The 231,637-nt window shown below is 41.8% G+C and overlaps 7 protein-coding genes and 1 long non-coding RNA gene across 14 annotated transcripts; 3 read left to right on the top strand and 5 right to left on the bottom strand.

The window, feature by feature from the left end:
* Positions 1 to 3,254: 3,254 nt before the first annotated feature.
* Positions 3,255 to 42,721, bottom strand: klc2 (kinesin light chain 2). Of its 4 annotated transcripts, none has more exons than XM_030075663.1 (14): positions 42,429 to 42,721; positions 38,170 to 38,415; positions 35,759 to 36,089; positions 33,221 to 33,437; positions 32,390 to 32,579; positions 32,091 to 32,264; positions 31,479 to 31,578; positions 30,546 to 30,595; positions 30,284 to 30,351; positions 29,185 to 29,293; positions 28,660 to 28,812; positions 28,062 to 28,186; positions 7,295 to 7,352; positions 3,255 to 7,171 (listed from the first exon to the last, which is right to left on the bottom strand). In XM_030075663.1, exons 2-14 carry the CDS (start codon positions 38,395 to 38,397, stop codon positions 7,088 to 7,090), a joined length of 1,887 nt encoding a protein of 628 aa, XP_029931523.1. In that variant the 5' UTR covers positions 38,398 to 38,415; positions 42,429 to 42,721; the 3' UTR covers positions 3,255 to 7,087. The 4 variants fall into 4 exon arrangements, with proteins under 4 accessions (XP_029931523.1, XP_029931524.1, XP_029931522.1 ...); XM_030075664.1 differs by lacking the exon at positions 42,429 to 42,721 and adding an exon at positions 42,265 to 42,419; XM_030075662.1 differs by lacking the exon at positions 42,429 to 42,721 and adding an exon at positions 41,774 to 41,874.
* LOC115376171 (uncharacterized) lies at positions 10,384 to 20,124 on the bottom strand. Its single transcript, XM_030075661.1, has 5 exons — positions 20,024 to 20,124; positions 19,830 to 19,898; positions 19,627 to 19,719; positions 19,468 to 19,536; positions 10,384 to 19,339 (listed from the first exon to the last, which is right to left on the bottom strand). Exon 5 carries the CDS (start codon positions 19,337 to 19,339, stop codon positions 11,546 to 11,548), a length of 7,794 nt encoding a protein of 2,597 aa, XP_029931521.1. The 5' UTR covers positions 19,468 to 19,536; positions 19,627 to 19,719; positions 19,830 to 19,898; positions 20,024 to 20,124; the 3' UTR covers positions 10,384 to 11,545.
* On the top strand, positions 27,828 to 29,190 carry LOC115376173 (uncharacterized). Its single transcript, XR_003929785.1, has 3 exons — positions 27,828 to 27,939; positions 28,133 to 28,213; positions 28,677 to 29,190. It is a non-coding gene; the product is annotated as an uncharacterized LOC115376173 (long non-coding RNA).
* A 2,078-nt stretch (positions 42,722 to 44,799) lies between the features above and the next one.
* Positions 44,800 to 118,147, bottom strand: pacs1 (phosphofurin acidic cluster sorting protein 1). 2 transcript variants are annotated; one of them, XM_030077028.1, is made up of 24 exons: positions 117,622 to 118,147; positions 80,161 to 80,248; positions 78,255 to 78,344; positions 76,083 to 76,208; positions 70,732 to 70,876; positions 69,468 to 69,559; positions 68,331 to 68,408; positions 64,461 to 64,520; positions 62,608 to 62,768; positions 61,576 to 61,669; positions 58,455 to 58,538; positions 58,033 to 58,154; positions 57,082 to 57,217; positions 55,457 to 55,561; positions 55,161 to 55,267; positions 54,712 to 54,866; positions 54,199 to 54,309; positions 53,926 to 54,028; positions 53,379 to 53,421; positions 53,223 to 53,265; positions 52,888 to 53,029; positions 50,423 to 50,661; positions 49,445 to 49,564; positions 44,800 to 49,315 (listed from the first exon to the last, which is right to left on the bottom strand). In XM_030077028.1, exons 1-24 carry the CDS (start codon positions 117,774 to 117,776, stop codon positions 49,197 to 49,199), a joined length of 2,718 nt encoding a protein of 905 aa, XP_029932888.1. In that variant the 5' UTR covers positions 117,777 to 118,147; the 3' UTR covers positions 44,800 to 49,196. The 2 variants fall into 2 exon arrangements, with proteins under 2 accessions (XP_029932888.1, XP_029932889.1); XM_030077029.1 differs by having other exon boundaries at positions 58,455 to 58,535.
* A 5,977-nt stretch (positions 118,148 to 124,124) lies between these two features.
* sf3b2 (splicing factor 3b, subunit 2) lies at positions 124,125 to 140,620 on the bottom strand. Of its 3 annotated transcripts, XM_030076615.1 has the most exons (23): positions 140,388 to 140,620; positions 139,892 to 139,938; positions 138,861 to 138,911; positions 137,592 to 137,825; positions 137,014 to 137,076; positions 136,725 to 136,772; positions 136,616 to 136,685; positions 136,075 to 136,169; positions 135,020 to 135,128; positions 133,862 to 133,971; positions 132,985 to 133,209; positions 132,641 to 132,763; positions 132,034 to 132,114; positions 131,517 to 131,744; positions 131,159 to 131,308; positions 130,820 to 130,909; positions 129,814 to 129,921; positions 129,348 to 129,455; positions 128,404 to 128,546; positions 127,462 to 127,563; positions 126,409 to 126,508; positions 125,731 to 125,922; positions 124,125 to 124,548 (listed from the first exon to the last, which is right to left on the bottom strand). In XM_030076615.1, the coding sequence occupies exons 1-23, from the start codon at positions 140,515 to 140,517 to the stop codon at positions 124,477 to 124,479; spliced, it is 2,679 nt and encodes an 892-aa protein (XP_029932475.1). In that variant the 5' UTR covers positions 140,518 to 140,620; the 3' UTR covers positions 124,125 to 124,476. The 3 variants fall into 3 exon arrangements, with proteins under 3 accessions (XP_029932475.1, XP_029932473.1, XP_029932474.1); XM_030076613.1 differs by having other exon boundaries at positions 136,616 to 136,772; XM_030076614.1 differs by having other exon boundaries at positions 133,862 to 133,968; positions 136,616 to 136,772.
* A 752-nt stretch (positions 140,621 to 141,372) lies between these two features.
* capn1 (calpain 1) lies at positions 141,373 to 178,820 on the top strand. Its single transcript, XM_030076234.1, has 22 exons — positions 141,373 to 141,489; positions 146,383 to 147,190; positions 150,018 to 150,087; positions 157,779 to 157,897; positions 166,011 to 166,144; positions 168,557 to 168,725; positions 170,569 to 170,652; positions 171,322 to 171,407; positions 171,829 to 171,903; positions 172,177 to 172,337; positions 172,985 to 173,145; positions 173,387 to 173,398; positions 174,340 to 174,551; positions 175,059 to 175,098; positions 175,214 to 175,279; positions 175,371 to 175,428; positions 175,953 to 176,017; positions 176,413 to 176,481; positions 176,668 to 176,746; positions 177,285 to 177,401; positions 178,011 to 178,069; positions 178,247 to 178,820. Exons 2-22 carry the CDS (start codon positions 146,936 to 146,938, stop codon positions 178,271 to 178,273), a joined length of 2,118 nt encoding a protein of 705 aa, XP_029932094.1. The 5' UTR covers positions 141,373 to 141,489; positions 146,383 to 146,935; the 3' UTR covers positions 178,274 to 178,820.
* A 2,814-nt stretch (positions 178,821 to 181,634) lies between these two features.
* pnp5a (purine nucleoside phosphorylase 5a) lies at positions 181,635 to 185,677 on the bottom strand. Its single transcript, XM_030076671.1, has 6 exons — positions 185,392 to 185,677; positions 184,129 to 184,298; positions 183,586 to 183,689; positions 183,112 to 183,287; positions 182,799 to 182,989; positions 181,635 to 182,516 (listed from the first exon to the last, which is right to left on the bottom strand). The coding sequence occupies exons 1-6, from the start codon at positions 185,412 to 185,414 to the stop codon at positions 182,299 to 182,301; spliced, it is 882 nt and encodes a 293-aa protein (XP_029932531.1). The 5' UTR covers positions 185,415 to 185,677; the 3' UTR covers positions 181,635 to 182,298.
* A 24,933-nt stretch (positions 185,678 to 210,610) lies between these two features.
* kcnj10a (potassium inwardly rectifying channel subfamily J member 10a) lies at positions 210,611 to 231,233 on the top strand. The gene is made up of 6 exons (XM_030076039.1): positions 210,611 to 210,930; positions 217,664 to 218,044; positions 219,054 to 219,265; positions 221,520 to 221,651; positions 222,051 to 222,228; positions 230,818 to 231,233. Exons 2-6 carry the CDS (start codon positions 217,672 to 217,674, stop codon positions 231,165 to 231,167), a joined length of 1,245 nt encoding a protein of 414 aa, XP_029931899.1. The 5' UTR covers positions 210,611 to 210,930; positions 217,664 to 217,671; the 3' UTR covers positions 231,168 to 231,233.
* Positions 231,234 to 231,637: the final 404 nt, after the last annotated feature.

The following is a 231,637-nucleotide window of genomic DNA, read 5'->3' as shown; positions in this document are numbered from 1 at the left end:
GATTTCAAAGGTTACTGTGTGATGATTGGCTTAAGAGAGGCGGCCATGTGTCTGTGGCCCCCTGACTCTTGCAGTGTTTGTTGGCAGGATATTACTGAGCTTCAAGATGTGATTTCTGCATCTGTGCTTGAGCTTTCATGTAACCCAGGACACTCTGCTGTAGTTTCTGTACATAAAAAAGGCATCAGTACAAGATGGTGTTTTATTTTTGTCATACCACCCAGAAGACGTAGTCTAAGATAGATATGTCTTCTTAACTTTCACTTTAAACCCTGTGCAGACTCATTTTTAGACACAGCGTCTAAATAATTTTAAGGGTTCCCACGGCTCTTGAAAATCCTTTAAAGTTTGTGGGCATTAGAAGAATAAAACATGGTTTTAGAGGTTTTTGAAAATGAATGGAAGGCCTTTTCTTAAAAATAAGAGCCTGGCTCACTGGCACCGTGACGGGAGCTAGGGGAGAGAATTGTGCGTTTGTGATTCACTTCACTCTCTCACTCTGCAATTACAACTAGCCATGTTCTGGTCACACGCATAATAGAATTTATTTTAGTATTAATGATACAACAAATACAGAAAAGTATTCACAAGCAGTTTTTAGGATTTGTCTTAGCCCTCTGAACTGCCGATAGGAGGGATTTGCCGTAGACAAGAACACCAGCGCCAGAGGTTGAAAATTCAACTCAAATATTTACCTGAGATTACCTGAATGAGGCATTTGTGGCAAACTCCACCCAGCTGGTGCACCAAGCAGATTAAAACAAACACTAAGGCCTATCTGAGGAAATATCTGACCCACGTCTGGCTTTCTAAACCTTGTCCAACTAAACTGCTCAAAGCACCCGAGGATCACAGCCTGCCCTGGCTGCTGCACTACAGAAGTGAGGTTGAACTACCTTGCGTTCTATGATCTCTGCTGCCAGCTTCTTGGCATGGCGATAGCTGAGGTTGCCGGCAGGAACTCGGACCACCTCTCTGAACAGGCCGAGCTGGAACTGGACCAGAGCCGGCCTGGAGTGACTGGCAGGGCTGGAGGGAGGCACTGCTGTCATGGAGAGAGGGCCTGCGGGAGAGAGACGGAGACGGTGTGCAGTACAGGTAACAGATATGCAGGGGTGCAGAGGACTGTGATTTGAAAGAAGCAAGTTCTACTTTTACAAAAGGGAATGTTGCAGCCACAGACTGAGACCCACGATTCATGTTGAGACCTTTGCATACAAAGTAGCTGATTGAGGATCCAATCACGAGTATTTTTTTTTAAATTAGGTGAGTTTCAGGAGGCGGTTCCTATTTGATTCAATAACAATTTCAATTCGATGCCAATTCTCTGCAGTTTGGAGTTTTTCAGATACAAAACCAATTTTGATGCGTACACACAGTTCTGCTCTGATCCAGCTCTTCATTACTGTCAAGTCCTCACACACCCACTGACCGAACTATAGATTTAAAGATCAGTCTCAGGATTTTAAGTAGATTGCAATTAATGAGAAAATGTAAATTTTATCCAGCCCTAATTGATTAAGTGACAAAAAGTGACATAATTATGCTTCGTTCGTTCGTTCGTTCAGTCCACCTTCCTTGCGTAGTTGTATATACTGTATCTCTCACCTTCAGCCCTAAAGCCCTTAGAACCTCTTTACCACACTGCTATTTGTTTATTTTCTGGTGACAGCTTTTCCATGCATCAGTGTGTTATAGCGACCCTCCCTGTCGGTAAGGCATGAGCAGCAGTATTAATGAAGAATTGCTATAGAAACTACTTTCCCCACTGTATCTCCCCAGTGTGCTCCAGTACCAGAATTCATCAAACTGCACTTGTACTCTGAATAATTTTCTCCTGGATAATGACTAATTTGGGAAAATCCACCTTCACCTGGTTCCCTTAAAAAGTGAAACAAACTCAAGGATACTTTTAGACTGAGTCACCTTTTCCACACTCACAGTTTACCCCACTTACTGCAGCCCTGTCACAGGATGTGGCTGATGTGTGTCAACGGCATCTAATTGTGTATATTTACTTTCCGAGGGTTTTTTGTCTGAACCTCTCTCTGAGCCATTGGTGGGAACTTGTCAACGGGACACTTCCAGAAAACAGAGCTTCCCCAGTATGAATCAATTTTCAACTGAATTGTGACTACAGCTCATTATGAATAAGCACCTCCATCATTGGTGCTATAAAACCTTTAGCCTCCAACAACCAAACTAACATTTTCACGAATGGAATCCTCAGTAATTTTGAGCAGATTTCATGGATATATGGTGTTTTGGAACGAGACCCTCTCATGAATGGATGTTAAGTGCGAAATGATGAACAACTCATCAAAAGTGGCTAAATAAAATAGCTTTCCAAACCAACATAGAGAGATTTTTTTTTTTTAATTGCCAATCACAATTTAAAACACTGAAACAACATGTGTTACAGAAACCTACTTGATGTGAGTGAGCCACCTTGTTCTCTAAATCCACTTCCTTCAGGTTTCCACCTCCCAGGACCGGATCTCACTGATCTGTCGAATTGATAGCTTATCAGCTTATGGAGTTGTGTCTCGCCAGTTCTTTACGTTCGCTCTGGTGGGTTTGTCTTCCTCCTGTGGGACTCGGCTGTCAATGACACAGGAAGTTAGACTGAGCTGTGTGAAGTCAACTCACCTCTCTGAGGGCTAGTACTGAGCGGTGCATGGTTAACACCCCCAGCCACTGCTGTAAAGAGTAACAGGGTTTTAAGCAGACACTCCCATTCACACCATTACACCCAACACTTAGAAAATGTTCATCACTACTTAAATATTTGTGAGAAAGATTTAGCTTTACAGAGGCTGCATGGCTCTTTTTAACTCCTTTAACTCTGATTTTCCCCTTTCATTCACTCTTAAGCAGCTACAAAATTAGAAAAAAACAAAACTTATTTTTCTCCCATATTGTACTAGGTCACATACTGTATTCTGCTGCAGCTCTTCATCAAGGACACATCTCACTCATACCGAAATGTTCAAACCAAAGATGCCACATTACATCAAATAAAAAAATATCTACATGTCTCGGGCATCATTTTATATACATTTCTCCCGGCACATATCTTTGAAGACCTTGGGATCTCCACTGCAACTTATAATAAAGTTGTGGTGGTTTGATCAAATCTCGACAACACAGCGTTGATGAACCCAACAATGAGACCAGCAGAGTTAAAGAGATGCAGTTTTTAGGTTTTGCCAGAGACAGATACATGCATGACAATGGATGAGACACAGGATCAGTTTGAAAAGTGGAATTTGTTTTTATTGACCTTTTGATAAAATATATATGAGGTTGGCCCCTTCACAGTAGGATCCATCATTAGAGACCATCATTAAAGTTGCAGGAACTGAAGATAAGAGTGCATCGGCCTGCCACCCATTCATCATCCACGGCTCTCAAATACACTGGCCTCCATAAGTATTAAGACAACAGAACAACAAGTGGGCTGATTTATTATTCCAGTTTTTAATCACATTCTTGAGTTTTTCCCCCTTACTACAGAAGAGACTGTTTTACCACCGATTTCCGAGGAAAAGAAGGTGTACTGCTGTGTAAATATTTATGGAGCTCAACGTGTAGTTATCAAGCTTCTCAAATGAGGAATTTTAATTTATGATCAACGTCATGGTTTGCCTCACTTTCCCAATTACAATACCCCACAAGGCAAAAGTGATCCAAAGTCGGGGAGTCTGTCTGAACTGCTGAAATATCAGATCAGATTTCAACAAATGTCACAAAAACTAACAGAGGAGTCGCTACAAATCCAGAGAGAATGACTGACTGACTGGCTAATACAGTGAAGGGTGGTCTAATGTTTGAAACTAGAGAGCAAACCTAAGTTTGGAGGAAGAGAACTGATGTTTCACATATGGGGACCTGCAACGCAAACTACAAATTCCACTAGTTTTGTACAGGATTGGATAGTGTTGTGTGTGTGCCACAGAAAGTTTCCTGTCATTTCTTGTGAATGTGTGTGTGTGTATGTGGGCGTATGATGTACAGTACACATATAAAGGTTATACACTAATAATTCTGTACATTATTTGCTGCGAACAACACTTAAAGCACTTTTCTCCTCCAATATCTTTCTGAAGCACTTTCTTTCATTTCCTTCTCACCGCAGACTCCTTCCTGACGTCATCCAGATCCTTTCCAGTCTTTAGCTGACAGACTTTTAAGGCGTCCCTCCATGCATTTCATCTCTTCAGTACAACTGTGCCATCTCGCACACTCCCTCAAGCACATACAGCACAATCAGAAGCTGATATAATCGTTATGTTTTTAAGTAGACTCAGCAATGTGACATCACTTCTGTGCTACAAGTCAGGGTGGTTTTCTCTGAGGGTGATTTTAAAAAGGGGAAACCTCAAATTATCCACGCAAATGACGATGGTGTGCATGCACCAACGCTAACAGAATGCCTTTATCAAAATCTGGGTCTTCCCATTTTTCAAATCAGAGATCCAGCATGTGCCTTCTTTGATCTTGCATAAACAGATTTATAAGCAAGGTTCAGGAGCGCTACGGAGCAACAGAAAAGGCTGCTCTTTCTAGGCAATCTGATCACAACCCTGAATTCAGAATGTGACGTCAGCTTGTTGAGCCTGATTTAAACGTGCACTATGCGATTTTATCTGACCACTTTTCATGCTCTTTTTTTTACCATGAATGTGGCCGTTTTAGCTCAGAGGAAACATTTGCCTCAGTTGTTGAGTCGCCTAGGTTCTTGGATTTTGTGATTGTGAATTGTCAGTAATGGGAGGGGGAAGAGAGCTTGAGTCTTGTGTGGATTTATAAAAATAAAAAAAAAAAACTTTGGAGAGGAAAAAAGGGCAGGAAAGGGTAATACAATTCATCCATGTGAATTGTGATTCATACCATTATGTGCACACATTACAAATTAGTTTCACATAGTGCAGGTTTAAACTTCACATAGTAAGACATTCTGTGACAGTTCTCTTGGTATCGGCCTTGTTTTGGCGAAGTTTACACTCCCAGCTTGTGAGCAAAACAACGCAAAAAGGACATCACATTAAACCCAGTGTTAATGCCACAATATCCCAACATCAACGTAAACAATCAACATTCAAAGGATTCAACCATTCAGTTTTTTTGTATCTTGAACACAGAAACTCAAAAAACAAAACAAAACAAAACAAAACAAAACAAAACAAAAAAACAAATCATTCAAAGTTGAAGCCAAAAGTACAACAAAATTTACGAAGGACAGTCATTGGTCAGATATTCTATGAACATTTGATTAAGACCAAATAAATCCATCCCAGTCGACATAAACAAAGTGCCACTGAGGATTGTTTTCTACAAAATGATACATATCAAGCATAAACAAGTAAACAACTTTAAAAGAGATATCTCGACACACAGCTGACTCTCTGCATCAGCTTTCAACCGATAAATCGATCAAGACAATTTGGACATTTATTCATTTAATCAAAGTGGTGTTAGATATGCCTTGAGCCACATGTCTGATTGTAAACGTACATTTTTTAGTACCTCATCCACAGCATTGTTGCCACAATCGGTCAGGCTAATTGGTTTCTGACAAAAGTCTGACCAATCGGAAGGCTTTTCTTCACAGGAAAAATTAATAAATAGTTGAGTGGGTAAAGCAGTACCTGAAAACAAGAATCAGTTTTTGTTTTAACCTTCTTGGGGGTACCAGGGTGAAGTTTACCTTAAGGACAATTAAAAATGACAGGTTATGATGGTAATCATGACCATAATCATGATTATAAGTGCATTTCCTTTCAGCTATTTTCTTGCAGAAGTCTCAATATTCTAACCCTCATTGCAAACCCCACCAATGTGGTCCCAAGAAGGATTATTTGAAGAATTACCTTTTTCCCAGCCTCATTATCTTGTTTAATCCAGCGAGAAAAAAAAAACTACAATCTTAGTCTTTATGGTAGGTACGAAGATTGCTGCCTGTGACATTCTGTCACTGAAAGTGCATCACGATGGTTTTGGCTGAAACCCTGATGGCCTCACTTTCTATCAGCAGCTTATTCAGAGGATTATTCAGAAGATTCAGATTTCACGGACTGAGGTACTCAAGTTTGTTCCATATCAGCATTTTTAAATCATTGCCCCCTTGGGGTGAGATGAATTAAGTGCCTCCATCTGCTTCCTTCACGTCCACATTTATGTCCGTTTCTTCACCCCTTCTTCTTTCCTAACTTCATTTCCACCCGTTCCAGTTCCCCCTTACTTCCCATGATTTCTCCAGTCATTTCCCTACTGAAATCCCCTTTAACTCAACAGTGTAAACAAAAACAAAACTCATGTGCACTATGTACAAACAAAGAAATATCAAATAATTTAAACCTGTATATACATAAAAAAAAAAAAAATCAGAAGGCAAAAAGTGAGGTTTAACTGGTTAGTGCTATTGTATTTCCAAAAATCTAACAAATTGCTTGTTTCTCTTTCTTTTGAACCGATGTACCTCTTGTTATTTTCTCCTGGTTCAAATCTAAACGAATCATACCTGTTTAGCATCTGTGATAACTATTCAAATGGGTGGTTAGCATTAGCAAGTAGTTCATGCTACTAGTGAAATATACAGTGTACAAGGTTTCTCTCTAAACTGAAACTGGAGTACATAGAGTCTACCAAGAGTAAGGTTGAGTGTGTGCACGTGATTGGGCAGACGGAGGTTACGGACTCACCACAATGCAAATGTTATGTGCTAGTTTTGTTACGATGCTAATGCCTCAAAGATACCACATGGAGCGTGTCAAGTGCAGACATTCCACTTCCTAGTAAGCAGCATGCTGGTAATGTGTGTCTAAATATCCTTATTTTGCAACCGGTGGGATCGATGCCGGCAAATTGTACAGCGAAGCAGCAGCTATGGTGTCTTGGAAGCAATAGCATGACATGTATTATGGTAATGTTTTTTTTTTCACCCAGTGTTCTTTAAAAAATATGCTCTGAATACAAGTGTTTGATCGCGGTTGAGCTTAGGTGTGATATTTGTTCAAACTCAGCTGCAAACTGCCTCTCCTCATCGGGCTGCTCCAATTCTCCCTAGCCCACCTCCCATCTTGGTTTAGCCAATCAGGGAGCTGCGTCTTGATAGGTCCACGTTGCTGGCACTTAGTCCCCTACACTCTGACAGGCCAGAGTTGGCATCCTAGAAAAGGATTGAGGAAGTTAAAACAAGTTTATACTGGATAATGAATCAAAGATCTTGGGCAGTAGTAACTATTTTTGGTGTAAACAGTGTGCTGTGTGTCAGGTGTGACAGGAGTCGTACCTGTGTGGTTTCCTCAGCGCTCTTGTTGAGGAAGTTGAGGGAGCTGGCTCTCTTCATTCTGAGGGGAACAATGCAACCATGCAATGAGCTCGAAACAATACCATCTTATTTATGACAAGGATACAGTGAGGGAGAGGCTTTCCAGACACTAAAGATGTATCAAGCACTCTGAACCATTACAGCAAGCCTCGATTAGATCAACATTACATTATGTCTCATCTTTGTCCCTCCAACATGGTCACTGAAGGGCACTGAGATCCCTACCTTTCTACTTCCAAATATGTCTCTCAAAGTGGAAGTCAAAAGCTTACATTTTAAATGGATATATAATCTTTATTCATATAACAAATCACAGGATGTGCTTTCCAAAGGATGAAAGATCAAACAATGTCAACAGCAACAAGTGACATATGAGGGTAAAAATTCTCATACAAGTCTCATACAAGCAGGGTTCCCACTCGATTTCAAATTTAAAATTAAAGCTGCAAGCAGCGTTGGACGGGCCCTCGCCCCCCCGTGCACGTTGGGGACGGTGCGCGAGTCGAAGCGCAGACAATTCGTCCGTTTGTGCCAGTTTTAAGGGTATTTTTCAGTGCTTTTATTGTGAAAGAGTTTTGGGTTTTTATTTTGAAAGGCCGCGGAAGTCCTAGTGTGTGACCGACAGGACTACTGGCAGCTGCTGCATGATCACACCAAAATGCAGGCACACACACTCACTCACTCACTCACTCACTCACACAAACACACACACACACACACACACACACACACGCGCACGTGCGCACACACACACACACACACACACAACGCCAACAAAAACCCACTGGTAGTACATTCGCTGCTGGTGCCCCTCTGGCCACTAGCAGCGCCCCTCCAGCAGATGGCGCCCTTAGCATGTCCTAGTGTGTGACTGACTTGAGTACTGGCAGCTGCTGCATGATCACACCAAAATGCAGGCAGACAGAGAAATCCTCATTCAATCCAGTGGAGAAATCCAGAAAACCCACCCCTGTTTGAGGGGTCACAGCTCGGTCACCGTTTAAGTGACAGACTTGATTCAAAGTTTAAACGAGTCACGAGACTCGGATCTATAAATCTCCCATTTACATGATTTTGCTATCTTTTACCGTTTTTGAATTATGGCAGTTTTAGTTTGAGAGTGTTTTCTGCTCCCTCTGAGCTCTTACAATGGGTGTGTATTGCGCATTCCTGAGGCAGCTAGAGTGAGTCACATGTCCAGGCAGAGTGCAGAGCAGAGCACACCAGAGTCAAAAACGTTTGAAAAGTCTTCACAGCTCCCACAAACTTGGTCCAATCCACATCAAAACTACATATTTTTGTAGGAATTTTTGTCCTCTTTCCATCTGCATAGTTTTTAAAGCTGTCAGACTTTTACTTTAGACTCCAGGGGCTTAATTAGTGCCAAGTGTCAGCCTCTGCACACCAAACTCCATGGGAAAAAATGAGGTTTTGGCTCTGGCCACTCCGACTTTGAGGGCTTATAAAATCCAAACTAATCGAGTAATGACGGAGATTTTAGCAACTTTTGTTCAGCACTGTGTCCTCTGTCATCTATTAAGTTTTCAAGCCACTGACATTTACGCCCTGGGAGGAGAAAGATTTTGTTCAAAGCGGAATTTTGGGCGAGAACGTGAACATTCCAACGCAAATTGCGGACTTCCTGTTGGTTTTAGAGGGGGGGTGTCAGCGCGTGAATTGTAGGGCTTGATGAGACCTACATTTCGGCGTTGGTTTGGTGTTTCTATCACATTCCTGTGGGCCGCAGCGGCTGCCTTTGTGTGCCTAGGTGGCGCTACCGAGGCCATTTTTGCACTTAGGGGGTCCGTTTGTCCATTTTATCAAATTTTTCGCCAGACCTGGCCTGCGTGCCGAATTTGGTGACTTTTGGAGCATGTTTAGGGGGTCAAATTAAGGGTTATTTAGACGTAATAATAATAAAAAGAAAAAGAAAAAAAAAATTAAAGCTGCAAGCAGCGTTGGACGGGCCCTCGCCCCCCCGTGCACGCCGGGGAGGACGCACTTGTCGAAGTGCAGACAAGTTGTCCGTTTGTGCCAGTTTTAAGGGTATTTTTGGTGCTTTTATTGTGAAAGAGTTGGGGGCTTTTCTTTTGAAAGGCCGAAGATGTCATACCATTGACCAGGCTTCATGGATCATGCTACAGACCAGGGGACACCAACTCGGTCCTCAAGGGCACCCTGTCCCGCAGGTTTTGGTTTCAGCTCTGCTCTTGCACACCTGACTCAATTAAGGCCCATGCATCTTCCTTCATGCCGTGTTCAGGTAGATCTGCCTCAACCAATCAGCATGAAGCCTTTAAATGGATCAGGTGTGAAAGAGCAGAGCTGAAACCAAAACCTGCAGGACAGGGGGCCCTTGAGGACTGGGTTGGTGACCCCTGCTACAGACTCTCAAATGTCAAGTACAACATTTTCAAAATGAAAACACTTCAAAGGTGATCTTTAGATCTCGAGGGTCATCTTTTATTCTTTATTTTTGATTTACTTATTCTTTATTTTTGATTTACTTAATCTTGTACTCGACTGTGGATACTGCTGAAAACTGTGAATTTCCTTCAGGATGAATAAAGTATCTATCTATCTATCTTAAAAGCTTTAAGTTATTTTCATTATCATTTCTTCAAACCCAACTGAGTGAGCTGCAGGGTTAGATCACATTTACACATTTCCAGTACAAGTCCTTAAGAATAAATCAGATGTCCCTTTGAAAGATTCAGAAGGAAATTACAGAAAGCTATCATCAGGAAGGGTAACATGTTACTGAGGGAATACTAGTTATAGATTAGAAGTTTCTGTTTGTCACCTCTTACTTCTTAATAAAGTCAATGTTGTATAATTTCCTCATGTTTACAAATTATGTCTTCATCCATGTCATTAATATACTGTGTTTATCAATTAAAATTTATACATACAGCCCTTCACGTAGTTATAAAATACTGTGTAACAGTAAAGCAGGACTACTATTACTACTTACTACCGAATTACTACCAACGGTTGTTTTTCCACACCATATAGAAACCACCTTCATTTATAAAATATCACAGACAACATTTTGTACTTAACAATATATAATTTATTTTTCAATCCAATTTCGTTGAAAATTTGTCAGTTACTGAAAATGAATGTAATCATCAAAACACCACATGTAATGTCTCTGTCCCACGATCCCACTTGGTACAAGGCCACATCACCATCACTTGGGGGTAGGGAGGTTGGGGACGCTGCACCACAGTAGCATCTTCAATCAGGAAGCTCCCCTCAGAGGAAACAAAGACAACATTTTGAGGCAAACATGTTTTTTTGTTTTGTTTTGTTTTTTTAATTTTAATTTTTTTTTTTTTTTTTTTTTTTTTAAATTAACTGTCCTGTTTTGGCAGCTAAGGCGTACAGAATGGGGAGTCTGTGCCTTGTTGTGCCACAACAGATTTGCTCTGAGTTCATGCACGCCAGACAGAACACTTCAGTATTGGAAGTGAATGTCTTGCATACAGACAGTACACATGAAGGTGACATGAACTCAAACATGCAGAACTATATACATTTAAACTTTAAACAGATACACATTTAATCATTGGATAGATATACATTTAATCTTTGAACATAGACCAACAGCTAACACGTGGCAAACAGAGACTAACACGTCCATACTTCCTAACACCTGTGACACACACCACACCATAACTAAACCTTCTCTAATTCCACCTGAAGCACACGATTTGCTTACTCTAAAATCTCAAGATCATCAATTCCATATAATAAATACATTATCTAAAATCGCAATAATAAATACAATATAAATACTACAAATAAATACAATAAATAATCTAAAAACCCAATAATAAATACAATATAAATACTATAAATAAGTACAATAAATAACAAACTATACAATTACAGTGGGACAGGCTCTACACTTGTAAAAAGACAACATTCATAGTGGTAGCCAATGTACACACCATGAACAAGACACCACACTACAAGTCAGTTTCCTCTTTCCACACATAAACCTGACCTATGCCAACACACAAACACGACAACACTAACATTTGCACCGGGACACTGCAATGTAGCTCCGTTTGACTCATCAAACAATGAATTTACATCGGTAGTGTGAATTCATTGTTTGCCTCCTTTGCCAAACACAACAACCTAATCCTCATCTAAAACCAAGTCTGACTCGAAGAGGCCCTCTACCTCCTCCAAGTCAACAACTCACCCCTGATCATCTTTAACAGTAAAACTACACAAAACACCTTCATGATCACTAAAATACGTGGGCATGACTGCACATTCGACATTATACCGTGTTGTTTTAACATAAACATGATCAATTAGTGTCCCCTTCTCTGTGGTCTCTTGTGTCACATGCTGACTAAAACCTTTTTCACCCATAAATTTGGAAATTGATGATGTTTTTAAAATGTTCTCATTGAAATCCCCCATTATTACAATTGTGTTACTGATTGGATGTAACCAATCAAGTAACCTCCCCAGATTTTGTTTGAATAAAGAATTTGGATAACATGGTGGACGATATATTACTGCCAACAGTATGTTGAATTTGTTACACAGGCACACCAAACACTCCAGATTCAAATCGGGCACCTGCAGAATGTTACAGTCCAAATTGCCTACACTATACAAACCAACTCCACCATGTTCTAGGTTCTTAAGCTCTAACAATTTGGGGTTACTGCTACTGTAACACAAGCCTCGAGGACGGTTGTTGAAAGTGTAACCTTCAATTTGGACACCGTCTAATGAAGACTGTGCAGTGAGCCACGTTTCTGTCACAGCAATACAGGTAAGCTGCAAATGCTGCGTGCAAGACACCAAATCTACCAAGTGGCGACTTAAATTTTGAACGTTCATTAAATACACAGAGAAACTGTGTGTATTTAATGAAGGCTTTGGCTGTTCAATCAAAAATGGAGGCATGCTATCCAAGGCCTCCTTTATGGCGTCCTTGCAGTAAATTACCTTCTCTGTAAAATCCCTGATGATCAGTCCAGACAAGGCCCTAACACGACTAAGCGCTACATATGCCTGCCCCGGTGCAAACACCCTCTTCAAGGACACTACCGCCTCGTCCACAGTGAGTCCTTGCACTTTGTGAACAGTGCAAGCCCACGCTAACCTCAGAGGAAACTGACGACGCACACCGCCGCGTTTAGTGGCTCTTTCCGTCTCTGGATCAATGGCAGTAGACTGCAGGCATTCTACTGCTGCATGTGCACGTTTTTTTCTCCTATCTGAACCAATATTCTCATCATCAAATCTAACATACACGGTGAGAGGAAACGTGGAATCCTCTCCAAAAACTAACTGAGTAACCGTGCCACATGCTCCATTGACCAGGCCGTCCGCAACATCCACGTTCTTACACAACATCACTCGCGCATTCCTCGCTAAACACAGAGTCTCCGGTAAAGACGTGTCCGCCGCAACGCCGTGATGCCTGGGCATCCGTTCCAAATTCCCTGTTGTCCTGTTATTCACGAAGTCTTGCGCTTCAACGGTGACATAATCAGGACAACAGTCAAACAGATAATTTAGGTTGTGCTCACTTACTTGCCTATTCGTCGCAAAGATATGCAAGGCTGAGCTCACCTCGCCGGTCTCGCGCATCTTCAGCATTTCAACATCGCTATCTAACATTGGGGTGGCCCTGGAATGCACTCTTAACCTATTAAGCAACTCAGCAAAAACACTATCCTTCTGCCTAACTATCTTTTTCAGCTCCACGATGCTGAAATTGCACCACAGGTCCACACCAACAGGACTACTATACAGAGGCTTCCCTTTAACAGGAGGCAACTGATAGAAGTCCCCGACAGCTATCACACTAACATTACCGAACGGGGAAAAGTCGCCTGTCTGCTTCACCTGCCTCAACCTACCATGCACATAAGCCAACACGTTGTGATCAACCATACTGATTTCATCTATGATTAAAATTTGGACCTGACTCAATTTAGCTCGCAAAGAGTTTAGTTTATCTTCACCCAGAGGGGTGTAAGGTAAACTAGCCTGTTTGCCAATACTCAATGTGTGATGAATTGTTGCTGCATTCAAATTGTATGCAGCTATGCCAGTAGGAGCAGTTAACAAAACACAGATATCGTCTGGTTGATCACAAAGTGTTGACAGCAGCCTCCCTGCCTCATACTCAATAGCCTTAATCAAATGACTTTTCCCCGTTCCTGCGCCACCTGTGACAAATACACGCAGAGGCTCTGGGTTTTTACCCATCACCTTCTGCAAACACCACTGTCTCACTTTATAAAAAACAGCCAGCTGTGTCTCATTCAGAGACCTAATAAGCGCCAAACCGTCACTTCTAGACAACGTGGACCTGTTTCTCTCTACCTGCGCTACCTGTCTGCCACCAACAATCAAATCTGGAACATTCTCCATCGCTTCAACTAACTGTTCCTCAGCTATCTCAGCTTCCCGCTGCTGCCTCTGCTCCTCTAAACCTTCTAGGCGTTCCGCTTCCTGTTCAGGACACAGCTCACCCCAAACATCTTCATCTACCCCGTTGTTCTGCGCAGCTATCTCCTGAGCTAACTCAAGGTGAGGACAATTGACCTCAAACCTGGCCCTATTCTCGCCGACGACATCGCGAACCGAATGCACAGACCCGTCGCTAAACGTCACCTGGCCATCGTTATAGAACTGCTCAAACAGCTCAAAGCCTGCAGGTTTGAGGTCTGAGTCAGTTCTATAAGGAAGAAACAACTGCAGCAGGCTCTGAAAATGTGCCTCTTCCTGTCTATCCAAACTGAAACGCATGTACCGCACCACTGCAAACTGAGTGCGTGTTCTCCTCAGAATGAATCCCAAATCATTGTTCAATTGAATTCTGTCCTTAGACTTTTCATTTTTGCTGAGAACACGATACTCAGATGCAAAGGTGGCCATACACATGTTTGCAAACACATCGCTGTTAGGCCTATTCTTATACCTATCCACTATGCCTGTCATCCACATCTCATCCTCCCCAAGATCACAGGAGGCCGCCTTCTGCCTCAAAACACTAAGGGGCAAACTCATCCTAACTATCTTGCTCCCTGTCGGCACAAACACAACCTTCCTGGAACACTCCCTAAGGTGCATGTTCGTTAGCCTGTACACCGCCTCCTGCGCACAAACATCTCTGTTGTGTAAATATACACTGCCCAGCTTCCGCAGGGCTTCTTTAGCAGAGAGATTCCCTTGTGTTTTGGCTTCTTTTTGGGCATTAGTCAATAATAGGCCAATTTCTCTCTCTGCTTTCGTAATATACGATAGTATGTATATTACTACTGCGTAGGCGTCGGTGACAAAGCTAATGTCCATGTTAGCGTTCCAGCACTTCAACAACTGCTTACTATACTGATTGACCCAAACCTCGTTCACCCCTCTCCTATACACAACCTTATGCCTCTTCTCTAAACGCCTATAAGCCAACTCGAAGATTTCCTGATTTATTCCTAAAGCACAAAACAAGTCCTCTACACTAACAGGAGGCACATCACTGTCCACAGCCAGCTTAACAGCTGTTAGAATAGCCTGCGCAACGTTTTCTGGCATCTTATCCCTATCCTCAAAACACTTACAGACTGGCCTGTTTTCTGAACCAGGTTCGGTCTCCGCTGTCTTTTTCTTATCGCACTTGCATTCTAACATTCTACAAATGAATGTCCGCGCAGAAACAGGTTTTGGGAAATTGAAACGACATGTCGTTTTGTGTTTTCTACACGACTTTGAATGTCGTTTGGAATGTGTTTGAACAGATGACACCGTGTCCAATAGTGTGTCATCATCTGAGGGTAGCTCACATGTAACGTAACGGTCAATAAATTTTACCACCTCCTCATCTGTGTTTCTATCAATTTGGGGAGCACCCTCGATCCAAAACAAACAGTGTACATGTGGTGAGCCTCTTTGTTGATATTCTACCCTATAAAAGTAATCGATTATTTTGCCGATTGGTTGACAGGGAGACATGAGAACCTCTTTCAGAAAACAATGCCACCTGTAGTCAAACATCCTCGCCGCGGTGACCGGATTACGACGCAGCAACTCGCACCTGTCAGCCCACTCCAAATCCTCTACCGTCTGCGATCTGCCTTCCTGTTTCAGGATGCTGGTCAGGAGATTCTGCCAGCGCATATCCGCAGACGAAAACGAACAAAACCACGTCGGAATACCCAATTGACGCACGCAAGCCATCACGTCCTTCTGGACAGACTGCCAAAAGGCTGGAGTTCCTCTAATGGGTTTAAGAAACCTAAACCCGTCATCACACGCCAACAACTGCTTCAAGGCGTCCGCATCCGTTAACATGTCCTCAGTAATGCGTTGAGGCCTCTGACCTCCTTTGCCCTTACGCAAAGCGATGGAAACACTGGACACAACCCTGTCCAACTCTGACATGTACTGCGCAAAAAATATGTACTCGACGTTCCGCGCAAAACGACCGTCGGCATGCATAATCCGGTTATTAAGATAACGCGACAACGTCAAGTGATGAGACCGTCCGTCATGGAAGGTCTTATCACCCGCAGGGAACAACACAGGGAAACACTTTGCCTCGTTCGTGTGGTCAGAAAGCATTCTTACCGGACTATTCCCTTCTGCAGGCGCAATGTTCAAAATATCCTTAAAATACTGATCTAAAGCTTCCTGACCAATATCAACAGGCATAAGACAAGTGTCCTGAAACATGCAGTGCTGTTGTCTGTCATGTAACAGTTCATCCTGTCCTATGTCTGCTGATTCCTGTACATCACCAATTTCACCCTGACCTCTGTCCTGACCTGACCTAACCTCAACTGCCTCATCCTCACTGCCTGACTCGGCCTCTTCCTTTTCCCTATCTTCCTGCCTAACAAACTCATTAACCCACTCGTCATTAAAGTCTATATCCCTATAATGCACATTTGTCCTCTTCAAATATTCTAGCGCCTGTCTTACACGCAACGTATCAACAAACTGGTACTCATAATAGCCTTTATACGTGAGTTTCCGCTTCAGCTTAACCTGAAGCAGAGACCCTTCCATACTTGAACGCGGCAACACATTCGTCGTCTGAACAATGTTGGCTGGAACACATGTCACTGGTCCATGTACTCCATTCTGCCCCCCTTTAGGCAGTGCCAACATTTTCATAAATGGAATATGCAACGCTATCAAATGCTGCTCTAAACTATTCAGACATCCCAGTTCAGATGGAATGGGATCAAGTGCCAAGTTATTAACCCAGCATTCAGCTGGCATCTCACCTGCACTAAGCTTACCATGACACGTGAAACAAATCCAAAGCTGACCACGCGATGACACCAAGGAACACGGCACAACACACTCCTCATTACATCTGTGCAAATAATGCTCGCCTATACACCTATCTGCAATAGCAGCTGTTGCTGAACTTCGCCTATAAACTTCCCTTGCACAACTCACCACCTGAAATCTAAACAACAACCTATGACAAACACAGCACACAAAATCTGGTCCATCTCTGACCTTTGCCAAAAAGTGATCCATAACAAAAGCAAAATCTTCTGCCTTCTCCACCTTCTGCTTCCTGCTTAACTTCACCCCAGAAATAACTTTCTGCTTATGCTCTACACTACCATGATACTTACTCTTACTCCTTTCTATAACTTTCTCCCTGTGCGGAATGCTGTCCCTGTATTTGACAAAACTCTTGGCCTTTACTCTCTCCCTGTGCTCAATGTTGTCCCTATATTTGACAAAACTCTTGGTCTTTACTCTCTCCCTGTGCTCAATGTTGTCCCTATATTTGACAGAACTCCTGGCCTTTACTCTCTCCCTATGCTCGACACTGTCCCTATATTTGCCCAAGCTCTTAGCCTTCACTCTCTCCCTGTGTTCAATGCTTTCTCTGTATTTACTAACACTCAGCTTTTTAACCCTCTCTCTGTGGGCTAAATTCTTACAATAATTCCCTACACTCCACACCTTTGCCTTTTCCCTGAACACCACATTTCCTTGATATGTCTTCCTAATTCTCAACTGACGTTTCTCCCTAAGCGACAAATTAAACTTTTCCTGTTTCCTTTGTTTCTGCCGAAGATACTTTGACTTCCCTGACATTCTAACTGACACTAACTCCCTAGCAGCCTCCACAACCTTGTCACTATCCTCTACACCCACAACAGAACCTACTACATCACTACTATACCTAACCGCTGTGTTGTCACTATCTAAAACATCCATCATTCTAGACCTAATGCTATAACCTGCCACTTCCCTAACTTTACAGTACTCAAAGCAACTATGCAGTCCAGGCTTAAACACACAAACCACATTCTCAAAATGCTGTCCCCTAATATTCTCTAAGTACACACACTCTACCGACAAAGGCTGACTACTACAGCTATACCTCAACCAACGTCCATCATGGAACGTAAACACACTAACGCCTAACCAATCGGCTGTCGCCTGAATCTCCACCTCTGTGGCCCAACTGCTCACACGTCTCATTCTGGACTGCTCAATGTACTCTAACACAGAGGAGTACTCACTCCTCAAAAGACTCTGATATCTGTCTGCATTCCTCTGTAACTCTTTACACACAGCTAGCCTGATCCTGCGATGGTGCTTCTGAGAACCACTCACAGCCTGAGAGATGGCTCTGAAGAAGCAGTTACCATCAGCCACAATCCTATCTTTGCTACAAGGAACACCCAACAACCCCACCTCTGTGGATACTGCACTACCAACCTTCACGCAGTCAACGTTTAACTTACTACACAACACTCGACAGACATCTATGCTAAGGGGACGGAAAACCAGCTCTTCCTTTCTCGCCGTGCTAACAAACTGTAGGTCCAAACTGACCTCGCTAGCATCGAAGCTCTTGAATTTCTTCGACATACAAGTGCCGGAAGAAATGACACGCTTTCTGCCATTAGCCACTGTTGGTTCTGCCGCTGAACCGCTGCTCACTTCGCTGGAGAAAGTCATAACAGAAATGCCAGACAGTGCCGGACTTGCGGCAATGCTGACACCACACTCAGGCACACAACTGCCTGCAGACACATCACTTTTTCTCCCAGCCTCAGTGACCACACTAGACTCTGGTGCTGGAGCAGCGCTCATCCCAGTGATGAGACTCTCCACAGACACACCAGACCGCGCTGGACTTGCACCCCCGCTGACACCAACACCACACAGCTCAAAGAGCTTCTGCCTTGAACTGAGACTGTCAGCCAAACGACAGATGTAGTAGTGCAGGTCGTCAAGACATGCGAAATGCAGAACCACGCTTGTACCGTCAGACTGTAACAAGCCAGTGTTACTGCGTGAGTGACTGTCGACCACAGCGAACCGTCCATCCTCACACACGATGGCAGTAGTGTTTCCACACAGTGTCAAAAGACATGTGCTGTACTGACTGAAGATTCTCTCCAGTCCATTTCGCAAGCTGATGAACACACCGAAGTCGATGTATTCACCTTCGGTCACGCCTATTTCGCCTAACACTGTGTCACCAAAACTGAACCTAAACACTTGTCCATCTAATTCCAAGTGTTGTGGCAAATCTGGCACAGACAGCAGATTAGACACATGGCTGAAGATGTTGAGGTCACGCAAACTGGTGTACAACTCATCACCTTCAACCAACGCGCGATCCAGATCCAGCCTGTCCCACGAAAACGCGGTCCTCACCGTGTGTTTGGCTAAGCTGACCAAAGCTATAGCCATACACTGGACTCCTCCATACACAAAACGCGCATCGCCCTGATGAAACGATCCGCACACAACCTTCACTAGCCTAATCCTACTGCTATCTCTGTTAGACCCTGTTGCCACAGCATTAGCGCTAGACTCCAACTGAACATCACTAACACAAACAGAAGGAACAAAAACAGCCTTAGCTTTGTCGATCTTCTGTCGCTCCTCCAGGACGGCAGGGCCTGCTGCGGTGACCTCCTCCTGAGCGACGACCACCCCCGGCACCGCACTGGCAGACTCCTGGGTTGTCGCCTCCATCTGCCAAAAAAAAAAAAAAAAAAAAAAAAAAAACAAACAAGGTTTTGGTGAATAAGAACACAAGAGAACCATTTCCCTGCTACCTCACATAATGATAACTCACATATTATATTTAAACAAAGACAAACCTGCTGCACCGCTGGTGTGGGCCCAGAGACGGACACGGTCCCACAGGCAGGTGAAGGTGTTGCCGGCACCTAAAGAAGAGGGGATAACAAAACACTCATTTATATAATGCACTCATTCATTCAGGTCATGCACGTGTTATAAAAATTCGTCTGTGGCACCTCCAGGACGGCAGGGCACGCTGCGGCGACCTCCTCTCGACCGACGACCACCCCTGGCACCACGCTGGGCGACTCCTGGGCTGTTGCCTCCACCTGACACAAAAATCAAAAACAATGTTTTATTAAATAAGAAAACAGGAGAACCATTTCCCTGCCACCTCTCATAATGATAACTCACATAAAATATTTAAACAAAGACAAACCTGCTGCACCGCTGGTCTGGGCCCGGAAGCGGACTCGGTCACACGGGCAGGTGAAGGTGTTGCCGGCACCTAAAATAGGAAGGGGATGACAAGACTCATTTCAATAATGCACTCATTCATTTGGTTTCTGTACGTGGTATCACAATATATACGAAAAAAATCCACATAGTTCACATGCTAAACATGATACCAACCTGCCGCTTTCCCCCTCTGCGCCTTGTGGCAACACCTCTTGGCGAACGCCTCACACGGGAAGTCTAAAAGAAGGAAAGCAAACCTTGTTAAATGCAGTCTTCAATTCAATTTCATCCAGGACGGACAGACATGCAATGGATGTTGTAAGCACAGAAACCAAAATAACAAAGATCTATGTATAAAATAAAGGAAAAAATGTAAAAACAGTTGGCGGATGAGGAATGCGGATGCCGAGGGGAGCCAGATGTACTGGAGCAGCCTGGGACCTGAGCCACACAACCACCAACACCATGATGACCTGGCTCAATAAAAGACAAGAGCACGCACTCGGAAAAACTCACATCAACCATTCACACACACTCACACAAAGTCAGATCTAATATGGATTCCGGTTTACTTCTTACTATCATGTACATATTATTTTCAGGCAGTTTACCTGGCCAGCTGGTGGAATGGCAGTGTCGTCGTCATCTGAAGAAGGACAAACCGTCTCCATGGCCTCCAACATGTCGCCGCTGAACCACACGGGGTTGGACGGGAGGACAGACTCTTGCACCGGAGATGCTCGAACCTTAAAAACCACAACAACCAAAAAAATTAGTCACCTTTTTTTCTAAAACCACAAAAATGAATACATAGCCAGAAAAAATGCACACATGTACAAATGACTCAGAGAAACACATTACCTTGCCCTCCTGTCCGACTACGGTCCACTCCAGTGGGTCGCGGTGACGGGGCGCGGGGTGGTGTCCCGTCACGACCAGCACGGGGGAGACCCTGGCACGAGGCGAAGTCCGGGGGGGCACCGAAGGAGGAGGAGGAGGAGGAGGAGCCAGCTGGCGGACCGCGGCGTCCCACAGGGCCTGGACCAGGATCGGCGTTCCATCGCTGTCGCTCAGGTGCACCTGGAACGCACATCAAACACATTGCAGTCAAGTTGTGTATTGAAAATGGCAGCCTTCAAATCCTCTACGTGTCATGTCACAACAACAAAGTATGCTGTACTTACACTGTCACGGCTCCACAGCTCCAACCGATCCAAGGGGAGGTGCTCTGCCACAGACACGTACGGGAGACCTGCCGCAAAAGTGAGAAACATCATACATTCCGGTATTAATTACACTCATGTAAGACACATACGGTTCCTTTCATGATATGTCGGTTATAATCGTGCAGATGACCAAAACTAAGACGTACCCATGCGTGCTGCAACACGGCGGAACTCCTGGCGAAACAGCTCCTGCAGGCCAGGCTCGATGTTCAGGCGTGGAGGGAAATCCAGCACAAACACCTACACACACAAAAAACATTTAGAATCACATTTAGATTTCTAAAATAAGCACATGAGAAAACACACACTTACACAGCCTCTAGCTGTGACAGCACAGGACAAAACAAATACTGCCAGCAGCAACTGCTAATTAAACACACCTTCGCCCAGCGGTTGCAGACTGTAGCCAGGAGAGCACCGAAGTCCAGCGACGCCTCTCCGATGTTCCTGCTGGCCGTGAGGTTGTTGCTGGGGGCCATCACGCAGACCACGTCCGGGGTCCAGGGGAGAGCGGCGTGCGACACCTCCGTCCTCAGCTCTGCTGCATGCGCACCTGGAACAGAGAGAAAAGCAAAGGAGACAGGTCCCTCTGGCATGGCGACGATCCCATCCACCATGGGCCGCAGGTGGGAGGCTCCCACGACGAACACCATCTGCAACGACAGAGACACGGCTTTAGAACACAGACACGGCTTTAGAACACAGACACGAATCGTGACTTTTTACAACCAGCACTGTGTTTCTGAAAAGGGAAGACTAATACCTTCTGGTCCGGCTGCTGAGCTGGAGTGACCAACTTGAAGCTCCGCTGGGTCAGCTCCGAAGTTGGCCATCTCCGCACACGATGGCGGTAACCGGTACCGCGTCCTGTGTGGTTGACAACAAAGTTAAGGACGATGACACAAAATTCGTACATCTTCACATTACATTCAAACTGCGTCAGTTAAATATTAAAAAAATTAACAAACTGTTTGATACTTACGAGCAACGAACTCGGGGACAGGCGGCTGGGGGGTCCACGGCTGCGGCTGCACCATCCTCCGCTTCAGGGCCTGGGCACGCCGGTGGGACTTGGCACGGGGCATCTAAAAATGAAAAACAAAAAATTATATTTCCTTCAAACTTCAAAGAAACTTTAAAAATCCATGTGAATCTGTCCCAATCATACTCACAAACAATGCTTTCCCAGACAAGGTCAGCCTTCAAATACACAAATGTTTCAACTTACCTTGGCAGTGGGAAATCAGTTGTGTGTGTGTGTGTGTGTGAGTGTGTGTCTGTGTGTTGAAGGAGTAAAAATATGTGTGTTGATTAACAATTAGTTCTGTGTGTTTTTTTAAATGGAATAAATGTGTCTGTGGTAAATTGTTCTGGATCAAGGGATCGCAGATGTAGGTGCAGGTAGCTCGCAGGGCAAATGCAGGTCACTCGGTCTCGACAGCAGCCAAAGCAAGACAACACCAGATCTCACAGCCAACAGATATGAATCTGTAAATTAAATGACACATTGTTTGATTTAAACAACATTACTTGTCTAATAGAAAACATTTAAGTGAACAGAACTTTACATAAAACATTCTGAATACACTTAACTGTAGCACATTTTAGGCTTTTATTTTAAACAGTGTTTCTCTCTACAACACGGTTAAGACAAACTAGCATCCATATTATTGTGCTCAAGTAACAGAAAGAAAATGGCCACCACCACAACTATGCTGCTCCAAACAGAGACACATCTTAACAAAGAAAACCTTTTCCTCTCAAAACTGTGATTAACCAGCAAACTGGCATCCTTATTACATTATTTGCTTCCTCATTACACAGAAAATGGCTGACAACATCTCACAGCTTAGCCATACTGGTGGACACAGTGACACCCAACTAAATACAGCACAAATTATGGTTCCTGCACACAGGAAACAACACACATGCCTGCACTGAAAAATTTAACTATTACAATTAATTATCAAAATTAAATCAAATATTTCCCCTTTTCACACAAGGAAAATGTTTTCTTTTACAATAATATAAAACCAACCACTAGCACAGCTTTGCCCATGACACAACACCTGCTCTTTGAATACACACAGAAGCCACACACTCAACTACATACATCATAAGCTTAGTTTCATGCAAATAAAACCTGATATAAAACAATAAAAAAAAAACACACACATGCCAGTTTTCATCATCAAGTCCAATAATTTTCCTTTTTCACACAGCAAGAGAAAGTTTTCCTCTCAAAATCTGGTTGAACCACAAATTAGCAAAGCTATGACTATAGCTAGCTAGCCCGCTAGCTAGCGCTAGCTTAGCGCGCTAATGTAATTCATCAAATGCCATCAATAAACTTTAAAATTCATCTCACGTTGACGGTAATGCTTCATAATAAACGTTTCAAGTCAACCACTTGTATCTTAAGAGTTGAAATTATCAAACACAGGTTAGCTTTGCATGTAAAGCTAGGCTGCCCCTCCATCAAAAACCAGCAAACAGCATAAAGACGATACAACAGGCCTCGGGCCTACCGGAGGAACGGCTAGCTAGCGCTAGCTTAGCGCGCTAATCTAATTAACAAAATGCCATCAATAAACTTTAAAATTCATCTCACGCCGACGGTAATGCTTCATAATAAACGTTTTAAGTCAACCACTTGTATCTTAAGAGTTGAAATTATCAAATACAGGTTAGCTTTGCATGTAAAGCTAGGCTGCCCCTCCATCCAAAACCAGCAAACAGCACAAAGACGATAACAACAGGCCTCGGGCCTACCGGAGGAACGGCTAGCTAGCGCTAGCTAGCGCTAACGTAGCATGCTAATCTAATTAACAAAATGCCATCAATAAACTTTAAAATTCATCTCACGTCGACGGTAATGCTTCATAATAAACGTTTCAAGTCAACCACTTGTATCTTAGGAGTTGAGATTACCAAACACAGGTTAGCTTTGTATGTAAAGCTAGGCTGCCCCTCCATCAAAACTCACCAAAAGCACAAGCAAACAGCACAATGCAAAGTACATAATCACTCTCTGAAATATAACATTTTAATTTCGTGTTTTACCTGTGTTATCATCAACCATATCCTCATATTAGCACAGAGTAAACACAATAGGCTAACGTTAAGCTAACAGAGATGAAAACAGGTCTTACCTCGGAGGTCTGTGAGAAGAAGTGGGTGGGGCGGACACAGACGCAGGAGCCTTTTAAACGCTGTGGAAAAAAAAACGTGCGTGCGCGCGTGTGTGATGCGCGCGCACGCATGTGTGGGGGTGCGCGTGCGCGTGCATGTGCACGGTTGCGCGTGCATGTGCGCGTGCGTACGCGTGCGTGTGTGTAACATGAGTACTGGCAGCTGTGGCATGATCAGACCAAAATGCAGGCAGACAGAAATCCTCATTCAATCCAATGGCTAAATCCATAAAACCCACCCCTGTTTGAGGTGTCACAGCTCGGTCACCGTTTGAGTTACAGACTTGATTCAAAGCTTAAACGAGTCACGAGACTCGGATCTGTAAATCTCCCATTGACATGATTTTGCTATCTGTTACCGTTTTTGAGTTATGGCAGTTTTAGTTTGAGAGTGTTTTCTGCTCCCTCTGAGCTCTTACAATGGGTGTGTATTGCGCATTCCTGAGGCAGCTAGAGTGAGTCACATGTCCAGGCAGAGTGCAGAGCAGAGCACACCAGAGTCAAAAATGTTTGAAAACTCTTCACAGCTCCCACAAACTTGGTCCAATCCACATCAAAACTACATATTTTTGTAGGAATTTTTGTCCTCTTTCCATCTGCATAGTTTTCAAAGCCGTCAGACTTTTAGTTTAGACTCCAGGTGCTTAATTAGTGCCAAAAGTCAGCCTCTTCACACCAAACTCCATGGGAAAAAATGAGGTTTTGGCTCTGGTCACTCTGACTTGGAGGTCTTATAAAATCCAAACTAATCGAGTAATGACGAAATCCTTCAGAACTTTTGTTCAGCACTGTGTCCTCTGTCATCTGTGCAATTTTCAAGCCGCTGACATTTACGCCCTGGGAGGAGAAAGATTTTGTTCAAAGGCTGAATTTTGGGCGAGAACGTGACTTTGCAACACAAAATGCGGACTTCCTGTTGGTTTTAGGTCGGGGGTGTCAGCGTGTGAATTGTAGGGCTTGATGAGACCTACATTTCGGCGTTGGTTTGGTGTTTCTATCACATTCCTGTGGGTCGCAGGGGCTGCCTTTGTGTGCCTAGGTGGCGCTACTGAGCCCATTTTTGCACCTTGGGGGTCTGTTTGACCATTTTATCAAATTTTTCGCCAGACCTGGCCTGTGTGCCGAATTTGGTGAGTTTTGGAGCATGTTTAGGGGGGCAAATTAAGGGTTATTTAGACGTAATAATAATAAGAAGAAGAAGAAAAAACACTACAAAAACAATAGGGCTTCGCACTGTTCCAGTGCTCGGGCCCTAAAAACGAAGGAAAAACAATAGGGCTTCGCACTGTTCCAGTGCTCGGGCCCTAATTATGTGATTTTCCCTGACTAAATTAATAAATGTTCATCATCTATAGAAATGTAAAATGAGTTTTATTTTGGCAACACACTTCAGATTCAGAGGTCTTACTGACACAGTGGAAAATAAATATGCAGCTGCTGGTTTTGTTAGGGCCCGAGCACTGGAACAGTGCGAAGCCCTATTGTTATTGCTTCGTTTCTTTTTTCTTTTTCTTCGTTATTATTATTACGTCTAAATAACCCTTAATTTGACCCCCTAAACATGCTCCAAAACTCACCAAATTCGGCACGCAGGCCAGGTCTGGCGAAAAATTTGATAAAATGGACAAAAAGACCCCCAAGGTGCAAAAATGGGCTCGGTAGCGCCACCTAGGCACACAAAGGCAGCCCCTGGGGCCCACAGGAATGTGATAGAAGGACCAAACCACTGCCGAAATGTAGGTCTCATCGAGCCCTACAATTCACGCGCTGACACCCCCGACCTAAAACCAACAGGAAGTCCGCAATTTGCGTTGCAAAGTCACGTTCTCGCCCAAAATGCCGCCTTTGAACAAAATCTATCTCCTCCCAGGGCGTAAATGGCAGCAACTTGAAAATTGCACAGATGACAGAGGACACAGTGCTGAACAAAAGTTCTGAAGGATTTCGTCATTACTCGTTTAGTTTGGATGTGATAACACCTCCAAGTCGGAGGGGCCAGAACCAAAATCTCATTTTTTCCCATGGAGTTTGGTGTGAAGAGGCTGACATTGGGCACTAATTAGGCCCCTGGAGTCTAAAGTAAAAGTCTGACGGCTTTGAAAACTATGCAGATGGAAAGAGGACAAAAATTCCTACAAAAATATGTAGTTTTGATGTGGATTGGACCAAGTTTGTGGGAGCTGTGAAGAGTTTTCAAACGTTTTTGACTCTGGTGTGCTCTGCTCTGCACTCTGCCTGGACATGTGACTCACTCTAGCTGCCTCAGGAATGCGCAATACACACCCATTGTAAGAGCTCAGAGGGAGCAGAAAACACTCTCAAACTAAAACTGTCATAACTCAAAAACGGTAAAAGATAGCAAAATCATGTAAATGGGAGATTTATAGATCCGAGTCTCGTGACTCGTTTAAACTTTGAATCAAGTCTGTCACTTAAACGGTGACCGAGCTGTGATGCCTCAAAAAGGGGTGGGTTTTCTGGATTTCTCCACTGGAATGAATGAGGATTTCTCTGTCTGCCTGCATTTTGGTGTGATCATGCCACAGCTGCCAGTACTCAAGTCAGTCACACACTAGGACATGCTAAGGGCGCCATCTGCTGGAGGGGCGCTGCTAGTGGCCAGAGGGACACCAGCAGCGAATGTACTACCAGTGGGTTTTTGTTGGCGTCGTGTGTGTGTGTGTGTGTGTGTGTGTGTGTGTGTGTGTGTGTGTGTGTGTGTGTGTGTGTGTGTGTGTGTGTGTGTGTGTGTGTGTGCACGTGCGTATGTGTGTGTGTGTGTGTGTGTTTGTGTGAGTGAGTGAGTGTGTGTGCCTGCATTTTGGTGTGATCATGCAGCAGCTGCCAGTAGTCCTGTCGGTCACACACTAGGACTTCCGCGGCCTTTCAAAATAAAAGCCCAAAACTCTTTCACAATAAAAGCACCGAAAAAATACCCTTAAAACTGGCACAAACGGACGAATTGTCTACGCTTCGACACGCGCGCCGTCCCCAATGTGCACGGGGGGGCGAGGGCCCGCCCAACGCTGCTTGCAGCTTTAATTTTGTTTTGTTTTTTTTTAAATTGAGGCTGACAAAACTGCATGATATTCCATGACTTGTCCAAATTATTTAGTCAAGTCCCTGACCTTCCCTTTCTGGAGAGGACTTTTCTAAATTTCATAACTTTAAGAAAATCCCATGACCCATGGGAATCCTATAAAAGAGAGGTAAAAAAAAAACAATACTTAAATGCCATTTCAAAAAAGTCTATAAGATGAATCTTACGGTGATTTGATTGTAGAGGTGATTTAAAAGATGATACTTAACATAGCCTGTGCTCCTAAACCAGCTTGGAGTCAAAAACTACTTTTTAATCAAAATCTCAGCTAATACAGATCCATCTGAAGGCTACAATCCAGCTCATATGAAGTTAAAATGTCTGTGATATATCTTGGTGCCAGACCCATCTGTGCCTTAAATGAACATCAAAATGAGAGACTGAGACACCGACACACACTTTGAAGGACTTTATGTGTTGCTGTGTTGCACAGGTGAAACACAGCCCAAATTAAGTCTGAGGGATAAGACGTAGTGAGAAACCTGATGTGTGAGCATTATGAAAAGCCTGGATTTACATTTGGATAAACAAAAAGCATTTGGATAAACAAAAAGCACGTGCTTCCACAGCCAAGTGAGTCCCAATCAGCAGTAGGACCATATGGTTTTGACTGCAGGCTCTCTCACATACACACACACATACACATACACACACACATACACATACACACACACACACACACACAGTAGTCTCACCCTGGGTTGCGGGGCTCTTGTGGTCCGCTGCCCTGCAGTTTCTTCACCAGCATCTCACTGCTCCTTCTCAGGGCGTCACGAATCTTCCCGAAGGAGCCACTGCGACGCAGAGACCCGTTACCGTCCTGGGGAGAGACCAAATGGAAAACCAGGTCAGCATTTTGTTTACCAGGATATTAAATATTAAAGAGGATTTCCTGCTAATGCTTGTCAGAGTAGAGACAGAGACATTCCTTTTTGGTTTAATTACAGCTAAGAGCCAAGCTGCCCTGCTTCAGGAACACTACCTCTTCAACCCTGTTGTCATTACAGATGCGCAGAAATGTATTTTAAATTAAAGTGGAGATCCAAAGGTTTCCAGAGATACCAAATATGTCCTGCGAGATTACAGAAAAATGTGTATAAAATGATGCACAGCTAGTTAAAGGAAAATGGAACGGAAAATCAGAGTTTGTGGGTTAATATGACTTTGTGACAACATACCTTACATACTGTAGAAAAATACTGATTTACTACACATGGTTATTCAAGTAACTGTGATTAACTTATTCATACATTAATTATGCTTCACATTTATCAGCAGTAACCATGAACTAACCCCGTTCCACTCAGCAGAGTCGTCGCCCTCGCAGTCCCCCCGTTGCCCCCCTGACCCGGCGACACCTTCCCTGCTCAGCCGTCTGTCGCCCCCTCCAGCTCCCCCGTCCTTCAGGAGCTCCACCACTTTACTCTGGTTAATGGCATCAATACCCTGAGGGAGGAGCAGGAGGAAGAGGAGGGAGACACAGACACAAAGAGACAGAGAAAAACAAAGACAGTGGGAAAGTGATTAAGACAGACAGAGGAAGAAAACAAAGAGGGTGAACGGGGAACGGGGAAGAGGGTGGGAAAGTTTGAAAAATGATGGGCTTTTGTACAATGGCTACCAGCATGTGCACTGCTTGTAAAGTTTTCTGTAACAGAGAGCACAAACATTTGTGATGGATTCATGAGTCAGTCTGGCATGCTTTATTTATAGGCTAATAAAAAACGGTTGGCATGCCTGTTAACCAAAAGGGCCCAGACTACTAATCTAACAGCAGTAATTTAACTGGAGAGCTCTGCTGGAGAGTGTGTGTAGTACCTGTTTGCGTGTCTTGGTGGCGCACTCCTCCAGTGTCTCTGCTGCCTCCAGTTTGCCCTGACGGCGGTACAGCGCTCCAAGGCTTTTCAGGGTAGTGTTGACGGTGGGGCTGCAGAAAATTAGCAAGGAAATGTTGCTTTTGTTCATCAAACACAGTAACCAGATGCTTTTCGTAAGAGTACAGCGGAGGCATCATCATTATTCCATGGATTCACAGTCGATCAAAGATGAAAAAAGCTTTAAGACACATTTGGGACACTCAGTAATAATAACGCTTTGTAACACTAAGGCAGAGGAGGTGAACGTTTTTGATCACAACAGCCTTACAGATAGTGATCAAAATACTTGTGGGCCATAGGCTATTTTAAAAGAAGTAAAGAAAAAGGAAACGTATTTTAAAACTGACCTTTATTTCTTTGAAACAAGCCTAAGGTTTACTGTATGTGCAATTTGATTCCTTGAAACTCTGCATGAATGCAAGACAAAAAGTGTATCCAAAAGGAAAAATGGTGAGTTTCATTTTTGTCATTAATATTTAAGATAAATTAACAGAAACTCATTTCTTCATGTTTACTGGGAAACTGAGGTGTACCGTGGTAAATGTATAGATAGACTGCACATGACAGGTTAAGGTTAGGCTGATTTATCAGTTAGCCAATATTGGCTTTTAATGAAAATCAGATATTGGTCAGCTGGTGTTTACCACTGATATGAAGGAGATGAGAGTATAATTTTACTCAACAGTATCAGAGAGAAAGTTCATAAAACCTGTAATGAAATTTGCCCCACCTTGCCATAAGGAGCAGCCAACCTACTTAAATTAATTTATAAGTGTATTTCCTAAGTATGTTCCATGGTCTCAATACCGTTTCAGAGGCTTTCCTACCGTATCTTGCCAAGAAAAAGATTCTTGCGACAAACCTGGCAAATCCTTATTGTTTGAGGGGTTTTTGTCAAATCATCTTATTATTGTAAAAAAAAAAAATAATAATAATAATAATATTGACAGTATCTATCCAAAAATAACTGTACTGGCTTTTAAAGGCCTATACTGGTCAACCCGTATGTGGTTTCTCTGTCTTACCAGTAAATGACTCACCTGTCCACCTTGCAGGCCTTATACCAACTGCCATACTCTACATATGGGCCAGAGTCCTTACGTTTACCCTGAGTGAGAGAGAAATAGAAAATATATAGAAAGACAGAGGGAGAGCATGAACCACAGCTCTAATATAAAGCCTATTAAAAATGTCCCCATTGTAATTTCTGCGGTCTGTTACCCTCCATCAGTCTTATTTAGCTTTAAAATCCATTTCCCTAATGCACTGCCTGATAGACAAAAGTCATTCTGAAAAGCCAACCTTGCTCTCCTCCCTCTCTTCTGCATGCATCCAGATCGGCTTGTTATCATCTGCAGAACAAGGACAAAAAGGAGAGCACATCAACCTGTATTCAGCTGTAGGGGAGGGCAATATACAGAGCAGAAACACAACAAATGGGGGAAAAAAGGGAAGTAGAAATTAACTGTCCAGAAACAATATCAAACTATGACATCCCTGGGTTGATATAGGCTTCAAATGAAGGGTTCTGCTATCTCTGTATGTGTAAACCCATGTGACTTAACACTGACACATGGATGCAACTCGCCAAGCCCATTTCCTGCCAAGCCACCCTCGTGTTGAATGTGTGAGCACATTAGGGTTTGACAGGCTTAGTGGCGGTGAGAGGAACACATCAACATTAAGCCGCTTCGCTCACATTCGACAGCAAGGTTTAATCCTGTGACCCACTGAGATGGCCCAGCACGATGGGAGGGTTTCAGGGTGTGGCCGAATCAAAAGCTGAATTTAAAAGCAGAGAGGCAGCAATAAGAAAAAAAGGACTACGAACAAGGCTCCTAAATATTTTGCATTTTAGTATATGCATATTGGTCCCACATCATAATGTGTTAAGGCTTAAAATTGTATGATAGAGGCTCTACAGCTAAATCAACTGTGTATTCATATGCAAATTATTTCCATATTTTTCCAAATTGCTGCTACTACAAGTCTAATATTTAGCAAGAGCTGAATATCGCTCATAATTTTCAGAGACTGAAATCATTTTTTATACATTTCCAGAATAGACCTGTGTGAGAAGTCACACTTTCTAACACAATCCTGGACTTGAACCCACAGAAAGCTGGCTCAGATCAGCTGTTGCCATTGCTAGTCTAGGTAGTTAGCTAGTTAGCTGCTAGTCTAATCTAGTTATGGCACTTTAGCTGAATCTGTGATCAACTGTTGGTTACTTACTGTTGACAGATCCAAATTCTTTCTCATGTGCCCTGGTCAGGATCTCTTTGTACAGAGCTTCAGCGTCTTTGAACTTCCCTTGTTTCAGGTAGCATGTAGCCTGAAGAGAAGCAAGATGTGAGTTAATACGGGTAAAACTGCTCTGTTTACATCTATTCTGATCACATAGGCTATGTCTAGGTGTGTATGTTGCTTGTCAATGATTCATCTTTATAACATTTGATATGAAAACTCATCATGATAAGACTGGGAATAAAAGAGAGGAGGAAACATCCCACTGGAAATGAACAAGGCATGTGTTTCCAAGTTACATAAAAAGACCGATTCATCAAATCTCTCTAATCACTGGACCTCAGGGTGTCTGCAAGTCTCGTTAGGTCATATTTAAAACTACTTAACTATTTAAAACTACAACAAGGTAGAATGGAATATAAGACCATTCTCACAACTGAAATGAAACTGGATTTAGGACTTAAAACTGTTTCATTCAACTACATTAAAGACCAGTTAAGGCCTTGAGTTTAGATTGTAAGGCACTCTGAAACTGAGTCACATATACAGAATTTGTTCAATTGTGCCGCCCAAGTCAGGCATTTGAAACTGAATCCCCACCAGGTTGTTCTTGGTCTTGGCCACATTGGGGTCATCAGCTCCCAGTTTGGACTCGTAGATCTCCAGTGCCCGTCTGTAGTAGTACTCCACCTCCTCATACTTGCCCTGGTTCTGACACAGCAGGGCCAGGTTGTTCAGCTGCTTGGCCACATCTGGGTGGTACTTCCCCAGCACCTGGACACAGCAGGGAGACACGAGGTCATACAAAAAAAATGTTCACCATCATATAATCTTATAAAAACAAAATGAAAAAACATTTTATCATTTTAAGTTAATGACTAAAGTTAAGTATATGCTACCTTTTCTCTGATCTCCAGTGCTCTCTTGCACAGAGGTTCGGCCTCCTTGTACTTGCCCCTCTTGCCATACAGCACAGCCAGGTTATTGAGGGTGGCAGCCACAGCGGGGTGGTCCTTCCCCAGCGTCTTCTCCCGGATGGCCAGGGCATCGTTCAAAAGGTGGGCTGCCTCTTTGTACTTGTTCTGATCCCTGTAGGACAGGGCAAACAACATAGTATATTACACATAATGTGAGTGATTCTATAGATTGGGTGTACTGAATGTATCTGCGCTCTGAACACATTTAAATTTAACTAAATTCTTTAATGTTACAATGTATCTTTAGTAGTTCCCCAATTCCATTTTCTCTGGATGAGTATAGTTCAAGAACCAGAAAAGAGACAAATAGATAAATGAAATAAAGAAAAAAAATGAAAAAATGAAAAAAAAAAAAAAAAAAAAAAAAAGACATCTCATAAATTCAAATTTAAAACTACTTAATGATTTTTAGGTTCTAATATTTATAGAACTGGCCTTGGACATTTTACGATTTTCCAAGGCAAAAAAATGTTACCAAGTTACTAAGAAAGCCGGCAAGACTGTTCCTGAAGGATAGAAAATAAGGTTTAAGACTGGACAGGGACAAATCTTCTGGTAGCTTGGAAAAATCTGTCTTGCAGAAATTAACAAAAATGCTCTGCTCTCCCTCCAACTAAAATAAAAACTAACAAGGGCACAAGGCAGTAGAGCCAGGAAGTCCCTGAGGACCCTGCTATAAAATAAGAAAGCTTTCTTAGCCAAGTTGCCCAGTTAAAGTTTATAAAACAATCCAACATCCTCTCCATAAATGACCTGTACACCAGCGCCAGGATGTTGAGCATGGTGGCCACGTCGGGGTGGTCATGTCCTGATGTCTTCTCCAGATCCTCCAGGGCCTGCTTGCACAGAGGCACAGCCACCTCATACCTGCCCTGGGATGCATACTGGATCACCAGGTTGTGTAGGGTCCTGAGGCGGGCTGGGATCTCATAGCCTCCCTGCTGGGCTGCCACCTCTCCACTGGGCTGGGCTGCGGGACGGAGAGGACACAGGGTCAAAACTGAAATATACAAAGAACTGTAGTTGTGCAAAAAATAAAAATAAATTTAAAAAATCAATACAGCAGAATTACATAATATTATTTTTCCTAATACTGTCTTGATTCTGTCGCTCCTTATAATGTTTCATTTATGCACCAATTGCCCTTGCCAATACCCAGCATTATTGAACCAAACATCAAAATCCTGTAATCCATGACAATGATGAAAAATAGAAACCAAAAGTGTACAATAAAAGTATTTTACTGGAATTTTACATTTTACATATAAGAACAACAACCACTTGAGCTGCCTCATGCAAAGCCATAATCCTTAATAATATATTCAACATGGGCAATTATGCTAATGAGGTCATTAATTAAGCTAACCAACACAATTCTAAACCTAATTAGAAAATATTTCATGCAAACATACATTGTCTTCATATAATACATTGGTGGCATTAATACTATATGAATGGGCACAGGCAAACTGTATTTATCTGCCCCATTTAGAAGTGGATGGGTTGGCCAGCGTTCTATGGCAAGAAATAGTTCTCATCAAAAATCTCCAACCTCAAGGGCTGTGAATTATGTCATGTAGCCATGTCATTGTTTTTGGAAAGAGCTGTTGCTGTTGAGTTTTTCACACATTTTTGACAGTTTGAGCTCCATAAAATAATACCGGTCGAGCCCTACTGAAGTGGAGTTAAGAGAGGCTAACTGGAAACCTCACCACGTTACAATATCAGGATGGATCAATTATTAGATTGCATTAGGAGGAAATGATAAAGTTTCTTTCTTTCTATTTTGAGTGACCTGTTTCTTTAAAGCATCAAGAAGTTGAAGTAGTTCCAAGAAAATCTGTTTACTTTAGAAATGAACTTAGAAGAGGCCAAGAGGCAAGATTTCAGGACAAGATTTTAAAATATTCAACTATCAATAATTAAAGAGACCAAGAACTCTTGCTCTCAAGTACCACTCATGGTTAATGGGTATGAAAGCTGTGCAAGCTACACATTGTAATATATTGCATAAGTGACCCCCTTTTTTTGTCTCAGATAAGCCTGAGCTTCTGTTTACACAGTGAGTAGGCATAAAGCCTACCACTTCACATTTTAGCTAAACTGTGCCACTTTTGAAACAAGATGAATGCCAGAGTGCTGCTGCTTGTACAGAGAACTGCTTGTACTAACCGATGATAGAGAACAACTTGTGCCTCTGTAATTCCTGTGAGCTTTTACAGCAATTGAAGCTAGAATATTTGTACCATGTACCTATATGTTCTGTAGCTGTTGCATAACTGAAATGCATTTACTGAACTCGGATATTTTACATAAATAATGGATAAAGCTCCAGAAAAGCATAGCAGGGGGACTCCCAGCAAAAGACAGTGCACACAATCTAACAACTGCTATCTAAAAAGGAAAACAGCAAATAATGAGATTTTTTTTTTTACATTCATTCTATCTATTCATTCTATCCATACCAACCTGCTTGACATTTTTGACATGTTACAAAAATGCTTATTTTTCTGGATCTGTAGACACACAAATGCTTCAATAACACATATGTGGATGACAACAGAAAACATGTAACAAGTCACTACTGAACATTAAACAAGTATATGAGGTCCAAAGAGTAAATCTCTACCACATATTTACCCTGTGCATATGAATACACTGAATTCACAGTCCTGTGAATTGGGATATGTATTATATTTGCTAAACTGTTGCTATCGGTCCTGTCTTTCTGCTGTGTTCACTGCACTGAGGTTTGTTATGTGTAAACATCAGACCAATTCTTCATTGGTACATAAAACGACTGGCACCTGTGTGGCAGTACTGCAATAAAAAGAACTTTAAGGGAGGCTAAGACTCATACATGCTGCCACCAATACACAGGGTTCCCACTTTATCAAAATGAACATTCCTTGACTTTTCCATAACTAAAATGTTAAATTTTCATAACCTACAGTATATAAACTTTGCTTTTTCCTTAACCACAATTTTAGCCACGCTTCAAATTTAGAGTTCTTATAAAGTTTATTATTCTGTTTTATTCCACAGCTGAGAGTAAGTATTATGTTTGGTGAATAACTACTTTAAATTGAAAGTGACAAAATGCCATGATATTTCAAGACTTGTCCTAAGAATTTATTAAATCCTGACTTTCCAGAAAATCCATGACCAGTGGGAACCCTGTATACATAATGAAAGTGACCACCAAACTTTTTACTGTTTGTGTGTATCTTGCCACTTCCTGGGGCTGCACAAAGTATACTTCAAGTCTGGGCCAATGTCCACTGAGGTTACCTGGTCCCTGGTCATCATCGTTGGGGAATAAGTCATCCAGACTGTCCTTTGAAGTGTCCCCTCCTCCTCCACTGCCACTGGAGCTCTGGCCCTTCTCTTCTGAGGGCGAAACATCATCGTCAAATTTCTTAATCTGGTTCATGAACTCCAGGTGCTTCTTCTCCTCCTCCAGCTGGGCGACACTCTGCTCGCTGCGCTGCAGCTTGTGCTGGGTTCCTGCCAGCTCGTCCCGGAGCCACTGGTTCTCCTGGCAGAGTCGGCGGACCTGGGCCCGCAACTTCTGCTTCTCCGACTCCACAGCACTCAGGTGGCTCGACAGGGCAATGATGACCTGAGGCATAGGGGGAGGACAGTATAGCATGCAGTTAGAAGAGCACCAGCCAACATTTCAGATGATGTGACATCTACTATCATTAGTAAAGTGGATATAATGACCAAGCAGGTACAGGAAAGAAAATTGTGATTCCTTTAGTGAAACACAGCCTTTAAAACCTGGAAAGACACTTAAGCCATGTCATGATATTACAACATCCAAAATCCTAGACTATATCTAAGTCTTTTGTCACAACATCAATATATCACACAGCCCTACTACAGTTCATTCATTAATTTTAAAACTTTCCTAACACAGTTTTGAGGATGTAATCAGCTGTATTTTTCAGATTTTGAGTCATTAACTTCAGTTCAAATTTCCTCTATACATGTGGCCTAATTTGGAGGAAAACCCAACTCTTGAACTTTCATTATTTGTATGCACTATACAGACTCCATGCTTCTGTTTTCTATAATGTAATTGTAATTTGAGGGAAAGCACATTTCCCCTTTCATTTCTATAGTTTAACAATGATCTGTGTTGTGTCTAACAATGGGCCCATATGCATTTTTACTTATGTACTTAACTTGCAGTGTATCAGACGAGGAAACATCAATATTCTGTGCGGCAGAGTAATCAGAAAAATTCTATGCTATTGCTAACCTTCTGGTATATCTAAGTGTACATTACATTTTAATGCACTGAAGCTCCTATCCACAGTAACACCATAAGTATCCTGCTCAAGGCCACTTTGAAAAGGCTAATGACCATTAATGGATGCATGTATGCACTTACTGCAATGGGAACTTTGCGTACAAGACAGTGTCTTTGAAGCATTATACCACATTTTTGCAAACTTACTGACAAGGATTTAAGTGAGGAAAGGATTCCCTGAATTCATTTCATGCATCACAGCACTGGTGTCACCCACATACCAACCTCCAACATTCAACCCTTCAACATATGAACCCACAGCATGACTCATCACATGTGTGATTAAGACTACAGGGAACAGGGAAACAGAACGGTAAACAGAAAATGAATGAGAGGCATCCTTCGTCATAAACTACCAGAGTTATCCTGAGTCTCTGGAGTCATCCACTGAATGATACCAAATTACAGAATTATAACCTATCATAGATTAAAGTTAATTTCTTTTCACTACAACTTCACTACCTAAGTATCTGTACAGTTGCCTCCCTCCTTGGATGTGCCTGTACCAAATAGCATTGAGTGCATTTCCATTATCAGATTTACCCATTCAGGATTGTCTTTATTTATCATGTGTTCTCAAATCGCTGGGTTACATCACAGAAGTCTGAGATTTTTAACCTCAGCAGATCATGATAAAGGCCCAATAAATATCAGATGACAAGTCACACATATGTATTTTCTTATACACCAGTGTAATCAAAGATAAAATACTTCTGTCCTAAATACAACAGGAATTTTAAACAAGAATCAGGGGGGTCTAACATTGGCCAATTGTAAATTGTTTTCAATTCAGCTACATGCATGTGACTGCTGACTTCTGCCTACTTTCTCACCACTGCATGTCAAATGTAAAATTCCCTGATTTTCCATGACTTTTCATGTCTAAAATGTTGAATTTCCATGACCTATATAAACATCAGAGGTTAATCATAATTTCCTTGACTAAAATTTAAACAAATATCCTGTTTTTATTCTGTTTGACCAAATAAATACTATACAGTCAATGTCCTTTTTTCAGGACAGCGAACATAATGCAACACAACTGCAAACAGTTACAGTTGGATAACTAGTAAATGATAGTATGACTTGTCAAACATTGTGAACTTTAATACTACAAATATGCAAAAGACCAATTACTAATCTAGTAATCTCTCCTGTCTTGTCTCTCTCTGTTACATGATATGTTCATTCAATACCTTACTTTTTTATTTCTTCCTTAAAATTGTAGTAAAAAAAATGTATCATGCAATAATACTCATTCAAAAGGAATAAGCAAAATGTGTAAGGATTCAGATTATAGCATAAAACTCCATTTACTGAATATTTCTGGCGTAAGTAAGGCCTCACCACACCAACCCATTCAATATCATCTCCATTTCTGTACCTGTGCCTCTCCCAGGCCCAACTCGATGGCCTCCAGGCTCTTGCGGAGCAGCCCGGACTTCTCCTGGGCGATGGGCGGCTGGGTGCAGTCCAACAGCGAGGTGAGCAGCTGGGCGTGCTCACCGCGCAGAGTCTCCAGGCCCTGCATGACAGCCTTGGTGTTGAGGACGATCTCATCCTGGCTCAGGCGCTCCAGGGCTTCTTCACGTGGATACACCATGGTGGACATTGCCTGGCTTCATGCACACTGAGGAGAGAGGAGGAGGAGAGGTTAGGAGAAGGATAGGATGTAAGACGATGTGACCATGAGAGGGTAGAGGGCGTTTCTTTTTCATCGCTAAATGGTATTCATCAAGGGAAGGTGTTTTTGCTGAGCATGCATGATCTTCTTGCAGCATTGCCCTGCTTGACATTCATGCATTTTACACACAAATGCATAAGGGAGCTGCTCAGTGAAAACACATTCTTCGTCTGAATCTTCACTGGAGGTGGATATGACAAAATGAGAGAGGAAAGGAAGAAGAGGGGAGAGGGGAGAAAGGCAGAGTGGATTAGGAGACAGACAAAAGGACAGGACGAGGTAGATGGGAGGTAAAGAGAGAGTAGACAGGAAGCAGAGCTGAACAGTTAATCTAAATATTATGCAAACTGCAACACTGCCAAGTGCAGACATCCAAATCGCAGGAGCAGCAATTTTTGGATAAAGGTAAAACGCAGTCAAACAGTATTACAAATGAATTACTGTGGTGCCACAGAGGTGCCCTGGTCTACAAATCATACTCTCCAGATATATGAAAATATGTCTGGTACAGATCCCAGCAAAAATCATTTTAATAGATTTTTGTCAGGAAAAACGAATATTAATATGCAAAAATAATAATTTCTACTAAAATCATGCATCAGATCACTACTGTAATGTTTGGCAGAATAGCTGCAATATGATTTTTTTTTTTTTTTTTACCATATCATTGAGTCCTAATTAGGGGCAGATGAGAGGTGAAGATGAGTTTGAATACAATACAGATTTATTCTTCCAGGTTTCATTATAATAGTAAAACTGAAATACCACCCAATTCAAGTCAAGACATTAGAACCTATTGCTTAAATAAAACAACCCAACCTCCAGGGCAACATTCATAACCAACAATCCCCAGTTCAGTGTGTTGCTGCTGGACAGTTTCATTATCCACATGGGCGCACTTGAGAAATGCCTGGCCGGCACACAAAGTATGAGCACAAGACAAAATCAGCACTAAAAATAAATACACTGAACAGGATAATGCTGAAAACACTAAGGACATGACTCAGTAAATGTGCCTTAAATGCCTGCTGTCCACATAACCTGGTACCAATTAACTGCAGGCCAATGATAGCACAGTGTGCCTCAGTGTCCAAGTCAGTGTTGTACTGAAACTAATGTTGACTGCAACAATTTTATTTTTTTTTTTATTATTTTACAATGTCAACAAGATACTAAGCTTATTACATGCAGCACCGATAAAATGCATTATTTATTCATTCATTAAACTATTAAAAGCACAATTTTGCTTTCAATTTTTATTTGTTTAATATGATTACCAGTATAGATGGGGGCTAATACTGAATATTAATAATCTACATAATCTACAACCTCTTCTGTCTCTGCAATTTTGAAAAATTGGCCAAAAATAAATAAATAAATAAATAATTTCCTCATTAGTCCTTGGGTGATATGCCCCGTTTGTGGGAGCGACGCCAGTAGAAGACAGATAAAGAGAACACACACACAAAGAGAATTGATTATATAGATTCAAAGGTTGTTGAGATGGCTCAAAGGCAAATCCTGAAGCAGCAGCTACTGGGGTCTAATAAAGCCAATTAATATGAGATGCCATCACTCTCCTGGAGGTAAATCTCACTCTCAGGCTCAATTAATAATGTAGACCAATTAGTACTGAAGAGGACAGCCAAAGGATGTGAGGGAGGGTCCCAAAGAGGGCAACCAATCAATTAAAAGGAGGAAATATAGGAGGAAAGCTGATTCATTTATTCTTTTTAGTTTGATGATTTTTAAACCATCATGCTGCTCCTGAATCAATATTTTGTCCTTATTTTAGACATATATTTTATTCAAAATGGAAATTAGTGTCACTTTGAATGCAACAGATGTTGGCATTGCCTGTTCAAACAAATATTTCCTTGGTCTCTGATATAGCATCATGAGAATCAATTTCTATCTATACGACTGTGATAAATGTTAACAGTTCAATGTAAATTTGACTTAGGTGCTCGTGATAACTGTCTTTGAAATATGATTCAGCTGTTTTCCATAGTCCAGGATTTTATGTAATCCAAAATATTATTATTAATATTATATTAGATATTACAATATTGTAATATCTAATAATTACAGAATTCCAAATCATAGGCTATGGAATCGGCAGCCAGGTACGATGAATCGTATCATATCAGGATGCCCCTGCAAAGTCCCATGCCTTATAAATTGTAAATAGCCTATTACAGCATTTGCTGGCATGAATTTAAAAATCTGACAACATGGAAAATGAGTGCCAGAAAAGTAATTGCTAGATATTGTGATAGCTGAGAAAATTCAGTTCTGAATTTATGCCAATTCACTGGGGCTTGGCCTGACTGGTGTTCACCATTAATACAAACCAGGTGATCCCACTGATATCATGTTTTGTTTTGTTTTTTCCCCAGAGGAGAGGTCTGGTTTCATTCATGTAGCCACTTTTCACCCATTTCTACAAGCCAGAGGTCTTAATATTGACGGGCTGTAATTGAAACCATTGCAGCAGCAGCAGCAGCAGGAGCACACAAGAGCCAATTGTGCAACATCGTGACTTTCTCCTCTCCTGCTTTGATCGTGGACGCGCACCTGTTCTCCTCTGCCGCTCGCCCCCAACCCCCCTCCCTCCATCAACCATCCTCCTCTCCCCCCTCCCATCGGCCCTATCCATTGACTGCAATGCACCACTATGATCGCTTCCCATAAACTCCACAGCTTCCAAACGCAGAGATAAGCTCTGAAACACCATTAGGCATGAGAAACTAATATTATCCGCAATCCACCCATGTTTTAATGGCTCATTCGGGCCACAGAAACCTAATGCAGCCGCCGGTGAGGCCTGTGCTGAAGGGGAGGCACCGACTTGGCAGAGGATCAATCAAGGTGACCGATAATGGAGAGCATTGTTCAGCGGAGACGGCAGACTGAACTAGATTACTGTTATATGCACAGAAAGCTGTGTTAATTTCTTATGGCTATACCTGAAACGCGATATGTCAACAGTGTTTGTAAACAGTGTAGGCCCAAGCTCAAGGATGCAGCAGCCTTACACAACCTCAGATGCGCAATAGGCCGGCGGCTATACAAGATAAATAAAACCTAATGAAGGTAAACACGAATTAGGACGCGATGTTTCATGAAGGCAACCGTGCCTCGTTTGTGAGACATTTGACGAGCCTTGACCAAGAGGTAACAATTGACAGCATGCTAAAAAAAAAAAAAAAATGCCAACGCATTATCATCACATTATAAATCGGTCCTAGATTCAGATAGATGCCACATCATGCCGATAAACCCGTTTATCCTTGTGCATTACCTTCATCGAAGACGCTTTAGGCTTTCTCCCATTGACAAGTGCGATGCTTTCTGTCCTCTGAACAAAGCAGGACAATGTTGTGATGCTCCACACCAGCGTCAAGGTAGCCGAAAGCAACACGAACCACTTCCGGTCATCATTTCAAAATAAAACGCCTTTCGCTTGGCGTGAGGGAAAGTAAAAAAGTGAAAATGTGGAATTCGTTTAAAGAGAGGGTTGAAGTGAATGATAAAAGTCTTTTGTATTTTCAAAAGCAGTTTACACGACTTGTATCCGTCCACGTAACTTATATGCTACTTTAGGTACTGACGTTAGCTGGTTAACGTTGACAGTTGACGTTAACGCAAAGTAACGGATGATGTCAACGTCAAAACATTAACCGTCGTTTCACTTAAAATTATAAACTTGAAAAATGTGCCATATGAGACAAAGAGCTGGTATTAGGGACAGCCAAAACTTTCATTTAATGTAAATTAGCCTTATTAACTTACCTTTGTTGGTCGTTATCCTCGCCGTCTTTCACTGCTGAACTCCCGAGGCTGGCACGTTATTTGGCCAGCACCCAGAAAACCCAAAATAGCTCTCACACCACTGGGTTTAATACGATTATAATCGCAGCTGATGTCTTAAACGTTAACACCTCCGTTAGACTCACCTTTAGCTACTTCCTCGGCAAGCTCCTAACGTCGTTATCGCTTTATCCGAGCTAACTTGACGACGGGAGGGCGGTGAAAGTCAGAGAGTCTGTGCCAAAGAAATATTACCACACAGGAGAGTCAGTTACTGCAGTGGTGGCCATTATCGACCCACGGCACAAAGTTTCTCTGAGTCATACAGCCGGCCTGCCGCTGTTAAATGTGGCCCAGTTCCGACAGCTGAGACCTGGAAGATGGCTGTTGGCCGAATTTCTCCTATTTCTCCACGGCCAAAGATGAAGTTAAACAAAGGACAAGATAGTTCCCATCCTGCTCCTCACTGCGGAGGCTGCTGGCCGGTTGACCGCAGCATCCTAGGGGCGGGAAATCACCTCGCGCATGCGCACACAACACAGAGCAACGATCAAAAATCTGAATATTAATTATCACTCTGCAAGTTGGACAGGTGTATTAGAGATATTCTGTGTAAAGTAAATATTTCTACCGCACGATATGGACAAAATTTCATACCTCAATATTTATGCCAAATATCCCAATAGCAATACGATATACGATATGACTATGGGGCCACACTTATTTGAAATGTTAAGTGAAAAAATGTTAAGTGAAGAAGCAAATATAGCATAGGCTATTCCAAATGAGTTTTCACTGCTTTAATTTAATTTAATCTATTAAAAAAAAAAAAAAAAAAAAATAGAAAAAAAAGTGTTGTCTGGCATCATTTAGAGTCATAGCCTTTTAGTGTATGTAGGTCCACTTTAATTATACATAAGCTCAAGTTCTTATATCTGTATTTAGTGTGATATTTTAGGGGATTATTGCACACATTTGACAAATGCACTTTTTTTTTTTTACAATTACCATTAATGCACATATTTCTATAGGTAATGCACATACTTTATTATTATTATTATTATTATTTACAATTTTATTGTTTCAGGTACATTTTTAATATATTTCTTATTTCTTTTTCTATCTATTATAATTTAATTCTTTTCTTGCAAATCTGAGCAACTGCAGCTGACCCACTTTCCTCATGGGGATCAATAAAGTTTTGCTTGACCTTGACCTTGCTAAAGTATTTCTGATTCTGATTTCTGATTCTGACACTGAGCACAACTTTAACATTATTTATTTTTCAAAATGCATATCATTAGCCTGTCATAACCAGTGTTTTAACAGTGGAAAGCTTTTTGGCAGAAGCAATAAAAAACCTTAAATTTACTTATTTTCACATAATGTCCATTAAAACATTTTAACACCGCCAAAATAAGCCTCATTAATTAATTAACTCATTGAATTAACTATTCAAACAGGAGTTACTTTTGATTCCTGTCATACTTTGATAATTTAAAGCAACATCCTGCCGGTAATTATGTCTGTTTTGCCTGTAAAGTTCATCCTCAGCATTATTTGAGATGTTTTCATCAGTAAGGAAAAAAATGGCTCACATTTTTATTAAGAGTGTACTGGAAATAAATGTCACACTTCATGCTTTCTCCTCCCCGAATCTGCTCTCCAGGCCACATCAACATCAGAAGTTATGGTCCTACACTGTGTTGATTGTGTTTTATTTTATTAAAATTTATTTATTTTTTCCTGCTGCACGTACAGCACCTTTAAAACCAGGCCCAGGTCACTCACAACAGGATCAGCAGCCTGACGCAACCCAATAAAAGAATGAGGCAGTCTTAGTTGACCAGATGTGATTTCAGCAGAGGAAGGCAGGAGTGAGAGCTCTTGCGTCTCCACACGCTCTCTGTTGCTCTGTTGTGATGTCATCAGTGGCCTCTGAGGGGGAGGAGGAGGAAGGGGAGAGGTGGGGGGGCAGCGGGGCACTGGGCCACTGTTGGGGAACACATAGGACCCCTGAGCCACTGACACATTTCTCATGGCTAATGTAAACTGTAAACAGTGTCAAATGATGAATCACTTTTTCAAATAAATTTTTTACTTACTGACGTTTATATGATAACTTTTTACCCGCTTATCCCATTTAAAAAATGACAGTACTATATCTGAAATATTGCTATAGGTACTCATTGCATATTACTACTACATACGGTATATTTTAATCTCTAAGGATGTGGATTATATTTCAAAGCTTTGCAGTGATGCTTCTCAAATGTGTTCTAGACTTTCTCTATTTCTTTGTCATCCGTTGAATTTGCTGATTTTATTCCTCTTCCCAGCCTTGTATTTATTAACACATTACTTTCAACCCCATCTTATTTATTTGAAAAATGCTTAGAATAGAAGAGTTTAATTGCCTATTACTGTCTTGTTATCTGCATTTGGGCTAGCCAACAGGTTGCAGAGCAAACAAACGTAAAATGATGTCCTGTGTTTGAAAAATAAGAGCCGTCAAGCTACAAATCAGGAATATTTTTATTTTAAAAAACAAACAAAACAATGAACATTTCCACTTTTCATCCCACATCTGTTTGATTGACAAACGTAATCATGAAAAAGCAGTACTACAAAACATGTCAAATAAAAAAAAATGAAACAAAACCAAAAAAATAAAATAAACAAAAAACAAGAACTAGAATACAGTATAACAAGTACTATTCTGATATGTACAAGCGTCATAGTTTATTATAATTATTATCATTATAGGCAAAAGGCAAAAAAGCTGAAGACTGCTGCTGAAGAAACAATGGCATGTGCAAAATACTCTCCACAAGTCCACAAGCTTAGGATGCTCTGCTCCGAGTTGAGCAGCATCAGGCAGAAAATCTAATGCTTTCTTATGCAAAAAAAAAAACACGTTTCCTGTGAGAACAGGCTGCAGATTTACACGCTGTGAGGGAACGGGGACCATCTTTTTCTAATGAGTTTACAATTTGGAGGAAAAAAAAAAAACTAAGCTTGTGGAAGCCTGGTGAAGAAGACTCTCTCGTCAGAAAGGAAATGTAGGCTATTCGGAGGACGGCGGAGAGAAAAGACACTGCTGATCACTGAAAGAAGGTTATTGATCGACCACACAGTTCCTAATCTCCATCACGACTAGTCAAGGACACAGGGGAACCATTGTCACACGGGTACAAACACGGGTCGACACGGGTACAGAGGTACAGGTAAAACGCACAGGAACGAGCTCAAGACTAGAACGGCCGGTGGATTTTAAAAGACAAGGGAAGGAAAAAAAAAAAAAACAAATGGTAACACTGAGGAAAATGTGGATTGTGGGAAAAAAAAAAACAAAAACAAAAAAACAAAACAGTGAGTATGCAGCTACGGTGGGCCAAGGGTGCGGTTTCTCCAAAACATTGAAATGTAGGCTTTGCAGTATGGATCCGTTTGCTGTTGCTGTGTTTTCAGTAATCACCCCAAAATAAAACATCATAAACACATAAACAACTATATCTTACACCTTTTCTTCATCTCGGGCGATATAATCAAAAAATCTGCAATATTTAAGTTTTGGCAGTGATTTCTTTTTCTTTTCTTTTTTTTCTTTTTTTTGTTCAAATAGTGTAGTAGGGAGGTAACCTCCCGACAGGAATCAATAAATTATCACATTACAGAATTGAAGAAAACTTTAGAATCACATTATTACAAGAAATAGGCTAACAATGCTACAAGGCAAACAGCATTTTCAGCAATGAACACTTATCAAAATCAGTAAAGGTTGCTCCCAACAACAGATACAGCCATCAATCCACCACGGTTAAGGTTAAAAGTGGAGGTAAAATAAAAAAATATGAAGGGTTTCATTCCAAAATGCTCTCTTGAAAATTCATCAGTCAGTATTTAAAAACACAGACCAATTATTTTTTGTCATGTCCTCATTTTGGAACGACACCCTTCACAGATTCCAGCTTGGATTTAGACAACCTTTACTTCAAACTACAGAACGTCAGCGGCGCTCGCTATTCTTAAGTTACCATAAAACCCATATAACCACGTACAATCTTTAAGAAGTTGTTGATCAGAGTTGAAGCCCCCTGTGTGAGGACCATCAGTCTGTCTGTCGAGCCCTTGACTGGTTTGTCAGCAACACAAGCGGGAAAAACACCTGCAGTGGGTTGTTTAGAGCTGCGTTCAACAGCCATAATTTGGTTTGCTTACACAAAAACGTCGTACAAAGTATCCAAGTTCACTCTGTAAACTGGTGATGTCGTTTCGACCGCTGGATTAAAGTACGTTTTTAATCAAATTTGAGGAGAATAACTATCCCTGTTGCAGTGACAGCGGGCAAATATCAAATATCAGCTGATTAAATTCAATATTGTGCCGCTTGTTTCTTCCTGTTTTTCCTTCTCAGAGGATTAACATGTCTCGCGGTGCCCCAGACCAGGCTGTCAACATGATAATATACCACAGAGTGAACAAACAAAGAGCTCTGAGTGAGTCTGGACCCCCCCCTCGATGCAAAACCTTGTGTAACAGGTGCTGTCAAAACAGAAGAATTAGCCAGATTCGAGACAAATCGCTGACATCACAACTGTAACACTGTAATATCTACACAGAGGAGAAAACTTCCTAATCTATAGTCTATTCGTCAAACAAACAAAAGATAGTCTAACAGCATAAATCAAGACAATGGCATTAATACTATAAAAACTATTTTCCTAATACTTCACTCTGTAGTGATGGAGGGTGTTACTATGTAGGCGACACAAGGCAGAGCTACACGAGCTGTCACTCTCGATTTAAAACACTGAGCATACAGATGCTAATTATAATGCACTGGTGCAGATACATTCTTCCCTCTCTGGATAAAAATTCAATTTCGTACTTCCACTGGAGGTTTTAGCTCATGACGGTAAAACGCGTTGGCCTTGTGCCGGGCTACAGAGTAAACAGAGCGACCGCTGCGGGCGTTTGCAGCCCTAAATCTGAGAACGCATGAGAATCGATAATGACCACATCGTCAACACACACTGCCAACACACACGAACCGATTGCATGCCCTCTGTCACGTGGTAGAAAAAAGAGGAAAACTGTTTCTCACATATTTAGATATCTTCGTTTTTCTTTTGTTTTCTTTTGTTTTGTTTTTTTTTTTCTTAAGTTTCCGACCACAGTACATTTAGTTAACCACATACACACACACTTGTCACCAGTTACTGTACACTCACTAAGCACCTCACAACATCCTAGATAAAGTAGGTAGCAGACCTGGCGCCAAAATAGGAACTGGGATCAATCCAAATACTGTAGTTTTGTTTTGTTTTCTTTTTTCACTGGCACTGAAAAAATAGTCTGTGCAGAGATGGAAACGCTCAAAGCAAAGAAACCTGGTGAATTTTGGTTATTTTGACCCAAGTCTGCCGCTGTTATTGAAGACGAAGCTGCCAGTTTGTTGCCGATTGAGAAGGTGTGCGGGTGGCAGATGTGGGAGATGGCAACTGGCATACAACATTGTGCTTTAGTGTGAGGCAAGTTTTGCTGTATAGATACACATGGAGAGGCGGGGCTTAAGCAGGAAACACATGCCAGCAGTGCACTGACTCACTCGCCTGCAGATTCCCGTTTAAACCACTGAGTTTCTGACTGTTAGTGAACCGAATCGAAACATGCATTTTCTATTTTTAAGCTTTCATCGTGATGCGAGTCATGACGGCTGTTGCATATTCAGTCTATTAAACTGTGAGACCAAAAAAAAATAGTGATGTTGCTATTGAGCTAACTTGCACTCTGCATGGTCCATGTGTATTTATAAGTGCATAGCAAATAAGATGAGAAAGAAAATTGCAGCTAAGCCCCCTGCCCTGAAATCCTTGAATTCCTCGCAAAAAAATGTAGATTATGCACCACAATTTGCGTTTAAAGGGAAGTCTGTACTCAATTTAGACTAAAACTAGTAAAAGACTCTTCCGCTTTAAATATTCATGTGGTTCTTTTCTTTTTTGAAAGGAACAGCTTGTATTTAGACAAAAATAAGTTAATTTGGTACAGAAAAAGTATTTAAGACTAAATGGAAGCCCTTAAAATGAAAAAAAAAAAAAATGACAAAGTCAGTGGACAGATGGGCGTGTTCCAAAGGGCATCAGATAATCTATAATCTATTCACGAGTGGAGGAAAAACTGACGTGGTGTTTTTACTGTATGCTTCACATGCTAGCCTTTCATTTTGCTGTTAGCAGAGGAGAGCGCCGTCAAGGTTCTCTCTGTGTTTTCACTGGCTCATGCAAACACCGAAGCCCTGTTGTGTTACTTCTTAACTTGTAGTTACTGTTTTCCGGCACATGAGCGGTGTATTTGTTAGTTTGGAGCATGCATGTGTGGATCGGGTGTTGGTTTGAGGCGAGACACCTTCGAGGGTCAGGGGTCAAAACGTACGAGGTCAGAGTTTAGGGGTCCACATCTGTCAGCTGTTGCATGCTATTGCATTTCAGAGAATGAAACGGTAAATGGCAGTTAGCTAATGAACTTGTGCTGTAAGCCCCTGGTAAACACACACATACATTACATTCACGTGTGCATGCACACTCACCACACACACACAACCACAATCACACACTGGAAAGGGGCGTTAAAGTGACTAGTAATAGCGCTGCACCCCAACACCACCCTCCTCCTCTCCCTCCCTCCATCCCAAAAGTGAAATAAGAACTACTGTAGCAAAAAATAAAAGTAAGGAACGAAAGAAAAGACCAGCCGCTCAACAGCTTCTCTCAGCTCTAGCTGGGCAGAGCCGGGGCCGGGCGCTGAGGGGAGGCGGGGTCTGTGTGTGCGGGCGTGACAGGGCCGGGCGGGTGAGAAGGAGGAGAGTCGAAGGTCAGGTCAGGGTCAGAGGCGTGGGAGGGTGCTGAACCCTAGGAGGGGGGCTTGCTGTAGCCAAAAAGTCCGACAGGAAGGTATTTGACGTGAGTCGGCCACTGGGCGGCCAGCTGGAAGAACTTAACGTCGTTCCACTCAACGCCGTCTATGGACACTGCAGGGAAACAGAGACGAGACACAACAATAAGGAAAAAAATGTCTGACAAAACACGTAAATCACAAGTAAAGTGGATAATAAAATGTACTGAAACACCCCAGATACCGCTGTGGTTGTTCGGGTTACCTTTCAGGATGGTCTGCTGCTGCTTGGCGGAGCAGATGAGTCGGCTGATGCCCTCAATCACCTGGCTCTTGGAGTCCACGTCCTTCTCTTTGGGCTTCTTCCCCAGGAAGATGGTGGGCACTGCAGAGAGCACAACGACAGTGAGCCGGCTGAGAGATATTAAACGTGAAGTGAACTATCACAAAGTGGTTTTAAAACTTTTCCTCCACTCACAGCCCGAAGCTTAAGTAAACATACTATTGTAAATTTATTAGCAAATTTGAGTGCCAGGTCAAGGTTCAAGCCAATAGTGGCATTTTATTAAATAGCCTAATGGATGTCGGCCAGCCTTGTTATAAAAAAAAAAAAAAAAAAACTAAAACAAACACGTCTTTGCACATTTTATTAATTAATTTAACCTCAATTAACTGTTGCTGTCTAATGCAGTTATTTTTGGCAAATTATTTGATTTCTTAATTTATTTATAATATATTTGTGAGCTTGTCCCATTATTGAACCTGGCTGGTGGCTATGCCTGTACTACATTAGTGTTAACTCTAAAATAATTCAATTAATCTGGGTTTCAGAAGATAGTATTAATGTCCTGTGGTGGTTTAAATGTCAGAGAACAAAAATGTCTCTTAATAAAACATAACAATAAAAAACAAAAAGAAAGAAAAAAGAATAAAAATTCTAGAGGAAAACACTGACTTCTTATATTTTTCAGTTCAGTATAAAGACATAATCAACAATATTATCAATATCAACCTTTAAAATCCCATATTAGAGTAGATTAGATTATACTTTATTGTCAGAGCGGCTGAAATGTTTACGTCCCAGGACACACTGTTTACAGACGAGCATGATGCACATAAAATGACAACATTAAATAAATTAACGGTCACAACATATCAACAGCGATCCTTTAATCACGTTTCTGAGCATGAAATAATAACCTCCAACATCACAATGCCATCCAGTCACAGTCCCTCCTCTCACCTTTCTTGTTCTTCTCCTTGGTGACCACGGTCATGGCCATGGTGCTGACCTGGGCCTGCGGCTCGCTGCTGCCCCCGCCTGGCAGCCGGCTGACCTGCAGGGAGCGGAAGGCGCTCTTCAGCGTGTTCTTGCAGCCCGTGTCGCGCCGCTCGCCCTCCCTCCTCTTCTCAGCCAGCGAGGCCAGCCAGTAGTCCACCTGCAGGCCGATGGCGTCCACGCCGTGAGACATGCTGGGGCTCCTGCACACAGGGAGAGGAAGTGACGTTTGAACAGGGCATGACACGACAACACCGCTTACTGTAAGAGGCTACAGTTTTCAGTTTAATATTCCACACTTTTTCCAGACCCCAATTTCTGAACTAGATTTTAAGATGGTAAAGTTGGTGCATGGTTTATTTTTGACACACATTTTATGAATTTACTAAGTCTTTTAGTTGTAGTCACATTTTCCTAGTCTTGTTATTGTCAAGTCAACTAAATCACTGATTGCATTTAGTCTCCTTTTAATTTAGACATAATTCAGTCATTCTGTTTAAAGATCTGGCTGATGCCCAAAGCACTTCCACCAATGTGTGGCACCCACCTGGGTGATGCATGGCAGCCATTTTGTGCCACAACGCTCACCATCAAGCTTGAGGCGAAGAGGGAGGGAATCATTGAGCCAATTACACTGCGGGACGGTTAGGTGTCCAGATGGAGGGAACCAGGTTGGGAATTTAGCCACGACACCAAAGAATCCCCCACTCTTTGTGATTAGTGCCACGGGATCTTAAATGACCACAGTGAGTCAGGACGTCTGTTTTTGACGTGTCATTCAAAGGATGGCATCTCCTGCAGCAGTGTTCCCGTCACTGCACTGGGGCATTGGGATTTATAAGGACTAGAGGAAACACTGCCCCCTACTGGCCCACCAACACCACTTCCAGCACCATTTCCTTAAAAAAATGGGGTATTTGCCAAATACTTTAGTCACAATCTAGTCTTGTCTAAAATAACACCGGGTTGCTGTTCAAAATGATGCATCCTGTGAGAAACTTGATAACACGTCTAAGGTTTGCACCTCTATAACAGGTTTTCCATCAAAACAAATAACCTGAAACAGCAGCGGGTTAATGATGAAGGGAAATGTGTGGTCATAAACGCATCAGCACATCACAACGTTGAAACTTGTGCAATTTTCCCCAAACAGCTGAAACTGCAGTGTTTGTCTTCAGCAGTGTTTAAACACGCAGAACCTGAGATGGTCTTTCTGCACCGCTTGGATCTATTCAACACAGCAGTGCTTTTTTTTTTGTTGTTTTTTTTTCTTAACCTTTATTTACCCCGGGAGGCTTTGCTGAGCAGGCATGCTCCTTTTCACTTTCACACTCTGTCAACTTCTGCCTCTGTGGCATCTGAACATCACCAAACACCTCCCCTCTATTTGGAAACAGTGGCATCACAATAACTTCAATACTGCAACATAAGATTGAATTTATTCTGAGTGCTATTATAGGCGTTCAATACTTTCACTAAATATGCCCTGCCAGCTGAAACTCCACCTCAGCATCAGCATTTGTGTACTTATGGTACATGGACTTAAATGGTTCAAACAGGAGGAGGAATACGCAGAATTGGAGTGGACAGAGAGACAGCAGCAGCCTGAGAAAGTCTTGAAAAAACAAAAAATACATCATGAACTAAATCCCAGTCCACATAAACTTGACAAAATCCCTGTACTACAAAACTGTCAATGAACAGGTCAACTGTAGTAAGATGGTGCTTCATATTTTATTTATTTATTCAATTTATTTATTTGTTTGTTTATTTGTGTATTTATTTCTTGGCTATGGCATTGGTTTTTGAAGTGAGGTCTGCAGACCCCCAGGGGAGTCTTTGGCAAAATGAGCAAGAGATTAATTTCACAATGATTCAATTCAAAAGAAACTGTTATGATACGAAAAAATGTGTGAAATGATTATTTTAACATAATGTTTTTATTTTGAATATATTTGCAAATGTTGAGTGTTTTCATATCAGGGTCCCTGTAGAGCAAAATCACTTCAGATATGGCCCTGTGGCTTAATGAGAGCAAAATTAAACTTGGCTTTGGTACTGAAGTGTTCTCATAACTATCAGAGAAACATCTTGATATAATTGAAATATTGCAAAACAGACCTTTCAAATGCAAAACATTTCAAGCAACCCATCCAATATTTTAGTTTTATTTATAATACTTCCTTCTCACTGTGATCCTTCACAAGAGGTTGTTTATTTTGTATTTGAACCCATATTTTGTGCAGCATTTTTGTAATTTTGTTGTAAAAGGTACTATGAAAATAAACTTTTTACTTAATATTTTTCCCTCTGTTTGCTATTCTCCGAGGCCTCATCTTGACTCTTTTGGGGAAAGAGGGGAAAAAGCAGAAGGCACCGGAGGAAAGGGAGAGAAACAAGGGAGGAAGGAGAGAGAGGAGTGCCCTTACCCCTGCACCGTCAGGACGCTGCCCATGGAGGGGGAGGAGGGGGGAGTAGCTGCCTCTTTGATCATCCCTGTGGGGGAGCCGTGGGACGGGGGAGACGTGGACGGGACAGCCAGGCTCACCGCCACAGCCTCCTCTGTATCTCCTTGGCAACCGCAAAAAGGAAAACAATATTACCAAATCCTTCATTCATTCATTCATTGTCATTTATTTTGTTCAACCCAGTATATATATGTATCTAAAATCATCGATCACTAAATTATATACATAAAATTTCACTTTCATATAATTTGTGAAATATATATCTGTGTGCTGAACTGTTTCCAAAAAGTATTCACCTGTTGAAGAAGGGCCAGACTCGATCAGGCCAACCTTCACCACCTGGAAGAAATAATATGTGTAAAATATATGAATGATCCATTTGGTTTCATGAATGTTTTACAGGGCAGCATCTATAAATACAGAACCAACAAGCTGCTGAAAAAAAACCTTACCCCAATAAATGGAATGAACTTCTGGTAAGAGTCTTCATCTCGCCTGGGAAGAGCGGAAAAAAAAAAAGTTTCTTTAGCTCCACTTTCTTTTCGGTAGTGGTTTTTTGTTATTGATGGTGTGTTCATTTCAACTCTGAATTTCATCATGTCAACGGTGTCTACTGGGGAAAATGCTAACAAGAAGAAGAAGAAGGAACTCTGCATTTTCTCCCAGGGGGGAAACCCCTAAGTGTATGCAGCCAGATTTGCTTATGTAGTAAATAAACCCGCTTATATTGATTCAATCCTTACTGCCATTTTTGTGTGCACATGAACTGAAAGTGGAGAAACCAGAGCTTGTAATTCCAAATTGGATGACCACTTGTTTTTTGCACACACTTGTTTTTTCACAAGCTGAAATGTATACTTGTGTATCCAGTATGTTCTGTCTGTTTCATGGTTTGCAAAAAACGTACAACACGCACTCTGTCTTGTGCATCTTAGTGTGTGGTGCGGTGTGTGTGTGTGTGTGTGTACATGTGTGTGATGTGTATATGCATGCACTCACGTCCTGTGTTTGCAGGTGAGCATGGCCTCAGCGATGGGCAGCTGGTGCGTGACTGTGGCTCCGCTGATGTACTGAGCGATTCTCCCCGCCACATCCAACTGGTCTGAAGACAACACAAAAATAAAAAGACGACAGAGTTCACTCACGGTCCTGACCGAGTGTTTCTGTTTCTGTTTCTGTGTTTGTGTTGATGGTTCTGGTAGCAGCGGCGATGAAAACTGCCTCAGGAACGACTGACGGAGTCTACATAAGTATCTGGAAGGGTGGAGTAACCTGTCTGTGGCGGCTCTGAGCGGCTGAACACATCTCTCCACGCCCCGTCCAGGAAAGAGGAACTGTAGCGGTTGTCAAGGGCGCCCAGGTGCTTGGCAACGGGATGGGAGCCTGTTGCAGAAAATGGAGAAAGAGGAAGAGAAAGGAACATACAAAAAGAAAAGATCAGAGTTGGAATTGGGATGGAAGTACAAAAACAAACCAAACCAAAAACTGTTGACAAATGTGAGTACACATTTATTTCCATACAGTGTGCCTCAGTGGGCCAGTCGGTAACAAATATGTCACCTTTTGAGGTCTGTAACTGCAGCGCCCCACTTAAGCCAATCAGGGTAATTTTTAAAACAACTGACATCAAGTGTGTGACAGCTGGATGAACATAAACACCAAACAAAACGCAGACTCATCCTCTCGTTCCTGTCTGGTCCCCAAAAATATTCAAATCCTGCAGCAGCGGCAGCCTGCCAGCGAGAGCTTCTTAAACGCCATGGCAACAAGCTCCGACTCGCTTACCCAGAGGCACAACCAGGAACCTCATGTGGTTCAGCCAATCGGACGTCTTGTTGGCGAGCTGCGTGACGAAGAACTGCAGGATAGCACCCAGGTAGCTCTGGCTGCCCACAGCCGCCACCTTCACTGCTCTGGGCATGGACGAGTTACAGTTACAGCTGCAGGGAGAGAGAGGGAGAGAGAGAGAGAGTGAGAGAGAGAGAGAGAGAGAGAGAGAAGGAGAGAGAGAGAAGGAGGAGGATGAGAGAAAGGTCAAATAGAGGACAGCAAACAGAGAAAGATAAGACTTAGTGGTGGAGAAAAAAGAAGATGAGTCATCCTGCAAACCAAATAATGCTATAATTCGCATTTTGTGTGCGAGCGTGCATGCATGTGTGTGTGTGTGTGTGTGTGTGTGTGTGTGTGTGTGTGTGTGTGTGTGTGTGTGTTAACGGTTTAGAAACACAACTCACAACTTCTGGATACGGGTGAGCACGGCAGACAGCACCGCCTGGATCTCGGCTCCCGAACATGTGCACACCACCGGGTGTCTCTGTACCTGGAGCTGCTCCGCCACATACTGTACCCACACACACACACACACACACACACACACACACACACACACACAGTAAGTGCTTTGATTCCCATGGGAGCCGTAGATGCTAAAGATAAATGCACTCTGTATGCGGGAAGGTGAATTAAAGCATCAACCAAATGGATTTACAATGATACTGTGACACACACACACACACACACACACACTTACCTGCCCCTGCCAGTCAGTGCCGTTGACTAGGATCAGGCTCTCGGGAAGTGCAGAGTCAGACAGCAGGATCTGGTTCAGCTGGTCATACACTGCCTTCCTGAGGACCTACACACACACACACACACACACACACATACACACACATTAAGTACATAAACCCCCTCACAGCAACACATTTACTTTTCAGATGAGTCATCGCTGCCTGTATAATTCATTCCTCCGCTCCAGGCGAGTCACAGATGATCGGGATGCGAGCGAGCTCTTTACTTAGAAAAAAGGATGGGGAAGAAAAGGATGTAAAACAAAGGAGGCTGCTTTTCTAAAGTACAGCACGCTAAGTGGGAGTTAATATGCTGATTTCTTTCCTTAAGCTGGGTTACCAAACAATGTGATGGCTATAAGGTCTTGAGGTATAGAAAACCACGTGAGAGGGGGTGTGTGTGTCTCTGTGGCTGCCTATATATGTACGGTTGTGTGGGTGAGTCAATGCAATCTGAGCAGGAAATGGGTTTTCTTCATTACAGATCACGAAGGCTATGTCTGCAATTTCACATTTCATTTACTCTAAATGCTTTGTCTGATACGCCTGGGGCCAGATGCATAAAAATCAAAAATCTGTGTACACAGAACAGAGATATGCATAATGCAGTTTTTCATCTCAGCCATCATGAAATTGTGCCCATGTGCAATAGACAGTGGACCTTTTCTCACAGCAGTCGTTTTGATATGAAATACCAGGTAAACAGAGGTGTTTCTGATGACATTAATTAAAGGTCAGTTCCATTTAGGCGTAGCAGAGCCAGGGCCCTGCTGTTGTGCATGCCAGCTCACTGCAAGGCCTCTGTTACACCTACAGTCATGCTACAGACAAAGACAGCAATCTTATAGGTTTATTGCAAGCCAATGGATCTACTGTACGATGATCACACGTCAATATACAAAAAAACATCATCGGCGTACGTCATCCACCTGCACCGCTGTAGTGGTAGACAGTCAAGAAAGAAAGAGGAAAATCCAAAGCAGAGGAGGAGGAGACTGTAGACCCAGTCGTTTTCTTCTTTGTTGAAATTCATTTCATCATTTCATTTTGCTTATTTTACCTCCATCACTGGGTTTAGCGCCAGTGTTGTGTTCATCAGTTCGTTCGTTAGTAGATGTAGGTCGCAGCAGCAGTCACACTGTGAGATGGTTATCCTAAATTTCTGACACTGCTGGAATTTAAGTCCCAGGCGATCTTTGGTCATAAAACCATGATAATGGCCATCTTTGAACCTCTCTCATAGTGTGACAAAAGACCTTCATTTTGGAACCATGACTTCAGATGTCTCTTCCACACCGGTCAACTTTCGTTTGGGAGAGCGCAAAACTGCAGTGTACACCCGGCTTAAACAGAACAGAACCTTAATTAACGTCATCAGTAACACCAATGTTTACCCTGCTATTTCATGTCAAATGGATATAAACACCTGCATATAAACACCTGTTGCTGCTCATTCAGTCTTTAGAAGTGAAGAAAAAGGCGGCAAAGAAGAAGCCCAATTTAACACCACATCCCTGGCCATGCTGCATCCAGCTGGAACAACAACAGACGACAGCTGCAGTGTCGATTTGTCTCTGTGTCTTACCGGTGTGCTGTGGCCGAGCTCCGGGGATCTCTCCGAGTCGGAGCTGTTGGTCCTCTCGCTCAGAGGTTTGGACAGCTGCCTCTCCTTCATGGGCGTGCTGCTGCGCTTCTGTCTGGGCGTGTGGCCGCCGTCCAGCCTGGGAATAAACCGACAGTCGAGGGGATTCATACGTTTCATGAGAGGAAGAGGCATATGTGACTTCTCTACTAACTCTCGTGCTGTTATGACAGTTCAGGAAAACATTTTAGGATGTGAAGGGCCACAAAAAATACATAAAGAGAGTCCTTTGTATGAAAAACAATTAGTTGCATGGTTAGTCGCTTATTTTTCTGATGGGTAGGCTCCTTGTGTATGTATTTGATTAGATTTACCTGCCCTTTGAATGAATGTGTTTGTCAATCGCTGGTGTCAGTCTTTCTAACAAGAAATTGCTGGCTTACATCCATGAAAAGAAAGAGGCTGTGAATGTAAATTTAAAAGCAGAAAAATAGTTGCCAAACACCAGATATCACAGCTCCAGATCAACACCACAATCTAATCAATTGTTGTTTGGCTCGAGGTCTGTTTATCTCTCCAGTTTAAGGGAAATCTATTCTTGTATTTCAGATATCCTGTTGACAGACAAGCAGACTAATGTGGGCGTAAACATAATCTCAGTGGAGGTAATTACTTCAAGGGCATAGTAGAGATACTTCATCAAACAAGTTTTATGTTTCCGGTTTGTTTGGATTAAAGAGACAAACAACAAGAACTGGGTAGTTAGCATGCGACAGCCACCACGGCTGAACAGACAAAGGAAAGAGAAAGTCAAACTCCATGACAAAGAGAAACAAAATCCCACCCGCGCTGTTTGATTGACAGGTGATCTCTGGTAAGTGCAGAGCAGAAACACCATGGCGATAAGTGCTTAGCAACAAAGATGTTATTGGGTGACTTTTTTTCTTTTTTTACCGAGGAGATGGCATCGTCTGGCATTCGCTCTTGCTGCTCTTCATGGGTGTACGGGGTTTCTCAGCCACGGATACAGTGATGCAGGGGCCCACCTCGGCAAACAGCTCCTGATCTGTTAGCTCCTTCACACACACAAACATACGCACACACACACACACACACACAAATATACGCACAGTCACAAAGACAGACTGTCAGCGTCAACAAGAGAAACACTCAACACTCTTGTGTCATCTTCCCCCACATTCTGTCACTCCACCTTTGTCTGTTGCACACTCTTTCGTTCACACACACACACACACACACACACACACACACACACACACACACACACACACACACACACACACAGACACACACACAGACACACACACAGACACACACAGACACACACACACACAGTCTCAAAGGGGGAGTCATACCAGTGTGTCAGTCTCAGACAGGGCCTCCTCCAGGTTGCGGCTACGGGAGGGTTTCAACTTCCCTAAAGAAGGCTGCTCCCCCTGCTGGAGAGACAACAGAACAGCAGTCAAGACGCAAGACTGCAAAAAAAAAAAAAAATCCTAAATCCATCTGAAAGTGCTGCAATATTCTGAGTCATAACACAAAAATAATACCAGACTTGTGAAAATAAATAAATAAATAAATGAATACAACAAAACACAACACTGTAATCAATCTAAAAAACAACAGCAACATCAGAAATGTCTATCAGGGGTAATTTTCCAGACTGTAATAGTACTTGTGGGCCTTTTTTCATTTTCTGTAATTTTAACCTGGAACTTTATAGACAATACACAGGGTTTCATTTCATATTGTTCTCCTCAAGTGTATAACAAACATGTATTAAAGCAAATAAAGTTTTTTTTTTCCCCAAATAAATGCCTTAAGGAGTCTAGATTCTGCAGATTTCCAAGGCTGACGTCCTGCAGATCAGAGGGTTAAAAAAAAAATTAAAAAAAATCCCTGACCACTTATTATACTTTATTGTATTAGTGTATATATATATGATTCACAGAGGAGAAACTACTGCGAAAAGGCTTCTGGATGCTGCAGGTAGGCTCCCTGTGAAAACCAATCAACTCAGCAGGGTTACACGCACTTATCATTGAGCGGGCAGCAATTATACAGGAGCAATTGGATTTCTGTGCCTTTTTCTGTCCCCGTTTCTGTCTGTGTTATTTTGAACCATTTCGGAAACATAATATTTGCATTCTATCACACTGCCGGCACAATTTTCACAGGTTTTAGATACTGGAAAGAAACGCAAGAATATTTCTGACTGCAAGATGATGATGCATAAAATATGTTAATTTTATTTATTTATTTGCGCAGTGTTTAAACATAGAAGCGAAGAGATAACTAAAACATGACACACCAATAAAAAATAGAAATAAAAGATTCAATTACTCATTCGTCCTACTGAGATTATTAGAAAAAGCATATTAGTCACACTGCATGTGGGTAACGGCCTGCAGATATTCGACAGAGTTATACATCAACAACAAGTCAGTTATAGTCTATGGGTCTTAAGTCATATTTCATCAACAAGTCTGTAAGTATTCAAACATTTCCAACAAAATGTCAGGCTACAAGATGCTTTACGACATTTGTCAACATAACACACCACAATAGCTAATATGTGCTGAATATTAACCCTTTAAACTCTGGTTTCCCTTTAATTTCCCCTTAAGATGCTTCAGTCACTTATATAAAGTGAAATATTCAAACCAAAGATGCCAATATTTTATGGCTGCAGGATCACATCAAACAGAAAATATCCAGAAGTCTCTCATCATTTTACACACACATCCCTGCAACTCAGCAGGACATGTCTGGTAGCTTTGGAAACTTTGGGGTCTCTACTTGAATTTGTAATTTTAAAAAAGTTCTGCAGCATGCATTTGTAATGACAGTTTCCTCTGATGCATCACTTATCAGACCATCAGAGGTAATTTCTCAGAGAATCGAGCTTCTGGCTCCCAAAACCGGCCCAAACATATTGATTTCATCTCAGATTCAGCCGACTAACGGATCTGTCCTGCCTTGTGTTTGTTTTTGGTGATATGCTGCTCATGCTGTCTCTGATTTGTCCTTCCTATCAGTGTCAATTGACATATCGTTAATATATCAACAGCAAGTCAGCAGAATGTCTATCAGGAAGCTTTATAATCATGTGTCAACAACATGTCTGTGGATATTCAACATCTCCAGCAGACTGTCAAAAGATATTTAAGTCAAATGTCAGCAGCATGTCAGTGAAATCCCCACAGACCAGCTGTATCAACATCATGCATTTTGAATGCCTTGTAAAGTAAATAAATAAAAATAAATTGGTAAAAAAAAAAAAAAAAAAAAGTCAATAGAATGTGAATAAAGCCTGATGGGAGATGGGACTGACAGGGCTGAAAGGGTTAACAGCAGTGTGGCTGACACATCATTTGTTTACTGACTTCCTACTGAATAATTTACTAAATATTAACAGCCATGTTGTTAAAATATATTTAAATATTTATACATACTGTATATATTCAAATGACTGCCTGATGATATCCGACTAAAATATCCACTGACAGTCTACAGCACAAACAGTCATACAGGGCTATAGTTACAAGTCTACTAACTTTTTTGACATGTCAATTTACCTTCTACACGTTAAATTTAGATTTTTTTGACAATATTTATTTCCTTTTATTTATTTATTTATTTATCCATCTATCTATCTGTTTATTTATTTTGCAAGGCATTCAAAATGCATGATGTTGATACAGCTGGTCTGTGGAGATTTCACTGACATGCTGCTGACATTTGACTTAAATACCTTTTGACAGTCTGCTGGAGATGTTGAATATCCACAGACATGTTGTTGACACATAATTTTAAAGCTTCCTGATAGACATTCTGCTGACTTGTTGTTGATATATTAACGATATGTCAATTGACACTGATATGGAGGACAAATCAGAGACAGCACGAGCAGCATATCACCAAAAACAAACACAAGGCAGGACAGATCCGTTAGTCGGCTGAATCTGAGATGAAATCAATATGTTTGGGCCGGTTTTGGGAGCCTGAGGCTCGATTCTCTGAGAAATTACTTCTGATGGTCTGATAAGTGATGCATCAGAAGAAACTGCGAGGGCCGTCATGAAAAATGCAAAGAGGAAAGCAGCTCACAAAAGGGTTTAGAGCAGAGCAAAGACGGCTGTTATGAAAATTCACTCAGAAATAATTCAATCCTAGAAAATCTTTCATGGATTTAATGGTTTAACACTTTCACTCCATCCTGGCTCCTGGATTTTATGTACTTGTGCGCGCATGTGTGTGTGTGTATGTATACTGCACCTGCAATGTCTATCCTTTGTTCCTTGTTTTTTAATGAGGGCTGCTTGTAAAGCCAATGGCCCTTTGGGGACAATAAAGATTTACTGCACTCAACTTTTTTTTTGTGAGGCAGCAGGAAAACCACCACAAATTGTGCCAGCTCTCTCAAGCGCCACATAAGTGAAATTCCTGCTGACGCTGCAGCTCAGAGTTACTCACAGGGCTGAATGTGTCTCGGCCCAGACTGCCTTTACTGTTCAGACTGCCGATCTCCGTCTGGGAACTGGACTGGGACATCCCTTCAAAGAACGGCCTGGGCGCAAACACACACAGAATTGAAAAAGATAAAGAGAGAGTGATAAAGTCAAGTCAGCGAAGAAGAAGAGGAAAAAAAGAAGCAGGGGAACGCCAACAGCAAAATCTAGATGGAAATAAGAGCTTGGTTAAAGCAACAGAGCAGAAATGATATTTCAGACACAATGAAAAACCAATGAATAACAACTAGATGTTAATACAAGTTTAAGAAATTTTAACCAATTTGGGTCACATGATGCTTTGGTAAAGGCTATTTCTCCATTTTAGCATTGATACACGGCTCTGCTTTCAACTGTGGAGTCACTCCCGTGAACAGAGCAGTGACTTTACAGTTTACAAAACCCACTGCAAAGCATTTCTGAAACATTTTTGAGGCATTTTTTAATGCAGGACCTGCTTTAAAAATGGGACTATGGCTGATTCACTATCACATCAAGTCAGGAAGTTCATTTTCTTTCTCCAGAAGATACTACTACTAGAACAATTATTATCACTACTACTACTACTACTACTACTACTACTAATACTAATAATAGTCCATTTGCATAGCACTTTTCAAAACCACAAAGACATAAAATTTGCTGGGGATGATGATTTCACTACTTTTATGTGTACTCAAGATTCAGTTTGCCTTGTGAACTACCTGGTTTTTAATTTACCTGCAAACTGACCCAATTCTAGTTAATAGGGAAAATGAAATCAGTGACTGCAGTGACTGGTTTTCACCAACAGAGGGAGCACTGACTCGTCAATGGAGTGCTGTCATGTCACTGCAGCACTTTCTCTTTGCACCAGAGAGTTTGGGAGTGAAGGCCCTGAGGAAAGTGATCTGTGTGTATTGTGTGTTTGTTTCTGTGTGTGTTAATGGTATGTGAATGGTGGTAATAAACCCGTGTCTGCACATATGTGTTCATTTGTGTCGGCTAGAGCTGCTACCTGAGCTTAGGCTTGGGCGTGCTGAGGATGCTGTCCGTCTCCTCCATCTCGGGCCCGCTGTCGCTGGGGTTGTACATCTCCAGGCTGTCGTACAGCTCGTCCAGATCCTCCTCCACCTCCTGGATCTGCTCCCTGGACACGTGCTCCAGCCCGAAACCCACCTGGACGAGGGAGCACACGGCGGCTGTGTCAACATGCACAGAGTAACCCAGCTACTGGCCAGACTCCAGTTAAGGCCTCATTCAGGTTAAGGTGTTAACATGAACCTTTGATACCCTGTGAGTAGCCCTGTTGCTATGAATAAACCAGCAGCTGGTTTCCGTCTGACACATGTAAAGACATGAGAATCCCAGTGGTAACACAGTAGAAGTAACACTGACTACATTTACATGGACTAAATAATCACAGTGCTGGCTTTATACTAAATAAGAAAATATTCTGAAGGAACTGTTTACACATGTGTTTATAAAACTATTCCATTTACATTTCCATTTATATGCTGACTTGCTACAGTGTTTTTTCAATATTTTATAATGTATACATGGTTAAAATGTCGTTCAATAACCCAACTAAACCCAGAACAGTCAACTTCTCTTGATCTGAGCATTGCTTACTGTGACTCGGAGCTTAATCGTGCGATCAGAAAATGCAATGCTGCCTTTATCAGGTTTTTAATCAGAATATCGCGGTCTGAGTTTGCACTAAAACTAAAAGTGAGAGGAGTGAGGTGTCTACACACCACAGTGACCCGTGTCTTATCAGAGCAAACCAAACGTCTTAAAACATGTTTCTCATAAATCAGAAGTACGAGTTTGACCGGGTTAGTCTAACCCAGTTGATGTTTATATGTGTCGAGACAAAATCAGGCTACCTGTGTAACCGGGTTAATGGCAGAATTCTCCACGGATGTCAATGTAGCCGCTGATCCATATCATAATAATGCCAATATAATAATGCCGACAGAGGCAACAGCAGAAACAGTAATAACAGCAGATATCACAGTAGTGTTACAAACCTTATAGGTATTACTAGTCTGGACGTGATGGCAATAGCAATGCAAGTGGTAAAATGAACAGTATTAATACTCCATCTCCAATCGCTTAAAATGTTTTCTTTTTTTAATACAAAGCTGTTTCCCTTCGTTTAATTTTCTGTCAACATACATTAGGCTGCATGCTTTGCAGCCAAAATGCTGCTGTTAAAATAAAATGATTATTATTAATAGTGGTTCCGGCATTAGCAACGCTGCCTTTTGATGTAGACAATCAAATAGCAAAAAAGCTGATATAATTGGTTGCTATTGGGTGGATGCTGCTGACGTTGATGTCAAATGAGCGCTACCCACAGAATGACACACACATAAGTGAGCACACACTTTTTGGTACGTGCACAGGGGGAAGAGGACGGCATTGGACAGGCAAGGAGAAAGCCTCACAACCACATGTGCATGGACACAGATGCAGAAGTGGGGGCCGAGAGGGAACAAGCACACACATTTTAGGATATGAAATTATCCCAGAAGCACAAAAGTGCGTCAAACACACACACACACACACACACACACAAACGCATATTCTATTTTAATCTACGCTGTTTGTTGTGTTATTGTTTTTTTTTTTTGTTGTTGAGTGGCAGATGACACTCAGCTGCGTTGCCACATCTCTCTCTGTCTCGAAAAGGAATATTGGTGAAGCAATTACACACTTTTACACTTTGTTCAAAGAGTGAAAGACAAAAAAAAAAAAAATAATGTGTGACTAAAGTGATGGTGGGAGTGGGAAAGTCACAAGGGGAGGTGAGGAAAACAGTGCGAGTCAAGTGTGAAACGAAGTGAGAAAAGACGCGGCGCTCACCTCATCGGTCACTTTAAACCTTTTCAGCAGGGCGACAAACTTCTGCTTGATGTTGGGTTGCTGTGGAGAAGAAAATGGAAAAAGAAAAGGGCAACGTGAGACTCAGGGGATGTACTGTATATCCCTATATCTCTGCCTAGGGTGTATGTGTGTGTGTACCTGTGTGTGAGAGTGAGAGAGCGAGAGAGAGAGGAGAGAAAGAGAGGGAGGGGCAGGATGAGCAGACAAGAACAGGATATATCTGACACTGCCGTGCTTCCTCTCCACGCCTGATGACTCAAACCAGCAGCAGTTAATAGATACAACACGAGGGGCTGCATTTCTATACCGGACTGTCAGTTCAGCACCATCTGTGCCACCGTGAGCAAAAACATCAACCATGCAGGATATAAGATATAGGTTTCCGTGCCTGGTGCAGACAGAGCACCTTTACAGATACACCGGACGGGATGCGACTGTCCTCTGTTATTACAATGGGCCGAGGGTAAAATGCCAAAGCCGGCTGCTGGGTTGAATTAGTGTAAAGGAATGTTTATTTACCATGCCGAGTTATTTAAAGCTGCAATAATCTAAACAGATCACCAAAGTTATTCGGAGCTTCTGGTTCCATGATCTTGCCAAGGGAACAGGGAAACGCAACGAGGTGCCAGCTTACAGCTTCAAACTCGGCCTGAAGCCGAGCCTGAAGTGTGGACGTCTTTATTTTGTTGACGCGGTGTGGAACAAGTTTTAAGCTGCAATGAAAAAAATCCCAAGCATTCACTCGCTTAACAGTACCGTAGGGCTGATTTAAGACCGTTTAGACTAAACTGCATGGTTCACATTGTCTGCTCTATTCACTGACTGTGTTTTTTTTTTTTTTATCAGTTAAAGGAGAAGAAACGATGACTATGCAGACAAAAAAGTAATAAAACTGACTTGGTTTGCTCAGAGTTTGCTTGATGTGTTTCTTCAGAGCACAGTCTACACATTTTCAATTCCAAGCCTATACAGATTTTGCCTGCCCGGCTGTAGCTATAAGTGGAGATTATTCTTCATACCAGTAAATATACAACTGTGTGCAAAAAGGCAAGAAATCTATTTCCTACATGAAATAGCTTGTCTCCCACTTTCTGCAATTTCTGTGCAATTCCAAAACTTTTCAGGAGTCGATATTCATCCAATTAATTTCCTATACTTTCCATTTTTTCACTCCAGAACTGCAAAAGAGTCTGGTGCTGGATTCTTACATATCGCTCCAGTGGTTTATCTCAGATAAATTATGGAGTGTTTATGACGGTGTGACAGGGCAACAAATCTCTTCTGGGATGTGAGCAGGAACGACCACAACGAGGAAAACAATTATCTCCCTTCAGAAATAACAGTTTTGTATTTAGAAAAACTACAATCCAATCCCCATCGTTGTCCCAGGCAGGTTGTTACATCAGGTTCACCGCGTCAAGATTAATTCAAGACAAATTGGAATAAAGTGAGGAGCATGAACTGAGGTGCGCTACAAGGTGAAGGCTTGGCTGTGATGCAGGAGAGATAAGTCAGCCTTGACTATGTACACAGCTTGAATAGAAACACTCCCACTGTACAAGGTTAATTTAAAACTTGCCTGCTCACTTTCCAAAGCAATCACGGTTTTATTTCATCATAACGTACAGGAGAATTAAAATTACAGGAGAGCATTTTGAAGTTAAGCTCCCTCCCCAACACACACAAACACAGACAAATGCAGACGCACACGCACACACACAGTCTCTCCACTGAAATGAGACTGTTTGATGTCTCTATATTATTGTTAGGCTAGTACACCATCGAGGCAGGGGACAAATAGGAAGAGAAAAGGTTACAAGAGATTAGATGCTGTTACTTTGTGCGGAGCAGCACCAACAGCCAATCAGGACTGTGGATAAAAACAAAGATTGTGGACTCATACTGATCATCAAGTGGGCGGAATCTGGAAGAGCAGACCAAAGCAGACAACTGGCGTCGATGCAAAGACGAGAGAATCTTGCCACATTATTTCCGTTAGCAACATCTACGCACAATACAAAGTGGACTTTCCAAAAGCTGAATGTGTTATCCAGATACTGAGCAAAAAAAAAAAAAAAAAATAACATTGTTGTGATTAGCAGTTATTGGAGGAAAAAAACACTATTGTTTGTCAGGCTCACCAAAGATATTCATGGTGGAGAAAAAAAATAAAATAACATGGTCTAATATTAGCTTGCAGCGAGGGGTCTGCTGCAGCAAATGAAATGAACAGGGCGGATGGATCAGGTGGGATCTGACAGCGACACAGATGTTGCCGGGTTCTCACAATTACACTGATGTCCAAAATCTTCCACTGCATTTGATTAGTGGTTAAACTTGCCCCTGCTTGACTTCCCCTTGGTATTTGCCCTCCGAGGGAATCCCCCCCCCCACCACGTTTCTGATGTGATGTCAACCTGCAGGAGGGCAATGGATGTAAATCCCCCTGCTCTTCTCTCTTCAGTGTATCCCCCACACGTGCTACAACTTGGACACCCCCGTCCCAAGCTATATCAACGTATAATCTGACCCATACTTCCCTCTGAACTCCAAGTGGCCTCCGTGTGGCGTCTGTTGTTACGTACGGCCAAGCACGGAGGAGAGGAAGTCAACAAGGGGAAATGAAACGACTACTGAAACGCAACATCTGTCCTTATCTCCTGAATGCTTACAGTGATTGTATATAACTAAGGTAGTTTGTCTAAAAGCCAAAAAGTACAGGCCAGAGTGGTGAGTAACATTATTGATTTACCTGCTGTGGCCAAATTGTGTTCGTTTTTTGTCATTTTCTGGGCAGAACTTGGTAGAAAGTAGCGAACAGAGCAGTGAGCAGAGTCTCTCCTCTTTAACTTCTGTCGGTAACGAAAGCGGACGGCTGCGTGATAAAGTCTAACTTTATGAAGGCTGTGTCCTAATTTAGAAAGAAGAGAGGTTGGAGTTCATGCCGCACTCTGGTTTGCAAATGTGAGTGTGTGTGTGTTCGTGCGTGTGTGTGTGTGCTTTGTAACTGCAGTAGTCGGGTGGGGCTGCTGTTACGGCTTGTATGGGTGCTTGTGTTTCAGTCTGGTATGTGCATGCGCCCCAGTTGCAGCAGTGCAGAGACTACGGTGCATGTGCGTGCACGTGTGTGTGTGCATGTGTGTGTGTGCATGTGTGTGTGTCCACAGGCGACAGTGGCATTGGGGAGTGGTGGTGACAGTCCCACTGGGATCTCCACAGTTGCAGCCCATTAATAACCTTCTCAGACAGACTCCTGCTGTTGCACACCACACACACACACACACACACACACACACACACACACCAAGTCTCACACCACTATATTCCAATAAAACCAACACCGCTGCACACCATGCACACGTAGTGAAGATTCATAAACTCAATCCAGATACGGTGCACTTGTCGCAAACTGCAGCTCCACTGGAATTCACAGGGTTTGAGGGTTAATCTGTGTGTTGGTGTGTGTTTGAGTGTGTGTGTGTGTGTGTCCCTTCATCCGAGGAAGTGGCTGGTTTATGTGTGGGAGGCTGTGGTGAGTTATCTCGATGTTTTCCTCCTCAGAAATAGGCCTAAACTCCATATGTGTAGAATGAGAGGGAGAAAATGGATTTACAGCAAAATCAACAAGGAGGGAAAAAGAGTGTGTGAGAGAGAGAGAGAGAGGGACTGCAGATGAGGTTGAGTGAGGTGAGAGAAGACGAGGGAGGGATTGGTGAGTCAAGTCAAATCAAATGTATTCATAAAGAGCTTTTCGCAAAGCAGGTCTGCTGCAAATTGCTTTGCAGGGGACAGGAGCACAAATAAAACACTGCAGAGGGGGAGGCGGGGTGAGGAAGGTGTGACTCTTACTCTGGTGATGGCAGCGTTGGAGGGGAGCTTACGCCGCGGCTTCTTCTTCCTCACCTCATCCTCTTCATCATACAGATACTGAGGGAGAGAGAAAGAGAGGAAGAGAGGGGTGTGTCAAATTGTTTTGGGCTCGTGACTCACACACACACACAAACACGCACTCAAAAACCAACACCGACCATGACTGATCGTTTGCTTGCCTCCCCTCTGTCTTTTCACATCTCACTGCTCCAGTTGCGCAGTCATCCCCCTACACACACACACACACACACGGCTTTCCTCCATCCCCTTTTTCAATCCATTCATCCGTCCTCCAAAGCCCTTGTCGCTCCCGACTTATCTCCCCTCGCTGTCTGTTTGCCTCTTTCACTCTTGCTCCTCCCCTCCAATCCCGTGCACCGGCGGGACCCGATTCTCTTCGCGTCCCCCCGCGCGCCAGGAGACGGAGAGGGAGGGAGGGAGACGAGGCGACACAAGGAAAAGACGAATGCAGGAGGAAATCCCGGTGGCTCGGTGCGCTAAATTCCATAACTCATCATGCAGTCGGGGTGCCTCGAGTTCAAATTCAACTCTTCCCTTCTCTCTCTCTCTCTTTCCCTGCATAGTTTCTGCTGTTTGACATCTTAAATTTCCACCAGGATCAATAACGCATCGATCTATCAATCTATCTATTTTCAACACTGCAAAAAACCCCTCCATCTTAGCTTAGTCATCTTGAGTGTTGAAATCTAATTTTTCTTAAACCGAGGTAAACAATCTGCCAGCGGGATGAGATAATCCCACTTGTTTCCAATGCTCATCAACTCGTTTAGAGAAATTTCTTGAATGAGGCATCATTTTCTTGATGCTAGTGGCCTGATCTGCTTTATTCTGCCTTGTTTCAACATATTCATACTTGTTCCCATAAAAAAAAACTGAAACAAGTGAAACAAATAGGATTATCTCATCCAACAAGCAAATTTGTGTCACTTAGTGCTTCCTTTCTCACTTCTCATTTATATCTCAGTATTTCAGAGCCCAAGAGTTAGTCTTTTATCATGATAGATATTAATAGCAATATTTTGCCCAGGCCTGCTTGATTGCTAGAATAACTGTTAGAATAGCGAATATGAAAATAATAATTTGATGCAAACGCACCTGTCCATGGATGGGGTCATCACTGCCCTCCTGCTCTGACGAGTAGCTCTCCTCCTCTTCCTCAGAGTAGTTGTCAATGTCTGGAGAACGATCTACAGCGACAGGGAGAGAGACAGACAGACAGAGCGCCATGAACGGCACATTGTTAGAAGAAAATCAAGGCTCAAAGAAACACTTGTAGTTGTTTCAGGATTATACTTATCCAACATAATCTTCTGCCAACCGAGCTGTAAGAGTTTTGGCCGTCTGACTCTGGATGGCTCTCATGTTAAACGTTCTGCGCTATGTGTCTACCTTTTGTGCTGTGGTTATTTTTAAGAATGTTAACCATGTGGAGAGTCGACCTCAGTGGCAGGAGGCTAATAGTTAGCATTCCAGCAATCAGCACTCAATAACAATAGGAGGAAGATAACACTACAACTGACCTATATAACAGATAGGGGGTAAGTGAAATAACAGATCTGGGACGCTGCTTATTTCACAATCCGATACTTTCACAACACTTGGGTGCTGCTTCGTTATGAATTATCGCATTTGCATGCCAAATCCATATGTATCGTAAATAACGTATTTGTACCGTACGCAAAAACCTGCATGGTTTGTGCCCTACGCTGCAAGGGATTACCATGAGGTGGGCATGTCTGTGAAGGGGAGACCCGTGGGTGCCCTCACAGGTCACCCACTGGTCTCAGGTCAAAGGTCAAGGACCCCCTTTGGAAATGGCCAGGCCAGATTTTCGCTCGCCAACATTTAGCCTAACTCTGAAGCAATATTTAGGCCTCTTGTGGACAATCCAGCATGACATACTTGGTACCGATTGATTCCATGGGTCATGAATCTTTACACCAAATCAAAAAGTTGATTTAAGAAATCATAAGAAAAAAATGGCAGTGCTTGAGTGAATGCATTTTTTTCCACCCCATGAAAGAATACTTTTTTTTTTTTAAACAGGTGAACTATCCCTTTAAAGAAAAATATGTTGAAAATGTTTCACGTATTCCTGTCATTACAGTAACTGAAAATAGCTTTGTGTGTATTTAGGTCAACAAGGTTGCAAGTGCAGTTCAAACATTCAGAGTGGGAGAGCTGAAGAATGCTTGATATTCACGTCAACGTCTACAACTTATATTAGAACCACTAAAGTTCACCCTGACGCTCACAGCTGCAGACTAACTTACTTATCCGATCAACCCTGCCTCCATTGACAGGGGATTACACTCTGATCCACACACACACATGCACAAACACCCTTCCTGGTCCTCACCCGACATCTTGGCCTTGGGGCCCTCGTGGTCGATGGGCTGGCTGGACAGAGAGTAAACTCGGACCTCGGCGACGGGCACCGAGGCGTCCTTCAGCTGGCTGTGCAGGCCCAGGACCTGAGCGCCCTCGCTGGGGTGCTGCATCACCTGGACGGGGTTAAGGCAGATTAGTTCACTGGATTAGATTAGGTTCCATTAAACAGGATGAGGTTACATTAAATTAGACTCCATAAGATTAGGGTCCCATTAGATGATGTTACCCAGCAAGCATTTAAACAGCGATGTGCAAAAGGTTGGCTGAGTTCAACTTTAACTATATTTAAACCACTGTATGTCAAGTGTTAAATTCCTCGACTCTTCCATGACTAAAATGTTAAATTTCTATGATGTATACAAAGTTAATATGACATGTTTTGTCTTGACCCAAATTTTAAAAACACTTCAGATTCAGAAGTCTACAAGTTTATGACAAACACATTTCAACTTCTATCAGCGCTACATTTAAATGGGTTTGCAACACAGCTGCAGACCTTCGTACCAACATCAATCAATATCAAACCAATCAAACATATTCAAATGTGACTTCGACATATGTATAAAATGGCATGAAAGGGTGTTTTATTTCATCTGCATGCTGCTTGTAAATGATAGAGGTGCAGGTTTCCGCCCATTTGTAAAATCTACTTGTGCGCCTGTGCAGTTTGTATGAAATCCCGGCATTCCCTAAGCACAGCTGTCCTCTTGCATTAATATTTGAACACTGAAACACAGCAGTAGTTCTTACAAATGCTAAAACAGCAAGTAATTTATGGTGAACAGAGGAAGGAAAACACTGGGCAATGCACAGCAGAGTGCACACAGCGGGGAGTAAACACAGCACCATACACATCATTTAAAAACTAAAGTAAGGGTAATAAGCTTTTCCTTTAAGCAAAAGGGGGACAAAATGCTGAGACGTGGAGGTTGAGAGAAGGGAAGGAAGGGAGAGGAGGGAAAAGAGAGGGAGGAGGAGTGAAATAAACCAGAGACGGCAGGAGGACAGAAAGTGAGACAGATGGAAACCAAAGCGGACAGAGACAGACAGACAAGATGGACAGGAGAGAAGAAACGTGAGAGAGAGAGAGCGAGCATGGAGGAGATATGGAGGACAGGGTGATGATGGAAATGAGGGAGGAAGGAGAGGAAAAAAGGTGAGAAGAGAAAACTAAACTAAAAACTACCATAGAGAGAGAGAGAGGAAATGTGAGTGAGCGAGGTAGGAAAAAATGTACTATTATTATTACACTACTTCCAAACGGTTCCCTCAGATGTCAGAAACAGCAGCATCATGCCGTGTGTTTGTGTGTGTGTGTGTGTACGTGCTGTGATATCCTGTCTCTGTCAGTAGTCTGGTCACACTCAGAGTTAATGAAGTCTGTGCAGCTTATTACGGAGACAGCAGCCAGACACTGTGGTGCACAGAAACACACCATTACCGCCGCACCGCTCACATGGTTCATCCATACACTTGACTGAGGTGCAGCTAATCCGTCAGCAATGTCACCCGTCGCTTTCTAATGCCTCTGACGTACCCCAAAGCTCTTCATTTTCGCTGTTTTGCAGGCTGAATGAAAATATGCAAATTCATCACGGCAAATAGCATCGCTACAGCCTAACAAATATGCAAAATAGATGTTTATAGTCACTATAAAATGAAATAACTCAGTGGAGCACAGACTGCTGCCAGAGCCGCTGTGATTATAAAGAGAGACCGTGCACTCCATCACGTTATAATGGGGAAATCTGAAATGCTAAAGATGGCGGCACATCAGTGCAAGACACACTATGAACCAATCACCCTTTCAGATTTTGCTACACAACTTTAACCCCATTGACACATGCTCATTTTACCCATCTTGAGCATTTAGGTTGTATCTGGATAGGAATAATCCACATAAACATGCAGGTGTCAGTGCTCCCTAAAGAACACATTCAAATCGGTATGCTCAAACCACTTCAGCAGGTGGTTTAAGGCACACTGGAGAAGGACGGCATATGAGTGTAAATGCATTCAGGGTTTCCCCCAGTGTAGTACGAGCTCGGCGGGCATCACTTAACCCCCCGCTGGGCCAAAACATCCCAAGAAAATGAATTTTAAGCATGGACACAGAAACTAGGAGTGCTGCAAGTGGCATTTTTCCCCAAACAAGTAGCATGGTCAGTCTGTAGTAGTGGAGTGCTTTTTTCATGTTTTTTATTTGCCATTTGTACCCCTCGTGATAAATCTCTCAAATGCTTTCAATTTTAAGCGTCATCCCAACAGCCTGTTTTGACTGGAAATGCAACAAATTAACAGAGGAAGATGCTTTCAAAATGCTGCTTCATTGTGTCTTTAAGGCTTCATATTTATAAATTTGACTTTAACACTTTTTAAAAAGGACCTGCACACACCAATTTATTTGGCACAAAACACAAAAACTTGCCCTAGATGGGAGCATATGAACGGTGTCCCATCGAGTGCATTTTTTTCCTTCCCGTTTTGTCCAATTTAGCCCCGTCTAACCTTGTGCACCACTATCAACAGAGTTTCAGCTGGTTTATCAAAAGCACAGAGACACACTTACACACAGGGAGCTGGAGGCAAAACATGCCAAAATAAAATGAAATGTGCCAAGTTTGCTCTGCAGTGACTTCTACAGCAGCTGTGAAACAAATGACAGTTCAAACCCATCGTGTCTTTCAGTCAGTTTTCATGTCCTTTGCTGTTTGAAAGAGCTTTAAAGGAGAGGACATTTTGACTTGATTTTACAAGCAAGGACAGCATTAGGAAGTCACCTGGCATCGTTTAAGTGTACTCTTTTATTAAGATTTCATACAGAATGACTGCACACAGCCAACTTTAAGCAGAAGAGGCCAAAATGTAAGTGAAAATTTGACATATTGTGACTTTAATCATTTAGGGTCACAGGACTGTTTTGCTTATTCATATGCCAAGTTTTTCAGCTGGAGCACTTGCTTTAATTTGGTCTGGATAAGAGGGTCAGCTAAATGTCAAGAATGTAAACGTCGTGGTGGGAGAAAAAAGGAGCTGACAGGTCAAAGCTATTCCTTGTTTATGTTTGAATTTACGTCCTTGTCTCGCTATAAAGCATTTTGTGGAGAACCTGTTTGTTCAAGGTGCTTCGGAAATAAATTTCCCTTGACTTACAGCCACAGTCTGAGAAACCCGCGAGGCATCTGTAAAGTAACAGGAACATACTTTTGTGTTCACACATACACACACACACACATCAGCCACAACCCTTTTATCATGACTTCATACTGAGAGAGAGGGAACACTGAGATCTTTTGGCAGAAGAGGCCAAAATGTAATTGAAAGTTTGATTTGTGGTGACATTTATGGTGGCCGAGATGGGAAAGACAGGCCCGAGATCAAAATCCAAGTCTGACTTTAAAGCGCACTTGGTTGGATTGAGTTTGAATGAAGGTTACGTGAAGGTCAGCACTAAATAACAGATTAAGGCACATATTGTGTGAGAATAAAGGTTCGAGACAATGAAAAGGGGTGAATACATTTAAATAAAAAGGCGGAAACAAAGTTATGAGCCCACAGTTGAGGGAACAACTAAATGAGTTGGCGCGTACGATGGTACTTTATGAGATTTAGTTAAACAGAGATCAGATTTACGGGAGCAACAGAGGCCCAGCGGTTAGGGAAATGAGCCTGTGAATGGTAGTTTGCCGGGTCGACTCCCCAGAGTGGAAGAGGCTCTCCTGACTCAACAGCCCACAGCCGACGAGCCCTCTGACAACGAGCGTAACCTCCGTCTGCTCCGGTGGACCGGCTCAGCGATAAACTGTACAAAACTGCACTTGTTCTGGCATATTCCCAAAGATGAATGTGCGAATTGTGTGAATGTAGCTAATCTTAAGCCACCCCAGGCCTTCACAGTAAATAAGGGTTGTAGATTCAGGGTTATCTACGAAGAAAATCTCACCCTAAAACACTTCATACAGGGAGAATTCCTCAATTGAAGAAGCAAAGATGCCAATTTATCCAGTGACAGTATCCTTCACTGACAGGAATGCAGCCTCAAGACATGCTGCATTTCGGCGTGACTGCCGCTTTTTCAGCACTGGAAATACTCGCTTTCTTGTTGCTCGGTGCCATCACTGCTGCTCTTTGTACCTACATGTACCGAATACACCAGAGGCTCCGGCCAATAAAAGCAAGAAAGTGAGCCCATGTTTGCTGGTTCGCCGGCAGTTTTGGAAGTAATGTTCCACTGAGAAAATATGTCGGGCTTTTGGACGTGAGCTACCGTAACTCAAGTTCAGCCATGTGTCAAGACTGGAACCGCTCCTGGATTAAGCCTGAATTTCCTGTACTTGTACTATAACTTGTATTCTTGTTTTATGCTTTTATATCTTAGGACTGCTTTTATCACCATCAACTTATTTTATAACCACTATTATCCTATTTTTTTCTTTCAGGATTTCCTTAAGTTTATACTGTCTCATTTTATTTAAATTTTCCTTTATACAGCTCTGCCATAAGTTCTACCTTTTAACAAAGTTTATAATGTTCAGTTTTTGTTGACATTGTGGAGAATGTGTACAGTTAATTTAATGTTTATTATTGAGGTTGTAGTTTGCAGAGGTCTTGTACTGGACTACATTATATTGAGGTGTTTCTAATTTATTGTCCCCCTTATTTGTATACAATGAGGGGGACCTCTCAGTAAAATGCAGTCCAGTACAACAGACGGCAGCTGACTATGAGCTCAATGCCAAACACAGAACTGAAAGAACACCTCTATTACTGTGACAAAAAGAAAACCTGAGTAAACTTGGCACAACAGTTGGATTGGATTGGATTAGATTGTGCAGGTGGACCTGATAAAGTGGCCACCTGAGTGTGTATTGTTTTTCTTTTAAAGCACTTTGAGTTGCATGTTAAGTGCTATATAAATGAAGTTTATTATTATTAGTAGTAGTAGAAGTAGTACTTCTTGTGAGGATAAATCTACAGTCGTTGGGTGTTTCAGTAGTTTTGAAAATGTGATGTTTTAGATTCGTAGTTATGTCTGTAATCCATTTTCATGAGATAAATTTCAATTTGTGCACCCTGAGTGTTGCTCACATTAACTGAAGAGGAGGTACATGATGCAGATTGAGGGAAAGTGGGTGCACTGAAAAAGTTACCAATAACACTTCATCACAAAATCAGTCCTGAAATGCGCTCAACATCACAGATTGATGATGATAGCTAGCAGTGTGAAGGTTATCCAAGGGGGGATTTTACCTTTAAACATTCACAATGCTGCCCGGTTTTAATGAGATTTCGCCTGCGGGCTGAATAAAAGTTTGATACCTCAGCCATGTTGATGAGTCCCAGGGCGAGGGTCTTGTAGCCCAGGATGGTGCGGTTCTTGTAGCGCTTACGACGCTGCAGCATGATCTGAAGCTTGTTGGCGTCCCTCTTCAGAAAGTGGGGGTACTGAGGATACAAACACACACGCAGACATGTAAACAGAGCTGCAATTAATGATTATTTTATTTACAGATTAATCTGTGGATTCTTTTTTAGTAAATCAATTAGATGTTTGGTCCATGAAATGTCAGAAAATGGTGAAAAATGTTGATCACAATTTCCCACGGCCGAAGGGATGATGTCTTGCTTTGTCCCAAATAATAGCCTACAACCTGAAGATATTTAGTTTCATGTCACAGAAGATTAAAGAAACCAGAAAGTAAGTCACATCTGACAAGCTGGAATCAGAGAATTCGGAAGTTGTCCTCTTAAAAATGGCTCAAAACAATTAATTGATTATCAAAATAGTTGGCGGTTATTTTAATGGTTTGCAACTAATGAATTATTCAAGTAGTTGTTGCAGCTCTGCAGGTAAAGAGACACAAGCAAACCTGCACAGACACAGGCGCACACACACAGAGCTGACAGGTAGGCCATCAATTTGCGAGACATGTTTAGACGTAGATTGATGAACTGATGACACTCATTTCCTGGGTCAGGTTAATTAGGGTAATCTGTCTCGTTGCATAAGGCGTGCACACCCACAGAGCTATCCCTGGCTTCCTGAAGTGACGAATCTCACTCAGTCAAGTCTGAACTATGACATAACCCGCCATGAACGATCTCGACGTGTGCACTATAAATGGAAAAGAACCGAGCCCTGTAACAATGTTTAAAGCCATGAAATCGCTCTCCTGTTCAGTTTAATAGGCTTCCTCTGCGTGTGGCTGCAGTGCCGCTGCTGCTGCTGCTGCTGAGAAACTCAGTGTAATGTCTGGAGAAGCTCGCTGCACTCAGTTAGAATCAAAACGAGAAGCTCCCTGACCTTTTAGCACCATTTAGAAGCACAGAAATGAAGATGGATGATTTAGAGCAGAAGAAACCCTACTGGGCATTACATTAACCGTGCTGTATGCCAAACTGCTTGAATGCACATAGAGTTCATGTCGAATGTACACATGCCGAGTCTACTGTATTATGTCTCTTGCACACTGCTCCAATATGTGTGTGTGTGTCACTATCTACTGTTAAAAGTTATCGATTTATCGTTTCATCAGTGCTGGCACAGCAAAATCTTTTTATTTACTGTTGCTAGTAAACAACATGATTTTGATTTGAACCAACAGTGTGTGTGACAAGTTGTGGAAAAACGTGGCGCAGTGACCTGAAAACTCAAGTCTCCCACCCATAACTACATGGAAAACCCCCTTTGGGCTTTTGAACTGTTGTACAACTTATTCTTACAGTATTCAGTGTAAAAGTGTATGTTTTGTGTGGTTGTATTATCATCGTTATTATTATTTTTTATTTTTATTGCTAAGTCACTTTTTCACAACTGGAAAAACTCCTATTGCTTAAATCCAGTTGCTTTTATACTACAATCAATATCAATATGCTCCCTCCACCTGCACATATAATTAGTCCTGAAGGTATTAGCTAATTAATCGATCAGATTGACTTAAACAAAATGAATCAACTATCGTTTTCACAACTGATTAATCATTTTACTTGATCAGTGAGATCAAGAAAAATGCACAAATGGCATTTGCTCATTCCGGTTTCACTGAGATCAATAAGAATAAAATTTAATTTAACGATTAACTGAAAACAGAATGAACAGGCTGGTCAATAAAAACAATCATGAGCTGCAGCCCTAGTATATAACCCACAGCTAAATGCAACAAGGGCTGTCGAAAGGCATTCTGGGAAATGTAGGAAGTCACTACCTGTGATAGATGTAGTTGAACGAGGTTGACGGAAAGTGGATATACATTCCAAAACATAAATCACAAATGTGAAAGTGTATCTGAGGAGGATTTTTCCCCTTTAATGGTGCACATATGCTTTCAAGGGGTGGAAGGGACTGAGAGGCAAAATTTAAAAGAAGGGCATTCATCTCTTTATTTTTTTTTCATTTCGAGTTGTCTTGGTGCTGCTATGTGTCCTTTGATAAAAACATTACAGCAAGAGTGATTTTTCGATGATGTGAACCCGACCTCCCCTGCTGCGTACCTGTAGGGAGAAGGTGAGCTGCAGGTCCGTCTCCGTCAGCCCCGCCGAGGACAGCAGGATCTCGTTTGAGCGAAGGATCCGCTTGGAGCCCTGGGGTGGGAGGTGGGACGTAGAGAGAGAGAGACAAACGAAAGAACATGACAGGAAAGGGAGAAAAAGCAAAGAAGACGGAGAGATTGTCAGGAGGAGATTACCATTAGCGTGCGGCAGCTAACTCCCGCGGTGTCAAAACAATGAGCTCTCATCAACCACATGCAGGGAGAGGAGCGAGGGAGCGGAGGAGGCCGGGAGAGAGGGAGCGAGGAGTGGAAGGAAGAAGGAAATTATGCAGAGGAGGAACGAGGAAGGAGAAAATGTATCAGAGAGGACAGAAACTGAATGAACGGCTACAACAGCGAGGCGACAGGGGCACTGAACAGGAATTAAAATGGCTTAGAGAGCATTATGTGTCAGGAGCTGCAAAGAAGTTATGGGGTTTACTTAGATACAAACCAAGATGGAGATGATGAAGGGAGCGAGAGGAGTGAAACAAAAGGACAGGGGGCAGCAAATGGAAGAGGAGCAGCGGCATTAAAGTGGAATTAACACAGCTTAAAGTGTATTAGGTGTCAAGAACTACAAAGAAATTGTTGGTTCGCATTGATCTGAGACAACGTGGAGATGAAAAGATGCATGGAAAAGGGCCAGGGAGGAGTAACTGGGAGACGAACAGTGGCTTAGGAGGAGAAATTAAAACAGCATCGAGTGCGTTACGTGTCAAGAACTGGCTTACTGAGATACAAAACAAAATGGAGACGACAGAGTTAGAATACTGAAGGAGGGAGGAATCGGAGGAATATAAATGTATATAAGCAGGGAAAAAAATAAAATGACATTCTGAAGAAATTCCCATTAGTGGCAGACCAAATATATAAATCTGTCATAAAGAAAGCTGTGTTGATTCTTACAGATTTGGCTGTTTTTTTTCTGCCAGCCGACTGTAAACGAGTAAGAATTCATCACTTTTAATAACTACAGGCATCATGACAAGCTGGAAAAATTGCGCGAGAGTTAGCTGCAGCCATCATTTAGCAGGACGTCCTGTGTGTATGAACATCACAAGCTTAAGAGTTGATACAGGCATCGTACAAGAATTTCAGGGAGTTTTCTTCCTGTCAACGGATAATATGCCCACATTTTTCTTATAAAAGGTAAAAACAGTGAAGAAAATCAAATAATGAGACACAAAAGAACTATTTCAATATCCACCAGTTGACAAGTCTCCCACACCTGACAAAAGGTTAAAATGAGTTTGAAATGGTGGTGAATTAAGCCGGAGAAATAACAGCTACATTAACACTGAGGTGGGAAAACGGATGAAAATAAATCACAAATGAAACACCTGTCTGTTCACATTGTTTTTTGTCTTGTAGCGAGGTGATGGCACTTCAACCATGCGGTAAAAAATTCGAAAGGACTGCTGTGTACACCCTTTGCCCTAAAGGAAACATTATCTGGCTGAAGTATTTTAGGATTTTAACGTGCTCTTTGTCACTGTTTTCCAGCCTTAAGGGTGTGTTACTGATGGTGTTGCTGCAATGTGATGACTTTGGTGATAATTATATTATGATATTATCATTATCTGTAGGTTCCCTGTTTAGATTTTGGATATATAAAATGTTACTTCCATTTAAAACTACATGAAGCAGTTTAAACTCTTTATCTTCCCGTTTGGAGGACATCTGAGCAACGACTTTACAATGTAATGCGACTATCTTGGAAATTTATTTCCTTGTTCTGCCTTGTGGGGGGAATTTTTTAAAATCTATTTTAGTAGTCAAGTTGTTATTCTGAACTTTTTTCCGTTCCATTGCTGTTAGGTATGGTTCTCCCACTTTATGCTTTAGCTGTAGAGCAACACTAGTACCTGTAGTTTGACGGCGATGACCACAGAGGTGAGGTCTTTGTCCAGCTCCTTCAGCATGATGAGCTTCTTCAGAGTCAGGTTGAAGAGCCTGCAGAGAACACACATAAGGAGATTTCAATAAGAGGCCCTTTATTATATATGAATGACAGGGTGTCCGACTATGTGTTCACACGGTGAGGAGCACAATTAGTCACCAGAGCGCCATTCATTTCCTAAAGAACTGAGCGACCGGACTGTGCAGATGTGTGGAAAGGCCACGAGAGTGCTGGCAGAGATAAGGTGACCAAAGCTGAACTTTACACAGTCGGTAGCCATAAATAAATAACTAATCAATTTCCATGCTTTGTTGTTTCCTTGCTGGTGTGTGAGTCCCTGTCAGAGCTTTCAAGGTCTTCACAATGTTTATATGAAAGGGATAAAAATCACCGCGATGACACCCGGAGAACAGCTGCATGCATTGTTAGGGCTGACAGTAAGCTCTGAAGTCATTTGATTTTTTTATTTTTATTTTTGAGTGATTCTACCTCTGACGAGAAAGCAGTCAGCGGAGTGTATACCACTGACAACACTTTGAAATCTGCTGGAAATTCACCAAAAGTTAATTACACCCACTGCCACATCCCCCTAATCCACCTTGCCTTGCGGCGTGACCAGCCTTTCCACAAAGTTTCATGATGTTGCATGAAGCCGTTTGAAAATGCATTTTTATGTGAAGTCGTGCCCCACTGTGCCAAAGCCCTACGAAAAGTAAATTGGCTCTTCTTTCCCCATGACCAACCTTTCTGCAAATTTTGATGCAACTCCATAAATAACTTTAGGAGATATTGGAAAAAAAAGCAAAAAAGCAAAAAACAAAAAAAAAAGAGAACAGACACACAGGATGGGGTGAAAACACCACTGCTGTCCGACTCCACTGGTAATTACTGGCAAAAGTTGTCTTGCTAGCTAATAAAATCAAAATTCAGTGCAATGTGCATTGAAATGCTAAGTTGCCAGCCTCACTGACCCTGTCTTGTGTACGTTCCTGCAAGTTATAAAGGCGATACCAAAGCAGAGAAAAATCCATGACTTTGACTGTTCAAAACTTTGTAGTTGCCGATCACTGCATAGATAAAACAAGAGAATCTCAGGCCACCCATAATTGATCAAAGTAAACATCCAGCCAAAACCCACTGAACAATTTTATGTTGATTAAACATTTAAAGAGGTCTGACTGGCTACAGACATCAAGGCTAAGACTGTAATACATAGGGTTTAAAGTGAAAGTTCAGTAGACATCTATGTCTGAGACGTCTGAAATATATGTCAAAAAGAATGAGCATAACCTGTGAACTTCTCTGGTGCTTAAAGGCAGACTGTGCAGTTTGAAATGGGAGGCCACACCACTTCTGTTTACTAATGTTAAGGATGAAGCTGACGAAGGATAAAACCCCTCAGGTTCATGCCAAGACTAATAACCCATAGAATTAATGCACCACTTGTAAATGCCTGTCTTGTTTCTGATATTCTGATGTCAAAAGTACACAAAAACACAAACAGCAGAGCGAAATGCCCTTATATTTTGGGTCATGATGGGGTCAAAGAGTTGCCCTGAACTCAACAGGAGGGGTAGCGTTCCCTTTGAAACGGCATAATCTGCCTTTAAACTTCATAACAACAGATGTTTATTTGTTACATCAATATGACATAATTTGTTTATGGCTTGGTTTAAAAATGAGATGTACATAGCCAAAAGAAACAGGGCTATAGGAAAGGTACAGCATAGATGTAGCATGTCATGGATGTGCTATGTGCTCAGTGGGCAAGTTGCCCTCAATGTGACTGCAGACTCTGAAAGGTCACAGGTGATGCCCAGAACAGACATTAGTCCTGTCAAAGTGGCCCTTTGACTCTGAATGTAATTGGGATGCACTAGATAAGAGCATCAGCTGGATTCACAAACCAAAAATAAAATACCAGTCCCCTAAAAGAGGAATTTGTTTGGCAGATAACAAAATAATATGCTTAAGGGTATGGATAGGAGAAATGACACACAAGCCATCAAAAGACAAGATGAATTCTGTATCAAGACACTTTATTCTGTGCATCAAAACCTCCTTGCAGCCTTGCTCTCATGTCATCTCTCCTCTCCGCCATCTGGCCTGTCTCTCTACGCGGTACCATCAAAAATAAAAAGCAACAATGTCATGAAATAACATTTGATTAATATTTGAGCATGTGCATTTACTGCTGCAATTTGATCTGATGATAGGCATTACATAAGCTTGGATTCAGGCCATGGTGGGCTTGAAATGTGTTTGATGGCTATTTTTGTTCAGGTGTCAGGGATCTTTTTTTCCCAATTAAAGCGAGCACTTGCACTAATATTACACACACACACACACACACTGCCATACTCACTCAGCTGATAGCTTTAAATTGAGCAACGATAAAAGCTCAATTTAGGACTTGGATGTCTGACGCAAAATCACCCATCTCGCAAAGAACCACACATGATAGAAACACGTAGGCGCGCTCACGCACACTCACACAGACAGGCACAAAAAGACACAAATGCACATTCAAAATCCTGCAAAACACGCACTGATCGATGCATACAACACACCCACCTACACAGACACACACCACACCCAAACAGCAGCTGTGCAGGGGTCAGTGTACTCAATAATTCATCTCCTGGGCTTTAGAGACAGACGGCAAACCACTAAAATAGACCTGGCGGGGCTGGCTGGAGGGACCAGAGAAGAAAGAGGGAGAAAACAAAGGAAAAATACAGAGATAGAGATAGGAAAAATATGACAGATAAACAAAGGAGGATCTGCAAATAGAGGCAGAGACAGACAGGCAGACAAAAGGACCAGAGAGAGAGAGAAAAAGTGAAAATGAAAGGGTGTGAAGATAGAAGAAATTGACAGAAGGAAAAGAAACATTAAATAAAAAAAAGAGTAGTTGCAGAGAAAGCCATAAGTACAGAGAGGGTAGAAACATGAAGACAGTTTGACAAAGAAGCAAGAAGAGGGAGACTGACAGAGAAGAGAGAGAGACGGAGAGAAGAAAATTGAGGCAGACGTCAGCAGACAGAATACAGACCCGGGGATGACAGCGCCTGACACCGATGTAGAGAGAGAGAGAGAGAGAGAGAGATGCACTGTCAGACATTAGATGTATAAAAAAAAAGCAGAAGTGCAGCTTTTTCAGAGTTGTCTTCGTTTAACCAAGAACGACTAAATAAAACACATGAATAAACACCAGAAACACTAACAGACTGAAGTAGAAGCAGAAGAAACTCAATAAGTAGTGGACAGAATTAGAGAAGAAGAAGGTGTGGACACAAGACAAGACAAGAAAAGTCAATATCGACGGTGATGTCCCCCACTATAGGTGAAAGTTGGGTTTAAGTTCTTAAAATCTGTCCCCACAGCGTCCACGACATTGAGCAAGAACAATTCATTGCAATGGCAGCGATGCACATGAAAAGGAAAGTCTGTTCCATTTGAATTCAAGATCGGTGGGTTTATATTAAACATGTTGGGCCACAGTGTCAAAACCTATCATTACCCAAAGTTACACCCAAAACAGACAAAATGAGGCTCAGAAAATTGTGTGATCGACAGATAAACGGAGCCCAATCCAGTCTCTTCAACAATCTGTGATCATGAGAGGAGAAAAATAACACAAAGAAAAGAAACAAGACATGAAGTAGCCTAGATCAATCGCCCAGACAAGACTGGGTCTATATAATGACAGCTAAGAAGAGGTGCTCACACACACACACACACACGCACCTTCTAATGCTACTTGTAATGACCACTGCAAAGATTAAAGGCACAGAGAGGACTGACAGAGAGACAAATATACCACTCCACCCCGTCTTCATGCCCTCATTGACAGCAGCCTCCAACTCTCCACCCTTAACTCCCTCTCATTACAGCTGGGCCTCGCTCCAAATGTAGCCCCCTGCCACTCCATCCCTCTTTATTTCACCACTAACAGCCAAGCATCCAAATGAAGTGAAGAAGCACACCTTTGAATTGCATCCAACTTTATCTAAATCCAAGACGCACTGCCGCTGCAGTCGTAGTAAAAACTGAGAGACAAAACAACAAGAGCGTGAGCGTGTTCTTCTCAATCTCCAAGGCTTTCCATGTGGATCAAAGAGGTCAAGAGAGGCTAAACCTCCCAATAAAAACAAATCAATCTTTTCCACCTATAAGTAGGGCGGCTAAGTGCAACTTCTGCTTACGCCGACTGAATTTAGATGGAATGAATCAAGGTGGGGAGGCGGCTGAGGAGGCGGCCAGGTGCCAGGGGTCGATCTGGGACTGGACAGGATCTTCCAAGGTAAGCCATTAAGGAAGTGGGGAGAAGATGGATGAAGGTGAAGGGGTGACAGGGAGAGGGAGAGAAAGACAGACTGACCGAGAGAAACTGAAGCATGGGTAGATTCAGATATGAAATAGCGCAGGGCTTCTCAAAGTCAGGACTTCGGTCAGCATCAAGACCGAACGGCAAGTTAATCCACACCCAGTCCGTATCTCCTGTTATAAATACAACACACTAGGAAGAGTGACGTTGTCTATTTTGTGTGGTGTGGCTGCAGAATTCACGCACTAACGTCACACTGGAGAATTTACTTTGGGGGTGGCGCGAAGCTTTCATTGCACCGAGAGTACCATAACAAATGTAGTTGTCAAATGATCCTGTTGGAGCATAAAACGGCAGAGGAGGGGAAAGACACCAACATGACCATAAATGACATGGCACGTCTGTCCACTGTGTGCCCGTTTGGTCTGATCGCCGGCTTACGAGTTCGGCCACAGGAGCGTGACATTAGGTGGCCCTCTGGCAAAAGTCGAATCTGGCCCAACTTCTCGCTGGATGGCTGCTGTGTTTTTCTGGATCACCCTGCGGCACATACTGCCTGCGCCCTGCTGAGCACTGATGGACTATACCCTTTCAAAACGAATGGGGGGTAGTGCATTTTCTGCCAAATTGCCTAATTCTGTCGGAAAACTGCCTTAAGTAAAAACTGGGCAGAGCAGGCACCAAATTGAGCAGCCACTCTCTGTCTCACAGACACACATCAACACCAGTACTGCACTCAGTCAGACGAGCAGAGACACAGAGCACAGATACACTACTCACAAAAAGTTAGGGATATTCGGCTTTTCGGGTGAAATTTCAGGATGAACCTAAAATGCATTATAACCTTTACAGGTGAACTTAATGTGACCTTCTGTAAACTTTTGAATGCACATGTCCAACTGTTCAATGTTTCAGTACTTTTTGCACAAGTTGCTGTTCTCTAACAAGGAGCTTAACGGCAAAATTCACATCAGGTGTTTGATGCTCCAGCTCATCGAGGTCGTATCATTAGGGAACGGCTGCTGGAGACTGGGGTACCTCAAATGGAGTGGCCTGCACTTTCTCAGACCTGAATCCCATAGAAAACCTATAGGATCAGCTGAGTCGCCGTGTAGAGGCTCGGAGCTCTGTACCCCAGAACCTCAATGTCCTGAGGGCCGCCCTTCAAGAAGAGTGGGATGCCATGCCTCAGCAGGCAATAAGTCGACTTGTGAACAGCATGAGACGTCGTTGTCAAGCTGTAATTGATGCTCAAGGGCACATGACAAGTTATTGACACTGACATTTTTTGTTGTGGTATATCCACCACTGTTGTTGGCTTTTGTTTCAAGAAATTGTTTGAGATGAGGAAATCACCAGTGTATGCTTCTATTTAAATGCCCTACTTTCATGATATAATATCACTGTAGCGTGAACATTTTACATTTTACATAAATTTCACCCAAAAGCCAAATATCCCTAACTTTTTGTGAGTAGTGTGGATACGTTCTAAACTTTGGATATATTTTACTCAAGTCTGTGATGAATGCCAGAAAACTTGACTGCTTTGCTAACCTCGCAGCCCCCTCATGCTCCCATAAAAAGAGAACCAATACAGCATCAATAAAGAACTGAACTGATAAGGAGTATCATTGAGAATAGTAGTATTGCTAAAATGACAGCAGAAAATGAATGACAGCAGAAAAACAGTAAACGTTTAAGACCGCAGTGGGGACTTGATCAGACATCATGGCAGCAGGTTATAGCTTCAGGACTGTGCTGAAACCCCCGGCACATGTGATAAATCTAAACTCAAATAACTTGTCATAGGTATAACTGTGGCTGTTATTCACTCCCTCAGGCTAGCATTACATCAGGTCCTGATATGTGTGAAGATTTGCTCATTTGAGGGAGGTGAACCGGGCACACTTGGTCATTTCTCAACAGCATCTTGCCTCACATTCTCACAGTTACTCAAATGTGCACCTGAGAGCAGCCTTGTTCAAAGGCACATCAACAGCGGCTGCTGAAGGAGGCGGTAGTAGTGCTCGTTATTTCCCCTCCACCCACATCAGCCCATTTGATCTGTGGGTTAAAACGATGACCGTCCAGTTTTACACCACGCAACTGATTTCCCAACCAGCTGCTTCTTACTGGTCATTACTTGCAAGACACAGCTGCCAAACTAAACTTGAATTTTGCAAACAGTTCCTCTTGAGCTGAACCTAAATAGCTAAGCAGATTTGCACTGTTGCACAATATGTACTGTAGATGTTGGTAAAAGTGGAACCTCTTCAGTGGCAACATCTGCTTGCTGTCACAAGAAGTGTATTTCAGTTCTGACCTTAGGTTAAGGATTAAGGATCTCTTTTACAAGGGACAATGGTCAAAACAGCAGAAGCACCACTGACTATGGGCATAAAAACAAAGAAAACATTTAGTAATACTATTAATTTATAATCTCAGAAAAGCTACCACTCTCCTGAGCTGTTTTCACTGATTTTTCTTGTACTTCTCCCATATGAAAACTGTCAGGGCACTGCGGCTTTGAAACTTAAACTTCTTACTAAGATGCCGTTATCATATCCAGACCCAGGAATTGAAACTTATTCTACTGTTAGACTCACTTTAAGCCCCTCTGGGTAGAAGCATCAGCTAAAAGCTCAAAATGTAGATCCAACCTGCACTGACACAGTTACTTGTCACCTTGGGAGAAGAGAGGCATCACATGGAAAAGGTCAAAACAGTCAGCCTGCCACAAATCATTCCCCTCTGGTTCAGTTGTCACAAGGTTTTCCCGCTCTCCTAGTCTGCCTGTCCGCTCCCTACAGTCATCACTATTTTTTATATCAATCTCAATAAAATGGAGAAGTACCGAATAGACAAGAATACGATGCAACAGCATTTAGCAAAATACCAGCGCATTAGACCATCGAACGTAGAATAGCACACAAAAAATGGGGAAAGAGGACCACAAAATCACCTTTCTCACACGAACAACTGGGAACGAAGTGTGTTACAATGCCTGATGGAAAAGAATAACAGGAGAACCTCACATTTTGGCCAATTATAGAAAAAGCAGATTAAGGAGACACCGAAATGTTTCCCTATGATTATCCAAACTCTCACTTGAACTGTGCACTTGCACTTAAACAAACCATGAAAAGTGTATGCAAATACTAATAATGCAGACATTATTTTCAAGGATTTGTAGCTATATGTAGGAGCCGTACCTCATCGTGAACAACTCACCTCTGTTATTGTCCTCTGACTTTGTTGTCTGGGTTTGGACATTATCAGGATGTTTTAAACCTTTTTTATTACATTTGTAACTGAACAATGTCAACAAAGCACTGTGGTGTCTGCTCAGCTTCTCTGTTAATGCTCAGACACCAAAGATAGTGTGTGTTCTCATGTGTACAGAGCCATTTTCAAAAACGCTGCAGTGTTTTTCCCCAAAAATGTAGGGAAAAAGTTTCAAAAAACATCCATATACATGTAGACAGGAGCCTAAGGAGGACCTTGTGTGTCTGCACAGAGGCATCGCTCATCTCTGGTCCACCTCCAGATGCTGGAGTACAGTATCTGGAGGTGGCAACTGCATCAACTGTACACGTGCTAAATAAATAAATGAATAAATAAATATTCTCTCTCACTTCCTCTGCAGAAATAGCTCTGTGTGTGTGGCTGTGTGTGTGTGTGAGACCATCCTCAGTGGGCTCTTGAGTACATCAATTTGTCAGAGAGCATCCCCATGGCTCTTTGGGACAGATGGGAGAAGACCTCTCTGTCTGCCTCTGCATGAGTGTGTGTGTGTGTGTGCATGCGCATATACAAACAATATCTGACTCACCACCACTAAATAAATGTTTTATTCCCCTTTGGCTGGTAACACCTTGTGTTTTCCCAGCAGCCAGTGGTACACAGATATTTGTTTATTTATTTGTTTGGGGAAGAAGGGATGGGAGGATGAAAGAGAAGGAGCTGACAGAGGTAGAAAACGGTTCAATACCGTCTGGGGGAAGACTGACCTCTGACATACTGGAAAGGCCAGCGTCTGTCAAACAAAGACAGTGCAAAGACACAAAACCCGGTCGCCACACACACACACACACACACACACAACCCTTTCGAGTATCAAAGCAGAGGAGGGATGTGCAATTTGAAGCCTCCGTTCTTTTTACCCCGATATCTGTCCTCCACATCTCCCGCTTCGCATGTCTCAGTGAATCCTTGACTTTTGCTGCAGGATTAATTTGAAATGCAGCAGGAGGCTCGTCAACAATACAAAAGACTGCCTTAATTTCCCTCATTATCACGGGGCAGAGAAAAGATGGAAATGAATATGGATGAGAACTTTAGGCATCGAAATGCCAAAGATGTGCTGCACACGTTTTTGTGAGATTAGGTGTGTGAGTGAGTGTGTGTCTGAGTCTACGCCTGAGTTTGTCTGTGTGTGTGTCTGTGTATTGCATGCTTGTGGCCTCAAAAGAAAATTCCAGTCTAAATCACATTAACGCCGTTTCAAACCTTGGACTGGTGACTTGCTGGTGACTTTTTGATGTTGTATTTTTGTCATTCCGCAGATAACGACCAAAAAGTACATCCTCTGACATCGCTGCAAGATATTTTTAACATGGCTACAGTTGTGTTTCATAGAAAAAAAAAAAAAAGTTCAACAACCTAAAACGGAAGCATTAGCTGTCAGGTGTCAGTGCCAAACCCTGAAAATAAATGAGCAAGGGCCTTTATTGTATAGGGAGAGCTCACTTATTTCTCCCTATAAGCTCTATTGTGCCTGCAGCCTCTCTTCTATAAGCATGGCGTTTGGAAAACCAGAATTACAACAAAACAGCACCAGAAACCCAGGCGACATGATACGAGGAAAATGTGTGATATGTGATAATGTTGTTGAATATGTGATAAAAAGATATTAAAGTTTAAGCATATTACTAAAATAGACCCAGACAATAAAAAGAAAAAAAAAATTATATATATATATACATTTCCATGGTCTGGCCAGTCAGAGCCCAGGTTGTTAGGTGCCATGTGATTGGCCAGAATCTGCTTGAGTTTGGCATGTGTGAGAGTGACGGACACAGTATTGGTGTTGTTGAATTCAAAGTCAGTTATGGCGGTCCCGTGCAAAATCATTATCTCATATTGCAATGTTAATAAATAAACGTTTACTGGTGAAGCCCCACTAGAGATGCACTATAAGGCGCCATTCCCTGTGTTCAAGCAGTGTAACGTGTTTTTGAGTGGAATTTTCCTTTAAGGAGAGGCAGGTGGTTACGGTTCCCTTGACAACAGTCCGTCATGTGTGTGACCTTGTTGTGTCACACACTCAACATGCTACATACTCAATACACAGGACATGGACAAGAGAACACATGCACGCACAGTGTGCGCACACACACACACACACACACACACACACACACACACACACACAGTGAGCCACACATACACACACTTCAGTCTTTGCACCTGCCCTTGACACCATGTACCCTTGTTTTTTTTTCTCTTTCTTTCTTTTTGTCCTTCGGCGTTTAACCCTCCTCCTGTTCTCACTCCCCCTCCGCCCTTCCTCTCCTTCATCTATTTGTCCTTTTCATGCTCTCGCTCCCTTTCTTCCTCCCTCCCCTATTAGCCCACATCCACCAGCCCTCTCCACTCTGCTTATTTTACTCCTCCTCATCTTTTCCCCCTTCCCCCTCTCCTCCACTCCTCTCCGAGGTATTGATGACTCTTCTTCTCCTCCTCATCTTTTTTCTCCTCCCGTCTTCCAGTCAGTCGTCAGTTGTTCATCTCCTCCCTTCATTAAATGGCAACAAATGTGGCAACTCCTGTCCACCTCCGTCTCTTATTCCCCACTTCATAAATCTTCTCCATCTCCTCTCCTCCAACAGCTTATGTTATTTCTCTCCTCCTGCTCCTCCTCCTCCTCCTCCTCCTCTTCGTCAGGTACAGCTGCAGCCCCCCCACACCCTCACTCCCCTTAGGTAACGTCAGCCCCCCCACACCCTCACTCCCTTAGGTAACGTCAGCCCCCCCACCCCGGTAATTGTGATCAATGGCAGCGATGGAACAGAGTGAGAGTCTTACCCTCCTCCTTTATTAGCTTCCCCCGCTCCTCTCCTCCAACTCATTATCATTCCATTACATGAATTAGTCTGTCCCTGACTCACGTCTGGACAAACGCTTCTCGTCACACACACACACACACGCACACACACACACACACACACACACGCACGCACGCACAGATGGGTACACATCCTGTATTTCTACAGCCGATAGGAAGATTGCAAGAATAAACTCACACAACCTTTGTTTTCATTCTGATGTCAAGAGGATTTGAGGCTAATTTTTGAAGTAAAAGGCAAATTACAGGAGAGTCTCTGCCCGCTTAGTCCGCTTAGAATAAACTCACTCAAAGAAAGAGAAGAAAAGCCCAATTCTTCCTTTCAAGAGCTCCTTATTACCAGATAAAATGTTATTATTCTTCAGCGCTGGCAACTGTTGGCCACACTCCATTCTTTTAACTAAAAGCATAAACAAAGAAATGCTCTTGGCAATATTTTGATGTGCTAGCAAATGGCTGTACCAATTACAACTGGTGCCTTAATGCATGGGGAAGACGTGTCATTTGTGGTGGACGGACATTTCAGCCATTTTTGAAAATTCTTGCCAACTTTGAGAGCATTCTGGTGACTTTAAGCATGAAAGTATGAATATACAAGTACAAAATAGGTAAATAAATAAATAAACTGCCATTTCATAACAAATCAATCTCACATATGCATTGGACTGATTAAAACACAGACAACACAGTACCACAGTGGCATTTAGTTGGCACAAGTGTGTTTGTGTGTGTGTATGTGTGTGTGTGTGTGTGTGTGTGTCTTCAAGTGAATATATGGAGTGAAGCCAGTCGGTCATCTTTTCCTTCATCCACTTATTTGTCAGCTTTCCAGAGTCACTAAAACTGCTGTGATCCTGGCTGATTTATGGCCAAACCTACACTCATACACATACACACACACAAACACACACACACACACACACACACACACACACACACACACACACACAAAGGAGAGCTTCACCTGCAAACCCACTGACCCTCCTTCAGATGACCAAGTTTAAGCAACAACTGATAATATTTTCAGCTTTGATCTTTGTGTGTGTGTGTGTGTGTGTGTGTGTGAGTGTGTGTGTGCGCATATAAGTGACAAATGCTCACAAAGCAGACATCAACGATAAGCCTATTGAAGACGTAGGGATCAGGGAAAAACACAGGAAAAAAAAGAGCAATTGGATCCGCAACCCTTTGGTTCACTCTAAAATGCACACACACACACACACATACAGAGAGATGGTGGACACGCTGGTACTCATTAACTTGTGTGTGACATCAAAGGCATACATAGGAACACATTCGGTGGCAGCCAGAGAGACAGAATGGGGGGAGAGGGAGTCAACAACGCTGAGGACGGGGGCGGACCCTCGCAGGCAGCCAATATAACAAGCCTTTGGTTCAGTGCCACACTGAACCCGAACTGACAACAACAGCCTTAAAATAGCTCTGCTGAGTGGAGACAGCCTGTGAAGATGTCAACAGTTTCGCAGAGCAGCACCAAATCATCGTGGGTTTTTATTTTCCAAGATAAAAACGACAGTTTATATCTAAACACCGACTGCAGCCTCCGAGTGTGTATCTGCGTTGTGGACAAAATGAATTTTCCAACAGTCCAAAGTGACGTCTTCAATTGTCTCGTTTTGTCCCCACAACCCAAAGATGTTTATTGTCATAGAAGACTAAAGAAGCCAGACAAAATGTGGACATTGTGTTCTTAAAAATGATTCAAAACAATTAATAAATTATCAAAATGCGACAACTAATTTAATTCTTGGCGGCTAATCTATTATTTGACTAATTGTTGCAGTTCTACCAGCGACATATTACAATGGATATGCAGCCGGGCCGTGGGTAAGTTGACGAATCGACAAAGAGAAAGATGCAATAAAGGCTGATGATGCAGCAGCGACTTTTGGCATGTGCTTCCACTTTGTTTAATAACATCAAACATGGCGGCGAAGGTCGTCGTTACCGCTCTCTCCGAGGCAAGGACGTCAATGAATGATTCCATCTCCTGAACCGTTTGGCTAGCCAGCGTTGGACAATATATAATATGACTAGGCAAAAAAAAAAAAAAAAAAAAAAAAAACAGAGGCAGATGAAAGACATTTATAGGGTGGATGTAGGTCAATTCAGAAATGCTGAAGAGGAAAAAGAACAGATGCGGTAATTTGATACAGAAAATAATCTTGCCTTTAGCTCTAGTCTCCACTCAAAAAATAACTACACAAAAAATAGAAAAAGTTACTGAGAGAGAGTTCAGTCTTGCCATTATTAGCTATGTTAATGACGTTGTCTTGGTTACCTTCTACTAGCCTTCTAGCCTTTTCTTAGCACACACATTCTCGCTTGTGTTAAGTGAAATCAAAAATATTGCTGCACCATTTAACTATTCCTGCAAGATAACTTGATTCCCCTCGGCAAAAGGCAACAAGAACATCAAGTCAAATCTTTCTAAGTCACTGAATAACAGAAAAGCCATTGATATTTCAATATGAGTGAAATTTGACTCATTTCTTTCAGTTCCTCATGAGTTTAGATGAATTTTGGATGAAACTGACCCATATTCCAGATAATGGTAGCTAGAGTACAAATTCGATGACTCAATGGCGTAACAGCTAACGCCCAGTGAAAACCACAGCACAAACAGCCATGTGTATTCACTTCTGTAGAGAAAGCCTAGGGGGTACGTTAAGAAATACGACGAGATGGTGAAGCGCCACCGTCGCCAGAGAGACGGTGACTTCCAGTATGGCCGCCAGATGGTGTGTTGTGTTAGTTGCAAACCGCTCTATAGGAGCAGCACCAGCCTGAAGAGCAACATGAGTCATGGAGCTCTGCAGTCTGCTCTGCTTCTTATCCTTGACAGCCATACTGACAGCGTAACGACAGCCAATGGGCTGCTAGAGGGGGCGGGACCTGCAGATTGGCGAGGGAAGGGATGACACATGGTATTGGGTGTCTGGGAAATCGATCATTCTGGAGGGACTGGAGGGGGGAGTTGTGTTAAGGTTTTAAGTCTGGAGGTGGGTTCGGAGTGAAATTGAGAGATGGAGGAATATCTGTGCATTTGATCTGTGCACCCTCTCAGTGCGAGCGTGCATGTGAGTGTGTGTCTGTGTGTGTGTGTGTGTGCGTGTAAAGGCTGTATGTCCCCCTAGCCTGGTTGGTGCAGATTATTAGCATGCTGGTCACATCGGCAGTCAGACACAGGGAGAGCTGGGCGGACTCCAGAGAGGCTGAGGCTTCCTCCTCTCATTGTAGTGCAGCACCGACTTAAGTACCACATACACGAGACGCTCCCACAACATGAGAATGAAGAGGCAGTGTAGAACAGCAATCTGGGAAAAACACTCAATGAAACACTCGGTGGCTGCGTTTAAGCACGAAGGGCAGAATGTGTTTAGTTTGTTGTGTAGTAATACAAACGTGCACTATTTTCCTGTTGAAAAGGCTCAGTGGCACAGCAGAGTCATTAATCAGAGGTGTAGGGAAGCCACTGAATGATGCGCTGTGATGTTTGAGGCTACACACACACACACACACACACACACACACACAGCAGAGGCACTGGCCTATAGGCACAAAATCCGCCCACAGTAATAGATGGGCAGGTCGGCCCTGATTGGGATCTTATCAGTGTTTGTCCAACATCTGGGATGCCAACCAAGCACAGCATCTATTCCTGCTGCCAAGCACAGAAACTGTCTGCTGGTGACTAGGGCTGCACAACACTGATAAATAATTAAACTACACATATTTTGCTAAATATTGCAATTCTGATATAACTTGCAATTCGCTATACACAGATTTTTTTTCAACATTGTTAGTGAAAAGGAGGAGGTTGCTGCTTAGTAACCACAGCGTTTGAAAAAATAAATCAAAGGTTATTTTTTTTGCATAATGCATAAGGTATAATGTCCAGTGTGATGTATATGTACACACACCAGAAAGCTACATTTGTAAGTCCATGTTGTGCACCAACTCCCCTAATAACGCAATGGAAGCCTATTGTAATTTGGAAATTTAAGCAGTCCATACTTTGATTTTTTTTTTTTTGTTTGTTTGTTTGTTGTGTTTTCTCTCTTTTTTTTTTAATGAATTGTGTAGCCCTACTGATAGATGCTTTGTTAATGTGAATGGACACACACACACACAAAGAGAGCAAGCTAATTGTAGTTTGACTAATCAATATGTGTGTATGCTTGACTGTGCACAGACTGGAGTTGACTATTAACTCGGCGAGAGAAAGAGAGAGAGAGAGAGAGAGAGAGAGAGAGAGAGAGAGAGAGAGAGAAAGAGAGAGGTGGGAGAGTGACAGGACACTAATCCAGCAGCTTTTAATATAGTGTATTGATCAGAGCTGTATCTCTTTAGCCAGAGTAGGAAAACAGTCCGTCTGTCTGTCCTTTTTGTGTCGATAAAGTCTGTCTGTCTAAACTGAGGGCTGCTCTGCACATCTACCTCTGTTCCCTTTCAAAACAACTTTAAATTTTATGATAGTCAGACAGCATTTTGACAGTTCTTTTATTCAAATGTGAATTAAAAATAAGAATTTCACCAAAGTCATCCAATACCAAAAGCACTGAGAAACGTGTCAGATGGAAAAGCAAAACTGGCTTGGTTTTCAGTATTTTTGGCACACAAACTGCGCAGGGGCCTTAACAATTCCCACTGAACAGAATGAGGAGTGAGGTGTTCATATCATATCACCGTAGGTATCATATTTGGGTTTCTAACAGGGTTAGTTGGGATCGGTTGGGTTAATTATGTTAATTCGTCTTCTGTGGGCAGCAATTAAATTGGTGCAGTGAGTCCCTCTAACTGCACCCTTCATCTCATTAGTATGGGTTTCAATTACGGATGCATTAAAATGATATAAGTACGTTTTTTTTTTTTTTTTGAAAGAATCTTAGTAGAAATGCAGATGTAAAGAGTTTGTCAGACAGGCCTGTGTTAAGATAATAAAGCGGATCTCAAACAAAAGCCCATGCTGGCACAGACAAAGGGATGCGATCTTACACTGGCAATTGTAAATGAGTTATGTTATTTACAGGAGGCAGGTTTTGATTTGAACAAGTTGAGAATCCTAAGTAGGATTTCAATTTTAATGTGCAGTGCACATCCACTCAGTCTGTTGTTTGTTTATCCCCCTACGGGCCAATACAACAACTCAGTCTGTATCCACACTTCTGTCTGACTCTCTCTCTCTCTATCCATCCCCAAATCTATGACTAAGTCTGCTGCTCTTCAAGGAACACTAGATGGAGGAAAAAAAAAAAAAATCAGCAAAGACATTATCATCTATTTAAAACAATGGGGTTTATGTAGAGCTGAATGATGGATGGATTTAATATCGATATTTTGATGAGGCTATATATATTATCGTCACAATATCAATATCGACGGTATTCAGCCGAAAACATTGTGATATTTGATTTTTCCCATATTGCCCAGCCTTAGATTTAACTGTCTGGATTTATTTTATTAATTTTTCCCTTCTGTCTTTGACTTTACTGACAAATGCCTTTCTCTTTGTACACGATGTCTGTTGTTGGCCGCCTGACTCCCTTGTTTTTGGCTGCCTGCCGCTGTCCCTGCTCCTCCTGCCCTCTCGTCTTCTTCTTTTTTTTTTTTTTTCCAGACCTGCATGACCAATCATAGACAACCACGACAATAACAGATCCAAAACTCATCTTCAAATCCGCCGTTTCAGTAAACAATAACAGCAAAAGACAAACGGTAAAACTATCTTTCATCAGCTAATGGCGCTCGGAGATGTGGCTCTCCTCTCTTCTCGTCCTAATCTTTCTGTCCACGTCTGCTTTTTGGTTTCAGTACAGAGGCGCTTTCATGGCAATCTAGGAGAAGTGCTTTGTAAGTTAGGGGCTATAATTAAATGCACCAGGGTACGTGAGTTTATGGCGGAGCGTGTGGCTATAGCTCCACTGGATGATAAAAGAGACATTTGTTTTTTGCCAGAATATTCTCTTCTGGGAGATTAGACGTGAAATGAAGCCAACCATCAATCTGCCAGTCTCTGTTCCTCCTCCTCCTCCGTGACATTTTCCATTTCCATGGTGTGTGTGTGCGCATGCATGTGACAGGCAGCATTTGCAAAGTTAATCTATTAATAAATCCTGCCTGCGCCCGAGCCTCACATTGTGTGCATGTTTTGGTAAATGTCTAAATAGATCTGTAATCAATTATGATGGTCTGTCACCTGCATCATGGGATGGCGGGCTATTACTACAGGGTCGCGGTCACAGTGACACAATGCATTAGGAGCTCCTGCAAGTGTGTGTGTTAATACTGTGTGTGTGTGTGTGTGTGTGTGTGTGCGCTCCAGGCTCATTGTCTCTTCGCTCTTCAATTTCTCTAGTTTCTTCTCTCTCCCAGTAACAAGCTGTCCACCAACAACCGCCCGCCAAAGAGGAAAAAAAAAAAAAGGACAGTCTCCCCCTCCCTTTCTCTCTGTCATCCCCTGCCTAGCCCTTCTCTCCCGATCGAGGCTTTCTCATTTCTCCTCTGGCATTGCTTAATTCTCCATCCCTCCGTCTGTCTCATCTGATAGCGTTTCAGCCTCTCCACATCCAATTCCCCCTCCTCCTCATCCTCTTGCCTTCCTCCCTCCACTCTTGTGGTTTTCCACCCTACCCCCTCCAACAAGCTTTCTTATTGGTATGCAGGGCTGAACTTTTTCTCCGTTTTTTTTTTTTTTTTTTTTTAAATCTCCTTCCCGTTCAATCTCCATCCCCTCTTTCCTCTATCTATGTTTCCCTATCTTCTTCCAGCGCAGACACTGAATTGCTTTCTATCCAATTCCTGTGTGTCCTGTGTGTTCTGCCCCCTGCAGCTTTGTCTTCTGTCTCTCTCTTAAACATGTCTTTCCATTCTCTCCATCTTTTGCTGTGCGACTGTTGCCCAGTCCTACTGGTAACAATTTTCAGTTTTCTCCCTTTTGCATACAGGGGGGTGCACAAAATAATGAAACCCCCCCCAACAGTTCATGGGAATATCAAGGATCTAATGAGCAGTAAGGCCAGGAGTGCGTTACATGACCAGAATGTTGCAGGATATCTCAGATTTGCCATGCTCAAGAATCCCATCTTGCATCAAAATTGTGCACACACTTGAGGCAACAACACAGGTTTGCACACTGAGACTCAATGACAAGGGACTGCAGGGTCTAGAGTGAGCACGACTTCAAACAGAGTTGATGAGACATTAAATTCTCATAGGTCTGGCCAGTCTGCAGGAGTAGAGGAAGCAACACGGAAAGCCAAATGGGTCATTAGTGTAGACTTTTTTCTTTGCACATGCATACGGAAAGCTGGCAAGAAGAAGGAAACGATTAGGGTTTGGGCGAGTACATGGCTAGGTCAATCGATTTACAAAGCTACTTGTGGAGTGCATAACACATAATATGAACGCTAAGCTGCAACGGCCTGGGTTCGAATCCAGCCCAGACCCTTTGCTGCGTGTCATCCCCTCTCTCTGCCCTATCTTTCCCGTCTCTCTCAACTCAGACTGTCTAATAAACCAGAAATACTCAAAATATAATCTTAAAAAAAAAAAAAAAACATTTACAAAGAGGGCTGGAAGTGAGACAGTTGCCATTATCAAAGTTGCAATCATGCCCACTTTTGTGGTTAACAAAGTAACGACATATCCTGCCTGCAATTTAATTAGCAAATATCACAAATTGGCGCATTGTACCCTCGCATCCTACAAGAGCAATGGCAAAAATATCTGACCTGTTTGAAAATGATCTGGACGTCCCGGCCTGCATCAGGAGATCAGGACATGATGTACTGACCTTCTCGCGCTATAGCCAGCAACAACACAGTGTTTTTTCTTTTTCTTTTTTTTTTTTTTTTTTGCATTTCTGCTTTATTTGATAGTGACAGTTTAGAGAGACACAGGAAAGGCAGGAGAGAGAGAGGGGATGACCAGGCTGGAATTGAACAAGGGCCACTGCTGTAAGGACTTGATATGCGGTACATGCTCTGCAAAGTGAGCCACCGAGGTGCCCCTGCAGCAACACATTGTTTTTAATCCAATTCTGATTTGTCTGGGACCCTTTGACCTTTCTAGGCACGCTGTCATGAGGTCCTGAAACATGTTGAACTGTGATAATGCGTGAGGATGTAGTTTCTGTCTGCTTGGCGAGCTTCCACTTACATTTACTTCCATTTTGCCAAGGCAGTGTGTTTGTGTTTGTAAAATATTGGCAGAATTTTGCAGACTGGTTTCCTGACTAAATTAATTTCAACCTTTTGCGACCATCACTCGTGCTTTTCAGACGCTGACTGATTACCCTCTAGAGATCTTCGTTAATTTCCTCATGTTTCTCTGAGCTGACGCAAACGTCTAATTGGCATTGGTGTTGTTACTTGTGTTGGGACTGGGATGCCGTTAAATCATTAGTTAGTCTTTTAGTTGGGGATTTTTCTAATGGAAATTCAATGTCTTTTCATTTGTCTCTTGTCAGCAGATATAATACAACCGTGACTCAACAAGCTTTTACATTTGCTGCTCTAAACACTTAGTGCCTGTCAGCTCTATCTCAAAAAAAAAAAAAAAAAAAAAAAAAGCTCTCTGGCTGACAGGAAGTGATGCATGTTATTTTTCTTGCCGCAGCCGACAGTAGTTAGCATGAGGTGCGATAGCCACTGTGGCTGAACAGAAAAAAAAAAAAAAGACTACTATCTACAGAAAATCCAAGGAGAACGACATCACAGTCCCACCCACACTGTCTGATTGACAGGTGATCTCTGGGAAGTGCAGTGGAGAAACACCACAGCAACAAGTGCTTGGCAACAAAGATGTCAACAAAACATAAGACAAAACAGGATTCAATAAAACAGGATTTAGATGTTAAAGAAATTAAATATGACAAAACATTTGAAGACCAAAGTGAATTCTGCAAGTTGTTGGGCTCTTATTTTGACGGGACTAAAGATAGAAAACACCAATAAAAAACCATAGGATCTCTTGAGATGAAATTCAGATATTAAAGAAATTAACATGATGTTAAACATTTAAAAAGGCATTGAGCTGAATTTTTCACATTACGGGGCCGCTTTTTGATAGGAACGTGTATGGCAAATGACCACAGCATCTCGCATCAGCAAAAAAACGAGGATGCTTTGAAATAAGATTGAGATATACAGAGACCGAGGTGAATTTTACAAGTTGCTGGGCTCTTATTTTGGCGGGCAAGCCTCAAACACAAAATGTGTGAAGACGCCCTGAGGCTGCCAAATATCAGGAGCATCAGCTAACAAAAATACCCAAGACTTCTGACTTCTGTGCAGCTAAGCATGATGTGGTGTCAGCAAATACACACACACACACACACACACACACACACACATATACACTGAAACACACCATCCCTGCCTATGCCCCGTCTGCTTACCGAGCAGTGTGAGGCTCTGCTCTCTCCCACGCATGCCATGTGTGTTTGTGGCTATGAACAAGCACATCAGTCTGCCAGCACATTCCTTTAAAAGCCCTTGATATAAGCACGAGCGATGTGTGCATGAGGGAGAGTGTGTAAGTGTGTGTGTGACCATGTGTGTGTGTGTGTGTGTGTGTGTGTGTGGGAGAAAGTCAGAGAAATAGAGAGAGAGTGGGTGAGTGAACAGTGGCAGAAGTAGGTTACAGGTAATACGTAACATGGTTTTGGTGTGCGTGTGTGTATAGGACGGAAAAATTAATCAAAAATTGCAATGTGGCCAAGTGCAATATCCAAATTGTAGGAGCTGACATTTTTTGATAAAGGTAAAATGTATGACAAAACGTTGTTGTAAATAAAGTATTATGGTGCTGCAGAGACGCCCTGGACTACAAATTGTATTTTGTAGATGCAGACCCCAGAAAAAAAAGTCACATTATTATCTTTTTAATAGGTTTTTAAGTGAAAATGAAAATTAGAATGCAAAAATGATCATTCCTATCAAAATCGTGAATCATATCTCAATCACAGTATCTGTAACGTTAATGGCTATATGATTTTTTACCATATCGCTCAGCCCCAGTGTACACCATGTGGACGATATGTTCTATATGCATGACTGAGTGTGCAAAATGTAGCTTTACCATATGCATCTATGTGGCAAATAGTGTGTGTGTGTGTGTGTGTGTTTGCCTGTGCTGTGACTCATTGTTAATATGAAGGCAGAGCAGAAGTGATTCCTCCACAGCAGTAAAAAAAAAAAAAAAAAAAAAAAAAAAAAATTGTGTGTGTGTGTGTGTGTGTGTGCGCGCGCCTGTGTGTTCATGCAGACCTATTGCTCACCACCGCGCTCATCAAGACCCAATCTTGGCATGGCTCTTCGCTGTGCACTTTCCCTCACAGCTGGGGAGCCATTTGAGCATGTGACTGCATGTGGGTGGTTGGGTACTTGGTTTTTGATGTTGTTACACTGAGCTATCTGTTATGCGTATTGGTGCGTGGGCGGCTGCTGCTTTGTTTGGATGGCATTAGAGTAAACTATGAAGTGAGTCGGGAGCTGGTTCAGATCTGTAAATCAAGTCGACGCTCACAGAGATCCTGGGAAAAACCCAAAACGATGAGGAAGAAAAAGTGAATTTATTCGCTTGATGGGGAGGGGGCGGGAAATAAGGCGGGAGTTAGAGGAAAATAAACAACGCACAAGTTAATAAGAAACACCCCACAGCGTAGATGGAATTAATAGGTGATATTGTAGATGGAAACGGAGAGGAGGCGTCTGAAAGAAAGAAAAAGGTAATTCCACCAGCCATGCTCGTGTTAAAGGAACAGTTCACCCAAACCACAAAAAAGTATTTTCCGACTTACCCTCAGTTCAATCGATTCACAGCCCTCAGAGGCAAAGACTTTCAATGGAAACTACTTCCATCCACCCCCAATGTGCACGAATTAGAGGAATCAAATTTAGTAGGAAAACCCGATTGAACTCTTTGAGCTCCACAAAACCCATGCACTTTCAACAGAACGGAAACCTCACCAGATCCACAAATAAAACCTGGATGGACAAACTGCAAATGGCAGTAAGCGGATATATTTTTTAGATTTTAGGTGAACTGTTCCTTTAAAACAGGTGAAAAATAGGGGCATGAATCTTCAGTTTTGTTTACATTCAATTCAATTATCTAGCTGGGAATTTGATTTTGTAATGATTTGGTTTCTTTTTGTAAGGATTCAGCGCCATTTTAGTTCAAAAACCACAATTCAAATCAACGATTCAATTACGTACTTTTAGCTAAAATTTTATATCCATCGAGAAAATGTGAAAAAAAAAATGTAGGACTGGGGGTGGGGGGCTTCTGTCTTTTGGACGTCGTTTGGATTTAAGAAATCTGACACAGATGCAGTTGAATCAGCAAGAATTTATAATCGCTGCAACGATGCAATGAATGAATTGTTACACTCCTAGTGAGAGATGAGGGTGCAAAGAGTGGATGAGAGATAAAAATCAACAATGGGGAGAGAAATAGGGCAAACAAGTGAGAGAGTGGAGACCGAAGTGAGTCACCGTGAGAAAAGCCTCCAGAGAAGAAGAGAGCTGCGCTGGAAGGAGAAAGAGAGGAAGTCACTCCTGGACCTGAGTAAATACAATAATGTGTGTGTGTGTTTGTGTGTGTGTTTGTGTATGTGTGTGCTTGAGTGTGTGTGTGTCCCCTGGGGCTAGTGCTGCCATCTGTACACCAACGTGTAGCTCTGCTCTACATCTGGACTGAAAATAATAATAATAGCAAGGTCCTCTGATCATATCCAATCTCCACTACAAAACACACAACTGGAAACACACAGTAATACACTTGTCAGTCTATTATGTAACCTCTGGAACAAATGGCTTGCAAAAACATATAAGCACAAAGAAATGTCTCTGCAATAAAAATAAACAACAGCCCAGGGTCTAAATACAATCTGTGAAATAGACAATACAGAATGAGCCAGATTGTTAGACATGGATATTATTCCCACAGCACACTCTGGGACATTTTGACTCACTCCGGGTGGGAATGTCTACCTGGAAGAGCAAATACAACCCAGGTATGCCTGGTTGCTGTGTACCAAGATGCACTATACACCTACCTGAACCACAGAGCCATTTATCACTTCACAAATTACACTACCATGCGCTGAGAAATGACCTCAGTGACCTGGATCTGAAGAATACAGAAGGATACAGGTTCACAGTATCCAGTAGCCCGACGATATTTAGCTCACTGTGGCTAACTAATGGGATCTAGCATACTTCTGCTGGTAGATGCTTGTGTGAGGATCGCTTGTCCGTAAAACATCTGAATTAATTGCGAGTGAACAACTGAAAAAAAAAAAAACATCATGTGGAAGCAGAGTAGTTACACTCCAGCTACTTCCATCGAGCAATTTTAATTTGAAATGGCAAAATGGGCATAAAAAAAGGTTTGACTCTAATGTGGTTACTGAGGTTGTTGCAGAAATAGCTGGCTAATTTAAGTGTTCAGCCTATCTGAAGTTCTCACTTATGTGATGAAGTCTGTTTATTGCAGTTTCCTGAGTGAGAGTTTCCAACCACAAAAGTATTATAAGGGTATTTTTTTTTTTTTTTTTTAAACAGTATTTCAACACCCTTGCAGGGTAGAGCTAATTCACTATAATGCTACCCATCTCTCCACAGCTGTGTCTCAATCCTGCAAAGATTGCCTTTCAAGACTGCGTACATGTAATAGCTGCTCAACAAGGCTGTCAATCCAAAGTGTCGTGCATGAATTTGATGGACAAAACTGGTGTATCATTTTCCGTCCTCAGTATCCCAAAATCCCCAAAAAATTTTTTGGCAGTTGTCATTTTGGAAAGGAGCAGCAGTGGCAAGCAGTGAAAGGTAATGTGCAGACTTCATATACAAATGTTAGGGCGTGGAGTTGTTTCATATGTTATCCAGTTTAAAACATATGCAAAATGAACAGATGAAATTGTCACTCTTATTTTCCATCAGCCGCAGTAAAGGAGCTTAGCTAAAAGTTAAAGTGGTGATTTAAATGATGATAGCCCATGTTTGCAGTAAAGGTCAACAACTGTTTCATCTAATGAGGCAATGCTTGGGTGGGAATCCATGATGACGCAGGGTGAATCCTCAGTAGAGTGCCCCAATTAGTGCCTGTTAGCTGGCTGGAGGGTCTATCCTTCACTTCTCCAAAGATTACAAGCTTCTTAGACCCGTTAGAATGGGCACACGATGCCAAAAGGACGGCATGCCTTTCTAAAAATCTGATAAAATACCAGCATCAGTCCAGTATTTCAATAAATCAATAAACTGTTATAACATCCATGGGTATCTGGGGAGCACTGATTTCTTTTTCCTCTGTAGTTATCTTTCTTTACATTTGTTTCCACACCCTGCTGGAACAAAAACGACACAAATTAAACCGTTATAAATCGGAGCCAAAATGGCGTTTATCACTGCAAAAAACACACCAGGAAACAAGACAAGTACAATTACAGGGAAAAGCATATTGCTGCCTGAAGCGGTAACAACACAGGACTGGAACAGAGCCCGTGACACCGGTGACTGTGCCGTATCAGTGACAGCGGGTGAATCTGCAACAGCTCGGGGAGCCATAATGGCACCTCTGGTCTTGACAGCTACAGAAACAATGGCAGCACAGGTGAAACTGCGCTTGGCGGCAGATCCATCATGACTGCATGACGGGCAGTTTGGAGCGGAGCCGTAATGGTGGCAGCGGGAAGAAGAGGGCCAGCTGCAGGAAGGTAGTAGATCAGAGGGGCTGAGTTATGGACAGGAAAGGCTTAGATTTAGCTACGGGCTAGCTGTGTACATCACACTGAGGCATGACACTGGTGGGGGGGGGTGACAAAAGGAGACGGATAGAGAGAGCTAAACAGTAAGAAAAGAGAGCCAAAGAGGGGGAAAATAAATACAGAAAGTAAAGGTGTGCAAGGAGAATGAGTGATAGAAAGCGTAATCCCTCAATCAAGCCACCTCTCTCTCCCATATCTCCTCCTTTTGCCCCAGCTGCTCCCTTCCCATTCACTAAATCACCCGGGCTTTGATGTTGTCCTTTTCTGATAAAGCCTCCCGCTCTTTTTTTCTGTCAGCCTCACCCTCCCCTGCTTCTCATCTTTGCCACTCAAGCCCCTTTTCTCTTCTTCACAGCCTAATCCTTTCTTTACCTCTATCCTCTCACTCTCTCGTTTTCACTGCTTCCCCCTTGACTTCTCGCCGTGCACCCCTCCTCCTCTCATTGTCGTCGACCCTCCCTCCTTCCCTCTTGGTCCATGTTTCCAGACATTATCCTCCCGTTTCACGCGCATCATCGTTCCTCCTCTCTTCTTCGTTCACCTGTTTGTTGTGCCTCGGCTGACAGTCAGTCAGACACGGCCTGACGCTTGAATCAAGCTGCCAGGATGCATGCGCATGCACACACACACACACACACACACACACACACAGATATATACACATGCAAACACACACACACAAAAACAAGTACCCGTTTGATGTTAAGGTGCAAGGTGAGGCGAAGCGCGGATGAATTGCATTCAGTGAAACATATCGTGACACGACAAGGCACAAAGCGCACTCTGCCACACACACTAAAATACACTTGAACACAAAACACACACACACATAACGACACAAGCACCATTAGATGTGAGGAGCAACATCAGCTGAGACACTGATTCAAGTGCTGCAGAACATAATGAAAAAAAAACACTGTGAGAGGCGGCACTCAAAGTGAAAATGCAGTGCAGGCACGCACAATAACTAGCTCACACACATATACACACACACACACCATTAACGATAAGGTGCAAGGTGCAAGGTGAGAGAAGAAGGAGGCTGTGAATACAACACTGTAATGAAAATAACTCAGTGAAAGGCAGCACTCGACATGAGCGTACAGTGCAAACACACACACAACAACACACTAACTTACACACCAATGTGCGCAAAACACACAACCGTCATTTGAGGTGCAAGGTGATCAAGGCTGAGAAAAAAAAAAGGGCTGTGAATACATGTAACACATACTAATGCAGACACAGCGTCCATTTTGATGTAGTTTGGTGCGGAGTGAACGTGATGCCGTGAAAAGTTCTCCACGTGAGAACAGCGCGAACGAAGCGAAGGCGGAAGGCGAGGCGTGACGAAGACTCGAGAGCCGCAAAGTGCAGGAGCCGCACTCACTATAACCTTTACTGTGAATGGCCCGGCTTGGCTGACTCAGTGTACGACACAATGAATGGGAGTGAATGGGATCTGCATCTATAGGTGGAGACGTGACTGTGGGTCGGATTGAAGCTCTGTGTAATGTGGATTTTCCTTTTTTAGGTTGCCTTTTGTCATTCTAAAGCTGCCTTGAGGAAATTTCCGCACAAAGGCAGAAAAGATGATGTTTATATATGCAGGATTACAAATGCACACACACACACACACACACACAGAGAGAGAGAGACAGGGGTGCATACACACATCGTAAGGTACACCAGTAGAAACTGAATAGGCAGAACCGGCGTGGGTCTTCGTGGGTCCTTCAGTTCACGGCAGAGAATTTCCAGGTGAGTCACTTCGCCATGGCAACAACAGCGCCATTGACTGATGTCACTGAGTCGGCAGAGGAGTTTGTTTGAATAATTTTATTGAAACATCCATGGTGACAAAGCAAGCACCTGCCTGTTTTGGTGGATCTTTCGGTCACGGTTTGCGCGGCTCGCAGCGACACAAAAGCGGGAGGATAAAATTAATGCATGAAATTAATTAAAATCATTGGCGTGCGGCTAAAGTTATTTAAACATTAGTGGAAGCTAATTCACAGCCCATCGCAGGCTAATGTTAACACTAGGTAATTAGATGTTGTCAGTTAATCCTAATTAGCTGCGTTGTTGTAAACAAAGTTATTGAATAATGTATTGAATAATGCAAAGCCACCAGCAACCTACCAGGTAAGACTCAACTCCTCCTAAATCCGGCGGGTTTTTTTTGTTTTTTGTTTTTTTTTTAAATCAAAATCAATTTTCAAAATCAGAATCAAACCATAAAGTTATTTTCAACATTATTTTATTCATGTTCTTGTGAAAACATAGCGTGTTTCCGTTCAATGTGCATCCGTTCTTCCAATGTACACAAACAATCTTCGGCTGATGCCATGAGATCAGTTGAATACTTCAACTGTTGCCATGGCAATGGGACCGACCCAGAAATACCCTGATTTGCGGCGAACCGAAGGCCCACGCCGGTTCTACCCATTCAACGTTTTCTATTAGGGCAAGGAGATAAGACCAAAATCTATCGACCTAATACCTTGATTATGACATTGTGATGGTATTGATGACTGTTGGTGCTTTTATACAATATAGTAGCTACATGCAAGAGATTTTTGATAAACAGTCATTAATGATGTGGATATGACGATCAAGCAGGTAGAGGCAAATCATAAAGTAGTATAATAAGTTCAGAAAATGATATCCCTTTACTGGTATGCAGGCTTCAGAACCAGAAAAAGACAACACCTACGCCATATCACAACATCCAAAATCCCAGATTATATCAAGTCTCATATCAGGACCCACTCTCCTCATGATACACAACAAGATGTAGCCCAAAATGTGTAAATAAAGCGTACAATACAACCCATTACATAACACTTGGGCAGACTAACAGATTGTAAAACCTATTAACACGACTTTTCATCTAAAAAAAAAAAAAAAAAAAAAAAAAAAAAAACTTGTTAATTTGATTATCCTATCTCCTGACTGTAGATGTGTTTTTGAAGTATCAGCTGACGGAAAATGCCACGTCAATATCACGTGACTTTTCCGATAAAGCCTGCAGAGCTACAATGTCATGATATAATAATCAAAATCACTAGTGCGCAATTATTACATTAAAAGTCATAAGAAAGCATTAGTTGACCGAACGAGGCTTTTCAGCATATACAATGTATTATATGATAAATCAGGTACCAAACTGACTCAAAACTAATTAAATTCACTCAGTCCATTTTTTTTTTTTTTTTTTTTAAACAGAATCGATTTTTTTTTTTAAACAGAATTAGCACTTAGGTAATACAGTGCACTAAAATGTAGTTAGACCATTTCCATCGATACAAAGGGCTAAAGAATAAGCGCCGTACTGCAAAAAAATACCGTGATATTCAGATATATTGGTTTATTTGCAAAAGCTTTTTCTCCCTGTTCTTCTATTTATTCTGTCAGCCCCTTTCTCATTCTCTCTATTTCTCATTTTCTCGCTCTCTCTGTCTTGCTCTACTTCCCACAGCCACAGGCAAGGACACACTGAGGCTGCTACTTCCAAAGGAGGGCAGAATCAACCTTTACACACACACACACACACACACATACACACACACCCACATACACGCGCACACACACACCCTCCCCCCTGTCAAACTCCATCTAATGTGTTTACTAGCAAAAATAAAGCATGTGTTTGACAAATTGAGGTTAGCGTGTGTTACGGTGTCTGTCAGCTCTATCAGAAACACCCTGAGCGCTTAAGTTATCATCGCCGGCAAGTTTGCTGATCGTGTTTTCACTGGTCTGCACTTTGTTATCCACAGCACAGGCCTGTTGGCCGGCCTCTCCCCTCTCTCTGCCCCTGTTACACTGAGCATGTGACTTGCGGTGTGTTTGTGTGTGTGTGTGTGTAACGAGAAGATAAGATTCTGTTTGTGAGGGAGAGTGGAAAATGTCAAAGTAGTGGGTTTATTTTTGTTCGTCTTTTCCATTAAATATAAATGTGTGCAAACTGATTTTAAAAATAAGCGCTAGACCCAAGTCTGTCGTGCTGTTTGGATCACAGTGCAGGAGCACGCAGGAACCCTCTTTTTGGTATCGCATACACACACATATACACTCACACACCCACAACTGACCCTTCATTAAAGCGATTACAGATTAATGAGCAGAGCGCACGCCTAATCCACTTTAGCCCGAGACGAGGGAGATGATGGCATCGCGGCCCGCTCTCCGCCAGCAGACGAACCGCACACCACTCCACCGGTTGCCAAAGGAACAAGAAACCGCTATGTCAATAGGCGATCGCATTAGCTTCCTAGTTATCGGCCAATCAGAGGCGGCGCGGCCCCGACCCAGTCGTAATAATCAGATGAGAGTATCAGGATGACAGGGGAATGAAGCTATAAGCAGCAGCTAAACCAAAGAGAATACTTATGATGCGTGTTGTTCTCCCATATCATATCGCTTACATTCGTTAGTACCTTCATTCCAAAACTAGTGAACATTCATTCTGAGGAAAATAATCCTTACAATCACTATCAGTCAGTCAGAGAGTCAGTCTCTTTAAAATCCAGGGGATCCAAAGCAGTTAGTTTAATCACTCTCACAGATATAGAGCCATATGTTGTTTTAACTTTGATATTTATCATTTTGAGGGTGGGTGTCACTTTTCTAACGAAGCTTTTCAATTATGTCTGCTATGTTGTTCAGATTATGGTGAAACAAAACTGAAAATCCTGATTAGAGTTGTTGTCAGTCTTTGAAAGTCCTTGCTGTTGGTTTAAGAACTTGTCCTAAAAAGTTGCTTTGGCAACAACCTCAAATTGCTGAGAAATTAAGGAAATTGTCGGGATAACGAAGTAGTGGCAATAATCCTTTCCACAGGCACTGTGTCAAGGTCAATCCGTGTTAAGTGTATTACAAGCCTCTGTTATCACCTGAGGCCAACAATGTGTAACCTGAGCTGTGAGGGATTACAAACATGCGCGCACATTATCAGCATACACATACACTCTTTGTATTGTCACACAAATTCAATTAGTTTGTGTGTGTTTAGCGCGAAGCAACTGACCGCCACAACTTCCAAAATACGAAGGGTACAATTTTGCTAGTCGAGAAAAAAGAGTTCTAGGCATCTTTGCCATCACACACGGCACTTCAGAGCTGTGCAAAAGCAAAATTTCTGACTGTCAAATCAAGGAAATGAAGGAGCCACAGGAACTCCTCCCTGACATTAACTGCAGCAAAACAAGGATGCAAACAAGAATGCAAATTATAGGCCAATGCAAATCCCAAGCGCTGGACTGTTTTTGTTTTGACATCCAATATTCCAAATGAAATTATGTAAAAAAAACATCGATGTAAACAAACTTTTCACTCTGCAATCAATAAATTAAAAACACGCAATATGCCTTTTTGTCAATATCATACAACACTGTGTGTGTGTGTGTGTGTGTGTGTGTGAGAGAGAGAGAGTGTGTTGGGGGTATGTATTCATTTGCTTATGCACCTGTTGTCAGCATGTTGTCATTTTATGTAACTGAATGCCACCGTGTCCTTGTTTATAGCACATCAGAAGACAGCAGAGCATATGTCAGTCTCTGCCCATGGATAGGTGTCACTACACCTTGGAAAACAGTTTGTGTGCGTGTGCGTGTGTGTGTGTGTGTGTGTGTGTGCGTGTGTGTCAGAGAGAGACAGAGGGAGAGACTAAGTGTGTCTGCACAAGAGCCGCTAGCTGCCAGATGGGAGTCTTTGATTCCACGGCAGGAGGGATCGCTGTCAGGTGGCATAAACGTAAGGAAAGTAGCTCTCAAACACACACACACACACACACACACACACACACACACAAAATGACAGCACTATGACACCAGACCACAGCAGTGTTATGGACTAGGGCTGAGTACGGGCGCTGATTTCCTAATTCAGTTCATGACGTTCTCACAAACTTTTCAAGAGGATTATGCTTCCTTCAGTATTTCTCAATATTTTCACCCGGCTCTATTACAGAGCTGTTAGCAACAACATCTACAGTGTAGCAGCAATTTTTCCTCCACCAAATTATTCTAGCTCAAACACAGTGTGAGTGAAATTAACACCAGCCACCAGCCAAATGATATCAAGTCTCTTGCTGCCACTTTGCCAGGTAAACACTCATCACCGGGAGGTTCCTTTCTCTCCCTGAAAAATCTGCCTGGCTTGTCGGTATTCCACCAGGCGCTACGGCTAACGGGGAAAACAAGGCAGTTTCCTGTTCTATATCCTGAACAGTAACTCAAAAAGGTGAGACGCGTAATGCAGCAACACCAGAGTTTTGGTAGCTGATCAGTGAAATTACCACGATTCTCGATACCTGATTGACAACGCCATGACAGAAACAGAAACCCCACACACCAGCACACACACTAAACTTGGACAACAATCTCCTATTACTTGAGACGAACTCGTACGAAAGATCCTGCTGTACCATCAAACAACAACAACGGTGTAACTAAGGTCTCTCGGTTTGATTTACAGTCCTGTAAGCACGACGGACACTTAAGTGTTTGAGTCTTTAAACACACAGGCTAAGGCTACATTACTCAGTTACAGCGAGGGATCGGGTTGCTTTAATCAATCTATCAATTCTCGTGACTTCCCTGTGGCAAAACCTGCTGCGTGCAATTCAGAGCTGCAACTAACAATTATTTTCATCCATCCATCAATCTGTTGATTATTTTCTCAATTAATCAATTCGTTGTTTGGTCCATAAAAATGGTGAAAAATGCTGATGAGAATCTCCCACAGCCCAAGGTGATGTCCCAATCAGCAATCCACAACCTAATTTAGTTTACTGTCATAGAGGACTAAAGAAATCAGAAAATATTCACATTTGAGAAGCTGGAATGAGAGCGTTTGGACATGTCCCTCTTAAAAATGCCTCAAAATGATGAATCGATCATCAAAATAGTAGGCAACTAATCAATTATGTGTCAGCTCTAGTGTATTTCAGTCAGAGTCTGACACTGTATGCTATTGGCCTATAAATCATATTCGTTTGAAGTAACAAAACGTGTTTGTTTGGGAAATACCCTAGGAACAATAACTTCATCATTTTAATCATTTTGAAAAATCTGATGCAAAAATTACACATTGTACTTGCACTATCCATCAAAAGAGTTGATTTTTTTTTTCTTTTTTCCAGCCCTAGTAAATCAATTAAGTGACTTTCCTACTGCATTCATTCTTCATATGATATGAGCACTGAGCAAGTAGTTTACTATTAAATGGATCGTAGAATGGGATAAGTAAATCATTGAAATAAATAACAGCCTTGTATTTCATCCTCTTTCAGGTTTCCACACTCGGGGAAAACACTCAGGGTCAAGGTTATCAGATAGACCAAGGAATAATGCAGGTGTTGTGTGCATGCATGCGTTCAAAAGCAGCAGTTAGTGTTTGACTTCAGTACTTTTCACTCGCTGTCTCGCTTCATTTCCAACCGACCAGCCGGGCCGCTGAGGAAACTTCAGCCCTCTCAGCCATTCAGCTGCACGGAAGAACAAGCAGCGCCAAGCCTATCTGCAAAGCCAAAGCTTCTTAATGAACGCTGCCACTGTGTGTGTGTGTGTGTGTGTGTGTGTGTATGTGTGTGAGTGTGTGTGCATGTATGTAATAGCCTGTTGGCGCTCTCTTCCTATCGCTTTTCCATTCGTGTGCGTGCTCAGCAGAGAGAGGGAGAGAGGGCAGGCTGGATTACGCAGCACTGACACTCGAGGAATGAGCAGAGTCGTCCCGCTATTGTGTTGCTGAGCAATTATAGCACAAGTCGAACAAATGCATGATGTATAATTCAGCACATCCTGCATTCTCCACCGCGCCGCTTCATGCCAACGGTATTCATTACAAGGCTGATAGATGTGCACTTTTAATGCCATAACCCCGCCGGTTTTATACCTTTACATTTTAGGTTTTTAGCTGTTATATGCTCTTACCCAGGCCAATTTAAAGAGACGTCAACCGTAGGACACATACAGTCTCCTAGATTACCAGCATTACAAGATGCCTATAGTAAAGAAATTAAGGTCAAAGCCACAAAGCCTTAATGAAAGAGGCTGCAAATGTTGTGGCTTCTATTAAGTGATGGATAGGTGCTACATAAAGAGAAGAGAAAAACGCCAGTGCCCAAACTTGCCTTTTCACCATGACTGATGTTGTGATGAAGAGTATTTGAAGTAAGGACGCATCTTTTTAGGGATCCAATACTGATAGCAGATAGGTTCCCACCAGCAAATCTGGTACGCATTTTTGCAAGAAGTTGCACAAATGTATATGCAGAAAAGGTTCAAACAGCTAGTTTCATTCTGTTGCTAATTTGACGTGTCCTGACAGGTTTTCAGCTGCAAAATCAGATCGATATCTACATTGCTTTTTAAAGCTCATATATCGGCCAATACCAATGGCATCTGTTACATTCCTGATTTGAAGCATCAATGGATGAACTCTTCTTGCCTGCTTGTAATGTTGATCATCTAGGAATTAAACATAACCGACTGCTGAACTTTCTGTGAATTGCTCTGGGTAAGATCTTAAAATGTAAATGTCAAACATGTGATTGTATGCGTCTCATTAGATAGAACAAGGAATAAACACTGCAATGACTTGATCCATTCTGTGCCACTTCGTACCGAAGACGTTTGCAGTCAAGTGATCAAGGCACATTAGTTAGATGAATCGATCAAACAGTAGCCATTTAAAGCCTTTCCCACTGCCTCAGGTCCAGGTTTTACCCAGGTTGCCTGAACCATCTGTGGGAAAGACAGTCCTATTCTTGGGCCAGGAAGACGCAATCAAGCACAGAGCGGAGCCACCATCCATCTATGGGCCCCCGAGTCATGGGACTTTCCCCTCCGCTCTGCAAGGAGAGGGCACTGTTCAATAATGCAGAACGAGGAGCTCCGCGACTGGGCCCATTCCAGGAATACTCGACTCACTGGAGCGGCACCACGAGGCCTGAACGAGCGCGGGACGCTGCAAATTCTGGAATCCAAACCATCCAAACATCTCCAGCATTAACGCTGGCAGGCACCGCCGACATTCCACCTGAAATGAAAACTCGCAGCACTTGGTAACCGGTAAGCGTCATGCTATGCGCTAAAGACCCTGTGGGTAATCTGTGAAGAAATGCGAGGCACGGCGTCTGGAAAAGCAGCTACTTGTCACCAGAATTATTTGGCGGCACGGGGGGGGAAAATGAACGATTCGCCCCCTGAGGTGAGGGAGGAGAGGAACCAGTGAACTGAGGAGAGGGGATGGTGCCAAGCAGCCGTTTGTGTGTGTAATGATGACACTGCAGAAACTAGAAAAGACAGTGTAAAGCGGTATCACCCAATACATTGTGCTAAAGGAGCTGGTCCGGAGCCAGGGAAATGATTTATTCTGCCGTAGTAAAGAATAGAGCGGAAGGTCACGAAAGCTGAACATAGATATGACCTAACACGCACTCACTCTGTGATGACAGATAGGAGAAAGGGTGTGGCTGACTTTACAAATACAGCTGATTTTAGGGGTTTTTTTTTGTTGTTACTGGGTTTTTTTGCAATTTAAAAAAAAAAACTCTGGCGACCCTGGTGTGCTCAAAAGCTAAAACGGATGCGTTTGTGAGACTGCGGCTTCAAAATCTGTCTCATGACTGTTCAAACAACTGATACCATCTGAAATATTTCCTGTTGATCTCAGCTGCATGCTAGACAACACATCAACATTTTCCAAAACAAATACATGGTCCTTGTAAGGGGGGGATAAAGACAGACTAGGATGTGTTTGGCTTTTTCCAGGTTTAGTTCCGGATCAGGATTAAGGAGAGAGAAGCTGACTGCTGGTTTTGCGTCTGTGAGGAGAAACTCTGAACCACAGCACCACATGCACACTGTACCAAGTTGCACTGCGGGTAGACAGGAAGAGGTTAGGACAACAACAACACCTCAGCTTGGGAGGGGGTTCACACCCCGGGCTGCAACATTTCAGAAAACACACTGTAAAGGAGGGTTTATAACTTCTTCAACCCAGCTGGTCCCATAAGTGACTTTGTCATTATAAATGCATGCTGCGGGGGCGAGATTTGTTCAAGCCCACAGAACTTTATTTTAAATTCTAGTGGAGATCCCACGGTTTCCAAAGATACCAAATACATCCTGCTGAATTACAGGGACATGTGTATAAAATAATGCTAAAGTCATGTAGTTATATTTTATTTGATGTAATAGTACAGCCATAAAACAATGCCATCTTGAGTTTGAATATTTCACTAAATATAAAAGTGTCATGTAGCTTCAGCGGAGAGTTGCAACCAGCAGATACAGAATATAGCCTATATGCGACATTGTTGCAAAATGCAAGGGAAAAAAGTGTTTGTTTTTTTTTCCTTTAATGCTGCTTAAGAGGAAATTTAAGGGACAACAAGATTTCAAAGAGTTCAAGAAAAGTCCCTCAAAGCTTTTTAAATGTGACTTCTAACCCGCAGCCAGCTCTGGCAGGTAGTGAAAGATTTGTTGTCGTGACCTTGCTATTTCTGAAGAGTTCCCGTTTGCCTGTGTCTGTGTGAAATCCCATTTAAATGTAGATGACAGAGCAACAGCTTCTAGTTCTATTTCTCAGTATCTTCACTCTTCTCTCCCGCTCTCTCTCTCTCTCTCTTCCTTGCTTTCTGGCTGTGTGTGTCTCTCTGTGCTGCTGCAACTGCAGTGAAATCGAAGATATGTGATGGACCATGACGCCTGCTGAAAAGGGCCCAAAAAAAACCCTATCAACATGCACACTCCCATCTCACAGGGCGCCGTTTAATATTCACACAAGCTCGTCGGTTAATATTAGCAGACAAACATGAAGAGCTAATAATCCGCTTCACAAATACAAGGTCGGGATGGAAGATATTTAAAATGTAGGCTCGGCAGGCAGGATCCATCCAAAATATGGATCCAACACAGTATCATTTATTCACCAGTGAGCGCATGGTACACACACAGACACAAAGACACAGAAACACACACACAGAGCCAAAATCCTAGGAAGCAAAACATACCCCTAAGGCTTTGCTTCTAAACCAGTAAAGCCCTAAAGCTTTTTAGGAGGCAGCATTAAGATGTCAGCATGTAAACTCTGTGTGATGATGGTTTTGCTTTTACCACCACAGTCTGTCTATTCTCACTAATTGCTTTCAATAACCTCCACACATCCGGATGCGCCTGTAAGGATGCAGTTTGGTCTCTATTGACCGGCTCTATTCCACAGTAAAACACAAAACAGAGTGCAGTTTAACGGCAAACATTACTTGTCTGATTTTGCAGATGTTTTGCCGTAGCATTCAAGATACGCACACGGCTGAAAAAGCTGCAATTTAAAGGTTCCCACTGTGTGTCAGATGCAAAATTCCCTGACTTTTTCATGGCTAAAGTGTTGAATTTCCACGCCCTATATAAAAAATAGCATGACTTTTCTTGGTTTGTTGGGGTTTTTTTTCTTCAGTTTCAACTGAAATGTTAAACACTCTTCAGATTCATTGTGAATTCAATGTCAGGAAACGGCAGGGGAAGTGAGCAGAACCTGAACGAAATGGAAAGTAAATATTATGTTGGGTGAATAAGTTACTGATTTTTTTTTAAAACTGAGGTCAACAAAATTCCATGATATTCCATGACTTCTCCGGAGAATTTATTAAATTCCCTGACTTTCCATATCTGGAAGAGACTTTTCAAATTTCCATGACAGCTCCATAAATGCTATGACCTATGAAACTACTGCTGACTCAGACTAGCAGTAGTTCCTGTATAATTTTATCGAAAAGAAGCTTTTTACAGTCTGATACTAGCTATATATTCACCTTGTCAAACACCTTGAACTCATACGTATGGCTTAAACTGACAGGAAAAATCAATTCCAGAAACAAAACTGAGCTCAGGTTGCTTTATTCTGCTCAGGTGCAGTCTGATTTGCTGTAACATGTAACACTGACTGTCGGTCGCATATGCTGTTAAACCCGTCAAACAAACAATATGCGGCTCAAACAAGCTTACGCAGCACATGATGTGGCCTTCCCTCACAGGAGCTAACCTCTGACCTTGAATGCAACTCATGACCTCGGACATCAAAACATAAATACAAAACTGCAGATTTCCCACAGCCTTGCACATCTGTTACATCTAATTACATTTATTTTTGGCAGCACTGTCACCGTCACAAGTACATCTGCTCCTAAGTGGTGAAATCCATAAGCTTTATTGCAGCGTATGAATACGTGCCAGTGTGTATTCATATTCCTGCCACTGGACGGTCAAATTCCTATACAGGCAGGCTGTTGAGTCTTTCAGCCAGACAAAGCAGCGCACGAGCCTGCTTGCACGTCTTTGTTTGGCTTGAGCTCAGTGTACGTGGATAAGGTGTCTAGCCAAGGGCGACCTTGCTGCATTGTCAAAAAGACAATAACACTCACGGCATCGTAACCTGCGATGATGAACATCAAGCAAACTGTTAAGAGAAAATAGGCTGCAAATTCCAATCCAATTTTTTTTTTTTTTTCAAAATGAGCCATTTCTGCCTGCCAAGTCACCTAAATGATCAGTCATGAGTTCCTCCTACTCCTCCACAATCCAGATTTTTCAGCTTTATGGATACAAAACATCTCTCTATGTAGGGATTTGGTGACAGTGACAGGACCCAAATCATCGATCTCTGTGTCTGATCTGGTCACGCAGGCTATCTGTGGGCCAGCAACACTCTGCTTGTTTATTGTTCGAGATAACCAGAGTTTCACCCCATGCTTATCAAGGCTGTAAAGGCTACTGAGGGCTGATGTGTGTAGAACCCACTGGCTCAAGCCGGGGTCTGGGGACCTCCAGGGATCCTTGAGGGAGTTCCCAGGGGGTCCTAGGTTAAATGAGGGGTAAGGATAAGGGGGAATTAATCTCAATTAGAGACTGAAGAGGTGGATGGGGATTGACTATTACCACCATAGGCTTCACTTTCACCACTATTACCTCAGTTGCACACTTTTACACTAATTCATCAATAGAAAACACAACCAAATGGATATGTGAGGAGGCTGCCTGGGACAAAACATCACCCAAACGCGGCCTAATGTGTGTGTAAACAGACTAGGTCGTCTGTTCAACCTTTAAAAAAAAAAAAAAATAACAATATGCCCAGGTTTAGTCTGCTTATCCAGTTGTCTTCTTACCTCGGCACGCAGCTGGGCGAGGACCGGTCCACCTCCCAGGTAGCGTACAGGTTCATGTGGACCGGCCGGTTGGAGGTGATGCTGACCGGCTTGGAGGGCTGCATGTGCGGCGAGGGGACGCCCCCAGTCCGCGGGAGCCCTCCGCGCTCCGACATCCTGGAGGCTGGACGGCTAAAACCGGGATTTCAGACGAAGAGGTTTGAACACCCGTGGTAGTAGCCTGTCTGCCTGCCTTGGTGTTTTCTTCTTCTGAGCTTGTTCCTCCTCCTCCACCACCACCACCTTCTCTTTTTGCCCTTTTTTGTGTGGTGCAAACGCGTAAAATAGTCCCGTCCGTTGGGCGGAAAGTTGATCCGGTTTGTGCTAATCGCCGGCTAATAACGTTAACATTGCAGTCAGCGGGGGCTTGTGGCCGTGAGCAGGCGGTAAATCCCCCTCCGGTGTGTCCGTCCCTCTGCCTCTCTCTGCCTCGCTTTCCCTGCGCCTCAACTTCGGTCGTGCTGGCTGGTGTTTATCGGTGCAGGAAGCGGAAATGTCTCTGAGCAGAGGCAGAGAAGAAGAGCTACGCCTTTTGTAGTTTAAAGACGTACGACGGTGCAGAGCGAGAGAGCGAGAGAGAGAGAGAGAGCGAGAGAGAGAGAGAGAGAGAGAGAGAGAGATTGTACTGTAAATGTCGCTCTTGTTATTTACTCTTCATTTTACGCAGGCCTAAACTTTTATTGGAATGCGTCTTTTCCTCATCCTTAGTCCTTTTAATGTTATTTTCAACGATTACTATCAAAGCTCTGAGTTGTTTAGTAGTCTTAGTTGTTATAATAAACACACAGCCCTTTTTTGAACACACTGACTGGCCATAGGATCCTCATTCTTCAAGAGAAATAGCATACATTTCATACATACAGCTACACTTCAAAACTTACAAAAACTGACCAAAAATATGTCTATAGCCTGCTTGTTGTATGCTTTCATTTTAAACATATTTTGGATGATGGAAGGCGCAAGTACAGCCAGTAGTTTATATATTTTTGTATTTTATTATATATTTTTATATTTTGTATCATGTATTTTGTTTTTAAGTATACAAATTAATTATAATTTAATATATTCCCTCTTTTTTTAATATTTTGAGGTATAGGGTTCACCGGTATGTGTTTTTGAAGGCTGATATTGTCCATATCCGTGCCACATACAGTAAATACAAGTAATCAGTGTTTCCCTCTGACGAGACAAGACACAAATTCTCCACTGACACCAAGATGAATTGGTAGATTAGCAATTTCTTATAAGGCAAAGTGACCTATAATACCCAGGGAGACCAACAATGCCTAGGAGAAATTCTGCAAATTTAGCCTTTAAACAAAAAAAAAAAAATTAATAAAAAAATAAAAAATAAAATAATAAATAAATAAATAAATAAATAAATAAAAATAAAACATAGTTAAACAAATGTTTTTAAAGTAGCTGTGATCAGGGCAAACGTCCATATGGCAGGCTGAAAATCCAGTATCTGATATAATGCCAGTATTGGCAGACCTTTGTCTGACCCTATTTGGACCACATATTGAAACCCATGCAACACATCCCCAGGCCTGTGCTTCACATGTAACAACCTACTATTTAACGCTGGCAGGTTAAATGATCAAAACTCTCTTATAACACATTTGTCAGGCCTCTAAATGGACAACACTGTGATTATCTTGTGTCAGGCAAATCAAATAGATAATCAATGCCAACAGCACACAGAGGAGCGTCTTCTCATCGACTGAAATCATGAGCAGACCTCTGAGCCAATATTTACCCATGTTTTATGAGACAATTTTCCTCACCTCTGAGAGTCACTTTCAGTTTGAACGGGACTTTCATTTCATACTGGGAAAGTAAATGTATGCTGGTGGAATTTCCCTAGGATTTATGAAGCACTGTATTGGGTCATTGTTTGTTCTCGTCGTGATCCATAACACACTGACTGAAGCCTCAGGTGTTCACAAAATTATTCCCATTAGTCATACTCTCATGCACAAACACACACACACACACACACACACACACACACACACACACACACACACATCTTCCTGCACCGGCTTCAAGTTGGCAAAAAAATAAAGGTGCAAAACCGGTTACAGGTTTTGAATTCAGCTTGCCTTTGCTTCACCCTTTGACCTTGTTTTCTCTTTCACTGTGCTGCTACATATGTTAACCAGGAATGTAGTGGGAGGGGAAACACATACAAGCTCTTTTTTTTTTACCCCTTTTTATTTTTGTACCATATCTTGCTGACCTTTTTACAGCTGACATGAATCTTTATGAGCTAAACTCAGAGTATGTAAGTGGCCCATGGAGGTTACATGAAGATTAGATCTTTGAAAAAGCCTTTTTGAAATGTTTTTGCACTTATATACACAGTTATACCTTAAAATCACCAGCTGCAAGTCATACTTTACCTGAATTGTAATTCAATAATCTTTTTTTTTCTCCTTATGATGAGACTCAAGACTCCCACAATTTGGTTACCAGTAAGTGTTGCATAAAACTAGCAAGATCCTAACTTAGGACTTCCAGTAATCATATAAACATTTGAAAGTGCTTCTCTCATCAATTTTATAATAAAAGACATTCTGTTTGTATAGAAAAGGCAGAAAATAGGGAGTAAGCGGGGCCCCACACCTGGGAAGTCCACCCTTGCATGCTGCAGTCTCTGAATCTGCATCATCAGGGGTCGGTTTTCCAAAATTTTTAATCTGGATCAGAATGCTCTCTCTGGATAATCAGATCCATCTTTTTCCTATCTAGGATAAAAATGTCCATGATTTTAACCTAATTTTTCAAAACTTTGTCAGATTGTATCATCCCAGTCTATGTGGCCATCTGGTGGACAAATAATAGGTAATTTTTTAATGAAAGAGAGATCATGAATGAGCTACCTTTTCTCCATCTGCAAACTTATGAAGTTAACTAAGCTTTGGACATAACAACAGGTGCATTTCTTTTTAATGATTTTAATAATGAACGTTGACTAAAACACTTCTGACAGTCCAGCTGCTCCATCAGGCTGCAGTCTGCCTTCCTCTGGGGCGATGTTATAAATGTTTATTAGTTTAAAGCAACATGCACTGATTAAAAATCATTACATGAGCACATTCTTTTTAGTTCAAACATATCATGAGAATCTTGAGTGTTTTAAATCAATTTCAGCGAGCAGATGTTTATTACCTCTGTGCTCTTCCATGTTTCAAGTCATTTCTGTTTGCCAGTCCACGCTGAATCCCGCCCACTAGATGGGATCAATTTTTGGTATTAAATTTATCCAGATTCTTGCCTTGAGTTTTGAAAAATCCAAAGACAAAATTAAAGCTGGATTGGATTACAAAATCCAAGTCACGGTTTGCAGGATCAGAAACTTTGTAATTTATTTTGAAAAACCCACTTCTTACATGTAATCCAATTGGGTCACTTTTATCCTGGAGGATAAGTTTTGAAAAAAACGGGCCCATGTGACCTAATGCAATAACCACTCCACCAAAGTCACACCATGACTGTCACAGTCCAACTTGATGTTTGTCTATCGGCAGATTAGCACAAACAAGATCAGGGCTTTACGGTCACTAGCAAAACATCAGCATCACCATGTGCTTGAATTGTTTGTGGATGATTCCCCATCATGTGCACTGAGGGTATAGCCTGCTTCTGGAGGTCTAATGAAGAGATTGTATTATACTAATATTCCAGTAGAGATCTGCAGTATGGATGATATCCTTTGGAATGATGCTGCTTTCAAATGCTGTCAGAAATTTTGAGTGGATCCCATATTAATTGGTAGATATGACTGGGAGAGTGCATGGGAGTTTAATGATAAGACTCCAGTAGGTTTGCTGTATGATACATTAAAACATCACTTACATGCTTGACAAGGCGTTTCTTCTGTTCCAGTTGATTTCTACAGTAAAAGCTCAGCCAGTAACAATAAATGCTTTGTTATGTGGCTCATTTTGTCATTATTTACAACCACAAGCACCTGGAGGACAAGCTGCATTCATGACCTCTTGGGAGTAGGAGTGTAGGAGGCACTCGAGGCAGCATCAGTCATTAAGAATTGACTTTTAGCGGTCAGAGGCACTGAGGCATTGTAAGCAACCGATGGTGAATGGAGTGCGTTATATCACCATATGTAATTTGTGATTTTGTGCATTTATGGTCCTAATTTCACTCATTGTTGAACTTCCAGTTGTGTCACATGTACAGCTATTGACTAAATTAATTAAAACAGCCAACAAAAAGAGAGAATAAAATAAAGATTTGTTACACTGTGAATTTTGCTAAAGCACTTGAATACTCTGCGGTGGTTTGCTTCAAAAGCTGCAAGCAAGAATGTGTGAGTCGCTCTTGAACACAGCATCCAGGCAGCTGTGCTCAGTGGCTTCTGTTATAAATTGCACCTACAGCAACAGGCCAAAGGTAGAAGTGGAATTTAATAGCTTTAATTTATTTACAGCTGACAGAGCGAAATATTCACCTACGTGTTCTGGCATGTGTGGCACTACCTGTTGGCATTTCACAGTCATGTGGTTTGGGGTTTTGCACAACCAGTGACCTTTAAGTATAAGTAACAGGTTCATAACCTACCATATTCACTGCAGACGTGCTCTTTAGCAGGGCACTGGAGACACTGGACCATGGGCCAAAATTATTTAATTGCAAACCGCTGTTCTCTCTCCGGATCCTGTCATTGATCCACAGATTAGAATTAAATTGTAGAGGATTAAATTATGGTCATGGGATCCCACTTGGCTCAGTTGGAAACCTCCTTATCAGCAATGCCCTGGGCTCCAAATCCCATCATTTACTTCACAGTTAAACTCTGTTCTGTTATCTAGCCTATCAATGACAAATAGGCCTAATGTCTGGCTGCATCCCGTGGTAAGATATTTTAGGTGTGGAGGACAAAAAGCGGTTTAATGACGATTACAGAGATAAACAATAGCCGCACGCTGGCTCAGTGAACAATACCATCCGTCTGTCTCCCACACAGGGCTGAGCAGGGTGTTGGCAGCCTCCGAGGCAAAACATGTGCCAGGGGATGATGTCATTTAGTGCTCAGTAGGCAACTGCAATGTGTCATAATGTTACGTGACTGTTTCCCGTATCATCCAATTCAAACTAGATGACACCTTTAGCCACACAAAAGGCCTGATGTCTTTAGTCGGGTATTAAAGAACATTTTGTGAGAGAAAAAGTGAGTCTGTATTTGTCTATAGTTTTGCTTTGGCAATAAGGACAGCCGTGTTTTAATGCCATTTAAAAGCTGCTAAGCTGAAAAGAGACTTTCTTCCGGTGTGTGTGTCAGTGACCTGCTGCATGCGGCCACTGCAGATATTTAGGTCAGTATGCTTCACACAGTCAGGTGACGGTCACGTTCAGAGCCCGCCTCCCCCTCTAGTGGTGGACAAAGGGACGTCACCTTGTTGTTTTGCCGGGCATTGACACATACAGGTGATGTTTCTTGGCACACAAATCAAACATTCTCCGAAAGGGTAAATTTGTCAGTTGACTTATAATGTCTTTTGGAGAGTAAACTGTCCATAGCACACTGAACAAAACAGCTGACCAGGTCAAACAGTTGACCACAAAATGACCACAAAATACAGTGTGAGGATATGTACTTTATTTTGGAGACACTCCTTATATTTGGGTGTTTAAAAGTGGCAAGACGTCTTCAAACGTGCAAGCAGTATGGGTCAAGAGGATAACTTCCTCTTTTTTCAGTCAGTGTTGCCACAGCAACCGTTCCCCTACTCACCGCAAGATGAATTAAATCTCTGTGCTTTCATGTTTATGTGCTTTTTAGTCTTTTTAGTTTTATTAAATATAGCTGATTTTTCTAACTGTGAGCTATATTTACCATCAACGCCAGGACAATGTGAGAACAGCTTTAAATTTTAGTGCCTTCAAGTGCATATCAAAAGCTCTCACATCCAACTTAAGGGGACACAGAGGCCTGGGATATTTCCAAGTTTGTTTTGACTCCAGCAGCAAAATGAAGTGCAGAGACTACAAGTCAGGTAGGCTTATTTTATCTTTCATTCCTTGGACAAATATATATATATATTTTTTTGTTAGGCTACTTTTAATAGGTAACTGTTTTCCCTCCATTTTCACTCATAAAACATCACAGCTCTGAGACTTGAATATCAATTTCTGAATTTCCCCACTTGTAGTTATGACTTCAAAGAGCGTTCATGTGTTTGCTCACTCGTACATTTGGTAAACACAATGTCTCTGATGTTCACCTGAAGGCACTATTACTACCCCAAACTGTCTCGAGGTGTTCATTTTTTGCCAGAACTGATTGGCAGAGTGAGAGCTCCTCTTTCTTCCTCCTATCAGTGTGTAGTCAACAGCTTGTGACTGCACCAGCTGAACCACAGGAACACCTTCTACAATCTGCTGTGCAAGCAAACGCCACACTCCCCACAGAGTGAGACAAAACAAAACAGAGACAAAACTGTGAATTCAAATCATTTTTATTTACAAAAAAAAAACAAAAACAAACAAACCAAAAAGCAGGGCTACAAAGAAGAAACAAATAACCAAGATGTAAAATAATACGGTTAAACAAATGGAGGAAACATCGCTGTCTTCACATGACACCAAAAGCTGATGCATCATGTAAGCATCGCTCATTTATACAGCTAAAATAAAGACAAACGGTGTGTTTACTGTCACTGGTGTAGCAGATGAGTGGTGTTGCAGTCTGCATTCTCTGGGGTTTAAAATCTGAGGGCCGCTCTTCCTCTTCGATTTCCTGCTGCGGCTCGGCTTTTCGGGTCACTTCCTTTTCGCGTCTGTGTTGCGGCTCTAGAACTTGAACTCTTTGTATTTCTTGGCACCGCCTCGTGTGTCCTGCGGCTGGGCCTTCCTCTTCTTTTGCTAAATGGAGATAAGAAAACAGCGAGGGAGGGAGAAGAAAAGGAAAAAAAAAAAGCCAAGTGATGTGAAAGGAGGATAGAAAGGAACAGTGGGTGAGGGAGAAAGAGACAGAGATGGAGAGAGGCTATTAAAATTCAAATAACACGAGGGGAAATGTAAACTGCGCTGGACTGCAGCGTCTACCAACTTCCCCTTTCCCTTTGGTCTGTAAATAAACACTTGCAGAGTCATTATTTTTCCAGCGCGTGTGGCCTGACAAGGTAAACTGAGAGTCTAAAACATGACCGGCCTCCCTGTATTTAATGACTGCAGCAGGCCTTTGCTTATTTATCTACTGGACTGACAAGGACAAAGGCAAGGGTGCAGGAGAGGAGCTGAATACAAACTCAACTACTTCATATTTCAAACAGTTATCAGTAAAATTACTACTCATAGGAATATACGGCATACTTTATAAAGTGGCACAGCTTAGACAAAGAACTGTCAGCATCTTAGACACAGACCTCTACTGTGCAAAACACAAATTAACTTAATTACAAGAGTTTGAAATACTATGTAAACTACCAAAACTACAACTAGTATTACAACTTTACTGCCACTACTTTCACCACAACTAAAGGATGCCTAAAATATTAAAAGTATGCATGACATTTAAAATACTTGCACTTTTTATTTACCATTTCTATATTCATTATTTAGCCACCCTTTTCAAAGTAGTCTTTTTATTTGTACAATGTTCATTATGTCTTGTGTATTTTTCTTTTCACATATTTTGGGATTGTTTGGTTACCATTTTCCTTTATTTTGTGAAGTCATGCCCTCTACCATTCTGCAGTGCATTGGTGCTTTTGCTGTATTTTAATCCTGCCACGTTGACCAATTATTCAAAGCTTTTTATCTTTTGTAAGAAGAGTGTGCTTTTTGTGTTGATGGAGTTTGAGTTTCTGACACTTTTCTTTGTCTGTTCAGTCATGGTGGCTATCGCTGCTCTTGCTATCTACTCAATTCTTCTATTTATTTCAAACAAACCACTGTTGAAACTTCTGGTGACTTAAAACACATCATTTCCTACGAGCCACAAGATTTTCCCCGTGAAAGCCCTTCCACACGCCGGGATGTTGGGGACTGCAAGTGTAGACGCTCTCTTCATCTGCGTGTAGGTTATATTAACCAGTGATTTACCTTCTGTTTGGCGGCGTGCTCGGCCACCATGTCGCTGAAGTCCTCCTTCTCCACCTGGGCCTGCTGCTCCCTGACGTGCTCCTCGTACTTCTGGGTCATGGCCATGGGGTCCAGCTCCAGCTCCTCAGGGGCCAGGGCCACCTCCACGCCCTGCGACTCCTGCCCACCGCCTGCCTTGCGACCCGCCATGGCCTGGAGCAAAAGAGCGATGTTAATAATTTGCTACATGCAGCACTACCTGAGCATCTAAAAACAAAGTATCACAGGTTCTTACATGCAAGTTATTATATATGGTAAGTTATTATAAGCCCATGCTGCAGATGCATTAACTAACTGTTTATATATGTGAACTGCATTTGCAGTCCACACTTGCACATGTGAGGCCTCATGTGGGCGTTTAAGAGTCAGTTTGTTTGGAATGTCTTCCATAGAAACTTGCATAACGATGTGTGTTTCATGCAGGCATGTTGACACAAACATATGTATGCACAGACCTGCACAGACACACCACACACACACACACACACACACACACATACTAGGGATGGGCACGAGTAATGTTTTCCCAGATCGAGTGAGGAAAGGGGGATGGATTCTTCGTAGCGAAATCTATTTTTAAAACACATCTAATGGAAGCAGCAATAAAAATGGACAGCAATAAATGCAATGTCTCCTTACCCCCGACATGTCGTAGATGTGTGTGGAGGCCATCATGGCGGCTCCTACAGCCCCCGTTCTCCTCTCTGGCAGCACGGTGTACAGCTGCGGCGTCTCATTCCTGCAGAAAACAAAGAGGTTCAGGTAAAAGGGTGTCAGTTTTGCTTTCTTTTGCTGTCTTTTAGGACAGAACAGGACGTCCGAATGATGAATAATTACTGATTCATGTGGTTGGATGCTGTTTGCTTTCAAATTCACTATTAGTGTCAGAATGAAACTGGCTCTTAAAGTTGCCATAAAGATAAAATCTACAAACTGAGCCAAAAAAAAATCTTCACTGCAGCTGGTAAGTTTATCTCCCTCGTGGCTACACAGTCAAACTTCAGAGATTCTTGTCGTTTGCAAAAGTCTGGCTGATAAAATAGTAAAGTGACTGACTGGCTGACTTAATACCATAATATGTTAATGCCAGAATATTCTTTTAGATGGTGAATCTATTGCCATTAATATTTTATTAGATCAACATACAAGGATATAAGGATACAAGGAAGTTTATTGGTCATTATACAACAGGTTGTATGATGAAATTAAAATGTGGTTCCCTCTTGATTGATTTATTAAACATGGCATTTCTCACTTCATCAGCACATTTGCACATTTGATGTCACTGATGATGTGTATTCTTCAAGGTTGATATGTTTAAAGATTTTAAATTAATAGTTGTTGCAAACATTTGTAATAATTTTATACTAGCAAAAAACATTATGTTGCATGTGCGAGTAAATACACCAAAGTAGTATTTAGTATTTTCAATATTTCATTACTGATGAAAATGTCAGTGAACTTTCTCCAACAGCTACTGTGGCAATAAAAAAATCTATTTCTTTGCTAGTACTGCAATACTGAACCACATTATTCTACTGATCCCATATTCCTAGCTTTGTCTAGATAAACCCACTTATAAAATGAAATGCTCCCACTAATTTCCTGCATGAGTTTATTAGACAGTGGTGCCACACCACAGCAAGAGGGTTCCAGGAAAATACCACTATGGGAATAGAGAGTGGCACCCACCCGTCCATGGCCTCCTCAATCTTCTTCTTCCTCAGCTCAATCAGCTCTGGAGTCTCCATGCCGGCCGGGACAGAAGAGAAGCCTCCTGGGGTGATCAGCCCACTGGAACACACACGCACACACACAGACACACACACAAAATGAGATATACGCCAGCCCAAAGTTCAAAAGCAGCGATGCACATAAAAAAAGACCACCACTTCAACCATCCTGCTATTTTAATTTGAATAGGAATGCCGGTTCTACTCCAGTTTAGGTTCAGTGTTTTTTTGCATGTGCATATGAACATTAAGCTATGACAAAAGCACAAACTGAGTCCTGGAGGCACACGCAGCCTCATTAAGTCACACAGATTCATTCATACAAGCAAGAACACACACACACACACACACACACACACACACACACATATATATAAATTAAACAACTCATCATCTGAGCTAACTTATCCAGTCTAAATGCTAATCAGAGCAGGTATTTTAATCCCCACATTCAGAGACCAACTGATTTTATAATGGCTGTTCACTTTAATCAGCGTTAACAGTGAACGTCTCTGCATTTCTGAGAGTTTAACTGAGCACCAAATTGACATTCACCGCTGCAGCTAATTGAATAGAAAGGGAGAGACAGTGCTAAAGTTAGCACAATAGTATTTAAATAGGCCACTGAAGTTTGATTGAAGACTTTTTCCCCTCTGAGGGTGCACATGCTTAAAATAAAAGATGTCATTACATATTCATATTGAATAAATTTTGTTACCCGATGGTTTTGCTCAAATAAAAAACTCTACACCGTGACTCTCATAAGCACTACGCAGTGAAAATGGCAAATAAGTGGTGGTAATTTTTGTGGTGCCCAAACTTCCACATCCCTTTGTATACATACATGTCTTTACTGGGCTTTCTTTAAAACAGCGTCAGTCGTTATGAGCGTGTTCAGTACCTGTCGGCTGGTGTGAAGAATCCGGTTTCGTCTGGTTTCTCCTCATCGCTCTCCTCCTCCTCCTCTTCCTCTGACGACTCCTCATCTGATGGCTCCAGCTCTCCCCACGGTGTGTGATCCACCTCCTCTTCCTCTGCTTTGGCCTGGAAACACAAACAGACTCATCAAACGTGTACTGAAGGTGTTAATCTGTGAATGAATCCCACAGACTTTTTCAAAAACTCACAAACATCCTCAACTACACTGTCCTTTTCCACAGTGGTGCAATCTGTGAAAAGCTGTAGATCACAAATGTGCTGCCTGCGTACAGGTAAACAATGCCCGGTAACGTTCATTTTTAAATTTTGATTGTCTCATAATCATCGTTCATATGTGAAAAATTTCAGAAGAAGTTTCAGATGTAGGCAAAGTTATACACAGTACTGGGTGGTAAATCGAATAAACTGATTAATCGGATTTATGTTTTGGGTCAATGCAAATAAATAAACAAACAAACAAATAAATAAATAAATAAATCGTAAAATCGAGATTTTGACTACATACGTTGTAACGTCATAAAGCAGCTGAGTGCTCTGTCAAACAAGCCAAACAGTTCACTCATCTACACAAAATGTGCATGCTCAGAAATGTATGTGACTCCCTAGTAACATGATCATCAGTTAGTAGTAACAGTGAAAAATGAAAAAAATTAGATTAAAATTGTGAAAGGTTTAAAACAAACAAACACAACAACAACAGAGATCTCATTATTTGGCCATATCACCCAGCTCTATCTGTAACTCTTTTCATATATTTAGATTTTGTCAGTTCCCATAACTTTTCCAGGACTGTAAAACACAGCTGTCAAATTCCATTTCCTTTACAGGTTTCCCTGGACTGTACAAAACCCTGGAGTGATATGTTTATGTGTGTGTGTGTGTGTGTGTGTGTGTGTGTTTTCGTACCTGGAAATCTCCGGCATTGGTCCCGAACACGTCTCCGTACAGAGGCTTGCCCATCTCATCTACTGGCGGCTTCCCCCAGCCTCCGGCGTGGTAACCAAAGGTACAGCTCTGACGGACAGAGAGACGAATAAAGATAAAGCGGGAAAGAGAAGGAAGGGGAGGAAAGATGAGCGGGGATACTGAAAATCATTTTCTGATAACATCTGATGTAATACCCCCCAGTGCTATTTTATTAGGATGGGTTTCCACAGAGAAATTTGGCTTTATACTGTATTCCAGGTTTCTCCTGCTGTCTCTCTCCACTTGTTCTATTTTTCATTCTAATTTTGTTGTTTAATTTTCTGTGCTGTGATTTTTCTTCCTTTTCTCTCAGCAGCATTATTTGAATTTATGTATGACCTTCTTCTTCCACAAATGTGTTCAGCTGTGCCAAAAATGAAGTACAAGGAAAAGCAGGTGGTCTTACCTCTGGGATGGGGGAGTTGAGTCCTGGGATCTTGAGGTTGGGATAGGAGGGAGGAGGGCCGTACCTCTGCATGGCTATCAGCCAAGGAGGAGGAACCTTGTGGGAGTTCTGGGGAAGAAGAAACATAATTAAGTGAGAAAGAAAATTAAATAAGAAAAATGGAAATTGTAAGACCACACTGAACTAAGTTTCCTTATTCAATTTTTTTGTAGCAGTGGCAAATGTTCCTCACCCATCCGTCTTTTGATTGTGTTTTGAAGTTAGAAAGCTGATACAGCCTGCCCAAGATACTTTCAGGCCTTATGTTTGGAATTAAGCACAGTTTGAGTAAAAAACGTGCTCATTTTTTCATTTCTGTATGGGAACTGAATCTGCCGTGGTTGCCCATTTCTGCTTGTAATAGTAGGAGAAGGAATCCTAAATTATCTACCGTGTGAATCTGAAGCGGATAAAATGTTTTAAAACTGGGACAGCAGCCTGAAACAAGAAACAGGTCAGTCTCAGCAAAGAAGAATCTCTCCACATGTGAAACTATTAAATCTAATGTGCCATTTGGGGAATGTTTTTATCCATAGCAACTCACAGGACTGTGAGTGTGCATCTTAAACACGGGGACAGTGTTAGCACTACGCTCGAGTCGTATGAGCTACAGAAACCATTCTCAGGCATTTTGCAGTGAAATCCCATGTGCTGTTGCTGCCCTCTCCTGTATCTCCTCTAATCAGTCTTCCTCTTAGCTTTCTTAATGCTGTATACAGAGCATAATGAAAACAAACCATTACACTCTAACTTTAATTCATCTTCTCCCTAACACACACACACACTGTAGCTATTACTTGACTGTTCAATGGTAACACGATTACTGTAAAAGCACTGAAGCCTCTGCAGAAACCAACTCATGGCTCTGTCTAAATTGTATGTAGGAATTACATTATTTGACTCATTCTGCATCTCTTGACAGTGAATGCCTAGAATGTGAAAATAAAAAGGTGAAAAAGGCACTTACAGGTCCAACAGGCATTCCCAGAGCGATGCGCAGCTCATCAGAGAGATCACCTGGCTTCTTCTCCTTCAGACGAGTCTCAAACTCTTTACCCTGGAGAGACACAGGCATGACCCGTCAGCTGGTGAACCCTCTGACCCGAAACTCCTTACACTGCTCTGACTGGATTCTAAAAGGTAATCTCAGTGGAAACCCGGGTTAAAACAAGGGTTAAGATTGGATTATCAAAGTTATGATACATATCCGGTCAGTTAATCGGCTAATTGTCTAGCCAAGTAATTGTTTCACCAAAAGGGGTGTTACATCGTGTGTGTGATGTGGCCGTTCTGAGGGTCCCAGTACCTCGTAGTAAAGATCTCCGTGGATGGTGAGCTTTGGCTTCATCTGCCATTTGAAGAAGGCGTCGTGAAGCTTCTGGTAGTCAATGTCAATTTTGCCCATCTTGGGACGAACCTTCTCCCTCATTTTGGTCTTCATGGTTTTGGCATCTTCCTGTAGATGGGACATGAACAATTTGTCACATCACTGCATGGAAATGTTCATATATAGATTCATTAGCCCTAAACTACCCACTCTCCTTAAAAAAAAAACAAACAAATGAAGTGTGATTTCTCTGAACAGATGTGGTAAAGACAACATCTGAGTTGAAGAAGTTGGAGAGCGCCTGGAACAATGAAGCAATCGACGCCATCCCACCCACCTTCTCCTGCAGGGCCTCCCTCATCTCCTGGATGCCGGTCCTCTTGATGAACTCCGGCAGCTCGAAAGGTGGCTTCTCTATGCCCCTCTTGCCCTGCAGGTACTTCCTCTTGAAGCACCAATGGCGCGGCACCGGAACCGTGTTTCTGGTGGCTTTGAGGTGCACCAGCAGCTTCGGCTCCTGGGCCGTCACGTCATGCATCTCCACCACGTCTGGGCGAGCTACCAGCTGGGGTAAAGAGAGACAGGTTAGATGAAGCGTTATTGTCTGAATTTTTGTCTTATTATTCGAGACAAAAAGTAATCATAATCTGGCCTTCTACCATTCTGACAGGCAGCATAATTGTCCATGCTCACAGGCCTTTATGTTGCTGGTTTTGTTGTGAATGATTACATTTTCAAATTCGATTTTGGCTGTCAGAAATTAAATAAGTAATTGAATAATCAAATATTCTGACTCATCCCTGTGAGAAGTGTCGGCACTATTTGCTGTAGGTTTGTGGAAAGCTGTCGTTTACCTGTTTGAGTTCAGCCACAGTCAGCCTGTTCATCCTCCTCAGCTTCTTCTTGGACAGTTTGGGTGCATCTTCTCTGATTTCCTGTCAGGGAAAACATTTACAATGTCTTTGAATTCATGAAATCCAATCACAACTTATATTAAGTTCCAACATTTTTAAGCCTCAATAAAACCTGGGGATATTTGAGGACAAAAGTATTGCCTGGGCCAAAATATTTTTCTGCACATTTTTATAAGGCTTGCTGTGTATATTTTTATGCTTGCTGTAAATTTAAAGATCCAATCTGGCAATTAACTATTTTATTTAAATGTTTAATTGGTATGATTTGTGAATATGTATGTTGCTTTAGACTCTGTGTGCCATGACATGTGATAATATTTTACAATTATTCTTTTAATGTAGTGCTGTGAATTTTTATTACAGAGCCAAGAAAGACTTGTTACTGATCCTATAACAAACGATAAACAACACGCATGTAGATTCTCAGTCATACACGAAAACAAAGCAGAAAACCACCCATAGGCAAACACACATGCACACTTTGAGGCAAACAGGATTTTGTTCCTTCTGCTCTTCCTTTTTCACCAACAGATGGAAGGATTCAAACCTCATCGCTATCATCGCTGTCTTTCTTCTCCTCCTCAAATCCCTTCTTCCTCAGAATGGCCGTTTCTGGCTTCTCTGCTTTCTCGGGCTCCTTCTCTTTCTCTTTCTTCACATCGTCAGTCAGCTGGAAACAAGTGGAAAGACAACTGTATTACAAAAAACATCAACCTTGAGGCACCTGTGAACGGGGCTGCTGTCTTTGTGGCGTTGCATAGCCGTTCACAGACAACATACACCAAAAAACACCTGTAAAAATAAAAATATGCAGGAGCAGCAGTTTAAAAGAGGTAATTCTAACGGTCTCTTCAATTCTTCAGCGGTAAAAGGGCAGTTCAAAAGCCTCACCTTGAACGCCTCAAAGATCCTCTTGAAGAAGATGAAGTTGGGGTCATAGATCTCCGGCTCCTCTGTGACATACTCGATCTCCACCTCCGGCTCCTTCTCCTTCTCCTTCTCTTTCTCTTTCTCGTTGACGTCCTTCGGCTGCTGCTGCTGCTCTGCCTGCTCCCGCTTCTCCTGAGCACGCTTCTTCTTGTTCTTCTTCTTGCGGTTCCTGCGCTTGCGGTTTTTCTGAAGTGACGATGAGCAAAACAAGACAAACTTAAAATCTCTACCTTTGACTTTTGCATCTCAGCTTATGAAGATCCCACGCTGTACGGATGCCCTAATACCATTTTTAATCCCAATAATGATACCATCATTATTTTAGGGTCACTGGACAAAATAATTGATATAAAATACTTTTTTACCACTTATTTTTTTGAGAAAGGCATTTGTGAGTCTAGAATGCAGAAAATTAAGAGGAAATTAAGAGTTCCCTCTAAATAAAATGTTAAAGTAAAGTTTGAGTCAGTGTGCGGAGGATCTGCTTGTATGAGTTTATCGCTAGTTCCTGCTGCCTTCCAGCACCTGACGACCTGTGGCTGTGCCAGGAGTTTGCACTGATTGCAGAAAATTAAGACTTTGCTTTTATCAACTTGATGCTTTTTGTATTGGATACTAGTCTAGGTAAAAATTATTAATTACCAATACTCCATTTTAGCAAGTATCAGCACTGATATTATCATCAGTGTCATCCTAATGATGTGTGTGATTTGTACGACACAAAGACAGCAGGGAGGGAAACATGGAATAAAAAGCATGAATTTGCATGACAATCTTTATGATGTGAAAACTCATAGGTTAGGTAAGAAGAAGCAGAATGGCAGGAAAAAAAACTTACATCTTTCTTTGACGTCTGACCGTCCTCCTCATCTGTCTCAGACATGACAGGAGCAGAGGAGCCGGTCATGTCCATCTCTGCTCCCTCGTCTTCATCGTCCTCCTCCTCTTCTTATGGAAACAGAAGACAAAAGACAAAATTTAGCAAACAGTCTTCTGGTTGTAACCGCATCTTTGGAGAACCAGCTCTCAAATTTACACAGCCTTCTCTGCTTTCTTTCTTTCTGTTTGTTTGTGTGTGTGTGTGTCTCTCTCTGAAAAAAAAAAAAAAAAAAAAAAAAAAAAATCAATATCCCTTTGTCTTAAAGCTTTTGTCTTGTAAAAAAATATATATTCTACTTAGAACACAAGACTGGAAATCCTGTTTCTATTCTTATGTGTACAGTTTCCTTCAATGTCCACACCTTTAAAATCTTGGAAATTTAAAGAAAGCATTTTGCACACATTTAAGACTTTGCACACATTTAAGACTTTACAGATCTGCACAAGAACCCTACTTGTGCATACGTTTTTCTGCACCCTGATAACCAAAGAAACCTGCAATCAACCTACAACCATATCCTGACCAACGGGAAGCACAGAGGGTTTCCCACATACGGGACAGTAGCACATGGTGAGTATCCAAAACTGAAGCTTGGCTGTGATCCGGCTGCACTTCAGTGCTTCTCTCCCGGTAAATAAATATCCAAGCAGCTCATCTTTCAATTAGGAGTCAGTTATGGAGTGGCTGTTGTTTGATGTACTCAGCCTACACTAAATAACAGATTAAATAGACCGTGCCGGACGTCTTTTATCCTTCACAGGATAAAAGACGTCCGGTATTTCTTTTTCCAATTTTTTTTTTCCACCTGTGATCCATTTATGGTCAACTGATTAAGCCAAACTACATGTTTTATTAAACTGCTCAAACACCATGAGAGCTCTCAACATGAAATAGTTCTCCATTTACTACAATCCCTTCCCGGATGCCATTAAGTACATGCAGTGAGCATTTTTATCCAAAGTGCAGTTACGGTGAGTGCAGACATTTGTGTTAAACTGTCAGTCCCACTGTTAACGAGACCCCGTAACAGGGATAGTGTAGCGCCTGAAAGGCTTTTATACAATGACACAGGTCTGGCGTTCTGGCTCTAAAGATGTGACTGACATCTGTACGCACCTGTGGGGTCGGTGAGCTGCTCCTGTCTGATCTCCTTCAGCTGCAGGATCTTCTCCAGAGCCTGAGGGATCTTGGGCCCGGTGACGCTCGCCTCCTCTCCCTGCCAGGCCTGAGATGGAAACAACGGTGTGATTATGAACAAACAAAAGAAAAGAAGAAAGCTCTCACATGCAATGAATGGGACGAGTATATCCTCAAAAGTGTGTGTGTGTACTGATTTTATAACATGACATTTAAGCCGACTACAAGGCAGATGGACAGAAATCAGGAATCCATAGGGTGCCACAGGTTTATCTGTGTATTAGGTGGATTCGGATCAAAGGAAGAGAGTATTATTGGGTCTGGCGGTGCAGGTCAACACTGAACAGTTACAGATTAAACTCCAAAGACACTGGCATATTCAACTTTTTATTCCACCAGCACTTTCATATGCTGCACCATTTTCCGCAGTCCAATTTCTCCAAACACAGCATCCACATGTGCATTACGTGTTTAGAAAACCAAACAAACATCTTGCTGCCTGTATTTTTTTCCTGCAGGTAGGGTGTGGGAGGATTTGGATTGTTATAAAAACAGATTGGGTGGGTTGGATAGGCTCTACTTTCAAGGCAGGTGGTTGCAGATATTGAAAAAAACTGACCTGCACATCACAAATATACACGCAGCAGGTAATCAAGAGTATTATTAAGGTACAGCTTTACAAATGATGTTGGAAGGCTTTTCAAACAAGAAGCAAAAGTTAAAATCTATTAAGCAGGAACTGCAGAAATAACACTGAGCAACTTGGCTGTAAAACACAAATTCTGTGTTCAATCCAATGTGCAGTGCAGTCTCTTGTGAAAAGTCCAACAAATCCCCTCTGAAGCTGAGATATGCACAGAGAGCGCAACTTAAAAAAACAAAAAACAAAACAGGTTGGGAATAATAACTGCTCCGATCCAAAACCAGAAGACGCAGCACTACCAAAAACTGAAATATGTTAAGATGCACTAGGTGTTCTGGTTTATGACAGATATGAACACACACATGGAAAATCCTAGTCTAATGGAGTGTACCTCTCTGTTGTCCTCTCCTGGAGGCGGGGGCACCCTCTGTCTCTGGCTGGGCATCATACTCACACCAGGAGGCAGCGGGCCGCGAGGATCCATGCCTGCAAACGGGGAGTTCACAAGTGTTACCATGTTATTAGTTTCTGGTTAAGCTACAAAGTTAGAACCTGTGACAATTTATATCTAAAATACGGAACGTAAAGTCAACACAAACTGAGCTGGAGACCTCAAGACGAACATCAACACGCAGATTAAACTAAACTCTTTTCTGGAGCTCAATTTCTGAAAATGCAGCTTTTCTTAATGTTACAGTTTAGTCAGAGTGAAACTGTTTCAGACCTATCCTATAATAAAAACAAAAGGATCACAATTATTTGTGTGCCATTCTCCACTTCCCACTAAAGTATAAACACAGCATTCACAGTGTTAGATGTGCTCAAATGATCTATAAATCAAAACAAATCACTAAATATCTATTCCTTACTATGTCCAAGGAGATGTACAATGATGTAGGAATTGAAATTGTATCTGGCCCTAAGCCTCATACCTCTTGCATTGTTGCTGGGAGGCATAGAGGGCATCATGGGGGGCCTGGAGTTGGCATCAGTCACCCTGGGGCCCGGCACCGACCCCGGCACAGGCCCCGTGCCCTGCTGCATCTTAGCCAGCTCCTGCTGTCGCTCGTGCTCCAGCAGCACCGCAGCCTAACTCAGCAACAGGAGGAGGAGAGACATATAAAATTAATGGCAAAAGAAAAAGGAAGGAAGAGCAGAAAAATCAAAAAGGGCTAAGAATCATGATGGAGGGATGGTATATATAAAAGGTTTCTTTCTAGAGTGACAGACATACATCACCATTCTGAGAGCAAAAGATACTAAGGTCTGAACTCTTATTATCTGTTATAACTACATGAACATAACCAGTGGATTTTCTTCATCCTCTCACCCTTTTCTGCTGCTCCAGAAGCTCCTGCTCTTTCATATGCTCGTCCATGACACGAGAATCGCCCTGCAACACACACAACCCCACAAAGCCAAGATTAATGACCAAAACTTAAATGAAGTGATGCAACAGCCAGAAAACACAATACATATGCTTCAAAGCAAAACAACACAATGATGCAATACCAAAAACTGAAAGACTACCCGAACTATTTCCTATGCCTCTTCATCATCTTGCTCCCAAAAATGACTTTTCCCTGTTAGTCTTGTTTCTTTACCTGGCTCTTCCATCAGCCATGTGCACCCTAGGCACACAGTGATAATTCATCACATCTACTATCAGAGTGCTGTGGCCTGGTTTTGTAGGCGTTAGCTTTGTTTTTTGTTTTCTTTTTTTAAGACTGCTGTTTTTTTTTTTTTAAACTCAACATTTGCTGACTGAGTGCATCTCTTCTGTCTATATTTACTTTGACCACGGCATCTTAGCACTACTTTTTGTTCAGCCTGCTTCTGTGTGTTAAAGATGAAGCTTAATGTCTGAAATGTAACAAAATATAAGATATAATGAATAAAGGTCCTCACCTGGTGTTTGGCTCTCTCCTCCTGCTGCAGCATCAGTGCCGCTCTCTGCTGAGCCATCTTCAGCTGATCCTCCTGTGACATGCTGGGAGGGGGCATGCCTGGCGGCGGCTCCATGCCCATGTGTATGCCAGGAGGCGGGGGCCCTCCAGACATCATACTCATAGCCTGGAGCATCCCCATACCAGGGGGCATGGGTGGCATGGGCATCGGGGGCATGGGAGGGATTCCTGGCATCTGGGGAGCAGTGAGTACATGAGAGTGTGAGGCCAGCAGGAAGGTATGATGGGAAAAAAATACAGGACCTCCAAAATCTTGTGCCAGGAGATGCCACGTAGCGACTGTTAATCTTATTTCCTGTGAACGAGTCACCTAGTATGTTTATAACAGAGTGCAAAAAGTGGTGCTGATATTAGACTCCTTATGTGCTGGTGAATAGTTAATTGTATACAACCAGATAACACTATTTTACTCTGCACAATGGATAACTGTAGAATATTTGCTCATTAGAGAAAAAAAATGCTAAAATGTCCACTGTAGTTGGAAATAGCAAATAAGGCCGCGGATTAATCCAAATTGTAATATGACCAAGCACAATATTGTAATTGCAGCAGCTGCAATTACAAGTCAGATGTGTGACAAAATAGCTTTATAGATGAAGTATTGTGGTGCTACAGAGAAGCCCTGGCATGAGATCATATTCTTGAGTCCAAACATAAAACTAATTTGTGTGTTACAGGTGCCCAAAACCAATCAATCAATCAATCAATCAATCAATCAATCATTATTTTAAAAATTTTCAGTGAAAATGAAAATAGGGATGTAAAAATGATCATTCCCACTAAAATTGTGAATCACATTGTAGTATCTGTCAAAATAATTACACTATGATTCATCCCTACTAGCTGACATGTTGATATAAGACATTAAAATTGCAAATCAGCACTAATTATCATTACCACAACTAAAGTAACACTAATGGTCGGGCAATATGCTCTTCCATAGAGACGAATGTCAAAGGAAAGGGAGAATGACAAGAACATGAAACTAACACTTTCCATGAGCTATATGGACACCTGCTGCCAGGTGGCATGTCAAGCTAAAACATGACACATCAGTGACCTGTTTCTATCCATTTGTGACCAACAGATGAGTGAGCAGTCAGTCACGTAGACATTAGAACTGTTGCTACCCAGGAAGCAACTAATGGGGATCCAAACAAACAAACAAACAAACAAACAAAAGAACAAAAGTCAGTGAGCTGTGAGTTACCTGGGAGCCCATTGGCTTGTCTTCATTGGGTTTGCTGAGCAGGATGCCAGTCTGGAGAGGGAAACACACAGATGAGTGAAGGCTCTGATACACAGGGCAACTCTCACAGACAACAGCATTCACAGACTTAACTCAGCATTGCTCATTTAAATACATACATGCATCGCATATAGGTGAATCGCACACAGAGTGATGGTAGGGGCTGGGTGATATAGATGAGATCAAATATCCACGATGTCTTTGACCAAATACCTTGATATGGACATTGTGACGATAGGCAGGCTTAACTGCTGGTGCTTTCATAAGATATTTACACGCAAAAGAGTTTCGCTGAACAATCATCAGGATGCAATACAATTTACAATAGATGCAATATTTAACTGCACTGTATACTGCCTTTTACTATTTTTTATTTATTGCTGTCGCCAATTGTCTTATGCTGCACCAACTGTCTTATGCTGTGTGTACTTTTAATCTTTTAATCCTGTGCCTTGCTGCTTTTATGAGAATGTCAAACTCAATTTCATTGTAGAAATTACAATGACAATAAACTTCCTTATGTCCTTAGGCAAATAATAAAACAGCTAAAACGGACTAATGAGTTCAGAAAATCACATTTCTTCACTGTTATGCAGCCTTTAAAACCAAGAATCACGATATTACATTACCGTTCATATAGTATTTTTCTACATTCCTTGTTTATAATGTTTATATTGCTCTTTGGTACTTATTATCTGCATATACTGTTTACAGTGTAAATTATGCTTCATATCTTGCTATCCACTTTGCTGCTGTAATACGTGAAATTTCCCCACCGTGGGACTAATAAAGGAATGTCTTATCTTAAATCCGAGACACCTGAGATCTGAGATATCAAGTTTTATATCACAATACTGATACATTGATATATCTCAGAGATTAGAGGAGTATGGAGATACCCAGTCTGACCCAGAGTGAGGAAAGTGGACAGGAGACACTTCTCTCTGTCTGAGCAGCTAGTATTAAATTAAAGAAGGCATGAGTGTGTTTACCTGCATCATGTATCCTTTCAGCCTGTCTATCAGCTCCTCTCTGGGACCTGAGGAAGCAACGACATTAAAATTAAGATGACAGTTAAATGTATATCACAATTAATCCCACGAGTCTTCAAAACCAAAGGAAACCAGATCCTCCACTCTTAGTTAGCAGAGGAGGGAATTCAAATGAAGTTCCTGCATCAAGTGCCTCTAGAGGGAACGTCGCTAAACTTGCTAAATCACCTCGCCGTTTAGCTTTCTGATCAAATGTGCGTTGTTAACTCCACTTTTAAGACACATTGCATTGGTGTAACAATTTATCATTAGAGTGATAACACCCTGAACTTTTATCTTAACAGTGTCAACACGCAGCAGGCCTGAATCCCCGCCGCGGAAGAGCTTCATCAAGCTAACTAACAGTTAGCATCATGCTAGCAGAAGGCTAGCCGCCGTTAGCTAAACACAGCCCGACTTCCAGGGCGCGCTGCGGCTCTCTCGGGTTTTTCCTCACCCATTGTGGGCGCGCCCAGCTCCGCCAGCTTGCCCTGAAGCTCCGGGTTGCTCCATGTGTTCAAGGCCGCGATAGCAGTCCCCAAATCGGCCGGGAGAGACTCGGTCCCTGGCGGTCCGTCGGATGCCATGTTGAGGCTCTTTCAATGAACAACGTACGTACGACACAACAGGGGACGGACACGCGTGCGACGGCAGCGGCGCAGGCGCGGAGCATGACGGGGAAACCGCAGTCACCGCTGGGAGTTGAAGTTCAAAGGCGGAGCGTTGTAATTCCCCAATTTGTAGGCCCTAGGTGTCAGTGTTGACGCAGTTTTACCGATCAACACTCTCTTTCTAAGTTTATCATGAACTGATATGATAAGCATACTTATATAATCCTTAGTAAATCTGAATTTAACTAAAACAGCCATAGCATTTGTGATAAAAACATACTCCACCACAAATTATAGAATTACACAACAAATCATAACAACAAATAATACAGCAACTATGCGTAAAAAGCGCTAGGTGTCAGTGTTGGCGCAGTGATTCTCTTTCTGGAGTTTATCATGGACTGATATAACAAACATACTTATTTAATCCTCAGTAAATCTTAGTAACCTAAAACATCCGTAGACTTTGTCACAAAAACACAATCTACACCAATTATAGAATTAAAAACAAAAAACTTCAAAATATCATACAGCAACCATGGGTTAAATTATGACAAAAAAAATGCAATAATACGCATGGGGGATTAAAATATATGTAATTAAGCGCAGTAAAGCTACTGTAAAGTATTGAAGACCATGGGGAAGGAAAGTCCTGTTATGATATGGAATATTATAAGGTTGTTTTTTTAGGGGCATGAGTTATCAAACAGGAAAGACATAATAAGTACATTACAGTGTGGTCGGGGCTGGTGGGCACTGCGCAGACGCCTAATGATCGGGGCACATCCGATCAGCACGGCGACGGGGCGTTTCTAAATTATAGGCAAAGCGCTGGTAGAGAGCAGGGGAGGAGACGGAACAAGAGTAAACATGGAAGGGAGAGGAGAAAGTCAAGCAGCACACTGAATGTCAAAAAATAGGCGCTTTTACAAGGAAGTACCATCAAAGGTAAATATGAAATCCCTTTTTGACATTGGTGTCCGGTCATTTCTGTGTATCGCAGTGCTTTAGTGCAGACTTGGAGAATGGAGTGTAGTGGAGTTTGAGAAGTTTGTGAGCGGCTGAGGTGGGGACACTGCAACTACTAATGCAAAAACGGAGTCATTACATCCTGGAGTTTGTCTTTGCACGCCGTTCCACCCAGGCAATCAAGTTGAAATCTGTAACCCGTGCTTGAAAATCTTTTTTTCCCCCCTAAACCACAACATGCAGGGGTAGTTGTCTTTTCGTGAGAGTTGGGAAGTGACGAAACGCGTCGCCCCAGCTGTTCTTGTTGGTCAAACTTCAGAGGCTGACAAGTTGTATTTTTGACAGCTGGACGTCGCATGATTCCCCTCCAGGGTACCACACCTACCATCACGACTGCATGCTTATCTGTTAAAGCCAGAGCTGTCCATTCCCATAATGCAAAACACACACACACGCACACACACACACTGCACATGCACTTCAAAACATGTTTGGAGAATTATGTTAGAAAAAATGCTCACAATGTAGAATAGCCTACCTATGCAACATATCTGCATGCACACTGTATCCAAGGCATGCTCAAATGTAATCTACATGTATTATTACTATTGAATATTTGGCAGAATATCAATTTGGCTTGTATTTTTCCTCATTCCACATTACTCCCACTCAGTGCCAGAACTTTCAGATTACACATTCAATATGAGCATCCAGTTACACAGCAGGGCTATTTTCTCCATGGCTCTTGTCAGAAAAGGAGGAGACACTTTGGATATTTAATTTCACTGGAAGTAAGCAGTGTTTGGTGAAGCTGCTGTAATGTGAGCCCGGCGCTGATTTGGAAGTCACGCAGACTTAAGAGTTGGGGCGGGCGAAATGCTTACTCACAGGACAAACATGGGACCTCACAACTTTGTCAGAGGCTAAGCATGTATTTATGCTGCAGTCCGAGTCTCTCTCTCTCTCCCTCTCTGCCATCTAATTACATCCAGACTGATATCAGCAGAAACAGTAATCAGTAATTGTGCTCCAGACATACCAGCATTCTCTGTGGTGTCAAAATCCTGTGGGTCAGTTGCTCAACTCGAAGATGACACAAGTGTCCCTTCTGTCTATCTGTGTTGGTGTTATGTTTAATATCTTTTTCAACTGGAATCATAACAAAAATATTCCTAGATCCTCCTTTAGCAAAGCTTTGTATTGATCTGTGATTGTGTAAATTGCTTATAGCCACTACAACATCTAATCTGAAGGAGACATCAGGCTGTTTGCTCTTGCAGGAATCTGAATGCAACCTTGTGACAACACAGAAACTCATAAAGTTTTGCATGGTGTGGGTGTAGCATACAAATCTACATGTTCACTTCCTCATATGTAATCAAATTTAGCTTTTTGGATAAGCCCTCATAGTGTTTCACAATGTGTACGCTACAACAGCACTGTGTTTTTACACCACAGCCGCCAGTGAGAAAACCAGTGGGCTTTTCCTCATGTGTCTGGACATGCAGTCTACTTCTTGTCATTTCTCATAAATGTCACTACCTGCAGAGAGGTGGAGGAGGGGATACAAAAGTGTGTTGCACATGTGAGGACGATAAAATATTCATATTGCCAGATTGAGCTCACGTTGGGCCGAGTGCGCCCTCATAACACACAGCGGCACGGAGCTCAGGCTGCGTTCAAGACTTCTCGGGATAGCACTCAGAACCGCCAAAGGTCAGGGGTCAGTGGGGAAACATGCGGAAAGCTGGTAGACTTGTTCTAGGTTCACTCCGGGGTTATGACTCTGCAGAGTGAGCTGCTGCTGGTTTCTCTACGGCGGCTGTAAGTATACTTGTTCACATTGTGTCACTGTGACACTGTTTTGCTGCCTGGTAACAAGGCTACATTTAATTATAATGCATTTTCTATAAATGATTGATAGTAATGGTAATTATAGAATCAGTAGTACTTACATTAGTACTGCTGATGCTCCCCATTAGTACAACTTAGCAGCAGTAGTAACAGTTTTGGTACTGATGATAATAATAGTGTAGTGCTGTTAATAGTATTATAGTAGTAATAGAAACAGTATTAATAATGGCAGCAGTTAGAGTTGTAGATGCAGAAGATGTAGCAGTGGTAATTAATAATACTTGGAATAGTAATAGCACTAGTAGGAATAGTAGTAGTAGCAGAAGAAGGGGTAGTAATAGCAGTAGTCATAGTAATAATAATAGTAGTTGTAGCAGTAGCAGCAATTAATAGTGGTAATAGTAGTAGTTGTAGCTATGTATTAGCAACAGTAGTAGTAGTAGTAACAGTAGTATCAGTAGCCCTATTAACAGATGTAGTAGTAGTAGCAGTAGCAATAGCAATAGCTGTAATAGTCGTAGTAATAATATTTAGTAGTATTAGTGACAATTACAGTAGTAGTAGTAGTAGCAGTAGCAGTAAGAGTAGTAATAGTAGTAGCAGTAGCAGTAGCAGTAATGGTAGTGGTCCAGCTGTAGCACTAATAGTAGTAACAGTAATTACTACTAGTAGTAGTACTAACAGTTGTAGCCGTATATTAGCAGCAGTAGTAGCAGTAATAGTAGCAGTAGTAGGACCAGTCATAGTAATAGTAGCAATAACAGTAGTTGTAATAGCAGTAGCATCAGTAGTACTAGTATTAGTAGTAATAGCAGTAATAGTAGCAGCACTAGTAGCAGAGTAGTAAAACTTGCAGCACTAGCAGTAATAGTAGTAGTGGTAATAATAGTAGAAGTGTTTGTCACAGTTACAGTAGTAGCAGTAACAGGTGTAGTAGTTGTAGTAGTGGCAGTAGCAGTAATGATATTGATAATAGTAGTTGTAATGGTAGCAGCAACAGTAGTACTACTAATTGAGCAGTAATCAGTAGTAGTAGCAATAGTGGTAATTATGTATTAGCAACAGTAACAGCAATAAGAGTAACAGTAGTAGCAGTAGCAGTAATACTAGTAGAAGCAATAGTAGTAGTGGTATTAGTAGTTGTAGTGATAGTTGTGTTTTTGAAGCATTTTATTATGCACTGAAATCATTTACACAATCCCCATACTTATGTGTTGTACTTTGTTTCCCTTCCTCAGGGAACATTAGTTATATGCATATCTTCCAGTTTCTCACACTCTTCCCAGTCTGAAACTTTCTGCTACAGCAGAGCAGCTCTGGTGCTGTCATGGCGACCTGACAGCCCCGTGTTCTACATTCACCGGTTTGCTCTCCGGCTGTTAGCAGGAACATTTTCTCTGCCAGAGAACCAGGCCGTCTCTGATGGGTGTGGTCCACAGTCAGCACTGGAAACTGTAACGGGGCTCTGCTGCGCTCTCCGGACCAATGAGAGCCAGATTGTTTTCAGGGCCTGCTTTGACTGACAGGAGAGACTCTAAACAGGAAGAAAGTTCAGCTCTGATAGCGGAGAGCTGTTGGTCATTTTTTAAATTGATACTAGAAAGTGTGTGTAACTGAGGAAGAGAGACGGAGATGACAGAGCGAGAGAGGGAAAGAAGAGATGACAAAACTGAAAACAAAAAGGGAAGCAGAGTTAAAAATAAAGCTGAGTCGTGTCCATGTCTGTCTTTTGTGTTTATCAGGTGGGGAGTGAGAGTTAGAGAGAGACAGACAAATAGATAACTGTTTGCAAAAGTAGCTGGTGTGGCAATAATGACGCTTTACACTTCCCCTTTCATGGCTCTGCGTAATTAAAGAGTCGGAGAGAGCTTTTGCTTGTTCTGGGCCTCATGCGCCCTCCCCTTCATTGTGCATCAGGATTCACACAAAAACACACTTGCTCTCTGGGCCATGCTGTTACACACACACACACACACACACACACACACACACACACAACATACCCTCACCAGTACAGTATTGTGTGTAGTATATACTGTACTGTCTCCTTTAATGCTGGCTTCAATTAGTTTCTGCCAGATCTTGCACTGTGCACACACGTTCCACACCACACAGTAAACTGAAAGTATCGCAGATGTGCCTATTGTGACTAATCCCCGTGCTATGCATACCTAGCATACGGCCACGGCTGACAGGCAGCAGATAGGGAGTGTTCGTTTTAACATTTGCTCCCCTATACGTGTGCACAGAGTGGGTATGCGCCGTGGTATGTTGTCGCTTTTGTCTGTTTTGCACGTACACATATAGCCTAGAGCTTTGTATGGACTTGCATTTGTGTTGTAGACAGGGCATCTGCAGGTCCATAATAAGTTTTAATCCCTTAGCCTTTTCTGCCCTACCAGTTGAAATGCATGCTGGATTCAAACCCACAGAAATGCCAAAAAAAAAAAAAAAAAAAAAAAAAAAAAAAAATTGAATAGGGAGCAGGATATCTGGTGCTGTCCAGATGCCTCTTGATGACATCTTTATTGGGCAGATCTTCAGGAAGTCTTGGATCATTGTAAGCTGTCCAGGCCACCCATTAAACTCAGACTTCCAGTTTCCTGCAAAATGTCAGAGGTTCACACCTCAGAAGGCAAGGTGAAAGAGACTGAACAACATTTTCATACACTGAGCCATTAGCTTACTAAACTCCTCATAGTCTGCTTTGTGAAATGTGTGTGTAACATGGGTTACTGCCAGTCATTTTTGTTGCATGTGTTTACTCCTGGCTGCAAATATGATGTCTCTACCTTGTACAGTAAATGCACTGAAAAGTAAGGAACTGAAAGTGAAATAACACTTCACCTTCGTACCTATGTGTAGCGCTTAAAAGGAACAAAAAAGAAAAAAATTGAACCATCCAAAAATCAGGTTTAAGGTGTATTAAAAGTGAAAGATTTAAATTTAACTCTGTAGACACTCTTATTCTATTATACCATTCTTAACATCTTTGTTTCTTTTTCTTTTTTTTCCCAGAGTCTAGGTGCTGGTGGGACAAGGAGGTGCTGAGACCCTACACTCCTGGTTGGCGTCGGGCGTCTATAAAAAAAAAAAAAAAAAAAATATATATATAATATATATATATCAAACCGTGGTTGGTGCTTATTGCTGCCGTGGCCAGGAGAAGATCTGCCTTGATGTCCCTGTCCAGAAGCGACACAGCCTCCTCCCTCTGAGCCACACCTCCTGCCTCGGACGTGCCCCGGACGGTCCGAAGCATTTTGCCAAACCAAGTGCCATCAGGAGCAGCTTTGTCTCATTAATATTTAGTAGCTTCTAATTGTTTGTTGCTGTTCCATTCTGATTTATGATTGAGCCTCACTGTGGAAACCTCTACCACCTTATGTCAGATTTCCAGAAGTGCTGCCAAAGTGCTTTACGTTAAATCCTCAGTTACAACAGGCCACATTTCCTGTCTCATCAATAATTGACGCACTCCTCTACCTTATTGTGGTTCGCGTGTTCCTCCTAACTGGACACCACAAACCAAGATCCAACGAAACGAGACATTTAAGCCCTCGAGCTCAGGATGGTGGAGCGCGTTTGTGCCACGGGCATGGCTGCCAGGCTGAGGAGCCAGTGGGATCGGGACAACGGTTTGGGGCAGAACCACAACGCTGTGAAGTTCCTGGGCCAGGACTACGAGGCTCTGAGAGCCCAGTGCCTCCAGAGCGGCAGGCTGTTTGAGGATCAGCTGTTCTCGTGCACCGGCTCCTCCTTGGGGTTCAACGAGCTGGGCCCAAGATCCTCCAAGACCCACGGAGTCCGCTGGATGAGGCCCACGGTGAGACGGGGAGCGGGGTTAGAGCACTGAAAACATTAGTTGTTTAATCATTTTGTCAATCAACAGAAAATTAATCTATGGTAGTTTCAATAATCAGTTCATTGTTTTAGTCACTTATTAAGTACCAGACAATCAATGTCAAACATTTGTTCAAGACTTTCTTAGTTTTCTCTGTTCCTTTCTTTATAAATTGAACACGTTGGGTATTTTTGGCTCATCAAAAAATCTTAAGAATAACTTTGGTGCTCTGACAATTTCCAAGGAGCACACATGAAATGATTCACCAATTAATCTGAAATATAATCAAAACATTCAAGGTGCACAAAGCAAAATCGAGAATTGACCAAGGTAAGGACTGTTTAGACTCAGCTGACAGAAAGCATGTAATTTATCATTAAATCAAGCTGACAACCAGATTGGGAACATTTAGACCATTTCAACTCAACCAGTATTCCATTCATATTTGTTTTTATTTGTCGCTTGAACCTAAACATCCTCGTGCTTCGTCTGATGATTACAGTCCTCACTTCAGTCAACCCTTGGCAGTGTTGCATAGTGCAAAACAATTGGGATGATCGTTTTTGCCAGAATTGTTCAGAACTACCACCAAGGAATCAGAAATTTTCTTCTAAATCGAGCTCTTTATTTCCCAGGACTGCGTCTCCTTGGCAAGCGACTCTCATTACTGGCTGCAGTTGTATCTGGCAACATGAAACTCATTGATTTATAATAAGGAATCACTGGTTCTTTATTGAAGTCACAGTGGTTTCAGAGGCTGAGTACTTTGACATAGACAGCACCAGACATGACTTGGGGCGGGATGTCTTGCTTATCCTGTTTTCACATATACTAAAGAGGAATAGGGCGTGATGCAGTTTTTCTTTTTCTCAGCCAGACTTGTCCTGCTTCATCCTTGTTAGTATCATCACAAGCATCCAGTTTCCTGTCTCTCCCTCTCTCTCTTTCTTTTTCTCTTTCTCTTTCTCTTCACTCTCTCCCCAATCCCTCATCGCTGCTCACGACATTTTAAATATGCAGCCGTGAGCTCAGGCGTTCTCTGCGGTTGAAGATGACACCAGAGCACGATGTGGGACCGTCCTCGTTAGATTCTATCACGGCAGTCCCGGAGACGGCGCAGCCCCATTACAGTTCATTTGCCACATACCGTGACAGGGCGCCGCTGCACGGCCCCGGCATCCGCGGTAACAGAGCGGAGAGACAAGTTGTGATCTTAAAAGCTCTCTGGTCGTGATCATTAGCGTGACAGCAGCCTTTCGGGCTCCTCCTGCAGCGCCGTTCGGGTTTGCGAGCGTGACTGTGTAGTCCCGGGTGTTATGTGCATGTCTGTTGACCCTAATGCTCCTAGCGGCCCCATCTCTCCCAAAGTCTCATGTTCTATAATGCATGTCTTTTACAGCGCCACAGGAGCTGTAATATTTACACCCCAGGGCTCATAGTGTTCACTTTTTCAAAAATCTCTGCTAAGTGTGTGTGTGTGTGTGTGTGTGTGTGTGTGAGAGAGAGAGAGAGAGAGAGATAGCAAGAATTTCAGTGTGCAAATTTAATGTGCGTCTCTATGTGTGATGGTGGATGTGTGCAGCTGTGTGTGTGTTTATGTATGTCTGTGAATTCAACCATGATTCTAATGGTTTTTATATGTGTGTGTGAGACTCTCTCTGTGTGTATGTGTGTGTGTGTGTGTGTGTGTGTATGTGGATAGGTGGGGCATGAGGAGTAATGGATTTTTTTTTTCCTTTTATAGCCTCATATATCTCCTGCTCAACTCTCCTGCTGAGTCAAAAAAGGGTTTATGAAGCAGAGGATCTTGGGATATGAGCGAGATGCGAGAAACAGCACAATGCCTATCAAGTGCTGAAGTGTATCAGTTCCGTTCATGGCATAAATCAGCATCGTGGTTTTCACTTTGCAAAATTATTACCGTGACAAAAATATCTTAAAGGTCCAGTGCAATTAATGAATGAATTAACCCTTTGGCGCATAGCGGTCACCACAGTGGACAGCTGTTTAAAGTCATTGTCTCCTAAATGCAATGGTTTCCATGGTGGAATTGCATATCAGCTGTTAGAATGCTCTCTGCTGCTCTCCTCCATCGAGGTTTATGCAGAGACTGTCAGTTCTTGTTGCTGAAAACATATCAATACTAGTATCACGACATGGTAATACCAGTCCTGCATCCTTAAAGAAGTATGGAGACTCACAAAAGTGTTCATGCCCTAAGAAGAGTAAAAACACATAAGAAAAAAATCTTGACTCAGGCTTTCATAATTCATGCATCAAAGGGTTAATATATTTTGCAGTTTTATGGTATGAATTTAGAATTATCTTAACTGTCAGACTCAACTGGAAATTTGTCTAACGCCCTTTGAAAAACTCCCTCTGCTTGTTAACAGAGTCAAACAGATTTAGATGTCCCAGACTTTTCATCGGGACATTACACTGTTAGACATTCACTGGATACTCAGAGCATCTTATGTATTCACTGAATGTCCTGACAATCTAATGCTGCGACGGGCAAAGAACAAGCTCGGCACATTGGGAGGATGTGATGAAGGATTTTGGATAGATCCGAGTGTGTCGAGGACTTTTTCTCACAGTTGAAAGGGGTTTTTAGTAGATCATTAGGTAGTAGATTATTTATGTTGTAGTAGATCATTTATATAGGATAGGCTCAGGCCAGTGTGTAAGGGAGAGTTACAGCAGAAGAACAGTCATAAATCAGACTTTGGTTGCATGCAAATTGTTTGTCCAGAGGCATGCACGACTGTAAATGGTGTGTTTATGTGTGTGTGTGTGTTCGCTCCAACAGGAGATCTGCAAGCGTCCTCAGTTCATTGTGGATGGAGCCACTCGCACAGACATCTGCCAGGGAGCTCTGGGTAAGTCCCACTGGGAGAGTTCCCAACTGTTACTCTTTTACTACGGCATGACTCAGCTGACAGAGGAGGAGACACAATGAGAAAGAGAGAGAGAGAGAGAGAGAGAAAGAGAGAGAGAGAGAGAACGAGAGCAGAGGGAGGCAGATGATAGAGCACGACTGGATGAAGAGATTTAAAAAATGCCAGTGAAAGCACGTTAAACACCGTAGTTATGTGTCATTCACCAAAGCGGCGACAAGAACAGGGTGTGCTGTTCCTTGTCATACATCTCCAAGAGAAAGAGAGAGAGAGAGAAAGAGAGAGAGAGAGAGAGAGAGAGAGAGAGAGGGATATTTTTCCTCTGAGAGTCAGGAACGCCGCAGTGCAGCCTGGACGAAACAGGCGATTTACTGGAAGGTTGCCAGTTTGAATCTGTGCTCTCGTCGGGAAAATCAGGATGTGGAAGGCGTGTAAGCCGAGCTCTTTCCTCTCCGTAACAACCGCTTGGCAAAGTGCCCTCGAGAAAGCCACCGAACCCGTAAAGTCACAATGAAACGGCATTTTAAAGCAACTGGCTTCCTTAATTTGATTAATTTGTAGCCCGTTTCCTGTTGAGTTAGGGAGAGAAAGGGCGTGTTTGTTGGATGGTGGAGGCCGAGGGGCGCGACTGTTCAAAATCTGGAATAATATGTTGGTTATTTGGGTAGTTGACAAATAGGTAGTAAAAAAAAGCTTTTTAAAAAAAACACATTTTTTTAAGAAAAGAGACATTTTTTATGTAGTATGAAAACTGATGTTTTAAAAAATATAAGGGGTCACTAACTTTTTCAGTTTTTTCACTGTTTTTTTGGACATTTTCTCTGATCCGTGCCATAAATGTGTCCTATGGTGTGACATAAAAAAGAATTATAAAAATTCCAACTGAAATTAATAATAATAATGATTGTAATATACAAATAGCATGACAGAGATTTATTTTGTATTATTAGATATTTATTTTCATATAGTGTTATTTATTTAATATGAAATTATGAACAACACTACTTTTTCTCCATGACGTTTTGGACTTTTACAATAAACATAAGTCAAACTTTGCTGTAATCCTGTCAAAGCTATTAAAAATTATTCCAATTGAGTGAATGACTGATGATTATATCTCCCCTAATGTAATACTGAACTATTTTTTAAAGTTATTTTTACATAATAACCAATTTTTGGCTCTTTTATGTGCGTCACACTATAGGACTTTATGTCACACCAAAGGACAAAAATGTTAGTTCTTGTTTTAAAGAGAAAAAGAGAGGTATTATTTAGGCATTTTATTGATTTTTGAATATGTCAAAGAAGAATGTTTTAATTTTGATACAATACAATCATTGTAAAATGAAAAAACACATAAAAACACATTTTTAAACAAATAACAAAATCAACTGACTTTTTTTACAGAGCAAATGTTTCTGAAACTTAAACGCCACAAAATCTTCTCTAATGTACTGTGATTAAGTTGTATATTTAAAAAGAAAGAACATTTAACAGAATACAAACTACTGTATGAACCATGTTTCACAAAAACAACGACAAACAAACAATCATTTTACATGAAATGAACTCTGACTCCTTGACAGTGAAAACACTGTTAAAACTTGAACACTAAAAGTGTTCTTGGTTTAATTCAAGTACATGGGCTCTAGTTTCGCAGACCTGGTGGGGCGGGGGCGTAGCGCAGATGCACTTCGCCAACTGGGTGTGGCCAGGTGGATTTTCCAAGTTTGGCACGCCGTTCTCGGTGGCGCAAGTACTCCGCCGTCCCTCCTACCGGCGCAAGGGAGGAAAGAAGGCGTGGAGTGGGTTTGACACAGCCGATTCACATTTAACCAATCAAATGAGCCCCTGTCTTCGCCTTTAAAATGCGCTGCGTGAAGGCGTAATGAAAGTTTACACAGCTGACATGGAGGTCTATTGCCGCAGGCGGAGCGGAGCCCAGGAGACCCGCGCGGAGCGGAGACTGGCGAGCAGTGCGGACACGTCACCAAAACCTCACAGGCAGGCTTCCGGAATGTCAGGCACATGAACAATGCAATAAATACCGAAAAAAACACTATTCAATGCTACGATCACAATCAGCACATACATATATCTCCATATCAACTGTCCCGTCACAGCTGATGTCAGATCAAAGGAGATTGGCACCGTTTGTGCTGATTGTGAGGTTTTGGTGATGTGCGCCAGCCAGCCAAACTTCCACTGCACCAGCTCCGCTCCGCCTTGCGCTGAAAGTAGACGTGGTTTCAGATGGCGAGCTTTTGGCGCACCTCGGCGAAGCCTTTTGGCACAAAACTGTCACTGCGCCAAGCTGAATCTGTCGGCACCTCCCCCCGCTGCGCCGCCACTCCCATCTCGGCGCAAGTCCGTCTGCGAAACTTGGAAACTGTCTGCCTCTCCCATTTCGCTGGTTGAAACTAGCTCTGCGCGGGGTTCGCCTCACTGCACCACCCCGCGCTGCGCCGGGAAACTAGAGCCCCATGTGTTTAATTCTAAAATTTCAAGACAATTTCAAGAATATTTAATCCTTAGATGGCTGGTACATGCCCATTTTAGAGATGGTAGCAATTCAATCCACTCTCCCGTCAGCCTTCTTTTCATGATACCTGTTTGAAAATGTCACAGACAATACGTTACAATCTAGGTCAAAAATAACTAAATAACTGAATAAAAACAAAATATCCAAAAAAATCCACATTGCTTGCTGCAGAAAATGTGGTAACACTTTCTATCCCAACGCCTATAATTCATTACACATAGTGTTCCAATGTGATCATTCTACAGTTATGAGCATGTACTTATTCATGTATTATAAACAAAAACAGTGATAACTCAAAATTATTAGCTAAATCCATCAATGTTATTAACACTTAATTCCTCACTCCCACTCATTTTTCTTCCTAAATTCTATCATCTCAAAAAAATGAAATATCACATTTTATATATATTTTCATGACACTCTAAAACAGTACAAATTTTCTGCAGAAACAACAGAAAGAATTTTAATTAATGTAACTATTATATTTAATAACACTGAAATGGTCAAAAATAATTTTGATGTGTTAAAAAAAATCTTATTTAATTATTTAAAATGCTTGTTAAAGAAACATTGTCCTCTTGTGTGACGTCTTTGTCCTCTGGTGTGACAGTGTACAGGTGTCACATCGGAGGACATTTCTGTCACACCAAAGGACGTTTCAGCCTTTTGTGTTAGCTAATGAATTTGCTATTGCTAACAAACCTGTCATTTGCAGTTAGCAAGACACATTCTCATCATTTTCCATAATTATGTAGTGTAATATTAAAATTTTTAGTATAAAATGTAATTTAGGGGTGTCACACCAAAGGACAACAAAACCGAACACTTTTGTAGTGGCTTGAAATAAGCTAAATATTTTAACAATTCTGAGACAAAAACTTACCATCTGCATATTTTATGGGCTTCATGGGGGGCCTCAGTAATAAGATCTTCAATGGGATCATCCAAATAAATAAAGGTGTCCGTGGAATTGCCCGATTTAAAAACAGGATATGGTGTCACACCGGAGGACATGGTTTTCAGAGACAAAATGTATCAAGTTCCCACACTTTCAGAAATATATGCATGAAAAAAATTGTTTTCATTTACTGAAATAGACCCTTTCAGAATTATGCCTGGGGTATTTACCAACCATTTAATGCTTTTCTTTTGAATATATAAAAGTTGTAATTTATTGAATCATGCCTGAGACAGTCACACCATAGGACAGTTTTGGGATTTGACTCCAAAATAAAAAATTAAAATTAAAAAAATCAGTTTTTAGAACAACAGGTTAATGTAAAAGAAAGAAATGTTAAAGTATTTACTGCATTTTAAATGATGACAATACTAATTATAATCACTTTTATCTTGTGTGACAGTAAAAATGCAATGTCACGTCAACAACCCATTTACAGATTTACACCTACTGGTCACAAAGTCATGAGGTCAGATGAACGCTAAATTTGCTTAGGCCGACTTTTATTAGGATGACCAGCAGCTGTGCAAGGCAATAGGGATGGGAATCAAACTAGGGATATGATACTGTCACTATATTTTACCCAGGATAACGATGGTATCACAATATTGGCGATTCTGTGATATGTGATACGCTGTAAGACAATCAGCTATGATACATCAAGATATCAAGTTCAAGTTCAAGATTGTTATTCGTCACATGCATGAATGTGAAATGCGATTGCAACAACTCCAGCATTGCAGATACGAGATCTCTGCAACTGAAGACGGAAATATGCACTGGGAAAGGCAAAATCATGTTTTTCAGTGTTTTAATCTGCAATCTTTAATCTGTGACTGCAACGTGAGCATGACAGAACAGTTTCAGCTAAAATACCTAAAACAAACAAACACGCCTCTGGAAGTCCAATGTGCATCTGTGCAAATTCATGATACAGTGATATTGACATTGATGTTTCAATATTTTGCCCCAGCCCTACTAGGCAAGTCACATTTCTTGGTGCATTACCAAGAAAAAAAAGCATTTTCAGGCAGAAAAGACAAAAAAACATTTTCAGAAAAGAATAGGTCTCTTGTATTGCTATCCAATACAATTTAATTCCAAACTTTCCTTCAATTGATGCCTCTGTATGGTATTAAAATAACTGGAGGTAAGGGGTTTCTTATGGGATATCCTGCACAGTGAATGACCCACTTGAAGCTTATTTAAAAAAATGCCAAATCCAGGAGGCAAACTATAGGATGTGTCCTGTGCTTCCTGCTCTAATAAGACAGCACTTAGCGGACATATTTCTTAAGAATATTACCTAACTATGAAGCTTTGTTGCAAATGAAACCAACCCACACTGTTTTCTGGGCAGGAAATAATGGCATTTTGATTTGAAAAAGTACAAGAGAATACACATTTAGATTTTTTATATGTTAAATAGCTGTATATTGTGGGATGGGAAATTAGCTTACAAGACAAAAGAAATTTACTGTGACTTTATACTTTCTCTCCACCTACCAGCCCAGTCTGTTGCTGCAAATAATGTGCTGGCAGTCAACATGCCAGGTTACATAATGACTAAGAGTGAGTGAGTTTAATAAACTGAGGAAACAGAGTATGAAAGACAAAGACAGTGATGGAGATCGCAGTCGGATTGCCCATGGCAGTAATGTTTGATAGCCGGAGACGTTTGCTCGCTAACACAGAGCTGCATGTATAATTCATGGCCTGCCTCCCTGCCTCACATCTGTAAACAATGCAGCCCCCCACTCTGTTAAACTCTGGCAGCGCAGCAACACAGGAAGCAACTTACACCAACGCCACGCTGGCTCCAAGTGAAATACTTTAGCCCCCCCCCTCCTCTTTCCCCTGAAGAGGGGCTGTGTTGCAAGACAATAACCCTAAAAAATGTTGAGCTGAAGACATTTTGTTCCTCTGTCGCACAGGGAAAGTGCACCAGTGTTTCTCACAGCGCTCCGTCCAGGTATATAAATGGCCTCCAAAGTGTAATATGTCAAACTGTGGCTATTGTTTAGTTTCTAGTGCAGCGTACTTTTTGGTGCGACTTTATAAAACACACTGCTGATGGGTTAAGTCAACACAGCAGACACACACTGGGAGAGAGAGAGAGAGAGATAGAAAGAGGCAGAGTGGGGGAAGTCGGTGTGTGTGCAGTGAGACTAAGAAGTGTAGGTGTGTGTTTGTGTGTGTGTGTGTAGGGGGGTCTTTGTATTTCATACTCTCTATTCCACTTATTTTAACTGAGCACAGAAGCAACATTTAAAGGCAAGTTTGGTATTAAATTTTTATTGAATATAAATATATGAGACCTATTGTTGTATGTTTTAATTTAAATTTGCCAGTAGTGAGGTGGGTTACATGAGTTAAGCCCATTTAGTTTTACGTGTCCCTGGAATTAAAATGGTAAAGTAAGAAATACTAAAAATACGGTAATGTATTCTCTCAAATAATTTCTCTTAACAGTTTTCTTCGCCAGTTTCTGTCCCACAGTTACAGTGGCATTCTGTGGGAAACCTGTGGGAACCACTGTGTGACAAAGTGGCCTTTATAGCATATAGAGTATAAAATCCTTCAGCTGTGACTTTGTGGTATCTGTCTGTTTTTAGATTGAGTGAGACAGATAAGAATAGAAATTTAACCACAGTTGTGATGCAAGTGTGAAGGGTCAGACTTTTTTTTTTATTTATAAATAGTAGATGTACAAAGTTAACAGTGCAATTGTGCCCTGTAAACACAATAGCGTTTGCTGTTTCCACTCAGAAAAATGAAGTGTATAGCATATAATTTGCTACCGGTATTAAAATCTAAATGCTAGTCATTACATTTTAAATTTGAAGGAACAGTTCACACAAAATACACTCACACAAATTAGAGCTCCTTGTTTTTGGAAGTTTGGAAGAGTTTGTCAAATGTAAATTTTTGACAGTTTGACGTCTACAAACAAATACTCGTCCAGCCCCAGGGTGAAGCCATGACTGACAACCCCACCAAAATCACACAAAACTATCTGCATGGACTGAGTGCATGAAGAAGAAGAAGAAGCAGCATCTTCATACTGTATATATAAAACTTATTTTATTACATACATTTATTTATATTGAAATCTATCTTTTTTATTTTGTCCTTTATTCTATGTTTGCACTGAAGGAGCTGCTCTTAATCTCATTGTACACGCGTATAGTGGCAATAAAGGCATTCTATTCTATTCTTTTTGTTTTGTATTTTGTAGTTTGGGTGAACTGTCCCTTTAAAAACCACACTCAAAAAAATAGTTGCTGGCAGTTTTGTAGGTTTGATTTCAGACTTTGTTGAAATGTTTTGCCCCGCCCGCCAAAGATCAGCTGTTGTCAAAACTTTGTTACAGAGCTTGAACAGATCATGGAAGACAGTCGGAGAACAGATAGCACAACAGTGGACATTGTTTTGTGTTTGATGGAGTTATCTCACATCACATGCCGCTGATGCCAGAGCCTACGCGTGTGATAATGTTCGCTTGCAAAAAGAAAAATGTGGTGCTATAAAAATGCATCAGTCTGGGTTTTAATGGGCTTCAACCGAGGACTTTTCCTTACACAAATACAGCATATCACTGTGCACACACATTTGTGGCCCAAACCCGCAGTATGCAACGTCTTTCTGGGGCTCTGTGGTATTCACACAGTCTCAGCTTAAGTCCAGTGCAAAGAGTGCCACTCCCATTTCTGGGAGGGCGAAACTTGTTCAAACATAGCTCCCGATTCTTTGCTTTACTGAGTTGTTGAGAGGTGACTTCCAGTTTTATGAGTGTTCTCCCACTGGGACCTGAGAGCTCCCACATTCAAATTTTATCTCAGCGGCATGAATAAATTACACCAGTATGAAAAAGGCTCGCTTTGTCTGGAGGCGAGGAATTATTTGTTGATCTGGAATATGGAGGGAGAATAACTGAGTTTCTCTTTGGTAATGTCATTTTTTTGGAGATCTGTGCCCAACAGCTGCTTTAGATAAACAAATGCCTCTCCTCCTTGTTTTACTTACACGAGATTTATCGTGCCAGGTGTGGGTCGTGAAGTTCAAGGCGAGGGAATTTTTAACAGCCTTGTGATCCAAGTTAATAAGACTGTGTATGTGTGTGCATGCATGCGTGGTTGTGTGTGTGTGTGTGTGTGTGGGTGTGCTCCACAGGCGACTGCTGGTTGCTGGCAGCGATAGCCTCGCTGACCTTAAACGACACCCTCCTCCACAGAGTGGTGCCCCATGGCCAAAGCTTTGAGCGCGGATACGCCGGCATCTTTCACTTCCAGGTAAACGTCTTCCTGTTGTGTCACTTCCTGTCAGAGCCGCAGGGGCTGAGAAAAACGTTGTGGTGCAGTCACGCCGACAGACTGTCCGAACTGCAGTGGAAAAATCTGATTCATTCGTTGGGTTCGGTTTGTTTTGGGCACGTAATCTTTCAGACATTTGCAATGATCTACACAAGATAACAGACACAATGACTTGGAATTCTTATCTTGAACTCCCACGAATGAAACTGCAACCGCAAGTAATCAATTTTATAAGGAACAATAAAAGATAAGCAATCAGTTGTTCAGAGGAAAAACAATGTGATTGCGAACTTGTAAATTTTAAATCATGAAACAAATCTGGCTTGCTGTCGAGCCAAAGTTGGTTTCGATTCACACTGTCTTATAAAAGTGAATCAAGGCTGGCAAACAAAAGGCTTGATTGAAGGACTGAAGTATCTTGTTTATTGATTTATTGGTTTATTGAGTTTTGGTAACCTGTCATCCTGCTAAATTAATTTTGACATCAAAGCGAGAGTCAAAACAAAACCGAAACCAATGCCTGTAACTAGATAAGCATGATGCACTGCATTCTTTGCTGTTGATTACTTTTATAAAAACACATGATTTTCATTTTTAAGGAGTAGGGACGGGGTTCAGCAAGCACAGCCCTGGCTGGTGATTTGCAGCCAATCAAATCTCGTACTCTTCATCTCAATTCAGTGTCGTCAAATCGCATTGAACCTGAGCAAAGGTGAAATTTGAGCTGAATCTTGGATCACAACAGTGTATTGATCATTACATGTGTATCGTAATGTAGATGTGCATCAGGTCGTCTGACAGGGGCAGGTACACAGCTGACTAACCCACTTTTGGTCACAAGCTGCTCTCTCACTTCTCCAGCCTTTATGAGTCAACCCAGATAACAGCGGCAGTGTTCCTCAGTAACTGGCCTCTCATCTACACCCACTCAGCTGCTCGATAAACTGAAGCTGGATTACCTTGGAGGATTTGAGTCACTGTCAAACTGATTCTCTCCTCTGATGTGGGCCAACACCTAGTTTTCCATAAGACATAGAACCTGTAATCCTAGAGCAGATACAACCTATTAAGTGATATTTTTTGAGATAGTAGTGTTGCTGACAAGATGTAACACTGAGCCTCCACCCGATGCATCTGATTTAGCACAGTACAACCTGGCCGGACTTCTTACATGGCCCAAAAAGCATCTAACATTTTCTCCCCATCAGTGTCATCCATTCATTTGGAGTGCACATTTTCATAACTCCTGCACCAAACAACGTATAAAGACAAATTAAACCACTTTTTCATATGATTGTGAACTTAAAAATCAAATGGAAAATCCACTTTAGACATAGTACAAGCACTCTTTTTTTATTGAAAAACTGACAAATAACAAATTTTAGCGTCATACACTGCAAAAAAATCTAGCTCTTACAAATTGTTTAGTCTCACATTCAGTCTGAAAAACTTGTATTTTATTAAAACGTGTAAAAAATATGGCAGTGGGATGAGATAATCCCACTCCAGTGCTGATTCAGGATTTTTCTGGTATAAATATAGTGCAACAAGGCAGAATAAGGCAGATCAGCCTGCTGGTGTCAAATCAATTAGACTCGATTCAGGAAAAGGCGGGATTATATCATTCCACTGGAAATGTTTTCACTGAACGTAAGACTAAATTTAGTCATGTGCTGAGGATGTTACCTAGAAACAGTGTGGATAGATCTGTAACAGTCAACAAGTCATAAATATATCCATGATTTCCATCCTGAAGTCTGCAAACATGGAAATATCCATTCTGTCGAGCTTATTTCTGTGGTTAACGCCTCGGCCAGAGTGGAGGACCTTATCAGCTGAACTTTGCTTTGTACACAAATACTCCACACACACACACACACACACACACACACACACACACACACACACACACATACACACAAAAGCACATGCAAACCAGTGACCAGCTGCTCCACTAGCTTTACGCTGCATACGTGATAATACTGTGCCTGTGCCTGTCCAAAATGACTGTAACAATCCAATATCCAACAGGGAAATCCTACAATGTGGGTAACTAATTAAGAATTGGCATGTGCTGTATTTTGGAAATGTCTTTGTAAAAAGTGTCCAACACCTAGGAGAGAGCACGCAAGACAGAGAAGTGCCAGGAAAGACTTTAAAACTAAGAATAGATGTAAGAACATAACAGTGCATGTCAGTGTGAGTAAAGGATGAGGATTATCCCACTCTATTCTGTTTTATTCTACTTTTTGATGAGGTGGGGTGTGTATGTGTCATTGTGTGACTGTGTGTCCTGTGATCTCACACGGCTCATTATCTGTACTTCTCTCTGTGTGTGTGTGCATGTGCATGTACGTATGCATGCACTCCTCTGATCCTCGACATCGGCGTGTCTGTGGTGCAGAAGAGGCTGTGATCCCGCCCAGCTGCTGCAGCCTCTCCCCTCCGCCCCGCTCTCATCTCAGACTTCTTTGTCACCGAGCGCTTTGATTCACGCCAGCCGCCGCGATCGATGCCAACCAGGCCGCCAGGTCGCCAAGCTGAGAGAGAGAGAGAGAGAGAGAGAGAGAGGGAGGGAGGGTAGAGAGAGGAAAAGATGAAAAGCAGAGGCAGGAGAGAGAGAGAGAGGAAGAGGGAGAGAGGGAGAGAGAGGAGAAAGGCAGGGACATATTTTATTACACCACTGCAAAAAATCTGCGTCTCAAGTAAATTAGTTTCATAACCAGTCGTGTTTTTCTTAAAACAAGGTAAAAAAAAAATCTGCCAGTGGGATGAGAAAGCCCAACTTGTTTTCAATGCACTTTCAGTTTTACAGGAATTTTTCTTGGAACAATTATAAATATGTTGAAACAAGGTAGAATAAGGCAGATAAGCCCGCGGGGATCAAGAAAATGACTCTTAATTCAACAAAATTCTGGAAACAGGTTTGTTAGCACTAGAATCTGCCAGTGGGATTATCTCATCCCACTGGCAGAATCTTCACCTTGTTTGAAGAAAAAACAGAATTTAACACCGAAGATGAGACTGGACGACTTGTTAACATGGAGTTTTTTTTTTTTTTTTTTGCTCTGTACCATATCATTACCACTGCTACTCGCACTAGTATTTCTACCAGGTTTAAAGAAAAACACGATTTTTGCACTGAATATGCAAGTAAAGTAACTTGTTAAGATGGAGATTTTTTGCAGTGCATGTTGGCACGGACCTAAAATGTACAGCCAGCGTGCCTTTCACACATGCACACACACACACACACACACACACACACACACGGATCATCCTGGACCGCTAGCCTCATTGCTCAGTCATGGGAGCTGCGGCTCTGGCCAGGACCTGGAACAGGCCGACCGACTAATCAATCCGGCTGCAGCTTACTGCCAGCAGTGCACACACACACACGCACACACACACACACACACCGGAATCAGATCTAACACAGAATAACGTCCAGATCCACATACACACCTACACACAGGCTACATACACACACACATAGACAAAAAGGGTTGCATACCATAGAGAATGGAGATGCCACTCAAGCATCCACAAGCAAACCGCATTAAAGGAGCAGTTCTATCCAGCCAAATTGTTTCTGTGTGATTTAGTTAGATAACTGAACTCATAAAATATATAACACAATGCATAGAGTATCCCAAAGTGCATCCTGGTCCTACTCAGGAAAAAAAATGGCACACAAAGTTCATCATCCGTTCATGCCATAAAAGTCAGATAACCCCGTTTCATAGAACTGATAACTCCATTTGGTGTGGTTTCCAGTCTCTCTCCCTTCACACCAGTACAACGGAGCTGGATGGGTATTTGTTTGTGGAGCTCAAACTGTCGGCGGTCAGGAGTTATGTTTGGAGCCGTTTTCTCCTGAAGATCACTGGCAAACTGCATCTGTCCGCCCCCCCGCCCCAGTGAGTAGGAATTACAGGCGGATTGATAGGATTTGCTGGTGTTCTTGGGCAGGAAATAGTTCCCGGTGAATCTCATCACGGCCGAGGGCTGCGGCCTCTGCCAGGTATCTGTGTCATTGTTTTTGGAAACGGCCGTTGCTGTTGAGTTTTTCATATCAAATTTTTTTTGGATTGGTTTGAGCTCTACAACTGAGTGCCCTGTTGTATTGGGGTGGAGGTGGACAGAGTGGAAACCTCACCAAATCACACAGAAACGACCTGGATGGACAGTCTGCACCAGGGGAATCTTCTGTTTTATTTTTGTGAACTGCTCCTTCAATGAATTGGCCTCAAGGTAGAAACTGATCTCTCACCGCCTTCAGGGCTCTTGTTCTGCAGCTGACTCATCACAGATTTCTCCTCTGGGGGAATTGATCAATACAGTGACACACACACACACACACACACACACATGCATGCAGACACACACACCAAATCCCACATCACACATCTTCTGGGGCGGATGACTCAGTTACAGAGATCCGGCCAAAGGAAAAGCTGAATATCTGGCCAGGTCTTCTCTGATTGTTTCCAGAGATTCACTTTGTGTTCATTTTTACACTGTCGATGCTTATTATTGAGGCAGAAGAGCCCCTCCCCCCTCGATATATATGTACACACACATACACACATGCACACACACACGAAGACACGCACTCTGCTTGAATGAGTGGAAATAATGATTTCAGTTGTAAATGCATCCATGCCTACTGTATATGCCTGAGAGCTAAATGACTCCATGTAAATGAACATGGCTGCCTCACATTTGGTGCACAACTGGCCTATTTTAACTCGCTCTCAGTGTCTCTGTGTTAGGCTTGTTTGTCTTTAGCCGATACACATCTCTATGTGAGCGTGTTCCCAGTGCTTTGTCATTTGTCTTTCTGTCCGAGCATGTTTCCACTCCTTCTTTTAGCCTTTGTGTACCACTAAGTCTCTCATGTATTCCCTTTTTGTTTTGGTTGGCCAGGAAAACTGTGTGGCTGTTTTTGATCTGTCTAAGCCTCTGGTTATATTACTAAGACCTGGATGAGTCATCCCAAACTTTAATTATGAGTGCTGGTGGTAGCAAAGGGCTTAATTGGGTTAAAAAAAAAAAAAAAAAAGAAAAAGTAGGAAAGAGAGAGAGGGTGTGTGAGCGAGCGAGGTAGGCAGACACGAGGAGAGGGAATAAATTAAAATCTGGGCAAACTCAGTCAACTCAGCTGGGAACTAACAAAATAAGTGTGTCAGAATCCAAAATGAAAGCTGCAAGCCTGCTGATACCAGAGCACTTTTACAAATGTGATTACAGCGCTGCAAAAAAAAAAAAAAAAATCTCATTTAGCTTCATATTAAGAGTTAAAATCTTCTTCTCTTCAAAAAAAAAAAAAAAAAGAAAGAATTTGCTTGTGGGATGAGATAATCCCACTTGTTTCCAGTGCTAATCAACTTTTTTTTCCAGTCATTTTCTTACCACTAATGGGCTGATCTGCCTTATTCTGCCTTGTTTCAGCATTTTTATACTCAATTCCTGAAACAAGTGAAGCTGCATAGGAAACAAGGGGAGCTATCTCATCCCAATGGCAGATTTTTCTCACTTGCTTTAAGAAAAATCTGATCATAACTAAATGACTTTGCCAGATTTTTTTTTTTTGCAGTGAATTAAAGTGTGAAAAGAGCAGCGTCTCAAGCCCCGAGGCTGACAAACTGCAAGTTGTGACACAGATGTGGTGAGAGCTCATTTCACACGATGTCACTGCCACTGGTGTAGGTGTTGCTTCCGCACCGCGGTGAGACTGAAGTTTAGCAGCGCAACTGAAGCTGCCGGCAACTCTACATGTGTGTGTGTGTGTGTGTGTGTGCACCTATGTGTGTGTGCATATGTTTTTGCTGGGTGCATGAATGCAGGCATGCTTGTGTGGTTGAGTGTGAAAAAACTGCAAGACAAAAAAAAAAAAAAAAAGAAAAAGTTGTGTGTGCATGCCTGTTCACCCGGGGTAAAATCTGTATGTGTGTGTGTATATATGTGTGTGTGTGTGCATATGTGTGTGTGTGTGTGTGTGCTTTGTCTTGTCTGCAGCCAACCGTATTCTGACACAGCTCCTCCCAAAGGTGGATTTAGTGCTGCAGGATGATGCAAAATTCATCGTCTCCATCCCTGTACACACATGAAACACACACATGCATTCATTTAGCACATTTTTGCACATGCATGTATCTGTGCCTAAAAAGACACATGCCAAAACCCCCTCCCACACGCAAGCACACACACACACACACACAAACACTTGCAGTATAAGCCCAGCTGTGGCCCTTTGCTTGCCAAATGACCGTTCTCTGCCCTCCTCTCTATTGATAAAATTCTTTCGAAAGACAAATATCACAGTCATAACCTCACATTACTATAATTTGTTGTGTTGTATTGAAAATCTACTGTACCGCCACCTTGACTTGGTTTGTATCCATTCAAATAGCATTGCACTGCAGAAAGCTCCATTTTTATCCAGTTGTATAATCTCACATTGACTGTTAAAATCTCATTTTGCTTAAAACAAGTGGAGTCAATCTGCCAGTGGGATGAAATAATCCCACTTGTTTCCAATGCAATTTCAGTCGTTTCAGGATTTTATTTTTAGTATAAGTATGTTGAAAGAAAGGCAGAATAAGGCAGATCAGCCCACTAAGATCAGGAAAACGACGCTGGATTCAATAAAATTCTGGAAAGAAGTTGATTACAATTGAAAACAAGGGGGGGTTATCTCATCCCACTGGCATTTCTTTTTAACCTTGTTTGGAGAAAATGTGAGTTTTCTGCAGCATGCATGTGGCAGTGCAGAAAGACACTTTGTAATTATATTTAATTGTTGTGGTGAGTAAACACGTCCTGAGAGAAAAGCTGAATGAACATTCGAGGAAGACCACACACACAAGCACACACTGTTCCTCCTGATTTGCTGATCCTGCTTGTGGAAACCAGGCCTGCACATGTTGTGTTTGTCACTGCTGCCCCCTGCTGGTCAGCAGGCGCAGGTACATGTGAAGGTTTCATGTGGGAATTCAGCATCAGGTGGCGTTGTACTCCAGCTGAAACCTTTCTCATGACATTCCTGCCCAGGTCTAATTCCTAAACATTTCAGTGTTTTCAATCATCTGCACCCGTGAATGTAGGCAAAATAAAGCTCTGAAGTGCAGCAGGTGAAGCAGAGGCAACAAGGTGAATTGCTTTCTATCAGTCAGCAGGTGTATTTTCACTTCTGGTTTGCCTTGTTAACTAATCCTTTGCTTGGAGGGCTTGTTTCAAAATGTTGAAATTCTGGGTTATGATGCTGGAGGGACTTTTTTAAGAAAATATATATGACTTTAAGGGCAACAGACAGAGAAACAATGTTGTTCTTCTGCTTTAACAATTCTAGCTGGAACACAAAAGCAGGCTGCCTCATTAAACAATGTTTTAATCAAGAACAAACAGTGACTAAAGTGCTTTACAGAGAGATTAAAATGTTTTCAATCACACAAAAACACCGGAATGATCCCATAGATACACAGACATAAATAAGAGGATATAAGTATAAATTAATTAAAGCATAGATTATCTTGATGAAGTCATAATAGACATAAATAATGTAACCAGACAAAACACTGTGAGACACGGGGCAACATTTCACCTCGAGGATCACCTGGTCAAGCACATCGTCAATGCAAGACGATAAATAGGGGCACAATCAAGCTTTTTCACATAATCCATAAAAGATTGCCATATCGTATAAAATGTTTTACTCTTATCTTCAACCGGTGAATTATTTTCTCAAAGGGTATACAGCTATTCATTTCTGATTTCCATTTTAATGCAATAAAGTTTTTTAGCAATGGCCAGCGAAATTTTTGTAAGCTTCATAGCGTGGTTATTTTTGGGGTTGGCATTAGTAAAATCACCCAGTAAACAAGATGGACTGAATGAACAAAGGATGTTGCAAATGTCATATGGGGAGCATGGGGACACACTGATATCGGATATAAAAAAAAAAGGCAGATATTGGCCTGATATATCGGCAAACTGGTAAATTTGGCCTATACTTCAGAAATGCTATCCTGTCTTACTTTTTCATCACTATCACTTCACCAAATGTTTCTGCTCTGTCCTTTCTGTGCAGTTCTGGCAGTTTGGCGAATGGGTAGAGGTGGTGATCGACGACCGGCTGCCGGTGAAGGACGGGAAGCTGCTGTTCGTCCACTCTGCAGAGGGAGGAGAGTTTTGGAGCGCACTGCTGGAGAAAGCCTACGCCAAGTAAGACGGACATGACAGGCCTGCGGTCCAGCCTTCACAGTTGATTTGTTGAGGGGGAACTGTAACCATACTTTGTGTTGTTAGAACAGTTAGAAAGTTCCTGGCTTATCTTGGAGCAAAACAGCAGCGAGACCGTTTTTATATGACGCCTTGTCACAGTGCACCAGCCCTTGAGATAAGACATATCCCAGTAGAAGCTTATATGTGTCTTCTCATGCACACATTGCTTCCTTCTGTGTCTCTAGTCTAAACTGTTAACTGTTGAGGCTATCTCGCTCTTCACCAGATGCTGTTGTCTGGTCGTCTTTTATACTTTTCTTACCACTTTTGTAAAATCCTCAACCCTTTCTCTTATTCGGCGGGTTCGTCATTACAAACGCACGCTGTGTGGTTGCGCTTTGTTCAAACTCACAGAAATGTATTTTAAATTCTAGTGATGATCCAAAGGTTTCCAAAGATACCAAATATGTCCTGCTGAATTACAAAGAAATATGTGTAAAATGATGCACGAAACACCTTGATATTTCCTTTTTGATATAATGCTGCAGCTATAAAACAGTGGTTTTATAGCTGGTTTTGAATATTTCACTCAATATTGGTGTGATGGTGCTTCAGTGAACCAGCAGATACAGAATATGTATGTGACACTGTGGCACAAAAACTAACTTTGAACCTACTTAAAGGGAAATTTAACTCAAGTGGAAATGTAAAGAAAAATAAGAGCTCTGTCGTTGATAAGCGATTTCATTGCTATATTAAAAAAAAAAAAAAAAAAGAACTGGGACGACGACAACTTTTAAATTCATGGATTTAAAAATCAACCATAGAGACTTTGCAGCAGTTTTTTCCTCATTTTTTCATAAATAGCACTGGTTTGCACTTATGTGAGTAAACCTGATCATTTGGATTTGTATTATCTTAGACTGTTAACACAAGTAGTTTCCTGGCCACGTTTGCTGCAGTTTGTGCCATCAGGTGGGAGATATTTCATTCTATAAAAAAGATAAAATCCTGTCCTACTTGTGAATACCAGTAGGGGGCTCTCCTGGGCAGGCGATAGCAAGTTGAGGCTTTTTTCGACTACTGTGTAACATTTAGGTGGCAGGATGTGCTGAAAAATATGTGATCACATGCCAGGTGACCTAGTTTGGATGTGGCTCTCAGCCCGTTAACGTGGATGGAGAAAACAATACAGCCATCTTTTAAACAGTTGGGGGTTTGGTGTATGTTCATATATGGTAGTGCGGCACAGTGTGAAGGAATTTTATCTGTAAGAATTAGACTCTATGATCTTTATTTTATATTTAAGCATTTTTCTTTCTTTCTTTCGATGCTCTCAAACCAGAATCTGACCTGTGTTATTCTGATTTTTACTTTCAATTGGCTGCAAAGTATGTCAACGTGGCATGTGTTTGCACAGCATCCCAGCAAATATTTTGTGATGATAAATTGATGTTGATATCACAAGTGTCATTGACATATCGCTGTTGCCCGGAGAGACGTCAATGTGTCAATGTCAATGTCAATGTCAATGTCAGTGCCATTGTCAGTGTCAATGTTCCACTGAAAAACAGAAAAACAGACTTGTTTTCATCTTGATGACTGCCAAAAATGGAAACTATGCGTTTTTATTCACACATAAACACAACGTAGCATAGGAAATAAAAGGTCAACAGAAGGTGCCACATAGAAGTGGTAAACATCATCTGAAAGTGAAGTAAAATTTTGAAATGCAGCTCAGCACTGTCAAGTTTTTCAAGCCCTAAATCTGTAAGAAACATGTTTCTTGAACGCATTTATTTAATCATTTATTTATTCAGGATGTATAAGGGTTAGAACATTATGATCCCAGGATATGATGGTGATTCTCATCCTTATTTATGTCTCATAAGTTGGTGCGGCAATTCTTGGGTGGATACCACTTGTTGCACAGATTTGGTGCAAAATACATGCTGTGATTTGGTGTCAAAACTCTCCCTTATTGTCAATACACCTAGAAAACCCACACATCTTCTGTCCTCGGTCTTTAGTTTGTTGACGTAAAGTTGGGATGTAAAGTGGGATCAGCATAAGGTGGGCATGTCAGCGAATGGGAAGACCTGTGGGTGCCCATGGAATGGAACCCATTTTCATTCAGATATCTTGAGGTCAGAGGTCAAAGGACCCCTTTGAAAATGGCCATAGCAGTTTTTCCTTGCCAAAATTTAGCCTAAATTTGTAGAAATATTTAGCCTCCTTAGCCAGCTACAGCCTCAGAAAGACAGTTGTGATGTGTTTTTTTTCCCCTTTTGACTATTGAAATCAAGGGAATGTCAACAAGGGATTTCATTTTGGACCTGCTCATGTAGTTAAAGTCTTCTCTAAAATGCATTTAAACCCTGAAACTCTCGGTCCTCTCTTGCCGTGTCCCAGGCTGAACGGCTGCTACGAGGCTCTGTCAGGCGGCAGCACGTCAGAGGGCTTTGAGGACTTCACAGGCGGCGTGACGGAGATGTACGAGCTGCGGAAAGCCCCCTCCGACCTCTACAGCATCATCAGCAGGGCCATAGAGAGAGGATCACTGCTGGGCTGCTCCATAGACGTCAGTACTGCAGCCCTCACGCTTGCATTCTTTAAGCTTTGATCCAAGCAAATGCAAAAAGAACCATCTCTAATTCTTTGATTTTGTAAAAGCGATAATGCTAAAGGAGTGGCAAATATCTGCACTTCTTACAAAGGCTCCTGATTTTATCAACATTTCTGCATAAAAGATGCTTAGAATCCAGTAAGCAAGCTGGCAGCATACGCACTTGCTGTGTGCATCCATGTTTGGTTGTTTTGTTTGTTTTGTTTTTTTTTTTCCTGGACTTGGACTTGGATATTCCAACTGACACGTTTCTGATTTCCGAGCACAGTTTCTGATTGTGACATTGGAGGTTGGAGGCGGCAGCAAACTGGGTCAGCTGACCAAAAAAATCCACAACAAAATACTCCATGTTTTGTGTGTTTTGGCTGCTTTATTGGAACTATTTTGTTTGTTGAAGAACTCAATGGAGTTTCCGTATCATGCCACTGCATACGCCAACTACAGGCTCCAGTGCGTAGTAATACTGGTGTTTACCAACAAACCATATAGTTCCAATGTAAAGGAGTGGTTTGGGTATAGCAGTGAATGCACACAAAACATGGTGCACTCAGTTGTGGATATTGAAAATGTTTTGTTGGCATGTTTGTTGTGCTTTGATTTTTTTTTTTTTTTATCAGATGACCTTGTTTGCTGCTGCAGGACTCACCGTCTGAGGTTATGTCCATGTGGCCGTATCGCTACTGGTCAGGAACTCCTTTAAATTTGTCAAAAAAAAAAAAAAAAAATCCAGACTACCCCTTTAAAACACCCTTTAACAAACCTGGAAATGTACAGAGCCGGGATCTTGTCAAGGTCCCCCTCTCCACCCCTAATTATAATGGAAACTTTACTGACTCCAAGTCAGAATCAGGTCCAAAAAAGTGCCCCCTGCATAATTTTGTATCTTATATCAGGACGCCACAGCAGGATGGATACTCGCTGACACAGGGGCATGAACTCTTTTGAACTCTTGGCCATCTGTTCGACAGGCAGCTTCTATATTACACCTCCTTACTGTCCCGTTTGGGGGATGGTACCCCCGTCCTCTACCCCCAGTTCCAAATCCTCTCTCACAGGCGCCCCTTTTGCCTCCCCAGCTGCTGCACCATCATTTTTCCCTGAGGTCAGCTGCCCGCTGAACAAGGCACAGAACGCCAGTGCACTATTCTCAAATTGAAACATGAGCACCTTACAACTTTAATGCAATCACTTATTTACTTAACTCACTTGCACTGTAGCATCACCCAAACATAGCTCTTTTATACTTCTTTTTTGCCTTATACTATTTCTGTCTGTGCTTATGTCTGTGTCTTGTTGACTGTTCCCCCAAAACAGAAGGGGGATTAATGAAGTTGTACTGAACTGAAATTTGGTTTGGAAACAAATGATAATGATAAGTACTGGGCCAAGGTGCCATGTAACAAAGTGAATAGGTATAAAGCCCTCCACAAAAAATAAAAATCTTTCCATTTTCTCTTACTGCTTCTCTAATCCATGCTTTTCTAAAATGTGATCTGAAATGAACTTCACAGCCAGTGTTTTGCATGAAGAAACTGTAATAGTAAATAATTACAATACTAATAATTATTATAACGATCTCTCGTCTGATTAGATTAGAATGCATCGCGTCTCAGTCAGGTTACTCGCATGCAGGGTGGTGTGTGTGACTGTGTCTTTTTGAATCAGCTAAAACAACACAGTGACAATCACTTGTCTAATGGACTTCACACCTTGTTGTGATGCTGAGCGTGATCACTGTTTGTCGATCAGTCCCTTCTGTAGTCACTTTACATCACATATCCTGTGAATGTGTTTTCAGATCACCAACACCCGAGACATGGAGGCTGTCACTTTCAAGAAGCTGGTGAAGGGACACGCCTACTCTGTGACCGGAGTGGATGAGGTGAGACACAACTGAAAAATTTAGATCATGAAACATGTCTATAAAACATGGCATCATAGCAAAAAGGATCCCTGTTTGAGTGTTTTGCATGTACTTCCCATATTCGCTTGGGTTTCCTCTGGGGTTTGTGTAGTATTTTGTGAGGAATTCATGGTGCACCGATGATATAACTTCAGTCTATTTGGAGATACAGTTCTCTCAAGTGTTGCTGCCAAATGGTCTGATGGCTGAGTGATTTACAAGTATGCCATTTGTGTCAAACTACCATGTTTTCACAGTAAAGTTTGTAACTAAATTGGCCTTTCTTCTTTACTTTAGCCCATTTGCTGCATGGCCCAGGCCAATAAAGCAGAAACTCCAAAAAATCTGAGACTTGTCATTGGTGCAAGACAATCTTTTTAACTGGGCAAAGTTTTTGTCATTGGTTTCAAAGTGTGCATGGTTTTTCCACACTTTAAAAGCTTCAGTAAATTGGGGCAGTAGTGCACTGTTGACTATCTATGATCACATATCTATGATCGTTTTTGATTGTGCTGCTACTGTCAACTTCAGGATACATTACATGTTGCGTGTTTCTTTGTGTAAAGCAGCCACAGTTGGTTGTATCTGAGGAGCATACCGCACCAGCGACAAAAAGGGAACAACAAATGATATATTCTTCTACAACAGGTGGTGTACAGAGGAAATATGACCAAGCTGGTGCGCATCAGGAACCCCTGGGGCGAGGTGGAGTGGACGGGACCCTGGAGTGACAAGTAACATGTTACTTTAAAGTCATAGACTCTTACAAAGTTATAGAAACCACTACAAAACTCTCATATCTTCCTATTTCCAATCACTTGTATTTCAGTTTTACTGGATGCCATTCAGTCAGTATGATGCACCTCTGATATGACTGTGGTGCCTTTCCTGTTTTTTTCTATAACTCTAAACATTACAGATAAACAATTGAGATCAGTTGACAGTAAATGCAAGAAAGCATGCCGTGCTGACTTTTAAATACATTTCTGTGGTTTTTCTAAACGGCCACTTGAATTGTTTTAAGTAGCAAACCAACAAAACTGCCCAGTGTCTATACAAAACAGCGCCAAGTTGACAAGGAGCCAACTGTTATGTGCTGTGCAGCCGTTATTATTGTTGTTGTACAATTGTGTCTTTTCATTGTGAATGCCACAGCTCCAGGGAGTGGGATAATGTGGACCGCTCTGTCAGAGGCCGGCTACAAAACCGCAGCGAGGACGGAGAGTTTTGGTGAGTGTGTTTGCCTCGTTGCCCCTATCTACTATGTATGTACCCATTGTGCGAGCAAATCTGTGGTTTTTGTTTTATCTGTTGAGTTTGTTCACATGACCTCAGTATAGCGATAAGTTCAAACCTAAAGGATCCCTATTGTGAGCAGCAGTTTAATCACAACTGAGGAAAAATAACAAACATACACAACTAAGTTTCAGTTTTCGTTTTACCTTTTTGCATCTCCACATTACATCTCCAATTGTGTCCATTTTCGCTCTGTCTTTCTTCCAGGATGTCGTTCAGTGACTTCCTGCGTGAGTTCAGCCGTCTGGAGATCTGCAACCTGACGGCGGACGCCCTGCAGCACAGCCAGATGAAGAAATGGAGCACCTCGCTCTTTCAGGGAGAGTGGAGGAGGGGCAGCACTGCAGGAGGCTGCAGGAACTACCCAGGTACGGAGAGACGAAGGAGAAAAACAGCAAAAACAAAAAAAATGGAGGGTGGAAGGAAAGACGAAAGGAAGTTATGGGTGTGTAGAAGTCAGGTTTGACTGATATAGGTGTGCTGATATATCAGTCCAATAGTAGCTTTTAATTAAATATCACATAGTGGCCAATAAGGGTCATCCAATGCCAAGATGATGGAGCTTACTCCGAAATCACTACTCCATCAAAACAGCCCATTAAAAGGGTTAACTTGCAGTGGATTTTTTTTCTTTGCACATTAATCATTCATTTGATAACTTTTGTCCCTATTCTACATGATGCAACTCAATGCAGGATTTTTATTGAATTATTCTTCCTTTGAATTTCCAAAGAGCAGCTGCTGGACCTGAAGTTGTATCTTAGTTGCACTACGTTAATCCAATCTTAGTTATTCCCGTTTTTATAAAAAGTTAATTGTAACACCTGACTTTTAAAGTAGCTAATCAAATAGTCAGGACGTCCCAACCTGTGATTAGCCTTTATGATTTCACAAAGTGATTTTCATGATATGTTGTTGTCTGGCAGGATACTAGCTGCCATCCAGATGAATGAATAACAAATACAAGGTAGAAAAGAGGATTGATCTGACCTTTCGCACCTGTTGTTCCTTTCAGCCACCTTTTGGATCAACCCCCAGTTCAAGATCGCACTGCAGCACCCGGACACAGCCGGCCAGTCGGACTGCAGCTTCCTGGTCGCCCTCATGCAGAAGGACCGCAGAAAGAAACGGAGGGAGGGCAAGGACATGGAGACCATTGGCTTCGCCATCTACGAGGTCAGCAGCGGTCACACAAACTCAGCCAATAAAGCTTTATTTTGGAAGCTACTTGAACACAATGAACTGAATTCAGTATTTTGTCCGCGTGGCTGTACTTAAATCTTATTATTATTGTTGTTATTATTAGATTTACAACTCCCATTCATTTCTGATAAGAGGTCAGTATTTCCCTACTTCTCATGATCATATTTCTGATGTCAGCGGTAAACTCATGTCTCTCTCTCTGTGTCTTTTACAGGTTCCAAATGAGGTATGGACCCTTTCCTCTCTCCTCACATTTTAACACACAACCTGTATTTGTTCAATGCTGATACTGCATTTCCAACTTCAGATTGTGACATATGTGCAATAACAAGAGTAAGCTTGAGTTGCAGCGCTTGCACATAATAGAGTATTATTCAGAGGATGCTACTATTAAAACTTTTCAACAACCTTAAGTCAAATTTCTCAAGCCTTTGCCTTTGTATAATCTGTAGTTTGAGATTTTAGAATTTGAGACACTATTCCTTCTCTGTGATGACAGACACATCAGCCTGTTGACCATGGCAGCTCATTTATACATTTGCAAGCAACCAAAATTAGAGCATGTTACTAGATCTGTAGCCCACTGTCGCAACACTATTACCAGAGATAGTCTAAAAACAGACAAGAACATCTGGGGTCACCTCCAGAGGGTCAATTTAAGCACTAAAACTGAGCCAAACAGAGTAAGATGAATAGTGGTCAATGAGACCTTTAAAAAAAAAAAAAAAAGAACTTTTAGAGATTTTTTTTTTTTTTATCATGAATTGGAGAACAATAGCAAGCGATGGATAGCAAGATAAACATTTCATTGTGTTTAGATCAATGAAATCTGAAAGTTTTGATTTTTTTCCCCCCTATAGGTATGTAACAATCAGCATCACATAGACTCATTATGTCTTCATTATCAACACTGGGCTGAGTTATAATGACTAGTCCAGTTACTTGTAGAGATATGGAATCAGCTGCGATCACTGTTTTATAACATTTAGCCCCATTGCAAGTTATTTTATTCAGTCTAGCAAATGCTCGCCACTGCCCCCTGTAGCCCAGATTGTGTTCTTCATTTTCATCTCATTGCTGTGGGTGGCCTTGGTCCAGCTTTGTATGTAGTTTTTCAGGAAGTTTTGTTTAGCAGTCTGAACTCACAGCTACTGTCTCCTCTCCCAGTACACCGGCAGGTCGGGGGTCCACCTGAAGAGAGATTTCTTCCTGACCCACGGCTCGAGCGCCCGCTCCGAGCTCTTCATCAACCTCAGAGAGGTCAGCTCGCGGTTCCGGCTGCCGGCCGGCGAGTACATCGTCGTCCCCTCCACCTTCGAGCCGCAGAAGGAAGCCGACTTCGTGCTGAGGGTGTTTTCCGAGAAGCCCGCCAACTCTGAGTGAGTGGGAGGGGCCAAGGGGTCAAGATGAAACTGGAGGTTTTGGGTCCAGGGGAGAAAATGAATGAAAATCAGTCATCATTATTATTATTTGTGTGCTGTTAATGTTAATCCTTTGTGCTCCAAATCCAAATTTTTGATACAGATATGACAGGATTGTGTTTATACTTCGCAAACGTTTCATGTAAAGTATTTCTTAAAATAAAGTAAACGTTACCATACTGCATTACCACAAAGTATTACATTTAAATTTTACTTTTTAATGGCTGATCTCGCCTTTTTTGGAATATGCTTGTATGCCAGTGCCATGATATCTGCTATAGGCCAATATTAGCCAATGTTACTGGTGCATGAGTGTATTGATCAAGGCAGGAAGACGAGATAACGAGACACGGGAGGTGTAAGGTGATAAGATGAGATAAGTATGCAAACAAGGAAGAAATATTCTAAAATCAGCTGCACTGATGAATATGTTAACCCTAATTTTTTTCTTTCTTTCTGTGCTAGGGAGCTGGATGACAACGTTACAGCAGAGCTTCCAACCGAGGTGAGAGGGTACACATCAGACTTACAACACACGACTGTTCATCAAGTGCGGCAACACAGCAAATCATCTCTAATTTGCATTTGCACCCATGTGACTGTGCGCCTCTGTGTCTCAGACTCAGCTCGACGAGAGCCAGATCGACGCAGGCTTCAAGAGTCTCTTCAGACAGCTGGCAGGGCCGGTAGGTACTCTTGACAGGAAGTGGAGTCATTGCAACGTGTTGGAAAGATTTATGAGATATGTACATTGCTGTCTGTTATTTGTGCCAACAGGATATGGAGATCAGCGTCACAGAGCTGCAAACCATACTGAACAGGATCATCAGCAAACGTGAGTCACAACAGAGACGACCGTCATCTGTGCACTGGAATTACAAGCGTCTGTTTACAATAACATTTTAAAGGAGTTCTGTTCTAAAGTGTTGTTCAATCAGCTTGAGAAAGGGGTGATTCAATGGCTGGAAAAATGTACCATAATCTGTTATAATTTTGTATTTTTCTACAAAAAAATCCCCATGATAAGTTATTTAGTCCTATACAATTTTGTTTTTCTTGAAGCGAGTGACAAAATCTTAAAGGAGATAATCCCACTTATTTACAACAATAATCAACTTGTTTCCAGAATTTTCTTCAATCAAGTGTCATTTTCTTGAACCAGAAAAAGTGAAACCGTATTTTAACACTGAATGTGAGACTCGATGACTTAAGATGATTTCGCAGTGTAGCTATTACAGACAGATACCTCAGTTTGGAAAAGAACTCTTTTTATGGAAGGTTATACTATAATGATGCCTTTCTCTTTCTCTCTCTCTCTCTCTCTCTCTCTCTCTCTCTCTCTCTCTCCCATGCAAACAGATAAAGACCTGAAAACAGACGGCTTCAGTAAAGAAGCTTGCCGCAGTATGATAAACCTCATGGATGTATCCTTGATATGCACTTGTTTTGGCGCATGACATTTCTCCATTATTTATGATGATTAAATATTCTCTGGAAGCAGGCATGTTTATTTTATTTGGCTGTGCGGATCCTGTTGTCCCGACCCAGGGATTTGCTGCTATAATGTTCATGCTGTGATGAATTTAAATGCATTCTACTTTTGTACTTGTAGAAGCATGTCTCTTAAATGCATTTCAATGTAAACGAATCCCTCTAAAGCCCAGTTTCTGTCATACAGCCATCATTTTTTTTGTAGCTGAGGCTGACGTGATTTTGCTGTGAGAGAGGTGCAAAAGAAAAATGAGTGACAAAGTAAGGTAAAGAAAGTAAAGAAAAGATCAGGCGAGGGTCAGAGGTGCACCTTAACGTCAATTTCCAGACGGACGGCAGCGGCAAACTGGGCCTGACAGAGTTCCACGTGCTCTGGGAGAAGATCAAACGATACCTGGTGAGATTTAAGACAACACTGACCCTGCTCCAGGATACCTGCATTATGCAATCGTTTATTTTGGCATGTGACCAGTGCAGCGATTTCTCATCTTTGTCTTGTTTGCTGTCTGACTGCTTGTCTGCCTCCCGTCTCATCAACCCTCTCTGTCCGCGGCCCTCCTCTTCCTCCGTGTCGCCGAACCAGACTGTCTTCAGGCAGTTTGACCTGGATAAATCAGGCACCATGAGCTCCTATGAGATGAGGATGGCTCTCGACTCTGCAGGTACTGTTTTGGTTCCTGTCTCCCAAATACACAAGCACACAATTTTCTTTTCTTCACATATGGCCAGACTGGTGAATTGCATTTCGATGCAGATAAATAATAAGCATAACATACCTGAATATTACCACAAGAAATTCGTTCCACACACTGAAAGGGTTTACACCTGTAGGGATCATAAAGGGATAGTTTAAATATCCTTGTTTTGTTTTAAAGAAATACGGAGGAACACTTCATGTGAAATTCACACTACTCAGGACATATTTTGATGAAAAGAAGGATCACTTTAGGCCAAAAGCATTTGATAAATACAGGCCTTGTTTGGACCCCAAATTGGTGGTGATTTTTTAAGATGGCCCCTTAAGTGACCAAGTTAAACACCCCTACTCTAGAGAGATAACGTCCATGCACTGATATTAGTAGTAGGAAGTAAAGCAATCCTTGTCTTTTAATGCTTTCTATGACAAAGACGTCTTTTCGCAAAACATGTGACTTGAGCCTCTTTATGTTTACGTTTTTGTGTGTTTCTTCTCGCCACCAGGATTCAAGCTGACCAACCACCTGTTCCAGCTGATCATCCTGCGCTACACGGAGCAAGACCTGTCAGTCGACTTTGACAACTTTGTCACCTGTCTGGTCAGGCTGGAGACGATGTTCAGTGAGTCCAAACACTGCACTTTCTCCCTTCACATGGAGGGGATTTTATTGTTATAGGATCAACATATAAAGATAAGCCGTTCCTTTGAAGAAAAAAAAAATCAAGTCAAGATCAAGTTAAGTGTGTCAGCAATTTCTACCCAAGGTTTAGAGTTTAAAAAAAGGTAAAATCCATATATAATATGACTCAGCAGAGCACCAAATAGACTCCATATTGGTTCTATCAAACAGTCAAAGTAAATATTGATGTTTGAATAGATCTGGAATACAACTTGTTATTGCCCGGTTTTGCAACAAAAATAGGTCATTCTGGAAGTGAGATCAATGTGTTCAGCCTTGCCAAAAACCAGTGAACGTTTTTCAGTGAAATGCTGTTAATTTGAAATGTATAAAGCCTCGTGTTAGTGTTGACGAGGTTGATAAGATGAGATCTCTATCTATAAGCTGCTATCATAAGAATATGTTATGATTGTGATTTTACCGTGAAATCTGTCAGATCGTGATCTTTAAGGTTCACAATAGGATGGACTATATCGTTAAATCAGATTAAATGATTAAATGCGGGGTGGCTGGGCTTGTGATTGATTCTCTCTGCCTCTCTGTCCTGCAGAGACCTTCAAGCAAATGGACCAGGATGCAGATGGTGTCATATCCCTCAACTTTTTCCAAGTATGACTGCACATTCACATCAACACAAATCCTGTCATAGTGTTCATGCCTATCTCTGTTGGTCGTCCAGACATTCTGTGAAGTGGCATGCGATTGCTCTTTTAATTAAAATTAGTTTTAGACACTGCTTTGTGGCATTGTGTGTAACGTCTTCTCTCTCCTGTCTTTGTTCTACAGTGGATTACCTTGACCATGTTTGCCTAGACATCGCTGGACTCCTGTTTCCTGGATGTCTCTTGGATACTTCTTGCACTGCACCCTGCCCTGTCCCAGGCCCAGTACGTGTCACTTCAGACGTGCCTTTTCGCCGGCCTGCCCTTCCTCCATGCTCCTCACTGCTGAGGCCCTCTGATGTTAAAAGACTGTAAATTCATGTTTACAATGCCTGTATTGGGAACATGTGCCAAAGCTTAGACTGCTTAGACTTGCCACCAGTTTTGCCAATGGAAGGAAGGTCACTTCTTGTAGCCCGGCAATCAACTCTGTGGTAGCACTGACAGGCGGACGGGGCCTTTTTGATGCTGGCAGATTGGAGCTTTAGTCATTCAGACATTTTTCTGACGCAGAGCTGCTCTGGAGGCTGAAATAGTCTCAGCGGTTTAGTTCTTTGGGGTCCACCATGTGTTTCCAAAGTCCTGTCCCTCAGTGTATTTTTTAAGCAAAACATCAATTTCAATTTCAATTCAATTTTATTTATTTATATAGCCCAGAATCACAAATTACAAATTTGTTGCAAAGGGCGTTACAGGAAATACAACATCCTCTGTCCTTGGACCCTCACATTGGATGAGGAACAACTCATTAAAAAAACCCTTTAACAGGGAGAAAAATAGGAAGAAACCTCAGGGTAGCAACAGAGGAGGGATGCCTCCCCAGGACGGACAGACGTGCAATGGATGTTGTAAGCACAGAAATCAAAAACACAGATAAACATAGTGCATGCAAGAAGCAGTGTAACAAAAATTATAATATAAAGAAGTAGTGTAAACAGTTGGCGCATGATGTATGGACAATAAACATCCCCACGTTCCCTCAATGCTGTGTTCCCTCAACATACGAAGAAAAAGACTGTCCATGCCGCTGGTAGGGTAAAGAGAAATGTATCATTTAGTCAATAATCTGATGTTTAAAAGTGGTGTTTATGAAGTGTGAAGTATCTTTGGTGGCAGCTTGTCCATACGCACCATTTCAGATGTCATTTACTGAACATGCACAGATTATCAGATTATGCATTTGTATTATTATTCTTGTTTTGTTGAGGGAACATAGTGTCGAGGGAACACAGAGCTCTTCTTTCAGCTCCATGTTCCCTTCGACAGTGTCACAGACAGGACCAAGGGGACAAAAAGGGCCCTGGGATCAGATGACACTCCTATAACCAACCTAGAACTAAAGAACTACAGTTTTAGCGCAGCACGGTGGCTCAGTGGTTGGCACTGTCACCTCAACAACGTCCTGGGTTCGGCTCCCAGCTGGGGCGGGGCCTTTCTGTGTGGAGTTTCCACGTTCTCCCCATGTTTCGTGCCTTTCCTCCGGGTGCTCCAGTTCCCCAAGCCATTAAAAAAATCATGTATGGTAGGTTAATTCTCCTATCCTTGCCTTTGACCAAGACACTGGCTCAGAGCTGGAGTTGGCTGCACAGTGGCTGACCACTAATTGTAATACTTAGGCTGGTTCAAATCCAGAGAATAGATCCCTCCAAGGGTATTAATAAAGGATTAATTAACTTAAGTAGCTGTGAATTGTGAAAATAAAAAGATGATTTTATGAGACAGAACCTAGCCAAATCCACATAACCTTTTAACCTTTTTGGTGGAAATTAACACCACTCTTTCTGAACCATGGGTTTTACTATGGTCTAACCACAGTTCTCCTACAGTATTACTATAATACCATTAAGTATTACAGTAAAATTGTGGTTACCACATCAAAACCACAGCAAACTAGTGAATTTTTCCTGTTGAACTGCCAAAATCATGAATGAATGAAAAAACAGTGCCATTTATGTTTTTATATTTCTATTTTGACTTTCATTCATTTTTTTCCATTCATTTTTGCCGTTTAGCCACTTTGCACAATCTGCCCGCTGAGGTTTAACTCAACTGATAAGATTATTTTTGCCTCCATAGCCGCTCTGTATCCATGAAATCTTTGAATAACTAGACCTCCGATCTGCATGGTGCTGGTCTGCCTGGTTTATTATGGGTTTTATTTTATTATGGGAAAGAGTTGAAATTGAACCTGCTTGTCTACTAGACCTTTGTAGGAAGACTGCTGGCCTGACCGTTTTTGTTTACATCTTGCGCCAAGCTTCGCTTTTGCCTCAACATAAAGGGTCCAACTCGCGAGACATTTTGGGCCTTGCAGTTCATGCAGAGACAGTGGTGGCCTGCTGTATCCTATAGAGAATGTGCTGTGTCATATGCATTTCTTCAAAAAACAAAAAAACAAATCCTGTTTATGATTAGGACATTCTTGCTTATCATTATGCATGGCACTTTTTATCAAGTTTTACAAAATATGGAAAGAAGTTAACTTTACACTTTTTATATCATGGTTTGAACCTGGTGTCTGTGGTTTAAGAAAGGGATGTGTCTGCCGTTCAAAGGGAACAAGAACATGTCGATATTTTAGGAGAAGCTCGACAATTATGCAGTAGGAATCTACAGATATGTTGTATGCATGCAGTGTAAAATGTGATATGTTGTCAGCCTGCTTGAATTTCTTTTCAAAAGAGGAGCAGTAAACATTACATTTGAAAACTTCTATTCCAAAATGCTTAATGTTGATTTTTTGGGGGGGATTAAAAAATCATTAAGGAACATCATTTGATAGCCCCAAGGTATAGAGACGCAAGCAAGGAGTTTATCTACAATCATTTTTTAAAAATTGTTGTCTACTATTTTGACATATCAGGCACTGTTGGTTTTACATATCCAATTTTGGAAGTAAAATGTTTATCACACAAAAAAGCAAATATCAGTAATTTTTAAAGACTGCCATACATTTGAATCTGTATAATCCAATGTCAATATTGTAGTCAACAGTTCCTGTCTAGTTACAAATATCCGATGTCAGTATGTCATCTAATATTTGCAATGCTATTCATCACGCAGTCAGTCTTTTACTGTTTTGTTTTTATGTGAAACTTCATTTTCTGAACTCAAAGTAAACATGGGGAGGTTTTCATAAGTCTCGTATTCCTAATTGTTACAATTGTGTTGAATTTAAAAATTATGGTTGAAAAGGGTGATGTCTAAGGTTTGGTTTAGTATGTGAGTGTAAATGTAAATCATTTATTTTCCTTAAAAATAGAGTATAATTCACGGTCAGACAGTAAGAACCCAAAACGGCTCTCCTCCACCGCCCTCCCCACCCAAAAAACAAGCCAAACTCATAAATAACAATAAATAATATCTTTAGTAAGAACATTCATACTAAAAAACAAAGACAACAAAATACTATTACGCCCACTAATGTACAGAGTTCAACAACATCACAACATTAAGATCTTTACAGCTGATTCTTGCATATAAAGTTAAAATGCAGTTATTTATACAAGTTGGTCAAATATTAAGTTAAAACAGAGATGCTCCTTTAAAAGGATACAAAAACCTGAGAGGCGACCTTTTTTCTTTCTTTTTTTTTTTCTTTCTTTGAAGCCACTTGTTGAAGGAATGTACAAATGTGGGGATTCATCTGTTTGGTTTGACCGATCCTTCAGTGTTGTCTGAAATTCCTCCAATGACTATAACGCTATCATTGACCTGAAGCCTTAAAACACACGAGGGCTGGGTGATACAAACAACAATAAAATATCAGCGATACACTTGCGATACATTTTTGATAAACAATGATTAGTAATATGGATACAATAATGGAACAGCTAGAACAATTAAATAAGTTCAGCAAATTGCATCCCTTTACTGTAATGCAGCCTTTAAAAACAGGAAAAGCCATGACTTAATGCTATATCACAATACTACAAAATCCGTGATGATGCCAGCCTCATGTCACAATATCAATAAAATATCGATATTTTACCTAGCCCTAAAACAAACACCCATCTTTAACCTGATCGCAAAAACAAATAGGGATTTTCTTTGGCTAACAGGATTAAAAGGGAAGCTTAACCACTTAAAATCGCTATTATCCATTAACGAAATTATTTACAAAGACAAAATCTAGCCTGTGACTAGACCTAGTGCCTGTCTCGAGCATGTTCTCTCTCAAGCATCGTTGGTGTTGTGCTCCATTTTGACCACCATGGTGGAGACCAGCCTCTCCAGCTGCTCCGCCCTCTGCTTGCCGGTCTGCAGGACTTCCTCGTGGTTGGCTTTCTCCTCGCTGTCGTAGTCCATCACCGCTTTGTTGGTGATCAGCGAGAGGGCGAAGACGCGCATGCCGCAGTGGCGCGCGACGATCACCTCGTGGGCGGTGCTCATGCCTGACGGGCAAGGAGAGGGATGTTATTAACTCCTGTGTTTGTGTTTGGCTCTCCATTAAAGTTGCACTTGGAAAATTGGCAAACGGCGACAAGTCAGTGACAGGTTTGCATGGTGTCCTAAAGATTGTGATTCATGGTAGGGCTGGGCGATATATCCTACCAATACTTTGATATGAAATAAGATATCATTTGGGATTTTAGATATTGCTCTCTTAACATTTTCAGGTGTGATAATCAGTATTGATGGCCAGTAATCGAGTTGGTATGACAGCAGCTACTCACCGACAGCGTCAGCCCCCAGGCGATGCAGCATACGGCACTCAGCGATGGTCTCGAACGAGGGCCCGCCCAGCACACAGTACACCCCTTCCTTCAAGAAGTCACTGTAGCCCAACTCATGTCCCACATCCATCGCCAGCTGCTGCAGCTCCCTGTCGTAGGCGTCGGACATGCAGGGGAAACGCACACCGAACCTGGGAGAGACACAGAAATGGAAGGTGTGGCGTGGAAAGATGAGCGAGGACACTCCAGGCAATTTTTTTTTAATGAGATGCATACACTTTTTCATGCAGGTCCAACATACTGCTCTACCTACCTCTCATCGTTCGGTCCGGACAGGGGGTTGTTGCCAGCGAAGCCGGGCATGTTGAGGTGGTCTTTGATGATCATGACGTCTCCCACTTTAAAGTCCTGATTGAGGCCTCCGGCTGCGTTGGTCAGCATCACCGTCTTCACACCGAGGAGCTTGAAGATGCGCATGGGCAGCGTGATCTGGAAACACAAACATACACGCAACTGTTACATTTGCTCCATAGGCTGGATCGATTTTACCACAGTCACCAGTGGGAATTGAACACTGAACTATAAAGGGACAGATCTTTTACGTGATTTCATAGAGGTCACTGCCACAGTAAGCCAATATTGGTTTTACCAATATCTACGTGCTCTTGATGTCCTGGAATGTTCAGACCACTTCAACTAAACTTTAACTTAACGGTGACATTAAAGCAAGATACGGTTGGACTCATGGAGTCATGCTATCTGACATGTTACGTAACAGCAGACCTACCTTCTGGATGGGGTAACCCTCATACAGGTGGAAGCGTCCCTGCATGCACACACACGCCCTCCCCTTCATGGTGCCGAAAACCAGGCGTCCAGCGTGTCCGTGCACTGCAACACACAGCCAATCAGAACACATTAAGAATGCACGGCAGCCAGTCAGAATATATCCAGAATCACACCAGCAAGCCAGTCAGCATTTGAAGGGCTTTATTCTCAAGGGAGTCACGCAGATGATGAATTTCAAGTATTATTTTTTTATCAAAAAGGGATGATACTGAAGGATCCACACATCCTTCAGCTGCTGTAAACACGTCTGACCCAATATAGCACTCTCTGTATGGCACCTGGCACTAATCAAGTCAGCAACAGTGTTATGTAAGTTACATGATAAGTTATGGTATGCACAATGGGTGTGCCACTCATAACTTCTGCTAGAACACTGTACATCATGCAATAGACATGTTGTGACGCATTTTTACTTGTTACAAAGCATGCTGTGACTGGACAATCAATCAATATGTCCATTGTCCATCCATCTCTAACTCACCAGTGCTCTGGGGGAAGTTGGGGATGTCCTTGTAGTTAAACACCACCTGGTCCTTCAGCATGTCGGCCAGCCCCCCCAGGCCCGAGCCGCATACGATGCCCACCAAAGGCTGGACCGCCGTCTGGGCCAGCAGCCAATCGGCGGTGGCCTTGCAGTCCTCATAGGTGTAGCTGAAGGAGACAAGAGGGGAGGGTTGGAGGTCAGCATTTCTAAATGCAGATAGGAGTCAGTGGGGTTATGGCAACAATTAATATCAGCTGCAGACAAATTAAAAATGATGCAACAGCACATTCATCTTTTTCTTTTCTTTCTTTCTTTTTTTTTTAAGTTCTTTTCATGATAGGCAACAGGGGCGCCATATATGGGGGAAAGTTAGGACAATTCCAAGGGCCCCTGCCTGACAGGGGCCCCCAAAAAAGGTTAAAAAAGGTAAAAACTAATACAAAATTATTAAACCATCATCGAGTAAATACATTTTTTTTTCATGGGGCCCAAAATTCCTGGCAGCGCCCCTGATAGGCAATAATGTGAGCCTTTTTTTTAAATTCCCAAAGTCATGATTCACACGTTTGCCAGTTGACAGTGACCACTTAATGCCACTGATGTGCGCGCCTCCTAATTCAGTTAGCAGCATGTGACATGATCTTCGCAATGAGATTAGAGAAAAAAGATGCTTTTTTGGGAAACAGGCCTCATTTAAGAAGATCCGCTACTTATATGGGTAGTGTAGTTAGACCCAAAATACACACCCACCCACACATTTCTGCGTCCACAGCAGAATCACGCCTTTCGTGCGTTTGCCAAAAGGTCGCGAGCGCGCACATGCTTAAGCCGATCCTGCTGAGTTAACACTGTCTCACGTTGCGTGGGGAGTAAGCGGTGCCTGCGGGTTATTACACCCATCGCACCACCATTATGGACTTAAATAAAAATAGAATCGAGAATGACAGATAAGATCCCATGCAATGCGTACAGTAAAGATATTTCAAGGAGCCACAATGGAAAAAAGAGTATTTTGTCTCTCTTTCCGCGTAAAACCTCATTTGCTCGTCTTTGCAGGCACTAAGAGCACAGAGTTGCACCACGCGTTAAGTTGCATGCAGCTCCGCGGTCAGGGCGGAAATTTTTGACGCAACATCCTCTGGTACCGACGTGGCCAGATGGCATTTAGAATCACTCCCATAGTGCAAACTTACAGTCTCAGTTCATTGAAATGTACAAATGAGTGATGCAAGGAAATCACATTTGTATTAGTCTACTCACCCTTTGTTTGCCTCTGGAAACATTCTCGGTGGAAAATAAGTGTTTGATCCGATACAGAGAAAAAAGAGAAGCGAAAATGTGCGACTGCCTCCTTGTTGAAGCGCAGCAAGTCAAGTTCAAAAGTGGCAAAAAGTTTAAAAGGATCCCCAATTTTTTTTTTTTTTTTTAAGAAATGAGATGTTTATTTATTTTTTTGAGAATGTTGCAAAATAAATGTCTTGATTTGCTCTTCTGCTGTCTTCTGGATTTTTTGAGGATTGATTGAGGAGCCTAAACTCGATCTTCTGCCCTGAAACTTGTGTCTGTCAGAAAAGTGCAGCCCCCCCACATTTATGGCAGCCAGGCGCCCCCTGCCCCTCCTCCCCGAAAAATGACGCATATAGAGGCGAGCAGCCCCATTGGCCAACCGGTCACACTAAAGGAAAAATGTGTAAATTTAAAGGAGAAACATGAATGATGACGTCTCATGGCCTCTGATTGGAAGTCCAGCACAAACTCTGCCCATCTCTTCCCAGCAGTAACCACGTTTTTGTCACTGGTTATGGTCAATCCTGTTGGATATCTGTAGAAAATCATTATTACTGCCTAATAAAGCTTGTCGGGGCAATATTTACCCTATGATAAGGGAATGGGCATTGTTCCAATATGCATTAAGCAAAGTCATTTTGGTTGATGATCAATCTGCAACTCAGTCAATGGAATTCTGGTTATTTTTTCCTGATCAGAACAAGATAAGTTCACTTTTACCGCTACACATGAGTCAACTTTCAAACAATATTTCCCCCCATTGTCACGTGTCTATTTAGGTCAATCTTCACCAGATAGTTTAGCCATTAGTGTGTGAAAGGTTCTTTGATTGCACACAAAAGTGGGTTAGAAATTTTTGCAATACAAAAAAGTGAATGATTAATTTTTTATGTTTGAAGCTCATCACTCCAAGTCTACTTGCCAGATGTTCAAGTATGATCTTAACTTAGCAGATAACACAAACCAAAATGTGTCCCAAAGGTAATCCACAGCCAAATGCAACTTGTGAAAAGTCTGAAAAACCTGATCTAAGTTAAGCTTGAAACAGTCATTATAAGACATAAAATGACATAAAATGAACTTTACATGAAGTGTAGTTGAAAAAAGTCTTTAAGAAGAATAACCAAAGTCAAATGTCAAGACAACTTGGCTGGATTTATTCATGATGTGGTTCACCATCACTGTGTTGAACATCATGTGTCTGGTCTGTATCCCATTCATCAGCGCTCAGTATTACACACAGACAAGATAAAACACACTGTCAACATAACTGAAATGCTGCCAGAGGATAAAAGGCTGAAAGATTTTTGATAACATATCTGAGCAATGTGTCATTAAGATGACAAACGTCCTTGGAGAAAATGGATAAAAAAGCTATTGGGCGCATCCTGATGTTATATGCATGGATAATCTCATTTAGGGTGACTCCAGCAGAGGCACAATTTGAAAGCAAAAAGGACACAAAGAGTGAGCATTTTGAGACAATATCAAATCAAGGCACACTAAATTTGTCTCCAGTTCAAATGATTAAATGAGAAAAACATGGTGTGCAGAGGTTAAAATAAATTGAAACAATGTGATGAACCCAAGACGAGGCTGGGTGGATGAGCTAATATTACTTTTATCTGTTGGAGTTGAAATAATGAGGGTATCAAACACTCTCGGTTTGACTAATGGCTAATGTGAAGCTGCTACAGACCTTGATCACCTGCGTTAAGGCCTTTCTTTTTCTCAACAGGAGCATTATTACCTGCAGCACAAATGGAGTTTGGCAAGTGGGACCCAATCAGTTATTTCAGTAGCTATTATTGCTGATTAATTTGTTCTGATAAACCTGTTGATGTACACACTGATTCAAAAGTGATTGCTTAACGAGGATGTCTGTTTGTTATTGTTGCCCGTCAGGCGGAAACAGCACATGGCACTCCCTGTTTTGAGCATGTGTTATAAATCAGAGGGATTATAACTCTGCAAGTCACACTTAATCAATCCAGTGTCCACTTTCGTCATGGTTTATGGGCTCTGCTCATGGGGACACATTCCCATGATACAAACACAAACAAAAACACACAAGGAACGCTACCTGGACTCCGTGTATTGCAATCCATGTGCCCTAATAAACGTGAAGGAGAACACTGAGATGACAGGAAGTCTGCACACTACTGATGGTGAAGCAAGAGACACTTCCCATCAAAGAGCCATCATTTTCTTCACTACAAGGAAGCAGTAGCTACATGTGCAGTTGCAACACAGTCTCCTAAACAATATGTTCCCATGCAACTGAACTTTTGTCACAGATTTCACTTGCGTCTGATGTGTCTTTCTCTCTGGTTTAAATGCCTTTGTTTCTGACGTATCTTTTTTTCTGGCTTTTATTGCAGTTCAGTGTCATGTGGTGAGCTTAGGTATTAAAACCATTTGGTTAGAGAAAGGTAAGGTTTAGGCACCAAAACCACTTGGTTACAGTAAGGTAACGTCACGTCATGCAACGCAATGTAATGTCACGTCATGTAATGTAACATAATGTAATGTAACGTAACATAATGCCGTGCAAGCAAATGCAGCGTAATGCAACATAATGTAATGTAACATAACAGAGCACAACACAACACAACACAATGCAGCCAAATGCAACACAACCGAACGTAACTCAACTCACATTTTACTCACATTACTGTAATTGCATAGCTTTATTTTTTTAAAATTCTTTTTACATTATTATAAAAGTCAGTAATTTGGATATCCTTGATTACATCTTTGCCAAATATTTTCACTCACATCCATTACCGAGCACAAACTTTGTCAGCTTTCTATAAGCATCACAAAATGAATTTCGTAAACTAGTACATTATGAAGAGTTTCCTGGCTTTTTTCCACTTTTTTTAAAATTTCCAAATGTCCTGTTTAAAGAATCAAGTTTCAGAATAATAATACAAAAGTAACTCTTTAGTCTGGGTGCATTTCAAATGGACACTTTTTTTTTTTTTTTTTACTTTTCCTAGATTTTCCACCACTGTACTCTTTGGACTGCCATGATTTTGTATCATTTTGCAGCCTTTTGTCAGCAGAATAAGGTATAATATAAATATATATATATAAAGGCTGGCATGGTCATCATGATGACTCAGGTTTGGCTGATTCATGATGTAAAATAGGTAGAGATGCAGGCGTGTTTTATATCCCCGCCTCTGTGTGTACCTTTACTGCCAGCAAACAGATTTTTTTTTTTTATTCTAAAGAGGCAGGAGGACACGGTTTCATCTTTCTTTTGTGATGTTTGAGTTGTCTGACCACAAGTTTAGTCTCTTCTGCTTGAGCTGACAAAGAGAAATCCCATCAAATCATTTGGGAAAACTCTAAAGAGCCTTTTTATAACCTCAGAAACCATGTGAACACTCTGATTCCTGCTCAGGACTTGTTCTGTTAAGGAGAAATAGGTGGAGCTTTACCATCCAATGGTTCTGAATGACTGCAATGTACATGAAATGTGTTGCTCAATGTCACTGATGCAATGATTGCAGATGCTGAAATTTCTAATTCAGACTTATTGGATGAAGATGCTCACCTGCCTCTGCAGATTGCTGATAGATATCACAGCGTTCTCGCGTTAGTGTGGTATTCAACATTATTACAGAACAACTAGTTCAAATGAAAACTGCAATAATCATCATTTTAAGGCAACATACAGCCTACCACTTGACTTAGGGTACAGTTTAACAAGTATTTAAAGTTTGACAAGGTATTGCAACATTTGCACGTCACTGTCAGAATAATTTTCCTCCCTTAGCCAAAACATCTGCGCACCAAAACACTGGTGAGGTATGTCCTGATGTTGCTTGGCCTTGGGTTGTTGTTTATCATTGACCCATACGGGGACAGTCGATGGTGTGTTATGACTTCCGAGTCAACCGCTGCTCTGTTTGGGTTCTCTCTCCTTACCTCATGTTTGTTTTTAGGACAGGCAGGGAGCAAGGTCATGGACTCTTATCCTGCTCTGATAATGGAATGGCGCTCTTTAATCATTTGACCGCCTCTCCCTTCTCATCAGGCTTACCAACACGCCTTCGGCTCAGCCAATGACAATGCTTACCTGACCGCCCCGCCAATGTCCCAGTGTAACCTGTTAACCTTTTCTGCGTTGTTTACAACCCAACACAGAGTCAACAGAAATGTACCATAACCTTCGCAAATACCTGTCAGCCAAGCCCCGTGTTACGTCAGATGGAGAGGCTGATAAGAGAAACAAAGTGTCAGCCACATGTCTGCAGCTTCTGTCTGATGTCCAGTGTTCAACATGAGTTTTCCCCCCTCTGAGAACATATTTGACTGAAATGTGAATATCAGTATATTTTTGTAAGTTCAACAGCCACGGGGTGAAAGTGGAGTCAACACATCCTGATTGAGTTCACCCTTATCCTATATAAAGGTCTGCCAAATAAGACAGGACATTTGATTCATATGCATCTAATCATGTGGAAAGTTCAATTGCAAAATGCTTTATTTCCATTTTGGTAAAAACTGAGTCATGATCTGAACTTTATTGTTCTAAATAAAATCTCTACACCATAGAGGATGTAGTCTTGAAAAGTGTAATCATTTTGACAAGCAAAGATACAATTTCCTAATGTCTTTTTTTTTTTTTTTTTTTCAAATCTCATATTTTTCCATTTTAACCCACAAATCATTTTGCAAAAGAAGGATTCACTTTTTTTTTTCCCCCCAAATAAGGAATCATTTAGGACCTGTACAGTACTCTTCAAGAAACAGCTCACCTAAATATGAAAATACTGTTATTTTCTCCTCAAATCCCCTGCCAGTTGAAACGCAGGTTAAGTTTTTTTTTTATACATGCAACACACAGAGGGAGCTAATGCAACCCCACAGCAGCCTTCTCCAAAACAGGTGAAATCAGTGTGTACAGTCCAAAAAGGGCAAGAAACAACAAAGAAAGTACTTCATGCATCTTGCACGGCTTGTGAAGCCAAGCAGTCACATTTGGAGTGGAAAAGATCTATATTTTCATTGCTTTTGTGTAGAAAAGGATAGTGACCTCCGTGACCTGAGAGAGTTAGAAATAAAGAGAGAAGTGTCCTGTTAGAGAAGAAAAACAAAAATGGTGCAGACATGTGATTTTTCTAGGTGTATAAGGGATTCACATTGCAATCAAGAATCAGCTGGTATCATCAGCTTATCACACAGGATCATCAGACTAGAGAAACTTCTACATAACATAACATTATATGATGGCCATTGTTATTATTGTCTGCTTCAATGTGGAAGTGTATTGGTATAATGGAATAGTAAGAATGATCAACATAAAAAATGGTCAAGAATCTCTGTTGTCAGCATTGTAAGTCAAACATATTGCGTGTTACTTCAGAGCACCCAGCAGTTTTTATGAGAACGCTCCGAGACACACCTTAAAAAAAAAAAAAAAAATGCCGTTTCTGATAAGAAGTAGAAATGAGTAGGCAGGTATGTTGTTATGACTTTGCACATTACAAAACAAAAAAAGTTGAGTGCACATTCGTGTGAACTCATGTCAAACACAATTTGTGCTAAATAACAGCGTGAATATAAGTCTTTTCCACTCATGATGCAATCGTTTGACTCTGGAAGATTTGGATCACGCTGCCCAAGTTATAAGGAGAAACTGTGTTGTCATTTTTTGTACTTTTTGGAAGTCTAAAAGCCATCAACTTTAATGGTCTAATTGGTTTCGATGTGTGTTGGAAAAAGACACTCCACCTGTGTTTCAGCGGGCACTGGGTTGAAACGATGACAACATTTTCATTTTTGGGGCGAACTGTTCCTTTAATCTCTTAACAAAACGAATATGAGGACTTTTATGATTAACGAGATGTTCACTTGTCATCATTCCACTTCAGCACGATGGCAGCTGTGTGTGTTTTTTTTTTTTTTTTTTTTTTTAATTTTGTAGCTGTATGGGTACTGACAAACAACTCCAGGGGTATGAACCGCCAGGTCATCCACTTACTGTAAGGCAAATATACAGTAGCAGAATGATAAGACTGTTACTGGTTAACTTGCATCAAAAGTTGCGGTTAGGTCAATGCAAGATAAAAATCACTCCCAGAGTCTCACTAAGGTCCGTAATTTCACACCCCGTCAACGTTTTTTTCCTGAATCATTCATTCCACAGCAGTTCTCATACTTGACTTCATGCAGACGTTGGTCAGGCATCTCAGCAGACCCATGACGCCGTGTCAGATGTCTAACATCACGCATCCTGACACGCATTCCACTCGCTTCATCTCTGTGTGTTGACGCCGTTCACAGAGCAAAGAGACAAACGGTTATCTGAGGTAAAGATAGGATTGGGAATCACGGGCTTTGGAGATGAAAACTGCTACTTTCCCCTCTGATGTTGACCTAAGACAATCTAAATGTCGGGCATACTGAATATAGCATCTTAGCTCACATGTTTGTGTTTGTGGGTGTGTCAAAGTTACTGTAATGAATTAAAACTAAAAAGAAAACTAAAAAGAAAATGACAATTTGTGAAAAAGAGGAACCTGGGCTTAAACTTGCAAGAATAACAAAAATTAAATTAAACTGAAAAGTAACCGAAATGTATCTGAAATTGCAATAACAAAAAAGGGAGATCGGGTATAACTATAAAAACCCTGGCCTGCGCGTGTGAGTGTGCATGACCACACAACTGTATGGATGTAGAAAAAAGTGTGATGAAAGAGTGTGATGGAAGACCAGCTCATCAATAGCTAACTGTGTGAGGAGTGTCTTTTTTTAGCGCTTTGCTTCATCAACACTTATGTAAGAGTGTGTCGGTTTGTATGTGTACAGGCATTTATAATGTGATGCTTCACTCACCCCTTGGGAAAGTTGTGTGTGTCAGGCTATTTTATCCACTGCAAAAAAAAAAAGAAAAAGAAAAAGAAAAGAAAAAAAGTACATAATTGCTGCCAATCCGCCGCACCACACAGCTAGAATAGCAAAATAAGGGCCATTTTGTAACCAGTTGATTGCGTGAATTGTGCATATGGTGTCTGCGAGCAGATCTGATTTGAGGCACATGGCAGATCATGAGATCGCGAGTTTTGGTGATTCAATTTGAAAATTGAAACTGGTCCAAAAAGCCAAACTCAAGTAGGTTCATACATTCTGAGGGATTTTATGGACCTAAATATATGCTTAAATCACTATTTTTCTACTTCTGGAAATGAACTCCCAGTGCACTGTGTGAAGTAATTAACTAAAATCCTCCACTCTACTCGCAGTAGAGTGTCTACACCGTTATGTCCCATGACCTTTTGGTTTGGATCTAAGGGGAAGATGATGCAGAGAGAAGTTGGTCCTACTAAACATATGAGAAGCTCAACAAAAGATGCATTCATCCTCCTCGTTTTTCCTCCTTCCACTTTGTGGTGTGCCGCTTCCTTAGAGTTTTGTGACTCTCTTTGCCACAATTGTTCATACAGTATGAGGACTGCAGTCAAATCAACATAAACCTGAGTACTGAGTGGCGAATGAGAAACCTGGCTGATTTTGATGAATTGGAACAGGAACTCTATCTTCTTCCAAACAACAAGTTGGAAAAACTCACTGCAAAAAATCTTAACATGTCATTTAGTCTCATATTGACTCTTAGAAGTCTTGTTTTTCTGCCTGCATGCATGCAAATCAACTTGTTTCCAGAATTTTCCTGAATCAAGCCTCATTTTCTCGATACCAAAGGGGTGGACATTTTTTTTTACAGTGTTAATATTTTCTTTTCTAGGCTACAGGGCTATGCATCCATGGTTTCTCTTTGCTGTGCTAATGAGATTTTCACTCAGCTAATCAAAAACATGTTATTAGCCACTTGAATTTCCAGAGCTGTGCACAGTATGGATTGTTCTCTCCCCCTTGCCCTGCAGGGAACCTGCCCCAATAATATCATGTGGTCTGGTCACATAATCTTATGTAACAAGTGGTGTGTGTGTGTGTGTGTGTGTGTGTGTGTGTGTGTATGCATGTGTGTATGTGTGTGTGTGGGTCTATGTGTGTGAAACAATAACCCGCTGCCCTTATTTACAAAACTGGGACAAGGGTGTCCAGCGTTGCATGGCCTTGCTGTGCTCTCCCCACTGATATAGACGGACATGCAGTGCAAAAATACTGCTGCAAATAATAACCATAAACTGTCAGAATGCATCAAATGGAAGCGCCAAAAAAACCCAAACAAACAAACAAAAAAAACCCCATAAAAGTTAAGAACAAATAATAAAACCATTTTGGACAGGGGTGACCGCTGAGTCAGGGTGGAAATAAGAGGTCTGGTCAGAGTTGGAGGTGAAAATTAAAATTTGGGCTATACGAATAAAATTAAGTTACTAATCCTATCTACCAATTTACTGAAAAAAAATACATGTAAGCAAAACAAAATGTTCAAAAAATGAATGTGCAAATGCAAATAATAAAACACTAAAATGCTAAAAACAAAGACCATAATTCAAGTAAAGCAAGACTAAAAATACATTTTTAAAAGGGTTATGTAGCAGGACTTGGAGCTGGCAGGTTGCTGCAAATGAACACACAGAGCCATTATATTCCCAAGTACCAGAAGCATGAAGGATTGAAACAGAGCACAGGACGTCCTGGTGACTCAGGTGCATGCCATGTAAATGCAATCTGTCCAAGGAGCTTTTTCGCATGCTTTCCCCCTTCCAGTCATTCTGGGCTCTCTCTATCCTGGCATCTGTGTAATAATAATGATAATAATAATTAGCTGATTGTCGATGCAAATACTGATATATGCACATATTGTTTTTGCAACTAGTTGCAGAGAACATCAACTCTCTCCTGCAGTGGAGTTAATATTTTATTATGCCTGCTCTTATTGTGAAGGCCCACTGACAGATGCAGGAATGAAATACGATGATTTTCAAAATGTGAATGTTCCCTGGGCAAAATTAGAAAACTGCTTCAACTTAGGTTATGTAAGACATGCTATACTTAATTTTAGATAACAGTTTCTCTCAAACAGCACGGTAAGACTCATCCTATGGAAACAGCAACACATCAACAACACATCACAAAGCTCCACCAAGCACTAAGACAAAGCAACAAAACTTGGCTCTATAGGGCTTAAAAGTTCAGAGACATAGCTAGTCATTAGTGGAAGACACTGTCCTCCACCAAAAACAGACCTCACAGGTTTGTACCAGAAGCTTAGTATGACCTTTACATTTTAAAGTTAAGCGACCGCTAGTGGTTGTCTAAATAACAACAATGTGGTGACGTTACAATGAATAACGGCAATCAAAATCGGCATTAGGTAGCGACTGGGGTGGTGGATGGGAACCCTAACCCTGCATAAGACTTTCAATCCAGAGATTTTTTTGGTGTGTCTATTACTGTCACCATGACGATGAAGGTCCTCTAACCTTAACCTCAACCATACCCTACCCTAACAAGGTATTTTTGGTGCTTAAACCAAACTGTGACTGTTTTGACACACGCACACTGTGGGTTGTGGCATATCTTCTTCCGACAGTAGGGGGCGCTAATCCAAGAAATGTTCCTGTGGATTGTAGTAGAGGGTAAGGACAAATGACCTATGTGGTCGTATGGGTTGGAGGACTTGTTTGTCTGTTTTGATCACTGAAATTTAAAAACTGGTTCCTAACCACACGGATGAAGAGGCGCTGAAAGGGGAGTAAAATGGTAAAACAGATTTATTGTAATCTGGATGTAATCTGCTGGTTTTACTGGAGGTTAGTTTACAACAGTCAGTAAGCAACAAAATAAAGGTATGATCACAGTTTATGAACTTTGTTTTCATTGTTAACTTCATAAAACAGAGTCTGGGTTTGATATTTTTTTTTCCTAGGATGGTGAAGGCATCAACCAATTAAATTCATTCTCTCCAGCCATGTCCTTATTTTAGCCATAATCAATTTAAGCCCAACCCTAACTTTAACCAATAAGCCAAAAAGACCACTTAAAATGTAAAAAAATTAAAAAATACATTTGGGAGAGCCTCCTTTGTTGGATAAAATATGAGCGTTCAACTGTCTTACAGTACCAGATCTTGACATATTTTGGCTGTCCGTTTCCACCATGAGATACTGCAAAAATAGGAAACCATCTTCTTTCCACAATGAAAGAAAAAAGCAGAATTGTTAGTTACGACCTGAGACTTTACGGTTATGCTGAAGGTTTAAGTCATGGGTTTGGTCTTGATGTGTGTTTCATCTGCAATTTCATGTGGATTATTAAAGAACGGTTGGATGTTATGGCCAGTCATATGAAGGGCGGCTGCTGGGTCCAGAGGTTTCATGTGAGCTTGCTGGTGACCAGTGGTGTCACTGAAGACATGCAACGAGGGGTAAAACAGTACACAAAAAGTATTGCAAATTAATCTCACAGTTTTAAGGTCTTGAAAAGATAAATATCTTAAAAATACTTGCATGATCAGAATAAACATGACTCCACATTTGCTGTATTTATATGACTATACAGTTTTTGGCTGAGAGGAATTTTCTTACAATATAGAGTGACATACTGTAATAGTTGAATACTGACAAAACGCTACCAATCCAGTCAACAAACTGTCTGTTGCATAGGAACCCTGTTTATTGGTCGTAGGATTATTTTAGAGTTTAAGGTGACCACAAAGTGAAACGTTATTAACATAAACTGCAAAACTAACAGTGGAACCTGGAGTCAGATTTGATACATAATTTAGGGAGGAAAGCCAAGGTTACACAAGACAAACTGATTACAGTTATTATTTTTTATTCATTTATTTATTTTAAATCTAAGAAGAGCATGAACACGATTCCCAAGATGGACACACCTATCGCGTTCACGGTCCACGGTGTCACATGTTGAGTATTTTAACGGGTGAAACAAAGTTCTCGGAGCCAATTGATTTTATGTAAAGGAGGCTTGATGATTCATGCTTTGCTGGAGCTGAAATTTTCTGAACTGCAAATGCCTGACAAGGGAAAGAGTGACAGGAGGCTTAGCTGAACACAGAGAAACACTTCTCGATGATGAGTCGTTGCTCACACACCACAAAGTATTGACCAGATTTGCATCGTGATCTTGTAGATATGAAAGTTTTCTAACATTTCCAACAAACAGTGCAGTGAATTAGTCTTTCTTGACGATGTGGTGTCTATAAAAGATCTTTAAAACATCACATGAATTCTTCAACCGTGGCCTGTTTGTTTTGTCATTGATTCCACCCCCTTTTATGCCCCCATAAAAGGAAGGACCCCTGCCGCTCTGAGTTAATTCTCCTGGGAATTTATAAAGCGAGCAGTCTGTCATGTCTGTTTCTTTCATTTTTTTTCTAACAATAAAATATGCGAAAAGACAACCACACCACACCAAGGGGCACCACAAAGCAGTTACTGATTTTCAGGTAAGTGGAATAAAATCGCCACACAGATTTATATGCAATGCAATTTCATCATCACTTTTTTGTCATCTTTCTTGACGCTGTCTTAAAACGGGGAATCAGGAGAATATATATGTATACTGTCTCGATCCATTCACCGTGATCACCTGCCTCCTGTGTGAGTGTGTTTACTGTGTTGTACTCCCTTGCTCTACCTGCCCGCCTACCACTTTACACACCTGATCCATATCCTGCAATCAATGCCAGCCTTCAGCTCATATCGCCCTGCACCACAGATGCCCCTCTGGAGCAGCCACTCTGCAGGGATGTTGAGCAACACACGCCAAAAGTGTTGTAGTGCAACACTTCTAGCCATTTTGACCTCAGAGTCATTCTGCCTGTTTTGCCTTTGGCCTGTTTGTGCCAGTGTGACATCGACTCTCTGTCATCTACAGCCCGCCTTGACCTCCTCTTTATCCTTTATTCACAATATAACACTTTGGTACACTTTACCTTGCCTGCTTGATCTGCTTTTGGGTGCATTTGTGACATATATACATATATATTTAATTTATACGGGATAAAAATTTAATAGAAATCGTGCATACATGCACATAAGCCACATGCCTGTGTTTGTACATATATACAAATGTAAAGTACATGCATACATACATACATATATACTCACATTACTTTGTATGACCTGGTTTTATAGGCACAGCACAGTGGCATCTTATGCTGTAACAGTGTACTGTACATAACATGGTTTACAATTGCTTGCAACAGCAGCATTGGCTCAGTGTGTCAACCTGTCATGCATGTAATAAAAAAAGAAGTTACATAAAATCCAAGCACTGACTATGCATCCTTACTAAGTGTACCATTATAGCAAGTGGCAAATACTGTGCCTGAGTGAAAGAGGCCGTGTTAGGAGGACGACACATTCCTCTCGCGAACAGGAGGCATACTCAAGGTGCAAGCGACTGACCCCCTGGCTGGGTTTACCACTGCTGTCTAGGATTTTAAAAGGAGGTTAAGTGCACACACTTCAGAAAATATCCATCCTACCAAACCATTTAGCCACATATTTACTCTTAAAATCTTTTTCTTACTATTATTAGCAGTATTATTTTAGGAAATAGGTTAAACAGTCTGCCAGTGGGGTGAGACTTCATGTCTAGCGCAGTTTCACTTGTGACAGGAATTTTCTTGAAACCAGTGTCAGTTTGTTGAACAAGGCAAGAGGAGTCAGGTCACCTCAACAGTTTCAAGCAAAAAGAAAGAGCACACACACACACACACACACACACACTCATACACACATACACACACTCACACACTGTGCCAGTAGTCTATTTTTTACAGTGAGGGAATTGTTTTACATAACCTGGAGATGGTTTATCTCCATACAGATATTCAAACCGAAGCCATGTGATCCAAGGCCGAATAAAAATCAAAGGTTAGCGTTTCAATGGCAACAATGTTGGAGATGGCAGCATATGAGGATCAGATGAGGCTCATATGGAGGGTGAAGTTATATTAAGTCACAATAGATTACTTATGAGCACGTACTTAGCTCACATCAGCCCTGGGTCATATAATAACTGCAAAAACCTCTTGATGTTTCTATTTTATTGCTGTGGATACCAGATGGTCAGAGCTTGCAAATACTTCTCAGGTCTGCTTCATATGCAGACAGTAAAAGTGTATGTGTATGTGTGTGTGTGTGTGTTTGAACGAGTGTTAGTGCAGAAAAATCAGTTTTTGAAAGACAGAAATGTCATTGTTGAGTAGTAGGTCAGCATCTCTATGAAATACCTGTAGATTCATTTGCACTATATGACTGTAAATGCAGCTTTTTTAATAGACCTTGATTATGATAGAGATGTAATGTAGAGACACACTTCACATGCATGCTTGTCAGTTTGTGTGTAAAACTCAATAAACAAAATTTAAAATTCAGCTTTAAGCACACGCTGCAGATACAAAGTGGATGGAGCCACACAGTCTGTCAGATGTTGTGCAACAGGTGACATAAATGTTTGTCTTTGCAGGGCTGCTGCCAGCGCTCTGGGTCATGTCTGTTGTTGGCAGCAGTGATGTAGCAGAGTGTGACATCGAGTGTGGACGCTACATACCGGCCGTGTGGGGCGGGGCCACGAGCCGCCGGCACGAAACCGTCTGCAGCGACGCCGCGCCTCTGAGCCTCGGCCTTGACCTGCTGCCGTGTGACACCGACGCCAAGAACAGGAAGGAGAGCTTCCTCCTCTTGTCCATCCTTCCTCCCTTCATTGCTTCCTTCCTTGCTCTCTTCTTTCTTCCTTTAATTCAGTGTTCCTTCCTTCCTTTTCATTCCCTTCTTTCCCTCACTCAGCCGTTCCTTCTACCTTGCTCATTTCATCTCCTTTTTCTTTCTTACTTCTTTCCTCTCATCCATCTTTCCTTTCTTCTTTTCTTCTCTTCCTTCCTTCTTTGATCCATCATCTCCTTCCTTCCTTCCTTCCTCTCACCCACCTTTCATTACTTCTTTTCTTTTCTTCCTTCCTTCCTCCCTTGATCTATCATCCCCTTCCTTCACTGACTTTCCCTTATTTCCCCCTTCCTTCCTCCCTTGTTTCCTTTCTTCCTTCATCCTTTCATCTAGGGTTCCTTCCGTTGTCTTTCACTCCCTTTACCCCTTCGTCCTTTCCTCCTACCTTGCTCCTTTCATCTTCTTTTTCTTTCTTCCTTCCCTTCTCTCATCCATCCATTTTTTCTTCTTTTCTTCTCGTTGTTCCTCCTTTGATCCATTATCCCCTTCCTTAACTTCCTTTCCCTTATTTCCTTCCCTCCTTCCTTCTCACTTTACTTTCTTCCTCCTTCCTTTCACCCAGCGTTCCTTTCATTCCTTCCTTCGCTTTTCCTTCCCTCCTTGCTCCTTTCATCAGCCTTCCTTCCTTCCTTCTTTTCATCCATTTATCTTTCTTCCTCTCATCCATTTTTCCTTCCTTCTTTTCTGCCTTCCTTCTTTGATCCATCATTCTCTTCCATTTCTCCCTTTCCTTTATTTCCTCTCCCACTCCCTTCCTTCCCTCCTTCCCCGTCTCAACCATCCCTCCTTCTTTCCTTCCCTTCCTGCCTTACTTTTCTCCTTTTGTATGATTTCTTCCTTACTTCCTTCCCATCATTCTCTCCTTCATTTTTTCCTTTCCTTCCAGCCTCCCTTCTTCCCTCTGTCCATCATCCATTCATTTGTTTGTTTGTTCCCCCTCCAATGCTTCCTTTCCCCCTTCTTTTCTCTTGTCCTTTTCACCTTCCTTTCCTTCTTTCAAAAAATCATTAGACCAAACTAATCACAGACTGAATCATATCTTTAGTTCCATTGAATCCCCAGAATGCCTGAGGTGAATCTGGGAATGAAATGAAGTGAATGTGCAGTCTCTTGTCCTGTGCCTGCCTGGTTACCCACGCTAACTCGCAGCTTCTGTCCCACTTATGAAATAATTTCTGATTTCAGTCTTTCTGCAATCATCTGGCACCCGTTCAGCACACTGCGCTCCAGCTGACAGACACAGACACAATATGCATACAAGGATACAAGGATACAAGGAAGTTTATTGGTCATTATACAACAGGTTGTATAATGAAATTAAAATGTGGTTCCCTCTTGACTGATTTATTAAACATGGCATTTCTCACATCTTATCTTCTAGCCCAGACTAGAAGAGAAGCTCTTGAAGGCTTGAAGGTAAAAAACTATGGTAAAAACTCTGCCAGTGGGATGAGATAATCCAATTGTTTCCAAAGCCAATCAGCTTGTTTCCAGAATTTTCTTGGATCAAATGTAATTTTATTGAGGCTGATCTGCTTAGTTTCATCCCACCGGCAGATTTTTTTTCACTTGTTTGAAGGAAAATAAGATTTTAACACTGAATATGAGACTAAGTAGGCTGGAGTTTATTTGCAGTGAGTGCATTTGAGTGTGTGTGTGTGTGTGTGTGTGTGTGTGTATGTGTATGTGTGTGTGTGTGTGTGTGTGTGTGTGTGTGTGTGTGTGTGTGTGTGTGTATGGCACACATGAGGCTCACCTGACACAACTTACAGACAGATGACAGAGGCAGGACATATGATCAAAATGTGAGGGAAATCAGACAAATAAGTAAGCATATTGTAATTTAAGTACGATATATGCAACAAAGCTAAATTCTGATGAGCCGTGGAGACCTTTGAGTTTTCTGATCATGTGTTTGCGGTAAAAGAGAAGATCAGATTGTCTTGAGCTCGACGTGACCTCATGAAGGCAGAAATTAAATGAGCTATTTGCAGGCGTCCATATTGAAGGACATTAGGTGAAGCAAATTGCTGGAGAGCTGCATGTGCACTCACATGTGTGGGTTTTTTTTTAGTTAGATGAAGAGCAGCTACAGAGATAAGTGTTTCCTTATGCTCTTTAGCAACTCTACGTTATCTAATTACGCTCGATCTGAGAGTTCCTTGTCTTCAGAAAAAAAAAAAAAAAGTTCTGCTTTCAAATGCTATAAATGCTTCTGCTTTCAAATGCTATATAAATACATTTGGGGAAAAAAGGTACCGCAACCTAATGGGTAGATATGAAATAAACTATTTCAAAAGCAAAAATAGTTTGAGTTCAGAGTTAAAATCTTTAAACAAGTAAAAAAAAATCTGCCAGGGGGATGAGATAATCCAACTTGTTTCCATAATTTTTCTTGAATGAAGTGGCATTTTGTGGATCCTTTGTGGGCTGATCTGCCTTGTTCTGCCTTGTTTCATCATATTTATACTTTATACTACGGAAAAATTCCTGGAGTTATCACCGTCATGAGTTTATCATCTCATCTCACCAGGAGATGTTTTTGCATTTGTTTGAAGAGAAACAAGATTTTTACATCTGGCACCTGACACATGAGACATGTAACAATATGAGACCAAATGACTTGGTTACATGGAGATTTTTTTTAGCCGTGTGTGATAAAAATGTGAACATAGAAGAAGAAGAGTTTCAGTTCCAGTCGGTCAGAACTGTGTCCTCACTAACTGATGATGTCTCCACATCTTGAGTCTTGAAAGAACTGATGTAGAGCTGCAAAAAAGGAAAACTGCATAAGTGTCTAAGGCTCTGTTTTCTCTCTTGCTTTTCATAAAAAAATCAAAAGCATTTCTTCAGCTCACACTGCAGACATCTCTCAGTTTGAGCTGGTGTGTTGTTTGATGCTGCTGCTGATCCTGGGAAACTGAATTTTCTTCTCATGTGATTTTTTTTTTCTGTTCTGGGAGAAAAATCCTTACCTGAATAACTATTTTAAATGTACATGATGAAGATCAAGTCTCAGCTCTATTTGAACCCAGCACTTAAAGGAGCACTCTAATGTTTTGGGCAAAATAGCCTTTTTTTCCCTCACCCAGACTGAGACAAGATGTTTGATACCATTCTCACCTCTGTACGTCCTGTGGTTCAGTTCATATGGGTAGTATTTTGTGTTAGCTTAGCATAAAGACTTGAAGTCTATGGGAGTCATTAGCCTGACTGTGTCATAGTGAAAAAATAAACCTGTCTTACACACACAGTGTGCCATGTGGATTTGAAACACATGCCAGATATCGCTTGCTTATTGAACTTGTCCTATCGTCAATATTTGACAAGTGATTGGCTAATGCTTGAAATCCCGCTTGTAAACACTAAATCTGGGAAACCAGCTTTTTGTTTTTGTGCTGTCTGTGTGTAGAACATTTTACAACGAATATCGAAACTTAACCCACTTGCACCTAAGGGTCAGTTTAACACCACGCTTATGAACTCATCGGTTATTTTTTTTGTGAATTTATACTATTTATTTTTAGTTGTACCCTCAATATCACTGAAAATGATGCCCTCTTTGATCCTCGAGATTTATATAAAGGTTGAATGGATCAATTCATTTTGTAATAGTAGAATCCTCTTCTTTCTAGGGTGTATATCACAGGGTGGAAGCAGCTCATGACAGTCAATTCAAGGTTTTTAGTGCCTCTCATGCCTTGTCGAAGAGGTCAAGCTGTTTATGCAGAGATGTTTAGACCTTTTTTTGTTTTGCTGCTGTTTAGGATTGAAGAAGTCCAGCTTTTTACAGGTTTACATTTACAAATATTCCAAGTCTTCTTCTTCTTCCAATCATCTATCGATTGGCTTTTCAAATGATAACATGTACACACAGATTCTTGAGGATTTTTGCTTGATGATGGAAGAGATGATTTTTTCCACCTTTGTATGATTCCTAAATCAAAATGTATTACCTCAAGTTTCAAAATACATCGGCCTGTTATGTTCAGTTGTTATTGACTGGATAAAGAGCTGTGGTCAACAACATGAACATGTCTTTTATCCCAAATATTTTGTTTTTCAGTCGTGATTCTTACTCTTTGTCTTCAGTATGTTTATATGATATAATATTTCAATGACTAATGGAGGAATGACTGGTATCACAGAATCCATTTACTGAATAAAATAAAAACTAAAATAATCTTTAAAAGGTCATGACACTAAAATGATTTTATAACAATTTCAAAATGTATGAAAGACAGAACTGTTTCTTATTGGTCCAGTAAGTGGATAGCCTGCATGGTGCACAAAATGTATGCCATGTTGGTTTCTTTGTTCTCTTTAATTATTCAGAATTGTTTGTCTGTGTGTTTATTCCATTGTTTAGTTGTTGTTCCTGTTCTACACACACAGTCATGCTGCTCAGGTCTGTGTCTCAGCTCTACAAAACATTTCTGGGGCTCATAATCCCTGACAAGACCTGTGCTCTCTTCACTGGCACCTCTGATCGGTGTGTGTGTGTGTGTGTGTGTGTGTTTAGGACAGATAACCACCAGATGGGGTGAGAGACTAACATTCAGTCTGATCGCTGTGATGTTTCCTCTGTTGCTGTGACTAAAAATGGGACATATTATTAATATATTATATATTATTAATTAATTTGCTGATGAGAGAGATTCTGCTGGCCAGAAATCCTCTGGTGACCAAAATGCCCTGGAGACATGTGCAGATGACGACACACACACACACACACACACACACACACACACTCATAAAATCCTCACTGCAACTGAAACTGATAATGACTTTAGGATATATTCCATTAAATGAATAAATAAATAATAAATAAATACAGCAGAAGAACTGAAGGATTGAGTTTTACTAACTTGGCAATTTTTAAACCCACACCACATTGTTAATATCTTGTAAAAAACTGTGCATCTCTCTCTCTCTCTCTCTTTTTTTTTTTTTTTTTAAATCTCAAGTTATGTATCTCACACTTGATGTTTTCATTTCACATGGTTCGCTGTGGGTTGAGAACATTTTATCACCACAGGTCTTGTGAAACCCATTGAAGGCATATTGGATTTACTCAAAATGGCATTTGGCGAACCTAAAACAGACACTTTTCGTCTTAGTTCTTCACCCGAGAGTGACAGAGCTGATGCAGTGTGAGTCACACACACCTGGGGTGTTATTGTGACCCACTGCTGCCAGAGCGACTCCTGGGCTCACCTCACTGTCATCTTTTCACTGTTACCAAAGGAAACTTTGGTCTTATAGGTGGCTTTTTTTTCTTTTTTTTTTCTTTTTTTCTTTTTCTTTCTTTTTTTTTCTTTCTTTTTCTTTTCTTTTTTTTTTTTTTTTTAATCTGTAGGTTGGTGACATGAGAGGCCTGGACAACCTCCTCTTCTTCTGTGGTGGCCAAGGTGTTGCTTCTCTTGCTCGCCTCCTCTCCACCCAGATGTTCTCCTCAGAGACAGGCTGAACAGCAAAAAGCCAGGATATGTGTGTGTGTGTGTGTGTGTATATGTGTGTGTGTGTGTGTGTGTGTGTGTGTGTGTGTGTGTGTGTGTGTGTGTGTGTGCGTGTATGTGTGTTCGTGCACACATGCATGTACACTGCAAAAATCTCCATCTTAACAAGTCATTCAGTTTCGTATTCAGTGTTAAAATCAAGTGAAAGATTTCAAGTGAAAAAATCGGCCTGCGGGATGAGATAATCCCACGTGTTTCCAGTGCTAATCAACTGGTTTCTTGACTCAAGTGTCATTTTCTTGGAACTGGTGGGCTTATCTGCCTTATTTTGCCTTATTTGAACATATTTGTAAAACAAGTGAAACTGCACTGGAAACAAGTAGGATTATCTCATCCCACTTGCAGATTTTCCACTGCTTTGAGTAAAAAACAAAAGGAAAAAGAAAGAAAAAAGCAAATGTAGATTTTTTTTGCCATGAGTGCATGAAACTGCATTTCATTTTTATTCATCGACATGGTTTTGAATGAGCTTCATACACAGCTTCTCCAATCTTACAGTCCTTATTTTGTTTCTCTCTCTCTCTTTCTCTGTTGTCCTAAGATACAATCAGATAGATGGATGTGTACTTGTGTTTGTGTATTTGTGTGTGTACAAAGTGATTTTTTACATTTTGAGTGGTCATTTTGGCTTAGTGGTTGAGGTTGGGGGTAGGTTAAAGGCAGAATGTGTAGGAATTTCTTTAAAAAACAATGTTAAAACTCATACAAAAATAATCCCTCTCAATCATTACTTATAAGCCACTAGAAGTGTGTGTTTGTGTATGTCTGCAGCAGTGTTGGGCACATTACTTTGAAAAAGTAATTAATTATAGTTACTAGTTACTTCTACTAAAAAGTAACTGAGTTAGTAACTGAGTTACATCATTGTCAAAGTAATTAATTACAAGGAAAAGTAACTATTACATTACCTTTTAAAAATTGTTCAAATATGTCAAATTACTTGGCTGCCCCAGTCATACTGCCTATAGTACTATAGTGGAACAATAAAATGCAATAGATGAATTGAACCCTGCTCTGCTGCATGGCAGGGATAGACACCAACCGCTCTGCCATCAGGGATTGTATGCCTTCTTTGCAGTGATGGTGGTGAGTGTGTAGCTCCCGGCCAATCACAGCGCACAGTGCCAGATTGATAGCACAACATCCAATAAGAAGCTACAAAAATCACAGCCTTGGATTGTGGATAAATGGAAATCTAGCGAGGTGAAACACCAAACAGACAAAGCTTGTTATACTTTCAGAATGAATTTGGGGTTGGCTTTGAACACTGGTGAGGGAAAGGATGAGGATGAAGGACGACACGCTGTTGGCCTGTTTTCTGTTGGACAGGTAGGTGCCGGCTCATGGTTAGCTTTACCAGGGAGGAGGGGCCAGCTTTGGATGTTGTGCTGAGAATGACTGCCAATTAGATGATGCCCTCACCATCCTAGGAAAAAATTTAAATTATTGCAGGGTGGTGGTTGAGCAGGTGTTCTATTTGTGTGTATATGTATGTGATTGGTCTGATACAGTGTGAAAGTGGGCACAAAGTGGGTTTTGCATGTGTATATGTGCATGTGTGTGTGTGTGTGTGTGTGTGTGTGTGTACATATGTGCTTGCTTATGTAATGTGTGGGTTTGTGGTTTGACTGCCACTGCGAGTGTGTGTGTGTGTGTGTGCGTGTGAACCTGCACATCAACATGCTCAGGTCTTTGTGTTTACAACATACAGAGAGTCAGGAGTTCTCTTCCGGTAAGCCACAAAAAAACAACAGCCAGGGGAGGTGATGGAGAGGAAGAGGAGAGAGAGAGAGAGAGAGAGAGAGAGAGAGAGAGAGAGAGAGAGAGAGAGAGAGAGAGAGAGAGAGAGAGAAAGAGAGAAAGAGAGAGAGAGAGGAAGAGAGAAAAGAAGATTGAGAAACAAAACAAACAGCGGAGGAGGGGAAATGTGATGGTATCACTACTTGATCCGTATTTCCTGCTGCGTAGGTGCACCTCAGTGGCTTTGTTTTGTGGTTGCTTGAATAACAGTGAAAAATTGTTGGCTGAAGTTAGCTTGTTTTTAGCTGACAGGCTTAGGTTTTCACTGTTTTATTAGGGGTTTTACAAGATAATATTTCTTGCAGTTGAGAGTTACACATGCTCTGAGTGTCAGATGGAAAAATCAAACCCTGTCCTGTGCCAACAACATGGATAAAAAAGTTTTGTTATTCATGCCATTACTGTCCTGTTATTGTCCTGTCTCCTAATCTCCTAATGTGGGGTCCCACAGGGATCCATTCTAGGACCCCTTCTATTCCTTATTTATAACAATGACCTGGCTGCAGCATCATCCTGCATATTTCCATTTTTTGACAATGATACCAATTTACTTATCTCACATCAAGAAATTAAATTTGATCATATTTACATTAAAAAGACATTGTAAATCTAATTCTTGTCTCACAGGGAATAACCCAGTTACCTCGATTGGTTGACTGGTTTCATCCACAAGTTCCCTTGGACTCCTGATTGATGAAACCCTAAACTGGAAGAATCAAATTCAGTTTTTTTTTTTTTTTTTTGCGATAAAATATCCAAATCTGTTGGCATCACTGGCGAAATTCAGTTTGGTTCAAGTGTTTGCCAACTCTTTATTACAACCCAATTTATCCATACCTCATATACTACAGTGTCATTTAGGGAGCTACTTATCCTGCTCACCTTTATATTTTACAAAAAAGGTTTTGCAGAATTCCCACTGCTTATTGAGGTGAGATTCGTTCTGTAAGCCTGTATGTTTTTTTTTTGACCAGCACAGCTTCCCTCTTTTGTTGTTGTTGTTGCTTCTGCTGCTTTGTTTGTTGATGTCCACTTTATTTCAGCCTCCTGCTCTCCTCTCCCTCCTGTCCCTCTCTTGACCTCCGCCCAGCTGATCACTGACCTCCGTGACATAATTTTCCTAAAACTGTCTCTGCTCTGCAAACAGAGGAGCGATGGCTTGGCTTTTGTTGGTGTGGAGAGGGAACATTCTTTCATGTGTAAAGTGGGTGAAATATGACACAATGTGATACTAGACCATTAGGCTTTAGGTGTGTGACACAACCACATACTGCTAAGGATGCTTATCACATGATAATATAATAATAATAATCTTTATTTGTGTATCACTTCAAAGACAAGAGTTTACTAGAAAAAGATAAAAATGAAATATGTACAATACAATGAAAACAATGCAATAAAATGTATTGAAACACAATGAAAACAGGTTTAAATACTCACAAATCAGGGAAGACATCTTGAGCCTCTTCATCCCTGCCAAACATTGATGGGTTCATCGTTACAAATACATTTTGTGTGGCCAAGCTTTGTTCAAATCCACAGAACTTCATTTTATATTCTAGTGGAGATCCCAAGGTTTTTTTTAAAAAAAAAACAACAACAAAAAACAAATATGCTGCTATATCAAAGGGAAATGTGTATAAAATGATACACAAGACATGTAGATTTTGTATTTGCTGTAATGCTGCAGCCGTAAAATACTGGTATCTTGGGTCTGCATATTTCAATGAGGATAAATGTGATAATATGGATGTGACATTGCTGTACAAAATGGGAAAAAAAGTTTTTCTAACTGTGAAGCTACTTATGATAAAGAGCAAGCAGAGTTTAAGGGGCTCAGCCTGCTGTGCTTCCAGTCGTAATAATGTCATGGTCAAGGATTATTACTTTTAAAAAGACATTAACCATTTTATGGGACTTTGTTGCTTGCCATTCAAGTTTGCTAATTAACTTGCACTTTGAAAAGCTGAAAAAAGTAGGCCTATATGTGTGCTGAAATTAAATGGCAGTGGAATATGATGATTGCATATGTTACATTCCAAATGAAATAGGACAGAAAAAAATCAAACACATAGGAAACAAAGTAACAAAAAGCGGAAAAAAGAAAAAGAAACTTTGGTTTAGCTCATTCAATGAGATTAGAAATGTATGAATAACTAACAAACACAAATGAGGTTGTGCACTGCTGTATGATGCTCTCTCTCTCTCTCTCTCTCTCTCTCTCTCTCTCTCTCTCCGTGTATTTCCTTTGATGTCATTGTGATCTGGTTCGTTAAAATGTCACCCAGATTATGCCACCCACGCCTCACCCAGGTGAAATTCCCCCCAGATCCCCAGCTCAGGGAACCCTGGGTGACTCACACGTCCAAAGGCACCATCGTGGCCTGGAGGGTAAACACACTTGAACAGCCGTGCCTGGAGGAGGCCCCACGGCCCAGCCCCGGATGAGGGAGCCCCAGTCTCTGCAGGACCGGAGGGGATGTTCAGGAGGAACAACACCCGCTGGCAGGTGGGTGGGGCCCCGGAGATTGATGTGCGTGTGAAACCGCGCCAGCCAAATATCGCGCAGCGCCGGGCTCTTTGTGCGCGCGTCCCCGCTGCAGATTCATGTGTCTGCCCCCTGCCAGGAGACATACACACACTCTCTCATAAGCATACGGTAAATTTAACTCCGGTCAAAACAAACCCACATTGAGCGACTCTCACCGGCTGCCCTTTTCACTTCCCCTGGATAAAAAAAATTCTGTTAAAATTCCTTTAAACCTGGGCTTTGCAGTTTGTGGCACTGACCATTTTGTCTTATTGCTCACTATAATATTCCTGCAATAAATGGGGTTGAGGGTGAGTATAGTAAAATAATATTTTCATAATTCTCATAATATTCCGTAAAAGGTATGGTGCGTCTGTGGCACTGATTTTATTGGAAGAGAAATAAACGAATAAATAAATTGAAGTTAAGATGAATACACTCATTCAGTCTGATATAATAAAAAAAAAAAAAAAAAATAGTAGCCTAGGCTATAAAAGCAACTAAAAAGGCTACATTTTCTGCATGAAGTTTTGTCTGATTGTTTCAGGTTGAAAAAGTAGATTTAGGTGTAGGAGCTGAACTATTTTTTTTATTTATTTATTTATTTTTTTATCAGGATCTAAAGCAGCTACTTAAAGCAATAGTGGAAGTACCCTAAGAGGTATTCGGTTAGAACAGGTGCAGATTTTCAGGTGAGACATCCCCATGCAGGGAATCCACTTTGAGACTTTTTCTTCTGTTTTTCGTGAGCTCGAAAACCACAAGTAGTTTTTCCCCCCTCACTCAGATGCAACACGTGGACTTAGTGATCCAATAAGTGCTATTTTTCATCTGCTGTGGCATCAAAACAACACCCGGACCTCAAGTTTTGCTGTAACATTTATTTAACCAATGAACATGTGTAATTGCGACAATAAATTACCTTTGCTTTATGCGCACGTCAGAGTTACAAGACATTCCAAGGCGACCCAAGTCCGAGCACAATGGCTTGTTATTTTGTTAAATTATTAGTCCGGGTCATCCTGTGATGGCCATTCACAGCAGGGGCATGTGTACAAGCCTACCAAGTTTCCCTCCTTGCAGGCGGACGTGGCACAAGCTCACAGAGATGCGCCGACACGATCCGTTTATCCATTCACAGCGGCGGCCAACGCAAAACTGCAAGGAGCCAAGTGCACAATAAAGGGCCCTGTTTTTCTTTGATTTGTAAATACCTCCGCTGCAGTGAAATAACTTCCAGGCTTGTATCTTAACCATCAAACATTTACATGAGAAAGTTGACAAAGGCTGCACGGCTGAGGAGGCCTCACAACAAAGAGACCCATTTATAGTGTACAGTCACAGAGAGAGAGAGAGGGAGAGGGAGAGATGGTGGGAGGAGAAGCTGGGAGGAGAGTTGAATTAATGAATTAAAAATGTCGTGAAACAGGGACCGTCTGAAGGCTTTTTGGTTTATAAAGAGAGGCTTCTCGGGCCTTGAAGGAGCAACAACTTCTTTCTTCACTCCCCTCCGGACAAACCCGGATCCCTCACAACTTGACATGCACGATCTGTGGTCATCTGATTACATAATGACCCAGTAAGACCGAGCCGCCGGAACCGGTACCGCCAGTGCCACTCTTGTTGAGGAGTGAGGCGTTGACGGACTCCTGGGAAATCTGGCCATCGCGCCAGCCAGCCTCAAAAGCAGAGCGGTTATATGACTTTGCAGAGTGTTTAAAATTTTTTCCACTTTTTCCCTGTGTTTTGCCAGCAGCGACGAAAACAATGTGACGACGCCGTGAACGTGTGATGCAAAACATGCGCGTGACGGAGCTGTCAACAACTGCGCATCGTTCAAAACCGTGAAGTCTAATTTTTCTTCTTCTTCCTCTTCTTCCAAGTTAGTCTTTTTTCCATGTCTGCTGGACAAATTAAATAGCCTAACTAGACCTTGAAGTTTGAAAGCTGCAGTCAACGTGTGTTACAGGTCAATAAAACGGTAAGGGACAATTTTCAATCAATGCCTCTTGTTTTGACTCAACACTGAATTTTGATTTCAATACTAGAAATCAGTGATTTCCATTGCAGCTCATGGTATGAGTTTGTTGACAGCTGTTGAGGTCAGGCTTTCCAGTAATGAACTTTTTTCTATGTTGATGTCACCGTAAAGAAGCTTACTGTCACTTGTTGCATCTTACTGACAGGTGCATTTTTACCCTCCCTCTTCCCCAATGAAAAATCCCCATAGTAATCCTCTGGGGAGTTGTGTGAGTTTTTGGTGTTTTTTAAAAAAAAAATTTATTTTATTTTATTTTTTTTTAAATTTCCAACTTAATGGTATTACTGCAGAGTTTCAGATAAAATCCTCACTAAGATATTTGCATGTTCTCATCACTTACATAGCTGTTTTTTCCCTTTACAAAAATACACTGAGGGGAAACAATGTTTTGTCATGCATTTAAAGATAGTTCAGAGTTAAATCTGCATCTGTCCGACATAAAAAAGTATTTTCTCAGTTTTCAATAACAGTACAACAAAGGTAAAGCCGCAGCAGTAGAGCAGGGATCTGTACAGTAGCTAAATCTGATATGAACTGTTCGTAAACAATAGTGGGCTGATTGTTGCGCGGTAGTAGTCACAGTGAGTAGAGTTTCCCTTTATGAAAAAAAAATCAGAAAAAAAAATGAAGAACAATGAGGTGTGAAGGTGTTTTGACTCAGTGAAGGCATGGGAAAAAAAAAAGTTTCTGAAACTTTGAGTCATTAACAAACCACATCTGACTGAGAGATCCTCACCAGGGAACCACAACAGAAGAGCAGCTAGATTTACAGCAGCACGGCAAAGAGACGGGCCATTAGCCACTTCCAACTTGGAAGAAGATGGTAAAAGTCACAGCTAAATCACTGCCTATAGTAGCAAACAGCTGCTCTCTGTTGTTTCAGTCAGGTCAGTGTAGTAACTCTTCGGCCACAAATCCTGGGCCGAGGAAGCCGAGGTTGTGGAGAGGGAAGCGTACGACAGATTTTACACAGACAGGTGGACACATACACATTGAGACAAACAACCGATCACCAAGGCTACCAGTACACCTACTTCCTGTCGTTAAAGTAAAGTATGCATACTGCTTGAATCTGCATTTGCACGGTGCACATGTGCAGATTTGCAGGATGCAAATGCAGGTTGCTCTTTGTTACACCTGCATAGCAAACCTTGCCTTGGGATAACTGGACTGCTAGAGGGTTGCGGTGCAGTTGCAGTGTTACAGGCGTTCACCACAATGCGCCCCACTTGTACCTGCAGCATCGCTTAGGTGTCAAAGGACTTGTCTCCCATGCATTGTTACACACAAAAGATAGGTGCTGCTGCTCTCTGACTGGTGCAAAACAACAGTTTGGTACAACAGCATGTCAGGTACAGTAGATCCTCTGGTGGACATACAAGGGTCCCGAGCAAAAAAGGGAAAAGAGCTGATGAATGAATGAATTTCACTGTTATTTAACTCCCTAAGATCAAACACAAAGAGAAAATGCATAAGAATTCATTTATTTTCCTCTCTGTTAGTTTTTTAGCCCACAGTTCAACAGCTTTATAATCCTGTGTAATTCTGCACAAAGTCACAGCTGTAACCAAAATCAGTATCACTTAATCTGGACCATGCTTTATTCCGGCTTACACCTTGCAGGTCCACTCAGTGTCTCCATCATCACAAATGCATGCGGGGTGCTTGAGCTTTGTTCAAAACCACAGAACATTATTTCAAATCCTAGTGGAGATCCAGAGTTTCCAAAGATACCAAACATGTCCTGCTGAGATACAGGGGAATGTGTAAAAAAATGATGCACAAAACGTGTATGTTTTCAATTTGATGTAATTCTGCAGCCATAAAACAATTGCATTTAAGTGTGATGTAGCTTCAATGACTCAGAATATGTATGTGACAATATTGTACAATATTCAGCAACTTAAGGGGAAATTTAGGGGAAAATCAAAATTCAGGAGTATACTGTATTGAGCTTTCTATCAACTTAATTCAGGTATCACTCAGGTATCAACCTAAACCTTAACTGATGCAAAGTTGATAGTAATTTAAAAGTCACCTGATAGTCTAGTGGTAATAAGTTGAGTATATTGGGCGGGTTGATATGATTATCTGCATTGCATATGCATACACACGTTTGTTAATCCAGCAGGTCTTTTGGTTTGCAAATTGCTGAATGTTTTGTGAACACCTTGCAATCCTCAGTTTTGCATATTTTCGCTTCAACTGAGCAATTTCATGTCCCTCTTTAGGATGTGGAAACACTAAAACCTGTGAGCTGTTGAATCGCACAAAAAACTGTGAGATGAACCCCCACATAGAGGGATAGTGTGAATAATACAGTGTATAGAAATCCAGAATAGTGAACTCCAGATGAATGATTTGACAGTGCCGGCCTCACACCTTGCGCCACCAAGGAAGAGTGGAGTAGGCTTTGTGCCTTTTCTCAGAAATGCCTCACTATATAAAGAGACATTTACGTGGAAGAGAGAATAACAGCAGCACATTTGTAAAGTGGATGTGCGCCGCTGCGTTTGAATGGCCTCGGTGGTCTGTGGTTTTAACGTCCCGTATTGATCGAGCAGATGCCTTTTTGGCGCTTGGCCTCTGTTGACGTTTGGACACGTCTTTCAGCTCGGTGCCGAGGCTGCTGTGGCGTGGATGGAGGGTACAGCCATTCAAGCTGCTATTGGTTTTGTATAGGCCTTTTCAGGGTAGTGTACTGGCTGCTGTGAGTGGGGGCTCTTTATAGATGTGGACGCTGGACAGGGGCATTGGGTTTAAGGGATTACTCTCTCCCCTGGAATACTAATGACCATCTTTTGTCACCAATCTGCTTCTTCTACCTTCACTCCACATCCCCCCTTCCTCTCACCCCCTTGCCATTTCTCTCTCTCTCTCTCTCTCATTCTGCCCCGTTTCTTTCCATCTCATTCTTCGTCCCGCTCTCTCATTTTCTTCCCCAGATGCTTAATTCTCTCCCAATTCTCCCCTCAAAAGCAATTCTTCTTTCTCGTCCCTCCCCTCTTCCTCCTCCTCTGCCCCCTCGCTATGTCAAGCACCGCATACTCACACATGATCAAACAGGGTTACACACACACACTTTGACGCTCTCCTCTCCCTCTCTCTCTCTCTCTCTCTCTCTCTCTCTCTTCTCCTGCTCCCTCTTTCACTATCTCTCTCACCCAGTTGTATTTTTCAATGGTGGCTTTTGTCCCTTTCATCTCCTCGAAACAAAGGATTCTTGTGCACACAGGACAGAGGGAAGGAGAGGGACAGAGAGACGGATGGAGAGGAAGAGCTACTAACCTTGAGTGGTGGTGGTCAAACAAGTGGAAAAAGTCAATTTAAGAGGGAGGGAGGCCATCACACGCAATACACTTCCCAAATACTGTTTTGGGCTACTAACATGGATATAACAGCTTAGTACACTGTGCACTCTATTTTCTTACTGATTTTATAGCCTGTAACTGTGGATACTGTCAAATTGTGAACGATAAGACACAGTTTTACTCACTTACAGCAGCAGCAAAAGGAACTGGATTCAGCAGGGAGAGAAGATAAACACATTATAAGTATGCATTATAAGTATTAAAAAACAATAAAAAAAATCAGTAGCTATAAAACAACGAAAGAAAAAATGTGGTGGTGACAATATGAAGAGATTAAACAGACCTATTGGTGGGAAATATGGTGACAGTGTATGGATTAACATCTATAGATTACATTACAGTTACAGTTTACAGTTAACTACAGATGTTGCCAGCAGTTATGATTGCATCCTTAAATACAAAGGACGAAATTACATATTTGTGCTATGTATACATATATCTATATATGTATGCCTAAACAATAATGTAAAAGTTACAAGAAGCTACATCTTGTCTACATAACATGCTGGCTTTGCACAATGAGCCTCCCTTATTGGACAATAAATGGTATTGTATTGTATTCTGTTGTAACTATTGAGAAGGGACTCTGAATCTATATATTCAATACATGAGTGTGTGTGTATTTACTGTATGTGTAGGCAGGAACTCAGCAGGGTTCAGAGTTCAGCTTGGAGATACACACGGCCAATCACGTGTGCCTCCTTGTAACCCCGCCTCCCCGCCCCCCATCCCCTCCACATCTCAGTATTCAAAGCACAGACATCACAACACAGATCTCTATTCATTCACTCAGTGTGAGCTCCGGCACTGAGAGAGAGAGAGAGAGAGAGAGAGAGAGAGAGAGAGAGAGAGAGAGAGAGAGAGGGAGAGCGAGACAGAGTAGGACAGTGACACTGAACTCAGGGTGAATCAGAGAGGGAGAAAGAGAGAGGGAGAGGGGTCAGAAAGGAGAGCGCGTATCAGATCGCCTTAGCTCTCGGGCTTTTGTTTTAGTCGGTTATTTATTTATTTTTTTTTGCTATATTGGGCCCGGAAGGCAGAGGCAGTTTGAGACAAAAGAGCCATTTAGTCTCTTTCTCACACGAGTGAGAGACAAAGAAAGAAAGAAAGAAAGAAAGAAAGAAAGAAAGAAAGAAAGAGTGAGTGGTGTGGAGAAAAAGAAACTGCAGCCCAGATGAGGATAGAAGTTGTGACAATAAGTGTCCATGACACCCAGGAGGGACTGCCACTGACATTGTGAGACCCGTAGACACTTGTAATTTCTCTTCACATCACACCACGTGATTGTGTGATACACTAACTTATTCACTGGACACTTGTGAAGTGCACGGAAGTCATTCAGCATGCATGAGAGAACATTTGTATGTAGTCGTGGGCCAAAAAAAGTTGCAAAGGACGGTTTAGTCAAGTTGGACAGTAAAATGAAAGTTTAGAGAAGGAAGTTTCAACAAACTTTCTATGAATTATTCTGGTGCTATACAACTCACATATCTGGCATCATCTCCTGTTAAGTTAAAGCAAATGCTTTTGAATACTTAAGTCTCTGGTCTGTTTGAATAACTCGTTATGATGGCAAACAATTGAAAGAACTCAGTAGTGCGTATAACATCCCCAGTGATTGACAATTTTTTTTGTCTATGTTGTTCAGTTTCTGAGACATTACTGCCTTTGCTGCTTGGCAACTTTGGTGGCCTGTTGGTGGCACAGGTTTGGACCATGTTTGGTCTTGGAAAGTTCTAATGGCAGTAAGTGACATGGTCACAGCGACAAATAATGAGTTGGTGTTTAGATGAAGGCTGGAGTCACAAAAAGTGAACACCAAGCTGATTAAACTTAGAAAATCTAACCCCCAGCCTTTTTCTAGTTCAACTCAAGAAGATCAGACATGCATTACCATTTTCAGGGGCAACAACTCATCGGGGGTGATGCATGTTCTGAATGCCACCAAGAACAGACAGTAGGCTGCTTTTGCAGATCCACCCAAAAGTAAGAGTTAAGGTTTAGTTACTTCTGAAGGCAACAGACAAAACAGAATATGGAGGATATTCACTTTTTGCAAATTGCTCAGACTTCCAAGGAAGGTTTGGACTATCTTTGGTCTTTCAACCTCTGGTGGAAACTACAATTGGCAGGAAATGACGTCATCACAGCAATGTTATAGGTAGATTTAGGCACATTATGGTTCAGCTGGATTCATTAATACATGAAGTCAATCAGTTTCATTTTACATATATCAGTGTAAAGTTATGAGTAATGAAATTTCACCCACCAGCATCTGCAAATTTGAGCATGAACACTCCTGGCCTTAATAGCCTATTGGTGGCGCTGTAGTGAGCCAGTCAGTTTCATTTTGTGGAAGCCAGATCTCTAAAAGCTACATCGTCTCCTTTAGGTGTTTCAACATTGGGCCAGAAGCTCAAAGAATCACCTATAATGGACATAACCATGAATATAACCATAACCAACTAAATGGAAACCAATCTGTAGTCCCCTCCCTAGTCTTTAATGCTGCGGGGCAACAAGAAATGCAACTGTCAGGACCAGAATGTAGGAATTCACTGTTGAATCTGCTGCAATTTCCCACAAATGGCCAAAGGTACAAATTCAGATGTCTTTTGAGAAAACGGTAAGAATTTTTGGCTGACCACAGCATGTTTCATTGATTTGCAAAGGCTTGGTCTCTTGATTTTTTTTTTTTCATCTGGAATAGGCGGCACTACTGTCTCCTCATTTCAATTCAGTCGCTGTCGGTCAAAACAGACACGTGAATGAACCGACAGAATCACGCTTTTAATGTGAAAGAGCAGCTGTGCCTTCATGCTGAAAGGGGGCTTTAATTTTGACAAGGCCAGCTGCTTCTGGTGAAAGGAGAAGCGGCTTAAATGGACCACCTTGGACAACCACAGCACTGCTTCTGTCCAGCTGAAAAATGTGCTTGGTGTGTCACATGTATAATCTGCTGCTTTTTCTCTCTCTCTTCCTCTTCATCTCCCTCTCCTCTCAAATGTTCCGCTCTGCCATTTCTTTCATTCATGTTCTTAACAAATATTTTCTTTTTTTTCCTTTTGCGCACACATCCCATTCTTTCGCGTTTCTTTCTTGCTGACCTGCTGTTTGTTTGATCGCACCGCCTATGTAACCATATCCACTTATGATTTTTTTCCTTACGCATCTTTCCCTCCTGCCTCTGTCCTTTCCTCCCACCTTCTTCTCATGGCTCCTTTGTCCCCTTCTTTTCCTTTCTTCCTTCAACTCCTACCCTCTTCTTGTCTCACTTCCCTTTTGGTCTCTATTTCCAATAGCTCCAGGCATGACCTCGGCCACCCCGCCTTCCTCAGAAGGCTCCTCCCCTCAGAAGGTGTGCCACTCCCAGACACAGACTGATGTCACCAAGCCCCTGCTGGGGGCCTCAGGTGGGTCCGGGTCAGGAGGAGGAGCCGCAGCCGGAGGGCCTGGTGCTCTGCGAAGGAGGCGACGCGTCCTCTCCAAAGATGGACGAAGCAATGTGCGCCTCGAGCATGTGAGCGGACGTGGGGCGCTCTACCTCCGTGACCTCTGGACGACCTTCTTGGACATGCAGTGGCGCTACAAGCTCTTTCTGTTTTCGGCCACCTTTGCTGGGACGTGGTTCCTGTTTGGGGTGCTTTGGTACCTGGTGGCACTGGTGCATGGAGATCTACTGGGTGAGCAGGGGGGACGGGTGAAGGTTGACAGAGATTTAAAGTAGTAATGGACTAATACCTGTGCACCTATGTACCTTCTCCACACATTTCTGGCAAAGCCCCCTCACTCTTCTTATCCTCTTGAGTGATAATGCCTGTAAATGACTCAAACAATATATTTATATTTTGCAAATGACACAGCTACTATACGGTACTGAAAAAAGCAGACTAAAAAAAAAATAGACAGAAAGACTAAAAAGACAGAAATAATGGGATGGGTCAAAGCAGCAGACTGAAGACCTCAAACACATCAAGGTATGCCTACCTCATAGAAAAATTTGGCCATCCTTACCCAAGCCTTAACCTCACCAACCCCTTGCTTAACCTCAACCATCTTTGATCTAAGCCTAAACTTAAACATCTCCAAGCAAATGTTGAAATTTAAGCATTTCTAGCCACTTCTTGTGGAGAATGAGGTGAGCGTTCCTTGAGGTCTCTATCAACCTCTTGCCGATAGAATGGTCATGTGCTATAAAGGGCAGTAAAAATGTCACTTAAAATCAATGATCTGGGATGCTGAGCAGGTAATAGGATTTATTCAGAACTACTTATTGAGCCACAAGCAGGCTATGTCTGCAAAAAGATTATTTGTGAGGAAAGTAAAAAAAAAAAAAAACACTTTCTGTGATTGAGCAAGAGATGAAGAACAAGATATAGGACAGAGTTTCATTGTAGAAATCAGCTGTTGAATGAGACCTGGCAGAAGAACCAGTGAAGGGACAAAGCGTGTCACGGTAATTTGATCAAACTTTCCGGACCATAACCTTTACACCCATAGACATTTCCCATGCCATCGTAATTTCCAGTTTGGCAGGACGTCAAATCAGATCCTTTTATCCTAATATGCTCTCAATGATATGATTATGCTTAAATTCTTCCTCCGCTTTATTCTCCCCCCCTTTCCTACATTTTCCCTTGACCTCATTTTCTGTCTGTCGTCTCTTTGCCCCCACTACCTCACCTTCTCCAGAGTTTGACCCCCCCTCCAACCATACACCCTGTGTGATGGAGGTCAAGACCCTGACTGGAGCCTTCCTCTTCTCTCTGGAGTCTCAGACCACAATTGGCTACGGGTTCCGCTGCATCACAGAGGAGTGTCCAGTTGCCATCGTCCTCCTCATCCTTCAGCTGGTCATCACCATGGTGATGGAGATCTTCATCACCGGGACCTTCCTTGCAAAGGTAAAAAGAGGCAGTGTTTAAACAAAATTTAATCAGACAGAATTATAATTTGTTTGCAATAAATGTTGGGAGGATCATGTGGAATGTGATACTTTTTGCAGACATCTCTATGATAGGATAAATAAAGGTACGACTGTCACTTACTTAGCTGGTGAAAACAGCAAATTTGGCTTTGAGTGCTTTTATGTACAGTGGAGGAAATAATTATTTGATCCCCCACTGATTTTGTAAGTTTGCCCACTGACAAAAAAATGAACACACTATAATTTTAATGGTAGGTTTATTTTAACAGTGAAAGACAGAATATCAAAAAGAAAATCCAGAAAATCACATTATATAAAAAAAATAAACTGATCTGCATTTCACTGAGTGAAATAAGTATTTGATCCCCCAGCAAAACATGACTTAGTACTTGGTGGCAAAACCCTTGTTGGCAAGCACAGAGGTCAGACGTTTCTTGTAGTTCATTACCAGGTTTGCGCACATATCAGGAGGAATTTTGGTCCACTCCTCTTTGCAGATCATCTCCAAATCCTTAAGGTTTTGAGGCTGTCGCTTGGCAACTCGAAGCTTCAGCTCCCTCCACAAATTTTTTATGGGATTAAGGTCCGGAGACTGGCTGGGCCACTCTATGACCTTAATGTGCTTCTTCTGGAGCCACTCCTTTGTTGCCTTGGCCGTATGTTTTGGGTCATTGTCATGCTGAAAGGCCCATCCACGACCCATTTTCAGTGCTCTGGCAGAGGGAAGGAGGTTGTCATTCAGGATTTTACGGTACATGGCCCCGTCCATCTTCCCGTCGATGCGGTGAAGTCGTCCTGTCCCCTTGGCAGAGAAACACGCCCAAAGCATAATGTTTCCACCTCCATGCTTGACAGTGGGGATGGTGTTCTTGGGGTCATAATCAGCATTTCTCTTCCTCCAAACACGGCGAGTCGAGTTGATGCCAAAGAGCTCAATTTTGGCCTCATCTGACCACAGCACCTTCTCCCAAGCACTCTCTGAATCATTCAGGTGTTCATTGGCAAACTTGAGACGGGCCTGAACATGTGCCTTCTTGAGCAGGGGAACTTTGCGGTCACTGCAGGATTTTAGTCCATTACGGCGTAGTGCGTTTCCAATGGTTTTTTTGGTAACTGTGGTCCCAGCTGCCTTGAGATCATTAACCAGCTCCCCCCGTGTAGTTGTAGGCTGATCTCTCACCTTTCTCAAGATCATTGATACCCCACGAGGTGAGATCTTGCGTGGAGCCCCAGAATGAGGCCGATTGATGGTAATTTTGTGTTTTTTCGATTTTCGAACAATAGCACCAACAGTTGTCTCCTTCTCAAGCAGCTTCTTGCTGATGGTCTTGTAGCCCATTCCGGCCTTGTGCAAGTCTACAATCTTGTCCCTGATATCCTTAGACAGCTCTTTGGTCTTGCCCATGGTGGAGAGGTTGGAGTCTGATTGATTGTGAACAGGTGTCAGGTGACAAGGTAAGACAGGTGTCTTTATTCAGGTAACGAGTTGAGATGAGGAGTATCTAACCGGTCTGTGGGAGCCACAATTCTTAATGGTTGGTAGCGGATCAAGTACTTATTTCACTCAATGAAATGCAAATCAATTTATATCTTTTATATAATGTGATTTTCTGGATTTTCTTTTTGATATTCTATCTTTCACTGTTAAAATAAACCTACCATTAAAATTATAGTGTGTTCATTTCTTTGTCAGTGGGCAAACTTACAAAATCAGCAGGGGATCAAATAATTATTTCCTCCACTGTAGATGTAGAAATTATGCATTGACATGAATCTTGTTTGTAGCTTTACACTGTAGTCATTTACATAGACTAAAATGCCATTCCTTTAAATAACTCAGCTCTGGACCTCTTTTGAGAACCAGTTTAAGACTGAAAGCTGCTCTTAGTCCAGTAACTTACCAAAGGCCGTTATATAGACAAATCTGTTTTTTAAAGAATGACCATCTGATAAGAAACTGTGCTCACACTCTCATATCTTCTAGCAATTTCACAGTTCTGTTTCCTTCTTCTCATATCTCCTCAGGACATAAACTTTATCTCATCTCAGGTCAGGTTATCATACACAGGGTACTAGGAAGTCAGCAACTTGTGTAGTGTTTACAGCAGGTAGTACCAGGAATCGTGATATTTTAACATGTGTCAGAGGTTCACCTGCTTGCACACACACACACAAACACACACACACACAGTGCACAGTTCAGTGAAATCTATTCTTTCTCTTTCGTGTAGGTTGCACGTCCCAAGAAGAGAGGTGAGACAGTGAAGTTTAGTCAGCATGCTGTGGTGTCCAATCACGAAGGGCGACTCTGTCTCATGATCCGAGTGGCCAACATGCGCAAAAGCCTCCTGCTAGGATGTCAGGTGTGCAGACAGTGTGTGTGTATTGGGAATGGGGGCTTGGCTCGAATGAGAAAGTGTCCTCTTGATAGTTTGTATACTGTTGAATACATTATAATGCCCATTAATGGAGTATAATCCAATTTCTTTGAATGTTTGAATGTCTCCCTTGTGGGAACTGTAGGATCTGTTTACACTTCAAGAATCCAGTAAGCTCAGTAGTAGGCATAAAGGTCAGTCACTTCCAGAGAAGGAACTGAGTCATTTTCAAACTGCGATTCAAAATCAGACCTGAAACTTCTGACTTCAAGTATATAAAGCTGATTCTGAATATTACTACAGGGACTAAACCTGGGGCCTTCTGGCAACAGGATGCCCTGTCTAATCTTTTCATTACATTTACTGACTCCGTCTTGGCTCCAGGTTACGGGGAAGTTGCTTCAGACGTCACTGACAAAGGAGGGTGAGACGGTACGACTGGACCAGAGGAATGTGCCGTTCCAGGTTGACACGTCCAGTGACAGCCCCTTCCTCATCATCCCCCTCACCTTCTACCACATTATTGACGACAGTAGCCCTCTCAGAGCCTGGGCCGCCAAAGGTGACACACAAGTCCAATTTTGTAGGGTTATTTTGCAATAATACAATAATGACCAGCTTGCTGTACAGTATCCCTCTTATTACATAGCTATTTACAAAACACATTAGTCACTCTACACATCGTATTGATTTGAAATGATTTCATTACAAGCTAAGGTAATTTACAAGTTTCTACAAAAAAGAATAGTTCAGAAGGCCTTTCTACCGCAATGCTTTAGGCTAACTTGATTAGAAATCATCAAAATTGACAACCTGAATATAGGGTGATGTGATTAGATGTGAACAGCCATCCATTATTCAGCAAAAAGACTTTGGAATGCATCCATTGGCCAATCAGAACGTAGGAATCAAGGGAACCATGAAATAAAATGCTGTTAACAATATTAGCGATTTTCCATTATCATGAGATTCTATAATATATCAAATATGGGAATGAAAGACCTTCTTTCAATAGTGGATGCTGGAGACTGCTACTCCAGCTCTTTTGAGGCATTTGACACAGTTGATCATGCGATTCTAATAAACTGCTATAAGAACTGCACATACCATAAGTATGTACTGCATAATTTAGAACCAAGTCAGCTCAGTTTCTGCCTCTAATATCAATATGATGTGTCTGCAGTACCAGACGCTGTTGTTTGAGGACTGCAGTCCTAGGACCCAAGTATTTAGCGTCAGTAACAATTTGGTTAGGTTTAGGCAACAAACTCACTCGGTTAAGGTTAGGAAAAGGTTAGGTTTAGGCACCAAAACCAGAAAATGCCACCGTCTCGGTCAGGTGCAAAATGCTTTGCTTCATGTGCTTTGCGTAAAAAGTGAGACAGTCCAACGATTACAGTCCTAGAAATGTGGTCTCAGCTTCAGGTGCTGCACGTGCTACTTTTTAACTTCTCTGTTAGAGCAGACAATTCTTCATCTTCTACAGCAGTCTGTGGGATACCTCAGGGCTCACCCCTTGGCCCCATCCATTTCCTCTTCTTCATAGTTCACTTGGGAACAGCATTTATAAACCCACTGAATGCTCTTTCCTGAGATTCCCAAATTTTAAGTCATAAAAGCCATAAAAACCTTGTTGTAGCGAACTGGAATTAATTCCGGCCCAGGCTCTTTGCTGCATGCCGTCATCCTCTGTCTGTCTGTCTGTCTCTCTCTCTCTCTCTCTCTCTCTCTCTCTCTCTCTCTCTCTCAGTCTCTTTCTGTTTCATTATACGTCTCTCCCCTGTATTTCCTCTTTCCACTTTACCTATCAAATAAAGCAAGAATGTATCTGCAGACCACTTTTAGTGCCACCCCCCATTAAAAAAAAGTTGATGAGCAATAGATGAAACTAATAAATCTATTGATCACTCACACCACAAATGTAGGACGTATGCATGTACCTATAATAAGCCAGGCACATGTACAGAAACTTTTAGAGTATCTTACTATAATCTGGCAGTAAAAATTTAATGACTAAATAAACAAATAAGTGAATTATAGGCGAACTAACAGCCATGTAATAAGTGGAACACAGACCTAACTAATTTTGAACTACAGATAATAACATAAACGTTTCCGTATTACAACATATATCTGGCACATAGGTCAGGTGACAAGTGTCTTGCCTTGCCTACTACCAAGTACTCATACCAAGGTACTTGGTATGAGTACTTTGTATGAGTTGATGGCGAATTGTAAACCCGCGATGCAACAAGCACACAAACTGACACATCTGCAGCTGTACAAAAAAGCAAATATCAAATATCATGCCATTTTTATTCTCCAAAAATGTAGAGTCAGGTCAAAAAAAGATGACATATTTACTCCTGACTGGCCCAGAGGACGACTGCAATGATAGAGGGAGACAACATCTTTACTGTGGCCTTGTAGTTATTATTAAGTTAGTGTTACTAAGCATGGCATTTTGCATCAGTAGCAACCATATTAAGTTCAACCTAAACTTTATTATCCCCAATGGAAAATTTCATACAGATGCAATATGTATATCACTAAAATATATAATAAAGTAAATCCTTATTTGCTTTAATACCACAAATCATGTATTTATAGTAAGTGTAATTTATCTCTTACTTTGGAATAAAAGTCTTCACAGTTGTGTATGACTGTATGTACAGATGTATGTGTATGTAGGTGTGTGGGTATTTACAGTCATGTGCTGCATGCTTGGCTGCCTCTGGTCGTCCAGAGTTGGGCTGTGTTGGCACCGGAGAAGAGGGTTTCTCTGGCTGGAATGTGTGTGAGAGAGATTGCCAGAGACATCCCTCATTAGAGCACAATGCTGTACAGTCCGGGGTGCTGACACGAAGCCTGCACAGATCCCGTTACAGCCGCGCAGACCTCTCAGCGCTGGGTGGAAGCACAGGGATCAGCATTGACCGATACTGATCGCTACTCCATTTCCACCCATTTACTGTAGGCTGTTTCTTTCATTTCTTCTCTTGGCTCGGGCTGACTCCATTCGATTTTCTCTTCTGTCGGAATCTATTTGATCCTTTTTTCCCCGTTTCTTTCCCTATCCATCTTATCCAATCACTTATTCTCCTCATCTCTTCCCATCAGCAGTCCTCTGCCACATTCTCCAACTCCAACTCCTGTTGTTGTCATTCATCTCATCTCCATTTTTCTGTACAGTATCATTATCCCCTCCTCCATCCCATGCTTTCTATTTCTCTCTTTACAATAAGCCTCTGTAATTAATCTAGAATTTCCTGTCCTAATTGACTGTGGCTACATTGTAAGAGATTACATTATAGTACACCTGATAGTACCCATACTACTCTAATAGTACTTGTGCTTTAAATGATTATTTTAACAAAATTCCCAGTATAATGATGCCAGGTCACTAATTGCACTCTATCTGGGTTGTTTCCTGTTGTAAATATGTGAAATGACAGATTATTATCAAAATGATGGTATAATAATTAACCTGTGATAAACATGGCGTAATGCAAATATCTCGAGTATCTTATCAGATCATGTAACAACTTCCTGTTATACAGCTCCTCCATTCACCAGGACTACAGTATGAGCTACAGCCTGCATAGTGACACTGTGCACACTTCCATTTATAGGCATGCACTTTAACCCAAACCAAAAAACAAAAAAACCCTTTCATGTGGTGAACAGCATGCACAGTGCAAGCATCTTGAAGGCAACTTGAGAGTGCATACTAGGTCAGAGCTGAGCCATTCTCCATCTTGATGTTATACCCAAAAACATAATATCTGTCACTTGGAATCACACCTCTATCTCTGTTAGTTTTATAGTTATGACCACAAAGCGAAACTTTCACATGAAATAAATCCCAGATATGGATCAGCACGCAAGCCTGTTGTTTGTTAGCATAAAGCTCTTCATCAAATCGCATGGAAACCTGCATATGAATATTTTAGATTTCTTGCTGACAGACAGACTAACTACAAGGGTGACATAACCTCTTAAAATCTTTAGCATTCATCTTGGATTAGCCTTTGACAAAGCAAGTGTCTACCACATGCTGTATGAACGGTATGACTGGGGGCTCCGTCAGGGACATTAAATACCAGCTTACAGTGCAACAGCGTGTGAATCTTCTCAGCACAATGTGACTGAGGAGCACTGAGTCAGGAGATGGAGGACACTGTGGAGAAAGTCTATAGGAGCGCCCTCATGACTATCCGAACCAGTGAGCTGAAACGTTAGCACATACCTCCAAACCATGATGTCATACGTACCACTCACAGTGTGTATTTTGCGGTTTGTGTGCGCGTTTGCATATGATGGTGGACTTTCACGTCTTGGACTGTGAGAGGAAACCACCACAAAAACATGGAAACTTAAAAACTAAACTAAATCTACTGCAAATTAACTGTAGGCTTTTAATTTGTGAATGGCGCATTTAAGGCTGACGGGGAAACTGTTGTGGCCTACCATGAAACATCTAATAGTGTGTATTTGTTTGATTACCTTAGTATTAGACAACGAGAGACTCCATTAATAGAAATTTTATATTACGTTTACGTTACATTTGTTAGCTACAGACATTGTGACTGTGTGCCATCTTTTTGCTTTATTTTTTTCCCACTTGCACTCTGGGACACTCACGTTATGGACCATGGGGCTGAAAACTGTTGAATTTGAGTGCTGGTGCCTGCATTATTTGCATGTAGCAGACCTGAAAGTTCAGACTCCCTCACAGACTCCTTCTCAACAGTAAGGACTTTTAGAACTTCACTATTAATTTTTAATTTATATTTACTGAAGTCTTAAAAACATCTTAAAAAGTATTGAATTTGACTTTAAAAAATGCTGCAAGAGCCCTGAAAGGCCCAGAGCTGATATTCAAACTCAGGAGTGAATGTGCAAAATGATATTCTGAGAACAGTTGTTGCCTCATTTGTCGGGGGCCGATGCAAAGCATTGAAATATTTCGTTCCTTTTTTTTTTTTTTTTTTTTTTTTTTTTTTAAATGTTTCTGTTATGCAACCTAATTAGCATTTTCTGGCTTGGAATGACTAGTCTTTAAAACAATGTTATGTACACAAAAAAGAGAAGAGGATCCTTAGACGATCTCCTCTGTAGCAACAGTTGTCTTTATTATGTCATCATGAAAATATAATAATAATAATAAAAAATGCACTTTCATAATGCAGACACCTGCTTCACAGTCAAAATGCTCCTGTCAGGGCCCCTGACCAAGGCACTGGAAATGGTCATGGTCCTCGGGCGCTGCATGCATATCTATAGATGAGGAGAGAGAGAGAGAGAGAGAGAGAGAGAGAGAGAGTTCCTCTACTGTTCAACTTCATTGTTATGTAATGTTATGAAAGACAATACCAAAGCAGGGAAAAAAATGGACTCTTCCAGAAGTTCCTGCACAATGCCACTACAGAGTTGCAACTGGAGCCTCTTGCACCATCAAAGAAGAAGTGCAACCCATCCACCAAGTTTCTCTCAGTGTGTAAAAGCAGTTACGAAACCTGGTGTTTTGGCCCCGGTGCGAGCGGTACTGGGTCTGGGTTAGGGTAAGGGCTGTTTGGACAGATGACCGAGTCTGCATTCTGAGTGAGGCCTGTTGATGCAGGTGTGTGCTTGTTTGAGTGCATATGCCTTCTAGCGTGTCCTTTGTGTAATGTGGGTTGTGTGTTGACGAATCGTAAGTATAGTATTGATACATATTTAACACACCGCCCATCCCTCATTGCAGTGCTTACACCATGCAGCGCTGTGTGGGTTTACAGTTTCAGGAGTGAGCACTGTGTTTGTGTGTATGTGCATGTGTGTGTTGTTGTAGAGATCCGGTCAAGTGTGTGCTTTTTTTTTTTTTTTTAGGCAAGTCTGAAAGTGGGGAGTTTTTATGTTTTGGAAATTTCACTGTGTGTCTGTGTGTGTTTATGTCTTTCTTTAGCCACCCACATGAGCGTCATTGACTGACTAATTAAATCTTCGCTCAGGGTTGGGATGTTTTAAGTCGGTCGATGACCTCAAAAATTCATAACAATAATACGCTATATGCTGTTCAACAAATAAAATAAATAAAATAAAAAAAGAGCAGTATAGCTGTTATAGTTGGATACCATGGAAATGTTTCCATCCCAAGTAGTATGTTTTGCAGCAACAGAAGGTGTGAAAAGGAGGGGGAAGTCTGCAATATTGCGATGCACCAGCTTTGTATTCATTTGTCAACTGTTTTGTTGCAGTGCACGCAAACCATAAGGTTACCCCCGCAGATTTCTCGCTAGACATTACACCAGAAGTGGGAAGGCAAAAGAGCGAGACAGTGGTGTACCTATTGCCCACTGTGGATAGAGCTGCTGACTTCACTGTTACAATAAGCCCCTACTATTTCATATCCGTGGTTCCTTGTTAGTTAACACCAAAATTCAGCTCCGATACAGTGCGAACCACAGCATAAATAACTAGAAAATATGCTCAGTGGAGTGCAGACTTCCACCAAAGAGGCAGATCTGGGTTTTGCCCACGCCCAACAGTGCGGTACGTCTTCGCTCAGTTAGCTGGTTAGATCTGATATGCTAAAATTAAAATTAGTTTCAGCACCTACACTGGTTGTGTTATATCTGCAGTACGTTGCAGACCAGTGGTGGGTGACCAAGTGTCATAGTGAGCAGAGAGTCTGCAGGTTTTCATTCCAACCAAAAACTACACCAGGTGATTTCACTGATCAGTTCCTCCTCTCTGTGTGAAACTGAGGTAATCATTGAAATCACCTGGTGGAGTTTATGGTCGGGATGAAAACCCACAAACTCTCGGCCCACTGTACCACATGGTTCCTGACCCCTGAACTAGACGGATGTGAGGCGAATGGTACACTCAGCAGTGCAGCCATTCACCTCCATTCATTTCATTTTATATAATGAAAACCGCGGTGATTAAGTGCATTCCAAGTCTTTCAATAAGGGCTTCGAAATTACGAAAGTGTGACCTGTATGTCATTTCATTCAATACTACTGAAATAGTATTTTTGTGCTGAGTTTTAACATTGGTGCTTCTGTGTCTAATCCCCGCATGATGTCAGTTAACCAAACATGCCACAGAGTTGAATGAAGCAAACTGCATCACGGTCATAGTAATGTTTATGTTTGTCCTTGTTGCATCTTTTGACCAATTGGTGCTAAAATTTAATCAAGTCTTCCTTGCCTCAGGACCAACCTTTCTCCAAAGTTTGACTTAAATCCATTCAGAACTTTTTGAGATATCTTTCTCACAATCAGACAGACATGACAATTACACAACCTCTGCCGCCACCTTGATAGGGGTAATTAGCTCATTAGCTCATGCATTAGATCTCAGGTTATAATTCAGGATTTCCCACGTCCTTTTAGGAAAAATAAAACAGCCTTCTGTGCGTTTTTTCAACCCTGACTTAACAAAGATGCCCACGTAATGACACTGGTGTATGCTGTCCACAGAAGCTTCATAAGACTCTTGAAAAGACTTTAATTTATGATTTTCAGCATGGTTTGTTGGAAGCATGGAATGCATGCGCATTGGTAATAACATACACTCCTGATCAAAATCTTAAGAATTTACATTTTGCACTGTTGGATCTTAAAAAGGTAGTTAAAAAGTAGAGCTTCAAAATGCAAAAAGAAGAAATGGGAGTGAGCGAAAAAAAAATTTGAGTAAGCAATTTATTGCAAACAACCATTAAACTGAAATAGGCTGTTCATCAGCTGATTGAAAAGTTTAAGACCACAGCCTTCAAAAGCCCAAATCTTGGCAAAAATGTGGATTCAGTGTCATTTTCTGTCAGGTATCCACACTGTCATGACCTCCTGATGGCAAAGGCAAAAAACCTTTCTGTCTTTGAATGCGGTCTGATTGTTGAGCTGCATAAGCAAGGCCCAACAACAAGGCCCTCACAGCGTGCCATTGCTGCTGAGGTTGGACGCAGTAAGACAGTCATTTTAAACTTCTTAAAAGATCCTGAGGGTTATGGAGCAAAAAAGTGGTAGACCCAAAAAAATTTCACCGGCCCTGAGCTGGAGGATCCAATTGGCTGTCTGTCAAGACACAGGATGATCCTCGGTCCAAATTAAGCTTGTCACTGGTGCCAACTGCAGTCCCGTAACCATCAGACGGCATCTGCGAGAGAAGGGTTTTAAGAACAAAAAACGTCTTCAAAGGCCTCGTCTCCTTCGATGGCACAAAATTGCCCGTTAGGAGTTTGCACGAGAGCACCAAACATGGGACATTGAAAGGTGGAAGAAAGTTTTATTCTCTGATGAGAAAAAATTTAACCTTCACGGTCCTGATGGCTTCCAACGTCAAACGGCAGCTGGCTATGTGGAGATGTTGCAGGGGGCATCCCTCATGACTGAAGGCCATCGTCTGTGTGGTTATAACTGGGTTTTTCAACAGGACAAAGCTGCAGTTCACAAAACCCGCCTGACAAAGGACTTCTTCCAGAGAAATAACATCACTTTTTTGAACCATCCTGCGTGTTCCCCTGATCTAAATCCAGCTGAGAACATTTGGGGTTGGATGGCAAGGGAAGTTTACAAAATGGACACCAGTTCCAGACAGTAGATGCCCTCCGTGAAGCCATCTTCACCACTTGGAGCAACATTCCCACTAGCCTCCTGGAAACACTAGCATCAAGCATGCCGAAACGAATTTTTGAGGTGATTAACAAGAAAGCTTTTTTGCCTTTGCCATCAGGAGGTCATGACAGTGTGGATACCTGACAGAAAATGACACTGAATCCACATTTTTGCCAAGATTTGGGCTTTTAAAGGCAGTGGTCTTAAACTTTTGATCAGCTGATGAACAGCCTATTTCAGTTTAATGCTTGTTTGCAATAAATTGCTTACTCAATTTTTTTTTGTCTCACTCCCATTTCTTCTTTTTGCATTTTGAAGCTCTACTTAGAACCTTTTTAAGATCCAACAGTGCAAAATGTAAATTCTTGCAATTTCTCAACTGGTCTTAAGATTTTGATGTATGTTCCCAGGGCCCTGTTCTCCCAACCGTAAACTTGATGACAAAAATAATGCACTGCAACACGTTTTTTCTTTTGAAAATGTGTCATTTCTGTCAAGCGACCATGACCAAGACTTTTTAATAGTGTGGCCTTGTTTGTGCCCTCCAGGTGGCGGCTGGACAGACCCTGAGCTAGCTGACTTTGAACTGCTGGTGATCATGAGCGCCACGGTGGAGCCGACCTCCGCCACCTGCCAGGTCCGAACCTCCTATCTTCCAGACGAGATCCTCTGGGGCTACGAGTTCCCGCCTGTCGTGTCCCTGTCCCCCTCAGGAAAATACGTGGCCGACTTTGCCTTCTTCGACAAGGTGGCCAAAACCAAAACCCCGCCCCTTTTCAAGCAGGCATCTCCAGAGAAGATGCTGTTGGAGGAGAGCTACAGGGGCGAGCAGAGGGGGCGGGACAGGGGGCGAGTGAGAGATAGCAGCCCGCTGAGTGTGCGCATTAGCAACGTGTGAGGAGAGGGAGAGAGAGAGAGAGAAGCAGAGTCGATGTAATGAAAGTAAGATGAGGGAACAAAAAAACTAATAGAAACAGAAACAAGCTGCTCAACTTAAAATGTCACCCACACATACAAATATCACCTGCCCACACACATCTGCATCGAGGATATAATGGTTGGAAATGAAACATATGTCGCCTCCACTCCATAATCACTGACTCACACACACACACGCACACGCACACATTTCAAACACCCACTCCCAACCAAACATCTAGTGTGTAGAGAGCACGTACAGGAATCTCTGACCAACTTAAAAAGGGAATAAATGACACACCTGTCCTGAACACATGTACAGGGCAATGGAAAGTCCTCCATGGGGGGGCTTTTTTTAAAAAACTTTTTTCATGAAAGGACTGGATTTACTGTAACTGTGGTATAGCTAAAGTTGTAATCACTGAATCATGGTACTGTTTCTCTTTTTTT

This window comes from Myripristis murdjan, chromosome 18 (genome assembly GCF_902150065.1).
Source record: "Myripristis murdjan chromosome 18, fMyrMur1.1, whole genome shotgun sequence".
In the NCBI taxonomy this organism is placed as follows: Eukaryota; Metazoa; Chordata; class Actinopteri; order Holocentriformes; family Holocentridae; genus Myripristis; species Myripristis murdjan.
Note: the sequence above shows the minus strand (reverse complement) of the source record. Positions and strands in the feature narration are given on the sequence as shown.

Coding starts and splice junctions, on each gene's coding strand:
- pnp5a (XM_030076671.1), bottom strand. CDS start 185,414: ATGTTTCCAGAGGCAAACAAAGG. Junction 182,990..183,111: donor TCCGGACCGAACGATGAGAG/GTAGGTAGAGCA, acceptor TGTCTCTCCCAG/GTTCGGTGTGCGTTTCCCCT. Junction 182,517..182,798: donor CCTGGGGGCTGACGCTGTCG/GTGAGTAGCTGC, acceptor CTTGCCCGTCAG/GCATGAGCACCGCCCACGAG.
- sf3b2 (XM_030076613.1), bottom strand. CDS start 140,517: ATGGCATCCGACGGACCGCCAGGGACCGAGTCTCTCCCGGCCGATTTG. Junction 130,910..131,158: donor ACGGAGATCTTTACTACGAG/GTACTGGGACCC, acceptor GTGTCTCTCCAG/GGTAAAGAGTTTGAGACTCG. Junction 128,547..129,347: donor CCAATGCCGGAGATTTCCAG/GTACGAAAACAC, acceptor TTGTGTTTCCAG/GCCAAAGCAGAGGAAGAGGA.
- kcnj10a (XM_030076039.1), top strand. CDS start 217,672: ATGACCTCGGCCACCCCGCCTTCCTCAGAAGGCTCCTCCCCTCAGAAG. Junction 218,045..219,053: donor GGTGCATGGAGATCTACTGG/GTGAGCAGGGGG, acceptor CACCTTCTCCAG/AGTTTGACCCCCCCTCCAAC. Junction 222,229..230,817: donor CAGAGCCTGGGCCGCCAAAG/GTGACACACAAG, acceptor TGTGCCCTCCAG/GTGGCGGCTGGACAGACCCT.
- pacs1 (XM_030077028.1), bottom strand. CDS start 117,776: ATGTCGGAGCGCGGAGGGCTCCCGCGGACTGGGGGCGTCCCCTCGCCG. Junction 68,409..69,467: donor ATGACCCCATCCATGGACAG/GTGCGTTTGCAT, acceptor TCTCTCCCTCAG/TATCTGTATGATGAAGAGGA. Junction 62,769..64,460: donor GGTTTAAAGTGACCGATGAG/GTGAGCGCCGCG, acceptor TCCCTCGTCCAG/GTGGGTTTCGGGCTGGAGCA.
- capn1 (XM_030076234.1), top strand. CDS start 146,936: ATGGTGGAGCGCGTTTGTGCCACGGGCATGGCTGCCAGGCTGAGGAGC. Junction 171,408..171,828: donor ACGGGACCCTGGAGTGACAA/GTAACATGTTAC, acceptor TGAATGCCACAG/CTCCAGGGAGTGGGATAATG. Junction 177,402..178,010: donor CAGGCTGGAGACGATGTTCA/GTGAGTCCAAAC, acceptor TCTGTCCTGCAG/AGACCTTCAAGCAAATGGAC.
- LOC115376171 (XM_030075661.1), bottom strand. CDS start 19,339: ATGGAGGCGACAACCCAGGAGTCTGCCAGTGCGGTGCCGGGGGTGGTC.
- klc2 (XM_030075663.1), bottom strand. CDS start 38,397: ATGTCCACCATGGTGTATCCACGTGAAGAAGCCCTGGAGCGCCTGAGC. Junction 32,580..33,220: donor ATCCTGGCGCTGGTGTACAG/GTCATTTATGGA, acceptor CCTGTCCTACAG/GGATCAGAACAAGTACAAAG. Junction 29,294..30,283: donor AAGGCCTGCAAGGTGGACAG/GTGAGTCATTTA, acceptor AATTTTCTGCAG/CCCCACCGTCAACACTACCC.